This window comes from Sciurus vulgaris (assembly GCF_902686455.1).
Source record: "Sciurus vulgaris genome assembly, chromosome: 12".
Classification (NCBI taxonomy): Eukaryota; Metazoa; Chordata; class Mammalia; order Rodentia; family Sciuridae; genus Sciurus; species Sciurus vulgaris.
This window is the reverse complement of record NC_136473.1, coordinates 65,808,914-66,097,271: the sequence shown is the minus strand read 5'-3', so window position 1 is coordinate 66,097,271 and position 288,358 is coordinate 65,808,914. Positions and strand designations below refer to the sequence as shown.

At 35.2% G+C, this 288,358-nt stretch overlaps 1 protein-coding gene and 1 long non-coding RNA gene across 3 annotated transcripts; one reads left to right on the top strand and one right to left on the bottom strand.

Annotated features, from left to right (window-relative positions):
- Positions 1-106,106: 106,106 nt before the first annotated feature.
- LOC306641813 lies at positions 106,107-247,424 on the bottom strand. The gene is made up of 3 exons (XR_013758289.1): positions 247,285-247,424; positions 234,197-234,275; positions 106,107-106,745 (listed from the first exon to the last, which is right to left on the bottom strand). It is a non-coding gene; the product is annotated as an uncharacterized lncRNA (long non-coding RNA).
- An 86-nt stretch (positions 247,425-247,510) lies between these two features.
- LYPLAL1 (lysophospholipase like 1) lies at positions 247,511-273,675 on the top strand (the record flags this gene model as incomplete). 2 transcript variants are annotated; one of them, XM_079107060.1, is made up of 5 exons in its annotated part: positions 247,632-247,788; positions 251,815-251,914; positions 264,439-264,608; positions 272,366-272,481; positions 273,342-273,675. In XM_079107060.1, 5 exons carry the CDS (start codon positions 247,695-247,697, stop codon positions 273,579-273,581), a joined length of 720 nt encoding a protein of 239 aa, XP_078963186.1. In that variant the 3' UTR covers positions 273,582-273,675. The 2 variants fall into 2 exon arrangements, with proteins under 2 accessions (XP_078963187.1, XP_078963186.1); XM_079107061.1 differs by lacking the exon at positions 251,815-251,914 and having other exon boundaries at positions 247,511-247,788.
- Between the last annotated feature and the right edge of the window lie 14,683 nt (positions 273,676-288,358).

The following is a 288,358-nucleotide window of genomic DNA, read 5'->3' as shown; positions in this document are numbered from 1 at the left end:
AAATTAATAAAATTTTTGCTTAGCTTAATATAATAAATAAAATTAATTTATTTTTGGAGAGTCAGTGAAAGAAAATTGAGATACAAATGATGAAACAGATTTTTTGAGTTTACCACAGCAAGTGTAATTAAATTAAATGCTCTAACTGGGAGGTTTCGAGGTGGGAGAATAGAGAAGGTTGCTTTCCTGACTGCTCCATGGTGTGAGACCAAGAGAGCAGAAAGGCAGCCTCTCACCTCTTAGGGTGAATAACAAAAAAATGGGGAGGCACCTTTACAGAATATAATACTGGACATTCAAAGAAGATCAGGGACTCAGGAGGTTGGATATAAAGAAATAAGGAAGAAATCCCATGTGCCACAGCCACTGCTATGACTGGAGGCACCAACAAAAAGCCATCCCTCCACAGGCAAAGAAGAGGGAGAAGGAAATTAAAGGAATCCAAGTTTTTAGTAGGCTGGAGGTATGTCTGGGTAGGGAGAGTTTAGTGATCAAAGACTAAACTGAAAAGCATGCTGCACAATATCCTTGTGTGGAAAAGAAGCCAGATCTCTCCCAACTCTGTCCTGAGGACAGAGGAAAGGAACCATTTTGCAGCTGCGGCATGGAGACTTGTAGCTGAGGGGGCCGATTCCTGGCAAACCTGAGTATGGCCCAAAATACAAACCTGGAAAACCCACACTGCATGAGACAGAGTGTGCCTATGTGGCTAGGAGGAAATCAAACATGGAGAGAGGGTTACATAGGGGAATATTACTTATGGAAATCCACCCAGCTCTTCCTCCAAACCAGCTCCCTGCAGAACCAGCTGGGAGAGATGCCTGACTGAAAATTCAAAAGCACCAGGTGAGAGAGATTGAATTTGGAGACTGAACCCAAGGCCAGAAAATGTGGGATCCACAGGTGATGTAGTAGAATAAGAATTGGCTCCTCTACCACATGAGTGGAACTCAGGAGAGATCCCCAAAGTGCAGTCTTCCAGCATGGACCTGCAAGTACTGGGGGTCCTGGAGGCACACTGATGTAATATATCCAGACCAACTGGCATTCAGCAATGACCCTGGAGCCTACCTAAGCCTAATCCCACCTCCAGGAGTTCTGCCTACAGGATTACCTCTATCACTTCAGCAATTCACCCATAAGGTGGAGCCTCAAATTCCAGAAGATCCCACCTAACATTGCTGCGAACAGAAGCTAATAATCTTCTGAATTCCAATGGTAAGAATTCTTCAACTTTTCATTGAGCTTTCTTTTTTCTTTTTTCTGTTTAGTTGTGACCTTAATAGTTCATGGTCATTTATACATATTATAGGTATTTTTCTCCTTTCTAGCACTTTTGAAGTCAGTTATTTTTCATAGATCAGTTTTTTGAGAACTAGGATGTTCTCAAACATCTATACTACAAAGCAATAGTAACAAAAACGGCATGGTATTGGCACCAAAATAGAGAGGTAGATTAATGGTACAGAATAGAGGACACAGACACAAACACAAATAAATACAATTTTCTCATACTAGACAAAGGTACCAAAAATATGCAATGGAGAAAAGATAGCCTCTTCAACAAATGGTGCTGGGAAAACTGGAAATCCATATGCAACAGAATGAAACTAAACCCCTATCTCTCACCCTGCACAAAACTCAACTCACAATGGATCAAGGACCTGGAAATCAGACCAGAGACCCTGCATCTTATAGAAGAAAAAGTAGGTCCAAATCTTCACCTTGTTGGCTTAGGATCAGACTTCCTTAACAGGACTCCCATAGCACAAGAAATGAAAGCAAGAATCAATAACTGGGATAGATTCAAACTAAATAGCTTTCTCTCAGCAAAGGAAACTATCAACAATGCGAAGAGAGAGCCTACAGAGTGGGAGAATATCTTTGCCACTCATACTTCAGATAGAGCACTAATTTCCAGAATCTATAAAAAAACTCAAAAAACTCTACACCAAGAATACAAATAATCCAATCAACAAATGGGCTAAGGAAATGAACAGACACTTCATAGAAGAAGATCTACAAGCAATCAACAGATATATGAAAAAATGTTCAACATTTCTAGTAATAAGAGAAATGCAAATCAAAACTACACTAAGATTTCATCTCACCCCAATTAGAATGGTGATTACCAAGAACACAAGCAACAATAGGTGTTGGTGAGGATGTGGGGAAAAAGGTACACTCATACAGTGCTGTTGGGGTTGCAAATTAGTGCAGCCACTCTGGAAAGCAGTATGGAGATTCCTCAGAAAGCTTGGAATGGAACCACCATTTGACCCAGCTATCCCACTCCTCGGCCTATACCCAAAGGACTTAAAATCAGCATACTACAGAGATACAGCCACATCAATGTTCATAGCTGCTCAATTCACAATAGCCAGACTATGGAACCAACCTAGATGCCCTTCAATTGATGAATGGATAAAGAAACTGTGGCATATATATACAATGGAATATTACTCAGCTATAATGAATAATAAAATTATGGCATTTGCAGGCAAATGGATGAAATTGGAGAATATCATGTTAAATGAGATAAGCCAATCTCAAAAATCCAAAAGATGAATGATCTCACTGATAAGCGGATGATGACATGTAATAGGGGGTGAGAGGGGGGCAAGAATGGAGGAAGGAGAGACTATATAGAGGGAAAAGAGAGGTGGGAGGGGTGGGGGGAAGGAAAAAATAATGGAATGAATCAAACATCATTACTTTATGTAAAAGATGATTGATTATTATATTTCAGTTTTGTTTGTATTCTTTTATTTTATCTTCAATTTTAAAATTTTTACTTTATGTACCATTTTTCTCTCACTTGTTTCCCTTGATTCACTTTTTCTCTTTTCATCCACTAATAGTCCATCTCTATTGTTCTTTTCACATTTTCTTTAAGTTTTTATTTCTGTCTTCTCTCCTTCTCCCTCATAATCACCATATCCTATATAACATCTGTTCTCCCCATCCACCATTCAAAATTGTAAACACTTTTGTAAACATTTTGTTTTTATTGAAGGTAATAAATGATTACATCATATCTGTTTATTGTGATAATATTATAGGTGTTTTAGCAGGAATTATTTGGTTTAATGTTGTATACTGTTTGCATTGGTTGTTGTTATTATTTGTGTCCCCCTAAGTGGTGGGGTACTGGAAATCTTCAGGGACACTATAAGTCACAGGGTAGAAACTCTACTGCCTCAGACCAATACTGTTAGATGGGAAGACACACAAACCACATGAGAAGACAAGGGAACAAATCACCCCAAATAAACCAAGATACTCCAATAACAGAATCCATTGACACCACAATGGAAGAAATGTCAGAGAAGGAGTTTAGAATGTACATAGTTAAACTGATCTGCAAGATAAAGGACAATGTAAAGACAAGTGAAAGATCACTTCAATAAAGAGAAAGAAACTATGAAAAAAATCAAGCAGAAATCCTCAATGAAGGAATCAATAAACAAAATAAAAAATTCAATGGAAAACAATCACCAACAGACTAGATCATTTGGAAGACAGAGTTTCAGGCAATGAAGGTAAAATATATAATATTGAAAATAAAGTTGACCCTGGAGAAAAGATATTAAGCAAACATGAACAGAATTTCCAAGAAATATGGGATAACCTGAAAAGACCATCAGGATAGATGAAGGCTCTGAGATACAAAACAAAGGAATGGACGTCTTTTCAATGAAATAATATCAGAACATTTGCCAAACCTAAAGGACAAAAGGGAAAATCAAATACAGGAGTCTTATAGGACTCCAAATATGCAAAATTAAAACAGACCCACACCAAGGTACATTATTATAAAAATGCCCAACATGTAGAATAAGGATAGAATTTTAGAGGCTGCCAGAGGAAAAAAAAAAAAAAAAAAAAAAAACAGGTAACATTGAGGAAAACCAATCCAGTTCTCGGTTGATTTCCCAATCCAGACCCTCAAAGCTAGGAGGTGTTTGAATAATATATAACAAGCTCTGAAAGAAAATGGATGCCAGACAAGGATACAATACCCAGCAAAATAAAACTACAGAATTGATGATGAAATAAAAACCTTCCATGATAAACAAAAGTTAAAAGAATTCATGATTAGAAAGCCTGCTCTGCAAAACATACTCAATATGATATTTCATAAAGAAGAAATAAAAAATAAAAGTAAAAACCAGCAAAGAGAGGAACTAGAAGAATAGTCAATCAAAGGAGAAATTAATTCAAATTAAAAATGAGAAATCAAAATGACTGATAAGAATTATTTCTCAATAACATTGAATATAAATGGCCTAAACTCATCAATCAAAAGACATAGACTGGCAGATTGGATTAAAAACAAGACCCAACTATATGCTGTCTCCAAGAGACTCACCTCATAGGTAAAGACATCCACAGACTAGAGGTAAAAGAATGGGAAAAAAAACATATCATTTACATGGATCTCATAAACAAGCAGGGGTTTCCATCCTCATATCAGGTAAAGTTGACTTCAAGTCAATGCTAATCAGAAGAGAGAAGGAGGACATTTCATTCTGCTTAAGGGAAAGATACATGAGCAAGAAGATACAACAATCCTAAATATTTATTCTCCCCAAAATGGATCATCTATGTACATCAAACAAACCCTTCTCTTTTCAAGAGTCAAATACACCACAACACAATAATACTGGGTTACTTTAACACGTCTCACTCACCACTGGATAGATCCCCCAAAACAAAAACAAATAAAACTATAGAACTAAAAAGTACAATTAATAATTAGACTTAACATATGCATATAGAATATTTCACCCATAATGACTGAATACACTTTCTTCTCAGCAGCACACAGATTCTTTTCAAATATGTATCATATTATAGGCCAACGCAACCATTAGCAAACACAAAAAAATAGAGCTAATTAGTAACTTCTATCAGATCATAAAGGACTGAAATTAGAAATCAATAATAAAATAAAAAATCGAAGCTACTGTAACACATGGAGACTAAATAACACACTATTGAATGACCAATAGATAGCAGGAGATATCAGGATCAAAATACAAAAATACCTAGAGATAAACAAAAATAGCAGTACAACCTATCAAAATCTTTGGGACACTATGAAAGTAGTTCTAAGAGGAAAGAGAATTATTTGAAAGAGTAGGAAGTCACCAAATACATAACCTAACATTACATCGGAAAGCCCTAGAGAAAAGAAAAACTCCATACTACAGAAAACATGGTACAGATTTAATGTAATTCTTATTATGGTTCCAATGACATTCTTCATAGAAATATAAAAAGCAGTCATGATATTCATTTGGAAAAATAAGAGACCCAGAATAGCCAAGCAATCCTCAGAGAGAAGAGTGAAGCAGGAGGCATCACAATACCAGACATTAAATTATACTACAGAGCTATAGTAACAAAAGCAGCATGGTATTGGCACCAAAACAGACATGATGACCAATGTACAGAATATAAGACTCAGAGACAAACCCACATAAATATGACTATCTCATATTAGACAAAGGTGTCATAAACATACATTGAAGAAAAGAGAGCCTCTTCAACAAATGGTGCTAGGAAAACTGAAAATTCACATGTAGCAAAATCAAATTGAATCACTATCTCTCACCCTGTACAAACTCAAAGTGGATTAAGGACCAGGAATTACACCAGAGACCCTGTGCCTAATAGAAGAAAAAGTAGGCCCAACTCTTTATCATGTCACCTTGGGAACTAAATTTCTCAACAAGACTCCTAAAGCATAAATGGAATATTACTCAGCCATAAAGAATAATAAAATTATGGCATTTGCAAGCAACTGGCTTAAATTGGAGAATATCATGCTAAGTGATATAAACCAATCTCAAAAAACCAAAGGAAGAATGATCTCGCTGATAAGCAGATGATGACACATAGTGGGGGATAAGGGGGCAAGAATGGAGGAAGGAGGGACTGTATAGAGGGAAAAGAGGGATGGGAGTGGTGTGGGGGAAGGGAAAAAATAACAATGAATCAAACAACATTACCCTAGGTAAATGTATGATTACACAAATGGTATGCCTTTACTCCATGTACAAACAGAAACAACATGTATGCCATTTGTTTACAATAAAAATAAATTTAAAAAAAGAAGTAAAATCAAGAATCAATAAATGGAATTGTATCAAACTAAAAAGCTTCTTCACCGCAAATGAAGCAATCAAGAATGTGAAGAGAGAGCCTACTGAATGGAAGAAAATCTTTACCACCTGCACCTCAGATAGAGCATTAATCTCCAGGATACATAAAGAACCCAAAACACTTAACACCATAAAACCAAATAAACCAATCAATAAATGGGCAAAGGAACATAACAGACACTTCACAGAAGAAGAAATATGAATGGTCAACAAATATATGAGAAGATGTCAATATCTCTAGGAATTAGAGAAATGCAAAATAAAACTGCAATGAGATTTCATCTCACTCGAGTCAGAATAGCAATTATCAAGAATACGGGTAACAATAAATGTTGGCGCAGATTTGGGGATAAAGATTCACTCATGCATTGCTGGTGGGATTGCAAATTGGTGCAATCACTCGGAAAGTAGTATGGAGATTCCTCCGAAAGTTTGTAATGAAATCACTATTTGATCCAGTTATCACACTTCTCAGTATTTACCCACAGGACTTAAAATCAGCATACTATACTGACAAAGCAACATCAATGTTTATAGCAGTTTAATTCACAAATAGATAAGTTATGGAAGCAACCTCAGTGCTCTTCCACAGATGAATGGATAAAGAAAATGTGGTACATATACACAATGGAATATTACTCAGCCATAAAGAAAAATGAAATTATGGCATTTGCTGCTAACAGGGTGGAACTGGAGACTATAATGCTAAGTGAAATAAGCCAATCCCCCAAAACAAAAGGCCAAATATTCTTTTTTTTTTTTTAAAGGACTTAAAACCAAATATTATTTTTGATATATGGATGTCAACCCACAATAAGCCTGGTGAGGGGGAGTGGGAGGGGAGGGAAGAATAGAAGTTCACCAGGTCAGACAAAGGGGAATGAAAGGATGAGAAGGGGGATGGGATCAGGAAAAACAGTAGAATGAATCAGTCATAACTTCCCTGTGTTCCTACATGAATACACCACCAGTGTAACTCCACATCATGTAAGCCACACAAATGGGAAGTCATACTCCATGTATGTGTGATATGCCAAGATACACTCCACCGTCATGTGTAAATAAAAAGAACAAATAAAAAAGTCTTAAAAAATAAATGCCTTAACTTGGACAAGGGCAGAAGAATGATGAACATCTCACTGATTTAAAACCCAAGTTGGTTACATCACTCCTCTTAGGAGGTGTTTATTCTTAGGTGGGAAAATGGACACACGGATCAGAAAATCATGATCCTCTGAAAAAACAATGTGACTCAGCTCTCAGGGCCTCTATGACCTCAGATGTGTAAGGCTTTCCTATCACTATATGGTTTCCTTCCAGGTTCAAATACTCCAAACCCAAATGAACTATTGTAAACATTTTCAAAAATTATGTCTTTGTAAGGAAATTTTTTATATGAATGTTAGAGTTGACTGGAATAGTTTTTCAAGGAAATAAATAACAAAGTGGTCAGGTCAGTAATGAGACTAAAGTCAGCATGCTGTTAATACAAAGTGTTTGGTTGCCAGCAAAATGCTTCTAAAGTCTGGGTTGCGAGTTTGTGAGTTTTGAGACCATGAACACTTCTTTTGCATTGTATGAAGGACCAAATGACACTGATTTTCCTCTTGGTACTATGGGCAGCAAAGTAGTACAGTATCTTTTATTCTCTTGGTTATGTGATTTTGGGATACATAGTAAAAGGAAAGAGTGAACAGTATCATAGTGCCTTCTCTAGGAATATTATGATCTGTTGTCACTAGTGAGTTAGTCCCATCAGCACTGTCCCTGGCCTTGGTTTCTACTGGAGTCCAGGAGAGGGGCCCTTGCTGTGATGTGTGGAAATGGTCCCATGCCTAATTTATGATAACCTTCTCCCTGCTGATTTTCCCCAGTCCTCTGATTGAAAAATAAATAGATCTCAAGACTAACATGTTTATAGCAGCACAATTCACAATAGCTAAACTATGGAACCAATCTAGGTGCCCTTCAACAGATGAATGGATAAAGAAATTGTGATATATATACACAATGGAATATTACTCAGCCTTAAAGAAGAATGAAATCATGGCATTTGCAGGTAAATGGATGGAGCTGGAGAATATCATGCTAAGTGAAATAAGCCAATCCCAAAGAATCAAAGGCCAAATGTTTTCTCTGATATGCAGATGTTAATTCACAATAAGATGGGGGGCAGTGAGGGAAGAATGGAAGTACTTTGGATAAGACAGAGGGGAGGAGAAAAGGGGTCTTGCACATGTCCCTCGTGGGCAAGGTAAAGGGTTCCCATTGGAGGTATGATTTGGCTGCAAAATAACAGCTAAGAAATTTATATTTCAGAAATAAAGACAAAAAAGCAAGAATATTTGTGAAGAAGGGGCATGACTGATTAAGCCATCCAGAAGAGTCTGGTCTAACCAAGGAAGGAGCCCGTATTTGCCAATACAGCTCAAAGGCAACTGGTAGGAGCCTCTTCAAGAGAAAACAGGACGCAGGGTGGAGGTAAGCAAGCTTTAGTGGGTCACTCCCACAGCTGATGCTTATATTTGAACTTGATCTGTGAGCTAACGTCAGATAACCACGTGATTCGGGCCATCTCCAACAGTTATTATTTAGTTGTGAGTTTCTGAGGCCAGATAATCCTGGTTACTGACTTGAACTACACTGGATTCTCATTCAAGTCATGGATGGCTTCCCAAAAGTGGGTATGGGGATAGGGATAATAGAATGAATCAGACGTTAATACCCTGGGTGTATATATGATCATACAACCTATATAACTCTACATCATGTACAACCAGACAAACGAGAAGTTATACTTCACTTATGTACGATGTGTCAAAACTCATTCTACTGTTATATAGAACTAATTAGAACAAATAAAAATTTTAAAATAAATAAAATTTTAAGAAGACTAGCATAATGAAAAACTAATGGAGGTTGTAGTTTTATGTACACTGACTATTCCTTAGTTCCATACGAGGTAACAAGCCTGGGAAGGTCTTAGAACAATTCAGGAAGGCATATTTTTAGCAAAAATATCTTCTCAAAAAGATTTTTTTTCCCCTCAGAGGTATTTCCTTCTCACTGTTCTCAACCACTTCCCTAATCTATTTCTCCATTGGTAACACCGTTTTTTATGGTATTCTAAATTCTAAAGAAAGCCCCCTGCAACACCTTTCCTATCCTCAGTTCCAAAAGGTAATGTGATGGGCTGACAGATCTGGCTCCATGAGAATGTGCTAGGCCAGAGTCTAAGGGAAATGACTAAGGAGACTCCATGTTATGTAGGAGATAAGCTTCTCCCATGGGAACACCCCACCTCTGTACCCATCATCAGTTTCTTAGTGTGACATGTTTAACAATGCAGAATGACAATTCCTATGTAAGGAAAAATTGCTCTCTTTTGATTCCTATTGCTCCTAAACAATGTACCAGGTGAACGGTGATTGTGTGGATGTTAGTAACTATTCTTTAGTTTGTACCTAGGTAAGGGTCATTTTGACCCACTTCCCCCTCTGTCGATGATCTCATGATGTTAGTTTGTAATTTCGAATCATAGCAACAGACCCTTATGACTGATGTGATTTTTGGTCTAAGAACCCCTACAACCCTGTGGTCGGGGCTGTTCTCCCAATAGCCATTTTTTGGGGCCTTGTGTGAGACAGTCAGCGGCCAGCTTAATAAAGACTCTCAAATTTGGACTTCTCAGTGGTGATCGGTCTGTTCTTAAGTCGCGCCCCTTAACAGTAACATGTTTATCTCCAATGAAGGCAGAGATGCTAGTCCCCGGAGGGTTCTTTGCCCACATTCTTCCGCATCCCTTTGGTGTGATAAGGAGGCAGGAGCCTCCCAGATGATTTAGGGCCACAGTGCCTGGGAGGAGGGAGAGACCAGTGCCACCCCTGCCCTGGTCGCTCTCACAGAAGCTTTTCACCATCTGAGACCTCTGAGGATGGAGGTTTGAGACAGAAAGTTCTCTAGCTTCCTCAGAGTCTGCTTTGAATGAACTTATTTTCCTCACCAACCTGTCTCCTGAGTGTTTCTGGGCACAAGGAGCCAGTGAAACTTGCCCTCCAGTTACGTCCCAAAAGATGCTTTCCAGTTTCCCGATGCCTCTCCATCATCCCCCTTCATATTTACCCAAAGAGGTCCGAGAGAGCTCCATTTTGGATACACCACGTATCCCTCCCAAGTGGGAAACTGCAAAGGATTTTCCTCCATTTATTATTTTTATTTTTTTTATTTTGCCAACCCAATCATAGCGATTTGGCTTTGCTTAGGTGTTAATGAAAGCACTCCTTGGCATGGACACTGCTAATTCCCAGTGGCAAGGGCAAATTCTTGGTCTCATGAGAAGGGGCAATGGTGGACCCTCTGAAGCCAATGTACCTTCTCAGTCATGAAGAGTTATAGTTGATTTCCTCCTATAGGTAGTGTACACACCTTACCCAGGTGAGCATCACTTACTTGTCTGGGTAGTAAGTATCCAAATTCGTTGGGGGAAGAGGACAGCCTAACATAATTTTGACCTTTCATTTTACAAAAGGAAAAAAATTTTTTTTTTTAATTTAGAGACAGGATCTCACTGAGTTGCTTAGTGACTTGCTAAATTGCTGAGGCTAATTTTGAACTCATGATCCTCCTGCCTCAGCCTCCCAAGCCTCTGGGATTATAGGCAGGTGCCACCATGCCTAGCAAAAAAAGAAATCTTGATTCTATTGTCCAGTGAACATTTTTGTCCTTTAAGACCAGGGTTTCTCCATAGCATTATTGATCTTTTGTGCCAAAGAGTTTCTGTTGTGAGATCTGTTTTGTGTACTTTTTGAAGTCTGTTAGTATCCCTGACTCTACCCACTAGATGCCAGTAGCAACTACAAGTTATGAAAACCAAATATATCTCCAGGCATTTCCAGATATCCCTCATGGGACAAACTAACCCCATTTGAGAACCACTGTCCTAGATATATTTTAAATCACAAGAACTTTTACATAGTTATAATGGGCTTTCTCTTATCATCCCAGGTATCTACATAAGATTTTTTAAAAATTGTTCTACTTCCCAAAAAAGTATAGGGTATGTGTATGTAAGAACCTGAATAAAAAGTATATCACACTTACAATGAAATACCAAGAACTGATATTGAATTGGTCAGTAAATACTATAAGCTCTGCTGTTGCAATTTTCCTGAAGGTTTCCAAAATTCTGGTTTATCTTAGCCTAACGGTCATTTCACTGCTCAGCTGTTGAGCATTCTCTTGTTCAGCAGGAGCCCCTCTGGAGACCTGAGTTATTCACAGAGACGACCAATGGCGCATCTGCAGCCTTCTCTTCTTGTTTTTGCCTTAACCCAAATTCTCTGCCTCCATCAAAATCATAGTATAGTAGTTGGAAGGCCAAGGAAGGCTATTTTCTCCTAGTGATATAAAAATATACTAAATTATGTGTGTAGTATTCTATGAATGAATAAACATTCTTTTAAAAACACATATGGTAATTTACATGTAAAAACTGGGAGAAAGGCAAACCAGAATTTTCTTTGCCCTTCCATTCCAACTCTGTATTTCTAATAGTAGTTTAAATGTGATCCACTTTCATATTTTCTTGGAAAGTATGAAGATAATAAACTCAGCTTTTAAATTTTATTTATAGTATATGCCACATAGCTAAATGTCCTTCAGGCATCTAATAGCAGAAAATATTCATTATATTTTGTTTGTGACAATCAGGATGGGGAAAATAATGTTTTGGCTCTTCAGAGGGAAAGAAGGCTTCTGGAAAAATGCTAGCAAGTGTTTAAATAATTATGATCACACACACATAAAATTAAGTATTCTTAGAAATGCATTACAATAGTTTTTTTTTTTTTCCTACCAAATAGGGTAAATAAGGAACAGATTTTTTAAATTTTATTTTATTTTTTAGTTTTACTGGGGACATTTTATAAATCACAAGGCAGTGAAGTTCACCACATGAGTTGAGCTGGACAATTGCCACCACTCAGCTCTGTAAAAGCACCAGCTCTCCTTTGAATTCAGAGAACAGCTTGGCTCATGAGAACATCTGGGGCTCAAGGTTTCGGAAAGAAACAGTTTGGGTCCCTGAAGAAAGGCTCTCCCTGTGTTGGGAACAGGAGTGTGCAGCACTTAAAAAGGATTTTGCAGTACCCTTGGCCAGAGGCATTGGCTTAGAACTCTATTACCGGGGAAGATCAATGTCAACCTCAAAGAAATCCACAAAAGCCTGGATGAAATCATCCTGTGGGACTCAGGGGACCCGAATATGCTTTTTGTCTCTTCTCGGTTTTCTTTCTGTGGGGTTTCTTAGGGAAAAGGTGCATCTTGCAGCCAGTGGATCCTCCTGTTCTCCAAAAGTAGTGATAAAGGAAGTAGAGTCCTCTGGAAAGGGCAAAGGTCAGGACATGTACAGAGGAGCCCAGGCAGATCTGGTTCCTCATAGAAAGTACTTCCTGGTGAGTTTTGACAGGGATTTTCACAGCACAGAGTGTGGAGGTTAACAGGTGAGTAGTCTTGCCTAACAGTCACAAGAAACCCAGACCTGGCTGATCTACCAGACAAGAATGTCCTTAACTAATCCTCTGACCATTAACTCCAGGGGCTCTGACTCATGGGCTCCCAATAAAGGAAAATCTTGTCCTTCAGAGAGGAGAGAAAAAATGAGGAAAAGTGAATGGAGAGGGGGCACGTATACTTGTGTATGTTTACCTTCAGCCAGAATATTCCTTTCTGACTCATTTAGGATGCTGTAAGATGAGGTGCAATATTATTCATTAAACATAATTACCTGAATGATTTTAATTACAAATCATTAAGGAGAAATTGCCTTGCATTTTCTTTAAAAAAAAAAATAAAATGGAGTACTTAAGAAATCATGTTGATCCTTTCTCTGATCTTCTGGCTTTACAGACACATGAGTATAATTTGGATAGTCATGGGGTTTCTGAGAAATATAAAATTAAATTACATTGCCAACCAAATGAGGTATCTTTGACTCATCCTTGTTCTCCATTCTGAGACCAAAAGATGCTTCCAAGTGCCCCAGGCCCATCATTTCTGTGAGTCCCCATGTAACACAGGTCATTAACCTTTCCTCCTAATGTAGATTTTTTGACCTGCAAACTTAAACCTAGGCCTATCCATTGCTGTCCACTATCTTTGGTGTTGCCTCCTTATGATTTGAAAGCCACTATGTTGTGGCAGTGCCTCAATGCAACCATTGCTGCAGCCTGACTCAGTACTGATTACCATTTTTATCTCTGGAACCCAGAAAAAGTCAAAAATGAGCTGCTATTGGCCCCCAAGATGTGGCTAGGCCTTATTTTTATTTATATACTACAAAATACTTTCATTGTATTTTGTATTTATGTTTGTTTTAGTGTATTACAGTCTTACATAACTGTGGGGTTCATTTTGCAGATTCATAAATCTATATAACATAATTTGCTCTATTTCAATCCCCAATACTGCGCACTTTCTTCCTTTGCTTCCTCCCCTGATCCACTTTCTCTTTTGGTCTTCCATTAATTAATTTTTAAAGTTGGTATATTATAGTTATACATCAAAGTGAAATTCGTTGTGCTATATTCATATAAGCATGTAATATAATGTGGTTAATTTCATTCTGTATTTCCTTCTCCTTCCCATCTCTTCTCCCTCACCATTGAGCCACTTCCTCTGCTCCACTGTTCTCCTTTCTATTTTCATGAGATTCCCTTTTTTAAAACTTCTCATTACTGGTTAACTTCCACATATGAGAGAAAACATTCAATCCTTGACTTTCCGAGTCTTATTTTACTTAGCATCAATTTCTTCAGTTCCATTAATTTACTAGCACATTATATAATTTTGTCCTTCTTTATACCTGAGTAAAACTCTGCTGTGCATAAATTCCACATTTTTTTTTGTACACTCAGCTTTTGAGGAACACCTAAGCTGGTTCTATAACTTGGGTTGTGTTAATTTAGTTGCTATAAACATTGATATACAAGGATCACTATGGTATGCTGCTTTTAGTTCTTCTGAATAAATACCAAGGCCTTGTGGGATTGCTGGGTCATATGGTGGTCTTTCAAGGAATCTCCATTCTGCTTTCCAAAATAGTTGTCCTAAGGCTCAGGCTCATTAACAATATATGAGTATGTCATTTTCCCCACATCCTTGTCAGCATTTATTTATTTATTCTATTTGAATCCATTCTATGTTTTGTATTTTTGATTGTTATTATTCTAACTGGAGCAATTAGGGAAATGCAAATTAAAACTATTTTTTTTTTCTTTTTATACTACCAAAATAGGGCTGAATTATATTCCCAGTAACTCATGAGAATTTGAGTAGAGATTTTATCTTATTTTTGCCTAGGTCTCCATGGAGCTTTGTTGGGTGATGAAGAAAAAGACACTGTGCTTGGTGCTTTCTGTGGTCTTGGTTTCTCTTTGTGGTAACATTAAGTGACCTTTCCTCTTCATAAATCTTCCTCAGTAACTTGCAGTTTTCTCATACAAATAGACCCTGGTAGGCATCCTATCTGGCCTGATTATAAAATCAGGTAACTGAGCTTGGGTTCTAACCCTAACCCCAACTCTCTAATAATCAGTTGTAGTTGAAGTTATTTTAATCCATTCTATCTGTAAATCAGAATCAAGCAAAACATTGGATTGTATATGGAACCTACAAATGCAAAGTCTGTCTAATCTACAGTAAGAAAAGATTGCAGTTTCAGAGAAAAGTAGATATCCATGGGTAGAATGAAAGTAGATCCCCATCTCTCACTCTGCCCAAAAATTAACTCAAAGTGGATCAAAGACCAAGAAATTAGATCAGAAATAGTAAAACCACTAAAAGAAAACATAGGAGCAATACTCCAACATATTGGTACAAGCACCCACTTCCTTAATAAGACACTTATAAGACACCTAAAGCTCAAATAATAAAAACAAGATTCAATGAGTGGGATGGTATCAAATTAAAATGCTCCTGCACAGCAAAGGAATAATTCAGAGCACAAATAGAGAGCCTAAAAAATGGGAGGAATCTTACCAGCTACTCTGTCAACAGGGAATTAATATCCAGAATATATAAAGTACTCAAAAAAATTTAACACCAAAATAAATAAATAAATAACCCAATCTGTTAATCAGCAAATAATCTGAATGAACTTTTCTCAAAAGATGAAATATGGCTGGGCACAGTAGTGCACTCCTATAATCCCAGAAGCTTGGGAGACTGAGGCAGGAGGATACCAAATTCAAAGCCAGCCTCAGCAATTCAAAGTTGCCCTAAGCAACTTAGCAAGAACCTATATAAAAATTAAAGAATAAAATAAAAATATCAGAGATATGACTTTGTGGTTGAGCACTCCTGGGTTTACTCCTCGGCAGGGAGTAGGGGAGAAAATATATAAATGGCTAACAAATATAACGAATATATGAAAAAAATGTTTACCATTATTAGAAATTAAGGAAATACAAATCAAAGCTTCACTGACATTTTATCTCACTTCAGTTTGAATGGGAATCATCAAAAATACAAATACACATTAAAAAAAAAAAACCAAATAATTGTGGCAAGAACATGGGGAAAAGGTACATTTATACATGGCTGGTAGGACAGCAAATTAGTACAACCAGTTTGGAAAGCAGTATGGAGATTCCTCAAAAGACTAGGAATGGAGCCACCATATGACTCAGTTATCCCACTAGGCCTTGGTATTTAACCAAAAAATCTAATATCAGCATGCTATAGTGATCCAAGCATATCAATGTTAATAGCGGCACAATTTACAATAGTCAAGTTATGGAACCCCATTAAAGTTCCACCGACAGATGAATGGATAAAGGAAATGTGGTATATGTACACAATGGACTTTTTCTCAGCCATAAAGAATGAAATTATGTCATTTGTGGGTTAATGGATGGAACTGGAGAATATCATGCTAAGTGAAATAAGCCAGACCCAGAAAGTCAAGGGTCAAATATTTTCTCTCATATGCAGAAGCTAGTGGGTGAGGGAAAAATGAATTTTAAAAGGGGTCTCTCACAAAATAGAAAGGAGACCAATAGAGTAGAGTAAGGGGATTGACGGAGAGGGAGGGGAGGGAGGGCTTAGGGAAGTACTGCAGAATGCAATCTGTCAAATTATGTCAGGTCCATGTATGAATATACCACAATGAATCATATACATGTGTGTGTGTTATTATAATGCACTAAATAAAATAATAATAATAATAGAATAGAAGGAATATCAACAGAAGAGAACAAGCAGAGCAGGGAGGGAGCAGGGAAGGGAAAGGCAAGATACTAGGGAATGAAATGGATTAAATTATGTTCATGGATAAATACAGCATAAAAAGTCCCTTGGTCATATTATAATGTACCAATAAAAAAAAGGAAATCCAAAAGGTAAGGTTGGGGAAAGAGACAAGCAAAGAATTACAATTGCCTAATGTTCTTTTCTTTTCTTTTTCTTTCTTTCTTTCTTTTTTTTTTTTTTTTTTTTTTTTTTTTTTGTGGTACTGGGGATCGAACCCAGGGCCTCATGAATGCCTAATGTTCTAATTTTGATTTGTTTTTGTTTTTGTTTCCCCTCCAGTCAATTTTCATTAAGGTTCACAATCTCTGTTAATTCTTACTCACTAACAATACAAAGTTATGTTTCCAGTAAAATTACAGACCAATTAGTAATTGATAGATAAATGAGTTTGAAATCCTGACTAACTTTACCTACAAGGGACTTTTTAAACCTGAATGATTTCTCTAATAAGTGGATGATGATACATAATGGGACAGGGATAAGTCAAGAATGGAAGGAGGATGGATTGTGCAGAAGAAAATGAGGGGTGGAAGAGGAGGAAAGATAATAGAATGAGACAAACATCATTACCCTACGTACGTGTATGCTTACACAAATGGTGTGACCCCACTTCATGTACAACCAGAGAAATGAATGTTGTACCCCAGTTATGTACAATGAATCAAAATAATAATTTTTTAAAAAGACAAATGCTGATAAAATTTTCTGGAACTGAATGCTTTTAAAAAGAAACAGACAAGATAATAAATGTTTACACGTTGGTGGTACCACTGAAAGGGAAATTCATGAACAAAGATCTCTAACGTACAGAAAGGTGATGCAGAGAGTGATTTGAGACCTATGGTGATCCCTGGCAACAAGTGATGCTTGATCTCCAGTTTCTTGCCCTCCAGACTCCTGAGGGCCTTAGACATGTACGTCTTGCTCTCTAATGCTTAATAAAGCAGCCATCTGCAGGATTGTCCTATATGGTCAGATCTAAGTAAGGCTTTTCTGATCTAACTAAAATATAAAGTTCCTAAAGGTAGGGACTTTGATGCATTTCCAACAATATTAGAGTAGCACCACACAGAAATACTTCACAGATTTTTATAGATGAATAATGAATAAATGAATTCTGTGGTATATTCTATTTCTTTAAAGCATTTGACATAATTGAAGAAGAAGACCTGAATCTTTTACTTTAGCATCTGTGTTATGCCCTTTTCTGATTTTTTTTTTCCTATTTCTCAAACTATAAGTGTTTAAATTTAGGATTTTCTTTCCTGGCTTTTAATCTTTCCAGCTCCTTCCTCTATTTACTCTTATTCTTAACAATCATCTCTATTTGCAAAATTTAAAAAAATCAAAATAGAGAAAAATATCCTCCTGGCTCCTAGTTCTCTGTCACAATAATTTTCCTCTCAATCTAAACTATTTTAACCCATAAATAGGGCAGGAATGAGAAGCATTTATTGACTCTTTGAACTGAAAACTACAGAGGTAGAGTTAGTCTCAAGTACAGCTAGATTCAGAAGTCTTTGGAGTTGACTATATCCTCAGACTGCATAGTGTCCAGGAACTTCAGAATGAAATCCTCATTATCCCCATTCCAACAAGTGACAGAAGTAATTTCCCTGTGCTTTCTGACCCACACAGCAGTTTGAAATGAGAATGCTTTAATTGTTTTGATGTATATTTCAGAATCTATCCAAGATCCCTGGGTATGGATTCATTCTTAATTGAAATACAAGGATTGAGAGTTGAAGAGTTGAGAAGGGTCATATCCCTGAAGCTAAATTCTTCAATGCCTCTCTGCTAGCATCTTAAAAGATATTCTGTCATAAGTCGACCACATAATTAAAAAGACATGATGATGATTAACTTTGTTGGGACAGAATATTTTGTAATTTCTGGAAAAAGGTATGAGGGTTTTCTGGAATGCTAGTAGTATTGTATTTCATTAATGAACTGGTTACAAAATGAAAAGTTTTCATGAATGGAGTCATTTCTATATAAATTTTATACTTCAATTTAAAAAGTTTAAACAAAAAAAGCACATTAAAATGCTGTAGGGGTGCTCAGAAAATAATGCCAAAAGTTAACAAATGGGATGGCATCAAATTAAAAAGCTTCTACACAGCAAAGGAAATAAGAGTATGAAGAAAGAACCTATGAAATGTGAGGAAGTATTTGCTAGTTACTCTTCTGACAGAGGATTAACATCTAGAATATATAAAGAACATAAAAAGAAGCATCAAAAAGCATGGATAACTTAATTAATTGATTGGCAAATGAATTAAACAGACCCTTCTCAAAAGAAGAAATACAAATCGACAACAAATATATCATTGGCAGTTGGGGAAATGGAAATCAAAACTATATTGAGATTTCATCTTAAACCAGTCAGAAAGGCAGTTATCAAGAATACAAGCAATAGTAATTGGTGAATAAGATGTGGAAAAAGGGAACACTTTTATACTACCAGTGGGATTTTAAATCAGTATAACTATTAGTATGGAGGTTCCTCAAAAGACTAGACATGGAACTATCATAAGATCCAGTTTTTCCACTCCTCCATATTTATCTTAAAGAATGAAAGAAATCATATTATAGTGATACATAGATATCCATGTTTATAGCGATACAATTCACAGTTGTCAAACTATGGAATCAGCCTAGGTGTCCATCAGTGGATGAATGGACAAAGAAAATTGGGTAGATACACATAATGGAGTGTGCTTTTTTAAATTAATGTCTTGTGAATATACATAGAGGTGAGATTCACTGTGGTATATTCTTATATGTACATAGGAAAGTTAGGTCAGATTTATTCATTGTTCTTCCCTTATCTTGTCCCTCCTCCCTCTTCCTCAATTCCCTTCCTCTACTCCACTGATCTCTCTTGTATTTTGATGGATTCCACCTACCTTATCTCTTCTTTTCTTCCTTCCTTCCTTTCTCTCTCTCTCTCTCTCTCTCTCTCTCTCTCTCTCTCTCTCTCTCTCTCTCATTTATTTCTTTCCCCTTATTTTGGACTAGCTTCTCCATGTGAGAAAGCATTTGACATTGGACTTTCTGGGTCTGGCTTATTTCATTCAGCATAATGATCTCCAGTTCCATTCATTTACTGGCATATGCCATAATTTCTTTCTTCCTTTGGGCTGAGTAATACTCCATACAATGGAGTTTTATTCAACCAATAAGAAAAATGAAATTATGTCATTTGAAGGAAAATGGATGGAATTGGAGAACATTATGTTAAGCAAAATAAACCAAACTCAGAAAGTCAGGGATGGTATGTTTTCTCTCATATGTAGAAGCTAGAAAGGAAAAAGAAAAAGGAGGGTAGAGGGAAGAATCTCATGAATTTCAAAGGAAGGTCAGTAGAAGAAACAAACAAACAAACAAACAAAAAAAGCCAGGGGGTGAGAGAAGAGGAGGGAGCCAGGAAGTGATATTGGCCAAATAATCTTGTTATATCGTGTGCATATACTACTATGTAACAATACAGTCCACCATTGTGCATAACTATAATGCACCAATAAAAAAAAAAAGTAGAAATAAAAAAATGCTTTGAGGGATAAATATTTTCTTATACTTGATATTTATTATCTATGTAGATTTACTAGTTGGCACAGCATTCCTGATCTCTATCTTTTTCTTACCCTGGATCTGGCGTGACAAGTACCTTACTTGACTGGAGAGTTTGGAAGACAGACTATTTATACTGAAAATCTCGTGGGCATAGAAAGCATGTTGTATATGTGTAGATACTATCCAAATTCCTAGGACTTTGGTCAACAAATATTAAAAATTTATATGTGAAACATATCATCTATGAAGTCCAAGGGAAGCAAATTTAAGAATAAGATATTTGACCCCAAAGTCTCAGGATATTGTATTCCAGAAACCAAGTATTAGTGAACTATATGATGCATGTGAACACATGCATTCTATATGAACTATATGATTCTATATGATTCATCTGAACACAGATGAATGTTTTTATAAATAAAGATTTATTTGAACATGGTCATGCTTACTCGTTGTCTATAACTGCTTTTACTACAATCTAAGAGTTGAATAGTTGTCACAGAGACCATATGATCTGCAAAGTTGAAAATATTTATTATCTGAACCATTACAGAGAGCATTTACTGATCCTGCTACAAGCTATCAACTTGGAGCACCCTACTTATTTATTGATTATTGTTAATTGGTTAATTCCCTTGATTTTTGTTGGTCACATAGTTTTGTGCTAAGGACTGTGCTAAGTATTAAGGAATAGGGAATTAAAGACAAAAATGAGTTTTCCAAGACTGAGAAGTTTACAGACCAGTATTTAAAAATGTTTAGGGACATCTTTTTCTTAGCTCTCCATTGTTGTGCTTTCAAATAAATAGGACAACCCCCAAAATGAAGATTTGCCTTTTAACTTTTCAGTCAATTTTACTCTTTAGAAAAATACCTTAGAAGAAGTACCAGTACAATGGACTTTTGGTCTTTGCTTCTCAGCATTAAAAGAGAGACAGGATTATTGGATATTGCTGTTTTATAACCAGAAAATGCTTTGGAAGAAAATTCTGCAAAGTCTTCATTATCACAACATGCTGGAAATTAAGGAGTTAACCATATTTATTCCCTTGATTGTTAGTAGAACAAGTTAGGCCTTCATCAATTTGCTTTTCAAATGTAACTCTTTTTAATGAAATATGGGATTACAAAGTTCTCATTCTTCAAATCAAACCAAGCTGAAAAAAACTTTTCAGGTCAATGAACACATGCTTCCTATCTGCTTTATGACATTCTGTTGGGAGGAGAGGAAGACTTGTTCAAAGAAGGGATTTAGCCATTAATATTACTGCTCCAGTGTCCTAATATTTGCAATATTGCCACCTGAAGGACTAATTTGATTTTGCACTTTTATCCCTAGTATAGGTGTGAAAGAAATTTGGAAACACCTGCACACATTCTTCTGTATTAGAAGCATTAAACATGTGAGGGAGGATTCTGCAGATTTCTTTATTCAGAAGTTGCTTTAATAACTTTCAGCAAATACTGATACTGCCACTCTGACTACTGGATAGTCCTGAAAAACCCAAGACTTTTTGATTTTCAAAGACTCGATTCCTCTACATATATGGAGATGGGATTGTCAACACCTGAAAGAGGAATAATTCCCAATGCAAAGCAAATTCCTTTTTTTTTTTTTCCACAGAAGAAAATACTACTAGATTTCTTTCACTAACACTTGTATCTAAGTCATTTTGAATGAAATTGAATTAACAAATGTTGTGTGCCTTCTAGTCACTGGGCAAGTCATCCATTGTCACGGATGAAGTCTGCCCAGATCATGATGGTGGGAGATCCCACAAACATCACCCTAGGATCTGAAACACTCTTACACTCTAACCAGAAATTTTCTAGAATATCTAGAAATGCACCATGAAGGCTAACAAGTAATTTTACAGTTTTACAAATTGGTCAGAAGAGGGAAAGACTCTGGAAAGTTTCTTAACTTATTTGACTTTCTAAGTTTGTGGAAGATGCTGGATGCGTGTTATGTTTCTATTACTTCATAAACATGAGCTTACCCCACACAAACCAGGACCCAGAGCATCCTGGTGCCCTGAGGACCACTTCATGGAAGCTGGCAGAATTGCTTTTCTCTTTGAAGGTGATACTGCTTAGGGCTGAAGCCACTGTGAAAACAAACCGATGCTTTGAAAAAAGACACCCCGGTTTTGATTCCATTTGTAGCTAGGTTTAGATCATAGTTTGCCTTTTTTACAGAATTGCCTTGTTTAAAGATGTTCGTGACTTCAATCATTAGCGTTTCTATACATAACAGCAACAGTCAAAACTGAGTCAATTTCAAGTGTTTTCTTCTGCAGCAAGGAAAGTTAAAACTATCTGCATTCTGCACAGGCAGCAAAGAAAGACCAGGAAGTTTGAAGGGTTTCAGGAAGGACCACTGATGATGGTCCCTTCTTTGTTTTATTTTCTTTCTTATATAAATGCAGAGGCCATGAGTTCTTGGCCTCAATTTCTGTGCAACCAAATAGCCCCCAATCAGAATACTTCCCTTTATCCTGCTGAAACATTTCTCAGAGGTGCACAATGGAATAATATTTCATAATTCAGAGTACTTCTCAAGCTTTCAAGCACATCTTGGCATCTTGATGGACCGCCTGGGCATCTTGTTTAATAATGATTCTGATTCAGTAAATTGGGGTCAGGGCTGAGGTTCTACATTTTTTTAAGAAAAAAAAAAATAACTGACACATAATAATTGTGCATATTTATGGGGTACAGTGCAATATTTTAATACACGTATGCAATGTAATAAGATCAGGATAACTGACATCTTTGTCACTTCAAACGTATAATTCCTTTGTGTTGGGAGCTTTCAAAATCCTCTCAACTATTTTGAAATATGAAATTAATTGTTGTCAATAATAGTTACCCTACAAAGTTCTACATTTCTGATGAGCTCCTGAATAATGCTGCTGGTCTTCAGACTTTGAGCTTTGAAACATCTAAAGTACAAACTCTGTATAAGCTGCCTGGAGTGCTAGCTTGAAAAAGAACGTTCTGAAGCTAAATCCTGGCTTTGGGGGAAAAGGTGATGTCATCTATGAGCCAGCTTTGCCTTATGATGGTAGCAGCTGCAATAATGTCAGCTTTTCACCACCCTGGTGCAGTGATGACAGAATCTCATCACCCTGTTTCATGGGATAGTGAGTCCTGGAGTTTGGGGCATTCTCTTATTTCCAAAAGGTCTTAGAATTCCTGCATACTGATGAGAAAATAAGGTAGTATAATCATGATGAATCTTTTGCAGATGAAGTTCCAACAAAAAGGTCAAGTATGGTAGATAAGGTCACATAGAAAATCAATACATTTTTAGCTTTCCTGTCTTCAAAAATATTTCTATGATTACATTAGCCTGGAACTCATTTTTTTGTATTGAATGTATTTGAAATCCAAGAAGAAAATAAATATGAACTCTTTCACTCTTTAAAAGTCCTGCTTTTGAAAAACCATTCTTTTTCTAGCTGCAAAAGATAAATTAGGAGGAAATTATTCACATTTAAAAAGAAATTATCCATATTAAATTGAGAAAGTTTATTTTAAAATAACTTTAGGTTTGTAAGATTATCTACATTTTAAAGGAACATTCTTATACCATATATCGTAGGTATTGAGATATAACTACAATAATAATGTTGCTGAATGAATATGTTATTAGAATGGAGAGAGGATTAGAATAGGAAGTAGGAGAATTGAATTTGAATCTCTGCACTGTCATTTAATTGCATGAACTTGAGCCAGATACTTGGTGTGTGTTGTGTGGGTGTGTGTGTGTGTGTGTGTGTGTGTTCAAGCACACACATGCACTTGCTCAAGTGTATGATGAATAATAATATTTGCCCTGTGTGTATTGTTGTATTATAGTGAGGATGAAATAAGATGATGTGAAAAGCTCGGTAAACTGAAAATAGCTGTATGAATATAATGGAGGCAGCCCAAACTATCAAGTTTAAGTACTTTCTTCTATAGCAAAGAGAGTGAGACCTTTCTGTTCCTCTACACAGGCAAAATAAAGAACAGGAAGACTAAAGAGTTTGAAGAAGAACAGCAAATGAGAATTCCTTTTCTTCTCTCCTTTATGTTAACCCACATATGGAAGCCTAGAACATATAATTTGTGTGTATTCTGTAAGTCACCATGGGAGTATAGAACATTATCAACATAATTATACTATCAGGCCTTTTAAGTTAGAAGTTCCACTAATTAGTTTCACTAGTGTTATATCTCCTATGTGTGTGTATGTGTGTAAGAGAAAAAAGAGAGACAGAAAGAAACAGAAACAGACACAGAGACTGTATTGCTAAAGAATGGTGTCCTTTGGACTCAAGTGGAGCTAATGACTTGTCTGATACTTGCAAATAAATAGAAATATATAATGTAACAAGAGAAAATAAACATAATTTAAGCTACCGGGTTCGTATTATCTGAAGAAGCAAGGAAAATAAATGTGCAATTTGCATCAATAAAGGTAGCCAAAAATAGAACATGTCTTTAGAAAGCATAACAATTAAGAAAAAAAAATTTCTAGTGTTTTAATTATTAAACATCTCAAGAAGACAATCAAACCAAAATTCCCAAAGTTTATCCCCAAGAAATTAACTCCCAGATCTAATTCAAATGCAACTGATATTAGCACCATTAAATTGAGAGTCTAGGAATTATTGTTTATTTTTCAACTTTTTTGTTACCGTTGCTATTTAAAAAAATAAAAACAGTGAACTGGGAATGGTGGCAGATTCTTCTAATCTCTATGAAGGAGTCTGAGGTAGGAAGTTCCAGGTAGCCTGAGCAATTCGGTGAGAACCTGTCACAAAAATAAACAATATAAAGGGCTGGGATGTAGCACAGGGAAAAGAGCACCTCTGCTTGATTCCCAGTACCACAAAAATAAAAATAAATAAATATAACTAGTGGTACACACACTTGATGTGAAACCTTCTTTCTTAACAAAATTTTCAATGCACAATGCAGTATTATTAACTATAGGTAAAAATGAAAGGGTAATAAAATTAAATGAAGAGATATCTGAGGGTGCATAAATAATTTTTAAAAGCATGTTAGGAGAGATATTTGATCTATAGATATTTGATCTATGCCAACTATTTCCCATTGATGTAACTGTACAAAGGACAGGAATGTAGTTTTCTCCATGATGTTTTTAGGTCCCTAGAAGTTCTCTTCCCTCCATCTCTGTCTCATGTAAATTCAGAATGACACGTGTCTATCTATTTCCAGGTAATTTTTAAAATTATAACATTTATAAATCTATAAATTGTAACATCATTCATTATCCAGTATTATGTACTACACATCATTATAGATAATTTATTCCTTAAGTTTAAACCAGCCCTCTGCAAAGTTAAAATGTAGGTTAAACCGTCACCTGCTTCAGTTTCTCCATTCTGAGTCCCTTTTCATTTTAACACCTATCCCAAGTATTTAATCTACTTATTTTTCTCTTGACTCTCTAACAAAATTAGGAACTCTATGCAAAAGTGTCAAATAGCTGATTCAAGCTTTTAAAATAAGAATCAAAGATACCTTACCACAGTTTGCAAGGACAGCCTAACCATTCCATTCTAGGAGTTTGGACAGTATAATACTAGAGACCAGGAAAAAGAGAATGGAAACTGAGTCTAGTCCTACTCCCCAACAAATAATCAAGAAGATCCTTTATATGAGCCAACATTCTCTTTAATCAGTAATTTCCTTTTGCTTTTGTATGTTTGTTAAAGCAAGAACTGTGTCCAGAGAATGGCTGACTTAGAGTCTATAGGTAGAATCAGTGAATATAAGGTAGAGAAAATAGACATTGCATCCTCTTGAATCTAGGGTTTTTCATTTACATCTGTTTAGTGTCATATTGGCTCCTGAGTGCTTGGTTGAGCTTTACAGTTGGGAGAACAGGAGGAACACAGAACATACTAAAGAGGCAGGATCTTAAATGGATGGAAAGTACCCAAGCAATAGAAAATTCACTGCCCATTGTAGAATAACTGCTATGTTGGTAGTGTTGACACTGTGTGATACTTGAAGTTGCCTCACTCATGTGGGCACTGAATAAAACCACATGTAAAGTTGCCTGCTTGTGATTGGCACAGGTACTAAGAAGCTGTCCTAGGAGATTAAACAAGAAAACATGATTATTAAAACATCTTGCAAAGATTACAAATGTATTTTTCTTAAACACCCAAAAAGAAGAAATTCTACAATGAAGTTATCTAGACTTGTGATCTATTGAAATAAGAAAACTTAAAACTGTTAAGCGAGTTCAATGATGATTGCATTAGAACAATTAGTTTCAGGAATACGTAATGTTCCTTTTTTTGTCCCCAGAGTTGCAGCTTGCCTTCAGATAATCCATAGGTTCACTAAAATCCATTTACAAAATAGTTCAACAGTTACCAGGTAAGAGTGGACAAATGAACTCAGTTATTTAAGATAAAAAAGACACTAAATGCAGACTTCCTCTCCACAGAGATAATTAACCACTACTTAAAAACAGTTTTAATTTCAAAAGATCATTTAAAATGAAGCCATCCCTTTGATATTATTACACAGTGAAATGCTCCAGAGAAGAAAAAATAGACTTTATTTAATTATAGTAACAAGCATTCTTTTTTCATGAATGAATGTCTCTGTAGAGCAACTTTTACATTTTTATGTGTAGGAAAAAAATTAAAATAAATAAATATGTAAATCCCTACTGTCTCAAATTCTCATCAAATGCAGCATGTAAGGAGTAAGACAAAAATAGTTACTTGTCCTAAACATATAGGTAACTTTTTATTACCTTCAATAAATTAAAGGCCTGGTGGTAAATGTAATTCACCTCCATACAGAGGTCCTCCAGTCACATCTCTGACTGCACTCCAGTGCCCAAGCCAACCTTTTTTACTGAGTCACAAAGCAGGGAGAAAAACATCACAAATTCTGACATTCATAGATCCTTTGAGGAAATATTTAAATTTTTAGCAGAGATAATACTGATGGACAAAACTGAGGAAAATTGCTGCTTACTTCTTAAGTGGTTCTTAGAGAAAAAAGAATGTGGTTTGATTTGACTATGTTTGAGCAATAATCGCCAGAGGTTTCCTTTCCTGACCACCTTTGGTAAAGAGAATGACAAATCTCTTTCTGACAGCTTCTACTACTGCTCGTGATCAATGTCTATGACTTGAAGGATTCCAAAAATTAATGAGTATATATTATATGAGTTTTATTATGGTTTTGAACCTGCCTCTTCCTTCTTATACAAAAGCCAAAGGAAAACAATGTTTGAAACATCCCAGCTCTTCACCGCCATGCTGCATGATCTTTGGTAGATCACTGAAAATTTGTGGGTTTATACCTTCCTCTCTACAGAAATGATCATTTAACTCTTTACTCATGTATATTGTAGTGGTTTGTGGAAAACCATCTCAGTTGTTTTAGTTTTAAAATACAGTACTAATGAGTGAAAGGGCACATATTTAATCTCTGGGTGGGCTATTTAACTTTGTTATGTTACATGACCACACACTTTATCTTAACCAGGAACTTGGATCAAATAAAATATCAATTTGGTTCAAGCTTATTTCAGAAAATATTCTGATGCTCTAGTTTTATTCCGGTTAAGTGGTTTTCAAAAATATAGGTTTGGTTTCTATTCAGAAGTTCTCATGGGGTTTTAAAACAACAACAACAAAAATGTTGGCATTGTTTCTTTTTAAATGATGCTCAGTTCAGCTGAAGGTTCATTTAATCAGAAGTCCATTCCAACTTTGAGCATAAGTTGAGTTTATGACTGGAAATGATTCAGTTCTCATCTTCTAAACTTAAGCCAGATCTCTCAAAAATAGATGTGGTTTGTCACACAAGGAACAAGGTAAAAGAGTAGAAAGACTGGGTACATTACTTTAACCTATGTTATAAAGACAAATCCTAATGGAAGTGGAAAGATCTTATCATATTAAATGAAGGACTTGTGAGGAGTGGGCCATAAAAACAACTGCTTTTTTCCTGTTTTCTATAATACCTTTAACCCTGGAGACCTTTCTTCCCTTCGAATAGGATAAAAATTCAGGCATCCTCTTGATTTCTGTCCATTCTTAGGAAATCAGAAAAAGATAAAAATATAAACTCAGTTCAGTAACTAAGTGTGTCTAGTTATAGACCCTTTTAAGAGTCAAAGCTTCAAAGATTCTTTAGATCTAGACTTTCCCCCCTTCCCCAGCTAGTTCTGCTGTAGGTGAGACCCACTGTGCAGAGGGGGATGCCCCTCCCACTCTCCTCCTGGTCTCCCTGCTTCACTGTGCCATGCGATTGGTATATCCAGCAAAGGAGTAGAGGATATAGGTAAAGTAGGGTAGTTAGTGGTCACTCACTGGTTTTGTACAACACAGTTGCATATTCTTAGCACCTGGCAGAATTTTCAAATGACTTTTTTCTTTCTGGGAAACTTTTTTGAGTTCCAGAGATCAGGACTCTCCTCCTTTGGTATCTCTCTTCCAGTAGCTCATATGCAATATTAAACTGGAAAAGAAAAGGAAGATGAAGAAAATAAGACAGTATAGGCTCTGTTGTATGAGCAATGAGCATTACTGAGGAAATAAGCATTAAACACATAAAAAAAAAAACTCAAAGGATACTACAAGTGATATAGGAATAAACATTGAACCAAATACTTCAAGTTATATAGGAGAGGAGAGGCTGAGTGTATAATGGGAATGATATGGCAAAGGATTTAGAGACACCAAGCCTTGAGCAGAGTTTAGTTGATAGATGATGAGAAAGGGCATGCTAGGCAGAGAGACCAACATGTAATATGTTTTAGAGATGAAAAGAGATATGACCGGTGAGGAAGGACATTTGAGTAAATTTCCCAATGGGGTAAACCAATCTCTAGTAGAAATCGAAACTACTGGGGAGACAACAGGCACCACCAATGATGAATAATCAGAAGAGTTTAACTTGATTCAAGAGAGAATTGGAAACTCTCTTGGGGATTTAAGGAAGAAAATCAGATGATTGAAATTTTGAGAGTGATGACTTTGAGAGAATGTGTGTGGGGGACCAAATAAGAGGGTTTTGCCTGGAAGATATCTGAAGACCAGTTTTGGTAAAAACAGTATGGTCTTGTGAAATTCCGATGGTTTCATATTTTCCAACTCAAAGAGATAAACATTTCCCTGTGTATTTCTTCATCATTTAAAGCATTTCTTCATATTCTGAGGAATAGAATTTTTACTGGTGTTTGGTGAAGAAAAGGGTCATGTGTGCAGTAATGTCATTCTATAGTCAGGTCATTCTTTCAAATAGTGCATGTGGGGCATGCAAACAAAATATGGATTTATGAGAATTTACATTTTATAATATTCATGCTCTAGTGGGAACTGCTCAGCAGTGTTCTATAGAAATTAAGAGAACATTTTTCCTTATCTTGGACCATAGAACCTCTTCCCTTTTGAATGCCAGATGCTATGAGTAGAGAATATAAATATTTTAGGAGGCGTTTAAAAGCACCACACAGATCCTCTGCCCTCCACTCATGGTTTAGATTATTCCATTGGTGTTGTAGGGGTTGATTTCCATTGTGCAATTGAACACACTGAGGCTCAGAGAGAATAAGTGATTTAACCAAGTCACACAGATACAAACTGGAAATGTAGATCATCTGACTGCAAGTTCCAGGCTCTTTTTCTTGACACCAAATGACTGGCAGGAACAGCTGTTCATGTGTTAGTCATTGATCTTATTCTGCTTGCTTCACTTTATGAAATCAGTGCCCCAAGTCCTGAAAACAGCGCGTGACTACACCATTAGCAAATTTGTTAATACAGACATGCCGTGTTAAGTCACGAGGAGACTAACTCAATTATCCATCTTTTGACTGATTTTTGGTGGGGATACAGAGGACTTTTGCTTGTGGTTAGCCTTACAACATGTTGTAAGCATCAGTATGCACTGTATTAACTGTCTAAAAGAAGCTGGACTGTTTCAAATGCTTGTTAAAGAATGGAAATTTTAAGGCCTATTAATATAGTAGTTTAACTCTGAAAGCACAATCATGATCACCAGTAAATACCTTTTTCAGGACCTGGAGGCTTATGAAAGAAAGAGTTAGCCAAATGGGGAAGTGTCAAATAGGCGGGATACAGGACAGGTCACTAAAACTTTTGCTTATAATCTTAGCAATTCTCAGTAAACCTAAGTAAGATGGCCATTCTATTAATAGTTGCTACTTACCTGACTTTCCTCATTGTAGACATCATAATCTTGATAAGAATATTTAATGAGAACCCACTTTATAGATAAAATATTATCTGAGCAATTGTCAACCTTGAGAACTTATAAATATTAGAACCAATGACTTACAATAGTAATATATGCATTTTAAAGTACATACTGGTATACAATTATTGTGAGGTTGAAATTCTCACTTATTTACTTTTTGATGTGCAAAGAAAATTTAATTTCTGTGTTTTCCCCTATCTTATCATCAATAAGGGCACAGAATGTTATACAGCCTCATAAAGAGGCTCTCTCCATCCAATAATTTAATTTCTTGCTTCAGGTATCTTCTTCCATCCACTACTCCTCCAATACAACACCAAGGGTCATTTCAGTGTATACATGGGGGAGCTTAGTGGTACCCTCTCCGTCAGTTAGTTTTAGTCCCGAGTACTTTTAGTGAAGTAGCTCTTTTGGCAGTTGCCAGGACTAGTGGTGGCTAAAGTAAAACTGATCCTGCCTGGCATGTCAGCACCCTCCTTAAATGTGTGTGGTCCCAGTCATCTACCTCAGCTACAATGTCCTCACCAATGGCATCATTTGTTGCCAGCCCCAAGGCTCTCCTGCATCACTGGGACTCTCAACATTCTGCTCCCCTTTACCTGGGGAACGTGAAATGACCTCTAGATATCTTGTGTAATATCTGTGTCATGAAGAGTCGGGTATTGATAACTGAGAAGGTCAAGTGTGAACAACAAGATATCATGGAGTTAGCAACTGCAAGAAGTGACTTCCCCACCACCTCCCTGGTGAAGGAGTTCAGTGGAGCTGACATTCAGACTTCTTAGTATAGAATCGTGCTCAGCAGACACTATTGTCTCTAGAGAGGCCTGATGGAGCTGACTAGGTAAGGGTCGATCGTGGCACAAATGAGAATCAGTGACGGAGATTTGGAACTACTGTCACTTCCAGGGTGAAGAAATGTTACTAGCTGTCACTGACCAGGAACAGGAAGCAAAATCATAACTAGGAAGTAAATGGGAAATAGATCTCCTATTTCTCCCCTAGACTTGGGTTTTCTGTCTAGCACCCTCCACTAGAAGAACCTAATGGAAAGCAGCCAGCCAAGCAGACATGTGGTCTACAAGAGTTCCAGCTCTGGTATCAGAAAGCCAGAATAAGAAGATGGGTTGAATGCAAAAGGCAGTGAATGGCTTAATAATTAGCTCATTTCACTCAGACTATAAATTTCTATAGAGGAAGAAAAATAACTCACAGAAGCTGATTTGTGTATATATATATATATATATATATATATAATAAATAGAATAATATTTATATAGTTATTTCCTAAAAATTTAATAACTTAAATGCTCTTTTTATTTTATACTATTTTATATTGCATTGATTTCACTCTGAGAGGTGTAGAAAATTCTGTTTATTGATTCATTTGTTAATGTTATAATACATTTTTTCATTATCCAATCCTAAAAATTTAGCCATGTTCCATGCTAAACTGTATGAGGAACTGCAAACTAAATGATAATCTGAGCAAAGTAGAACAAATCTACAGGAATCTGTTGTCACCCAAAACCATGTAGTGCACTGACAGTGTAAAGTATAAAGCATTAAGGGATTTTTCTTTTTTTAACAAGTTTTGATTTTACTGGTTTTACCGAAATACCCATTTGTATTCCTTCTATTCAACCTATATATCTCACAAAGAGAGGCATATGGATAGAATTTACTGACTTAGTTAATGAAATATTATGTGAATGGTGAGCCCAAGAAGTGTTCCTACTTTAAGTCCCAAAGTTTTGGTTATAACTTTGAACAGTAAATTAACTTTCACAAGTCTCAAGTAAGGGGGTTGAATGATCTCCTTCCTTCATTTGCTTTCTGAGGCCACATTATTTCAAAAAAAGAAAGAAAAACACACATTCACAATACCAAAGGGTTATTTAGCACACTTTTATTTGCTTCATCACTGTGGGTATGACCAGATATATAAAAATGAGAAACCAGTAACCATCTTTTGATAAATGCTCAATAGCTGTTTTTGACACATGTTCCCTACTTCATCTCTTCCCTTCTTCACTTTAGAATGTGCATACTTTGTTTCCGCAAACAGTAGATGAGCATGCTGATTTCATGCAAGAGAGCATCAACATCTTGCTTAAATTATCAAGTGTCTTCCCATCTCAAGATTTTTGAGTATGCTGTTCCTTCTGCCTGAAATATTCTTCCACCATAGTTCATTTATCCACTACAGTTAAGTCTCTTAATAGTCGTCTCTTCAGAAAAACCTTCTAATTCACCTTCATGCCTGTTACTCCCACACTGTGCCTCCCCATCTTGCTTTATCCTTCTCCAACACTGAGCAGTACCTGAGCTATATTCCCTTGTGACCAAGACTTCATCTATTTTGTGCCCACTACAGCTTCCAGAACAAGACAGAGATATATATGCCATGCTTTTTTATTCTATTTCCATTCCATTTTAACAGAAAAATATATTTTATCATTTTGATTCATGATCCAGACACTGAATCTAATGATTTTTCACTAAAATAACACCAAAGAAAGCCACAAATGAGATTGTAAAGGGTATAGAGATATGTTAGGTAAAACTTCTGTTTAAAAGAGACAGAAGCCAGGATCAAATTCATTCAAGCAAAAAGAGTTTATTGAATTACATAATTGAGAATTCAATCTTCAAACTGTACAGGCATGCCCAGTTGATGTTATTGATGATCCGACTTCCTCCATTTCCTATCTCTGCTTTATATATGTGTTTGTATGCAGATATCCCCACAGCCAGTAAAAGAAGATGCTGCCAGGAGCTATAACATAGCTATAATATAGGTGACTACAAAACAGTGCTCTTCCCCACAGATGCAACTTTTCTTGGAATACTTTTCATTGGCAAGACATATTCATAAGCTCTATTTTGACTGACTGCTCAGGTCCACATCACATACTTCATTTTCAACATCAAGGCAGGTCATAGTCTGAGAAGTGGTAAACATATTCATCAGATGCCATATCTGATAAAAGTCAGAGATCTCCTCTGCCAACTCAATATACATCACAGTCTCTGTCCAATAAATATTCACATTTTCTTCTGCTTATTAGTAACTTTAGAGAAACTACTAAGGAAAGTGTAATGTTACCTAAGTGATATCACAGGAATACAAGGTTATTATATCCCTTAGGATTCATAAAAGAATAGAGTTCTATGCAAGCAGTTTGCCACTAAGAATACATAAGTTATCTAGATAATGCACCATGATTATTAATCAGATAATAAAAGCAATTATGCACAAAATAAAATAATGGATTTAGTAAAGAAAGGTACAATTGATAATATAGATGTAGAATTGATGATATAATGTAACAGAGGTAGTCAATTATGGCTAAGAGACAGAACTTAGAAGATAATGTGTCTTCGGATGACATGGACCAGTTTAACAAGTTAGAATGATGCTCAGTCCTAGGTCATGTTTTTACTGTTCATCTTGGACCTCTGTAAAATGCATGTTTTTACTCATTCAGGGTAATGTTAATAGCTAAAATACTAACAACTAATAATTCTAACAGCTAAAATGCATTGCTATTAAAATGTATTAACATGTACTATTTTAAATATATATGTATATTAAATCCTTTAATCCTCAAAATGTTATAAGTAGGTACTTTTATTACCTCCAGTTTATCCTTGAGGAAACTGATGCCAGAGCATTTAAGCAACTCATTCAAAGTTATGCAGCAAGTGACAAATTCAGAATTTAAACTGCACTACTGTTGCCAAGAAGCAGCTTAAATCCTATGTCATATGAAGATATTTTGAACTTTTCCAGCCCACATTTATTGCTTCTTTAGATATTTCCTTTTATACTTACTACGGTGTGATACAATTAACATTTCAATATGTGTTATCTTTAATCTGTAATTGTTACATCTTTGCTGGTAGTTTAATGCTTGCTCATTTTGTCTATTCAACTCTCCAGGTAAGTAAAGATGAAAAAGCTTGGAACTTAAATTGCCTTCCCTCTTTTTGCAACTATCATATTGCTGGCTAGAAAATAGCTACCCAATATGTATACATTAACTCTGCCTATTGAAAAGTCCTTTGCTTTTTTTTTTTGCAGTGCCGGAGATTGAACCCAGGGCCTTGTGCTCGCAAGGCAGGCACTCTACCAACTGAGCTATATCCCCAGCCCCAAGTCCTTTGTTCTTAATTAAGATACAACTTTAGTATTTTAAAAAATATCATAAATTCCCATATCCCTTGTATTAAAGTATCATTTTAATGGCCACTTCTTTTATGGTTTCTTTAGCTGTGGAAGAATGAGGGACTACTGTTATGTAAAGCAGTGAGCATGGTTAATGTGACACAAGTCTGTACATACGCTTGGCGATATTTTATTTTTAAGGTGTTCAGCAATTTGAAAGTGCATAGACAATCTAGAGATGTAAGCCCAAAAAGGGTTGGGCCCATGTCTTGATTGTCATTGCCCAGTATAGTGCCTCACATAGTAGTCATTTAATACATTTTCTTGTCAAATGAATGAATAAGTAATTAATTTCCTAGATAGTAGTAGCAATAGAGATGGTGGTAGCAAATTTTTTGTTTGTCTTTAAGATGTTTGGGTATCTGTATAGACAAACACACATATATATCAGGGTACTTTGTTGCAGACAACAGGAGACATTCTAACTACTTAAAAATGGGGAAAAAATTATTAAATGATACAAATCAGCTAACAGATGTCTGTAATGGTCAGAGGATCAGAGGTGGAGATTGGACAACCAGAAATGTACGCCAGTGTACCACTGCTGCCATTATTAGGCCCAAGAACTGTAGCTTTCCTAGCAGATGCTAGGCAAGTTATGTTCCTATAGGACTTCTGTTATCACTGTCTGAAATATCAAATCCAGGTAGGACTTCCCTCACATTATCTTCAAAATAAAATATTGTAAGAGTAGAAGATTCTGTACCTCAGCTGCAAGGGTGACTAGAAGCATGTCTGGTTTCTACCTTAGTAAAGAGGGATTCAAATATAGGGAATTTCCAATATGTGAGGGGGACTTTTAGAAATTGCTGGGCTCTATACATTATGACTTTTCATTCTTTATGGAATTTTTAGAAAATAAAGAAAAATTAAAGGAGAATAAAATAATCACATGTATTTTAAAGTGGCAAGGATCCTCAAAACTGATAAGTGTCTTGATGGTATAGCATGAAATACATATAGTTCCATCTGTGAAATTGGTGTCATAGAAGGGATTGAACTACTGTTCTGAGGAGAGATTTGAACTCCTACTGTGAGGGGAGATTTACAAAAAAACATATCAAATCAAATCAAATGTAAAAACAAACCTGACATTTCCTCGAAGCAAATACAATGGTGATGATGTTAATGATGATGATGATAATGATACTTGTTAAATGTTCTCTGGTTAAACAAAGGGTAAAATCATAACTTCTGATTTGAAACATTTTGTGAGCAAAGAAAAGCATCTTAAATTTTTAGCAGGTTTGAAACTGAAGTCAGATTTGGATCACAATTTGATAAGTTTTAGGCGCCATTCAAACTTAACAAAGAAACATGACTGACCTCAAACTAGAGGTGCTTGTCCACACATCAAGGCCTTAGAAGGAATAACTCATGTATAATTGACTTCATGTATAATTGACTCAGGTATGTTTTGCCTTCTAAGTCTAACAAATCTAAAATGTAAATGAGTGGGGGAGCACTTGGTGCAATCTAACCATTCCAATCTAAAGTGGTTCAATTGTTCAACACACATGGAAATTTCTCTTTGCAGGATAACTTGTTAAGGCCCTTCATTGTTTTTCCAGGGACTTTGGAACCAACATCCTGGACATCTGAAAATTAAAGTGAACCAACAGAAAATTGTATTATTAGTCATTTATAAATTAAAATAAAGAATGTTTAACTCATCTGAATCTTAACATATTAAACATGACTTCTACCCTTATCAGAAAAAATAAACTTCAGAGATTTGATATTATCATTAAACAATATTGCTTATAAGTATCCAAAATACCTTTTCTGTACAACATCTAAGTATTTTATAATCTAAGCAGTTATATGGTCTTTGCTCCTAAATTCTTTAGAAGATTGTAAAAAATTTTGGGAAATTTGGATGAGATATCCCATATGAGCCCATATTTTTTAAAAGAATATAGATTTTTTTTGCAACTTAGATGACCAGGAAAATTTTTTTAATTTTTCAAAATGAGGAATCTAAGTATCTTTCCAACCATATCTTCTTTTTTAGAATTGAGTTTTTGGTCTTTTAAATATGATTAGCCAATGCCTCTACATTAAACCTTACATATATTCTATACCCAGCTATCAGAATTATCTTCCTAAAGCCACATCCTCACATACTGACATTAAAAAAGTACTGACTTTTGCTTCTCTCTAGGGTGAAATTTTAGCACCTTAAGAGACTTTTAACATGTTTCAGTTTCAAGTTTACAGCTCCAGTTCTGGATACAATAAGCTGTGCATACAGCATGTCAATACATCCATCAATATTCTGTTCTCTGGAGGTACTATGTTCTTTGGCAGTAATAATCCTTTTCATATGCCATTCCTTTTGGCATGCTGCTGCTTCTGATGGTGATGATGATAATGATGATGACAAACATTAGCCGAGAACTTTCTACGTAATACAAAATATTAAGCATTTCATATGAATTAGATCTTTTGAACTAATAATGTTTCTTATGAATTACCCTGTTTCACTGGGATTTGTGGAGAATAAGTTAAATGAGTGGTTGAAGGATTTTTTTTTTTCCTACACAAAAGAATAAAAAAGACTCTATCACTTTGGAGAGTTTGCTTATGATCATAAGACAAGGAGCATTATTTTAATGTATGAACAATGTGTGTGTTCCTTGGTCTTAAGAAAATGACTTGCCTTCTGGGAGGCTTAGCTCCTGTCATGTTTCTATCTGTGAAAAAAAAAAAAACAAAAAAAAAAAAAAAACTATTCTGTTGTGGATCCTTCTACTCAGATTCCTTGCTACTCATCTACTCGGCAAAACTGACAAACTAATAAGTGATGAGTTTGTAGCAGATTTCCAATATCAAGTGTAGTATAAATGCATTCAAAATAATGCATCTATTTCACTTTACTTGTTCAACCTTTGCACTTCTGAGTGAGTTAGGGTAAGGTCAAAAGGGCTGCATTCCTCGATATTCCACCATGTGGTAGGAGTGGACAAACGTTTTCCTACTCCTCTCTATTCCTATGATGAAGATAGAGTTTCTTTCTTTTTTTTTTTTTTTTCCAAATACTTTTATTTTTAATTTTTTTTTAATTTTTACAGACTGCATTTTGATTCATTGCACACAAATGGGGTACATCATTTTGTTTCTATGGTTGTACATGCTATAGATTCATACAATTCATGTAATCACACACGTATGTAGGGTAATGATGTCTGTCTCATTTTGCATACTCCCCTTCCTCCCTCTTATTTCCCTCTATGTAATCTAAAGTTCCTCCATTCTTCTTTCACCCCACCCCCCTACCCCCATTATATATCATCATCCACTTATCAGAGAAAACATTCAGCCTTTGGTTTTTTGGGATTGGCTTATTTCCAACACTTTTGAATGGTATTTAGTCATCTGTAGCAGATGCTACAGACAGAAGCACAAGTAAGTTTTTATAAATCATATGGAGCTGGGATGAGTCTTCTCCCTAAAGTTTTGAGAAATTCTGTAAGAATCCATTAGAATTTTCTTCATCTTCTTTTTTTCAATGGTAACCCATGTCAATTTGAAGTCCTAGCATGACCATACTCACTGCATGAAGAAAGAAGTTACCTACTTTGGAAGAGGTCCTGTTGTTCATTCCCTGAGTTACAGGGACTGTACTAGAATTACTAAATAATAATAATAATAACATTTTTGTTGAATGAATGCTAAGTTTTTTGATCACTTACTATGTTCCATGCTCTATTCTAAGCACTTTGCATGCTTCGACTTATTTAATCCTCATCATAGCCTTATTGATATAGATACTATTATTAACATCATTCTACCACTGATAAAGACAAGGGCACAGAGAAGTTGGACAACCTACTCAAGATGACTCACTTGTGACTGGCAGAGGTAGAAGAATTATAATGTAGGCAGTTTGTCTTCAAGTCCTTCTTCAGAATTGAAGAAGACTAAGTGATCTAACTTGGGCAAAATGACTTCCTCAGATCCTCTAATTACATAGAAAAACTATCTATCATTTTTTTCCCCTGAAAGACCAGAAATAAAGTAACTATTAGCACAGAACTGCTTTATTGTCTTCCTATAAATCTGTTTAAGCATACAACACTGGTTGTTTTGTTGAAATTTCCTGTTTACTTATTTCTCAGTGAATGGGACCCTCTTAGTAAGTCCTGGTTCTGCAGTGTCCAATTGTGTGAGCTGAGATTCTTCAAAAAGAGCAGAAATCACATCATCATTACCACATACACTACTACCATTTTAAGTCATTTGAAATGAAACATTAAGCCAAACAAATCTGCTCTTTTCCTTCTCAACAGAAAAATTCCTTTATTCCAAATAGAATTTGATGTATGACAGACTATAGTGGACAAGAGAACAAAAACAATGAAAATGATTAAAAAGTTTGTGTCCTGTTCAAAATCTGCTAGTTTCTCTTCTTAAGCTTCATAGAGGATGGTGAAGCTTGCATTTATAATTAAGTGATTGTCAAGGGTTTATGCAGCAAACACATATAATTTTTATGTACACTACAATTTAACTTGTTTAAATGCTTAACCAAAATGACAATGCTATCCAGAAGAGTTAAATATTAATAGAGAATAAATGCACATTCAACATGAAGTGTATAAAAAATGCTATTTATCCATGGGATAACATAAGAGTAGCATCTCTCTATTTTACCTTTCAAAGCTTTCACAGCTTTTCTTTATCATAACTAAAACTAATAGGGTTCAAACTTTGAACACTATTTGCTATAACTAGTGCATAACATTTGGATAATTCCTGTGAAGAAATGTGTTCATGTTTGTTATTTTATTAGAGTCATGCATTTTTCCCTATGTGGCAGAAAAAAATTTATTATTGTGCACATATGTGAGTATGTGTACATACAGTATCTATTTATACACATGTATATAAATGTACATACATAGTGTTTGTTAGCTTTTCATTGCTGTGGCAAAATATCTGAAATACATCAATTTAAACGATGGAAAGTTTAGCTGGGCTTGGTGGTGCTTGCCTGTAACCCCAGCAGCTTGGGACAATGAAGCAGAAGGACCATAGTTTTGAAGTCAGTCTTAGCAACTTATCAAAGTTGTAAGCAATCTAGTGAGACCCTGTTTCTTAATAAAAACTTTAAAAAAAAATGCTGGGGATGCGACTCATGGAATTATTTTTTTAATGTATTTTTTGGTATACAATCACAAGAGATTGCAGGAACTAGAGCAGTCCAATGATAGAATGATAAGAGCCAACTGGGATAGTTGATTGTACACAGGTTTGAGGGATTACTGTATTGAAAGGAGGTAGACATGGATGTCCTATGTTGATTGCAATACTAAGATTCTCATAGGTGTTAGTTAGGTATGAGTTTTGAGTGATCTCCAGGTGGTAGACATAGATCTGCACTGACTTGCTCATGATAGTCCCTTCTCTACAATCCCCCCACCTCACATTATGAGTTAGCGGTCACACAGTATATAGCTATGGGGTGAAGGGGAGTGGTCTGCATAGAAACCCAAACCACGTCCCAGGTTATTCAAGCACACTGCTCGAATGGAACCATTTGTCATTCAACCATACAACTACCACCTTTGGTGGTTTTGTTAACAAATCAGGCATGTTTTGCTCATGCCACCACAACCCTCAGCACACAGTATGCAAATCATTGAAACGAGAAATTTTGCAAAACAGAGTTTATTCACAAGACAACTATGCATGAAGGTAGGACAGCAAGTATCAAATTCTCCTAGGGTTTGGTGTTATGTATGGGATAAAGAAACAGGGTGCTCTGAAGCACGGGGAAGGGTGATTGGAGGTAAGGAAACATGAAGTAACAGGTGGTCTGCATATGTAATTAAGCTCCACAGCTCTTCTAGGATGCATGTTCAGAAAGTGGTGGCATTAGCATGCTTGGAGGATGCAGCACCACTAGTTTGAACTACAGTCAAGTCCCCAAGGAACAACTTATACAATTATTACCATTTTGACCTGTACATGGGAGGTGTTGTCCATAGCAAACTAAAGAGAACATATTGCTTAACTTTATGACCTCTAAAAATGGTGATAAAAGCAAGTGAAGCTAAAGGGTCTATTCTGGGTCTCCTTAGTTTGACTCTCACTTTCCATTCCCTTCTTTGAGTGATCCCTAAAGATGGAGCCTGTGATTTTATTATTTTCCCACCTCAAGGTGCTGGTGATATTGCAATGCAATGATTCTTAAACTTTTTACAGGTCTTTTGAGAAATATGATGAAAACTATAGCCCTCTTCCTAGGAAAAGTCACCTTCATAGATATACACATTTTCCATAAAATTTCAAAATTTTCCCATTAACTTCTTTGTAGGGGTTAATGCACAGTTCTGGAACTATTTGACTTAGGGATTTCACTCGGAAATTGAGCAGACAACATATCTAACCAATCTGCAGACTGTAAAGGAAACCAGGGGCCCACAAAAATACTCAACACTGTCTAACCATGTACTCTCAAATATCCAGGGAAACATTCAAAATCAGGTTACAAGTGGACCACTATTTGTAAAAGAAAAATGGCCCCTGAAACACTAGAAATTCATTTCTATACCTTTAGTCTTTTTTTTTTTTTTCCCCAACAGAGAAACACATAAGTGAGGGTAAGTGTATTCCCAATTTCAGTGTATACCTCCAAAGATTGATACTCTAAGTTTTTTGCTTTCCAGAATTTTGATAAATAGCTGAGTTGCTAGAGACCCAATTCCTTTAAACCAGATTGGTTTTCATTGCTTTAGTTCACTTTTTCTCTGCTTTGATGTCCCACTTTCTATTGCACCAGAATGCTGAATCACAAGTATGCATGGGCGCACAGGAGAGGCTTATGGACAGGAGGGTTTCATGCTCACTCTGGTGCCCAGGTAATTTGGCCCCATGATTGAAATCAGACATTTTCAAAGTTATTTCCAACCTGAGGCCATGTGCTTGCCTTTCACCTCTCCTCATCAATGCAGAGTCACAGTTTGCAAAAGATCCTATTTCTTTGATTTTATTTTGTGGTTTCAAAGGTAGGAAAGAATTCCTACCTAGTTTGAAATTACAGCCAACTGCAGGTAAAGAATGTTACTCTGTGTGCCTGGGCCCACTAGAGCCAAGGATAATATAAGGAACCAGCCTAAGACATTAAAATGTCTGCACCAATTGTGGCCATTGTGTCTGGGCTCAGGTCTCATTAGTGAGCAATCACCATTGATGGATCTTAGTGTGTGGGCTTGTGTCCCTAGTGAGGGCCATCAAGTCAGTGAATGGACCGGCACTGGCTGATGGTTTGGGGGCAGGCTTTACATCTAAGGTCTGATCCTGAAACTAAGTTCTAAACTTAATGGAGCAAATGCCTTCCTTTATTCTCAGTTCATGAAACTCCAGAGGAGAAAAGCTTTGTTGAGGTTGGTGGGTTGAAAATAGAAGTCGATTAAAACAATTCCCTTATGTCTGTGGATTCATGAATCTCAAGATCATAGTGCTGACTTCTTGGATCTTGGACGTCTATGGCTTATAAAGGAGAGTTTTTGACACATTAATTCACTAGAAAATCAATTTAGTGAGTCACACCATACTTTGTAAAAACGAAAACACAAAATAAATAGATTGTAGGGAAAAACAATAGGGCATCCCATGTAGTAAGAGTATGAATGTTCTATCAAATTCATATTCCAATTACGTTTAAGATTTTACGTTTGTAATATAAAAGCTTTTTTTTTTTTTTTCAACTATGGGCTGCTGGTTAAAAATTTTACAGGCTACCCTGTAGCTCCATTAAAAGAGTAATGCCTCTCTTTCTCTGCAGTCATGTTAGTTCTTTTTAAGGAAGTTACCCCTTAATCGAATAAGTGCAAATGAGCACCCATGTCCTCTTTCCTCCATCTTTGTCTGGGAATACTTTGGTTGATTAAATTCTGGTCTTCACACCAGAGACCCCAGTCTGCTGACTCCAGTGATTCCCTCCTTCCCTTTCTCCTTCCTTCCCTTGCTTCCTTTCCTGCTTCCTTCTTTGCTTCCTTTCTCTGTTGGAAAACTGGAATGAATATTTCAGAGTCAGGAAGGTTTAGTAGCCAAGGCAAACTGTGGTTGGAAGCTGAAATTGTAGCAAATAAGCAATTAAGGTGGATACAATGTCCCCACACACCTTCTGCAAATATTGCCACCCTGGAGCCGGTCCCCATCACCTCACACCTTGATTATTGCCATAGCTCCCAGCTCACTCCCTGACTCCAGTCCCTCCTCACAGGACTCCATCCTGCCCACACAAACCAAATTAAGGTTTTGAATATAATGTTGTCATCATGCAATTTTCCTTCTTAAAGTAACTAGGGCTCCCATCATCTACAGGTCCAAGCTGAACTCCACAGCACAGCAGCCTGCACTCTCCACAGTCCTGCTTTCATCCTCTGGTCAAACTTACCTCTGGACTCTTCTCAGCTAGAAGCCAGCTCTTTCACCCTACCACCTCCTGCTTTGCTGCCCCATATATTCTGCCTACTCTTCTTATCTCATCTTATACAGATTCGTCTTCAGTTTGAACATATGTAAAATTATGCTTCATTTCTTGGAAATGATTCCTGTAAAATCTCATCAGGGTTATTTTACCCTTTCTTATTAATGTACCTGATCTCCTTTAGTTGCAGAAAGGTACATTCATCAAGGACAAAATCTTTTGTCGTTAACCATCTTCCTTATTATGGTGCTGTATTTGCCTCCCAAAAGAGTAGCTAATGCTTTTATAAAGCATTACCCTCCCAAAATGTTAAAACTGTGCTACTTAATTTTCAAACATGCATCATTTTAGACCTTTACAGATAAGGAAACAGAAGAAAGAGAAGGGAAGAAGAGCCATGAGAAAAATCAAGGGCTGTCTGTTATTTTGGATAAGCAATGTTCATTTCTTTGAAGAGCCACCCTCTGTGTTAGAACTTACAGCTTATAGAATAGTGTGGTTCTTAATATTTTCAGGGCTTATGGACGCCTTCGAGATAAACGTTATGTAACTTCTTTCTAGGAAAATGCATATGTTGTACCCTAAATACCCATAATAGAAATTCTTGTCAAACATTATGTGATAAGACATGCAAATAAGTTTCTGCAGTATCCTCCAAAATCATCTCTCCTTATACAAACAGGCTTATACAATAATACCCTAGAAAATGGAGAGTTGGTTCAGTGAATGGGCACTTTGGGTGTGTGTAGTGTGCTTGTCTGTGGTCGTACATCTTATCTAAAAGCACATGCTGATGAGTCTTCTGTAATTCCAGTCTTATTCATATGCTGGACATGTCAAGGATTATGAAAAGGATAGACTCAGGGAGATAATTATTGTCTATTTCATCAATGAGAAAGCAAAACTCAGAGAGATCATTTGGTCTACCTAAGATTACACAGTGTATTCAGTTCTCTACACTCACTACACCTTGCTGAAAATCTAGTGTGCTCTGTAGGGGAACCAGAAATACCACAGATAGATTATTGAACTGAGGCAAAGTTGAAAGTAAAGAAATTGGAATTTGATGTTGAAACCCACTAACAATAAGCGGTGACAATGGTGCCTTAACAATGATTCCAGATGCCTGGTCTTGGTACTTTCACCTGCAGGTGATGTCTGTCAACATCTGCCGCTATATGAGATGGCAAACGTGCTTTTTGAGACGGTGTAATGGCTGTTATGATACCTCTATGTGATAAGTAAGTCCATAAATGTCAACGTGCCTCTCAATGGAAACTAGGCTTTCAGATCAGAAATCACCCGGTTAATTCCACGTTTGCATTCTGGTGTAATAAGTGTATTTAACCACCAGGAAAAAAAAAAGTGAATATCAGCAGCAGTTTATTTATAGTTCACTTCTGGCCTTTCAAAGTCTCTGTTTCCAGAACCCCTTACATTTTCTGCCCCATGAATTCTTAATGAGTTCCAGTTGAAAGTGCTACAGTTCCACATTCTGGCTATTAAAGGAAAAGAGAGAGAAAGAAAGAAACCTGAAAAGTATGTTTCCCCCAACTACCAGGACTTCTAGCTGATATTACCTACACTTTTTCCTCCCTCTTGGCAACTGTTGGCAAATATGTTAGCAGTTGGACAGGCCTGCTATGTTTTTAAATCCGTTTAATCCTCTTTATAGTAACAGAAACATTTGAGGCTGATCTTTGAAGACTCTGTAGAGCACAGAACACCTGCAGCTTGGTGCTTTGTGTTAACAAACACCCAGAGTGAGCTTAACACAGTTGGGCAGGCACACAGCCAGCCCCAGAATCCTCCTGCGGTAATGAGGGTCCCTCTTCCCCTCTGACCTCTCCTTCCCCAGCTTAAACCCACTGTGGTAAATGGCACCTTGCCTCCTGACCCTCCCCCAATGGCTCAATGAATCACATAAAGCCTCATAAAAATGATTTGCAGATATGTCAGGAAGTGGAAAAAACAGTGGATTCTAGTTGGGAATCACTTGAATCACTAACAGACTCACCTCCCTTTGATTTAGTTGCTAGAGAAATAGATTATCTGGGACTAAAGCTAGTGTTGAAGACAGTCTCATAATGGAGTAGAAAAATAAGAATGAACATTATTCTCTTTCTTGTTTATTCTTTCCTTAAATAATAAAACAAAGCTAAAATCATTCACATCTCCTGATATCAATTGAAGTCTGTTCATACATTAGTTAGATGGATATTTATTGCTCTTAAGATGATGATAAAATTTGTCCCCAAACATTTAAATCTGGTTTTATTAGCTTCGCTACTAGCAACCTCTGAAAATGAGTTAAAAATATTTACTCTGAATTTCAATTTCATCGATAAAGCAGCAATTAAAAAAAGCAATAAATAGAAGGAAGACCAACAGCATCAAGGAAGGGGAACAGGGAGAGGGAGGAGGAGAGGGAAAGAGATATTCATGGGGAATGAAATGGAGCAAATTATATTCCACACATGTATGATTATGTCAGAATGAACCCTACTGCTATGTGTAACAATAACATACTAATAAAAATAGTTAAAATATTTATTTCACTTGTTATACATTGAAAAATTCTTATTTGTGTAAAACATACACATGTGAATTAATATTGATTAGCAAAATATTTGACTATAGTATTCTTCTATGGGAAAACACTCTATTGGGTTAAATAAGGTTAATGAAGAAATATATGTAATAGTGAATATGTGAGAAACTTCTTAACTTAGGGTATTATCAGGTTATATTACTCATAAATTGAAAGCAAAAAGATATACATATTCCTGAAATCAGTGGAGGAATCTGAGCATAAATATTATCTCAGGTCCCTTGGGGGAGGGGAAGGGAAGCAAACTCATCTTGAATTTTTCTCACCCTGATTATGATGCTTGTATTGCCACTTCTTTGGGGCCCAATCCAAACCTGGGCATGAACACTGAATAATCTGTTTTCCAAATTCATCACAAATGGTGGCTTTCCCTGAAATTTACCCTTCATTGCCCCAAATAAACAAAACAAGCCCTCTTCTCTTCCATTTACTTACACATCTTCCATAGACCTTTATCTGCCACCACCTGGCACACCATCTACAGATCACTGATGCTGGGTACATAGGCCACAGAGTGTTTTTCAAAGCAAATTGTTGAAATTTTTAAAAATACACATTTAAACAAGCTTGAACAAGTGGGTTTCTCCATGCATTCAGACATATTACTTTTCTAATGGCTGATATGTTTGCAAATTCAAGAAAAGAAGCAAAGAGAAATGGAGAACACAATAAATATATTCATGCTCCTACCTACCCTATGGTGCTGCTGGCACATATGAAATGAAAAATGCTCTATTTCTAAGAAATAAAGACATTTTTCAATTTATTCTTTTACCCAACATGGGGCATGTTTTTTATGGATACCACAAAGAATTAGGCAGTTCCCAAATTCAGACAAAATATGTCCTTTTTCTTAAGATAGTTCCATGTGTCTTAATGTTTTAAATCTACAGAACCAGGATGATAAACTGACCAATTTTATTTTCATTTCTTTTTCCTTCTCATTACAATCTACTTACTTCTGTAATGGATGGAATAAACAATATGGTAAATTAAGAGGACTATTTGTTTGATAGGAGATTAGAATTAGGTCACTCAATGTAACTAATTCTATGAATCTGAATAAGATCCATAAATTTTTATCCTCAATTTGAGCACCCACAAAAGTACTATGGGATTGGTTGAGATTTTATCTGAAGTATTTTGAGGTCTAGAATTCTACTATTTGATAAAGTTAAAATGTAATTGAAAAAAGATGTAAATAACTAATTACCACTATGAATCTGGATACAATAGAGATCACAGGTAAAATACTTATCTACTTTTCCATGTATGTATGAGTACATTTATACATTTACCTGTGGTCATGCCTCCATCATGTTGGAAAAAGCAAAGTAACTTACATTGATTTATATGATCCCACAAGTTTAAAGAAGTAAAAATTCAAAAAATTTAAATTAAATAGATGTGTTCTAAAAGTAAGACTAGCAAGGGAGAGGATATTCAGAGTCACTGAATCAAAAAGTCTGAGGATCAAATGAAAGATTTCAGATTTTGTATATTAGCGGCAAGGAAAAAATCATAGATAAGGCACTCAGTGGGAAATTTTACTTAATATAATCCAAACAGTTCTTATGGATGGGGGGAGGGAGTAGTTAGCAGTGTTTCATTGCTTGGGATCTCAAGCATCAAGGAGAAGAAGAGCGTGTGATATGATGAGAGAAAGCAGTTACTAGAGTAATATACAAGTTCAATGTAGTGTCTAAGCTATTGACAGAAGGAAGACAACAAGGTACTTTCCTAATATGGACCTGTGCAAGTTACAAATGAAGAATTCTAATTCCTACCATCTCATCCCAACAAGATCGAGAAATTCCTTTGATTTTTGCTTTGATGAATATTTCACCTATCAGATGACAAAAATAGTCAGGAATGATATATTTCAGAATGACTTCAGTTTTTACCAAATGCTACCAATATTCAAAATGTTCTTTATATTCATATTCAGAGTAAGGGGGCGGGGGAGAAAGAGTCTGAAAACTAGTGCATAAGCTGTAATATTAGTAAATAAACGATGAAATGTAGAATTTATTTCACTTTTGTTCTGTTCTTTATTAGGGAGAATAGCTCCAAAAAAAAAAAAAAAAATGAATATCAATGAGGTAAAAAAAAAAAAATTCAGTGGAGTACACCTGCAATCCCAGCAGCTCTGAAGGCTGAGGCAGAAGGATCATAGGTTCAAGGCCAGACTCAGAAACTTAGCAAGGCTTGAGCAACTTAGCAAGACCCTGTCTCAAAATAAAAATACAAAAAAGGCCGGGAATGTGGCTCAGTGTTTAAGTGCCCCTGGGTTCAATCCCTGGTACAGAAAATAAAAAAAATAAAAATTAACATAAGAAAAAACTTCTCTACCAGATAGTCTTCCATCAGTACAGAGCTGACATAAAAAATTGATCAGCCAATGAAAGAAAGAGACAGATATGTACATGTGTAAGTATATGTGCTGTTGCACACAAGCAGATTGTGTTGGCTATTGATTTTTTAGACACTTCACACACACACATGTACATGTGATGAGGGGGCACACAACAGTGTGTTATCTGGAAAAGCCTCATGGAGGTTCCTATGACTAAATTCTGTAAGGAACTCTGATAACAATAAGAGGCTACACACCAAAGTTGTCCACATTAGGTGAAAGAGAACCGGAATATTTATACTTCAATGTGTCTGAGTCATGGGTTAAGGGCTGCCCCCAGAAATCCATGACCTCCCAGAAAGGCCCTCCATGAGGACATTGGCAGCAGGAGGTAGCCCTCCAGCAAAGGAATGGTTGCTGGCTGGTGGAAGAAAAGCACATAATGTGCTCAGCGTGTGGAAAAATTAAAAAGGACTTGAGGGGATGTGGACCGAGTACTGAGAGCTGCTGTTACACTCTCCCAAAGGAGATTTTCATTGCTTTGTGCCTAGGTCCTTTTTTTTTTTTTTTTTTTTTTTTATTTTCAGTTCAATTTTCTTACTAACCAATTAGATCATTTAGAAAGCAAATGTCAAATCTGTGGATGGCTCTAAGGTAAGAGAAATTGCTAAGGTAGATCAGGACTGGAAAGCAGCTTGAATAATGGTCCTAGATTAACAGAATAAAATTTGAAGCAGATAATTACAAAGCATCTGCCCACTCAGCCTCAAAAAATCATCCAGATAGGTATAACATGAGGGAGTGGTGGATTAGCAGCAATTTATGTGGAAAAGTCAAAGGCCTTGTAGTTGACAAGTTCAGAATGAGTCAAGCATGCCATGACTGGATCACACACTGGACCTCACACAGAGATAGTTGAGGAACTAAGGCTGCTTAACCCAAGTGAGAGAGGAATTAGGAGAAAGAGTGTGGAAGGGGATTATATTTATTTCATATTACTCTGCAGGGAAAAACTAACAACAAAGAGAAGACATTATAGGAAAGCAGGATAGAGAACTTTCTAATCATTAGTGTTGGATAAATATGTCTTATAAGGGCATGAGCCCCCAGTACTTACAGTTGAGGCTGGATAAATTCTTGCAGAGATGTTGTGGAGGGGACTTTTATTTGGGGTTAGGGAGAGAGGGAGTTTGGACTGTGGGCTTTCCCTCCCCTTCCAACTCAATTATTCTGTGATTCTGTGAATGTAGTTGGCAATTTTCAATGAAATAGCTAACAGACAGGGAGCAAACGGATACAGAAAGAAATACCAAGGAGCCTGGATAGTCCATTAATGGATATATAAGTCTCTGAATTATTGAAACTGGCAATACTTATTGAGAACCATTCAAAATTCCTGCTCAGTTGTGAGTGCTTGGAAGGTAATGGGAAAGACTTGCTAACCTTGGACACACCTTTGCTTATGTCCAGAGAAAGAAAGCCAAGAGGGAAAAAGACTTGGAAATGTTCCTCACGGAGAAAAAAGGGAAACTTGGACAAGTAAGAGGAAAGGAAACACAATGATGGGAAAGGAGAGACATCGTGCATCTACTCACCTTTGCTCACCCCTATTTCCTACTCACTGTTGTTTTGGATGCATTCAATTTCTTCTCCTCTGGGTCCAATCGACGGCTGACCACATCTGTTCGATTGGAAGTATACGTCATCTTGGTTTTGGAATATAGGCAAATATGCACTTAGTTTTTCTCCAAGCCAGAAGGTTGCTCAATGTTTAAGGCTTCTGTCGATAGAGAGCCAGGAAAACAGGGAACAATGGTAACAGGACAGGGAGCTGTGCAACAGGAAAGATTAGATTGTTGTCACAGTACATGCCTGTGGCCCATTACTGTGACCTTTCAAAGAGGAGGTCATCCCACCCATAAAGCAGAGCCTCACACAAACTATAATGATATCTTTATACTTTATCTATGAAAATTCCTTTTAGGATCTCAAAGAACTTTCCCTAATTAACACATTAATCTTTATAAATTCCCTAGGGAGATTATAACGATTATTATCTCCATGTCACATATGAAGAAGCCCAGAGGTTAATGGAGGAACATAAAGTAAAAATCGAGGGATCAGGAGGGGAGAATGGAAGTTTCTTGGAACTCAGACAAAGAGCCACACAATCAACCATCCAAATTTTCCTGAACACACTTTTTATTAGAATTGATGATCTATAAACAAATAACTTACCGGCCTTGTGTAATAACTTAGAGTTACCTGGATAAATTTTGGAATGACAGTATGATTACATTACCTCTATCTGATTTGGCAAGAAAATCTTTTAAAACTTTCTACAGTACAAGCTTCAAATACTCTTTAAAAAAGGACACATAGAACCAGACTGATTATTCTTTTTTTTGGAGTCAATTTCCTATCCTAGCATTTTGACTCAGGATATTTATAATCATCACTGTTTAAGGTGCTATGATTGTTTTCATATTGAAACACACACACACACACACACACACACACACACACACACACACACACACAGGAATTAGGTGCAGGAAGTAAAAGTTGATTGATTTACCTTTATGATTTTTTTTTTCCAAAAAATAATGTGGAGAATTTTGAGATTTAATGTTTTAACATTAAGATACAGTCTGTGCATTAGTTTCTTTTTTTCACTTTAGAGTCAATGACGGAGTAGAAAAGCATATGATTTACTTCAAATTCATTTGGAGTGTTGTTGGAGCAGAGGTTGGATATATATCACCAGAGTAGAATCAAAGATTGGAAGAAGGTTACGGGTCTGAATGTTTGTTACCTGGTTATATGACTGTTGGTGGATATGGTGCTTTGGGGGCCAAATGATACTAAATGACAGGCTAATCATTTTTTCTTTTTTCAAGTTAAATGAAGTTAGTTGAGCACAATGAAAAGTAATGGTCCAATGGGTTTACTGACGATCTGCAAGGCTAACAAAATATCAGATCAATGCTTAAGGAACTTAAATGCTATTTTATTCAATAAAGATGAAGTCCTTGGAATCCAATGTTCATTGCTCTTTTCCTCTCCTACATGCTGAACCAGACTAAAGAAAATCTCATGAAAGAAAATGAAAGTCAGAAATTATCTTTCTGCTTATGAACTGAGACAGAGTCTGATTTGAATTATGAAATTAAAACAGAATTCACAATGAAAAATAATGGACAATAGAAACTCCTGAGAGTTTTTCCTAATCATCCCTGTAGAGGTGTTAGATTATAGAGGTTATTTGCACTTAAAAGGCTGGAAGCTTATTGCACAACATGAAAAGCTGTCTTCTCTTTAATCGTTGCAAATAATATGTACCCAGAGACAGTAAGGAATGCAAACCAAAGCAAAGAATTTATGAGTCCAAGACAAATCCTTAATATACAAAATGGGACTGTAAGAAGAGCAATTAATTCTCATCCAAATTTCAGATGGAAAACACATAAGCATATGCAATCAGTCGCTAATTAATGAGCATTTGCTAAGTGTTGACTAAGGCATGGGTATTGTGTGTAACTATGGTTTTTAAACTTTCAAGTTACTTAGCAATGACCTGAGGAATATGTTTAAAAATCCACATTCCCAAAACCTATTCTTACAAATTCTAATTAGTAGATCTGGGGAGGTGCCCCACTGTATCTGCATGTTAAACAAGCACCATAGGTAATACCAGGAATTCTTTACCAAATTCTGACTCATTGGTACATCAAAAGCACAGCCCTTGAGGACTTTTAGTTATGGGATAAGTCCACCTTTCTCCACCTTTGAAGTGAATGACATATGGTTCTTACCTTTTAGAATTATTAAGAGGTCATTCATATAAGTACCAAATACATAGTAAGTACTCAGCACACGGCTGAGTACTTTTTTATTAGTTCTGTTGCTTTTCTGGGAAGTAAACTGAGGTAGCATGTGCATTTCTTTCCATATGATTCTGTAGATATGTGTAAAGGAAAGAATTATTCATCCCAAACATATGGGGATGCTTTGTCATTTATTTCAATAAGTTTGCTTTGAATCTCATCATAAAACAATGTACTTATATTAAGTATAAAATATATACACTAAGTATAAAAAATGTCATTCACATACATCTCTAGAACTTCCATACAGTGAGAATATTAAAAAGTTCTGTGTTCTTGTCATCTAACAAAGTGGGAAATGAGCAGGAGAGAGCTTCATAGATAAATGAACACATACACACACATACATAAATACATATGCATCTTCCCCCACCAAAAAGAAATGGAAATTAAATCAGTCTCCATTGTTAAAGTAACTCAATCTTTCTAAAAGTCAATTTTATTGAAATATTATTTCTACATTATTTGTTACTTGTTTATATTGATACTAATGGATAATGAGTCCTTCAACCTTTTTAAATCTGCTTCATTCTTATAGGGTATTTTTTTCATTTTTACTTTTTTGTAGATTCCTTATAATGCATTGTGTTCATAATAATGTCATTGTTTAAGGACAGTTTTATTTCTTCAACTCCAATTTGCATTCCTCTTGTTTCTTTTCTTGTCTTATTGCATTGACTAGAATTGCCCTTGCAGTGTTGAATAGCAATGGTCAAAGTGAACATCTTTGCCTTGATCATGATCTCAAAAAGAAAGTTTTTATTCATCATGATGTTCGTTGTAGGGTTTTTTTTTTTTCCCCTAGGTGTCATTTATTTCAATGAAGCTATTACCACTGAGGACTAGTTTTCTTAGAGTTTTATCATGAATGGGTATTGAATTCTGTCAAATTATTTTTTATATTTATTGAGAAAATTTTATTTTCTCTTATTTTATGTGGTAAATTACAGTTGAATGTCAAAAATATGTTGGAGTCCTGGAATAAGCCACATTTAGTTATGATACTCTTTAAAATATATGATTAGATTTGATTAATTTTGTGTTTCTAATTTGGGGACATCTACATTCATAAAGCTTCATATTCTCTAATATTACTGTTAGGTGGGAATTTAGGCCACTGTAGCAGGCAGAGCAGAGCAGCTGAGACAAAGGCCAACTCGCCAAATGGTGACAGATCAAGTGGGATAGAAAATTCCCCTGACCCTTAACATCCACCTGTCACTCAGCAGGACCCCCTCCCATTCCGGCCTATAAAAACCCTGGGCAGCCAGGGCCACGTGAGATTTTCTCCTGGTCCCTACTTGAGCTGTACCCGGGGGGTCTGGGAATTTCACCCGAGAGCCAAATTCCAATAAAGCTTGCTTCAGCCACTTTCTGTCCGATTTTATTTGGCTGCTAACCGTGCCCCCCAAGCTTACAATTACCTTCTTTAATTTCTTTATCAGATTTTGGAAACAGATTTATGCTGGTCCTGCAAAGTAGTTAGAAACTATTCACTTATAGTGTATAATTTCAATAAGTGTGGTAAAGGTAGTGTTACTTGTTCTTTAAATTTTTGATGGAAGTCACCAGTAAAACCATATGATGTGTAATTTTCTTGGTTGGAAATTTTCACAATATAATTTACTTAATAAATTTGAAGTAATTCAGCTTTGATACCATTTTCAATCAAGTTTGGTATTTTTAATTTTTCTAAGAATTTATTTGATTTATTGAAGTTGATTAGTTTCCTTGCATTAAACTTTTCATAATATTTCCTTGTTATATAACTTTAATATCTGTAAGAGCTAAAGTAATATGGACTAATTCATTCTTGATATTGGTAATTTATGCTCTTTTTCTTGATCAATTTTCCTAAGGATTTATTAATTTTATTCCCATGCCGACTTCTTTCTGTGTTACCTTTTTGTTTACCATTTCACTGATATTTTAATATTTTATTCTATCATATTTCTCTTTCTACTTACTTTGTGTATAATTTGTTCTTTTTTTCTATATTCTTAAGTTGGAAAATTAATCATTAGTATTAAGTCTCCTTTTTCTTTCTAATATAGCTCTCTTTGCTATGAATTTCTTCTTTGGTCGTATACCTCAGAATTACTTATGTTGTATTTTCATTATCATTCAGTTTGAATTTTTTCTCTGATTTTCCTGTCACTTCTCCTTTAACTCATTATTTTAATGTACTTTTGAATTTCCAGATATCTTGGTGAGTTGTAAATAGTTCATTAATACTTAACTATAATTTAATTCCATCAAGGTCAGAAAATTATCCATTGAGTTTTCAATGCTATTTCAACAATATATTGTGGTGAGTGAATCACATGCACAGGCAAAAGTTGAGTAGTTTGTACTTGCTGGTTGTAACATTCTGCACATGTTTAAGTCAAGTTGAGAGCTTTCATATTTTAAGAAAAAGCATTTTAGTAAATTAGTATTATTTCCTCTTTAAATTTTTATAGAATTCACTGGTTCATGTGGCCCTTGAATTTTCTCAGTGAAAAGTTTTTTGTCTTATTACATTTTACTTAAAAGATTCAAATTTATTTAAATATCTTTGTCTAGTTTTTTTATCAATTACTTGGGAGAAGGGTGTTAAAATCTCCAACATTGACTGTGATGTGATTTGTCTGTTTCTCCTTTTCATTGTGCTAATTTTGCTTCATGTATTTTGTTTACCTATTATTATATACATACACACTTAGGACTGCTTGAATATTCACTATGAATAATTAACCCTTTATCATTCTGAAACATTCTCCTTTGTATGCTCTTACGTTCTTGTCTTGAAATGTACTGTTTTTACCATAGATCCAGTGTACACCAGCTCTCTTAGTCTTATTATTAGCATGTACAATTTTTTTCTATCATTTTCCTTTCAACCCACCTGCCTTTACATTTATATTTTGAGATAATTGAACATACTTACAATTTTCTCTTACTTCTTCTATTTTTTGCAAGTTTTACCTTTTTTTATTAATTTTTAGTGGTTGCTCTAAGAATCAACATATATTATCACAGTCTACCTGCAATAGATATTGCATGATTTCACATTTCACATCTAAAACTAGAAACATTTACAATTAGTGAAATTCCATTTCTCGTCTATTTGTTTTTGCAAATGTCATCTAGCTTAGGTACCCATAAATTAAAAAGCCATGCTGTTATTATTGTTGATGCTGCTGCTGTTATTGTTGTTTCTTTTAACAGTAGGTTCTCTTTAAGAAAAATCAAGAAAAAAGTAAGAGAGAGAGAACATGTCCTTTATTTCTGTACATTCAAGTTTCCAACAAGTGTCATTTCCCTTCAACTTGAAATACTACCTTAAGCATTTCTTTGTAGTTTGATTTTCATGACAATGAATTCTCTCCACTTCTCTTGTTATTTTGATATAGATTTCTTGGCTTCCAGATTTATTTCATTTAATCACTGTAAAGATATTATAGTCTGTTTTATTTTATATTAATTGCATATATTTGTTATATATTAATATATGGTGTCATGTATTACCTTATATTCTCTTGTATTCTATTACCCAGTATTTCTGATGAGAGGTCAGCCATCATGTCTATAGTTGTTCCACTTGCTTTCAAATGTCTTTTGCTTTGAGGTACATAGCTTAGATCTTGGTCAAGGACACTTAATAAACCCCTACATGAGCATTTTTGCTCCCCTTTCTGCCACCCTCACCCCTTGCACAACTCTTGCCATAGTAATCTTTCCTGAGAATGCCAAAACTTAAATCATCAAGAATTTTTAGTTCTGCTTCTTCAACTCAGCATCACAGCAAATCTCTGTTTGGGTTCACTGTATGCTCTCAGGTAGTTAGAAAACATGCAGTAGGGCTTGCCTTATTCATCTACTTTCTCTAAGAATCACAGTCTCACACTGCCTATTTTTCAACCCCTCCACCAATTTCTTATATATTTTGTCCAGTTTCATAGTCATTTGTCAGGGAGGACATATCTGATCTTTCTTAACTCTCCTATATTCAGAAATTTTGCCAAATATTGATCCAATTTCACCTGTCATATCTAGGTGTCAGGGAAATATATATCTAAAATAATTGTATATTTCACTTGCTCTGTGCTGATAGGACTTATAAAAGCATGTGACATATCCTTAGCAATGAGCACACCTAGCACCCAAATTTTGGCTTCTAAATACCAATGGAAACATTTCTAAAAATAATAAGAAATATAGTATGTTAGATAGCTTTTCATCACTATAACAACCATTTATTAAGATAAAAGGCTTATTTAGGCTCACAGTTTTAAAGGTTTTAATCCATGATCCATGGGCTCCATTGCTTTGGGCATGTGGTATTCCACCAGGGTGGGAGCATATGGCAGATCAAAACTGCCCACCTCATGACTGGGAGGCAAAATGGAAAAAAGAATAGCCCAAGGTCCCATAACCCCTTCAAAGTCTTGCCTCCAATGATCTGAAGACCTCACAGTAGGCACCACACATTGAAGTGAATATGAACAGAACCAAGCTGAGGACAAAGCTTTTAACACATGGATCTTTCAGAGACATTCCAGATCCAAACTATAACAGGTAGGATATAAATTTAACTACTGGTATCGGTCTGCCTTCTATAAAAAACAACAATCAGTTACAAGACAAACTTGGGATGTTTTCTCAGTTATAATAATAATGCAAGAAAGAAAATACCTAGAATAAATATAATGAGTAATGTTGAAAATGATACATAAAACCTCATGGAAGCACATGCAAATAAACTTGAATTAATGGAAAACCATATCAAGGTCTTGGATAGGAATATTCAACATCAAAAATATACAACTTTCATTGAGTTGAATTTTTAATGTCACAAAACCTCAATTAAAATATTAACTCTACAGTTAGACAAGAACTTTCTAAAATCAATGGAGAAAATAATCAGAGGGGAAAAAAAATCAAAGCACATGATTATTACATGATTTTCTCCTGAGTACATTATGAATAAAATCCTCACTAATACCATAGTCAACTCCTTCACCACATCCATCTTGAAATCATTAGCATGCGATTAAAGCTCAAAGAAAAAGATACACACACACACACACACACACACACACACACACACACAAGTATATTTCAAAGGGATTAGGGAAAAGAATCAGAAGCAACGAGTGTTCCTGTACCGATGCTTTGAAGTGGAAGAAGAGTAAATCTGATTAACATAGCTGTATAAGTGAGCCAATACTGAAGGCAAAGGGAGAGGAGATTCTAAATTTCATCTGCTCAATTAAGCATTGCCCAGAGCAGGCAGTTTGAAGACTGCATATCTACATGTGGTACTTTGAACCAACAAAGGGAACATGTTGATGGCCCTAAGAACCCTGTGTTGCAAGTAGAGATTTCTAAAATGGAAATTGGAAGGTATCAAAGAAATATCTGTTCTTCAATAACCTGAAGTCAGTCATGTCCCACATTTTATCACTCTACCAGAATCTCCTCATTTGACTATCTGCTTCTTTCTAAAAGGACTGAGTGTGGGGCTAGAGACATAGCTTAGTGATAGAGCACTTGCTTACCATGCAAAAAGTCCTGGGTTTAATCCACAGAACCACAAAAAGTGGGGAGGTAAGTGTGGGGAGGTGAAAATGTAGAAGTTTTCAGTCAGAGAATGATTGAGTAATCTTATGAACAGTTACATTCACTTAATGATGAAGATTATATTACATTGTCCTTATATGCTTGACAAATGACTAAAGGTCTTATTTAAGACCAAAATAACTAAAAGTGTTATTGGAAGTTACTTGTTTTTTTGGAAAAAAATCTTTTTCTGAATCGAAATTATAATTTGCCTTCACTTTTTAAAAAAAATTAGAAGCATAACAATCTTCATCAAAAAGCAAAACTCTAAATATTTATTTAAGCAGAAAACTCCAGAGTGTTTCAGGACTTGGGACAGATTCTACACAAATGACTCCACTTAGATCCATTGTTGGCTTTGTTTGCTAGGAGTGAGCCAAGGAGACCAGAAGCAGCCCATGTTTTGTCCTCCCCACATTTTGTTCATCTCTTTGGTAAAAGGATTCTGGATTATTATTCAGCACTGGGCAGGATGCCAGAGTTCAGGGGTTGCCAGGAAGGATGGGAACCCTCCTTAGATCAGGGGCTCCCAGTAACGGACAAATGCAAACAAAGGAAGATGAGAGAAGGGTGGAGGCTGGGTGTGTGTTGCCAACTTTCTGAGCTTCTATTTTTGATCACTTGCACGGAATCAAGAGGATGGATGCCATTTCTGGACTATTGTGAAAGTCACGAGAAATAGGATTGGGCATCTTAGTTCACTTTCTGTCTCAGAGTTCCCTGCATTGAAACTTCACCAGAAAGAGTGCCTTGTAGCCCTTACTGGGAAAACATTATCTAAAGGTGTAGCCTCACACTGCACTTTGCCAACAAATACAAAAAAAAAAAAAAAAATGAAGATAATAAAACTTTACATAGTTCAAATTCATTCAGCGCTCCAGTGAAGAAAATATTTACCATATTCCAGCTATTGCTATAGAATGTGAAACCTCTTCTCTCCTACCTTACTGAAATTCTTACAGTTGGCGTTCTTCATTCTTACAGTTGGTCTTCTTTTGCATACATTCTGTATCTTTTTGCTGTTTTCAGAACTTAGGCACATATATCCTTCAAAGGTCATTTTTAGCTTTCTTTATCAGCCTTTCCCTAGACATTGCAAGGAAAATCAGCTCCCACTGTTATATAACTAGTACCCAAATTCAAATTCTGACCCTCACCCCTCTTCAGAAATCCAGACACATATTTCCAATTATTCAATATTTTAACTTATATGTCCTGTCAATCTAGATGAACCTTGTTCAAAACACCTTAGTTAAAGCAGTCAGGTAATGTTTCTTTTTATAAAAGGCGTAAGTATGTTACAACAGATGTCCCAAATTGCCTTTTATATTCATAACCCAAATGTCTGCCACCTGAGTGCCTCCAAACATTCAGACATCTGGAATTCTTTAATAATTAAAGCCGAGGGAGGTTGGAAACTTCACCCCACATAATGCCTCTCCAGATATCTCTAAGGGTTCTTGGAGAAAAGGGAACAGGTGGGATGGAGTGGGAGATTGTGTTTCTACTAGTCACCTCTCCTAGTCATCTTGTGCTCCAATTTCCTGCTTTGGTTTAGTTCTGAGTCTTGGGGGCTGCTTTCTTCTTTCTGTTGCACATACTCCAATGACTCCCAGATTTGATTTCTCCCTTGAGCTCTGGAATAAATTTTCTAAATGCCTTTTCAACACTCAATGTGGATATCTAATAAGCATCTCATGCTTTCAGAACACAGAACTGGGCTCTTAGCACATCCCAGCTGTTTCTGTAATTTTCTCTGCCTCAAAAAATGGCACTATCATTCATCTAGGACCTAGAGCTAAAAGCAGGAGAGTCATCTTTGATTTTTCTATCATAGAGTCAGCAATCTGTCTGCTTTATTTTCAAAATGTTTACTGAATAAGATCATTTCTCACTCATTCTGACACTATGGAATGTTTCCACCTGAACAATAGCACTAGCCTCATACTATCTATTGTTATGTCATTCCCAAGTTTGTCAACCTATATTTCAGTAAGATTGCAAAATTCACTGTGATCCACCAAAAGCATAAATCTAATCATGTCACTCCTGGATTTTATGCTGTCTAATGACACCTCTTCATGCTTAGGATAAAATCCAAAGTTATGAGTTGATAAGGTCTTTCTTGACCCTGTCTCCACCTACTTCCTGTCTTCATCTCTGGTAGTGTTCTCCATCATTTCCTAATGCTCCAGCCATGAATGTTTTTTATTCTACCTTTAATACAAGCTCTTTCCACCTCAGCAGCTTTGTATTTGATGTTAGTCTCTAACTAGAATGCTTTTTCATTAAATTTTTATTGTCTATAATTCAGAATTTCTCAACATAAATGCAATTATCTGTGATTTACTTTAAATTTAATTTAAATATGGGGATTGATAGCAACTGAATTGTCCTATGTAGAATATAGTTTCCTCATACATGTGCTATTTCTTTAGGCTTTATTTCTTTAGAGCATTTATAACTTTAACTTACATCATCTATGTGTTTGTTTAGTTTTTAGTTTTCTGGCCATCCCTTGCTATAGAATTTGAGCTCTGTGACAGTAGAAATGTTTGTGCCTGGCACACAGCAGGCACTCAGTCTTTGATTGTAGCTAAAATAACTATATGGGACTTGTCGTTCAACTTTTTTAAACTTCAGTTTTCTCATTTGCGAAGTAAAAAGAATAACAAGATTAAGGTGAATACACCCTTGAATACTTCCTATTCCCTTTTCTATTTGTCTGTAGAACAATTGAGCAGCCTTATCAACTGGCCCATCTTGGCTACACCCTGGGAGAGAATCTCCATTCATATCAAGTAATTCTACCAGAGTGTCTCAATAGATCAAGAACAGCCTTATATTTTTATGAAATTTTGATACCTTTTTAAAAATTTTAGTATCTTTATATTATATTTATAGAAGTATACATTCATATGGGGTTATCTATGTATGTCTGCATAGTAAAGTCAATATTCTATTCTATATGGATATATTCAGGTATTATTCCTGTATACACAGATTATTTGTCCTTGCTAAAGTTAAATGGATATTGTTCACTAGTATGTAATTTATTATGATTTTTTTTTGCAGCATGATTGGGGGGGCAGTGACAGTGTTCATTTACATCTTCTGTTTTATATTATAAATAAAGTAGTTATGGGCTTATACACTGCTCATTGTTTCATGTGATGCCCCAGATTCACATCCAAAATATTGAGCTAAGCCAGTATTAGCAAATCTGTTAGTGCTTCCTTAGCTTACAGATCCTACTTTTTTTCTCCCTTCTAACTCTCTTCATCTAATTTATGTTCCAGATGAAATGGTAAGGAATAGCCTGGAAAATCGGAGTGGGTGTAGCAGGACTTGACTTTGTCTCTGGCTGGAGATGTGTTATTTCCAGCACTACCTTGGGGTCCAATCTTCATATCTCAGATTTTATAAGCTAATGGCCACGGGCTGGAATTACTGAGCTAACTGAAGCAGAGAGGATAAAGAAACTTCTTGGGTTTTTCCTCCACATATCCCCTAAGCTTACACCACTAGTGACTTCCATCTCTGGCTTGGGCACTGGAGGCTGATTCTGTCTTATAAGATTGGGTACCAGGAAAGAAAAACCAAGGCTCCTTCAGAGAAGTAAAATCATCAGAAAAGAAGGGCTTGTACAAGGAAGAGAGTTAGAAATATGCTATGATTCAGTCTGAAACAGTACTGTCAGGATGGAACATATGAATTATGGTCTGCCCATAATTAAATTGCTGAGGGCCATACCCAAATAAAAAGTATCTTGCATTTGTTTTGGCATATTTTCTATAAAGCTTTGAATACTGGTCATATCCAAATACTCCTTCCAATTTACTCTTTACACAAAGGCCACCAAAAAACCGTGCTGCCAATTCATAGTTCACTGGCCACAAAACAAAGTCAGCTCAAGGTTGGCCAGTAGCCCATTGGAAGGGATGAGATGGAGGCTTGATGAACTCATTCATTTTCTTCTGGATTATTAGTGACTAGACCCCTCAGATCTTTGGGGAGTATGAGCTCATGGAGCAAACTTTGGGATATGAACATAAAGATAGAATAAGTTGGGAAGCAAAAGTCAACTGATTTAATCACAATAATGGAAAATTTAAAAAAAATAATGGGGGAATGAACATTAGAGTCTTGTCAGTCATTAAGGTTACTATCAATTCAGACCTCCCACTGACTCACATCTTCTGTGAGAAATGGCCATTTTTCCTTCTTCCCAGATATCCTTATAATGAACTCCCATTTACTAGGGAAAGCAGAAGACAGTGTTCTTCTTTGCACCTTAAATTGGGCCATAAATGATAGTCTACTTAATGACTAAAGCTACAGGATCTGTAATTGTTGTTCTCTACTTTCCAGAGTCTTTGACTGCCTAGGAGCACTGAATAGTCAAGAGCCTTCAAATTTTGTTTTCAAATATATAAACATGTGTGCCCGTTGTGTTAGTCAGGGTTCTCCAGAGAAACTGTATCAATAGAATGAGAATAAGAGGGATGTACTAGATTAGCTCACAGAGTCAAGAGCCTAAGAAGTTCCACCATAGTTGTCTGAAGGCTGGAGAGCCAAGGAAATAGGAAGTTGCTCAGGCCCAGAAGCCAGAAGCCTCAGATTGAGAAATCGGTCAATGATATAGCCCTGATTCCAGGTGAGAGACCCAAAACCTATCTGGAGAGCTGCTATTGTAAGTCCACATTCAAAGGCTAGAGAACCTGTATGAAGTTCACACAGAACAGTAGAAGAAAATGTACCTTCCCAGAAGGTAGAGCATGAGAGAAATCTAATTTCCCCTTCTTCCACTTTTGTTTCTTCCAGTGTATTTCATGTTACTGCCCACATTCAGGACGGGTCTTCTCCACTCAGTTCACTGACCCTCACACCTATTTTGCCCATAGTAGATAAAAGACATACCCAGAAGTAGTCTTTACTAATTTTCCAGGCATCCTCAATCCAGTCAAAGTTACAATCAAAATTAATCATCACACCTATCTACAACCAAATTACCCAAGGATCTCAAAATACCATAAGGACATTCTAGGTCAGACATATTGGAATAACAGCAAAGAAAAAGAAAAATGAAAACCTATCAAACTTTTAAAAAGGGACTATATTATCCTGGATGGCAGGTATGGCAATCTTGGTTTTTCTTATAGGTCATAACCTTCCTTCAAGTTAAAAAAACGATATGTATAAAGAGAGAAAGAGAGGCAATGCTTTTGACAGAACTCTTCATCCAGGAAGTATACAAATCAGAAATCAAACTTCTCACAGCTTTTCAGAAATAAAAGTTTATTTATGTTTGACAAGTGGGTCAGAACATTGGTAGCACAGGTGTCTTCAGCCAGTCCTCTGAATCCTGGTGAGCATCAGATGGTGACAAAATGGCAGTTGTTTCATTTTTCATTGTTTTGGGGTTCCTAAAAAAACACAAAACCAATAGGATATGCACACATAAACATACACAAGTAGTTGTGTTTGCGAGTATATATATATGTGTGTGTGTGTTGTGTACATGGCTTGAGTACTACTTACAAGAAGTGATTTAGATTTCATATTATTTTTGGATTTTGGAAAATATGTTTATACATAATGAACTATCTTGGGCATACAACCTAAAGTCTAAAAGTGAAATTTATTTATGTTTCTATATACCATATTCATGTAGCCTAAAGGTAGTTTTATACAATTTTTTTAGTGTATCCAAGACTTAAATATAGCCTGTCCTATGAGATCAGGTGTGAAATTTTCCACTTGAGAAATATGTAAGTGCTCAAAAAATCTTGGATTTTGGAGCATTTTGGATATTAGATTTTTAAATTAGGAATGTTCAACTTATGTGTGTGTACATGTGCATATGTGTAGAAAAAGAAAGAGACCTCAAGGAATTATCTGTTGCAAATATGAGGGATCACAAGTTTGAAATTTGTAGGTCTGGGCAGTGGGCTGGAAATTCAAACAGCATTTCTGTTGTAGGATCCAAGAGAATTCCTTCTTTGGGAAAGAATCAGTCTTAGTTCTTAAAGTGTGCAACTGATTGGATGAAGCCCATCCAGATAAGAGAGGGTAAATTGCTTTGTTCAAAGTCTATTGACTTAAATGTTTATCAAATCTAAAAAATATCTTCACAACAACATCTAGACTATTATTTTGGGGGTGGGTATTTGATCAAAAACTGGACATTATAGCCTAAGCAAATGAGAAATAAAATTAACCATTAAGCACACCACAAATTTAGATTTACCAATTGTAATTATTAGACTTAAACTGAAACATTTTCACTCTTTATGGGGGAAACAAGAGAGCTAGACTAATTGCTGAGTTAAAAGAATAGGCAAAATATAATTGTTGATCCAGTTTGTATCACAAATTTGTTAAACAGATGGTGCTCCTAAGAAGGTGGTTTACCTCAGGAAAGCAAGTGCTTCATTTTCTGTGTTACTTGATCTGACTGTCCTGCACTCTGCTTTCCAAGCCATGTGTAATGGTGTGGGCTTGGCTCTCTTGAAGCAAAGGTACATTTCTTCCTTCTTTGCACAGGGCTCCAGGGATTAGCACCTGGATTAGTGGCTGGGGACAGTAAGAGGCTGTACCTCATTTGAATTTGCACAAAGATGTGCTAGGGTTGTCTATAGCCACATACACCTCTGTACCTTTAAATGCCTTTTTTTTTTTTTTTTTTTTTTACAACATACAACCCAGCAATGTAAAAAGGTCTTTCCTCCCTCTAATTGAAAGATGAAAACAGAGATTATTGTAGGTTAAATGCATAATTAGCTTTCCATTCTTCCAGTTGCCAGACCCACCTCCTTTTCCTGCTGATACAAGCCCCATGGCCCTCTGGAAAATGTTTCCTCCCAAGTTTATTTTTCTCTAAAAACAGAGTTGAGTATAGAGTCTGTGTTCCTTTTATGCCTCTCTGCACTGACAGATGATAAAAATGACTCTCCTTTCCCTCCTCCATCCCCTCTGTTTCCTTCCCTCTTCTCCTCTGAACTATTAAACAATTCTCCTATATTGGTTACCCCTCCCAACCTTCCTAGCAAAAATAAAATAAAATAAAAACGAAAGAAGAAGAAAAAGAAAAGGAAAACCTTCCTGCTAATTGTCATCTTTCAAAAAAAAAATTCTTTGGCATTTTTTTCTTAAACAACCTTTTAATTTTTTTTTTTTTTTTTTTTTGCATATTCATCAACCATGTACTATCTGTTCTTTTTTATCTTACTTCTCCAGCATCATTTTTACGTTTTTTTCCAACCTGGACCCAAGATCGGATAACTGCCCATGGCAATCCCCTTATAATTAATTTTACTTGCAAAAAAAAAAAGAAAAAATAGAGGTCTCCACCTTGAAGATATCCTTGGAATGCTTTCCTCTGCCTCTTGGAGAGAGGTACCACACCTCTGGGAACTCCATGTTAATCATTTTATCAATTAGGCCAGGAACACTCCTGTTCTTTGAGGAGATCACATTTGTTGGGCAGTGTTTCTCCTTTGCAATTAGCGTTTCAGGAAATCATCTCTCATGACTATGGTTAGCTATTATTTCCTATGAGCAAATCAGATATCCCGTGATAAGTTGCAAAATTAGGAATTAGGGAATAACTTTCACCAAAATAGAAGTGACAACATTCAGTTTCAGATTGGTCATAAAAGTCATCTGAGAGATTGTGGAAATCTACCCTGCCTCTACATTGGAAGAACTGTTAAAACTGCTCATCTACACACAAGAGCAATACAGGCCATGATGATAACAGCTTGATGGCTATATAAACGTGCCCATACTTACATCTGTTATTACAACCATACTCCCCTCTTGAAACTGGATGGCAAAGCAGGCAAGAGAACATTTGTTGAGGCAAAAATTAAAGCAAATACCTGGCAACAGATGCCACAGAAGGAAGACCAAGAGGTTTCCTATATGCCTGCATATCTCACTTCATTGTGAGACAATGTCATTATTTTGTATATACTCAATGTCCCTAAAAAAGTTTTTTTGTGTTATTTTTCAGATAGTAATGCCATCTTTAAATCCTCAAGCTTTGTGCATACTAGATCATTAATCATGACCTATATCCTAGGGTAGTTAGAAGAAACCTCATTTTGCAGCTGAGAAAACAGAGACTAGAATAAATTAAACAACTTGCTCAGAGTCACCCAGGTAGTTAAGAGACTGAGTTATTTTGCAAACCTAGGTGTGTCTGATTCCAAAGTGCAACCTCTGCAATGCCAGGTTTCAGAGTTTATGCTGTCGCACTACAATGTGCCTCCACACCAGGAGTTTTTGGTGGATAGTACTGAAAATCCTGGGGTCGCAAGACCTGAGTCCAAACCTGTCCTGTCATTTGCCAGCTATGGCAAGTTGCCTACCTTCCTTGTATGTTGAGTTTTGATAATATTGACTTTACCTTCAGTATCAACTTCAATAGCACTTGGAAAATGCTTACAAAACTGCAGAATACTGTATCAATATACACCGTACATTACTTTGTAAGGATTCTTAAGTCATTTTTTTAAAGAAAATACTCTGATTCTGAAGATGGACAGTAAGTTCCTTAGGGTGGAAATAAATTGGGTCTATCATTATGAGGGTGGCAACATGATTCCAGAATCCATCTACTGCCTGATATAAAAGACCCTCCTAAACTTATTCCTTTGATGTTTCATATTTATTTTTCCCTAATTCTTGGAGAGAGAAGGCAGTGGGGGATTACAGAGAGTACATGACTCCTGGGTATTACTGTAGGAGTTCCAGGATGAAAACCAAGGTATATATGTATCGGAAAGGGCATGGACTGAAGGAGGCAGATAAGTCAACTGATGTAGCTCTGGCTTATATCTCTTAAAATTATGTATCTCTAGAATTCCCTTTATTTCCTTCCATTGGTTTTAATTGGTCATTTTCCTATGGAATCATTAGCCCTGGGGAGAGATTGCTTTCTTCTCTTATTTATCCATTTCCTTCTTACACATTCTGCATTGGCAATCATTTGTCCCTGTGCCTTGTTCACAATGATCAGGAAAATACCTATCCATGAAGTGAATTAGTTTCTTGGATTATGTGAACCACATTTTAGTCTTCTCTTCAAACTAAGGGAAGTACTAATTTTAAAAATGCCTTAGAGTGATAAATACCAGAAGTGTTCTAGCATATCATAAGAGCCCTATATCCCCTTTGGAGGGAAATATACTTCCTCTCTCAATCTTTCTCTTTCTCTCTCTCGTCCCCCACTAAAATGATCCTAACACTTGTATTATGATCAGTAAGACCACCTTCAGTATGTAGCTCATCAAAGAATGATAGGGATGAAGAATGTTTTCAAATAAAGCTCAGGATGTATTTCTTTCTCTTGGGAGGACTGCCATCAGACTTCTGTATAAGTTTCCTAGAGCTGGCATAGCAAATCACCACAAACATGGGTCTTACAATGACAGAAAGTTATTCTCTCACAGTTCTGAAGGATCAAAGTCTGAGATCTGAGAGGAAAGAACCATGCTGTTTCTGAAGGCTATGGGAAGAACATCTTGCATGCTTTTCTCTTAACTTCTGGTGTTGCCAATAGGATCTGGCTTTTCTTGGCTTGCAGGTGTATAATCCCAACCTGCCCCTCTGTCATCGTTTGGATACTTCTTTGTGTCTTCCCATCATCTTCACATCCTGTGTATCTGCCTCTGTATCTTTTCTCCTCATGGAAACATTAAAGTAGGTTAAGAGTCAACACACTGTAGTTTGACCCTAACTTAAACTGCACCTGCAACAATTCTGTTTTCAAATAAGTGCACATGCTGATCTTTGGGGAAGGGCATGCATTTTGAAGGACACTCTTCAATCCATTACATATTCCAAATGAGGCAGAAACTAGAAATCAACACTTGAATGTCTGTCGCTTTGATGGCAAGTTTGTAAATAACTAAGATAGCTATTCAGCCAGGCATGGTGGCACATGTCTGTAATCCCAGTGGTTTGGGAGGCTGAGGCAGGAGGATCTCAAGTACAAAGCCAGCCTCAGCAACTTAGGGAGGCCCTAAGCAACTCAACAAGACCCTGTCTCTAAATAAAATATAAAAGAAAAGGGACTGGGGATGCAGCACAATGGTTAACCCCACTCTGGATTCAATCCCCAGAACCAAATAAAAATTTTTTAAAAAAGATAACTGTGCAGAAGTACAAATGGTTTTGGGAGTACAGTCTAGTAAAAAGAACTGGGTAATCAGGTTCTATATGGCCTTCCTGGCCATATAGAACTCTTTCTTCATATCTTACTTGTACCTAAGTTTGTATAATTCAGTTTGGAATACATTTTTGACGTATAATACCCTTGCTGTATAACCTGAGTATATAATTACATTCACAATCTCTTTCTCCATTTTAAGAATTTGTAAAGAACTGAAAACTGAATTTTTTCTTGAAGTATAATAACGGTTCTCCTTTGGCGTCAAAACCTATACTGAAATGACATAGGACTCTTTAAAATGTATGTGTTTATACGTTTTGCTGAAAAAAATATTAATTTTAATTAAGGGATGCTGTCCAGGCCCCATTTGTTATATATTATAGATGTTCCATATTACTTTTTGAAATTCTAAAAACAAATCTGAAATATGAACTCCCAAATACATCTGACTCCAAGGGTTTTGGATAGGCAAATAGACCTTATTCTTTCAATTAGGGTTACTTGAATCAAATAGAAAATCTGCCAGCACTAGCTTTGAGTTCTTCTAGTCCAGTGATTCTCAGACTTGCCTGAACATTGCAATCACCTAGGAAGACTTAAAAAGCCTAACTTCCTAGGCTCCACCCCAAACTGATTTAATCTGAGTCACTAATGGTGGGACCCAGACATTGTTTCTGAAATTCAACAGCCAATTACAATATCTACCAAAGTTTCAAAATGATTCTGCTGGTCCTAGCCAAATTACTCTCGCAGTACTTTCTAATGGAGTCAATCAAAAGTCCACACTGGCCGCTTCCCATTAACAGATCCTAATAGCAAGTCACCAGTCATGAAGGAAGAATGATGCAAATACTGATTGGCTCTGATTAAAAAAAGGGGGGGTTCACTTATTATGGGTTGAATTGTGTCTCTAAAAAAGAAATGTTAAATGCCTAACTCCTGGAACCTCAGAGTGTGACCTCGATGGAAAGAGTATCATTACAGAAGAGGTCATCTCATCTGTGAGTGTAGGACTGTCCCTTGATTCAGAATTGCTAGTATCTATACAACAAAGAGTGATACAGGGAGAGGAACATGCAATGGGAAGACAGAGAGAGAAACAGGGAGAACACAGGGCCATGTTACAACAGATACAGATGTTGGAGTTACAAGTTAGAGTCCCAGCACACAACAGAGGGTAGGAAGAGATGAGGAAGGAATGTTACCTACAGATTTCAGATAGCATGCCTTCACTGACACCTTAAGGTTTGGACTTCTCCAGAATAACAGTTGATATCTGTTGTTTGAAGCCACCCAGTTTATGGCCCTTTTTTATGGCAACCCTGAGACATGGTTCTAGTATGGGCATGAACCTCAGCAATGGTGAACATGGTTCAGAATGTCTCCAGAGCCTTGTGGATCCACCATGGCAGCTATTCATGGATGCACAAGCACTGCAATTAGGGGTTAATTGAAGAGAGCAGCTGACTCTCCATTGGAAAGAGAAAGAGTAGTAAATAACATTTATTGAGGGCTTAATACAATCCAGACACGCATTATCTACACTAATCAGTTTAATCCCAAACAACCCTTTGACGTAAATACTATTTCTATCTTAACTTTAGAAAGGAGGAAGCTGAGGGTCCCATAGATCAAGTGTCTTGCCCAATGATTCTCCAGGAACAGAAAGGTGAGCAATTATTTGAATTCAGTTATTTTCAAATCTTTAGCCCCTGCTCTCAAAATCTACCTCAGAGTAAGCCTTTGGTCAGACCAGAGATCTCCCCAAGGCAACTTTCTTTAATAGTGAGGCACAGTTCAGCCGGCCGTGCTGCAGGAGTGGGGGTCATGGCTCTGATGTGACAAGCACAGAAGTTTGGCATCAGCTCCTGCAGCTGCCAAGAAGCATTAAACAAAGTCAATGAAAGCAAATGAAAGGAACCAGCAAAAATGCCAGCAGCAGAGGCCGGAGGAGGGAGGGCCCAATTACTACTGGTTGAAGTGTGAGGGAAATTAGAGTTGGTGATGGTTCAAGGTTATGTTGAAATTCCAAAGCAGCGGGCTTGCATAACCATGAAACATGGAAATTAAAGCATTACTGATGTTCGCACTGTTTATTTCAGGACCTCACTCTGTCTCACTTTGTCTCAACAAGTCTCATTTCAGTCACGCATTCACCAGCTCAAAGAAAAGAAAAAGATGGAGATTGTTTGTGTGTGTGTGTGTGTGTGTGTGTGTGTGTGTGTATGCACATGTGCATATGTTAAAAATGTCAAGAAGTATAATATAACCTACCTGTTTGCTGCTGGTAATTCTCATTCATAGGAAGTGAAATGAAAAAAAAAAAAAAAAAAAAGAATGGGATCGTTATTAGGTTCCAATATTAGGTGAAATTTTAGGATTTTCCCTACCAAAGTTTTGTTATCTCCTGAGTCCTCGGCAATAACAATTGGTGGTATCATTGCACATTTTTTATGTACCAGATAGTCACAATTAATCCTCATAATAACTTTATGAAATAAGTATGATTATTGCCATTTTGGAGAGTAGGAAACTGAGCTTATGAAAGTAGAATAACTGGCCCCAGTTAACACAGCTACTAAAGGAAAGAAAGAAAATTGGAACCCCGGGCCGTATGACTAACTGCCCCCTGTTGTTTTTCCCCAAAGTCCACTCTTATAGCTGGTCTTGTCCACCCCATGCTATCCAGTATCTTCCCTCCTCTCTGCACTTTTTAAAACTCTTCAAGTGCTTTATACGTGTTATGGAATAACTGCATAGCTTTATTTTGCTCAGATTAAAGATTTTTAAGTTATCCAATCACAAGAGGCAACACAGCCTTGTCCCTGGAATACATTTGATTACAATGCCTTTTCACTGATTGTACTTGAAGCAAACACTGGGTTTTCCCCACAATCTTTTCAGAGAATGGCTGCATGAACACTCAACTAAAGCTCTTGTTTGATTTTTATAACACAGTGCTCATTCACTAGCTACAGATTTATCAGTGATAATTTGAAGACAAGACTTTTTATATCTGTGTGCCAAAATCGGATTTCATTCTTCAACAAAATAATGGGAAAGAAATGATTGTTATTTAATCTTCTCCATCACAGAATACATTGGTAGGTCCCTGCATACTATAAAAATAGATAACTTTTTTATGTCTCATTCTCTCAGGGTATAAATAAACAACTAGAAAACCAAACCCAGCAAAATGATTTTAGAGTAATAGGGTCATGGTTTAAAAGAAAAATCATAAATTTTGTAAAGACAAAAAATGAAAATAGAAATAAAGCTTTTAGAAAAGGTTTAATTTCAGAGTTCAGATCAAATACACTATATTTGCAGAAAAATTTGCTAAAATGATACCCTCTGAACTATTGACAAAGGTGATAGAAAAGATCCGTATCACAGTTTCAAATTCTGTCCACAGTCTTCACTCCTGGAAATATTAAAAACTATATTTTCTAACCCCTGAAGGTAAGTGAAGGTGTATGATGAGTTTCAGCAAATACACTGAGAACAGAAGTGATGAGAGTGACTTCCACGATGGGACCGTGGAAAGGAAATTCGATTTGTCTTTGCTTACCTCAGTGATAGAGGAGGTCTCTTTAGGAGAAGGTGCACAATAGGCTGTATAATTCAGTCTGGAATATAATGCATTGTTGAGCCATGGAAAAGGTCAGCCTTGAGAATCACCTGACCCCACAGCAGATTTCATGTGAACGTGTAGTATAATTCAGTAGAAACCATTTGTCCTGCTGTTGTCTTTGTGAAAAATTCTAATAATGAAGTCCATTCTTTTAATAGATACAGCAGTATCTTGAAATTAAGTATTATGAATGTTCACAATTTATATTTAATCTTTCAATGAGTAAGCTATGTACTAACCACTTGTTTATAGGAGCTTTAAAAAATATGGTCCTTTTGTATTTGGTTTAAGTACATTTATTATTTCCTTTTATCAACCTATTTTAGATTTGTAGTTGTTATTTTTTGTACTTTTGTAAAGTCGGAAAAGATCTTAAGGATTTCCTAGATTGTTGATTTTAAATTCTTTTGAATATAAACATTTGACATTCCATGTGCACTTGAAAAAAAAGTTTTTTATGAATTCTAATAGGGTCAAGATGGATAATGGTACTGTCCATTAAAATCTTATATATCTTTAATATTTTATTTCTCAAGTTGTTCTATTAATTGCTTTGAGAGGGGTCTTAAAATCTGCTACAATTTTGGATTTTTGTATTTCCTCCTTTAATATTGCCAATTTTATGTACTTTGAAGTTCTATTATTGGGTGTATATATACTCATTTTTTGATGAATTCAGCTTTTATCATTTTAATATATTCCTCTCTGTGGTTATCTCTTTGCTTGAAATATTTTTTATCTGATATTATTATAGCCATTTGAGCCTTCCACTTTTTTTCAACTTATCTGTGTATTTAATATATTTTAAGTCATGTATTGATAGAATGTACCTGGGTCTTTTTTTTCAAGTTCAATCTGAAAATCTCTACCCTTTAATTGGAGTGTTTAGAGCATTTATATTTAATATTTTATGCAGTTTAATTTAAGCCCACCATTCTACTATTTGCTTTTTGAATGTCCTCTCAACTTTTTCCCCTCAATTTCTACTCTACTGACATCTTTTAGATTAACTGAATATTTATATGATTCTATTTAATGTATCTACTAGCATTTCCACAAAATTCTTTGCATTAATTTAAAAGGTTGAGATATTATAATATACATCTTTAAATACTTTGAGTCTATTGAGTTTTATTATTTCATCACTTCCCATATACTGCAAGAAGTTTGCAACCATATATGAGCATCTACCCCTGTTACTGTTAAATTTACTAAATTTGTCAATTGTACTTCATCTATATAAATTATAAAATATAAAGTTCTATACTATAGCATTGTACATTTTTCTTTAAAAAGTGTATACATTTTTTAATTGAAAGGAAAACATAGGCTTTTATATTTATGATTTCCAGAACTCTTCATTCTTTCCTAAATAACTGAGTTTCCATTTGGCATCACTTTTTTTTTTTTTTCTTAAGTCTAAAGAACTACTTTAATACTTTTTGTACTATGGATTTGCTGATGATAAATCCTCTAACTTTATTTTTTACTGAAAATGTTCTTCATTTTGATTTCATACTTGAGGAATATTTTTACTCAATATGAAGTTCCACATTAAGAGTTTTTCTTTTACATATGTATTCATACATATGTATGTATACATATGTACATATATAATATATATCATGTATGTTAAATATATATATCATATATGTTAGACCTTACAAAATTGTCACAAAAATCTCTAAGACCAGTTATTATTTTTAAACATGCTGATATCTGTGTTCTTTAGATCAAATAATTTTTATTCAACTGTTTTCATGTTTTTTTCTAACATTTCCAATCTGAAATTAAGCCCATGACATGATTTTTTACAAATTCTAGACATTGTATTTTTCAGATTTAAAAGTCCCATTTGATCTTTCCAGGAGCTACTATTTCTCTTTTAAGACTTTATGCATTTTCATTGGTTGTAAGCATATCCTGTATGTCATTGAGCATAGTGGTAATAGCTGCTGTAAAATCCTTCCCTCCTAATTTTAAATTTGAGTTGGATTTTGTTTTTCTTATGTGTCAAAAAAATTTGAGTCTGTGTTAGATATTGTGAATATTTTGTTGTGGAGACTCTGGATTCTGTTATTTCCTTAAAAGAGTATTAATCTATTTAAGGCAGACAGTTAAATTGGCTGAACTCAAACTATAGACTCAGTCTCCTTTGTCCTTGAGCACTGCAGAATCTCATTTCTGCTCTTTTAGCTTTTCCTGTGTTGCTTGGAGTTTCATTCTTGAAGCTAAGAAGGGTGATCACTTTCTCCTGTTTTCTCAGGCCCTAGGGGATCAGCTTGTAGCCTATAATCAAGCTAAAGTTCTGGAAAAATTTGAAAACTTATCCCATGCTAGTCCATTCTTCTTAATGTTGACTTCTCTCTAGTATTTTTGTGGCCTGGTCAATTTCAAGTGCCTCTAGGTATTTGTTCTTTATATTCTGTGTAGTGATTACAAATATTACCTGCATGAGGATTAGTCCAATAGAACTTAGGTAGCTATGAGCAGAAGTGAAGCCCAGTATGACTTAGGAAGAAGCTTTGTGTAGTTAGCCCTGCTACTGGGAAGTGATTCGTTTTCACAGCATGCTTTAGATGATCTTAATTAGTACAAGGTAATGGTTGCAGGGTTTATTTTTTAACTTTTAAAATATTCAGTGTTTTGGAAAAAATGCCTTCTCGAGCTTTTTATATTTAAGGTGTTTAAAAATATAATGTCAACTTGTTGGCTTTCATAAATTTGTTGTGAGGGATTGATATTGCAAAAGAAAATTTTGTCAGTTGTGGTATTTTCAGAAAAATAGTACCTACAAAGTGTGAAAATTACTTAACATGATTTTCCTATTGTCTACTAGGATCCCTTTGAAGTATCCTAAAAGAAAATTCTTCCTTACAATTTATTCTATTTTGTTTCTAGAAATAGCGCATTTAAGTCTTGAAAATTATATGCAAACCAGTGAATCCTCTGAACAGGAATTTACTCATCACAAGATGCAGTCTGACTGTTTTCTGTCTGTTCCTATCGCTGTACTCCCTCTAGTTGCAGGAGTCTGGATTAAGAGAGAGAATTTTATTCCCCCCACTGCAATAGATTAGAATACTAATGAAGTAGACTTTGCTTTGATCTATTATTTATTTAACATTCACTTAAAAATTATTGAGCCCCTCCTATTTACAAATTCATCATGTTACTTTTATCTTTAGTAGGTAAAGATAAGACTATCCGTGGCTCAAATATTCAAAATATTAGATAAAACAGAGTCTAGAAAATTATATTAAATTGTCCAGCTTCACACTTGGAACCATGAACTTTAACTTACAATAAAATTCTCAAGACAATTTGGGGATTTGGGTCAATGACCAGACTTTTTTTCTTTTTTTTTTTAATTCAGAGCCTCAGTTCTCTATTTTTAAATGCCTTCCTGCTCCTTAAGGTGTAGAGAAGCTTTGTCCCCAAGTGTCTCACAAATGCTCTTTGATTCTTTCATCTACAGCAGGTTTTTTCTTTTGCCCTTACCTCTAGGGTTCTATATCTCTGGCTTGTTGTCACATCTGCTCCCCATGGCTCCTATGGCTATGGCACTGTTTTTTGAAAGTTCTTTACTCAGTGGAGAAGAACAGAAGGGAAAAGAAACCTACTCTGCCTTTAGGGTATGGAATCTTGAGATAAAAATTTCACTCTTTCCCAGATTAATTATTCTAAGGGCGTTATGCAAGAGAGTCTGCACCCACCTCATAGTCTCACTGCTATGTGTTTAAACTTGATGGAAGAAAGCCGAAGAAAGAAAACCCCCAAACAGTTTGGCACATATACTGTAAGTACTACCACAGACATGGTGGGCCAATGGTGAATGAAAACTCAGCCTACTGGGAAGCCATGCATATGTATGTAAAAAAATTTCAACCTTAGGTAGACTGGACAGAGCAGCCTGACTTACAACTTAATCAAGTACCCGTAAAGGAGCATTCACTCTGCTACAGTGCCTGGAGGGTTTGGGGAAAGTTTTTCACACAAAGGTATGCCATTTGAATTGAATCATACCTCTAGCTCTTAGCACTAGCAGGTTGTTCCGCCTGTGGCATCATTTCCCTAACTCTCTCTTTGCATGACTGACATCTCTTTTACAAGCATTAGCTTGAGTGAAACCTAATGAAAGAAATCTTCATGATCACTCCTTCTGTGATGGTCAATTAACATTTTTTTAAATCACAGCTCAGCTAATCATCTTATTTATTATTGTATGCATTTTATTACTTTATGTATGCATTCATTTACTGTGTATTTTCCATGAGGGCAGGAACCTGAGACTTGTTCACTATAACATTCCTAGTGTCTAACCTTGAATCTAACACATAGTGTGTGCTGAATGAATATTTATTGACTAAATGAAATGCAATGTAATTACTTGTCTGTCACCTCCAAATAGATTGTGAGCCTCTGAAAAAGAAGAATCCTGTTTTATTCATTTTAAAGGTTTTGTTTGTTTGTTTTAATATGACAATCCCTCCTGCTTTCTCATACTTCGTAGATGCTCAAAAAGTTCTTTTTACACAAAGAAAACACACAAACTGTTACTTATTCTTCATTTATCTATTACTTTTATTGGAAAGAAAATAAAGAAATTGTAAGTTACATATTTTTAACTTATCAAAAAATTTAAAGAAAAAAGTAAATTTGCTACTCCAAGTTGAACAAAAGCAATTCTGTCATTTCTTAGGGAGAAAAACAACCTTTGAGATCACTTTCTGAATTGATTGGGGATAAAAATATGACAAGATGAATGTGACCACTAAATAGAACCCTTTTGAAGAATGTTTTGGTTTTATTCCATTTAAATATTTTGGGCAGTCAGTAGTCTACAAGGTGACCAGAGATGGCATTTCCTCCCTGCAATGGCTGATACATTAATTTCATCCCAAATGTGGCAAACAGCTCAAATTTATTCTTTGATGTCTTGATTTTAGTGTGAGTTTTTGAGGCCCTTCTAGTGACAAGTCCACTAGGAGAAAAAGAAGTTGGCACCAAGAAAAGTTTAAACTTTTATCATCAAGTACTGTCTGGCTAAAGGAACAAACTAATAACATATACTTATTTATATTGAAACTCCTTTTAGTGTTATGCCCTAATGGTTTTTTAAAATTTATTCTCTTTCTCACCATGATTAAGGAGACTGCCATATAGTCAATTGAATAATAATTAAACATTTGACTAGAGTTTTATTGTGATTACCACATGGTGTTGGTCTAGGTTATACATGTGGTGCTCAATAGCTCTTAAAAGGGCATCTCGTCCAGATGTGATCAGGAAGAGCTTTTTACAGCAGCATGTCAAAAGCATAAAAGCAATTCTAATTCTGGTTTATTTTTCCAGAATATATATCTTCAGAATAGCTTTTCTTTAAACAGTGTCATTGTACTCTAATGATTTGTTTTTTGCTTTTTTCTCATACTCATTCTTGACTACCTCAAACTATCTTATTTCTAAATGATAGCAGTGCTCCCAAAACAAAGCTATCTCTGAACTCTAGATCAGGAATATTCCTTGCTGCTAAAAGTATACCTGTTAAGGCTAGTTTTGTTTTTCAATAACAAATCATTTGTGTGTGAGAACAAAGATTGATCTGCTTTATAGCTCTAAAGTAATCATTACAGCAAGTATCTGGTACATCACAGTTTTTGAATTAGCAGAGTCTAAATTATGAGACTGAATTAACTTTCACTCAGAAAATAATTAATGCTCATAATGCAAATTTTATAAAATATAAAAAGTACAAAACCACAAAAGCTTTTATGTGGCAGGCCTGGAGAAAATATTGGCCATTAGAGATTAAAAAAAAATTCTGACTCTCAAAGTTTATGGCCCATTAGTATTGATCACACACATGATTCTAGTTATAATTCAATTATAATAACTTACTCTAAGTGTTGGCTTAAATGACTCTTCACTCCTAGACTGAGAGACCCTGGAGAGTTAGAATCAAGTCTTTGATTCCTAACACCTAGTCTAGTAACCTAATGGTGATATATAATTCAAGTTTAATCAATACCATTCAATAATTAATTTGTTGATTCAACAATTAATTGAAACTACCGAAAATTATGCAAATGTGAATAGTTCAACGAAGGCAATTACCTTTGTATATTTTGTACAGTGATTTTATCCAGAGCAGCTACAGTCCTAATAAGCTTTTATTGAATGGACAAGTGTGATCACTCATGTGTGGTATAGACATGGTGTCTACAGACACAATTCTGCGAACACCGTGAGCCTCCTGTAACTCTAGTAAAGATGCTTAGGGCTGCAGGCAGCACCTGCAGAGGTTGCTTGATTCATATTCTCATACCTCAATTAAAGAAAAATGGAAGTTGCATTTCTCTGGATATTCCATTGCCTGTCCACCTCTTGCTGAAGAGCAAACTTCAGTAACAAGCAGTGGAAAATGGAAAATACATCTTGCGTGAGCAGAAGAGTAAGAAATAGAGTTTTTTCAGACTCCAACCCAGAAACACAGTTTACTTATTTATGATGGAATTTTATTTGCATGTCAAGATGTATCCTGCCAGGAATAGAGCTATGTAAGAAAGAAGGGGGAAAAAAGAAGAAAATAACCACCACAACACTGGCAAAAAAATACATTTTCACAGGTTAACAATAAAGAAAAAAATATTTTTCATTCTTGCCTCACAGTTCTGGCACAGCCAGGGAACAATTTTCTCAAGTTAAAATGAGAAGCAAAGAAGAGAATGTCAATATGTGAGTGGAGAGGTCATGGCCATTGGGAAAGGGAGGCTATGGATAGATACTGCACACAGGCCTGATTTTTAAAGAAGTCCTTCAGCAGAGTTTCTTTTCTTGCTTGCTGCCCATATCTTGCTTCTTTCTTTCTTTTTTATTGAAAGGCATATTTTCCTACCCATCAAGATTTATAGTTTTCTGCCAACTACTTCACTGGAACAAGCTTTCCCTTTAATTTAACAATGCACACATTAGACTGCAGTGAACCCATAAAAACTTATTCTCAGATAGTGCCTATAAAATGCATTTTTTTTTCAGGACTCAAGATGAATAAAAATAATTGTATACACAATCTGGAACCAAGTAGCTCTCACTTATTTATTAGCAAATGTATTGGTGCCTCAGCTGTCTTAACCAGAAGGTCAAATTCAATGAATTAAACATCTCCAGTTCTGACAACCACATAATCTAAGGGTTTCTGAGAAAAATAGGATTGTCATTGATTTTTCTGGCTCATTGGATCTTCTGTATGGCTTTACCCGTTAGAGGAACTCCAAGAAGTATTCATCTTCATTTTCCCATCATTGCCAGACCCGTGGACTTTGTGGCATTTGCCATAGCACACTAAAAAATGAAGGTTTAAAAAGGGATTTAAGAAGAGAGAAAAATTCTTAATCACGCTTTCATAACTTTTGGTGAACAGTTGGTTTAAATTTCCAAATAACCCCTTTCAAAAGGATAGTATCAAAACACATGCAAAAAATAAAAGTCTAAATAAAGCACAATAAATTATTTCACTGCTAAGGTATTAGATTTCAAAGAGAGAAGAGAGTACACATAAGGATATTAGAGTGGACTATATTGGATCTTTGGGAATTGCTGTCAGATATTGATGAAAACAGAGAGACTGTAGGAGATCAGATAAAAGAAAGAAATGATTACATTTGGAAGAACAATGTGAAATACGTGGCCAACAGAGATTTCAAATGTAAGCTAATAGCAATCCACGAAAGAACAGAGTTGGAGTAGGTCCCACATCTTTAACCACATTTACAATCATTCAGCATCTGTAAAAATTTTTACGTAGCATTTTTCCTCATTTCAAAATTTGCAAAATACATATTTAATAGGTTTAGCATGTCAGTCAGTAATTTTGTCCACAGGCAGTGCAAAGAATTTGTGCTTTTAAAAATCAAGTTGGGTTTTGGCGATGCTGATTTTTCAGTGTGCCCTGGCCAGCTGCAATCACGGTTGCCAATCATGGCCCTGAGATGCTGTACACAATGATGTTCCATACACGTGGGTACCCCACACCAGAGAGGAAACACAGCACCTTACACTTTCATCTTCCTCCTCCCATGTGTCACAGCCCTCAACCTCAACAGGAAGAATCCATTTCCAAATTATTGGTCGCCCTCCTTCCCTTACCAGTCACCAGAGGTGATGTGAGTCTTTTCCTGAAATGTTTTCCTGTCTGATAGAAACATTTCAAGCATTACATTCGAAGTTTTCAAAAATTACTCAAACTGAAAAAGTACTTGAGGAAAAAAAAAAAAAAACATGATTTAAAAGCCAGCTGGGACAATAATGGAGAAGTTGAACTGGGTCGGCCAGTTCTCCACAGTCAAGTTTGCTGAGTACACCTGGTACTGAAAGGCCCCTTTGTGATCTCGTTTTATTAAGATAACCTGAAGTGGTCACAGCAGGAGTAGCAGAATTCTGGTTCATTCCACCCAGACAGATGTTACTCGGTGACATGACACAAGCTTTTCCAATTTCCCATTTGCATTCTGTCCTCTGTCCTATCCCTGGTTGTCAATGCTTGCCCTAGGGGATCAATTAAAAAACAAACATAAAAAGAAGACAGTAGACGTTCAAGTCATGCTGGAGGGGTACCCTCAACCAATTAATTAATAGCATAGATTCTATCCCTCCTTTTACATCTTACATATTACAACAGAGATTTGCTTTTGGTTGGGGCATGAACACCTCAATTATCAGTTGATTGGTTTTAGATTAGAAACCTTTCCTAGCTTTGTGGACAATAAGAACCTGAAAAGAAATTTGTAGGCGAAAGTGTCTCAGAGCTACACAACCTCCACTACCATTTACAAACTCTAACATGGTTTGATACCAAAACTTTATTTCATATTGTGTAAGCAGGGGTTCAGAAAGCTTTTCCACAGAGCTTCTTCCACCTGACATCTGTAACAGCCTCTTCTTTACTCCATGTTTATGTGCTTCTGTCTTCCAGAGGCACTGAACCCTGGGCCTTCCAGTTGAACTACAAAAATAATTCTGATATATGATATAACATGGAGAATTTTCTTAGTGGTGTTACTTGAGGAAGGAGGTTTACTTTCTTAATTTACTTTGCCAGAAAAAAAAAAAAGTATTCCCAGTTTCACTGGAAGTAGAAAATAGTAGGCTTGCATTATTAGAGAATTCACATGTGTTGATACTTTTCAGCAATATCCTTGGGACAGATTTTTGAATTTGTTTCAATCTTGATTACAGTCTACACAATGCACAAATGTATTTCTACACACAATGGTAAATCTTAATTGAAAGTAATATTGTTTGAGTTTGGGAAAAAAAAGGTTTTTCAAGTAAAACCATCTAGTTGGTATTGTGAAAGGAAAAAACAGTACTAGAAAGAAATAGCTTATACAGCATCACAAGTTACATGTTCATCTGACAAAATTCAGGCAGCACGATGGCAAAGATAGGAAAAGCATGACCTTGTGGTTCCAATGCTTGCTATTCTATGATGGTTTGATGTCATAGCTCATTGGGTATTTTTCTTCCCCATGTCTTTCATTCCATTTTCTTTTCTAAGGAATAAAACAATCTAGTATTGTGGTTCAGTTAAACTGCTCTGGGTTTAACTGCTCTAGGTCATCTTGGGTTGTCTTCAACCAGTCCCTTAGCTGTGTGACCCTAACAAGTCACTCAACCTTCCTGAGCCTCAGTTTACTTTTCTATAAAACCATAGCAATCTCTGCTATTATAAGATTGTTGTGAAATTGGGATAATGTGTATAAAGTGCTTCACTCTTTGCCACTGATATAGTACTTGCATTTTATTTAATATTATGTTGGCAACATTTCTTTAAATAAGAAAGTGATTTTCTATTGCTTTTTGTAGTCTGGCTAAGAAACCTCTAAAGGGAAAATGTGGAAGCCCCTTTTTCGTCTCCAAAGACAAGACACACAGCCTTCCAAGCACTTGGTTACTGCTCATGACCTCTTCCATTCCTAGTCAATATTTTTACAATCTGAGAATGAGTGAGACCTTCTCTGCTCTTATACCCGCACACTCCACGATCTGAGCCTCCTGTGTCTTAACAGGCAGAAAGATTTTCTTCTAATGTTTTATTTTTACTTTACCCTAATGGCCACTCCTCAAATTTAAGTTTATTATCACGGAACTGTTATTGTTGTAAATCAAATTCCAAAGAAAAACATTGTCAGTAGATTTCTTTTCACTGGATGTATTATCAAACAATATTAAACATAGGTCTAACCAAACACGTGTCCTCAATCTGTGAAGAAATGCCCGTAGGTTGACCTGCAAATTTGGTTTCATATCACTGACTCTAAGAAAAACAAACAAAATAAGAACAGTGTCCCTGCTGATTACATTTGAAGAACCTGATGTGATGGAGATGTGTTCAGCTCTAAGAGGTTTTTTAAGTAGGCATTTCTAGTTAGTTTCTTAGGATTAAGTTTGCTGGTTTTATTCAAGGATGTGATAGATGAAACTATTCCACCTTCAAAATCTCATAGGTATCATCTATCTGGTATATACATATACATATACTACTTATATACACACATATGTATATAAGTAGTGTGTATGTCTTTGTGAGTGTGTGTGTGTTCTTGTGTGTGTACCCCCAAACTCAATGACAATCTTCTGGGCTGGGTTCCACTAAGAAATTCTGCTCATGTCACACAGGGCCACTTATGAAGCCTCAGCTATCTAGGAACTGGCTGACCTGGGGCTTTAAGGGTTAAGATGGCTTCAACAACACCTCTGAGATTTAATGGCTATTCTCAGTCATGCCACATGTCTCCAACAGGATGGTCTTCACAGGCACAGAACCCCAAGGGTGCAAGGACAGATGTTGCAATGCATCTGGAGACATGGAGTTACCCACCATCTCTTTTGCTGTGCCCCATTAGTCAATACAAGTCTCCTGCTCAAGCCCAGAAGCATGTACCCACAGAGAGAAACTACAGTAACCAGATTGCAAATAATCTACCATACCACAGAAATTCTTTCCTGTTTAATTTCTGTGTTTGCCTTTTTGATTCAGCTGACTCTTTATTAAACTACATGCTGTATTAGGTAATGGAAATAAAAAAAGGGAATCTATAGGGCTTTTGTTCTAAGGGGTTTTATCTCTGGTGGCAAAGAAAAACCAAGTAATAGACTTTCCGAATGGTTAGTAGCTCAATGACCATATGATGATGTGGCTAGTGTGTCCCGCTGAACAACTGAATCTGCCAGGCCCTCCAGGGATGTTTGTCATTCATCTCAAAATGGACTAAGCAAAGTTTAAATGTGTTGTTTATAAACCCAACCCCATTACAGCAAAACAACAGAATCAACCAAGGCCATTTCCTGCTGAGGCTGTCAGTAACATTGTTATCACTCTTGAATGACAGCACAGTTTCTTGATCTCCTTTGTTTTTTTTTGCAGTGCTGGGGATTGAACACAGGGCCTTGTGCTTGCAAGGCAAGCACTCTACCACCTGAGCTATATCCCCAGCCCTTGATCTCCTTTTTTAAAAATATTTTTTAGTTGTTGATGGACCTTTATTTTATTCATTTCTTTATATGTGGTGCTGAGAATCGAACCCAGTGCCTCACACACGGGAAGCAAGTACTCTACCACAACCTCAGACCTTTTGATCTCTTTTTGAGAAAAATTAGGGTAGCAGTTCAGAGGTTGGAAAAAATAGTATAATGTTTTCAATATCCCCTCTCTAAGACAGATGATACTATAATTAAATTCATATATTTACAGTGTAGGATCAAAAAGAAAATACAAAATAAGTGAAAAGAATCTTCATCTTCATATGTAACTATTAGTTTATAACTAATGAAGGAAAGGATTCTCTTTCAGAAACATCTGAGTGAAGATTCAGAATTTAAACTTCCTCAAGTACTCACCGCTCTCTTTTACCCTCTGTTGTTCAAGGATCTTGGAAAAGCAAACAAATTAATACAAGAAAAGTGTAGATGCATGCTAATTATAATTAGGAATCCAACTTTCTCTTTCTGAAAAAAAATTTAACTGAACACAACATGAAAAAATGTGAATGTGTACTTACCACTGATTGTAGTAAATGACTCTTGATATTCTTTCTCCCTGATATAAACTTGTTTTCTTTAAATGGGTTTTCAAATTTCCTTATTCTGAAATAAGTATTGAGCACAGAAAAAAAAAGAATACTCCTAAAACCTGCCCCATGGTTGTCTCAGGGTAAAAGTCTGCCAATCCAGAGAGAGGTACAAAAATTTACAGTGCCAGAATGCATGTCATAATGCAGTGTTTTCAGTAAAGATATGTAGTGACTATGTATTTAAAAGTTGTGATGCAGCACCAATTAAATATAACATCTCTCCTCATTTAACAACAGTATAAACCAATGCCAGAAAATTCTTGTAGCTGATGATGCCTGACTCTAGGTTGTGATTTTGGGACTTTGGTTGGTTATGTCATCACTTGAGCATTATTTAAATATGTTTCTCCTTTTAATTCAATTTCCTGTTTTGTTTTCTCAAAACCATAAATTTTCTCTTAAGAAATTTTACAAAATGCATAGTGTTCTCCCATGAGATCTGTGCTGCTGCTCCTCAGCTGGGCATTGCCTGCCAAATGACATTTAAAAATTTTTTTTCTTTTTATTGGTTTTGCATAATGGTTGCAACAATTCTCAAGTAATGAAAAAAGAATGAAGAATGCATGTCCTTTCCAGCACATAGCCATGATGTTAATGTTAAGACAAAGCAAAACAAAACAAAACAAAAACCCACCCTAGAAGTGGTCTTGGACACCCAGGCCTCCTCTTAGCTTCCTTATTTGGATTCAAGATGTTTCCTATCTTTTCTCCTCTTTTCAAAATAAACTATTTATGCTGAAAGAAAATATGTCATGTATGACGTCTGTGATAATGTTCCTGTGGTCTGGGTGGGACCCAAGCTCCATACCAACTAATATAGAATTAATGAACAATGTGACATAACCTTTCTGGGCCTATATCATCACATCTGTAAACTAGGAGTAATGGAGCTTAGTTCACTGGATTGTTTTGAAGATTAAATAAAACAAGGCATGTGAGAATATTTCATACAATCTAAGCTGAAGCTAAATATAAATCAATTGTGGGTTCCAAGGATAAAACTACCATTTTCCAGCCCCAGTGTACAGCTGGTAGAGAGAGTGTGGGAGTGGGGCGTGGAAATGGGCAACGTTGAAAGGCAAGCCGCTGGGCAAACACACTGACGTAGTGACTATTTTCCAAAGAGAGAATTCCGTTTATCAGATTCCACCCTGCTGGGAGCCAGAAAAGAACAATGTATGTGCATAAAACTGAATCTTAACTCATTCCTGTGTCTACAGCAGCACATAACAGACAATAATTATTGTCTGCTGAATTTCTTTATTGTCCACACATAAAATATTGTGCATAGTAGCCAATAGTGGGAGTCAGTAAACTACAGCTTGTAGGCCAATCCTGGCCCATTGCCTATTTTTCTAAATAAAGTTTTATTAGGACAGAGCTACAATCATTGATTTAACTATTATTTGAGTATGCTGCTTTTGTGCTACAATGGAGAGTTAAATATTCTAAACAGAAAACTCATATGGCTCATAAAGTCAAATAGTTTCCACTTGGCCCTGGCCCTTTCCAAAAAAAAAAAAGTCATCTTTTGGCCTCGAAAACCGAGTCACCTATTCACTTCTGCCTTGATACATTGTTTCCTGAAGAACTCTAATTCAGGTGCCACATACTTCTCTTAGGATTATATTTTAAGCAATTACTTCATTTTCCCATGGAAATTATTGGCTTACTGCTTCCTTTTAAAAGGAGAAACTGATTTTATTTTAAAAAGAAAAATAAAGTAATGAGAGCTTATCATGTATAGAGACACTTTGCTAGTCACAGTGGGCATCCTGAAAAAGATCAATAAGGGGCGCCATAATGGAGAAGATGAACAAAGGACTCTGGTATTGGCTCCACTAGGCTTGACATGGATGATGATGGATATCACTGATTTTTTTTTTTTTTTTTTTTAATGCCCAGTCTTTCCCTTGGTCTGTGTGTCTGCTCCAGAAACATGAATAAATACCTAATGACACTAGACAACAATTGACAAAAGAAATAGGTTCATGGTGTGTTAGACAGCTTCCATTACTGTAACAAAATTCTGAGGTAATCAACTTAAAAGGAAGAAAGGTTTATTTTGGCTTATAGTTTCTGAGGTTTCAGCCCATTGCTTTTGGTCCCAGGATGAATGAAGCAGCATATCACAGCAGGGAAAGCACATCTGTTTATCTCATGGCTGGGAAGCAAATGAAAGAGAAACAACTGCTTTCACACAATCTCCTTTGAGGGCACAACCCTAATGACATAAAACCTCCCACTAGACCCCATCCCTTAAAGTCCCACCACCTCCCACTAGCTACAGGGACAGGACCATACATGGGCCTTTGGTGGATATTTAAGATTCAAACTAATTTGGACTTGACCTGTAGATTAGAGCCCTAGTTCCTCTATTTATTCTACAACATGGTTAACATCCTTGATTTTGCAAAATATTGTATACATGTGCCCCAAATTCTCCACGGTCACATTCTGGGTGCTGAAGTTCATTGTGCAGCTGTGGTTTGCTGACTTTAGAGGGGAACTAAAGCAATCAACAATTGACTTGGGGTCCTCTCTTCTCTATCTGGCAGCTACGCACACTGTACTTACTGTGCAAAGGAGGCCAAGTTGGCATGATTTTTTGCCTATCTCTGCAAAATCCATTTGGATCCATCTCTATGACTGTGATCTACTATCAACCTGGGGGGCAAAGAGAAATCAGTTTCAGGAATGTGGAAACCACTGTACTTAAAACTATATCCTTTGCTTATTTATTTCAAGTTAAAGGCCACACAGACACAGAAAATTAGCAGACTCATGAAATGAGATTTAAGTTCCCTTCTGGTTAGAGAGTCCTCCCTGATGTTCAATGCTAGAGGCCATGCCTCCCAATCCTGAAGAATTTCCAAACCTTCCATGCCCAGGAGAGTATCCTATGTTGAAAGACTGCAGGATGGGACCCCATAACACTCCCCAAAAAGTTCAGGCTGAAATTACATTCAGGCCAAGTCTCTATGGTGCACTCCTCTGTAATTGTTGGGTCTCGTCCAGAAGGCTCTCAACACATGGGACTCCGATGAAGTTCAGCATGTGGAAAGGGTTGCAGCCTGCAGCCTGTGTATTTGTAATGGAAACACAGCAGTGACCCCATGATCCAGGTCTGTATCTGTGCTGCCATAAAATGTGTTTCTCTAAACAGAGCAGCAGGAGTGCCAGTGTGGGGTGGGGGCAGGCAGTTCCGTGAAAGGCTCCCTCAGGTAGGAAGGTAGCAGGGCCTCCTAATAAGAAAACCATGCATCTAGGGAGGGCTTTGTAGTTTGCAAAAATACTTTTGCATGTAAGATTCTCAGGACAAACCCCTAAAGTAGGTAAGACAAACATTCTTTTCTTTCTTTATATGTGCAACAACTGAAAAGGAGAAATTGACTTTCTCAAGATTCAGTCAACTCAATCAGAATCAGAGTTAATGCCCTTTCACACCTAGCTCAATATTCTTTCTCATGAATTTATTACCTGATTGGGATTCCTGTGTAATTTTTTAAATGGAGATAGATATTCAAACACAGTACCTGATCTGATGAAACCTCAAGAGTTGAGCAACCTGAGAGTAACATTTAGGGAAGCACAGACAATAATTGGCAATCTCAAGGATAATATTAGTAAATACCTTGAGGAGATAAAGCTTCTTTTAGAAAGTATAAGACAGTATTTCAAAGGTCATGTCAAACCTTCAATGGGGATGGAGGGAAGCTAGTCAGACACTGCAACCAGAAGTTCTACCACACCCAGCAGTGATTCAAATGACTGAGTTGTCTAAATGACCCTCAGACAGCCCTGACGATATCAGTGAGTAGTAGAAAGTTAAGATCAAAAGGGAGGCCCAAGAGAAAGGCTATTTGATTAGAGGCAGAGATGTGGCTCTTGGTTGGCATGTGCCTGTGTTCTCACACACACACACACACACACACACACACACACACAAACACACACACACACGCACACACACACACAAATACAGAGCCCTAGCACCAATCAAGAAAGTTCTTCTGAGAGAAGAATGGAGGAAGTTTAGATTATATAGAAGAAAATGAGAGGGAGGGGAGTATAAAGAATGGTGGAAGGAGACAGACATCATTACCCTATGTTCATGTATGATTACACAAATGGTATGAATCTACATCATGTACAACCATAGAAACAAATGATATACCCCATTTGTGTACAATGAATCAAAATGCAGTCTGTAAAAGAAAAAAGAAAAAGGAAAAAGAAAGTCCTTAGGACTGAGTTCATCACATGCAGCATGTTCCACTGCCAGCATTTCCCACGAGTCCCAGTCACCAGGGCCCCATAGCTCTCCTTATGCCTAGTCCACCTGCATCCAGGTTCTCTCTGCCTCATCCATCCATACAAAGACATTAAATGGAAGTTAGAGTGATACAGAATATCTCGTTGCCATGAAGACCAATTTTTGTTTTTTTTTAATTATATGGTCCAAAAAAATAAAGTCTAGTCCATATCTCAAGTAAAAGGAATGTGGTAGGAATCAGGAATCAGGCATCAAGGAAACTCATCCCAAATCAACAGAACCCAGCAGCCAGACCCTGGCTTGAGTTAGCCAGAAGTTTTCTGCCAGCCTTGGGAGCACCGTTTCTGCAGATATCTGGGTTAATCACCAGGATCCAGACATCTCCATTAGAGAGCAAGAATACGAACTTTTTAATATGATTGGAGCTCCAATTCATATAGTACTCATTTAAAAAAATAAACATTGATTTTTTTCAATCTCCCAATATAAAAGTGCATCAACATGTTTTGAGACAAGAAAGATAAAACTGAAAGGACTACTACACTAACCACAAATTTCTGCTTTTTCTGAAATCTCTGTGTTGAGGGAAGAAAAGACTTAAAAGGTATATATATTTTTTTAAATAATGTTTTAATTCTTTCAAAGTATCAGCCTACTAAGTAAGAGTACCCAGGATGACTAATCATAGCCACGGATCACCCAGTTCAAGACACTGGCATGGAAATTTCATGGAAGATCATGGTGGTTACCTTTCATGTGGCTATTTTCAACATCAGTGGGAAGCATCAAGAGTCCTGACTCTCTGTACAGTTGTGCAGTTTGCACCCTGCATTAGATGGCCTGGCTAAGGACCACAAGGAGGCTGAAATCTGCCCTACACTCACAAGATCCTAGCACACACCTGAATGAACTTATTTATTCATTGTTGTTATTGTTATTTTTTTTTCCCATGAGACCAAAGATGAGGATACAAACCTGACCTCAGTAAACTCACTTTTGAACATAATGAAGGGAAACTTATAAAAAACAAGACAAGAAACTTACTGCCAAAAATTTCTGTTGGAAAAGGATAATAAGTGGCACTGTAAAAGAATCAAAATTAAGGAGACTTTACCTAAAGCCTTAACAAGCAGACCTTATGGAATTTATCATTTTTTTTCATCATAGATGGCATTAAATTGCTATCACTTGTTATGTAAGAATAATAAGTAGCTTTTTCTTCTTGATGGAATGGAAAATGGATATTGGATCAGTATCTTCAAGTTCTCTTCCCCTACTCCAGCTTTCCCAAAGGGAAGGCTTCTGATGGTATGCAATCATCCTCTTCTTCTTCACACTGAGTTCTGGATAGCTGAAAAATCTCCAGACAGTAAATGAAAGACACACTGGAAACTCCAGTCTCTGGCTCCTAGACTTAGAGCAGCAGGATTAGTACAAACATAGGGAAACTTGAACCAGGACAACTGTGGGAGATCCTTTTAATTCTACTTATGAATATAGAATTTCAAAGAGGTAGGTAGTTGTTGGGACTAATGACACGTTAACTAACTCAGGCTGATTCCTTTCTTCCTGGCGAGTGAGCAAGATCGAGGCCTCAAAGGCGGTTTCAATAGTTAATGACGATGAACCGGGCCACCGTCAGGGATTGGTTAACAATAGTTCCGCGAACGTGATCAGCTCCCGCTTGCCATATAGTCTTATGGGACTTTTGCCTGCGTGAACACCCCATGCCTTCCTGACCTTTAAGCTGATTGGTTCCCGCCTAGCCCCCACCCTACATAAAAGCTGTGTGATTTCCTCAATAAACGAGCTCCTGCTGTGACGGGTCTCCCTGACGTGTCTGATTGTCCTCTGCCTGGAGGGCTGGGAGCGGGTGGTCAGTCGGCCTTACCTATCCCGGTCTGACCTTGTTGGGGAGTGTCCCCTTCCCTTGCCGCTGGTCGAGAAGAGCAAGGGGGCTTAAGACCCCAACAGGTAGTATCTAGAAAGTGTTCCTGGGAAGTTTTCCCCATATTTCTTTGAGTAAAACCCCTGTCTTACACCTTATAGAAAAACATCAACATTGTTTGAGGGTTTTTTGAAGTGACCCCATGAAAGAAGGAAGTCACTGGGGTCCTAGCAATAATCAGCAGTTTTTTCTCTTTAGAACTGGGACCAAAAAGAAGACATTCCAGTACTGAGTGGTTGCCATCACAACATCTGCAGATTAGCAAGCTCACAAGCCTAAAAATTCAGCTTCACAAGTTAAATAACTTGAGAAAAAAACATTACTGTTTCTGAAACTATCTGTTATCAAATGCAGAGACTTGGATTAATTTTTAAAAATTAAGACAAGACACACACACACACACACACACACACACACGCACTATCATGCAGTAGATAATGTCTAAGTAAAAAGCAAAAACCATAAAGGAAAATGGTCATATAATTGAGGGGAAAAAAGTTAAAATTGTCTCTATACTAACAACTCTATACATAATACACTAAGGATGTGTTATTTGCAACATATAGGGCAAAGGGTTATTATCCTGAATGCATAAGAATATTCTTTAACTTCAACAGGAAAAAGAGGAGTACTTTAAGTGGAAAAATAAATGAAGGCCGCAAAGAGGCAAATTCAATGAAAAATAGAGAAGTTCATGTTCAACTTCACCAGCATCACACAATGAGTTCCATTTTTGCCTACCACTCTGAACCCTGTGACATGACATGGGCTAGCTAGGCAAGAATCCAATCTTTTGGGATACAAGATATGTAAATATAGTGAGACTTCTCTTTAAAAAAAATTTCTCCAATGCTGCGGTCAGAGTCAGCATCAGGGAATAAAGGCACATTTTTGTCTTTATCTTAACAGTAAAACTAATCAAAGAAACAAGTATTAAATGATTCCCACTTTTTATGAGGAAAGTTTAAGTATTTATAATTTAATATCAAAGTTGACCTGAATATACTGTTTTAATTCCAGGATTAGAAACAATTCTCTTTAAAAAAGAAAGAAAAGGAAAGAAAGAAAGAAAGAAAGAAAGAAAGAAAGAAAGAAAGAAAGAAAGAAGGAAGGAAGGAAGGAAGGAAGGAAGGAAGGAAGGAAGGAAGGAAGGAAGGAAGGAAGGAAGGAAAGAAAGAAAGAAAGAAAGAAAGAAAGAAAGAAAGAAAGAAAGAAAGAAAGAAAGAAAGAAAGAAAGAAAGAAAGAAAGAAAAATGGCTTTCCCATTGCTCTCTGTTATTAGCAATTCCTTCATCTTGTGTGTAAGGGGATTTTCCTCCCTGTGAGAGTTTTCAAGCACTTCCAGAAATGCTTGAATAGCAATTAAATGGTTTCCAGAACTTGGTCTTTATTTCTAGCTCAGTTCAACAGCATACCCTGGGATATTTACTGTGCTCCAGGAAATGACTGTAGAATGCACAGGGGTAGAAGCTCCCTGCCGCACGTTCCATTTTCTTTGGAAATTGCCTCATGAAGGAGTTGTCAGCTCTGGTAACTGTCAGACTTGATTTCTGCCATCTGTCAAATTGAGGTGGGAAGAATTTTCCTTTGTGGTGTTTCATTCTTCTCATCAGTAATGAAACTTACAAGTATTACAGTTCTTCCAGTTCCTCTTCAGGTCTAACTGTACAGAGGTGTGTTCTAAAAGAACAGAGGTGTGTTCTAATTTAATGGAAATCCAACATTTCTTCTTCAAGTTACCCAGGCTAAATAAAAGATTTGATGTATTTAACAAGGGTAGGTGTGTCAGCAGGCAAGGTCTTATGGAATCATAACAAAAGTGATACCTGTGTGAGTAGATTTTGCTAACTACATCTTGACCCAGCAACTCTTACTCTGGAATTTAGCCTAAGAAAAATAATTAAAGAAAAGCTCAAAGTTTATATTCCCCTCAGTATTATTTGTCATACTGTAATAAAAATTCCAACTACTATGCTATACAACAACCTAAATTTTATTTATAAAAGATTACTAAACAATCATCATCATTTTTGGTTTCTAAGACTATTCAAATGCAGGAAAAGAAACTGCTCTGAATGTATTTTAAATGATAATTAGGTTACAAAACAGATGTTGACTATATCCCAGTCAGTTTTAAGACTTATGTAATGATGACAAAGACCAACACTATTTTCATTAAAATGTTAAGTCCCATTTCCCCTGGATGGTGGAAATATGAATGTTTGGGCTTATATTTTGAAATTTTCTGCATTTTCTAGATTTCCTATAAGAACAATTGGGGAAAGGGAAATTGTTTCAAGTATCTCTTTTTTGGATTTATATATTCCATTTTATTTCTGAAAATAATGAAGTATATAAATGATTATTTTTTCTCCTCATGACTATGAGTTACCAGGAAATAATTGTTAAAATTTTACTCTTCCCTCCCCATCAGCAAACGCCTTTACTTCCTTAGTAGAAAATTACAACCTGATTCTAACAGTTCCTGTTATTTTCATTTAGGAAAGATAAAAGAGCAGAATTACATCTCAGTACTCTAAGAAACTATCCATATTTTAGTGTTTAGGAAAGTTATTCCCAGGTGTAGTTTTGCAATGCCCCATTCTGTTATTTCCAATGAATATTTCTGGTGTTATTTCACATTTCTCAAAGGATTATCAAAATCTGTGAACCATCTTGTGCTTCACTCTCTCTTTAATCTTTCATATGTAATGTGTTGAATTTCTATCTGTTGCCTCTTTCCAAAGTGATATGGTTATTTTGTATAGTTTTTAAAGAAATTTTTAACATTTAAACTACATTTTTTTAATTTAAGATTTTTAAATTGCAAAAGCCATTCCTAATCAATGGGGGAAAGTTAGAAAACACAGGTTAACCAAAGGAAAAAAATATATGTCTCATGATCCCAGAGTCCCAGGAGGATCACTCTAAATTCTATGATATACCTTTCTCAGACCTGTTCTTCCATTTGTAGATTTTGCCCATAAACATCAGACACACTCAAGCACATATTTTTTTAAATGGAATTAGATTACGTATAGATTTCTGTTGGTTAGGCTTTCCACTGAACAACACATGATCAACATTTTTCCAAGTGGATAAAAATGTATCTATAATGTCAGTTTGAAGTAGAAAATGTCCAATTGTATGGTGTTTATTATTCAATTATCACTATAATGGTAAAATGGTATAAATATATATATTAAACTTTATACACACATACATACACACATATATATATGAGCTATAGTCCTGATGCTAACAAAGTTACTAAAGTATATTAACAGATCTTTCCTGTATGTCATTTACATTTTAAATCAATATTTCATAGTTTTGAGACATGTATGAATCTCCTTTAAAGAAAGCATTTCTGCAGAGCTCAATTTGAATTTAAATTATCATGTTTTCTTAATACATAGTGACATAAAGTAGATATAAATTACTAGTATATTGCTCTCTATGACTGTAAAGTCAAAGTAAATTTACAAAATAAGTAAAATTTCAGAACCAATACAGTTCAAATGAATAGTCATACGTTAAGTCAAATGGCAATGCTTTGCTAAACCTCAATTGCTGCTTGCCGAGAGATTACCTGGGCACAGTTCACTGTCTACTAGGCAGACCTGGAAGACTGGGTTTCATGGGATAGCTATGTTCTCTCTGAAGTCCTGAACCCCTAAATATCGCTTAACCTTACTTTACTAATAATCATCATTTGAGGACTGTCACTCATTCCCTTCCTCCATTAGCCCAACAAGAAAATAGCACAACTTGCTTTGACACTGAATTCACCAGGTAGCACTTAATTTTAGTGAGACCAGATAATCCAGGATATAGTTAATATTTTTTTATCAACAAACAAAATGTTAAAGTTTTCATAAAGAATGTACTGAATTGTAAACATGCCCCAGAGAAAAGCAAAGAAATTTGATATCATTGTTTCATGGCAGATTTCTTCAAACTTCTTGCATGGAGGAGAAATGTTTTATTTTCCTCAAGGAGGAGAAAACACTCTGGACTACTGGGAAAGTGCTTAAGGAAGAAAGGATAATATTTAATCCTGAATATGTGTGGTACAACATTCATTTAAGAACATTAGTAAGCTTGACAAAATTCTGGAGGCAGACTTTCCCAGTGGAAAGTCTATGCTTTCCCGAAGACTATGCTTAGGATACAGTTTAGGAAAAGTTTTAGAAAATAGTCTAGATTCTATCTCTTATCTTATACTTTGGAATGTATTACCTAAATACTCCTAGCCTTATTCTCTTCATTTAAAACTGTAAATACTAATATCTTTCAGACTTTCTGGTAACAAAAAATGAGGCTTTATATGTAAGAAAACTCTCATATAGTCTGATATATGAGACTCTTGGATATGGCCCATTATCATCTCTCTATATCACCTTTTCTCATTCTTACTATAGCTTATATTTGAAGTCATCCTACAAATTTTTGAACAATCTGAGCTCCTTCTTGACTTTAGAAGGTTAAAGGGACTGCCCTCTGTACAGGACATTCTTCTACTAGAATTCATGAAGTACATTCCTTAATCTCCCTCTAGTCCCTGCTTAGACATCACTTCTGCCTAAAATAGTCTGCTTCTCTCTCCAAGAATCCTTCCCCTGCTTAACCTCTTTACTTTTCCCAGTAGAAGTTATTGCTTACTCTTTCTTCACTTCTTCCTTTTCTATCTCCCACTGTAGATAAGCTTCCTGATAGTGAGAACTATCTTATATCTCCAGTGCCACAGCTGTGTTGTCCCAAAGTGAGCATTCAATATTTGTTAGATGAATCATTACCATCTATGAAGTAAGGCTTTGGCATCTGTTGGAAGATTGGGATCTACTGTTTTGATACCTAGATCCAGAAAATATAAATTTTCCATATGCACAATTATAAGCTAACATCAGTTACTAAACACCTACTACATGCTTATTACTGTGAGAGAAGCTGTGAAGAATGGAGAAAGGGTAACCAGAAGCTCAAGCATGGAACAATGGAGATGATATAAATCAATATAGTTTATCACCGTATGTGGGGCATGCAATTAATTCATTTAAATTATACTAGGAGAAGGAACTACAGAAAACTGAAATGAAAACAAACTGTAAAAAATATAACCATGACCATAATGGCAGCTTGATAGCTTGATATCTTCTGTTTGTTTTTATAGGTATTTGTAAGAATAAGATAATAACTTGAACAAATGATCTCATAAATTCAGCAGCTTAACACAATAATTCACAGTCTAATGAAAAGCTGTTCTGCATAGTAATTCAGGGGCAAAGTTTCCTTACATCTTGAGGCTCTGTTCTCTTCTACGTTTGGCTCTCTCCATTCAGCCAGTACATGAGCAAGAAAATTAAGGACAGCCAGACTTGGAATTATACACTGAGCCCATATTCTATTGCTGAGAACTGGAGACTGCAGTCTAGCTGTGTAATCAAGAAGAGAGTGCCATGGATGTGGGAAATGAGCCAGAGAGAGAGTTTTCTGTCACACCCGGAGAAATTACATAGTCATCAGTTTCTATCCATAATGACTTGAGGAACATACAACTAAATTGCTTTAGTTTACTCTTTATTCGGATACAACTATGAAAGGGATCCCATCTTGTATATTTTCTTACAAGTCAGTTTTTGTGGTCAGTTCAATCATTTGTGATGCTGAGTTACAAGTTCTTATTATAATTCTTGTGATGATGATGATGCACCGTGGTTGGTGTTAGCCCTATCAAGTAACCCACCAGTCCCCTTATTATAATACTCCCCCTGTTCTGAGCACTCATTTTACTCAACATAGTTAACATGGACTTTATCTTTATGAAAAATTTCAAATTGTTTGGGAACAATACATTTCTGAACCATTGTACATCTGATGTATATTCTATTGCTTTCACACATAAAAGACTAATCGTGTATGAATAAAATGCTTATATCACAAAATTTTCCCCTTAAAAATTGTAAATATAACAGAAAAGCTAAAAGCCAGATTGATTTTTTGTTTCTTCACGCTGCCTTATATTTTTACCCAAATAGCGTGCAAATTCTTTTTTATTAATTTTGCCAAGAATGCATTGAGGCTTTCCAATTTCATAAGTAAACATTTTCTAGCTCCATAAATTTTTTAAAAATTATGTTATTTCATCTATTCCAATTGTTTTGCTTTCTTGTCCAGGCAAATCCAGAATCTTTCTATCAGATGCCTTTTCTCTGTCCTCCATGTCTTTTGTACTCTTTCATCCATTCCTTTTTTGTTTTTCCTTTATATTCCTGAAAAGCTTCTCAGATTGAGTTGATCCTTGCTTTGACAGATCTACAGAATATGAAGTTGTGAAAAGAGCAATGAAAATCCAATGGGATGGGAATTATAATAAAATGATACATAGTATTTTGTGGAACTGGAACTACTGGAGCTCCTAAAGCATAGATCTGGGAAAACTTTAAGAAGGAGGTGCATGTGACGTAGATCTGGAAGGAAAGTACATTTCTGTCATTTGAACAAGGCATCAAATGTCATTCAGGTAGAAGAAAGAACATATTGAAGATATGTTCATATATCTTTATATATGATATATCTTTACAAAATGTGCCCTTTTCTTGGTCTAGGTTGAGGTCCAGTGGGGTTGAAGCATAAACTCTGGAGAGGATCAGTGGCAGGAAACCAGAAGTTGCTGGAGGTCATCCATGATCTCTGTAACAAACAGGTGGTGTTGGAGCAAGGCAGTAGGTAAAAGGAATAGAGGAAAGAAGAGTCCTACATTCTGCTTAGCAGACTGTCTAGGTGTTTTCTATATTAATTAAGAAACATAAAGACAGAAAAGTACGTTTGCTGGAAGATAACTGGCTCAATTTTGAAATATCAGCTAGGAAAATCTAAAAGATATCTGGGTCACAATGTCAGTATGCATTTAGAACATGAGTCTTGAACTAAGAGGAGACGTGAGTGTGAGGACTATAGATATGGAGGATTTCATGTAGTTACACTTCAGTGTTTGAGATTTCTTGGAAACACTGAGTGGGAAAAGAACTAGTGTCAAACTACTTGGGAACACCTCTATTTCATTTATGAAGTCCAAAAACAAATTTCATGGAAGGAAGAGTGGCCCATGGTTCCAAGTTCCTCAGAATAATCAAGTAAAATGTCATATTCTCAGTTTGACAATGAGGTGATTGAGAGCAGGATGATATCAGAGGCAGCTGAGTGATACCAGCAGAAATCACAGTGCATTGGACACACAAGTGGAGGAGAGATGAGGAAGAGTAAGTCATGAAGCTGTTGCTCAGCAATAACAAAGGCCCAGTGCAGCTTGCTGAAGATCAGGTACATTTCCAAACATGTAGTATTTTTACCTCTAGCAGAGTGTTAAGTCAAAGGTCCATTCTGCTGCCCAGAGGGAAGGAAACTGCCAGGTTCCCCACCTTACTGAATGTGTTCAAACTCTTGCCTGGATACTATGAGAGGAATAACGCTATAATTAGAGTAGAGACAGAAGAGGCTGTGTGCTTCTCTGGAGTGCCTAAAGCTTTGGAAAACCAATAGTGACTTTTGCAAAGCATGTCCGGTAAGAATGGACTCATGCTGTAGAAGGTCTCAGAGTTTCCTTAGGGTCATGGCCCCATAGAGTATTCTGCTACCCTTATTCTGTCTCCATATTTCCACTTTAAAACCCCATCTCTGTGATGTATTTTAGTCCTCTGCCCAGACTCTACTAGGTTTGTTCCAGCACCCAAAAAAGAGGTAAGAGTTCCTTAAATGCTATTGATCTAGAAGGAATACAGTCACAAAACATTTTCTCAAATCTCTTCTCCCTGTCAAATTCCCCATCCTCCAACAGAGCCTATGGATATTGTGAACATTTATTTTCAGAAACTTTCCCTATTTACCTTTACTTTTAATTACCAAGATATCTGAGCCTCAAGTATAGAAATACTCATCTTGTGCTGCCCCTACACCTCCTGGGAAGTATAATCCACAGTTCAGGAAAACACGCCTACAGCAAAGTGATTTCCTTTGATTGATCATGTCTTTTTAACTTTTAATGATTCTTACTACTGAGTAGTACATGTTCAATGAGGAAATTTAAAAAATCATAATGAAAATTTTCTACAGTAATTTTACAGAGCAGAAAATGATAAATAATTTTATTTTGGTGTGGAGATTTCAAATTGGTTTTTAATCTCCCAATACCACACATAGAGAAAAATACACATAAATTTTAGTTAGCCTTAAAATTAGAAGTAATCTTGTTTTTGTCAGCTATTTCACTGCTGTGACTAAAAGGATCTGACCAGAACAATTGTAGAGGAGGAAAGGTTTATATGAGGGCTCATGGTTTCAGAGGTCTTAGCTCATAGAAGGCCAGATCCCTTCTCTGGGGCTTGAGGTGAGGCTGAACATCATGGCAGTGTGTGTGCAGAGGGAAGCAGCTCACATGAGATCAGGAAGCAGAGAGAAGGCTGGGGATATAGCTCGGTTGGTACAGTGCTTACTTTGCAAGCACAAGACCCTGGGTTCAATCCCTAGCACTGCCTCCCCATCCCCCAAAAAAAGAAGAACCAGAAAGAGACTCATCAGATACAAATATATACCCAAAGCTATGCCCCAATTCCCATCTCCTCCAGCCACACCCTACCACTGCAATTAATCCCACTAGGGATTAATTAACTGATTGGGTTAAGACTCTTAAAACCAAATCATTTCTTCTCTGAACCTTCCTGCATTGTCTCATGTGAGCTTTTGGGGGTCACTTCACATTCAAACCATAACAATCTGAATGGATCAAGAACCAACTACTACAAAAATAATATAAAGTGAAAGTAAATCTATCCCTCCATATTCCTGTTTCCTAAGGGCAACTACTGTATGTTTGCTCTGTACCCTTCCAATGTTCACTTACATACAGAATTATGCAGTTGTATAAATATGTTCACTTTTAAATAAGTTTAATATACTGCATATACAAATTTATCCTTTTCACTGAATTTAAAAATTTATCTTAATTATTTTCAGAGAAAATGCCTTTTATTGATCACATATTATTAGTTCATACAACAAATATTTATTGGCATCTACTATGTAACAAGCTTTATTCTTGGCACTAGGGATCCTGTAATAACAAGATTGTCTCATTGTACATTTTAGGAGGTTTCCAACTTTTTGCATTATAACTATGAATTTTTTGTCTGTACTTATTTCTTAGGATATATTTCTAGAAATGTTTTTATTTTCTCAAACAGCATAAACATTTTAAAGACTTTTTGATTAAATGCCAAATTACCTTCCAGAAGATTTTATAGAGTTTATATCACATACCACAAATAAACAAGTCTAACTATTCCAACAGTTCTTGACAAACAGCATCTTCCTTGCCCCTGTAATTAAGACATAAGATCAGCACTTGACTAAGTTAGGCAAAAAAAAAAAAAAAAAAAACAACAACAACAAAAAACATAGGTTTAATTCTGATAAGCAACCAAAAATAGGCTTCTAGTTTTTAGCCTGAGTATGTTTGTTTTTAACTGAGAAATTTAATTCTACTCTTAATCATCATTTCTAAAGAGTATCCCTAAAAACTTCTGGTGAATGTAAAGGTTTTATTTAAATACAAGGCAAAAGAAAAGGAGAAAGAGAAAGAAGAAATAAAATACCTCAGGTAAAAGTAAGTTACTCTCATATTTTGGGAAATCTAAAAACGTGGCTGTCTCATACAGGCAGTGATTCATTAATACTAATTGGTGTTTTCCATGCAAGAGAGAAAACTGTCTTAGATCCTAATCATTCCTCATTACAGTAACAGCAGGCCGTATTTAATCTGCTACTCAACTTTTCAGTTAGAGTCAGCTGACCTATAATTAAAAGACAGTGAGGCCTTAGGGGAAAAGAAAAACAAATCCTAATGACAAACAGCAGATTCAAAAGCCTGCCTCCCTCACCTCTGTCCCCCCACTTCTGCAATCTGTTGACAACATCACTCAATTCCGTTTACGGAAATGGAAAAAACGGTTCCTTCTCCACTCTGAGGTTAAAGTATAAGAATGAGCATATGGCCTTTAGAACTACACAAATACCCAAACTGGAATTCTATTTTTCTCTTTGTATATAACCTCACTAAGTCTTAGTTTTCTTATCTGTAAAATGGTGATTAAGAATAGCCCATAGCCCATGAGGTTATTTTGGAAGGTAAATGAGATAAGTGTCTGTCGTATTAAATCAATAAATGTCAGCTATATTTAAGCTTATTTTAACCTGATATTTTTCTGATTAAACTATCATTGTCATTTTCTCTGTAATTAAAACCTGTTAAGGGCTGGGGTTGTGGCTCAGTGGTGGAATGCTCGCCTGGCACGTGTGAGGCACTGGGTTCCATCCTCAGCACCACATAAAAATAAATAAATAAAATAAAGGTATTGTGCTCATCTACAGCTAGAAAAAAATTTAAGAATTTAAGAAAAAAACTGTTAAAAACATTAAATAGTTCCAGAATGTTCAATTTCTTGGGTGTTAAATATTGAAAAAGTACTGGACATTATTGATATTTTCCAATTTTTTACTCCTTTAAATAGTATTATTGTAAACCTGTTTACAGGTTTTACAATAATAAAAAAAAATACCCTGTTTTTTTCTCTCAGATAATTTCTAAGGAGACATATCAATATTTTGAAGTGTTGAGACAAGTGGATTAAAGTTTTAGAGTTCTTTCACACCTATTCTAAATATGTCTTAAGTTTTTCCTCCCTCCAATGTGGGGTAATCTCTGGTTTACCATGCTTGTACCCATACTGCAGATTATCATACTTCAACATTTTTTATTGACCCCGTCTGTGAAGAATGTATCATGTTGTTCATCCAATTGGAAATTACTTTATTATTAAAGAAACTGGACATTTTAAATCCTTTTAAAGTCCATTTCTGTCACTTACTTTGTGAATCATCTATTTGCATTCTTTGCTAATTTTCCTATTGTGTTTCTTTTTATTGGTTAAAAAAAACATTTACCAACATTTATTCAGCAAGCATGTCTCAATTTTTTAATTAAATGTTGTAAATATTTTTTCAGTGCTTTTTGTCTTTAGATTTTTAGTTTAGTCTTTTGTTCGTTTGGTTTGGTTTTTGCCCATGCAAGGGATGAAACCCAGAGCTGTGTGCTTGCTAGTTAAGTGCTGTACCACTGAGCTACCCATTTGGCCTTGAGTTTAGTCTGAAGTAATGAGTCCTAAATTTTCATGTTGTTAAAACTCTCCTTATTTCTTTTCTTGTGGTGTCTTCATATTTTTCATGTTTAGGTGGGCTGTTCTACTAAGCTTTTTACCCACTTCTGAAAAACAACACATTCAGTGCCATGTTGATTTGTGTTGCATGCAAAAAGTATACAAAGAAATTCTCACTTTAATACAAATTTAAAAGTACATAATCTTGATTAATCCAGGATTTCTTTGATTGTATTTTCATCATACATACTAGCCAGTTAAACTATATCAGTTACCAAAGATTGCTATATTTGTAGAATTTCTCTTTAGAGAATTTTTATAATAATTAAGAGGGCAAGTGACCCAAATTTGTTTTTCTCTTAATTCTGGTAATGAAGTTGAAAATTGTGTGACAGAATAGATTGTGAATGAAAAAGAGAGGCCAAATTAAAAACAAAAGTGCATTTGTCACTTGCCGGAGATTTGTAGTAACTTCACCGAAGGAAACATTATAAAGAATATTCAGGTCTCACAAGAGCTCACTGGTAAAAATGGCTGTGCCTCACTAATTTACCAAAGCTGTCTTTGGAGTATGAAGTAATAAGGGAGTAGAGTGTGTGCCTAGAAGACATCTCTTACTGGTTCCTCTTAGGGACCATTCTATTTGTATGGCTTTCTAAAGAAAAGTTGTTTTTGTTTTGTTTTATTTTATAATGAACTCATGCTTAAAAAAAAAAAAAAAAAAAAAAAAAAAAAAAAAAAAAAACTCAGCCAAAAACAAAGTTTTTCATGAGCTACGTGCCTCTCCCACTAGCACTGGAATACTCAAAATTAGAGAAGAGTACACTCCACTAAGCCTCCTTCTGGATTATTTTCCAGTCTTCTTGAAATAGGGAACACATGCTTTTTCTTCAGTTGAGTTTAGTGGCTGTTTAGGGAATTGTTAGATTATAGATCATATGTCAAGATGATGCTATGAGAGTACAGACCACATTTACTTAAAAAATTTAGATGTATTCTTGGGACAAAGAAAGCAATAGATTGGTGTTGAAAGAGCCTTGAAGTCATCCCTTGATGCTCAAGTTACACTGAGACCATTCTTACCTCCTCCAGGTAGTGGTCGCACCCAACCTTGAGCACCGCCTGTTATTCGAGCCCTCATGGAGTCAGTAAGGGAACTGACTCCATTTCCTGACCATTTATGCAACAAGCCTAAAATGATGATGTTACCCACCATTTACAAGTTGGAAAATCAGCTCAGAGTGTTAAATGTCTGAGCCAAGGTGTGAAATAAGATATACATGATTTTTTCTCTTTGTCATATCTCCCAGTCTTACCCCCAACCCAAACCCCCATCCATGAAATAATAGACCTCACTATTTGCTTAAGAATCTTATTTAATAAATCAAAATTTATTTCACTGATTTGGAGAAACTAAAATGAAATCAATAGTGTATTATAAAAGACATCAACTCTTTTTTATTTTTGAGAAGTTCAGGATGCATCTCTCCTTGACTCCCTAATATGCTCATTTAAGGTGTTAATATTACTGTCTAATCTAAGTTTTAGCTGGTTTTAATGATCACTCTGGAGAGCAGTCTGATTGCTGCACTGATTGCCTATATAAAAGCTGCAAAAGTTTTAAAAACCATTCGAGTTAAATAACTGAAGCATCTCTAACTTGCAGCATTTTTATTTATTTAATGAATTAGCATGGAAAACTCCAAAGAAACAGAATAATTCAGTTTCTTAATATTTAGTCACAAACTAGCAATTAAAATTATTCTTTCCAGATTAGTTAATAAATGAATTCTATACCACATCCACATACTATCTGTATTTTATATATTCGGAAAAACTGTTTTTTGTCCTACATCTAGATACAAGGAAATTAAAATGGAATAGTAAGGCCCATAATGAAGTTCACTCATGAAACTGCTTATTTGTAGTAAGCAAATGAAGATTTCCTACAAGTGATTTAGGACAGGATTTTCAAGTTTAGAACCTACTCAAGCCATGTTGGTTTCAAGTTCTGAACCAAGAGTTAGTTGTTGATTTTATATGCCACCTCCCAACTCTATTATTGGCAAAATAGGACTTTTTGTTTCTTAGAAAATTAGTAATAAAAATCTCCTTGGACATCTAAATTGCTTTACAAAACATTTTGATGAGTTAAGTATAAATGAAAAAGAAACATAAGGCTTACATTTCCCTTAAATACACAAGGGATTGTAAATATAGAGAAAATGTTCATAAAAACATGTTTGGGAATATGCTAAAACTTTGAAAAATAGTTAGAGACATTTGATGAGCCCAAGTGCAGCTGGATCTTGCTCATCCATGACTCTTTTTTAAAGGTATTGGATTATAAATAAAAACATATATTAATAATTCACATAAGGGATGATAGCAATGGAAGAGAAAAAAAAAAATCCCTCTGCATTACTCATCCAGATGGAAAAATTCTAAAACAAACTTGAAAAAATAAAACATGAGAAAACTGCAAAGTTTCATCTCTCACATAACACAATTTCTTTTCCTACAAAACACAATAGAATTGCAAAATCCAGATGATTAAAATATGGAGGATTAAGGTATTAGGTATGGCTGTCAAATTGAATTGGTTTTTATTCTCAAGAGATCATATTTGAAAACTAGGACATTTCCCACTGGATTTTTAGGAGATTCTTTCACTGATTTGGAGAAACTGAAATAAAATCAATAGTGTATTATAAAAGATATCAACTCATTTGTTTTCAAGAAGTGCAGGATGTGTCTACACACACACACACACACACACACTTGAATCTAGACTTCAAACCTTTAAAGTACAATTAAAAACTCTTAAATTGTAAATATTAAATAAGAAAGGAAAAAGGAAAAACCAATGATTACATCTACCCCAAATGTTTTCCCACTTGAATCAATGTAAGATGTAACTGTAGACCCAGCAATATTGGAATTGAATTACTTTGTGTGTGGGGGGAGGGCAGGTGCTGGGGATTGAACCCAGGGCCTTGTGACAGGGATTTTCTTCCTCAGTTTCTAGACGTTCTGGAAGCCCTGTATTCCAATTCTCAGCCAATAATACAACTTTCTTCTTTAGTTCTATTCTTCATATAAAACACAGACTTAAAGTGTCCTTAATGGAAAATTAAGATAAGTGTGGATTTCACCCAGCATGACCCCCCTCCTTCAAGTTTCTACCTTCTTACTCTCTCTCTCTCCCTCAAAGAATTGATTTTGTTTTGTTTCATTTTGTTTTTTCCAGATTCTATAATTTCTATCAGCAATATTAATTTGCTAAGCTCCTCCTCCATTATCAGAAACTGGAGATTTTTTTTTTAATCTTTATATTTAACATTGTCTACTATGGCTCTTGGTGTATATTAGGTGTTAGTAAATTAAGACATGAATGAAGAATGGAATACTTGCCTACCTTCAGAGGAATGCCTACATGAAATATGACAGTTTTCTATGCTGTTTTTAAAGTAATTATAAGAAATTCATTCCATTATTTAAAATATAGAGTTATATTAACCTCCTAGGTAAAGAAGTGACACAAACTAAATTTGGGGGGTTTTTTGTTTGTTTGTTTTTTTAAGTGGGTTTTGCTTGGGTTTTAGATATGTAACTAGTGATTCATTATTATTTTTATTTGGAAGGAAAAGAAAATAGACATTTATTTAACATATATTTGAAGAGTATGACATTTTAAGTGGAATTAATTTGGCTTTTAAGGTTTTGTGTTTTATAATATACAATTTTACGTGAAGTAAGTAAAATCAGTCATCATTAGAATGTGAGACTCACATATGGTAAGTATTCACATAATTTGCATAATAATTTTTGGCCAAATTTCATATCACGAAAAGTTAATGTCTTACTATGTTTAAATAATCCCTGTGTGATTTAGCTTTTTCAACAAACTGGAAACTATACAGTCATATCTAAGAACAAAAATAAAAACTTTTCCTGTGATTGAAATTGTGACCCATATAATATAAATCAGACTTTGTTTTCCTTTGATAATTGGAATATGAATTTCTAATATATTTGTTAGAATTTACTGTTGCTTCTTTTATGTAGTAAGTATGACCAATTTGCTACTATAAGAATGTTGTGAATAATTACATTCATATTAAATGTTCATTGTTTCATTTGAAACACAATGTATTTAAGTCTTGAGAGTATATATTTTCTTACTCTTACATTAAATAAATGAAATGAAGTATTCATACAATTTATAAGTTACAATATCCATTTGATAGCTGCTTTGGGATTAAACTAGAGTTTCAGGATTAAGAAAATAAGTTTGAAGACGTATAAATGCCCAAAGAACCATACTGTATTGAGAAGTTAATCCTATTTAGAAAATTCTGCTACTTTGCATATAAAATGTTTCTCAAAAGAAAATGTGAGGGCTGGGGATATAGCTCAGTTGGTAGAGTGCTTGCCTTGTAAGCACAAGACCCTGGGTTCAAATCCCCAGCACCGCAAAAAAATAAATAAATAAATAAAGGAAATGTGATGCAAAACAAAAGGGTCAAAACATGTGAGGCAAAACATGATAGAACTGCACGAAGAAATGGATGAATGAACTCTCAAAGTTGAATACTTCTACTGCCCTCTATAAGAGGTTCCCACCTAGCAGGCATCACTCAGGAAACAAATTGTACTCAGCATCATCATTCAACTGGGTTTAGTGAACATCTGTGGCCCACTTCATTTAATGGCAACAGATTACAAAGTTTTCTCAAGCTCACAAGAAACTTTCACCAAGATAGACCACATTCTGGACCATCCAACACATGGTAATTGATTTTGAAGAACAGAAATCATACAATATCTACTCTCATGACACAAGGAAATTAAACTAGAAACCAATAACAGAAACATAAAGGAACTTTATACTATAGTTGGAGATTAAACAACACACTTCCAAATAACACATGCATTAAAGAAGAACTCTCATTAGAAACCTAAATATTTTAAACTAAATGCAAGTGAGGTTACAACTCATCAAAGTTTGTGGGTTTCATCTAAAGCAGCACTTAAGAGAGAAATTGATAGAATTTAAGGTAAAAGAAGAATTATTGGTATAAAATCAATAATCTAAGATCTCACATTAGGAAACTAAAAACAAAGAGCAAGTTCAGTCCAAAAGAAGAGAAGAAAAGAAATGATAGAAATTAGAATAGATATCAATAAAATTGAAAATCAACAAAACTAAAATTTGGTTCTTTTAATTTGATAGAAATTAGAATAGATATCAATAAAATTGAAAATCAACAAAACTAAAATTTGGTTCTTTTAATAAGATCTTTAGCCAGATTAGAGGGACTAATAAGCATGCAAATCACTAATATCAAGATGGAAAAGAGACATCATGACAGATTCTGTGGACATATGGACATTGTGGTCATCAATTTGGGATAGGGACTTGAGTGGATTGAAGGGTGCCTAAGAATTGGTAAAGCATAATCCAGGGTGTGTCTTTCAGGAGGTTCCAAGAGAATCCTGACAGGTGGGTCTGCTGACTGAATGTGCTTGAGCACCATCCAGTGATGGCCCAGGCAGAGCAGCGGGTGGAGGAAGAGTTCCTATGGCTCTCTCTGCTCTCTTCTGCAGTGGGCAGTTTTCTGTTGCAGCTGTTCTTGAACATCTGACTCCACATTCATCAGCCTTTAAACTCTGGAACATGAACCTGAAGCCCTCCAGAGGTTCTCAGGCCTCCAACTGCATCCTCAGTCTCTCATTCTGAGGCTTCTGACTTCTTGAACTGAATGGATACGATCTTCCCTGGTTCTCCATCTTCTGAACTAAGATGTCCAAACATTACGACCACTGTGACCATGTGAACCAGTCTAAGGAATCTTCTCTTATATAAATACATATTCTGCTGGATTTGTTTTTCTGGAAAACCCTAATACAGAGGTTAAAAGAATAATAAAGACCAATTAATTGCTAGAACAATTAAGAATAACAAAAAAGAGTTTTTAAAATTTTTTCTTCACTTATTTTTCACTAATGTGCTTTCTTTTTTTTTTTTTTTTTTAATAAAGATCAACCTAAAGTCATTTTCTTCTCTCTGAAGAACTATTAGCTTTTGTTACAATGCAGGTCTATTACGAAATATTCCTTCAAATTTTTTTTTTTTTTTTTTTTTTTTGTCTAAGAAAGTCTCTTGTGCACTTTAAAGGTTAATCACAGAATAAGAGAACACTAAGTTGGGGTTTTCTTTTGTTTCTTTTTTTCTCAGCACTATAAACATTTCATTTATTCTCATTGCTTTTAATACTTTCAAAGGGCGTGATACAAATCTTACCATTGCTCCTAAAGTTAGTTGGGTGTTTTTCACTACCATCTTTTTAGATTTTTCTCTTTGGTTTTCTTGTAGTTTGAAAATGATATGCTTAAGTGGATTTCTTCTTCTTCTTCTTCTTTTTTTTTTTTTTTTTTTTTTTTTTTTTTTTTTTTGCCTGTTCTTCTGCTTAGTGTCCTCTGAGCTACCTAGATATACAGTTTGATGTCTGTTGGGGGAATCTCAATGTTATTCTTCTAAATTTTTTTTTCTCACTTTTCTGGTATTCTCATTATGCCTAACTTACACTTTTTCTATTCTCTTACAGTTCTTGGATATTCTATTACTAATTTTTTTCTCTCTGATTTTCAGTTTGTAAGTTTCTGTTAACATATCTTCAGTCTTTTCTGGCCGAGCCTAGTCACCTAGTGAGCTTATCAATTACTTTTTTCTGTTCCACTATTTTTGGTCTCTGGTTTTTCTTCTTGGTTCGTTAGAATTTCCATCACTCTCCTTACTTTGCCTGACTGTTTTGCATGCTATCTATTTTACCCTTTAGATATCTTCTTATAATAAAGGTAATCTGATCATTCAAATATTCCTGCCATATTTGAGTCTCAGTCTAATGCTTTTTGTGTCGCTTCTCTGTTTACTTTTTTCCTATGGCTTAATATCTTATTAAGAGCTGTTCATAATGTAGAGGGTGACATGAGCTGTAGTAAATAGTCCTTTAATAATGTATTAGTAAGTTTGGGGGGGACAAATGAAGCACTGTATACTCCCATGATTAGGTCTCAGTCTTTTGATAAGTCTGTGACCTGGACTTTGAACTTCACCAGTCCTTCAATTTATTTTGTGAATCACTTTTTTTGTGGAAGAGAATGGCTAGATTGGTTGGAATGTATTACTTTTCCTTTCCCCATATGGAATACTAGAGTGGGCTGGAGTTGGGTATTTCTCTTCCCCTAGTTGGATTAGGCTTTGAGAAATAAACAGTGGGTTAGGTTCTGGTGAAATAATTTGTTTTGAAGGCAGTCCCTGTTAAGAAGAGCAGAATTATTTGAAATATTTGAAATGATTATATTCCCCCTTTAGTTCTTTTCAGGAATGACGTTTCTTTTTTCCCACTTAGGGTTAACTTGTTCTATTTCACCTTATCAAAAATAGAGACCCTTCTAAATTCAGTGCTTATCAACACCCAGTATGGGGTGACTTTGGCTGTGTGCTCTGCCTCATCTGACAATAGCAGAACTTCTCCTGAGTGAAGATGACAGATGTGAACAACATAGAATATATTTGTCAGATTGAGCAAATGCATCTTGTGCAATTTTCCTAGAAGAAGCCTCTTTCTATACCCACTGCCTACTTCTCATAAAGAATGAAGTTACTCTCCACATCATATACAACCACAAAAATGGAAAGTTATACTCCACATATGTATAATAGGCCAAAACACACTATACTGTCATGTATATCTAAGAAGAAGAAATAAAAAAATGGAGTTACTAACATTTATTTGTACCCAAATTTCTAATTTCTTACTATATTATTTATAAACGTTCACCCCTGTTCCCATCTTAACCTCCAAGATGTGATATACTCAAATGAGTGTCCTCTCAATTGTTCTCTGACTGATAAATGCTGAAACAGAAATGGTGAGCACAGAGTACTTTGGTTGGCTGAAAAAGTAAGGCCCCTAAAAAGAAATTTCTGCCCTCCCTCTTTTTTTTTTTTTTTTTTCATTTAGTACAGACTGTGGAAAATTACACCAAATGAAAAACACAATAGTATTATCTGGTAGACTCAGAGAAAAATGCATGAACATTTGTTTTCATAAAACAACAAAAAACCCTTTTATCTTTTTTTAAAGTTTACCATTATTAATGAGATTTAAGGAGACATGGTTTCTTGAAAGAGGAAAAGGAATCTCAACAGGAGAAAATGATATGGCTCAGGGAAATGTTTACGAAGGAAAATGATCCCCTCCTAAAGATTCTTTTATGTCTGGCAATTAAAACTCTACCTCATAGAGTAACATGGAATCACTCTCCTGGCAAGCAGAAATTTTTCTCATATTCTACAAATAGATTGATGGTTAGTCCAAGTGTTTGAAGTTTTCAGTTTTCTCTGTCTGCATAAGAATATTAGTGGGAATTTGGGAGAAGTTATTAGGGAGAGCTATCCAGTTGACTTTGAAACATAAATTTCTCTTGTAGTTCTGAACATTATTTTAAGGAAAAAAAAATGTTTTTGTTCAGTGAGGAACATGGATAATAGTCCAAAAGTTGAAGTGTCAGTGATATGTGGCATCTAGCCTCTGTCTTAACACTGTTATTGTCTACTAAAGCCAGATCAGGGCCCTGACTCTGCAGAGTCTAACCACTGGAATAATTAAGAATTAATTTATTTTTCCCTTTTGGGTTAGTAGACAAAGCCATGATGAGGAAGTACTTTGGGCCAGCCACTTTTGGTCTTGTTTATTGCATTTATGAAATAAGAATATGACCCTTGCCATACCTATTGTCAAGAGTGTTTTGAGCACAAACTGAGATACTAATAAGGCTGGGGAGGGGGAGTTAAAAGTGCAGTCTCTTTCTCTGGAACCAAGAGTAATTTGGTGTTAAAATCAATTCTAAGAAGATGATTGGGCTATGATCTCACAGTCCCAGATTAAGAAACTTAATAAATAACCACACATCAAAAATAAATGAGATGTCAGAGAACATTTTCTTTCTCATAAATCTAAGTAATTCAAATATTAAAATGCTGATCACCCAATGAACAAATTACATGCTGAATCAACTGTGTATTCTCATCAATGAAGAAAAATTAAACCCAGATAATACCGTCTCCTTAAAAATTATTCCTCTAGTATTGATTGTATTTTCCAACTGCTTACATAATAAGGGTTAATTTCTAAGCTCAGCTTGATTTTGTTAATTTAGTAATTATAGGACCCATTGTGAGAAGGGAATGAAGCACAAGATTATCAGACCACAGTACACAGCTTGAAAAATCTACCTATTATATAATTTTCTTGGACTGAGAACAACTGCCTGTATCAGTAAAAATGATATCTGAGGTCTCTGGATAAGGTTTGTTTTTCTCACACCTGTGATTTCATAGCTTATTTGGCCAAGTTGGATGAAACTGGCTGTTTTTAATTTCTTATAATTATGTCCATACTTCGATTACAAATTTTAATCTTTAAAGAGGAACTTCAACTATTCTCATTGCCCTCAAATAAAAGTACTAATAATCCACAAATATTCTAAAAAGTATCCTTTTTAAAGTTTTTTTCCCCCCTGAACTTTACAGTATTATTTATGTATTCATTATTTATTGAATAATCAAGATAAAAGGTTAGGCAAGGATATAACAAATATTTCCAATTTAAAAGTAAAAATAAGACATGTTTTTATTTTGTGTGTGTATGCATGTGTGTGTGGATTTTTTGGTCAAAGAGATATAATTTACTGACAAAATTATGACTGAGATTTTGAGTGCAAATCATTTTTTAGTCCTTTGTACATATGTAATATCATGTTGAAATTTAACACGAATGTAATATTTAACTAAATAACTACATTGCTCTTTATTTTTTCCCCCTCCTAATTTTCTCCTTTAGAATCTGGTCATATCATACATCTTATAGTGTTCACTCAAATGGGATTCTTCAATATTTCTGGTTTATTTTGATTCACTTTTTAAATTGAGACTTTATATTTTTTCTATAGAAAATTATGTTTTAGGTCTTGGACTTTTTTCCCCTATAAATCAGATTTTTTAAAGCATTTTTCTTTTCCTTTTCTTTTTTTGGGGGTGGGGGGAAAGTGTTCCTTCTTAGCCCTGGTACAAAACCAGAAAAGGGGTATAATGTTAAAGTGTAAGATTATGAAGCCTCGGTTTAGAGTATATAGAAAGGATAATTATTAATCAGGAGGAAGGATAATATTCCCCCTTTTATTTTCATAGAGAAGTCTATTGACTTGTATTTTTAAGACTACAGAATAAGCACTACGTTTCCAAAATGGGAAGTGATGAGATCAGGATTAAAATCTCATTTATCAAAATAGCCCAGAAGCTGGGCTTTCAATTACATTGGTATGCTACCTCTCATTTGGGAGAGCAAGGTGGAATGAATACTACTGATTTTTTTTTTTTAATGAAGTATGATGCATTTGCTTCTTTCTCTGGTCCCATATGTGTTAGGTTTTCAGAGTAGCCAATTCCTTCTTGGTTATAAAATAAATTTTCTTTCTTTCTTTCTTTCTTTCTTTCTTTCTTTCTTTCTTTCTTTCTTTCCCCTCCCTTCCTCCCTCCCTTCTCCATCCCTCTTTCCCTCTCTTCTTCCTTCCTTCCTTCCTTCCTTCCTTCCTTCCTTCCTTCCTTCCTTCCTTCCTTCCTTCTCTCTCTCTCTCTCTCTCTCTCTCTCTCTCTCTCTCTCTCTCTCTCTCTCTCTCTCTCTCTCTCTCTCTCTCTCCCCCTCCCTTCCTTCCTTCCTTCCTTCTTTCCACCTGGGGATTGAACCCAGGGGTGCTTAACTACTAAGTTACATTCCCAGTCCTTTTTATTTTTTATTTTGATTCAAGTTCTCACTAAGTTGCTTACAGTCTCCCTAAATTGCTGAGGCCTGCTTTGAACTTTGGATCCTCCTGATTCACCTCCTGAGCCACTGGGATTACAGGTAAGTGCCACCATGCTCAGCAAGATAAATATTTTCTAGATTCTCTCTCAGTCTTTCTTACTAGAAACAATCATCCATAGACAGGAAACAAGCATGAAGATAAAAGCAACAGGGATAACCATGCAACAAAATCCCAACACTATAATTCAGAACTTCGGAGACCACTATCAGGACAAAAGCCATTTGCCAACAAAGAAGATGATTGGAGTCTACCTTTTTGCCAGAATCCATACAATTATTATAATGACAACTACCTCAATGAGAAGGAAGATAAGTATCAAGTACTGAGTGTGAAAGTAGAAGACATAAACTCAGCAAGTTTTCTGATCTGTGTTTTGTATTACATGGAAGCCACTAGGGAAATTACAGCTGTAATCCTATCAAAATCTGAGTTTGCAATATGGGGACATTATAACAATGACAATGTATATTCTCCACAGGACTAACCGTATTCAACTTGAGGAGGAAATAGAAACATTTTGAAAATTTGAAACAATACAAATATATAGAGAATCCAATCTTGTCCTTTTAATATTTGGAAAAGTATTATTTATTTGATAATACCATTACACACTTTGCAAAGGAAATTAAATGAAGCTTCTAATCTCTACGCCCCCAACACAGCGGTGACAGATACAATATGAAAGGGCATGAAGGCATAAATTTTTCTTGGAAAAAATATCAACAAAATTAACATGGAATATCAGAAAAAAAAAAAATCCTGGTTCTTCTGTTGCAACATATCCTTGTCAAAATCTATGCACTGGCTCCTCTTCCTAGGAGAAAAGAGCTGACACCACCTTGCTTTCAGCAGAATGAATGCCTCTCTTGGTTTGCAACTACTCCTCTTGCCAATCTGCAAATAGTTCCTCTAATGTTTGTGTCCAAATTAGAATGGCCTTTATTCTTTTTTACTGTGATCTTATCGTGCTAAGGGATATGCAGCATATGTCCTTCATGAAAAAATACTTCACCTAAACAAAACCAGAATTTATTAACAGCCCAGCAATTTAATTTCACTTCCTTTTCTTATACCAAAAGAGAGAGTTATAAAATTTAAAAGTTCTTTTACTGAATAAGTTTTCCTTCTAGTCACTGTTTATTTTGCACATAACCCGGAAAAGATTGTTGGCTGCAATTCTTGCGGTGTTACTAAAATATTTCTTTAACGTCCCCAGTTAATACAGTGTATATGAATAATGACTAAGACAGAAGCTTAACTTTCATATTGTGCTTCATCACGTGGTATGCAGGGATTCGAAATCTGGCAGGTTTTAGTAAACATTGCATCTACTTCAAAAGTGTAGGAGTTTGGGTTCTCCTATCATCATAGACAGAATTTATCCACTACTCCACATTTAATTAAATTTCCTAATTCAAATTCATGTTTGTTCCAAACCATAGAATTCCAGTTATAACTCACATATTTTGGTAAGAAAATAGAACACGTGCACTGCAAGAATATTTTCCATCAATTGTTTTTGTCAACAGGAAAACATGCAATGAAATAGTACTTAAGTACTCACTTATCTGAATTTGAAAATCAAATTCATTCCCATGAATCCCTTAGAAACTAAAGTTCTAAGTAATTTTTCATGTTCTGTCTCAGTCCACACCTAGAAAAAGTTCCAAAAATCTGAAGTGAAAGAATAATTTATAAAATCATGTTAGAGACTTCTTATCACATGAAAAAGTCTTAATTCAGCTGAGTGTAAATTTTACAATAATTTTCTATCGCAAGCTCTTAAATTTTATATCTTTAAGTTGATAAAAATTAAGATGTTTCTGAGAACCTAAAGCAAAAATAGCTATATCCTAAATAACTCAAAGAATTATCTTTGGATACAAAGACTTGTTTCTTAGGATAATTCTAAGTAAATATTCAATATTTGTGCCTTACTTTTAATCCACAAATGTATATCTTTTTTACCTGATGCTGCTTACATGCTTTACTGACTTAGAGTTTAATATGTCCATTTTGTTCATGGGGCAGAGGGGACGGGTGAACAAAAAGAATATTTTAGCTACTTCAGGTCTCATAAATTTTGTGTAGGTAAAATAGATTTCTGCTCAGCAGTGCTATACCTCATTCATTTAAAAAATCTGTTAATTCTACAGATGCTAGAAAATGGCTAAATTATGGAACTTTGGAGGAAATGCCCTGTATGGAGCATTTCTTTTGATAAGGTGATACAACCAGGCAATAAACTAGCATATAAATTAATTACATATCTTTAGGAATTCTCTGAGGCAATCTAGAGATTTCTAAGGAAAATAATAAAGGGAAACAGTGGAGGATCAACTTTAGTGATCAGAAATTGCCACTCTGTGTGAGGCAACTGAAGCTATGCACTAGAAGATATAATGTTATCCATAGAAAGCGGTGGGATGAGAATGTTTTAAATTAAGAAAGCTGTATACTCAGATTTGAGATGAAAAAGAATTCAAAGAATTAAGGGGAAAAAATGGAGAAGCACCATGAGCTAAAGATTAAGGGATAAATTAATTTGTTATTAGTTAAACATATATATCCAAAGGAGTTAAAATCAGCATACTACTGTGACACACCAATGTTTATCATAGTACAATTCACAATAGCTAAACTATGGAACCAACCTAGATGCCCATCAACAGATGAATGGATAAAGAAATTGTGGAAAATACATACACAATTAAATATTACTCAGTTGTAAAGAAGAATGACTTTATGACATTTGCCAGTAAATAGATGAGTCTGAAGAGTATCATGCCAAGTGAAATAAACCAAGCCACAAAAACCAAAGATTGAATGTTTTTGCTAATATGCAGAAGCTAAACCCCAATAAAGGGGGAGGGGAAGTTTAGTAGATTAGACAAAGGGGAATGAAAGGAAGGGAGGAGGGATAGGAATAAGAAAGAATAAATCTAACATAATCTTCCAACGTACATATATGAAAATACCTAAGTGAATCCCACCATCGTGTCTACCCACAAAAATGGGACCCTAATTGGAATAAGATAATCCCATGTTTGTATAATTTTATCAAAATGAATTTTACTATCATGTATAACTAAGAAGAACCAATTTTAAAAAAAGGGGGGAAAAAGCAAAACAGAGGACACGAATTACTAATGTCAGCAATAAAAGAAGAGACATCACTAAGGAGCTCATTGACATTAAAATATAATGAAGGAAGACTATGAAGAAGTCTATGCTCATACATGTACTAAAGATGGAATCAACAATTTAAAATCTTCCCAAGTAAAATTATCAGGCCCAGATGGATTCACTGGTGAATTTTATCCAACATTAACATTGTAGCAATTCAGATAATAAAAGCAACAAAATATTAGCAAGCTTAATTGAACAATGTGTAAAAATAATTAGGTACCACCATCAATTCTGACTTGTCCCAGCTATGACGCTAGTTGAACATTTCAGGAATAATTAAGATAATCCATCACAGAAATAACTAAAAAAATCATGTGATCATATCTATAGATGCACAAAAAGCATTTGACACATTTCAACAAACATTCATGATTAAAACTCTGGACAACCTAGGAACATGGGGAATTTCTCAACTTGATGAAGAATAAAAAAAACTCCACAGCAAACACCATGTTTAACATCAAAATCAAATTCTTTCCCCTTAAGGTCAGCAAGAAGACAAGGATATTCCCTCTTACCACTCCCTTGTAACACTGTACTAATGCACTAACAGCAATTATTGCTGTTAATAAAGAAGATTAATAGATTAGATCAATAGATGAAGAGATAGTACTGTTTTATTCACAAATAGCATGATTATTTATGTAGAAAATATGAAAGCACTAACAACAAAGAAAATGTCTTGGAATGAATAAGCAATTATAGCAAGATTGTAAGATATATGGTTAATATACAAAAATCAAATGCTTCCTTATATACCCACAATGAACAATTAAATTTAAAATTATAAATATATATCATCTACATTAGCACTCCAAAATGAAACGCTTAGGCATAAATATAGCAAAACATATATAAAATGTACATGAGGAAAACTACAAGAAGGATAAATGAAACCAAAGAACTAAGTAAAGGGAGACATTTCTCATGTTCATGGATAGGAAGACTCAGTGTTGTCCTTAGTTCAAATCCTCCCAACACAACCTAGCAGTTCTGTGCAATCTAAATCAAAATCCCAGGAAGTTATTTTGTGAATATGGACAAAGTTAGTCTCAAGTTTATGTAGAGAGGTGAAAAACCCAGAAGAGCTAGCACAGTGTTAAAGAAGAACAAAGTTGTCGAACCCAACTTCGACACTTGCTATAAAGCTACAGTAATCACTACAGTGAAAACAAACAGACCAAAAACTGACTAACATAAATAGAGCCAACTGATCTTTGAAAAAAGAGTTAAGGAAACATAATGGAGCAAATAGAGTCTTTTCCACAAATGGTGCTAGAAAAATAGACATACATCTGCAAAAAATAATCAAGGCACAGACTATAAAACCTTCACAGAAACTGAGTCAAAATGAATCGTAAACACAAATGTAAAATAAAAAATTAAAAAAAACCTCTTTTTAAGATAATATAGGAGAAAACTGGGTCACTTTAAATACAATCCCAAAAGTGCAATCCATGGGAAATACAGTTAAACTTATTTAAAGTTTCAAATTTCTGTTCTGTGAATGAAAATGTCAAGAATTGAGAAAAGAAGCTACACACTGAGAGAAGATATTTTAAAATACATATCTTATAAATTATTGTTGACACTCAAAATGTGAAAACAACCTGATTAAAAAATTGGGCCAAGCATACATAACTTGAAAGAAGATATATAGATGGGAAAAAAGTTGAGTGAAATAAAAAATGCTTCACAACCTATGTCATCAAAGAAATGAAAATTAAAGCAACAATGAGACACCTAGACGTACCTATTACAGTAGCCACAATCAAGAAAAAAAATCCAGCATCAAATGTTGGTGAGAATGTGAAGCAAGAACTCTCATTTATGATTGGTGGAAATCCAAAATGATATAGTCACATTGGAAAAGAGTTGATTGATTTCTTACAAAACATAGTCTGATCATATGATCCAGAAATTATATGCTTCAGTATTTACCCAAAGAAGTCGAAAACTTAGGTGCACATAATAATCTGTGTACATATGTTTATAATAGTTTTATTCATAATTATGAAATCTTGGAACAACTAAGGTGCTCTTCAGTAAGTGAATGGACAAATAAACTGCAGTATACCAGACAATGGGATATTACTCAACACCAAATATAAACTAAATATGATATCATGTCATGAAAAGACATGGGGAAACATTAAACACATATTACTAAGTAAAAGAAGTCAATCTGAAAAGGACACAATGTACAATTCCAACTAGATGACATTCTAGAAAATGTGGAACCATGGAGACAGTGAAAAAATCAGTGGTTGCCAGGAGTAAAGGAGAAAGGAGAGATGAATAGGTGAATCACTGAGAATTTTTAAGGCAGTAAAATTATTCTGCATATTAATGATAACAGTGGGTGGTCCAATTGGGATCCAGGTGCTTGGCTTCCTGATCAAAGAATTGAGCAAGACCCACAGAAGTAACAGGCAGAGCATAGACTTATTGCAAATGAAAGTATACTCTGCAAAATAGAGCTGAGAGCAACTCAAGGCCTTGATGTCCTGGCCAGTCCTGTCTTGTATGCTGAGCTGTGCCATGTTCCCCTCCACATGGACCTGATTGAAGATCTTGTCCTTTCTGTCCCCATTGGTTACTTTATTTTCACCTAATTAGAACACAGAACTGGTGGTAGAAATTGCTATGGTGATAAGCCCTTCCTGGCTTGAATTGTCATGGTAGTGGGACTTATTGTAAACAGGGACCTGGTGATTTATCTTCCCCATTTTGTACTCAGCCAGAACTTTCCTTGTACCCTGCCTCTGCCATCTTGAAGTCCCTAAACTCCTATCCCATGACAATAACAATGGGTACATGTAATTTGTCAAAATTAATAGAATGCACAACACCAAGAATGAACTTGAATAAAACAATGGGCAGTGAGGACAGTGTTGGGGCCCATGACTGCACCTGGGCAACCAGGTTCTGCAGTCCCTGGCCCAGAGGTCTTTCAATGTCTATCAAAACCATGGCTGCCAGGAGACCCTGGCTTCGATCCCAGTACTGCAAAGCAAAGCAAGATGTGGCAGCCCGACAGGTGCTGTGCCTGAGGTACAGGTGAGACCTCCAGCCTTGCTCTGACGAACGTGTTGTCACCATGGCAGGAGGGACGGGGGGAACCCGAGTGAGCCCTCTTCTTGAGGAGCCCGCCCCCCGGGATGGTTGTGGCGGGGCAAACAGCTCTCCTCGCCGCCCACCCGGCTTTCATTTCCCAACCCTGTTCCAGAAATTTATAAAGCTCAAGATATAGGATACCATAGAGGACACAATGGAAGAAGTAATTGGTAAATTGGGAATGATAAATTCACCAGGAAACAAGCACAGAAAAAGAAAGAGAATGCAAGCATATGTACATACATATTAAAGAGATGTTTATCAATGTACTAGAACACTCTGAAATATATATAAATAGAAATTACAAAAAAAGAAAGTGATAATAATGAGGAGAAGCAATATTTAAAAAGGTAATATCCCAATCCCAGGGACTCAGGTTTTCAAATCAACATGTAGCACCTGAATCTAAGCATTATTAGACATCAAATAATAGCTAAGAGGTGAAAATTCTAAAAAATATAGACTAAAACCATAGGGATTAGAAAAAATAACAACTTAAAGAAATAAAGCCTATGGAGGAATAAAAAGATTTCAAAGCTATGCATTATTAAAAATGGTGGAGTAAGAATCTCCAAAAAAAGTTGCTACTCTATAAAAGCATTGAAAAACCTGGAGGAAATCATCAAAAACAACTTTTTCGTAAGTCTATAAATTAACCAAATGCTGCTAGCATCCTAGAGAGCATTTACTCAAGAAATATAGGTGAATCTCAACAAGAACAGCAAGGTTTGCAATGTTTTAACTAACCCTAGTCCTGTTCCTTCTCCACAGTTCAGCTGTAACCTTGAAAATGATATTCCACATTCCTAGTAATTGAGGGAGTAGAACAGAGCTAGAGCCGTTTCAAAGCTCTTCTCCTAAAAGATTGATTATATGACCTTTCTGGTGTTTTCTTACATGACCCCAATCAAAACTCTTGTCTTTGGCCTCATTTAAATGTATGCAATGCTAAAGCCTCTCCCTAGAAGGAATTTGTTAAATATTTTGACAACGAGGCTGCTTGAGGGAATAGATAATGGTTGGCAAAAGCTGTAAGACAATCGAAAAGCCTTAAAGGAAAAGCTTAGGTATGAAATGTCCTTAAAATCTTGAACAGTCTCTGACGTAATCCTGGGAAACTAAAAGGTCCTGTGTATGTGTAAACATATATAATGATCAGTGGGAACGTGAGCTGAGAGGGCCTAAGCTCTCACCTCTAACTGACTTTGAGTCTCTGAGCAAAGGAAGTGATAGCTAAAGTAGAGATGTAAACTGCCTGCCCCAGTGTCCATATGTTCCCGCATGCACACAGGGCTCCTTTACAAAGACTGTGAACTTTATTGCCACAGGCTACTAAGGAAATCTCTGTTTAATCATTAGCTGGTCACTAAGCTAACTGAATAAAGATTATAGTGGCCACATGCGAAAGACAAAGACTTTATAGAATGAATTCAGAAAAGTCACTAAACAAACCAATACAACCAACGGTTAAACAAGTAGCCACAATCAATCCTGGAGAAGGAGATGAATCTGATTTCCAGTATTGCAACACTATAAAATTAAATGATAAAATTATTTTTATCAAGAAAATATAAGAAATGCAAAAGTACAAGGAAATATGACAACTCAATGGGGGAAAAAAAGAAATAGAAATCGTACCTGATGAGGTCCAGATTTTTATGCACTAGACAAAGACTTTAAGAAAGGAAGTCTAATTATAATTTAGAATATATTCTAAAGACCAGAGAGAACTATTTCTAAAATTCTAAAAAACAGTATGAGAATGGCATGTCACTAAATAGAGGATCAATAGAGGCATGAAAATTATTTAAAGTAATACAACAGACCTGAAACAAGGGACCTGAAAATATTCCAATATCCTGAAGCACAGCTAATGTAGACATATAATTGAGAAATGAGCATTTGTTTTTGTAATGATTGGTATTTGGGAGTTCTTTGTTATGCAGCATTATTGTAACAAAGTGAATAAAAAAATACTGTCATTCAAACCCAGCCCCCTGATTTTTAAATTTTTTCCATCATGGGAATACAGTAGTTGATTAAATAATTTGAAATCAAGGGTGTATATATTTAACAAAGATATGGGGCTACATGACAAAAGAATAATCTGAAAGATGGTGAAGTGTTTACTTCTGGAAAAAGAAAAAAATGGTGCAAGAGGATCGAGTTTGGGTAAATGCTTTTAGAAACAATATTAGTAAAACTAGCTAGACCCGTGGCACATGCCTGTAATCCCACTGACTTGGGAGGCTGAGGCAGGAGGATCTCGAGTTCAAAGCCAGCCTCAGCAAGAGTGAGGCACAAAGCAACTCTAAATAAACTAACTAAAATACAAAATAGGGCTGGAGATGTGACTCAGTGGTCTAGTGCTCCCCTCCAAAAAAGACTCCCAAACTGTTGAAACAATAGTAGTAAAACTACAAGAACATTTACTAGTAGGATACTAGTAATAAAAAGTACTTGTAAAAATATTTATCATACTATTGTAAATGTATAGCTGACAAAATAATACCTTAAAAAATAAAATAGTAAAACACACACACATAATAGTAGTAATTACTACAACTAAAAGATAGAGCAAGTTATTATCTGAGAATATGCCAGAATTCAGTTTACAAGTGTTCTGAGTGAGTCCTAATATTGATCCTTCAGGTATTTCGTCTATTTTCTAAATTACTATCTCCTTCAAATGCTCCTTTTGGTCTCTTTAAATTCTGTTGGACCACCTAATTTTCACTTCTCATCTTTTAACACCTTTCAGCTCAAACCAGATTATAGAAAGAAAAGCAGAGCAGATTTATTTTAAGAAAGAGTTGAGAAGATATGATAGTAAATAGTTCTCCTAAATATCAATTACACCTAACCTTGGCTGTTATTACAGTGCTATCTAGTTAGGAAACAGAGCTATCAGAGTATTTTTAATAACTTAGGAGAAATAGGAAGCTCAAGCCTTTGGCTAACCTTTAAGTCCTATTGTCCATTTATATTACTGACATTTTCGTAATCCTTAATCCTCAGAGATGGATGCTCAGTACAATTGAAGAACCATGTCATGATTAAATACAGCTGTATCACTACCCAGAGTGCAGGTTTAACAGCAATCTTCTTGTCAGCACTCAAAGATATTTTAAAACCTCAACACAAAAGCTTACAAATTAATTATTTGTAATGTCCTAAATCCTTTTATTGAATCCCTAATGCTCCCACACTTATTTAACCCTCACTTCCTAATAAGCATTTAAAACAAGATTCCTAGAAAAATGTCATTACATAGATGAATTCAAAGCTTTCTTTTCTTAGCTGAATTCCACAGCCTCTTCTTTACAATCCTTTTCTATTCCATGACTTCTCTTAACCTTTCCTATTAGGCCCCTTTCCCCTAAGATCCTTTGAAATGGAAAGTTCCCGAGAACACAGAGGAAGTGAGGCACTGGCCCTTCCCTGACCTCTTATGGGGAAGCTAAAATGTACCCAGGGCTCTTCTCTTCCCTTGGAACGGAATTCTGCCTGTAATCTTAATTGCAGAATTTTTCTGAGATGTCAGGCTTTGGAGAATGAAGAAAAAAAGTTTCTGAGATTAAGTAGTGGGCAGGGAAGGACAGGGAGAATTGATGGATAGATGCTAAGCTAAAGATAGGGGCAAGAAGTTCTGGTGTGCTATTGCATGGTTGGATGACTACAGATAATGATAATGTAGGTATATTTCAAAAAGCTACAACAAATCATTTTGAATGTTTCCCCAAAGAGAAAGAGAGATTTGGGCATATATGTTTGCCCTGATTTAAACATGATGTGGTGTATACACACATTGAAACAACACATGGTACCCCATAATTGTATATAATTTTTTATATTTTTATGTAAGTTTTATAAAATAAATTAAATTTAAAATTTAAAAAATAAAAGCAAGTATTTTATAAAAATTGTTTAAACTAAAAAATAAAAAGGGTCACAAGGGAAAAACAGCTTTCTAAAAGCTGAAGAAAATAGTATGACCCTGTTTTAAAGGAAATCTTTTAGTTTTGGGCTTCTGCCAGATTTCTTCCTTCAGTAACATATTTCAATTCAGGATAGAAGACAGTGTTTTGTAGAACCCAGTGACCTAGTAATCAATGTTGACTTGAACATTTCATAAATTTAGAGTAAATCAATGTTCCCGTTTTAGGTGTTCCTCATGAAAGCTGCTTTTGAAAACAATTGGAACTGTTGAGTTTCTGGAGACTGTATAGATTTTCTGAGGCATGATGATGAATTAGCTATAAAAACATAAGGATTTACAGATTCTATTTCCTATTAAATGCACAACAGTTTAAAGGGAAAAGAGAATTGGGCTGTACAATATGTATTTCAAATTTTGCTGAATCTAAATATTTGAAAACTGGTTTAAGGTGTTAGCCAAACCAAAACTGCAGTTAAATTCACCCAATTCTGATTTATACCATGTATTTAAGCCCTCTTCTTATTGGGTTGCTTCCCAGAGTATGTATTATCTGCTGATTGCTTTAAAATGTAGACCAAGTTCAGCAAACAGTATCCACAAAAAGGAATCATTTTGTTCTCCTGCATCTAATGGTAATGTAACCCATTTGCAACTTGTAATTTATATTCTATATCATTAGGCTTGTTTTTGGTGGAGGTCAAAAACAAATGCCTTTTAAGTACATCAAATTAATTATGAACTATTGTTTTGTATTACAATCAAAACACTATTTGTTGCATCTGGAAGAGATTTAACGTTATTCTCACTGTCATCTGTCTTAAAGTCTTTCTAATTTCACTGATATTATAACTAATGGAATAATACTTTAAGAAATACACAGATATTTTGGGTTATTATATGCCAGACAAATGCAGATTCTTATGATTTATTTAATTTCATATTTAATAAATATAATGACAGCAGAAAGCCTACATATTCTCTTCATTCTGACTTCATTATGTATAGCAGATATGAAAGATTTATAACTAAATATTTGATGTATCATTATGGTCTGTGTTCTCAAATAGGTTTTTTATCTTTAGAAGATGAACTATAGTATATTGTACTTGGTTTGGTTTAAATAACCACCTCCAAAGTTCAGATAAGTATCTGAACTTTATCCGAACCATCCAAACTTCCTTTAGTATGTGATTCAAGTCTGAAAAATCTCATGAAAACAGATGCTCTTGTAGCTTTTTCTTACTTCCTGCTTCCATTGTGGGAACCAGGTTTCCACCAAAAAACAAAACAAAACAAAACAAAACAAAACAAAACAAAAAACTTACATGCATAAGAATCTGCATGCATGATGCCTGGCATTTTTTTTTTTTTTTTTTTTTAGCCATTCAAATTAAAATGTGGTCATGTTTGATAGTTAAAATTTTAGTTCTTATCTGAAAAAATTTATCCTCCTATTTGAAGAAAGCTACATATCTCCATGATGTCCTGATAATATTGACCATTATTTTCTTCTTGAAACTCTTTTTCTCCTTGATCATTGTATGGCATCAGTTTCTCTTGATGCTCCATCTAGAGATGTACCATCTCTTGTTGCTCCATTTCTGGTCCCACCTTCCCAGTTTCTGCTTTGACCTTTGATTACTTTGAATAGCCCTTTTCTATTTGGCATTTCTAGGCTTTTCATTCACACAGTAAATATACACTGAGCACTGCTATGTGCACAAAATTTAAAGCAATAAGTAAAGCAGGACAAAACAAAATCCTCCTCTCGTGGAGCACAACTTCTACAGGCAGTAAATAGATAAATAAAACAAGTAATACAGATATATAATGTGTCACATGGCTCAAGTACTATGGGAAAAGTTAAAGCAAAAGGATAAGGGAAAGCTCAGGGAGTGGGCGTAAATCAGGTCACCTGTGAAATTCGTGCTGTGAAGATAACACTTCCACCAAGACCTGACAGAGGTGAGGATATGATCCTGAGCTGGAAGAAGTGTACTCCAAGCAACAGAACATCTGGAAAGGCTTGGGCACTGATGTATGCCCTGTGCCCTGTGCCCCTTGACTTACTTTTCTATCCCAATGGACTAAGTTATCAACAAACACACTTATTGCTCTTAAATCCATACCTCTACTTTGAGAGATACATAACTTCTTGCCTAACATTTTTATCTGAATATCTTATGTGTTTCAAACTCAGTATTTCAAACTCAGTATAACCCCAAACTAAAGTGTTTCTTTCTTTCTTTGCTTTTTGTTTTTAAACATGTATTTCTTTCTGTGATTCTCTTTTTAGTTATGACACAAAAACCACCATACACTTCCAAGCCAGAAACCTCGGAATTCTCCTTTTGCCTTTCTCTATACATCTAATCTGCTTTTCCATTTAGCACTAATTATTGAGAAACTAGTTTGTTCCAGTCTTAGTGCTGCATGCCATGGTTGAAAGACTGATCTATCCCACTGATGAGGCACTGAATGTTTTGTTGCTTTATATTCATTTATGTTGCCACCGCTACAGCCTAAGAAACTTGTTAAAGTTGTAATAACGCTCTCCCAACTAGTATCCTATCTTCATGTATTCCCCCTACCATCCCTGGGGTCTTTGCGTTCAGAGTTTGCTTTCTAAAACATTACAATTATATATAATCAAAAATAATAGAGCCAAAAAAGTTCTTGGCTTTTTACATTTGGAAAAAAATTCCATTTTAACTTTTAAATGAAATGCAAATCTTTTCCAAGGAAAGCAGTAAAATACAATAGATGCTTCTATAGATGAGACAAAAAGGAACCTAATTAGGTGTGTGATCATGGACAAATAACCTCACTTGTCCTGTGTATATATTCTCCTCTTCAAAGTAAATGGATTTTACTAAGTTATATCTGCATATCTTCTACCCCTTATTTTCAATAGAGGATAATAAAGGAGAATCTTATCAAAGGAAGAGATAAGCATTCTGTGTTACTAGATAAAAATGGATATCCTAAATCCAGAGATAATAATGAATTCTGTCAATTTTAACCTTTAAATAAAGGGGTTTATGATCTGAAGTTCAGAAGAGTCTCATTTGTAGAAATAAAAACTACTAGCTGTTTTTAATATAAGATTATATTTTGATAGTTATAGTACTGTAATTTTACTATTTTAGAAAATGTTCTAGAACATCCTAAAATATAAAATCACAATAAAGTTAAAGAAATAACAGGTAAAAATCATACAAACCTCAAAATTGAAAATGAATATCTTTGAGTGATTAAATGCCTCTATCAACTAAGAAGTCATAACAGATCATTCTACTTCAGGACCTAAAGATCAAAGCAATACGTAAATGGATTACATGCCTAAAAAGAAAACACTTCCACCCCAATATCCTGGTGCAATTACCAAAAATCTGCGAAAAAGTAAAAGAATTTCTAAAAAGTTAGGAAAGCTCTGAGAAATTTAAACCCCATTTCTCCTTCAAGTATTATTAAGAAATTTACTGAAGGTCTATGGTGGTCATGAAAATATTCAGAAATCTTTTTTGTCAGTTTTTTTATGAAAATAAATAAAAGAATTATAAATTGACCGATTTGTATATCTCATAATTGCTCTCCTAAATTCCATTCCCTCTCTGATATCTACTGAACATTCCAAAGTTAATTCACCAAACATAAGTCTACATTACCCTTGCCCTTCTGTGTTAGCCAGCTTTCTGTAACTGTAACAAAATATGTAAGGGTTGGGTTTGTGACAGAGGTAGAGTGCTTGCCTGGCATGGGTGAGGTACTGGGTTCAATTCTTAACACCACATATAAATAAATAAATAAATAAATAAATAAATAAACTAAAAGTCCATTAACAACTAAAAAGGTATTTTAAAAATATGTAAGATAAGCAACTTATAAAGTGAAAGTTTTTTATTTTCACCTACACTCTTAAAGGTTCCAGTTCATGACTGGATGGTCCTCTAGCAAGACAGCACATCATGGTGGAATCATGGTGGAGCAAAGCTGCTCATCTCATGGTCAGGAAGCAAAAGAGAAAGGGGAAGAGACAGGAATCCCACAATCTCCTTCAAGTGCACACACCTAATGACCTAGCTTCCTTCACCACTTAAAGTTTCCACCAGTTCACAGCATCATCACCTGGGGATAAAGCCTTTAACCCATAAACTTTTGGGGGACATATAAGATCCAAATTATAGCACTCTTCCGACACACACTCCTCTGCTCATTCACTCCATTTCAGTGAATTCCACCTCCGTGTACCAAATTTTTCGGAAGAAGAAAAAAAGTTGTCCTTGATCATTCTCCTTTGTTTATTTCCTACATTCCATGCCAGAGAAAGCCCACTAGCTTCACCTGCACAATATATACTGGAGGCATGTTTTTCTCAATCTCCATCAATATCACCACAGGCTAATTCAATTTTCCTTGGATTAACTCATGTCAGGCTAAGACAGCATTTTGTTTCTAATTTGCTGGTGAAGAGGGCAGTTTGAACCAAGCCTCATTCTTATACTTTAAGGGCTGAAAGTCGCACATTTGAAAGGCATTGAACTGAAAAAGAAGTGGTGTCAGCAGCTATGGGAGAAAGGTTCTCACAGTGAACAGCAAATGGCCAGGATGAGATTGAACTTTGGCTGCATTTGCAAATATCCTACTTTAAGTAGCTGAACAACAATCCAGAAGGCCAAGCCCCTATAGGCCAAGGTAGGAAATCTGCAGTTCAGGTGGAATTCTGAAGATATTTTTCTGTCATTTGAGCTATGAGAGAAGTGAACTGGATGATCAGCATTGGAAAAAGAAGAATGAGGAGAATGGCAGAATGGAAAAGCAACTTTATCTGCAACTTCCAAAGGTGGAGAAGTACAGAAAAGACTAGCTGAAAAAGAAAAAGAACAAAACGAAAAATAAAATGCCTGGCATGATTTTCTATTAAGTTTCCACACTGCTTATGTTCATAGCCTTGCCACCTCCCCTCCATATTGTCCTAATCCCCTTCCAGAGCTAGAAGTAACTGATCATTCTGGGGGTGTTAAACAGACAGCACAGAGATTGGCTGGAAGTTGGTGCTGTTTGCTGATCCATTGCCTGGGAGTAATTGTTTCAAAAGGACAGCTTACTTCTGGCACTATATGCTAAAATTGAGATGCTTGACTTTTCAGTCTCCAAAGCCTAAATGTTTGGCATGAATAGCAGTAATCTGGCATTTTCAATGCTCATATGTCCAAAAGCTGGAGAGCTGGAAAACACTAGGAGTCCCAAATTGGTGTCCACTTTGGAATATTTGGCCCAGGAAAATGTATATTCTCATGCCGCAGGAAGTTGGTTTGCAAAACGAAGGCTGAACTGGGGCCAAAAAGCAAGCACCATTTGCCAGAGTGTGGATGAAATGTGATAGTTTGCTACACAAAGTTTCTTTTTTAAAGTTATTTGCAGCTGCCATGACACATCTTTAAAGTTATAATATGCAGAGCTGTTATTTGGACATTCCAACAGAGGGAAACAAATCTCAATTGTTTACATTTAAACATGATGTAGTAAGATACTAAAGAATAAATGTAAACAGTATAGATTGGACAAAGCAATGCATGTGAAACATGGCTCAAATCACAAAATACATTTAAATGATCCAGAGTAAAAGAAAAAAATTTCATTTTCATAGAAAAGCTATATTTACTATTATCCTATTTAACCTCATGGCATGTTGCAAGAAAATATATTATCTTAGCAAGTGTGCAAGTCAAAGTAATACATTGATGGGACTCTAGTGCTTTTGAAAGCATATTTTAATTTTTGAGAGATAATAGTAACCATAAATACACTTTATGTTCCCTCAGAAGAAAGAAACACAATTATATAAGCTTATAACATGAAATTTATTGGTTATATAAAGCATTAAAGATTTGATTTTAAAAGTCAGAAACTATGTGCAACTGATACTAGACTATTAAAACAGATTAAAATTTGGCAAGCACATAGGAAACAGTGTTAGCAGAAATGAAGTGTTAAAATAAGATTGAATGAAAGAATGAAGATATCAGTTAATAAGGAATGAAATGCAGAAGGCCAATGAGAAAGGTTTTGAAATTTATTTTGAATTTGTTTTATGGAAAAATAAATTGAAATGTGTCAAGATATAATTTTCAAGGCTAAATTTTTATTCTCAAGATATAATTTTCAAGGCTAATTTTTTATTCTGAGGAAATGGTTTATTCTAATCAGGAAGTCCTTTCTGAGTTCCTGTTTGAATCCATGTTCTCAGAGTTAACAGTTGATGGTAGAATCATCTATAATATTGTTCACGTCAGACCTATTTACCACTCAGACAGATTCATCCACTGATTTGCTGCTATTTCCTGAGATGCTATTAATTACAGAATTGCAAGTTTTTAATGAGAATAAACCACTGAACTTGGACTGATTTGATCTTTGGTGGCTCTTTAACCTTAAAACACAACAAGCAGCACCCCCATCTCTGGAGTCAGATTTCCTGACTTCAAATTTGACTCTCCCACTTATCAACCATATAACCTTGGACAATTCATTTAAGATCTCTTGGCACAGTTTCCCCACCAAAAAAATAGAAGTAGTAATATTAACACTTAACCATACGGATAACAAATGAGTATCAAATGAGATAACACAGGAAAAATACTTAGAATTGTGTTTTTGTATGTCTTCAATAAGTCATAGTTGTCATCATTCTCTTATACCATGGAACTGGTTGGAGAGCAAATATTAATAAATAAATGTTGTCAGAAACCACTCTTTCTAACAGATATTAATAAAGCACAACATTGTTCTGCTTTCTCATTCCAGTCTGGGATTAAGCCAGACACATTTAGTCTTTACCAAATAGTCCAGGCAACAAACCAAACATATTCCCTATATTTCCCAGTCTTTCATACAGTTAAGTTGGTACCATGTAGTTCTGATCTGCTTAATGCAAGCAAGAAAGTGATGGAGGATAGATAATTTAGATCCATTCAGAAAAAGTTCCTGCTATCTATTTTGCAGGATAAAACCTTGGAAGCTGCAAGCTCTATCTATATGGTGAAGTTACTTGATATAGGAGCACATCCATGCCTGCTTCAGAATTTTCATCAATGAGGAATAAATCTTTCTGTGTTAAGCCACTGAGAATTTCTAGTTTGTTATTGTAACATTTTCTAGGGCAGTCCTCATTGCTACAGTGATCAAAATGACTAGTAACAGTGTTTTGTTTAAAAGGATCCAACAAAGCAATCCTAATCCGATCCCCTAATAATGGGCAGTGAAGTTTGCTATCTCAAAGCAGATTCCATGCCTCTTGTCTTCTTAGTGCTCCAGCTTGGAATAGTGCCCAGGCTGATGCATAATGCTTTTGTTTATGTCCAGCTTGGTTGGCATTCTTGATTTTAACATGAGCAGCATATTTGTTACAGGCTTTATATTCTGGCCTGTTTTCTGAAGGTAAATAGTTAAATATAAATAAAATTTGTAAATTCCTGCTGATTCTTTTCTTGAAGAATGTAGAACACAAAGTAACCATCCGAGGTCCTAGCTGTGGTTCATGGGTAAATGGCAATGCCAGCGTGGTATGTGCTTGCCCCTCCTTCCCCTCGTGTTGCCTCTGGTTAATACATATCTTGGTGTTTTTTCCTTTCATTATCACTGACAAGATATTATCTTGTTATTTCACATGTTTAAGTCACTAGCAGATTTATATTATAGGAAAATATGAATGCACTGTGATAAAGCCTCATTGTTGACTTCATCTGAAAAGTTCTTTAAGGATGTTTTTCACTTCAGAGTTCTAAAGGTAGTGCTAAATCCAAATAAAAATATCAAAAAGACCGAAGATCTTTTTTGCCCTGCCTGAAATCCTAAGTTCATATTTTAGTCATTTTTATTTTTATTTATCTATCTATTTATTTATTTTGTGGTAAGGGACTAGAACTCAGGGCCTTGCATATGCTAGGCAAGTGCACTGTCACTGAGCTATATCCCTGGTCCTCTGAAAACATATTTTTAAACAAAACAGAACAGTGAACTAGAAAACAAAAATCCAGATCTAAAGCTGCAATGGTGACATTCCAGTTGATTTGCATGTCTCAAGGTTTGGAAGGGCAGACATTGACAGATCAAATTTACGTTAGGGACCACAATGGTACTATAATCGAAAGCTCAGGAACTCCTTTAGAGAAGGAGAAATACAAAGGGAATTATTTAGAAAGCCTCACTGGAAAAGGTGTTTGTAGTGTTCAAGATCAGTAGTTCCGAAAATCAGTATCTGTTACTAGGCATATTTTATGAAATTGTTCAATTAAAAGTCTGAAGAATTATATTTATAAACTTATTTATATACTATAATATGACTCCAAGTAGCTTGGGCCCTAGCCCTGGTATTTGCCTGAGAAGTCCAAGGCACAATCACCATTATTCATACAAAATTGTGGATTTCATAGATAAGAGCACAAAACATATTTTAATTGAGTAAAATCTGAATGATAAGAACATTGTTCTATATGGTTCTGTAAGTATACTATTTAATACCAGTAGGAATACATGCCACTAGGGAATTTTGAATAAATATGAATAATAATGATTTACTTAAAAATGTGTGTATGAGAAACATTGCTTGTTTGTTCAAAATTAAATTCACTTTGATGAAATACCAATAAGAAATGTATTAGCAAATAACAGTGGGTAATTGAAAGAAGACAATCTTTTTCTTTTATAGAAAATGTTTTTACCTAAAATGAAATAATTTAGTCTGACACAACTAAAAATACATTTGAAAAATAAATTGTAGAACTAAGTTCAACTGTTACCTGGACAGAAAAGAACTATGGGCTGAGCTACCAAAAAACTTAGTATAAAAGATTTTTGGTTGCTGGTATAAATCATCCAGTTTGCCTGCTGACATAGCTTCTTTTCATTTTAGCTCAAAGGATGCAATTTACAGGAAATTATAGCTCTCTGGGGAATTTTCTAACCACCATGACTTACATATGAGGAATACTTCACTCATAAGCGCTCTCTATTTAGGAATTTCTTATCTTCATAATACCCCAGAAGAATCATCTGTACTAGAACATCCTTTGAAAAATCAGTAGTTCATGTTGCATTTGATTTGTCTTCTATATGTGAATCTGGTGAGGAAAATTTTCCTTGACTTTTCTTGGGCATTGTAATAGCAAATTTTATGTTTTAACTTAGTTGGTGCCCAGATATTTGATTGAATATTATTCTGGATGTTTCTGTGAGGATGTTTTTGGATACTCTACATTCAAATGAATTATTTTTTTATTAAATCAAATTGCTCTCCATAATGTAGGCGACTCTCATCCAATCATTTGAAAGCCTGAATAGAGAACAAGGACTGGCCTCTCTGAAGAAAGAAAGAATTCTCCAGCAGGCTGCCTCAGATTCCAACTGTACCACTGGTTCTCCAGGGTCTTGGACTGCTGGCTTAACCCTAAAGATTTTGAACCTTCAATCCTTCATAATTATATGATTCAACTCCTCATAGTAAAGTCTTCCTACTATATTAGCCATATGTCACTTATTGACAGGGATATGTCCTGAGAAATGTGTCCATTAAGTGATTTCATCCTGTGTGAACATCACAGAGTGTATTTATCCAAACCTAAATGGTATAGCCTAGTTCAACTAGGCTACCTGGCCTAGCTTTTTGCTCCTAGGCTACTGAAGGATGCAGCAACACGTTGTATTCAATGTTGCAGACAATTGAAACAAAATATCTACATGTTATATATCTAAACATACCTAAATATAGAAAAGGTACTGTAAAATATGGAATAAAACATAAAACCTAATACACCTGTTAGAACACATAGCTAAGAATGGAGCTTGCAGGACTGGAAGTTGCTTTGGGTGAGTAAGTGAGCGAGTGGCAAGTGAATGTGAGTCCAATGACATTGTCGTCCACTATTGTAGACTTTATAAACATGATACACATAGGCTATCATAACTTCATAAACGTGTATCTTTGTTCAATAATAAATTAACCTTAACACTCTTCAGAAGAGTGGTAATTGGTTTGTTTTGTTTCTTGTTTTCATCAGGGGTCAGCCTATAAGCAGATAATGCACCATGAACATTCCACTGTATTAGCAAAAGCCTTTTGGTGTTGGGATCCATGTTTTCTTTGTTTTTATTTATTTATTTATTTATTTATTTTATTGTAAACAAATGGGATACATGTTGTTTCTCTGTTTGTACATGGCGTAAAGGCATACCATTTGTGTAATCATAAATTTACATAGAGTAATGTTGTTTGATTCAAAGAACAGAGGGCTGGGGACTCGAACTTGGGTCTCCAGCATCAGAGTCAGGCTCTCTACTAGATGACCTATATGGCGGGCACTTGGATCCATGTTTTCAATATTCCTAAGGCACTTGAGATATGAAAAACCTCTGGTATACATTTTGCTGTGAAGTCTCTCTCTTTTTTTTTTTTTTTTTTTTTTTTTCACATTTTCTTCTGCAGTTTCCATTACTTTTGCCTCTTCTTCAGTTATGGGTTCACCAGGTGATGGGAATATTGCAGATCATTATTATCTTATAGTACCACGGTGGTATATGCAGTCCATTGTCCTATGTTGATAAAAATATCTTATATCACATCTGATCAGTTCTCTCTTTCTCTGGAGAACTTACAGGTAGTAAGTACAAACCTACAAGTGTGTTATTTGATCTCTCCTTTGAAAGGAGCATATTAACAGGACAATTAAGGTAAATGTGAAACCCACCCAGCAAACTCCACATGGCATTCTTATATTTTTATTAAAAAATATCAAACAATCTAAACCACTTTTTTTTTTTTTTTTTTTTTTTTAACATCATCGGGTCTTCTCACAAAGGTGCCTGAAATTATGTTCTCTTCTAATTCTTCTAATCATAGTCAGTATTTCCTTGTATTGCTTCTATTTCAATCTCTGAAGAAAATGGTAGAGAAGGAAATTTCTATTCTACATTTATGATGAACCATATTTAAGTTTCTAGGGGTTGAACCTAATTTTGTTTAGCTGTGTTGGAAATGAGCCTCATTCACAATCATGTCAGAACAGCTCCTTAATGGATAGATGCTCCTGAGTAGGTGGAATTGAGAACAAAAAAGGAATCAATGATCATCTAAACAGCATGCATGTTTTATTCTATACAGACCTGCTTTTCTTTTAAAGGAAGAGGTAAGAGACAGTAAGAGTAAGAAGGTTAGTCTCTGTACTTTTAACAGAAGGAACATTGTAAAACTATTTAGAATATCATGGAATCATGTCAGGACTTTGTTACCTTGAAAGGCTTTAAAATGTCAACTCAGAATATTTCATAGGTGGGACTCAAATCTATAAAAATATTTAGATGGAATGTACTGGGTTGCTAAATATGCTAGAAATAGATGAAAATTCCTGCAATTAAAAGATAAATTATTCTTTCAACAGACATATAAACATGGACTGTTTGATCTTACAGTACACTGGTATTAAACTTGGGTTGACAGGTCTGATGCTAGGTGGAGATTCTTTCCACTTGACTTCTGGTATATTCTCCAGTCACTACCCGTGCTTCATTTACACATTTATGAGCACATACTTGTTTCAAACTTGTGAATAAGAATGAGTGATGTGTTTTTAAGAGCATTCCTCCCATCAAAGTTTTGTTTTTATAAGAACAATAAATTAGGCCATAGAGAAGAATGGAAAGAGAATCATAATACTAGAGGAAGGAAAAAGAATGCAGAGAAGAAGAAAGAGGAAGGGCAAAAGTGGGAAAAGGAAGATAATGGGACAACATACAGATCTTTTCATTTTCCTTAAGTATCAACTGTGCATATTCAACAATTCGACCCCCAAAGACCAAATGTCACAAGGATCAGCACCCCAATTTTATTATGAAAGTTTTACCTAAGTCATTGTTTCTTGATTTTTCCTCCCTTTGGTGTGTGTAACAATTAAATTCTTATTTTATTTGTAAGTGCTAAGATTTATCTTTGTTTGAAGAGATCTAATAATACCAAAGTAAATTTTAGTAAGACTTCTTTTGTTAAAAATGACCAGTTACTCTAATTATTTTAACTGATTATAGGTAAATGAAGATTTGGCAATTACCTGGGTGACAAGTTATCATCCAATTTGTTGAGGATTCAAATATAACAAAAAAGTGGAGGAAAGGGAGTCTGCTGCCTCTCTCTGAACTGAGACACACATCTTTAGCCATTGGTATTCCAAAACTTACATCAATGAATCTACTTCTCACTCTGGTTCTCAGGTCATTGGATTTAGACTAACTTACACCATCAACTTTCTTCTTGCTCTAGCTTTCAGACACTGTTTCTGTTTCTCTAGAAACCTTGAACGATACAGATTTAGATACCAAGAGTGGTTCTTAAGAAAAGAATTTTAAGGATAGCTTTTCTCAATTCATTCTGTGATTTATAAAATTGGTTTTCTAATTTGATTCAATTTATGCATGTTAATAAACCTAGGAAATAGAGGTAAGTATAACATGACAAAGAATTCAAAAAACAGTCATGAAGACGTTCTAGAACCTGAGGAAAATAATAAGAGGAAAAATTGGAATATTAACAATGAATTTTTTTAAAATTGTATTTAAAGACTATCACAACTGAATGGAAAAAAATCACCACAGAGAGTACAAGAAAATAAGCAAAGAAAAAAAATTAATGAACTTAACAATCTGTTTGAGATTGTACAATGGAGAAGCAAAAAGAAAAACAAGATGAAGAAAGCCCAAGGGATTTAAGGGATAGTAGTAAGTGAATCACTGAAGAATTCTACTGGCTATTTAAAGAAGAATTAACACCAATCCTTCCTAAACTCTTCCAACATATTGACAAGGAGGCATTACCTCCAAACCCCTTTGTGAGACCAACATTATTCTGATATCAAAGTGAGATGAAGACCACAAAAGAAGATAATTGTTGGCCTACTTCAGTGATGAATATAGATGCAAAAGTCTTCAACAAAACGCAAGAAAACTGAATACAATAGGCCATTAAGAGAATTCTACACCATGATCTAGTAGAATTTATCAGTGGAATGCAAGGATGTTTCAACATATGAAAACCAATAATGTGAAATACCACATTAATTGAACAAATGATAAAAAAAACCAGTGAAAATCTCAATACATGTATGAGTATTACTAAATAAAATTCAGTATCCTTTCAAACAACAAAATACAACTGGAGGGAAATGTACTCAATGTAATAAAGGCTCACAGCTAATATCATACTCAGTGGTATGCATCATACTCAGTGAAACTCTTCCACTAAGATCAGGATAAAGGCAAGAATATTCACTCATGCCACTTCTATTCAACAGTACTGAAAGCCTTAGACAAGACTTTGGCAAGGAAAACAAAAGGCATTTACAATGAAAGGAAGAAGTAAAATTATTTTAAAGAACAGACAATGTGATACTATACACAGAAACTAAAGAGTTCACAACCATGCACAACAACAACAAAACCTGTGAGAACTAATGAACAAATTCAGCAAAGTAGCAGGATATGAACGCGTCACATCAAAACAAGTTGCATGTCTTTACACTAATAACGAACTATTTTTAAAACACATGAAAAAAATCTCATTTATAATACCATCAAAAAGAATAAATGCCTAAATCTAACCAAGGAAGTAAAAGACTTGTACATTGAAAACTACAATTCACTGATGAAATAAAAATGATACAAATAAATAGAAAAATATCTCCTTGTTCTTGTAACAGAAGACATAATGTTAAATTGTCCATACACCCAAGGCATATACAAATGCAAAGAAACTCTCATCAAGATCCCAATGGTATTTTTTAAAGAAATAGAAAAAAAAATTCTGAAATTCATATAAAACCATAAAGTACTCCAAAATAGTAAAAATAACCTTGAAAAAGAAAAGCAAAGATGGAGTCCTCACAGTGCTGGCATAAAACAGGTATAAAGACCAGTGAAGGGCTGGGGTTGTGGTTCAGTGATAGAGTACTTGTCTAACATGTGTGAGGCACTGGGTTCAGTCCTCAGCACCACATATAAAATAAAGGTCCATTGACAACTAATAAATATATTTTACATCTAAAAGACCAATGGAACAGAATATATATCCCAGAAATAAACTCATACATACAGATTCAAATGATCTTTGATAATAGCACCAGAACTACAAATGAGGAAATGATAGTCCCTTCAACGAACAGTACTGGGAAATAGAATATTCACATTCAACCTTATCCAAAGATGAATGAAACATAGATAAGAGGCTTAAATGTAATAGCTGAAACTGTAAAATTCAGGTAGGAAACCTTCTTAATTTTGAGAATGCTTTCCTGAATATAATACCAAAAGGCAGAGGTAACCAAAATACACATATTGGACTAAATAAAACCAAAATTTTCTGTGCAATAAAGGAAACAGTGAACAGAATGAAAAGGAATATACAGAATGGGAGAAAACATTTATAAACCATATATCTGCAAACATATTTTACTCCTATAATTCAATAAAAATTATAATAACAAACCCAAATAATTCAATTTTTAAAAACTGGGTAACTTGAATAGACCTTTCTCCAAAGAATGCATACAATAGTAAATTGTATAAAAAAGATACTTGACATCACTAATATTCAGGCAGACGCCTATAACAACCAATGAGCTATCACTTCACAGCTCTTATGATGGCCACTATAAAAATAAAGACAAATATTAGTGAGAATGCAAAGAAAATCAAACCCTTGTTTCTATTATTGAAACTACTAGTGGGAATAAAAATTTGTGCACCCATTATGGAAAAGTATATGGAGAATTACTCAAAATGAAAAATAAAACTATCATATAATTCAGCAATTCCCTTTCTGAGTATTGATCCAAATGAACTGAAAGTAGTCTCTTGAGGAGATCTTCACACTCTCATATCTATTGAGACTTCATTCATGGTTGCCTAGAAGTGAAAACAACTTAAATGTCCAGTGATGGATGAATATAAAAATAAAGTGTTACATACATAAAATTGGATGTTTTCAGTCTTTAAAAAGAAGAAATCCTGTCATATGAACAGACTTTAAACCATAATGGCTAAGTGAAATAAGCTAGTCATGGAAGGATAACTACTGCATTATTCTACTTAATTGAGTTACTTGACATTGTCAAAATCATAGAAAGTACGATGGCAGTTGCCAGTGATTGGGAGGAAAAGTAAATGAGGAGCTGCCATGCCCTAGGTATGGAGTTTGTAATATAAAAATGTTCTAGAGATCCGTCCAACAATAATGTCTATATAGTTAACAATAGGCCACATAACTAACCGCAGAAGTGCAATTTAATGACATGATGTCATCCTAAAACTCCCAAAATACATGAAAATAAAATTACATACTTCTTGATATCCTCTGAGTCAAAGAAGAAATCAAAAGGGAAATTGGAAAATATTTTAAACTAAAAATAAATAAAAACACAAGTGTGTTAGTCAGGTTCCAATCCCTAAGTAGCAATCACAGCAACCTATTGAACATGAAAATTTTAATGTAGGGAATTAATCATTAAGTAATAAAGGTGATTAACCATGGAATATAAGAATAGAAAATGCAGAAACTGTTATTTCTGTGGGGACTGTGATTACAAGAAAGAAACTTAGATTTGGGAAAATTCTCTCCTATCCCAAAAGTCTAAGCCCTTATTGGGGAGAGTAAGATCACCACAAGAAATCACATCCTGCCTACCGAAACAAACTTGCCAGAAGATGCAGCCAGAGCTCATCAGTAAGAGGAATCCCACTGGGTATCCGAGAAGCTCTATGAGTACCGGCAGGCTGAAGCTACTCTGCAGATACTGCCTATAGGGTGTCCATAATGTCACCTGAAGTGTGCTGGCCAGCCAGAATGGGTTCAAAGAAACAACACAAATACTAATCCAGAGAATCATCCCATTGCTGAACTAAGGGAGGGTCAGAGTTCCTCCGTGGAAAGCAGCCCCCACAGAGAGCTACTATCTGGCACTGACTATCTGGAGTACTGAATTTCTGGAGCTTTTCCATCAGAAGCAGTTCACTGAAGTTCTGAGAAAAGTCACAGATGATTGAATATTGTCTACCCTTCCTCACATCACTAGTTTCCAGGAACAAAAAAGAAGAAGAAAGAAAAAAAGAAAATCAGAAAGGTAGTTCTTCTTTTGTTGCAACTTTGAGTGCCCTCCAGCATTGATTCTTGACTATGGCTAGCGTTGTGCTCGCTATTGGAAGGAATTCTTTATAGGATTCATCTGCAGCTTCACCACAAACACAGGACAGCAAAGGATGGGTGTGAGAAAAGAAGCAATAAAATTAGCAGTATATTATCATACCAAAATGTGTACACTGTGGCAAAAAAAATAGGGTTTAAAGTGAAATTTATAGCATACAATGCTTACATTAAGAAAGAGACCAGGCTCAAATCTGTGGTAGTCTCCTGCCTTAGAAAACAGGACAAATTAAATCAAAGTAGGCATAAAAAATGAAAAAAAAAAAAAAAATGGAAATCGATGAGACAGAAAATAGAAAATCCACAGGAAAAATATATGGAACCACAAAATGTTTCTTATAAGGATCAATAAAATCAATAAACAACTACACATACTGAATACTAAAAGAAAAAAAATATCAGGAACAAAGCTAAAACCATCACTGCATATCCTACGAAAATTAAGAGGATAATAGGGTTATATTACTAATACAGACCTGTATGAATAATGAAATTAAATTCTTGGATTATAAACTGCATGGAAATCTGTAGATCCAGATGGTTTCATTATGCAATGTTTTAAAAAGCAGGAAATTGATACCAAGAATTCTGCTCAAAATCCCAGAATAGAATAGGAGGAAAAAATGCCCTACTCATTTTTATGTGGTGTACAGTACCACACATCAATAAATGGCAAAAAAAAAATACAAAAAAGAAAACAATAAACCTATGACCCTCATTAACATGAACGCAATTGATAATTTAATAGTTAAGTTAGGAACTATACAAAAAAAGGATAACACATCACAATTAACTGGCTTTATCCCAGGAATGAAGGGATGGTTTTTACAAATGAAAATCAATTCATGTAACTCTCTGTTTATCAGAATAAAGGAGAAAACGTCATTTGATCATGTCAATGAATGTAGGGAAATCATTTGACAAATTTCATTACCCAATCATACAAAAACTTTCAGCAAAGTAATATTAGAAGTAAATTTTCTTAAGTTAAAATTAACAAATATGCTTTTTCTTTTTCTTTTCTTTTTTTTTTTTTTTTAACTATAGGTATCACCATGATGTTAAAAACTGAGAGTTTTTCCTCAAAGATCAGTAAGCATTCAGAATAGAAATTCTTGACAAAAAAAAAAAAAAAAAAAAAAAAGAGGGTCATTTTCATATTGTAGAAAGATTTTCCACAAAAACTGCTGGCATCATCTTAGGGGTGAAATATTGAATTATCATAAACCAGGCCAGAATGACTGCTCACATTATCACTTTTCAACATTTTACTTATTCTCATCAGAGAAAAGGATAAGAAAAGGGAAGAAAAGAAATATAGATTGGGAAGAGAAGAATGTAGATCTCTTTACTAACAGATGCCATACTTTTTATGGTGAGATTCCTATCATCTACCAAAATTATAATGGAACTAATAAGTAAATCAAGAAGACCAGAGGATTCAAGAGCAATGGCATTAAAAAAAAAAAAAATGTATCTTGAAAATTAAAATAAAACTATTAAAAGTAGTATAAAATACCAAATACAAATTTACCAAGTATATGTGGTTTTTCTATACTTTTAAAATTACAAGTAAATGCTGAGACAAATTAAAGACTTAATAAATGTTGATATATACCATTTTTATTGATTAGGAGACAAATTGCTAGGATCTCTCCCCAAATTGATTCTCCTTAAACTCATCTTTCCAAATTTCTAAATAGACTTCTTCTCAAAATTGGCAATCACAATCAAGATTCCAACAGACATTTGTTCAAATTGACAACTGGATTCTAAACTTACATAGAAATGCAAATGATCTAAACTAGTTAAAAATAATTTCAAAAATGAAAACCAAATATGGAAGACATATACAACCTTATTTTGGACTTACCATATAGTTATAAAACGTTGGATAGTGGTATAAAGAAAGAGGGATCCATGAACCACAACAGAGAGAACAGATATAAACACACACACACACACACACACATACACACACACACATATAGTCAATCGCTTTTTAATTGTCATGGTAGTTCAAAGGGAAAAAGATAGTCTTTTCAATAGATGTTGCAGAAAAATTTGATATTCATGTGCAAAAATAAACACAAACTTTCCTTACCTCACACCAAGTATAAATATTAATCCCAAATGCATGGTAAATCTAAATATGAGATAAAATTTTTTAATTTCTATATAGAACAGTAAATTCTCATGACTTTGAGTTATAAAAGATTTCTCAGACAGGAATGAAAACATAAATCATAAACAAAGATAAATTGGACTTCATTGAAATATTTTAAAATTGCCTATAGAAGACACTATTAAGGAAAGATCAAGTTACATACTGAGAAGTAGTATTTGTAGAACATGTATCTGATAAAGGACTTGAATACAGAATATTTAAAGAACTTGTACAATTCAACAATAATGAATTACATTTAAAATGAAAAAATGACAAATTTACCAAAGAACATGTGCAAATGGCAAATAAACAGACAAAAAAATATTTAATATCGATGACATTTAGAACAATGAAAAGTGAAACCACAATGACATACATCCACCAAAATGGTTAAAATGTTAAGATTGACCATTCCAAGGGCTAAAGAGGATATGGAGCAACTGGAAATTGCACACATTGCTGCTGGAAAACCAAAACATCACATAAATTTTAGAAAACAATATGACAGTTTCTGAGAAAACTTCATGCTCTAGCAATCCTACCCCTAGGTATTAGAAGAAATGAAAATATACACCCACAAAAACATATGCTTGAAAGTTCTCAAAACTTTATCCTGGAAACAACAAAAATGGGTAAATGGATAAACTCATTTTGTCATATTCATATCAGGAATAATCCATTACTCAGAATTAAAAAAGATTGAACTATTATTGTATAAATCTTAAAAGCACTGTGCTAAGTAAAAGAATTCCAACACTAAAGTATTCATAAAGAAAATACAAACTACATAATTCATATGCTTCCATTTATAAGAAATTCTAAAAGTGACAAAAGTGGAGAAATGGAGAGCAATGTCTCTTGAGGATGGGGGCGTTTAAAGATGGATGCAAAAAGGCATAAAGAAAACTTGGGAGATGATGGAAATAATTTATTTTATGATGGTGGTGGTGGCTGGACAACAGAATTTGTCAAATTCATCAAATTATAATCTTAAAGTTGGTACATTTTTGTATGACTATTATATTTCAATAAAAATCAATTACAAGAAAAAAAATCAGAATAAGATCAGAGCTCTATCACTTTCTATTTATTTGAAATCCCCCAAAGGTGGCCAAATAAGAGGAGTCCTCTTGAGTCTTCTTGAGTAATTGAAGTGTTATGTATGTGTTCTAAAGTTGATCTTAAGTCTTGAGTTGTCTCTCTTTTGACTGCACATTCTACCTTCCAACCCCTGTGGACAAGAGGACAAGTTGACAAGAGGAGCAGTCAGAGGACAAATGGACATAATACTTAAATGATTATTATATCGAGGGTGATGTTTTAAGATGAGGTCCAATATTGCAATTCTGTAGACAGAAAATGTATCCTCATAATATAAGGGTTGAAAATATAATGTCAATTGTTCTTTGTTGGTATAATTGTTGGTCTATGATTTCTCTGAAAATGCATTTGGTGTTCAAGTTCTTTTCACTTGGAAAATGAAAAGTTGTTCCAACTATCAGCTCTGAGAAGTCTAATTGTGTTAGTCAGCCTTTTGTCACTGTGATCAAAAGACCCGACAAGAACAACTAGGAGAAGGAAAAATGCATTTGGCTCAGAGTTTTAGAGGTTCAGTCCATGGTCCACTGACTTCAGACCTCTGGACCTGAGGCAAGGCTGAACATCATGGTGAAAGGGCATGGTGGAGGAAAGCTGCTCGTTCGTGACAGCCAAGAAGCAGAGAGGACTCCCCTTTTAAGGGATGAAATATAAACCCCAAAGGCATGACCCCCCTCCCAACCTACTTCTTTAGCCACACATTCCCTGCCTATAGTCACCACCCTATACAGTGGTACCTTCAAATTATTAAGCCATCAAGTGGATTAATCCACAGATTAGGTTACAGTTTACGTAAACTAATCATATCACCTTCTGAACATTCCTGTACTGTCTCATACATGAGCTTCCAAGGATAGTGCCTATCCAAAACATAATACTAATCTCCATGTCTATCTACTGAAGTTTGGACATCTCCATGCTAAAATTTTTACACATTACAGATATTTTCTGGTCATGTTTATTAAGCATTTTATCTTACTCTGTTTTCTACTTCCTATAAAATTTTGAATCTTATATAATTCTAGTTTTAGATTTCTGTGATTTTAAAAGTTTGTAATTAAATTGCATTTTGAGTTAAAAGACTAGCAAGACATTTAAAATAAGTTGTATAGGATTTGATTTCTTAAGCATTGTGATAACATTCCAACATGAAATTCATCAAAAAAATGTAGAGTGAATTATATATGAATTTTTAAAATTTTACTTTTCTAATAAAATGAGAGTAATCAGATTCTAAATAAAGATACATATGAATGAAAACATTTATTTATGAAGTTAGGCATGTATTTCCAATCCAAACTGGCTTCTTGAATATGTTTTCCATTTTCCCATCCATTACATTATTATAAATATTCTTTATGCCCAAAATTTTCAACTGTGTAAAAAAAATAGTGGGTTGTGAGAGGGAATAAAACAGATGTTATTACTTGTCATTTTGGTGTTTTAACTATCTCTTTCCTTTAAATGCCTGCATTTTGGTATAGAAGACATGGTATCAAGGGAATTAGAGACTAAATCTATATACAGATGTTCAAATTTTGACATTAAAACATGGGAACAATTTTGTTCCCATAGTTAGAGCTTTGCCCTTGCTTTTCTACTTGAAAACTGATTTACTTGTGTCCTATGCTCAGGCTGAACTGTCCGTATGTATCACGTTAATAGACCCCCTAATTGAGAAATACTTTATCCTTATACCTAATCCTGTTGCAAAATGTCAGCCTAGTCTCATACCTTGGGTTGGTTCAATGTGGGGGTTGCCTGAGGTCTAATCAGGGACAAATACTCCTTGTTTTACTGTACCACATACTACTAGGAAAAGGGAGCCCAGTCACCAATCATTGCTGGCTGATCAAGGAGGAGCAAAAATGAGAAGCTGCCAAGAGAGAGAGGTGGAGAACCATGTGAGGTCAAAACAAAGCGAAAAGGACTGATGGGGTTCAGGACACAGCAGGAAGGTGTAACCAAAGAACAAGCAAGTGATGTCTGAGGTTGAAGGTGCAGAATGGAGCTGAAGTTGCCTAAAACCACAGTGATGTTTTCTTTCCTTCTCTTGGGGAGGGAACAGTCAAGATTTCAGCATTATATAAAAACCATTTTGCCATTTGAAATACATCAACATTCACAAACCTTGCCCCTCCCTGCTGCATGGTTCATCTGCCCCATGAAAGTTTTTGGTTACAAAAAGCACTTCAGTACAAAAAATGCAGGCCTGTGTAAAGGCCTCATTCACCAAGGCCCAGCCTCAGGGCTAAATGGGAGAGTTCTGCCAGCCATCAAACTTAACAGCCTTTAAACACATGCAACATTTCTCTAAGCAAATTGGTTCCTTAATATGGTAAAATGTGCGGCACCCAAGGGGAAATGCTGGTGATCTCATAGCCCAAAACTGATGGAGCACAGCACTGTATTCCTGAAAAGCACTCATACTTTCCATTTTGATAAAACCAGAAGCAAATACGAGAGTCAGTAGGTTTTGACATCCATTGTTCATTCTCACTGAACTTTTCCTCCTATATAGCAGAGCACAGTGGTTTAATTCATAGCTTATGGGATTTTAAAAATATAAACCATTCAAATTTTTTTCTATATTAATCAGTGGTTTCTAAAGATCCACAGGGATAAATAAACTCTGCAAGCTGGCAGAGATTTTTCATGGCACAACTGCTGGTAGTTATAAACAGTAAACAAAACATAGTAACCATTTTAAGCACAAGAGATTGTTGTATCACACAGGGCATAAATCATTAGCTTAATAATTTCAGCAGCAGTGTCTCTAAAGCAAAATTAAGCCAAGAGTTCCCCCTGTGGCAATAATGAAGTACTGTAATGCTAAAAGAAAAAAGAAAAAAAAAAGGACCAAACTAACTGAGAAGTCATCATTGTACCTTAGAAATGACTGAAGGTTTAAGTTCAACAAATAAATGCAGAACTCTCATCTCTGGGTGGCCCTTTTTACACCGGGGGAAAAAAGATTGCCTTCAGCCCCCGCGTCCATCTTTGCAGACAAGCTCAAGTGCGTTTTCCCTGCAGCCCCCACTCGGCGCCTACTGTCCTAGGGCATGAAAGTGATGACACATTACAAAGGAGAACATGACAGATTTCTCTCAGCTCTAGGGGTAGACATTATTCAAAGATTCAGCAAGAGCCAAAAGAGCAATAGGTCCAGTGTAAGACAGAGAACAAAGCTCCCATCCCACGGGCGCTCAGGCTAAATGGCCAACAACCTGAAAAGAAACATTTTCCAGTTCTGAAAGGGTCATAGGACCCATCCATATGTGTCCCCTATGAATTATACCCAGAAAGAAACTGACTAAGAATTTGTTCTTCTTGGGTAAATATGCTTGGCTATGGGACATCATCAGACAAATGGACTTTAGAGAGACCATCTTGGTCCCAAGACTATCTTGAGTCAATATTATAAAGTCTTCATTTTCATTGTGTTTCATCAAGCTTTATGAAATCACTTGAGTATTTTCATCACCCCTAGAAAAGTTCTGAGTGGACACAGTATCTTTTTAAAAAGTTTTCTCAATAATGCCATTTATTAAAAGTAGCATTTGAACAACAATTCTCGTGCTTTTTTAGTATCTATCATGGACACATTAATCTCCTAATAATGTATTTGGTCTGAAAATTATGTGACTTAGACAAGCAAGAGATATATTATTTGCATGATCCTAGCTACCAGATTGACTATCTTATTCCATGATTGAGGTAATGGTTTATTGATAAGATAGGATTAGAGATTAAACTAGAGTATATAGGTCAAGAGCCACTTTGACAGGACAAGCAATCTAATCACTTAAATAACTGATCAAGAAGTGTCATTTTCCCCATTTTTATCATGCTTTGTTTTTGACTATAAAAGTTCAGATAAAATTGTCTTTAAATGTTTTTGTTAGGCTTGATTGCAACTATAATAGCTTTATTTCTTTGTATATATACATTCTCCTTTTGTTAATCTGATATGAGAAAATAGGATAATATGGTGGCCTAGTTGTACCTGTAGGAAAATCTCTGTGAGTTATGTAAGTTTTAGTATCTTTCATCTATCTGTAAAAAGAGGACTCATCTAATATAATCACTATAGCATGTATTATAAGTGTGCCATAGAAGTAGTCTTGGGGAAAAAGGTGAAGAGTGCTTCCTAGTTATGGTCAAAGAAAGGTCAAAGTCAAATCCTAAGTAAAATTGTGAGAGAAATGTGGTTTGTCTCTATTGTGGCTTCTTTCTCTCTTCTTTTTCCTTTGCCCTCTTCTTATTCACCTTAGCTCCTCTGTGCTCACCCATACCTTTTGATTAATGGATGCTGCTATTTATATTTAAATTTGATTATTTCCAAATTTTTCCCAAACTGCTACAAGACCTGTCAGGCTAAGAATGCACCAACCAAATCTTGATGAATTGTTAGCATTGTACTCTAACAGACCACAGAATCCCCCAATCAAACACTCATCAAAATGTGCTAGCTATAGAGAGGAAACAGGTAAAGAAAGGTGTGGGTGGGGATCTGAGGGAAATCTACTGAGAGATCAGTAGAGGAAAGGGAGCAGGGAGTGGAAGGTTGAGAGAGAGAGTGGGGAAGTGCTGGGGAGTGATATTGACCCAATTATATTGTTATATTGTGTGCATGTATGAATATGTAACACCAAATCCTATTATTATGTACAACTGTAATGCACCAATTTAAAAAAGTGGAAAGAAATAAGGGAAAAAATTTGCTAGCTGCACCCATATGATGCCAGAACATATTTCAGATCATAAATCTTATGGGATTCTAACATCCAAATATATAGACTTTACAATTCATTAATAAAAAGAAAAATAACCCAATTCAAAATAGGCAACGTATTTGAATAGTCATTTCTCCAAAGAAGATATTTGAATCACCAAGAGCTCATGAAAAAATGCTCAACATCATTCATCCTTAAGAAAATTCAGGTCAGAAGCCACAATGAGATGTCACTTCACAACTCCTAGGAAGGCTACCATCAAAAGACAAACAACATCAGTAGGAAAAGCTGAGGAGGATGTGAAGAATTTCAAATTCCATATATGTTGCTATGGAATGTAAACATCACAGTTTCTTTGTAGAACCATTGGATAGTTCTTCAAAAAGGTAAACATAGAGTTTCCATCTCATAGATACACAGCCATAAGGCACAATATCCAATTAAAAACTTAGACACAAACTCCTTAGCAACATTCTTTGTAATAACCAAGAACAGAAGATAAATCAAATGCCCATCAACTGATGGACTGCTAAACAGAATATGGCACATCCATACAATGAAATAAAATCTTTAAAAAGAAATGAAGCACTGATATATGCTGTAGCATGGATAAACTTTGAAAACACTATGCTAAGTGAAAGAATTCATACACAGAAGACCAAATAATGTCAGATTTCATTTATACAAAATGTCAGGAACAGGTAAAATAGGTTAGTGATTGCCAGGAGCTGAAGAGAGGATAATGTGTTCTGGCTACTAGTTGTGGGCAGGGGGCTTTTTGCAGGGTTAAAGAAATGTTCTGGAATGAAGTAGGGGTAATGGTTGCATAATCTTATAGATATGGTAAGAATCACTGAAATATACACTTTTAAAGGGTCAGTTTCGTGGCAAGTAAATTACACCTCATTTTTTAAAAGTATTTTAAAAAGTTCTAGTTGCCATTCCCACATCTCAACCTGTCTATACCAAAACTAGCAATTTCACTTTCTTCCAGCTCTAATTCAAGGTAAAAAAAAATTCCGTTTTTTAAGAGTGATTATAATCAGTATTTTTAAAGCTCATAAATATAATTTATATTATTATTTTAATTATAAAAATTTATAGAGTACCATATGATAATATCATACATGTATACTGTGTGTAATGATCAAGTCAGGGTAGTTACCATTTCTATCTCCTTAAACATTTTAAAAATGTTTTATTAATACATAATAGTGGCATATATTTATGCAGTTCAATATATGTGATAGTTCGATATAGGTATACAATGTGTGCTAAATCAGGGTAATTAATATTTCCATCTCCTTATCATTGGTTTATGTTTGGAGATTTGGAGCTCCTCTTTTGTAGTTATTCATAAAATATATAATAGGTTATTATACACTAATGTTCCCCCACTGTTCTGTAGAACACAAAAACTTATTACTTCTGTCTGTGTTTGGATGCCCATTATCCACCAATAACTTTTTCTCTCACTATTCTAGAAAGATCTCATATGGGAAGTCAAGTTGGCTATAGGTTCCTGCAAAGTTTCCAGAAAAAATTTCCAGAGAACTATCTAAGTGCTACATACCAATGTACTTAACCACCTTTTTCTAATTCGGATGTCAATTTTCTGAGAACAAGCCCCATCACTCTGTCTTCACCTATTCCCCTTGATTTTTTTTTTTTTTTTTGAGAATTTATAAAATGAAATGTATCATGTGTCTATCCAGTTTTTGATTGTAGACTGCCTGGATCTTTCTCTAGCATATAAGCCCCATCGGGGCAAGAAGTTGTTTTTGCTCGCTGTTGTGTTCCTTCTATCTGGATCATGCCTTATATACAGTAATGAACATGGTGAAAAATACATGCCAAGTGAGAAAAACTGAAACAAGTTCTTTTCCACCTTAGTAGAAGGGGGAGAATACAACTAGTGAGTTATGCGATAATTGAAGTCAAGAGGGGCAAGTCCTCCCCTAATCCCTCTTTTTCCTGATGGTGAGCTGCATACATTTTGAGCTCTTATGCATCCCTGGGCCTCTGAGCTCTAAATATCAGTGCTCCTACCCTCATCTTCTCCATTCTGTATCTGCTTCGCTGAAAGATCCCTTCAAGTACCTCTGTGTCCAGCCTTGAAAACTAACCTTTTATCCCAAACTGTTCACTAGATAGTTTGGCTTGGTAGTCAAAGCTCTGACCTGGAAACAAATTGGTTTGTTCTAATGGACAAACCAAAAGCCAGAGGTCTTCCTCCTATTACTTTTCATTCAAAATGCATGCTTTCACTAAACAAAATAGTCCTTTGCACACTGTGAGTGATATGTAAGTCAGCCCAGTCCGTGGCTACTGGAAAATGTTAGACTAGTCACATAGATCCTCTCTTAATAAAGACTCTGAGTCCTCATTTCTGCTGGTACACTCATTTTGCCCTAAGTTTGATCTTAAGGTTTATTTTTAAATATCACATTGCATAGACCTATATTGAATTATTCCAGCTCATTCAATTCATTTATATCTGCCTTCCTATATTTCTGCTGCTCTTCTTTGTTAGGCAGAACCTACATCATGGTATTTCAAAATAAGGATTAAAAGAATAATATATTTTTAAAAAATTGAAGGATCATGTCTACTATACACTACCCAGTGCTATCACCAGCATCTAACAGGCTGAGGCTTCTGCTGCTGCTGTCAGGGCCACTAAGGTAAAGAGGAATGACTTCCCCCCACCTTCCACAGGCTGAGTGTGCAGAGCCTTATTTTTATTTAAACTTCTATTTCAGAATGACTTCGACTGAATAAAACATTTGGGAGGAGTGTGGGAAGACTGATATCTGTCTCACCCCCGCTTTCCCTCTAGTGATGGTGCTGATGATAATACACATCTGGATGTTTTGAATCATCCTAATGATGGATTTAATTTTTCCACTCTTCACCTAGACTCTTGGCATTGCCTGGACAGAGCTATAGCACTTTGGGCTTTAGCTCCCAGCCACGTGCTCTGCACTACACTCTGCTTCACCTTTCTTCTTGGCTACACTCATCCCTGACTCCATATGTTTTTCCCCATATGTCATCCTGACCTAACTGAGCACCAAGCTTCGCTCTGCTCCCTGTCCAAGACACACTTCCTCCTGAATCTTGTTCAGTCACAAGTCACTATATGTATAAACCTTTATAACTTACAGGATATAGCAGTGAGTAAGACTGGCGTGGTTAGAAAAACCAGCCCCTTCATCCAGAAATCAATAAGCATTTACTGAATGCTTTCTTTATGTTTAGCATGCAACAGCTCCTGAGCACCTAACTCATGAAATTCCACTCTCTAATCTTACCTCCTTCCAGCATGAACTATCCAAGGAACAATTCAATTCCACTTAGCAAACACTGTATTTTTCAAAATGCACAGAGCTAAGATGCCTCAGGGATTTAAAAGATAAATTGCATACATGTCCTGCACTCAGACCAGTTTCATAATGCATAGAAGTGGGATTGCAAATTATGAACAACCTGAAACTGAGATTAAAGAAATACTGGTGCCTAACTTGAATTGATAAGAAACCCAATTTATATTATATTATATATTATATTCTTGCAAAATAGCATAATTTGAAAACTGAAGGGATTGCAAACTGTGTTTATACTATTGCCATCACCTACCACACTAACAAAATGAAACCCAAACACTCCTTTATCAGAGAACCCCTCTTGATTACTTTTTTGCATCAAAATTTCTAAAAGTGACTTTTGGTTTTATAATCTAAGCAAGCACTGTTATTATCATTTCAAATCTTGTTTTTCATATTCTTCCACAATGTTATGCAAGTTCATTAAGTGGTACTGCTAAAGCCAGTGCAAGGAAACAAACACCAAATCAATAACTTTGGAATAGACATAAGATGTGATAAAGCACTGTGGAGGAGACCTACCAACCACTAAGGTTCAAATCAGAAAGAGCCCTTAGCAAAATAATAAAGAAAATGCAAAAAGTAACTTCAAAGAAAATATACACTAAAATTGTAAATCTGAAAGTTCCATAAGTGCGTTCCCCCTCTGGGAAAATTTGTTTTGAATTATTTGAGTTTTAACTTATGCAAAGTCTCCAGGAATAACACTTGTCTCATATGAAAAACAAGTGCCCTGTACTTAAATTTTATTTCCCACAGCTCTACCTTACAATCCCTACAGTTTAGTTAGAAAAGTCTCTTTATTATTCCACACATCCTCTGCCAAGGAAACCAGTATTATTCCTTTCACTATTTCTTTTATTATTCTCCTCTTCCTGTTTTAAATATCTTCACTCTTCCTACCCACTAATCCAAATATACAGCCTAGTTTCAAAGGCCCACTCAAGCTCCACTTCATTTGCAAAGTCGTACCTGCTGTAGCAGAGTCACAGGACTTTATATTTGGAATGGATCTTAGCAATTATCTAGTTCAAATATTTTCCAACTCTGCAACACAGAGACACTTAGGAGCCTTTTGAAAGAGGATTGGAAATGGGAAGGGAGGGGAAAAATGATCAGCTACTTCCTGGGACTCTCTCGCCTTCTTCGATCCAGCACTGCTTTCATCATTTAATTATTTACCTTTCCCAGAGAGACACTGTTTGCACAATGGTTTCCAGAGCTTTAGGGAGTAAACACCCACAGTTTAATATGATAAATGAAGAGACAAAAACTGGTGAAGTCGAATATCATATCCTGCTTTACAAACAATCTAAGGACTCCCAGCCCAGCTACACTCAACTATTTTGTTTATCACTAAAACAATTTCCTACTGATGATACTAGAGTGCCTTCTGTTATTTATTTATACGTGTCTTGTCTGTCAAATACATGGAGTGTGGCCGTAGCTGCCCCAGGCCTAGAGGTAATTTATGCTCTTCTCTTAGCAAGGCATTGGGTTTACAGAACGCAATTACTGCTGTTCTGTCCCTGTAGGATAGACATTTCTGATTAATATATAAAGTTAGGTAAAATAGCATTTAGAAAATCCACTCTAGGTTTTGACTGAAATCCCAGAAGCTGTATCCTTTGTAGAAACTATTAATTAAACTTGACACTAATTATAGTACAGAAATGTGTTCATAGGAAATAAATGAATCTTTCTGGCCTCATGTGTGTTTTTTACTCTTGTTATGTTTACAAATTTAGGTTTAATTAGTTAAACACCATGTTTGCAACCCTTGAATCCCATTTTGGGGGAGCTTTTACAGTTGCAACAAGCCGTTTCCAGCACTCACTACCTTTGTTTTCTGCCCTCCCAGATCCATCTTTTGGGTTCTATCTGATCTTAAATGCCGGCTTCAGTGCTTTCTCTCTCTCTCTCTCTCTTTCTCCCTCATCCTCCTCAATATGCTCTTTATTTAATTCGTTCGATGAATGTCTGCCCCTTCCTCCTCTCCCCCGCTGTAGGGCAAACTCTCTGCAGACCCAATGGGACATGCTCACCTACAGTTTATGCTCTCCTTTCCAGACCGGAAGGTCCAGACCTTCCAGACCTGGGTTCACAGGCTCTCAGAATTCCTTACTCAAATCTTACAGAGTTGGTTTCAAGGACCTAAATGACTTCTTGAATTTGAGACCAAAACTCTGACCTATGCAGCACATCTCAAGGTTCTAGAGGTGATCAAGGAGTGGGTGTATTATGGACATGGTTTAAGCCTGAAGTCTGGGGCTTCCCATGAGTGCTCCTGAAGCCTGTATATTCAGAGGATTGAGTGTATATAAAGGGGCAATGGATGCTTTGCCTAAGCTACTGCCACCATATTTTAGCACAGAATTCTAATTCACTACTATATTCAAGGTTGATATGATGGTACATTCATCATGACAGTAGATCAGACCATGTCTAATTTAACAGCTTGTGACTTGATTTATAACTTCTAAATATTTAACATATGGTGTGTGATCTTCCATTTATATTCTTGTCTTAACTACCTACACATCTTAGGGAAAGACCTGGATCCTGACTTTCTAAAGACAGATTAGTTTCCAACTTTATACTGTTCTACTTTTTTAAGGATGCTTTTGTATACATACAACTTGAAATATCAAAAGTCAAGTTAACATCTTCCTTCTCATTTTAAACTTACTTGTCCCAGATTTGTGTCTTCTTTAGTTAATAGTATCATTATCCACTCAATCACCAGCTAAAGGTCTTGGAGTCATCTTCAGATTCTCCCTTCCATAATCCTTAAGATTCAACCAGACACAAAATACATCCTATTTCAAAAATGCCTTGACTGCATCTTCTTTCAAGCTTCATCTTTCAGCAGATTCATTTTAACAAGCATTCAACTACCTTCTCTTTTTCCCTCCTTAATCTACTGAGTATGTTTCCACTAAAATTATCATGTTCACATTTCTCCCATATCCCCCACTTCTGCCCTGTTTCTGAAAACAAATTCCTTTCCACAGTTTCAGGTCTTCATGAGATAACACCAGCCTACCCTGGTAATTTTACTTCCTTTTCCCAATTGTTCTTATCTTATTCTTTGTACTCATCAACACAGTCATAACATATGCTCTACCATCTAGCCAATTCAGACTACTTGCCAATCCCAAACTGTTTGAGAATTTATAAATTTTCATAAACTTTCATATGCATGTTCATTTACTTAAGCTACTTTTTCTGTCTGAACTGTACTTTCCTCACTTGCACTTCTATAAGAATCTGCTTAACTATTCTATTGCAACTTACTCTGTGAAACCTTCCACAAATACTTCACCAAAATCAATTTTTTCTTCTATGCTCATCTAATGTTTGTTTATGCCAAGGTTATGACACAATTTTTGGCCTCTGTGCACCTATTTATGAATACTTCTCTGTCACTAACATATATTCCTCCTCTGCATGGGCTAGACTGTACTCTTTTGTGTATATTTCTTATTATTTGCATATTGTCTCACATCTAGTAGGTGCTTTGTAAAAATTTAATTTCTCAGCCAAATTTAAAGAGATTGGCTTTAGTTAAAAAAAGAAAGAAAAATGATAGAACCTATTCACTGAACAAGTCTATCAGGATTCCTTTGTTCTATTCTATCTCACTCTGCTATCCTTAAACATTTACTTTATCACAAAAGTCTAAGATTTCCCTCTTCAAAATGGATTTAACATCCCTCTAAAAGCTGCAGTGGTGTGTCTGCAAAATCTGTCTAGAAACCCTGATGAAAGGCAGTGCAGACTGCAAGCATTATTGCAAAGACAGGTGTGGTGCTCAGTCCGGACCCAGCCACCTGTGCGTCCTCCGTTTCCAGAGATGACTCGCACGTGTCTGCCCCAGGTTCTCCACGTCACTTATCACACTGCTCCTTAGATGGAGACCATCTGGGATTTCTGACTTTTCCATTCTCTGCTTCTCTGATTTTTTGATCACCTGCTCTGACATAAGCCTGGTGTCATTTCATGTTTATAGTATGTCTCCTGGGCAGTTTATGGATCTGTTTCTGGCATTTTCCCCAAATCATTTTGGGTATCACAGCGTGAAGTTTGGGTGGGGGAATCCAAGTTAGGTGGTTTAATTTTCTGTGGTGGGATTTCCATATCCTTTTGGTTTTGAGAACTGATGACACTAAAATGCAGTATCTTTACACAACACATCTGCAGAGGCAAGTCAATTAAATGCACCAACCATCTGGATAATAATAGTATGAGAAACAACTCAATAGTTCATAAGTGCTTTTTAGATAAAGTATCTGATTTAATTCTTATTATATTATAAATTTCCTTTTTACAAATAATAAACAATGACAGATTCTTTTTCTTTCCCAAGATGACAGAGCTAATAATAACTAGGATCCAAGATTTCTCAACCCAATTCCATACCTTTAGTGTAGGATAGCATAGAGGAAATAGCCAAATAATTGAAAAAAAATATAGCTTTCAGAAAAATTGTATGCTTTTATTATTTAAAATATTGAGTTATTTATAACTAAAGTTTTATTTATAAATAATAAATTGTGCTTGTGAAAAAAAATAGCTCAACTGGAAAGGAGTCCAAATTGCAGTATTTTAAGAATTCGATTACTAATTTGCACAGTGCTTATGAAGAACCAAAAGAAAATGGATAACAAGTAAACAAAAAATAAAATAATTCAATTATTTCAAATATTTTACATATTCTTTCTCAAAATTGTCACCTTTTGTGATACTAAATAAAACTTGTAATAGTCTGTATTGTGCTCTGTCTCCCACAATGTGATGCTTAATTTTCTCACTGTAGTTATTATTTATAGTGCTTTAAATATTTTGTGACACTATTGCAGTTTGATTCATAGATGTTAATTTATCAATATTAAATCACATGTTTAAAGACTGAAATAATTCCAATGGTTTTGGTAGCAGTGACTTGAATTTCTAGTATTAGCTTCTGAACTCAAATAATTAGTTTTGTGTGTCTCTTTTATCTTTTCATCTGTAATATAATGATAAATTATAACAATTTCTCCATAGGTGGTAAAGAAAATCGATTTGAGTGGGGTAAACACAAGATTTGTTTACATAACCTGTGTTATGACAATTTCCTAAATTATCTAAGGAGCTATTGATATCAATAATTTAATCAAATGAAGTTATTTCGCTATCTTTCTTCTTTATAAGAATCTATTTTAATTTTGTTATTTAAACTTAACATTCAATGTATAGCTTGTTTTCAATGTATATTCTTTTCCAATATAAGTACTTAAAGTTACAAATGGCCATCTGTCTATCATTTTAGCTATCTCACAAGTTTGGGTATGTAGTGTTTTCACTGACATTCATTATTAAGTATTGTGCAATTACCACTATGATTTATTCCTTCACAAATTATTTAGACTTATCTTCCAGAGTCTAAACATGGAAGAAACAGTAGACTTATTTTTGCTGATTTGTATTTGCATTTCATTGTGATTAAAGAACATAGTCTACTGACATCCAATGAATGGAGATTTCCTTCATCACATTTAGATTTTTGCATTTTAATGTCCTGGCTTGCCTTTTTTTAAAAAACAAAAACTGTTCTTTTTGGATAGACCGAGCAATAGAGTGTATTTTGGCATATTGTACATACATGGAGGATACCTTATTCTAATTAGGAACCCGTCCCATTCTTGTGGTTGTACACGATGTGAAGAAGTGGTAGAGCAGTTGCCTGACAAGTGCAAAGCCCTGAGGTTCAATCTCCATTATCTTGGGGGGAAAAAAAGAAGAAAACAAACTGTCTTGCCTTTAAGACTATCTTGTCAAATTATACACATTTCTATGTGTGGTTATTAGATCATACTTGGTATCTGTGTCCAAACTCCTCTAATTTTTAGTTGCAGATCTATCTATCCATTTCTGAGACAGCTGACTTAAAAATCTTCCACTATCATTGTTCTTAGTGATCCAATTTGTATTTATATTTTAAAGTCATTGTTCTTATCACTAAGTAATGAAAGTCTTTATTTGTGAGAATGCTTTAAGGCTTGAAATCAATCTGTTTATTAATATTTCTTTCCAGCTTTATTTTCTAAGCATTTTTTATTTTTCTAACCTGATAGATTGTTTTGCACTTGTTTACCCCAGTCTTCTGCATCTTTACAAGTTAAAAAGATCTCTACTGGAAATTATTTTTTTTATTCAGTATGATAATTTCTGTCTTTTACAAGGTGAGTTTCTTTGCTTCTTTTCTGATTACTTATCTATTTGAATTGATTTTTTTGTTATTTTTGTCTCTGATATTGAGTTTTATTTATTGCCTTTTCTTCCTGATACTGGTTTGTAAGCTAAATATTCTGTTTCTGTTCTTTAGTTGTTGCTCTCAAATTTTTAACATGCATGCTTGGCAGTCCAAAAGAAGGTAATATTAGTCCACTTGAACAATGTCAGTAATGTAAAATTCTTTTATATAACTTTTACCCTCAAATCTTCCATGATTCTCTCCAATATTTAATTACTAACTTTTTCACAGATTTATTGAGAGATAATTCATAGTTCATACAATTCAATTACTTATATTCTACTGTATTCACACAGAGCGTGGCAATCATCACCACAGTTTTAGAACATTCTCTTCCCCCACGAAAAGATACTCTGCACCTAAGATAATATGCACCATCTACCACCCCTCTACCCTAGATGACCACTAATCTAAGCACTGTTTTTATAGATGAGTTTATTCACTACATAAATTAATGAAGTCATACAAAGCGTGTTTCTTTGTATTACATTTTGACTTCATATAATGTTTTCAAATATTTTTCCATGATGTAGCAGGTGTCAGAATTCCATTTCCTTTCTTGTGGAATAATATTCCATTGTCAGAATATACCATATATTAGTTAACATTCACAAGTTGTTGGACTTTGAGGTTGTTTCTACATTTTGGGGTATTAAAATGAATGCTACCCTGAACATTCATACAAGTTTTTGTATGTGCATGTTTTCATTTCTCCTTGGTAAGAACCTGGGGGTAGAATTGCTGGTCATGTGGAAAATCTATGTTTAGCCTTCTGAAGAACTGACATTTTCTTGAAAGTATCACTTTATGTTTTCACTAGCAGTGTATAAGTATTCCAATTTCTCCACATCCTCTTCAACACTTGATATTTTCTGTCTTTCTTATTATAGCCATACTTGGGGGTGTGAGGTGATATTTCACTTTGGTCTTCATTAGCCTTTCCCTGGTAACTAGTGACTTTGTGCATTTTTTCACATTTATTGGTAATTCACATACCTCACTTGGAGTACTCAGATGTCTACTCAGATCCTTTGCCAAATTTGAGTTACTTTTCTTCCTATTATTGAGTTATGGGTTCTTTTTATATTCTAGATGTAAGTCCTTTATCAGATAATTAATTTGAAAAAAATTTTTTTTTCATTTTGTGAACTTCTTTATTTTTTGGTTTTGTTCTTTGAAGCACAAAAGTTTTTAATTTTGATGAAATTCAATTTATTCATTATTCCTTTTTTTGCTTGTACTTTGGGTATCAGATGAAAGAATCCATTGATAATCTGAGGCCCAGAAGATTTACCTTCATATGTTCTTCTACAAGTTTTATAACTTTAGCTTTTACATTTAGATTTTTGATCCATGTCAGCTAATTTTATACATAGTATGAGGTAAGGATACTTATTAACCTTCTGTACATTAACAATGTATTTAGAATTAAAATTGATAAGTATGAGTCCCTTTAATTAGTTCTTTTTCAACATTGGTTTTACAATTCTGAATCCCTTGCATTTTCATATGAATTTTAGGATTGACTAGTCAATTTTTGCAAAGAAGCTAGCTGTGTCTTTAATGAGAATTAAAATGAATCTGGATATTGATATTTTTTAAAGTATTGTCATCCTAAGAATATTAAATCTCCTACTCCATGAACATGGGATGTCTTTCCATTACTTAGGTGTTCCTTAACTTCTCTTAATACTTTACAGTTTTCCTCATATTTTCTTTTTTTTTGTAAGTGTGATTTTCTTCTTTTTTATTGTTTCTTTTTATTGTATGTGACAATAGGATTCATTTTGACATAATTACAAAAGAATGGTATATATTTGCTTTAATTCAGTCCCCAGTACATCCGCTTTCCCTCCCAAGCTTTTCCCTTCTTTCTCTTCAACTAATCTTTATGCTCCTTACTTACAGTTTATTTTTTAATTACTGTCTTGTAGATGTACATGATGGTGAGACTCATTGTGGCATGTTTATATATGGACATAGAAAATTAGTTCAGACTCATTCCACTCTCTATTTCCTATGCCATCCCTCTTCCCTTCTCTTCATTTCCCTTTGTCTAATTCACTGATCTTTTTTCTATTTTTTACCCTTCCTCCCTTATTTTGGATTATCTTCTATATAGCAGAGAAAACATTTGACCTTTGATTTTTCAGGACTGGTTTATTATTTCACTTAGAATGATAGTCCTGGTCCATCCACTTACCAGCAAATGCCATAAAGTCATTCTTCTTTATGGCTGAGTAATACTTCATTGTTTATATATAGCACTTATTTCTTTGTATTTTTAAGTGGAAGAACAACTAGTTTGGCTCTATAGCTTGACTACTATGTGTTGCACTGCTATAAATATTGATGTGGTTGTATCACTGTAGTATGCTGATTTTAAGTGTTTTGGATATATACTGAGGAGTGGTATGGCTGGGTCATATACTGGCTCTAGTTCTAGTTTTTTTGAGAAATCTCCATACTGTTTTCCAGAGAGGTTACACTAATTGGCAGTCCTACCAACAATATATGTGTGTACTTCTTTTCCCTACATACTTGCCAATATTTATAGTTACTTTTATTCTTTTTTCTTTATAGTTACTTGTATTCTTGATAATTGCTATTCTGACTGAAGTGAGATAAAACCTTAATGTAGTTTTAATTTGCATTTCTTTAATTGCTAGAAATGTGTAAATTTTTTTGATATAATTGTTGTGCACTTATATTCCTTCTTTTGAGAAGTGTCTGTTTAGTTCCTTTGCCCATATATCAGCTGGGTCTTTTTTATTTTTTATTTTTTTGGTGTAAAGTTTCTTGATTATTTTTATGTCCTGGATACTAATGTCCCGAGGAGCAGGTGGCAAAATTTTTCTCTTATTCTTTGTCTCTCTTCACACTCTTGTTTACTTTGCTGTAAAAAATCTTTTTAATTTGATGCCATCCCACTTATTGATTTTTTATTGTGCTTCTTGCACTGTAGTAAGAAAATTAGTTTCTGTGATGTTATGTTGGAGTGTTGGGCCTATATTTTCTTACAGCAGTTGCAGAGTTTCTGGACCAATTCCTGGGTCTTTTATCCACTTTGAATTGAATTTTATCCACTTTTGCACAGCGTGAGAGATGGGTGTTAAATTTCTTTCTACTACATATGAATTCCAGTTTTCCCAGAACTATTTGTTCAAAAGACTATCTCCTCTCCAATATGTATTTTCATACCTTTTTCTAGTATCAGATAACTTTACTTATATGAGTTTGTCTCTGTGTCCTCTATTATATTGGTCCTCATGTCTGTTTTGGTGCCAGTACCTTGATATTTTTATTACTCTAATTCTGTAGTATAATTTCAGGACTGGTACTGTGATGCCTCCTTTGCTTTTCTCACAAGGATTGCTTCAGCTATTCTGGGTTTCTCATTTCTCTAAATAAATTTCATAACAGCTTTTTCTAGTTCTATGAAGAATGTCATTAGAATTTTGATGGGAATTGCATTGAATATGCAATTTTGGTACTATGGCCATTTTGACAATATTAATTTTGCCTGTCCCAAAACATGGGAGATCTTTTCATCTTCTCAGGTCTTACTCAATTTCTTTCTTTAGCATTTCGTAGTTTTCATTATAGAGGTCCTTTGACTCTTTTGTTAGATTAATTATGAAGTGTTTTTTGAGGCTATTGTGAATGGAATAGTTTTTCTAATTTCTTTTTCAGCAGATTTATCATTTGAATATAGGATCACAATTGACTGAGTGTTGATTTTGTATCCTGCTACTTTGCTGAATTCACTTATGATCTCTAAATGTATTCTGGTGGAGCTTTTTAGTTCTTCTAATTATAGAATTCTGTTGTCAACAAACATAGAGAAATTGAGCCCTTCTTTCCTATTCATATTTCTTTAATTTTCTTCTCTTGTCTGATTGCTTTGGCTAAAGTTTCAAAGACAGTATTCAATAGGAGTGGTGAAAGTGGGCATCCTTGTCTTATTCCTGTTTGTAGAGGAAATACTTTCAGTTTTTCTCCATTCACAAAAACGTTGACCTTAGGTTGATCATATATACCATTTACAATTTGAGGTAGGTCCTTTATATCCCTAGTTTTTCTAGTGTTTTACACATGCATGGGTTCAGTACTTTGTCAAATGCTTTTACTTTATTGAGATAACCATGTGATTCTTATTCTGAAGTCTACTTAGGTGGTGAATTACATTCATTGATTTCCATATGTTGAAACCTGGCAAAATCTGGGATGAAACCCACTTGATCATGCTGCACATTTTAAAATATGCTTTTGTATGTGGTTTTGCCAATATTTTATTAAGGATTTTTAATCTAAGTTCATCAAAGATATTGGTCCGAAGTTTTCTTTACTTGATGTGTCTTTGCCTGGTTTTGGTGTCAGGGTGATACTGGATTTGCAGAATAAGTTTTGCAGAGTTCCGCTCTTTTAATTTAATGAACTAAGTTGAAGAGATTGATATTAGTTTTTCCATAAAGGTCTGGTAGAATGCAGCTGAGAATTTACCCAGTCCTGGTCTTTTCTTTCTTGGAAGTCTTTTGATAGCTGATTCAATTTCATTGCTTGAAATTAATCTGTTTAAGTTTTCCATGTCCTCTTGGTTCAATCTGGATAGGTCATATGTCCTTAGGAATTTGTCAAAATCAAGATTTTCTAGCTTATTGGAGTAAAAATTTTCAAAATAGTTGATGGTGATCCTGTGGATTTCAGTAGTGTCTGTGGTGTTAATTCCTTTTTTATCTCAGATTTTTGATAATTTGATTTTTCCCCTTTTTCTTTTGGTTAGTTTGGATAAACATTTATCAATTTTGTTTATCCTTTCAGAAAACCAACTGTTTGTTTTGTCGATCTTTTCTATTGTTTTTCTAATCTCAATTTCATTGATTTTGGCTCTGATTTTAATTATTTCCTATCTTCTACAGATTTTGGAGTTGGTTTGTTCTTCTTTTTCTAGAACCTCGAGATATGTTAGATTATGCTTTTGGTATCTTTCTATTCTTTTAACGTATGAGCTCGATTCTATGAACTTCCCTCTTAAAACTGCTTTCATAATTTCCCAGAGATATTGATATGCTGCATCACTATTCTCATTTACTTCTATGATTTTTAAAAATTTCTCAACTGATTTCTTCTGCTATCCATTCATCATTGAAAATGTATTATTTAAACTCCAGGTATTAGAGTAGTTTCTGCTTTTGATCTTATCATTGATTTATAATTTCATTCCATTGTGATATAATAGAACGTAAGGTATTATCCTTTTTTAAATTTTTGTGTTTGTTAAGATTTACTTTGTGACCTAAAACATGTTCTGTTTTAGAAAATGTTCCATGTGCTGCTGAGAAGAAAGTTAATTAAGTTGTTGATAGATGAAATATTCTATAGATGTCTGTTAGGTCCATTTTATTAACTGTAATTTTTAGTTCTGTAGAATATTTACGTAGTTTATGTTTGGATGACCTATCCAGTGGTTACAGAAATATATTAGTTACACAATATCATTATAATGTGGCCTATTTGATTCTTAATATTGAAAAGATTTTATCTGATGTACATAGATGGTCCATTACTTGGGACATGATCCTTATACCTTGAGATGTCTAATGATCATTATGAAGTGATCTTGTTTGTTTCTTCTAATTAATCTTGGCTTGAAGTTCATTTTGATATGAGGAAACCCATCCCTGTTTTTTTACAAGTCCTGTGTGAATGGTATGTGTTTTCCATCCTTTATCAGTCTGTGGATGAAGAGGTGAGTGTGCTGTGAGGTGAGTCTCTTATTGGGTTTTGTTTCTTAATACAATCTGCCAATGTATGTCTTTTGATTTAAGAGTTTAGACTGTTTATAGTCAATGTTATTATTGAGAGATAATTTTTATTTCCTTCCATTTTGATATACTTCTAATGTTTAAATTGGACTTCATTCCCCTTTAACTGACTGTTCTTCTAGTGTAATTCCTTCTTATGCTGGTTTTTATTTTTATTTTTCATTCCTTCTTCAAGAAATATTTTATTGAATATGCTTTTGTAGTGTTGGCTTTTAGTTATGAATTATTTTAGTTTTCGTTTATCATGAAAGGTTTTTATTTCATGTTTAATTCTGAAGCTTAATTTTGCTGGGTATAGTACTTTTGGTTGCCATCCATTTTCTTCAAGAGCTTGGTATATATTATTCCAAGTCTTCATGACTTTCAGTGTCTGGGTTGAGAAATCAGTTGAAATCCAGATTAGTTCACCTCTAAATGTGATCAGTCATCTTTCCCTTGCAGCTTTAAAAAATTCTATCCTTATTCTGTACATTAGCATTTTCATTATAATGTGTTTTGAAGTGGATCTATTATGATTTTGAATATTTGGAGTCCTACATGCCTCTTTTGTTTGAATTTTCATTCCATTCCTAAGGGTTTGGAAATTTTTCTGATATTATTTCATTGAAATTTTTGTACATTCCTTTAGCTTGTATTTCAGAGCCTTCATCTATCCCAATGAATCTTAAATTTAACCATTTAATGTTATCTCAAATTTCTTGAATATTATGTTCTTGATCTCTCAACATTTTTTTCTCTATGGTCAACTTTATTTTCAAGATGATATACTTTGTCTTTGAGGTCTGAAACTCTATCTTCAAAGTGTTCTAATCTATTGATGATGCTTTCCATTTAATTTTTAATTTGATTAATTGGTTCTTTCACTTTCAGGATTTTTGCTAAGTTTTCTTTCAGAGTCTCTCTTCATTGAAGCGATCTTTCTCTTCTTATATTTTCTCTCTGAGTTCACTCCTTATATCTTCTTTTAGCTCATAAAACAGTTTAACTATAAAATTTCTAAATTCCTTCTCTGACATTTCTTCCACTGTGGTGTCAACAAAGTCAGTTGTTGAAGCATTATGGGCTGTTTGGGATGGTTTATTCCCTTGCTTTTTTTCATATTGTTTATATGTCTATCTATTAGTATAGGTCTCACTTCTTCATTTAAGTGAAGTACTACTTCGTAAGCTTTTTTCTCTTAAGAACCCTGGGTTGGGTGAGTATCTAGATAATGATATTTTAAGTGAACGTGTGAGCTTTGCTGATCCCAATATCAGCATCACTTTAAAAGTTGCCACTGAGCCCTCTTTACTACAATTACCTTAGAACCAAGCCTCATTTTATTCAACCAATAAGAAACCAAAACTTGTTGCAATTGTTCTGCACAATTCCTCAAATACAGGTATAAAATTGTAATAAAGTTCTGGAAAAGGTTAAAAATTAGTTGTTAAATTTAGTAAGCTTAGTATAACCTTAAGTTAGTGCTAAAAGGGGGAAGGAATAAAGATTGGGCAAAAAGGAGATGGAAAAAGAAAGAAAGAAAGAAAGAAATGAAGGAAGGAAGAAATAGAAAAGATGTAAAAGAATAATTTACACCAAGGTAGAAAGGACAAATAGATGAATGGTGGGCATTTGAGGTAGTAGTAGATAATAAAAGAGGATGAGTAGGAGATAAGGGGAGCACATATAAACTAGCACTAGGAAAACAAAGTTAGGAAGATTAATTCCAATTAATGCTTGAAACCATTAGGTGAAATACATTCAAACAGGTTGAAGGTATATTGTTGGCTATAGAGTTAACAATTATCATTCAAATTAAAGAGTTATTTATATGATCAAATTGACAAATTTGATTATTATAGCAAATTATGTCAAGGTGAAGAAAATTCTTTTTGAATCTTGGTTTGATTTCATTGGGGTTTGGAAATTTAGCAGATGTTCATCAGTCTTTGGCTGTGGATCTCTCCTGAGTTGCAGGAGCTGGAAACCAATTTCCCCGTTGCTATGAACCTCCTACCAGCAGCTTCTGGGTGTTAGCTCAGGGGCCCACAGTTTACTATTTGGAGGGTGCAATGTTGTGGTCTGACTATTTCCATTGTGAACAAAAGTTCAGAAAGCAGGCTCTGGAGTGTCACTGTGATTGCTGTGGGTCACAGTGTGTTTGTTCCCTTCTGTAGGGTCCTTTTTAGCAGTAGTGAAGATCCTGGTAACTATCTGTGATTGGATTTTCTGCAGGTGTTCCTTGGTGCAGAAATATTTCCCCAGCTGACAACACTTTCTAAGGTATTGTAGTGAAAGAACTCAGGTGATTCACCTTTAATCAAGTTTCCATGGCCCCATGTTGTGAATGAGGGTGTTGATTCCCTCTGTTTACTAAGTCGGATGAAAGGTCCCACAAGTATCCAAACAATGCCCTTTCATTCACCAGTTGTGATCATAGCTCAGCCTGCATGCCAACACCTTCCTATTGAGTAGGTTCTGGTGATTTTCCACCTTAACTGATCTCTCTCTGGCTATCTTTGTTAGTGCCTTCAGCTTAAGTTTCCTGGGATATTCAGGGAATGTACCCTAGCAGCATTCTGTCTGTGGCTGCCACCAGAACTGGGTCTCTATGTCACTGAATATTTAGGCAGCTTTGCTCTAGTATGGCTCTGTGATCCTGGGGACCATCCCTAGGCCTCCCACAATGCCTCTCCCCAATGTCATTGGTCAGGGTCTGGTGAATCCACTTTCCTCTCTGTTCAGGGCCAAAGTTACTTCACTGCTCTCTTTGTCTAAGTAGAACAAGGGAATACTGCACAGAACGTTCTGCCCTTGTCTGGGTTGCACTGAGAAGGTTGCACTGGGTTGCCATTCTGATCACAGGTACCCACCAGCCTGTTCCTCTAGCTCCTTCCCTTTGTTCCTGGTGAGGGAAAGGGAGAGGGGTTTCAGGGATTTTTGACTGGTAGTGGTTCCTCTAGAAGTTCTTTCTGTCCAGATTCTTAAGGATCCCCACTTCAGGGGACTTCCCTCTGGTTTAATTTGCATCTGTCTGGGTGGGAAAATGCCATGTTGATATAAGGGGGTAATTGGTTGGCTGAGGCCTCCACAAGATGACTGTAGACGCTTGGCTCAGTTTTCTTTTCACAATTTGGTTTTAACTGTTTGCTCTGTTTTAAGGACCCTGCTTTTACCATCACACTTTACATTTTATCTTTCTTTCCAAATGTTTTTTATGTGGTGAGTTTCACGGATTTTCTTCTTACTCTCTCTTTCTGTTGCCTCTTATACCTCTCCCCACCCTGGTTCATGGTCAGAGTTAGGGGATTCTGAGTTTATTTTCTACTCTGGCATCCAGAGATATCCTTCAGTCTATCCAGGTCTCAGACTGTGTAATATTGAGTTTTAGAGCATTTATTTTGTCACCTACCTCTCAATTCTGCTTTTCCTTCACTCCCTCCTTTCTGTGTTGTAAGGAGATTGGGATTTCCTGCCTAGCTCATTTCTGCCATCTTCCTCCTCATGTCTTCTATTTCTTTTGTTAAATTTATTCAAAAATACTTTATTCTTTTTCATTCTATTGCAAATGAAAAATTTCTTAATTTTTAAAATATTTAAAATTTCTTAACTTTTAAAATATTTAGTGTGACTATCTAGAAATACAATTATTTTTTTATATTGACCTAGTGCCCTGAAATAATGGCTGAATCTCTTTATTAGCTCTAATAGGTTTTATGTAAAAATTTTCAGGGCTTTCTATATATTAGATCATGTCATCTACACAGATAATGATACTATTTTTCCCATTTGGATATTTTTTTTTCTTTCAAATTGCCATGGCTAAAACCACCAACAAAATGTTAAATAGAAGTGGTAAGAATATCTTTAGGAGAAAGTCTTCAGACTTTTGACACTGTAACTAGCAATTGAATTTTCATTGAGACTTTTATGAGGTTGAGGAAGTTCCCTTCTGCTCCCAATTTATTCAATATTTTTATTCCAAGGAACTGTTGAGTTTTGTTAGCTAGGATTAAATTTATTAAAAAAAAAAAACCCTTCAAAACAATTACTATAATGTTTAATTATTTTAAAGCAATATATTTTTATATTTATTCACTTGTTGACAAATTTATCATGCTCCTTGCATTTCATTTCATTTCTTGGGGTTTAACCATATTGATGTGCCTAAGGAGAAGATATTTCAACAAAGATCTAAGAATAGAAGCTTTCTCATCCCTAGACAATATTTGTAAGTATTTGTCCCTTTCACTTTTAAAAAATTGCTTAATTGAACACAGAACTCTAGGTTATGATTTTTTTTTCTTTTTTTCCCCTCAGGATATTAAAGATATCATTCCATTGTTTCTGGCTCACTCATTGACTTATGAGCAGTGAGCTGTTATCATGGTACTTGGAAACTTTATTTACCTTTCTATTGCTTTAAAAATTTTTCTCTTTGAAGTTGGTATTCTTCAACAAATTCAATCATGCTGCGTAAGTCTACAGATTTAATTTTATTTGTTTAACCAGGGAAATAGTATGCTTCTGACATTTGAGAATCCAAGCCTTTCTCCAATTCTTAATAATTATCTGTCTTTAATTTCTTGAGTATTATTATTCATCAAATTCTCTTTATCTCTGTTCTCTGGAAGTCTTTTCCTACTAATATCTTGAACTTTATCCTGGTATTTGTGGTGACTCTTGACTTTTTTTAAAAATATATTTTGTATTCAAATGATTTCTTCCAAAGTATGATTATTAATTCTTTTAGTTATATTCAATGTTATCAACGTTTTTGTTTTGGCAGTGACTACATTATTTTAATTTCAAGTAGTTTTATTATTTTATTTTATATATTTTTGTTTTCTGCTACTGTACTCCCAGTGCCTAGAAAATCTCATGGTACATAGAAAGGACTAATCTGAGAGACTAAAGGAGCCCTATAGTAAAATTTGTGCTTTTGAGAAAAAAGTAAAGGAGAAGGAACACAAAAATGTCCATTAAAATTATTTAAAGGGTATAGAAACACACACATATGAGTCTAAAAATAATTTGTCCAAACTTTTGGGAAGGAAGCTTTTAAAATCTATTGGTCATTCTCTGAGCAAAAAACAAGGACACAAGTTCAATTGATAAAAATCCCTGCTAAACTAAATAGTAATAGAGAAAAAGTGCTCATTTTTCCCCATAGTTTCTCCAGTGAACATTCCATAATTTCTCCAAACAACATCCTTATCCAATCTGCAGAGGAAATACAAATAACCCCAGTAGGGTTTCTTTTTTGATCCATGGTTGGTGCCCTACTAGAAGACAAAGAGCTCAATGTGATCCCAGGACAGAGGCTAATTCCTTGATAAATTAGTCCACGCTGTCCATGACTCAGAATAAGAATGAAAATGATCCATTGTTCAGTATTCTGAAAATTTAGTGTAAAGTATTTGTGGCTAAGAAAAACATTTTCTCTTCATATGCACATTCTCATACTTTAATATTTATTTCACAAATGAATTATGACTATTAGAAAAAATGCCATTTACTCTCAAAGCATTGAAATGTAAATAATAATAAATAACAGAAGATTAGGGAACAGAAATGAAGAGATGAAATTATTTTAAAATTTCTTGTTACCTAAGAACACATTCCTTTTTTAGCATTAATTAGGCAGCAATAATTTAAATGTATGTAATATTTAAGTAAGAAAGAAAAACTGAGAGAAGAAGCAAATTTTGCTAATTAATTCCCCCTACTTGGTCAGATGGGTTACCAGTAGCATATGATAGAAAGGACAAGGAACTTGAAGATATAGACCCACTCTTTGCTAAAGAGTGTTTATTAAGGGTTTTAGCTACTAATGTTATCATATAACATATTGGGTCACTGAAACAAATCAGGTGGACAATTTGGCCATTCTTTTTCATTTCTGCTCTTTTCATTCAAGTTTATCTTTGCTATTCCTCTTTCAGTTTGATTAATTTGGCTTCTGACATTAGCCAAAAAAAGGAGAAAAAAAAGCCAATCAATCATTTTATTTGTCTGCTGTGAACAGAGTCTAAGCCGGAGTGAAATAATGCATATGCACATAGGTTCCATTTTTAAGAAAAGAAAAATTAAAGGAAGATTCTTTCATCTTCCTCCTCTGCATATCTAATCTCCATCCTTCTCCACTTGCTTTCTACATTTCAGGGAAAGTAAGTGACACCACAAACACATCTGACAATCTCTTCTAGTCTCTGAGTAAATACAGAAGTATTCAGAATGAGAGGGAATTCTTCTTTTCATCCCCAAATAGATCCCTTGGTCACTCCTGTGACATGCACCCCTGTATTTCTACAGATATATATTTTGTCTGCCTTATAGACATGACTTCTTAAGTCACTTGGAAAACATCAGTCTCCGCACCAGACCAATTCAACTAGTATGTGATGGCTGAAATTAACACCTCTCCTTTAAACTCTATGTTCTCATTCTACTCCCCTCAAGAAACAAATCCCTGTTGACAGAGAAGAGTTTAATTTGATTTATGCAGCTGGCCACCATTTACAAAACCAGGGTTATTTCTCTCTTCTGACAGTGTTTGAACTCTGGTGACACAGTCAATATCATAATCAGCAAGAAGGGAGAGGAAGACCAACAGCTATTACTTATCCAAATTACTTATCACAATGTCCTCCGCACAGATCTATTTCATGTAAGTTTGATGTAAGTTTGATGTATCACTTAAGGTACTAAAGTATTCCATTAGTGGGAGAAGCCAAGAAATACCTAAAAATGTTGCTTATGTGTGATTTGAAACCAAAGATATTTAAGATGAAGTTAAGAGTTATAAACATATATGTGCATTATTGCTAGAATAAACTTTCTGTGTCAACAAGAGTACAGTTTTTCCACTGCAAATTAATAGATTCTAAAATCAGTAGGCTTTTCATGAAAGTAATTAAGAAAAATGAGGGCAGACACAAATTCAATCTTTTAAGAACATTTTGCCTTTAAAACAACTTTCTGCAAAATCACCTAAAATGAAATATAAGTTAACTGATTCTGTGAGTTCAGTAGAGTCAAATTTAACTTGAAAACATCTTTCATTTCTATAGCTACTTTATTATATTTATACAAGACTACAAAAAATTAATTGGGTGATTTAGGTGAGTCAACTGTCACATATATTATGAGTCCTGCATGTGTGTACTATGAAGCAATGCTGACTATAAGTTCAGCCTTTTACCAATTTATTTAGTCAAGGTTTCTAGAAGTTACCTAATGAGCATGAACACACAAACTTTCAATAAACCTACAGGAGGAAAAGTGGCCAATGACCTAAAAGAACCCTTCTGTTAGTAAAGGAGATGGTGAAGTATGTTAAGTCACCAGCCCCTCTGTGTGACGGTGGGTCATGCTGCCAAGGCACGCAGTGAAAATTTAGAGTTGAGTGGGGGTGCGGTGAGGGTGGAGAGGAAAAACAGGAGAACGTCAGTTTCCAAAAATTCATCTCACAATATATATCAGTGACAAGCCAGGTAGAAGTATTTTTTCCAATTAAAATTTAAGAAGGTACAAATATTTGTAGTAGCTAAATCTTGATTCCTCAGTAACTTAGCTATTCCTTAGTTACACTTGGCAATCAGTATTTACTCTCTCAGTTCACAGAATATTGAATTCAGGGAAAGAGCTTTAAAATTACCTATTGAATATATGGATGAATGAAAGAGTAGCAGTTCAAGAAACATGCAGAACTGCCTTGAATTCTGGTCCCATCATTTACAAGCTGTGTTGCATTGGGAAAACTACTTAAGTGCTTAAATCCCTAATTTTCTGCACTGTTAAATAAGGATAATAAAATAATGCCTACTGAGGAAAGGGTTGTAAGATTAGGTGAAATAAAACAAAAAGTAATGTACTATAATTCCCTCAGAAGTATTGTCTTTTACATTTGTCAAGATTCTCCATTTTCAGTAATCAAACGCAATTTGGGTAAAATTACAGAGAGGAAAGCACTGGCAAAATATCAACAATTTTAGAGAAATGACTCAGAGTAGAGAATGAGACTAAAAACCAAGGGAAGTAAGTGATCAGCATCTTGGATTCTTGCTGCTACACTACTGGCCTCTCAATACCAGACACAGGCAGGGAAAAATCTCTAACTGACCTCACTCCCTCATGATTCAAAGACATAGGCAAGAGAATCTTATCAGCAGAACACAAGCCATAAACCAAGGGTGAAGACAGACTCCTATACTTCTACAGGGAGAAGGAGGACCTTTCTCTCCGTCCAATAATTCCTCCAAATCGGAATAGAATTAAGATGGGGGACATCACGAGGCTATAAAGCAAGACTCAATAAGCTTCAGAGAATTGTTATCAAACATAATACATTCTATGACCACAATTTCAATCCCATTTCATTAGAACTCAATAAATAAAGGATAAATTTTAACCCCCTATACCTAGGACAACAGATAGAAAAGATATAATATCAATAATATGAAACCAACAAATTTAAAAATACAAATAAAAGAAATCTGTTCCTTAAAATTAATATCTTACCAAACTGACTCAAGACACAACTTGAAGGTCAATAAAGTCCTATGCATATTAAAATACTTGGGTCAGGAGTCCAAAAATCTTCCTACAAAGTAAATACCACACTAAGATCACTTGACTGACTCTCAAAAAAGACTCCTCCAAACTAAAAGAAAAGGGGCTGTTTCCAAACTCATTCAATAAGGCCAGCATCTCTTTGGTACCCAAGTCATACAAACATGATAGGGAAAATAACTGTGGATCATTCTTCATAAAAGATTTAAATTTCTCTGATATACATATAAATCCCTACCAAACTGAATCCAGTATTGTTACAAAACAGCCTCCCATAAACAAGATGACCTTTTTCATAAACTCTCCAGGCAATGCATATCATAAAATCTATAAATCCTATTCCACACATACACAGAATAAGTTATAATGTTTTAACGTAAGTGAAGAAAATTTGTACAGTGTAACATTCATGAGAGTAGAAAATGACTTCCTCAGTCTAATAATGTGTGTCTGCCAAAAATAAGACATTTTTCAGTATGCAGAAGCATTGGAAAAATATTTAGGATCAGGACAAATATGTCCTCTATTACTTATAGTTTATTTAATTTCATATTGGTGGCCCTAGCCAGCATAATTCGAGGAAATAAAAATAAATGAATAAGGATTATTTTTGGAAAAAAAAATCCAAAAAATCTCAAATTATCATGATTTTCAAATGGTATTTGTTATGTTTAGATATTAGGTATCCCCCAAAGCTCATGTGTGAACAATGCGAGAACATTGAGAGGTGAAATGATTGGGTTGTGAGAGCCTTAACCCAATCAGTGGATTCATCTCCTAACAGCATTGAGCAGTAACTGAAGGCCTGAAAAGTAGGGCTGCAGAAGGGGGGCCCTTGGGGGTGTACCTTTGGGTATATATTTTGTATCTGGTGAGTGGAGTTTCTCTGTTTTCATGGGAGACACTTCCCTCCACCATACTCTTCCACCTTGATGTTCAGCCTCACTTTGATTCCCAAGGAATGGAGCCAGTTGTCTGTGGACTGAGACCTCTAAAACTGAGCCCCCAGATAAACTTTTCTTCTCTAAAATTGTTCTTGTGAGGTCTTTTAGTCACAGCAGTGAAAAAGTTACTCAAACAATAGTATTGTATGCTTTTGAAATCTCAAAGAATTAAAAAACAAATGATTAGAAATCATGGCATTCAAGAAAAGAGTTAGTTGTAAGATCAACCGAACAAAAATCAATGATAAGTCTACATATTATCAACAGGAAGTATAATTTTAAAGGTGACATTTTTAAAGACAGCAGTGAAAACCATTTTATACCTGAGAATAAATCTAATGATAGATATTGTGCAGAAAATTATAAAATCTACTAAAGAACATCTTACAATATAATTGGAGAGAGACACCAACTTTAAGATAGGAAGATTTAAAACCATAAAACATTATTTAAAACCATAAAACATTAATTCTAGCCAAATCTAGAGTGGAGTCAAGTGTAACTTGACAAGTTAATTATAAAGTTTATGTGGAAGAGCAGAAGGTCAAGAATAGCCAAGACATTATGAAACAAAGAGGAAAATAAGCCAATTATTCTACTAGATTTTTGACATTTTATGAAACTATAAAGTAAAATACTGATGGGCAGATAAAGAGGAATTAATCAATTAAATAAAATATAAATGCAATTCAGAACCAATGTGAAACCCTGGCATATGACAGATATGTGTTGTAGGTCAGAATTAAAAGTAACTTGCCAGTGAATGCTAGTATGACTATTATTATCCATAAAGAAAACAATGTAGTATAATTCTAGGCAGGTTTTAGAAATTCAAAACCAGAGCATTAATTTGAAAATACAATCTTTCTGACTTTGGTTAAAGAAAGCTTTTAATATAAAACACAAAGTCACTACTCTTTAAAATACATGACAAACCTAACTATATTAAAGAATATATGATTATCAAGAGACATCACAAAATAATAAAAGAAAAAAATACTAGCCATAAACTAAGAAAGTATTAGCAACATGTATTCTTTTCTTAAGAATAAATAAGACTCCAGAATCCATAAAAATCTCCAAAAAGTTAATAATGTAAAGAAACGACTAACTTGTAAATAGAAAAAAATGAGAAGACCATATATTTTACAGATATAGAATGTTTAGATATACAAAAAATTTTTCACATCATTAACAATCAGAGAAATCAACACTAAGATCATAACCAGAAATTTTATATTCAATATATTGGTAAAAATTAACAAGTCAAACCATGTCAAATTTTGGAATCAATATTCGTATGTATATATTTTGGGGAGTGTAAATTTGTACAGTTTTGTAAATTGTGTAGCATTATCTTCTAAAGTTGAGCAATGCTTACCCAATGACCCAGAAATTCTACTCCATGCTATGTATTCTAGAAAAACTATTGTTAACAAACACCAACTGATTGCTCACGATGTGTAAAAATGTTTATAGCAGGACTCTCCAAAAGTACAAGCTACAAAAGAAAAATAAACAAATGAGATTAAATCAAACTAAAAAGCCTGCTCAGCAAAGAAAACAATCAAATGAATTAAGAGTAACCTATATAACATATTTGCAAACCATATTCATGATAGGGTTTAATGTTAGAAATATATATGGAACACCAAAAAGCAAATAGGAAAAATATTTTAAAAAAATAACCCAAATAAAATATAGACTTAAACAGACAATTTTCAAAAAGAAGACATACAGTTGGCTAATAGGTATATGAAAAATCATTCAACATCTCTAATTATCAGGAAACTTCAAATCAAAGCCACAATGAGCTGTTACCTAATTCCAGTTAAAAATGGTTATTATCTTCTATTTGGTGAAGGTTCTCGGGTCTAATGCCTAGATCCTTGATCCATTTTGAGTTAAATTTTGTACAGGGTGAGAGATAGGGGTTTAATTTCCTTTTACTGCATACGGATTTCCAGTTGTGCCAGCACCATTTGTTGAGTAGACTATCTCTTCTCCATTATATGTTTTTGGCATATTTGTCTAGTATGAGATAACTGTATACGTGGGTTTGTCTCCGTGTCTTCTGTCCTGTACCATTGGTCTACCTGTCTATTTTGGTGCCAATACCATGCCATTTTTGTTACTATTGCTCTATAGTAGAGTTCAAGCTCTGGCATAGTGATAACTCCTGCATCACTCTTCCTGCCCAGGATTGCTTTGGCTATTCTGGGTCTTTTGTTCTTCCAGATAAATTTCATGATTGCTTTCTCTGTTTCTATGAGAAATGTCATTGGTATTTTAATTGGAATTGCTTTAAATCTGTATACTACCTTTGAAGTATGGCCATTTTGATAAAAGGATGAAGCTGGAAAATATCATCCTAAGTGAAATAGACCAAGCCCAAAAAACCAAAGGCCGAATGTTTTCTCTGATAAGTGCATGATGATATATAACAAGAGGGGGTGGCAGGGGGAAGAGAAGAATGAAGGAACTTCGGACGGTGTAGAGGAAAATGGGGTGGGAGGGAGTAGAGGACAGAAAGATAGTAAAATGAAAGAACGAAACAGACAGTATTACCCTATATATATTTATGATTACATGAATGGTGTGAATCTACATTGTGTTCAACCATAGAAATGAAAAGTTGTACCCCATTTGTGTACAATGAATCAAAATGCAGTCTGTAAAAATAAAAAATATTTTAATACAAAAAAAATTAAAAACAAATAAATAAATTAATTAAAAACAGAAAAAAAAGAATGTCTATTATCAAAACGATAAAAGATAACAAGAGTTGATGAGGATGTGGGAAAAATAAAAAGCAAACTCTCGCACACTATTGGTGGGAATTTAAATTAGCAGAGCCATTACAGAAACAGGATGGAGACTTCTTAAAATGTTAAAACTAGAATTATGATAAGACAAAAGCAATTCCTCCACCAGGTATTCATCCAAAGAAAATGAAATCGGTATATTGAAGAGACTTCTGCACTCTCAATTGTATGACAATAAATAAAAAATGGAAGCAACTAAAATGTCCATGAACTGGTGAACAGATAAAAAGAAAAATGTAGTATATACACACTATGGAACCCTATTCATCCATAAAAAAAATGAATGAAATCCTGCCATTTGTAACAACATGAATGCCACTGAAGGTCTTTATGGCAGTGAAATAAGCCTGGAACAGAATGAAAAGAATATCATAATCTCACTTATTTGTGGAATCTAAAAAAGAAAAAAAAATGATCTCATAGAAGTTGAGAGTAGAATGGAGGTTACCAGAGACTGGGAAGAGTAGGTAGGAGAGCGAGATGGGGAGCGGCTGATCAACGGCTATTAAGTTACAGTTAGATAGGAGTAAGACCTTCCGGTGTGCTATTGCACAATAACATGACAATGTACTTAAAAAAAACTACAGTGACACAGCCACATCATTGGTTATAGCAGCTCAATTCACAGTAGTGAAACTATGGAACCAGCCTAGATGCCCTTCGACATATGAATGGATAAATAAATGTGATATATATATATAGATATATATATATGATGGAATGATATATAAATATATATATGATGGAATATTACTCAGCTTTAAGAATGAAATTCTAGCATTTGCTAGAAAATGGATGGATTTAGAGAATATCATGCTAAGTGAAATAAGCCAAACCCCCAAAACCAAAAGCTGAATGTTTTCTCTGATATGTGAATCTAATTCACAATAGGGAAGAATAGAATTACTTTATATTAGCTAGAGGGGAGTGAAGAGAGGGAAAGTTGTATGGGAGAAGGAATGATAGAGTGAAATAGATGTTATTAACTCATGTACATATATGACTGCATGACAAATGTGATCCTGTAATATGTATAATTAGAAAAAAAATGAGAGATTACACTCCATTTATGTATGATCTATCAAAATGTATAAATGCATTCTACTGCCAAGTACAACTAATTAGATCAAATAAAATTAAAAATTAAAAAAAAACAAACTAGAAGAAAGAAGTTTGAAAGTTATCACCATAAAAAACTGATAAATGTTCAAGGAGATACAAGTGTTTCACCTGATTTAAATATTACACAATATATGCATGGATCAAAACATCACATGGTACTCCATAAATATATTCTCTTTTTATGCTATTAAATATCAGTTTAAAATCTTAATTTAAAATTTAAAATACCAGTACTCTTCACGGTACTGAAAATCATCTAGCATCAAAAAGGAAAGTAGGTTAAAAATTGTTGCAAAGTCCTATATTTAAACATTATGTGACAGTAGAAATGCAAGAACTGCAACTATATGCAATAACAAAGAAAAATCATAGAAGCATGATGCTGAATAAAAAGCAAAACTGACAAGACTACATGCATATGTAATATTGTTCAGATCTTTGGTTTCACTTCTTTGGTTAAGTTTATTCCTTTGTATCTTAAATAACTTATTCTTTGTGATGTGATTAAATGGGGTCATTTTATTAATTTCCTTTTCAGATAGATTATTGTTACCCTATGTTGCATGTTACCAAATGCAACTGATTTTTGTGTTCCATTTTCTGCAGCTCTTCTGAAACTGTTAATTAGCTCTAATAATATTTAAATGGTTGGCATATAATTATTGATTGTAGTTTCTTGTAATCCTCTTTATTTTTATGCCATTAGTTGAGCTATCCCCTTTCATTTCTGATTTTATTGATTTGAGTCTTCTTTCTGTTTTCTTAATCTAAGTAAAAAGTTTAACAATTTCATTTGTTTTTTTATAAAGAACACTGACTCAATTTTGTTGATTTTTTTCTCTTATTTTCTTTTTATTCTCTTTCATTTCATTTATTCTCTAACTAGAATTTCTTTCTTCTTTATGATAGCAGGCTTAGTTTGTTTCTTTTCTTCTAATTCCTTCAGGTATGAAATTAGATTCTCGAGATCTTCTTTATTAATATAGACATTTCTTGCTATAAACTTCCCTCTTTATGCTGCTTTGGCTGTGTCTCACAGTTTGGATATGGTGTATTTTCATTTTTATTTGCCTCAATATATTTTATTATTTCCCTCTGGATTCCTTCTTTGACCCATTGATTATTCACAGAGTGAGGTTTATTTTCCACATATTTGTGGATTTTCCAGTATTCCTTCTGTTGTTGACTTCTAGTTTTGTTCTATTGTAACTGGAAGAGTTACATGATTTCAGTCTTTGTAAATTTGTTAAAATTTGTTTTGTAATCAACAAATGTAATCTGTCCCAGAGAATGTCCCATGTGCACTTGAGAAATATCTGTCCAGTCATTCTCACTTATCCAAGGGCAATATGTTCCAAGACTTGCATGAAACTGCATTTGGTACCAAACCCTATATAAACAGTGGTCTCCCTTTATCTGCCATTTTGCTTTACATGTTTTCAGTTGCCGGTGACCAGCCACAGTCCAAAGTATTACATGAAAAATTCTAGAAATAAGCAATTCCTAAGTTTTAAACTGTGTACTGTTGCAAGCAGAGTGATGAAATCTCATTCCATTCTGCTCCATCCCAATGGCAGCCCGAACCCTATCTTTGTCCAGCATATCCATGCTGTACGTACTGCCTGCTTGTTAGTTATCAGAACAGCTGCTATGGTGTGGCAGGGCTTGTGTTCAAGTAATCCTTATGTAGAAGTCTAGGCTACACAGTGCCTTTATCACTTCACTTCATTTCAACACACGGGCACTGTAGCATTTCACAACATCACAAGAAAGAACAGTGCACTAAGATATTTTTAGAGAAAGAGACCACATTCACATAAACTTTTTACTATAGTATATTCTTACTGTTCTACTCTATTATTGGTTATTGGCAATCTCTTAATTTACAAATTAAAATTTATTAAAATTGTTGGAAACAACATAGTCTATAGTGTTTGGTACTATCCAAGGTTTCAGGCATCCCCTAGAGATATTTGAACATATTCTCCATGAATAATGGGTGACTACTCTTCTATGTTCTTAGAGAACCGCTGGGTCTTTTCTTAAATTCATTAAACTACTATGTCTTTTGATTGGGAAGTTCAATTCATTTATGTTTAAAATAATAATGCCTAGAGAAGGACACATTATAGCCATTTTATTAATTGTTTTGCAATTGTTTTTGAAGTTCCTTTGTTCCTCTTTTATGCTGTCTTCCTCCGTGTTTCTTTTGTTTTTATTGTAAACAAATGGGTTAAATGTTGTTTCTCTGTTTGTTCATGGCGTAAAGGCATACCATTTGTGCAATCATAAATTTACATACGGTATTGTTGTTTGATTCATTCTGTTATTTTTTCCCTTCCCCCCACCCCTCCCACCCCTCTTTTCCCTCTATACAGACCTTCCTTCCTCCATTCGTGCCCCTCGCCCTAACCCTAACTCTAACCCTAACACTAACTCCTCCCACCCCCGATTATGTGTCATCATCCACTTATTAGCGATATCATTCGTCCTTTGGTTTTTTGAGATTGGCTTATCTCACTTAGCATGATATTCTCCAATTTCATCCATTTGCCTGCAAATGCCATAATTTTATCATTCTTTATGGCTGAGTAATATTCCATTGTGTATATATATATATATACACACACCACAGTTTCTTTATCCATTCATCAATTGAAGGACATCTAGGTTGGTTCCACAATCTGGCTATTGTGAATTGAGCAGCTATGAACATTGATGTGGCTGTATCTCTGTAGTATGCTGATTTTAAGTCCTTTGGGTATAGGCCAAGGAGTGGGATAGCTGGGGGTCAAATGGTGGTTCCATTCCAAGCTTTCTAAGGAATCTCCACACTACTTTCCAGAGTGGCTGCACTAATTTGCAGCCCCACCAGCAATGTATGAGTGTACCTTTCTTCCCACATCCTTGCCAACACCTGTTGTTGCTCGTATTCTTGATAATTGCCATTCTAATTGGGGTGAGATGGAATCTTAGGGTGGTTTTGATTTGCATTTCTCTTATTACTAGAGATGTTAAACATTTTTTCATATGTTTGTTGATTGCTTGTAGATCTTCTTCTCTGAAGTGTCTATTCATTTCCTTAGCCCATTTGTCGATTGAATTATTTGTATTCTTGGTGTAGAGTTTTTTGAGTTCTTTATAGATTCTGGAGATTAGTGCTCTATCTGAAGTATGATTGGCAAAGATTTTCTCCCACTCTGTAGGCTCTTTCTTCGCATTGCTGATAGTTTCCTTTGCTGAGAGAAAACTTTTTAGTTTGAATCTATCCCAGTTATTGATTCTTGCTTTTATTTCTTGTGCTACGGGAGTCCTTTTGAGGAAGCCTGGTCCTAAGCCGACATGTTGAAGATCTGGACCTACTTTTTCTTCTATAATTTGCAGGGTCTCTGGTCTGATTCCGAGGTCCTTAATCCATTTTGAGTTTAGTTTCGTGCATGGTGAGAGATATGGGTTTAGTTTCATTCTGTGGCATATGGATTTCCAATTCTCCCAGCACCATTTGTTGAAGAGGCTATCTTTTCTCCATTGCATATTTTTGGCCCCTTTGTCTAGTATAAGAAAATCGTATTTATTTGGGTTTGTGTCCATGTCCTCTATTCTGTACCATTGATCCACCTTTCTATTTTGGTACCAATACCATGCTGTTTTTGTTACTATTGCTTTGTAGTAGAGTTGAAGATCTGGTATTGCGATACCCCCTGCTTCACTCTTCCTGCTAAGAATTGCTTTAGCTATTCTGGGTTTCTTATTCTTCCAGATGAATTTCATAATTGCTTGCTCTATTTCTGTAAGGTACACCATTGGGATTTTAATTGGAATTGCATTGAATCTGTATAGCACTTTTGGTAGTATGGCCATTTTGACAATATTAATTCTTCCTATCCAAGAACATGGGAGATCTTTCCATCTTCTAAGGTTTTCTTTAATTTCTTTCTTTAGTGTACTGTAGTTCTCATTGTAGAGGTCTTTCACCTCTTTTGTGAGATTGATTCCCAAGTATTTTATTTTTTTCGATGCTATTGTGAATGGGGTAGTTTTTGATTTTCCTTTTTTTTTTTTTTTTTGGTAGTTCTATGTTTCTTTTATCTTTGCTCTTTTGTTTTTCTTCTTTTTTTTATTGTAAAAAATGGGATACATGTTGTTTCTCTGTTTGTACATGGCGTAAAGGCATACCATTTGTGTAATCATATTTTACATAGAGCAATGTTGTTTGATTCATTCTGTTATTTTTTCCCTTCCCCCCACCCCTCCCACCCCTCTTTACCCTCTATACAGTAGTTCCTTCCTCCATACTTGCCCCCCTCCCTAACCCTAACTCTAACACTTCCCTCCCCCCCATTATGTGTCATCCTCCACTTATCAGCGATATCATTCGTCCTTTGGCTTTTTGAGATCGGCCTATCTCACTTAGCATGATATTCTCCAATTTCATCCATTTGCCTGCAAATGTCATAATTTTATCATTCTTTATGGCTGAGTAATATTCCATTGTATATATATACCACAGTTTCTTTATCCACTCATCAATTGAAGGGCATCTAGGTTGGTTCCACAGTCTGGCTATTGTGAATTGAGCAGCTATGAACATTGATGTGGCTGTATTTCTGTAGTATGCAGATTTTAAGTCCTTTGGGTATAGGCCAAGGAGTGGGATAGCTGGGTCAAATGGTGGTTCCATTCCAAGTTTTCTAAGGAATCTCCATACTGCTTTCCAGAGTGGCTGCACTAATTTGCAGCCCCCACCAGCAGTGTATGAGTGTACCTTTCTCCCCACATCCTCGCCAACACCTGTTGTTGCTCGTATTCTTGATAATCGCCATTCTAATTGGGGTGAGATGGAATCTTAGGGTGGTTTTGATTTGCATTTCTCTTATTACTAGAGATGTTGAACATTTTTCCATATGTTTGTTGATTGCTTGTAGATCTTCTTCTGTGAAGTGTCTATTCATTTCCTTAGCCCATTTGTTGACTGGACTATTTGAATTCTTGGAGTAGAGTTTTTTGAGTTCTTTATAGATTCTGGAGATTAGTGCTCTATCTGAAGTATGATTGGCAAAGATATTCTCCCACTCTGTAGGCTCTTTCTTCGCATTGCTGATAGTTTCCTTTGCTGAGAGAAAGCTTTTTAGTTTGAATCTATCCCAGTGGTTGATTCTAGCTTTTATTTCTTGTGCTATAGGAGTCCTGTTAAGGAAGTCTGGTCCTAGACCAACAAGGTGAAGATTTGGACCTACTTTTTCTTCTATAATCTGCAGGGTCTCTGGTCTGATTCCGAGGTCCTTAATCCATTTTGAGTTTAGTTTCGTGCATGGTGAGAGATATGGGTTTAGTTTCATTCTGTTGCATATGGATTTCCAATTCTCCCAGCACCATTTGTTGAAGAGGCTATCTTTTCTCCATTGCATATTTTTGGCCCCTTTGTCTAGTATGAGAAAAATTGTATTTATTTGGGTTTGTGTCCGTGTCCTCTATTCTGTACCATTGATCTACCTTTCTATTTTGGTACCAATACCATGCCGTTTTTGTTACTATTGCTTTGTAGTAGAGTTGAAGATCTGGTATTGCAATACCCCCTGTTTCACTCTTCCTGCTAAGGATTGCTTTAGCTATTCTGGGTTTCTTATTCTTCCAGATAATTTCATAATTGCTTGCTCTATTTCTGTAAGGTACACAATTGGGATTTTAATTGGAATTGCATTGAATTTGTATAGGACTTTAGGTAGTATGGCCATTTTGACAATATTAATTTTTCCTATCCAAGAACATGGAAGATCTTTCCATCTTCTAAGGTGTTCTTTAATTTCTTGCTTTAGTGTTGTATAGTTCTCATTGTAGAGGTCTTTCACCTCTTTTGTGAGATTGATTCCCAAGTATTTTATTTTTTTCGAGGCTATTGTGAATGGGGTAGTTTTCCTAATTTCTCTTTCTGAAGATTCATCACATATGTATAAAAATGCGTTGGATTTATGGGCATTGATCTTGTAACCTGCTACTTTACTGAAATCACTTATGAGTTCTAAGAGTTTTCTGATGGAATTTCCTGGTTCCTCTAAATATATAATCATGTCATCAGCGAACAGGGATAGTTTGAGTTCTTCTTTTCCAATTCATATCCCTTTAATTTCTTTGGTTTGTCTAATTGCTCTGGCCAGAGTCTCAAGAACGATGTTGAATAGAAGTGGTGAAAGAGGGCATCCCTGCCTGTTCCAGTTTTTAGGGGGAATGCTTTCAGTTTTTCACCATTTAGAATGATATTAGCCATGGGCTTAGCATAAATGGCCTTTACAATGTTAAGGAATGTTCCCACTATCCCTATTTTTTCTAGTGTTTTGAGCATGAAGGGGTGCTGTATTTTATCAAATGCTTTTTCTGCATCTATTGAAATAATCATGTGATTCTTGACTTTAAGTCTATTAATATGGTGAATTACGTTTATTGATTTCCTGATGTTGAACCAACCTTGCATCCCTGGGATGAAACCCACTTGATCATGGTGCACTATCTTTTTAATATGTTTTTGTATGCGATTTGCTAAAATTTTGTTGAGAATTTTTGCGTCGATGTTCATTAAGGATATTGGTCTGAAATTTTCTTTCCTTGATGAGTCTCTGTCTGGTTTAGGTATCAGTGTGATATTGGTTTCATAGAATGAGTTTGGGAGGGTTCCTTCCTCTTCTATTTTATGGAATACTTTGAGAAGTATTGGAATGAGCTCTTCTTTAAAGGTGTTGTAGAACTCGGCTGAGAACCCATCTGGTCCCGGACTTTTCTTTGTTGGTAGGCTTTTGATGACTTCTTCTATTTCAGTACTTGAAATTGGTCTATTTAAATTGTTTATGTCCTCCTCGTTCAGTTTAGGCAATTCATATGTCTCTAGAAACCTGTTGATCTCTTCGAAATTTTCTATTTTGTTGGAGTATAGATTTTCAAAATAGCTTCTAATTATGTTTTGTATTTCCATCCTGTCTGTTGTGATATTTCCTTGTTCATTCCGAATTTTAGTGATTTGGGTTTTCTCTCGTCTTCTCTTTGTTAGTGTGGCTAAAGGTTTATCAATTTTGTTTATTTTTTCGAAGAACCAACTATTTATTTTGTCAATTTTTTGTATTGTTTCTTTTGTTTCAATTTCATTGATTTCAGCTCTGAGTTTAACTATTTCCTGTCTTCTACTACTTTTGGTGCTGTTCTGTTCTTCTTTTTCTAGGGCTTTGAGCTGTAGTGTTAGGTTGTTTATTTGTTGAGTTTTACTTCTTTTATTAAATGCGCTCCATGAAATAAATTTCCCTCTAAGTACTGCTTTCATAGTGTCCCAAAGATTTTGATATGATGTTTCTTTGTTCTCATTTACCTCTAAGAATTTTTTAATTTCCTTCCTAATATCTTCTGTTATCCATTCATCATATAATAGCATATTGTTTAATCTCCAGATGTTGGAATAGTTTCTGTGTTTTACTCTTTCATTTATTTCTAACTTCAATCCATTATGATCTGATAGAATACATGCTAGTGTCTCTATCTTCTTGTATTTGCTAACATTAGCTTTGTGGCATAATATATGGTCTATTTTAGAGAAGGATCCATGTGCTGCTGAGAAGAAAGTGTATTCACTCTTGGTTCGATGGTATATTCTATAAATGTCCGTTAAGTCTAAATTATTGATTGTGTTGTTGAGATCTATGGTTTCTTTGTTCAATTTTTGTCTGGAAGATCTGTCCAGTGGTGAGAGCGGCGTGTTAAAATCACCTAGTATTATTGTGATATGGTCTATTTGGTTTCTGAAATTGAGAAGGATTTGTTTGACATACATAGATGAGCCACTGTTTGGGGCATAGATGTTTATGATTGTTATATCTTGCTGATTTATGCTTCCCTTAAGCAGTATGAAATGACCTTCTTTATCCCTTCTGACTAACTTTGGCTTGAAGTCCACATTATCGGAAATGAGGATGGATACTCCAGCTTTTTTGCTGAGTCCATGTGCATGGTATGTTTTTCCCCATCCTTTCACCTTTAATCTATGGGTATCTTTTTCTATGAGGTGAGTCTCTTGCAGACAACATATTGTTGGATCTTTCTTTTTAATCCAGTCTGCCAGTCTATGTCTTTTGATTGATGAATTCAGGCCATTAACATTCAGGGTTATTATAGAGAAATGATTTGGTTTCCCGGTCATTTGGTTCATTTTTAAAATTTTGTTTATTTATTTGTTTGACACAACTTGTTTCCTCCTTTATTTGACAATTCCTTTAGGATAATTCCTCCCTTTGCTGATTTGCTTCTTTGTTTTTCATCTCTTCCTCATGGAATATTTTGTTGAGAATGTTCTGTAATGCTGGCTTTCTCTTTGTAAATTCTTTTAACTTTTGTTTATCATGGAAGGATTTTATTTCATCATCAAATTTGAAGGTAAGTTTTGCTGAGTATAAGATTCTTGGTTGGCATCCATTTTCTTTCAGGGCTTGAAAAATGTTGTTCCAGGACCTTCTAGCTTTTAGGGTCTGGATTGGAAAATCTGCTGATATGCGTATTGGTTTCCCCCTGAATGTAATTTGGTTCTTTTCTCTCACAGCCTTTAAAATTCTGTCTTTATTTTGTATGTTAGGTATTTTCATTATAATGTGCCTTGGTGTGGGTCTGTTGTAATTTTGTGTATTTGGAGTCCTGTAAGCCTCTTGAACTTGATTTTCCATTTCATTCTTCAGATTTGGGAAATTTTCTGATATTATTTCATTGAATAGGTTGTTCATTCCTTTGGCTTGTTTCTCTAGGCCTTCCTCAATCCCAATAATTCTTAAATTTGGCCTTTTCATGATATCCCATAGTTCTTGTAGATTCTGTTCATGATTTCTTACCATCTTCTCTGTTTGTTCAACTTTGTTTTCAAGGTTAAATATTTTGTCTTCAATGTCTGAGGTTCTGTCTTCCAGGTGTTCTATCCTATTGGATATGCTTTCTATGGAGTTCTTAATTTGGTTTATTGTTTCCTTCATGTCAAGGATTTCTGTTTGGTTTTTTTTTTCAATATCTCTAACTCTTTATTGAAATGATCTTTTGCTTCCTGTATTTGCTCTTTAACTGTCGATTGGTGTGATCATTCAATGCTTGCATTTGCTCTTTCATCTCATCGTTTGCTTCTCTGATCATTTTAATTATGTACATTCTGAACTCCTTTTCTGTCATTTCTTCTGCCATGCTGTCATTGGGTTTTATTGATGTAACATCTAGATTTGTTTGCAGCATTTTCTTTCCTTGTTTTCTCATATTGTTCAGATATCAGTGGACCGCTGAGATATTGCAGATTTCCTTTATTGACTTACAGTGTCCCTGAAGATTTCTATATATATCCCCTCTTAGCCTTCAGTAGGCTGAAGTCTTGGAGGAAGTTGATAATGCGGTGCTCCACAAGGAAGCTGCCTCTCTAGGGGTGGTGGCCTTCAGGTGGGGTATATTCCCTGCTAGTGGGCAGAGGTGCCTCCACTTGTTGACCAATGGTCATCCAAAGGGGACCTAGGCTGTGGGTTGAGGCAAGGCCTGTTTGGGCCTGTGTCTCTGGTTTTACCGTCCTTGTGGGGAAACCTCACCAGGCAGGGAAGACTCACCCAGTGCGGAGGTCTCGCTGGTCAGTTTCCTCCTAGAGGTTCCCCTCAATTTACAGCTACTGCCTGGGCTGGGCTGCCTTCCTCTGCAAAGTTTCCAGGGGCCCGGCCCTACCTCCTGGGCCTGGGAGCCTCACCCTTCGCAGATGAATCTCCTTAGGCTGCCCCTCCTCAGAGAATTTGCCCACAGGCCTGGAACCTTCGCTCCGCCCTAAGCCTGTCTCTGTGCGGCTCTTCCACCCAGAAGCCTCCTAGATCCTGGGACCCTGTTCTGCACCTAATCGCCTGGCTGCGTGGCCCCTCCTCTGAGCAGCCACCTGTGGCCCCGAACAATCGCTCTGAGTCCCAGAGACCCGCCACAGGCCTCTTCCTCCAGACAGCCGCCCAGTATTCTGGTGCGGTCACTAGGAGTCCAAGAAACTCACTTCGTGCCTCCTCCTCTCACCAACCACCCGTAGCCCGGGGCAATCAATCACTCCGAGTCGAAGTGACCCTCCCCGTTCCTCCTCCTTCTCCAGATAACCCCCCGGGTGTTCAGGAGCAGTCCCTCTGAGTGGCTCTGAATCCACGTGAACCCGCTGCACGGGTCCTCTGGGCACCGCCCGGAGCTCAGGTGCGGCCACTCAAGACCACGCGTCCACCACGCTTCTCCTCCAGGCAGCCCCACTGTGTTCAGGAGCTGTCACTTTAAGACCAAACAAACTCACCACTCGCCTTCTCCTCTGAGCAGCCGCCTGGAGCGCTAATGCAGTCACTGCGAGTCCAAAGGACCCGCCGCGCTCCTTCTCCTCCTTCTCCTACTCCTCCGGGCAGGCCCCGGGGTTCAGAAGTGGTCAGAGTCCAAACAGCTCGCCACGCAGCCCCTTCTCTGGCAACCGCCTGTAGCTCTGGTGTAGTCACCCGAATCCAAGCGGCCGCTCCTCTTCCTCCTCGTCCTCAGGGCAGGCCCCGGTGTTCAGAAGCGTCGTTCTGATTCCAAACAGCTCGCCGCGCAGCTTCTCCTCTGGCAACCGCCTGTAGCTCTGGTGCAGTCTCTCCGAATCCAAGTGGCCACGCTCCTCTCCTCCTCCTCAGGGCAGGCCCCGGTGTCCTGAGTCCACACAGTTCTCCTCGCCACTCTTCCCCTGGGCAGCTGCCGGAGCCCCAGTGGCTGCTCCGAGTCCCAGCGCTGTGCCGAGCGGCCTACTCTACGGCGCTCCCAGCTATCCGAGTTCACTGCTCCAGCGGGGGGAGGGGCGTCTCGCCGGCAGTTCTACTTCACAAAGTTTCCTGTGTTCCGGGACCACCGTCCCATCCGGGATGCCCCCCCAGGGGGTGAGAGTCACCCGGCTGCTTTGAGTTGGTCCCAAGCGTCTCAATATCTCCTCTTTGAATCCTGAGTCCAGGAGCAACATGAAATGCAGCCACCCTCTAGGCCGCCATCTTGGAAAACCTCTTTTGTTTTTCTTCTATTGGTCTTTCCTTTGGGGTTTTACCATAAAGCTTACATACACAAAAATTCTATAGCTAGAACTGTCTATTTTTAGCTGATAACAATTTAACTTCAACACATACAAAAGATTTCTGTTTTTACTACCCTTCACACTTACTTTGTTTGTTTGTTTACTGGGTGCTCTACCACTGAGCTACGACCCAAGCCTTTTTATTTTTTATTTTGGACAAAGTCTTTCAAAGTTAGAGAGAGGCTTGCTACATTGCAGAGGTTGGCCTTGAACTTGTGATCCTCCTTCCTCAGTCTCCTGAGTTGCTGGGATTTCAGCATTCATTACCATGCCTGGCCTCTTCACACTTTATTATTGATGACAGAATTTACATCTGTTTTATGTGTATCCATTAACAAAATTAGTATTTATAGTTATTATTAATACTTTCACCATTTTGCTTTTACACTAAAATGAGAAATGATTTACATATCACTATTACGGTATTGCAGTATTTTGTATTTGTCTATATACCTACTTTTGCTGGTAGTTTTTTATGTTTTCATTCTCTCTTTGTGTGTGTGCATGTGTGTGTGTGTGTGTGTGTGTGTTGCTATTTAGTATCTTTTCATTTCAACTTGAAGAAACCCTTTTTCCCTTTTCCATTTCTTATAAGGCAGGTCTAGTGGTGACAAATTTTGTTTTGCTTGTCTTGGAAAGCCTATTGTTCCTTCACTTTTGAAGGACAGTTTGCTGTGCATAGTTTTCTTGGCTAAGAGTATTTTGTTTTGTTTTATTTTGTTTTGTTTTGTTTTGTTTTGTTTCTTTCAGATCTTTGAATATCATCCCATTCCTCTATGGCCTGCAAAGTTTCTGTTGGGAAATCTGCTGATAGTCTTAAGGGAAGTTAAATTGTACATGACAAATTACTTTTGCTTCTTTCAAAATTATCTTTGCCTTTTCCTTTTGACAATTTGATTATTGTGTATGTATCAGTACATAATTCTTAGGTTTTGTTTTACTTGGCATTTTGAGGTTTCGTGAATGTTCATTTTCCATCCACATTTGGGATATTTTAGTCATCGTTTTTAAAATAAACTTCAAGCCATTTCCTTCTCCATCTGAAACTCCCATAATACATACTGATTCACTTTATGGGTTCCTGTGAATCCTTTAATCTTTTTTTCATTCTTTTTCATTTCACAATCTTTTCTTCTCCTCTGTCTGAATAATTTCAAATGACTTTAAGTTCGCTGATTATTTTCTGCTTGATTTAGTGTTCTTTTGGAGCTATTTCATTATTTAATTCATTTGTAGTATTTATTAGCTCCCAAATTTCTGTTTGCTTTTTCTTTAATGATATCTATCTTTGTTGATATTCTTATTTTGTTCATGTGTTGGTTTCATGATATTGTTTAGCTCCGTGTCTGTTCTTTTGTAATTCATTGAGATGCTTTAAGATGATTTTTTTGTTCTTTGAGGCCTGTTCATAAATCTCCATTTCTATTGGTCAGTTTATTGAGATAATTTTTGCTTTTTAGTTGTGTCATATTTCCCCAATTCTTGTGATCCTCGTATCTTTGCCTAGTTGTCACTACATCAGAGTCATCAGATATCTTCCCCAGTTTTTGGTACTAGCTTTGAAAGTAAGAATCTTCAGCAGTCAGCCTTGCTTGCTACAGATTCAGAGCCTCTAACTTTTTTTCTATGGAGGTATATCTTCTATGCCTCTATTTTCATCCTTGGTGAATCCCTGTGCTGCATTGTCTGTCAATTGGACAGAGACATACCTGCAGCAAGCAGCCTGTCCCTTTTCCTTTGTTTCTATTCTTATCTGTTGCAATGCAGCTTGTCCCAGTTTTGTGCTCATTTGGAGTACCATAACCTCCTAAGTGGATTCTTAACCTCTCATAAAGGTATTTTTGTCAGCATGTTACTGACAAATTTGCATTTCTGTGGGACAACAAGGGATGACATTTCCTATTCCACAATCTTGCTAATGTCTCCAGAATGTTTCCTTTATCTCCCTGCCTCAACTCAATGATTTGCAATCCTGGTTACGCGTATGACTTGTTTAGAAAAATGTAAAGTGCTACTGTCTTTGTTCCATCCATATGTATTATGATTTAATTTATCTGGGGTGGGTTCCAGGCCTTGAATTTTGACTAAAGGATTTTAGAAATTTCTAATGAGCAACTATAAGTGAAAGATAACTATTGTCATATCTGAAACCTCAGTACCCTTGAAAACCTCTAGATTCTGGACTGTTATTTTCTTCATGCCTTTGTATATAAGATTGCACTCTGGACTTCCTTAACTCCTATCACCTCTTTAAAACAATGTTCACTGATCCTAAAATCCTGCTCCTATGTGGCTCCTGCACAGAATATTTTGTAGATGTAACATCAAAAGCATAACTTACAAGATAAAGATACAATCATTTGAACTTTACCAAATTAAAATTTCTACTTCATAAAAGACACTAAGTTCAAGAAAAGACAACCACAAACCGGAAGGAAGTATTTTTAAGTCAAGTATCTAAAAATGGACTGGTATTCAAAATATTATAAATCTCTGTTAATATTAAATGATAAGAAGGCAAACAACCCAATTTTTAAAATGGGAAAAGATTTTAACAAATAAGACACTAACACCACACATTTATCAAGAAAAAAAATAAAATATTCTCCACCTAGTCATTAAGAAAGGCAAGTAAAGACTCCAAGAGATACAACTACACACTATTAAAATGTCTGAAATAAAGGAAGGCTGTACCTGGTGAGGATGTGAAAAAACTTGTAGGAGTAGAGAATAGTATAATCACTTTGAATAACAGTCAGCAATTTTTAAAGAAATTTTAAAGCTATACTACATGCAACCCGCCCATTTTACCCTAGTTACTCATGGAAAAGAAGTCATATATCCATGCAAAGACTAATTTTAAAAAATGTTTATTGTAGTTTTATTTATAGAATTCAATCTTTGTAAGTTTGGGGATAGGGGAAGGTCAGGTGAAGTTGGGGAAGCAATTTTAGAGAAGTAATCCATCTTAAGAAGTTATTGAGGTAAGAAGGTAGGAGGAGTTCATAGTTCCAATAGCATCTGCCCATAAAGGTTACACAGAGAATTATAGAAAATAATTAGTTTCTACCCGACATTATTTTGTTTTCCTGACATATAGGTTTGTCCCAATTTTAATATCGCATTCATCTTCATATGAATCTGGAAGGGTGTGCAGTTAAAAGTGCACTAATGGAAACACCCTTGCACCATCTGCTTCTAATTAGGTAGTTCAGGCTCTGCCTGGATGAATGACTTAGCATGACTCTGCAGCCTATTTGTTTTTAAAGGAGACTTATTATTTTATGACACAAACAAGTTACACAAACCAAGACTTATCTAAATCCTACTGAGCAAAAAATATATTTCTTTACCCATGAACAGAATGTGAAAATAACTTGTGTAAAGCATATAGCTGACAACTGGATTTTAGATGTTTTATTCATTTTTAAACTAGGAGCTCGTTCTTTGATAAGTAAGGTCTGAGTGTGCGTTTTCCGAGGGCTCTTCTTGTAGAACATTTTCTTTCAGCAGCCTCCTTTGTTCATTTTTGGGAATTCAGTCCAAGTTGCAAATAAATGGATCTGTCATCATTTCTCAGAATGTGTTGTTTTCAACATGACCTGCTGATTTTCCCAAGTGCTCACTGTTATGCGGAGTCATGGTAGCATGGCCCATCAAACCCCTTTCGCTTGCTTTTTGGCCACTGCATCCCTTGCCTTTCCTTTGACCTCCACCCAAGTATATAGCCTTGCATCATTCTATTTTCCAGATGTCTCTACTTTTCTTTTTGATTCAAGTCCAAGATATTTTAACTTGAATTTCTTGACTTCTCCCAAGAATAAGAACAGCTGTTGGAAAAAAGCCCAATCTTGTGTAGTGAAATCTAGGTAGCAGAACTCCCTCACGTGCAAAGCAACTCCCACTGTCATTTCCCTGAAAATAGTCCCTCTAATTTCATTTGCTCCCCACAGTACTATTGAGAAAGTCAAATGGGACCAAATGCATGTAATGGTTTGTATTCTGTGAAAGTATTAAGGGGGTTATCTCTTATTAGAGCTTTATAATTTGCATTAGCTTGGTTAATTTGGTAAACCATAAATTGAACCAATAGTTTCTTGAATCATGACATAGACCAATGGATTCACTGATGGGATACATGCTTTATCTATTTCAGCAGTTGTCTTAGAGATCATCCCTTCTAGGAACCAACTGTGAACCTTGATTCTTGACTTGGCTGCAGGTTAGAATCAGCAGGGAGTTTTTAAAGATCTTGATGCCCAGGCCACACATCTCAGAGCAATACATTTGGAATTCTGGAAGTGATAGCCAAGCATCAGTATTTTTAAAGCATCCCAAGCAATTCCAGTGTTTGGCCAAGAATGAAACTCATGACTATGTTCCTAAGCAGCATGTGCAGACCCGTTACAGCTCTCAGCAGTTTATATCAAAACTGTCTGCCCTCGTACCAATCTCCCCTCTACGACTGTGGACTCCTCTGAGACAAGAATCACGACTTTTTGATTATCTTATTTTATTTTATTTCATATGAACTCTAGCACTATAAGCATTATAATAAGCATTCAATAGAATTTCAGATTCAGAAGGTATGGGGCAGAATAAAGGCACTTGTAGTCTTTTTCCCCCTGTCCCCGAAGTAGTTTATTCTCTGTGTAATTTACCCTATTTCAGGCTCTAAATAATAAGTTAGAAAACAAAATACATAAATTACTGTTTTAAAAAATAAAACACTACCATCAAAATATTAGCCAATATCAGAATATGTCTATGGTAAACATTTTCAAGATGCATATTCTAAATCACATTAAGGGCTTTATTTTATATGAAATATGTAAGATACAAGGTCATTCAAAATTTCAAAAATTTTTGAATGTACAAGATCAAACAGTCAAAACTAGTTAGGTGTCTCTCTCTCCCTCTCAAAATTATTTTCTTTAGTGCCAAGGCTCTTGCTGTTAAATAATTTGATTTATTTCCAGTTCAAACTGGTTGCCAGTGTCATCAATCCTGCAAGATATGCTAGCATTCTTGGTAGTGATAACAGCCTCTAGTCTACCTACCCTAAGAAGAAAGAGTTTTGTTAGAAGATTTGGGTGGCTCACAGAATCATGGTGAGGCTCAGAAACAGACTTTAGGCTAAGTTCCAGGAATGACTCCCATAATCACACTCCCAACTGGCCCACCAAGGAAGTGAATTTTGGTGCCAAAATCAGGAAGCAAGAGATTGAGAAAGCTGCAATCACAGCTCTGCCTCTGTTTGCTCTGAGAAAGGGAGACATTCTTCAGTTTTTTTCCTGCATGATTCACTTCCAAACAACCCAAGTCTTCCCCAGGTGCCACTGATTTATAGAAATTAAGTTAAATGTTTGTTCTCAGTACAAAGAGATTCTACCTCAGTAAGTAGAATGCACACTGTAAGGAAGTGTCCACTATAGAGCTGGTGGTATAGAGATTCTGGGCAGTTGATGCCCACTTTACTAGGTAAGTCACTACAATAGTTAATTTTTATCCTTTTTGCTTTTTATCCTTTGTCTATGGATAAAGGATTTTGGTAGAAATGCTTAAGTCAGAGTTTCCATATAGAAATAGTTTATATTGGTATTTCATTTCTGAAAACAAATACAATGACACCCACTATTACATATAATGACAAGACACCAAACGTTTTTTAAAAATTAATTAAATTTAAAAAGAAATCATAAAAATATATTTTTCTCATTTTGTGAATTGAGAGCACATTAAAATATTTAATTATCAAAAGGGAGTAGGGGACAAAAATGTTGTCTGCAGGGAAGGCTGCAATAGCATAACCAATAAAGACTTTATCCTTTAATAATATTCTACAGCAAAAAGGGCAAACAGATATCAAATATGACATACTTGCCACCATCACCCTCTACTTATCAGCATATAATTAGGACCCATAGTAAGAAACAAAGAAAAGACCATTTGTTTTAGTTTAGACAAAGTCACCTGGTATTTGAGATGGATCCCAACTAAAGAAATAGACTAAATTCAGCCAAATATGACAATTTCGTAAGGCAGCATGGGTGTCCTTTAAACAAGTAGGGAGGTGGCTTGAAATGAAAACTGGGCTTAGCTCATTGCCTCTCTTGTGTGAATTATCTAGCACAAATACAATGCATCTGAAGAGCTTCTCAGTCCATTATCACTTGCTATTGGAATCCCTGCATGTGCACTGGATGAAACCTTTCCAAATCATTCATGAAATCAAATACACTCAAACTTCTGTTTGGTGAAAGGTTTCTCTTCCTTTATTGCATCACCTGGTCAAGACTATGAAGTAGCCAGAAATTCGTATTCTCAGTGAACTCAGTCTCCCCATCTCAGAGCATAAATAAGATAACTCGCCCTTATCTAGGAGACAAGGACCCTTATATATCTAGCTTCTCCCCGATTCCAAATTTATTCCCTGATGTCATTCATACACAGAAAAAACTGACTGATAGCTTAAGGATCACTATCCTTCAGGAGCTAACAGAGTCACATCTTGCACTTGAAAACAGCCAAGGAGCATAGTCTAGGGTTTCACCAATAAACACCAGGATTTTAACATGGGTATAAAAGAAAGGTGTGTACACATATAAGGGATATCTCTCTCGATTTCCATATGAGGCTGGATGTGTTTATAAAAGAAAACCAGTAATGTAACTGCTTTTTAAAGAGTCTTAAGTCACATCTTTTTAGGAACAAATAGCTCATAAAGGAATAAATTGGTATTCCCCTCCTACCACCCCTACCCTCATATCATTAAATCAGTTCAAACCATTACTGCATAACCTATCATAAGGTAAAAATTCTCTTGAGATTTTAAATTTCCAGGTTCACAGTATCACCACCAGGGTCATATTCTAGTACTAAATATTATATTTGGTTACTTCTCAAATTTATTCAAGGATTCCCAGTCACCTGAAGGGTAAAACTCAAATTTCTTAGCATGACACAGAAAACTCTTTGATTAATATACTGTCACCTATCCATCCCTATTCTGCTATGAAATCTAAAGATTTTTATTCAGATGTCAACCTTACCAAAGTTTGAAATTGATCTGTCTGAGCCAGTTGTGCTTTTTAGGAGAATCAGAATCTGGAAATAGTCTTGCTGCCTTAAGATTGGTAACTTGTCTGCCTTGGATTAATCCTCAGCATGCACAAGTCTAGTAAGATTCAACCTTCTTACTGACCTCTCAATATTTGTCTAACCCCTATTGTTATGTCTAGTCTTCAATTTCCTTGTTTATCTCTCACTTTAACCACCAGGAATCTAACCTTGTCCCAAAGTTCTGTCTACTTAGATAGATCTGTATTACCCAATAAATCCATGGAGAGAGCCATATGATTGGCCCTTACTGCTGACTGGAGGTGCAACACAACCAAGAATGTCACCTGTAGGAGACTGTTATCACCACCATCTTAAGAATCCTGTTGCTGTGTTCTGGGCAAGTCAGATTGCTTTTTGTCAGTATGAACCCAGATAGCACCAAATGAGCCCTCTGAAACCAGAGTATGGCTAATTTCCCTGATCCTAGCTCTACAGGTTCTAGGATTACCATGTCTCTACCAGTTTGTGTATAACATGTCCTAACATGATTTTGACATAATCCACATAGTTACTGGTATACAGTTTAATCACCGATTATTGAGAACAACATAAAAATCTTTTTAAATTTGCCATGATCCATGCCATTTGCTTTCCTTAGGCTTGCCTTACCTATATCCAATCATCCAATTCCTATCAATCTTTCATATGCCACTTCTGAGAAGTCTTCATTTAAACCTTGACGCTTCCTCCCACTTCACATATGCTTTGAGTATGGAACTTCTCAGATTGTGTTGTAATCTTTTTGTTCTCACATATGTTTACTCCGCAAAGACTGAAACCTTATCAAGAACTAGTTTAACCCTTAACAGTTCGTTCCTCTCTCACAGTTGAGATCATATGTATCCTATAAAAATGTCCCTGGGGCGTCTCAAACATTTCATGGAGTATATCCAGAATTCATTCCCACTCTTTTGCCCTAATCCCTTGTTCTTCCCTAATACTCACTTGTCTCATATCCAAATGCATTATTCCTGGATAAACTGGTGGTTTATGCCTCTCTGTCTTGCCACTTAAGGCTTAGTTCTTAAACTTTGTGGTGTTTGATTTCGATTCCATCCTTGGATCTATTTGAGCTTCTTGCTCTTCTTACACTGTCTGGGCAGAAGCACCCAGCCCAGTCTCCAGGGACTCTAGCTGAGGTCCTGTTTATTAAGGCAGAGAGTTTTGAAAAAACAAATAAATGTACTTGAAATTTTTGAAGCTTTTTCTAATAAAAGAGAACAATGGCTTCCTCCTCATAAGAAGCAGTTAATGATTTACGCTTTGAAATTTAGGGTAATAAGATATTTGCTCTTCAATCCATGATTTTCAGCCAGCGTAAGGGTTCCACTGATGAAATCTACAGTGACAAAGTGTAGAAGTGAAGACCACTTCAGATACTAATTTATTCAGTAAGAAAGATGATCACAATAGGAACAGTCATGGAAATTTTTTAATCATCACCTCACTCATACTTCTCATCCCTTCACACTGACCTAAGTCCAACAAGCATGTCATCATTTTCTCAGTATGTTGAGCCTACTCTAAGCTCTACTCGAACAGTCTACCCTTTACTTTATTTTGCTGATCATTCTGTTTTCATCTTTCAGGTTTCTGGTAAATATCATCTACTCTTGGAATTATTTTTTGACTTTCTAATTGCATACACAATAGTCCTCCTCTTAAAGAAATTTCTTGTTAATTTGTTTGAAACTCTCACTAGACTCCAAGTTTAATTCAGAAAGGGATGAAGAGTCTAGACATAGGAGTACAATATGAGGCATTTAGTTCAGGTTAATAAATATTTATTGAGTGAGCGAAAGAATAACAATAATTTCCATCGCTGATAAATGATGTGGCTATTCACAGGAGTAATAACAGCATATATATAGATGGAACTCAGAAAGACTAAATGTGGGAAAACATTATCTGGTATGCGAGATAGAAAATGGCCATTGAGACAGTGGAGACACCGAGGAGGAGACAGACAAATGCAGAAGGTGTCCTGACCAGAAAAATGTTTACTATCAGAAACTATGGCTGAGATAACAGAAGAGATCTCTGTTGGCAGGTGGGGAACATTAGAATAACAAATCTTGGGCAGGTAATACTTATTAGTAGAGGCATGTAGTTAAGTTCAGGATCGTATTTGAGGAAGTTGCAAGAAAAGAGTGGCACAGTGGGATGTAGGACATTTCAGTTATACTGGAGGAAATTCACAGGAGCAAAGCAGAGATTGTACATTATCAGAATCTGTATACATTCATGGGTAGGGGAAAGGCAAATATCCAGTTGTAAGAATCATGTAACAAGGTCATGACAATGTCAAGAATAATTTAGATGTCCTATTATTAGTGTCACATGCCGACAGTAGAACAGAAACTCATCCTTGTGCTTGACCTTCTTCCTTGTTAAGTCTACAGTAAGCACAGAAGCCTGAGTTATTCCTTAAAATGTTTTAATTCCATTACCTTTCTGCCTAAAGAAAACATCTGTAAATTCAAAGTAAAATATCACTGGTAACATTCTATTCACAATGAAATAAACATAAGTTAGGAACAAATTCAAAAACCAAAAAACTTTCACCTAGAAATTTTAAAACCTACTATGAAAGACTATTTTTAGGATGGAAATACAAACAAAAATTACAGAGTTTCTGAAAAAATATTAAAGATAAAAATACAAAATGTCAGAATCTATGGGATACATTTAAAAAGTGACAAAAGTAAAACATTTAAAGCAACAAAAGGATAAAAATAAATGAAATAAACAACTGAAAAAATAAAGTAACAAAAAGGAAGCCCAAGAAAGGAAATAGTAGTAAAATAAACAAAGAAAAAAGAAGTTAAATTAAGAAATGAAAATCCTGTTTCTTTGGAAGAGAATATCAACAAAATAAACAAATAGCTAGCTATGGAATCAAGGGGAAAAGGAGAGCACACAAACGTCATGCCTCAAGGATGCAATACATTCCGAGAAATACATCATTAGGTGGCTCTGTCATGCAAAGGTTATGGAGTATACTCACAGAGGCCTAGATGGTATGAGTCAACAACTTAACGTGGACTCCCGATGCAATCAAGAGACATAGTGAACCCAAGATGTATAAGGTGACTGACTCTTTTTTTTTTCTTCCTGATAAGTAGAAGGACTACACTTCAAAATAATGATAGAAAATCTAGTGCAATAAACACATAAACCAGCAACAGAGTCATTAATTATCATTATCAAGTATCAGGTACTGTTAATAAGTATATGTGCTATACTTTTATTGACTGGAAATGCAATAGACTTTTTTATACCAACATTTCTACAAACCCATGACTACCGTGTTGTACTGTGTCATTATGCCAGCTAGGATGATGCTAGGTGACACAAACATTTCAACTCCATTATAATCACCATAATAAATGCAATCATCATTGACTATAACTTAACTATTTTGCTTACATACAATTTTGCTATATACTCAAAGTAAGAGATAACATTAGGAAAAACCTATTCCTAGAATAAAAGTTAAAAAGTCATGGGAGATGATGTTTCACAACTCTATGCAAACAAACTTGAAAATCTAGGTGAAATGGATAATTTTCTAGGACGACACAGTTTATGAAATTATTTTCAGGAGAGAAGGAAAACTTAATAAGGTCAGTCTGCATAGAAGAAACAGAGAAAGTTATGAAAGAAAGATTCCAAAAAGTTTTAACAGGGCAAGATGGATTCCTGGGAAAATTCTACCAAATATTTAGAGACCAGTACTGAGTGAAGCCATCTGCCATGAGCCGTGACTTTCCCTGGACATTCTTTTTTGATATGCTAAGGATGTAAGAACAACCACTCTTCACTTAGGCCATTTCTTGGAACTGTGTTTTCAGTGAGCAGTCTTGGTAGATTAAGTAACTTCTTTTCTCAAAGGGCAATTTGTTTCCATTTACCATAAAAGCAGTGGATCTTGCAAATTCAGTGCTTCTTTGCCATTAACAATTCACTGTGATGGCAGGTGTTCATCTAGGACTACTCTCGTACCCCTTTTGGGACATGAAGGAGACTGATAGGAAAACAAATCCTACCTACTGCTTTTCCTAATTAAGTCCTTTGTCTCTGACCCTAGAATCTCATGTCTTCTCCTAGCATCCATGAAATAGTAACAGGCTAACTTGATGGCTTATAAATAAAGTCAAGTCTCAGGCCCTGCACAGTTATTGATAACAATCAGATATTCGAATCCTACAGAATTCATTTCAGAATATGGAATACAAAAGAAAACTTCTAAATTATTTTTATGAAGCAAATGTAACATCAGTAGTTAAACTTAATAACAAAGCAAAAATGAGAATTAAAGACCAAAGTACTTATGACTATTGATGAAAATAGCAAACACAATATTTACCAAGAACTCCGGGAGATGAAGAAAGTAATCAACTACCAATACATAGTAGGATTTACATTAGGAGTATAAACAGTTTAAAATTAGTAAATCTAATAATGCAATTGACCATATTAATAGACTGCTATGGGTTGAGTGAGTCACCCAAAAAAACATGCCAAGTTAATCTTCAATTCAACGGTATTGGAAGGCAGAGTCTTCTGGGAGGTGCATATGTCATGAGGGATCCACCCCCATGAATGGATTAATGCTGATTATGGAAGGGTAGAGAATGTGAATTCAACTCTGTCTCTTTCACCTGCATGATGCCTTCCACCATCTTATGACACAGCAAGAAGGTGTTCACCAGATGAAACTAGTATTCCAGATGTCACAACATCTTGGACTTCTGAGCCCCCCAGACAGAGGCAAATACATTCTGTTTATTATAAATTATCCTATTAGCCTGTGTCATTCTGTTATAGCAGCACCAAATGGACTAAGACAGGAGAAAAGTCACATAACTATCTTTACAGATGTAGAAAAAGCCTTAAGATCCAATATTCATTTTTAATAAAACAATATTGGGTGATGATTTCCTTAGCATGAAAGAGTATGTCTGACTCCTTCCTAAACCCAGTATATTGCTTAATAGAAGGGGAAAAAGTAGAGGCATCACTATGTAGAAGAGAATTAAGGCAATGATGCTCAGTATATCCACTACCATTTGCAATGGAACTTGGAACTATTAGTCAGTACAAATAGATAACAAATTTTAAATAAAACAAAATAAAAACTACTGATACAAAAAAATTGAGGGAAAGCCATCTGCAGATAATTTGGGATATGCAGCCAGAAAACATACAAAATGGACAATAAAACTAAAACAATAAAAGAATGCATTCACATTGCCAAATATAAGACTAACACACAAATGTTAAAACCTGTTTACATGAATAATAACCAGATAAAAGATGTTGGAAGAGAAAATTTCAGTAACAACATTTTCATAAAATAAAGTACTCAGAATGAATTTACAAAAAAAAAAAAAAAAAAGTGCTAAGCTGATAGGAAGAAACTATGTAACATTTCTCAAGACCAGAAGTAGACATGGACAAATGTAAGGCTCTTTCTGGTTCTTTAATAATATATCACAACATCATCAGTTGTATCAGCTATTCCAAAGTTAATTTAATTTATAAATTAAATGTAATCTAATAAAGTACCAATGAACTTTTTTTCTTGAATGAGGTAAGGTGATGCTAAAATTCATATAAAAAACACAAAAGAAAAGCAAATAGACATTGAAAAAAGAAGAGCTATAAGAAGGGACTAGTCATTTCAGATATTAGAACATATTACAAAACCTCTTTAACAGAACTGTCCAGTAGAATTTATTGTGGCTTAATAGCCATAAGCCACTCACAGTAAAATAAACACATAAAATGTGCCTAGCACAACTAAAGAACCAGATTTCAAATTTAATTTAGTGATATTAAATTTAAATTTAAAGTTTTATGTAACTAATGACTACCGTATTAAATGTTAAATCTTAATAATTAGTAAGTATGATAATAATGCATGAAACAACAGACCAATTAAATAGATGCCATGTCTAGAACTAGATTGCTTGTCATTCACATAAATATATTCACTATATCAATATATGAATTTTTTATGTGAAATGCATTATAAATGGGACAAAAAACTTTATAATAAATGGCACTGAAACAACTGGATGGTTGTTCAGTAAAACATAGGTTTATTCCTCCCACCACAATCAAGAATAAATGCCAAAAGTGTCAGCAACATAAGCATAAAAAATGAGACAGGACACACAATAAATTCCTCTTTTATAACATAAGTGTAAGTATTATTCAATAAGGTGATAAAAGAATGATAAATTTGACAATATAAAACTTTAAAAATGAATACATTTTAAATGACAAAACAAACAAACCAAAAAAGAAAAACCAACATTAATAAACTCAAAGATAAATGACAAATAGGAAAAATTAATAGAACAATCATGAAATAAAAATGCTAATATCTCTAATGTGTGAAAAGTTCTGAAAACTAAGGAAAAATGTTTAAATCCTATGTAAAGTGGAAAAAAATGCTAACATATTTTTTACCAAAAAGTGGCCCCTAAATGCATGAAAAAGATGTTCCACTTTACTCATTGTAGGAGAAATGCACATTAAAACTCACTTTGGTAATTTTCTCATCATATTGGCAAAACCTGAAAAGCTGAACTACAATGTTGGCAACATCTCACATGAGTTGCTGATCAGAAGGTAAAATGACACAGCTCTCAGAGGGGAGGGAGAATTTGGCAATATTTTACAAAACTATAAATGTCTTTAACTTTTGATGCACCAGCCCCACTTTCTGGAATTTACCCTGAAGAATATGAAAATATATGCAAGAGGTTAATCATTGCCTCATTATTTATAATTGCAAAATATTGGAAACTCCCTAATTGTCCAAGCTTAGCAGATTGTTTGAATATATTAAGTTACATACATGCAGTATAGTAATGTAATATTCTGTAGCTATGAAAACAGAATAAGAAAGAATTCAGTGAAGCAATAGGAAGTTACTTCCAGAATATATTAAGTGAAAAGAGGAAAATATTAAGAGTATTTATTGTATCGATTATATATTTCCTGAATTTGATTATTTTAGAATGGTTGTGTAAGAAATACCTTTGTTTTTAGGAAATACACAGAGTGTAAAAGAAGAAAGAGCCATGATGTATGTAACCTACACACAGTGGTTCAGAAAAAGAGAAAGAAAGTAAATGTAGCAACACGTGAAATTGATGAATCTAGATATATAAAGAGCTGCAAGCAGGACTCAGTGACTTCTCTTGGGCTCTTGTAAAATACCCTCTGTTAGTTCCTCATGGATTGTGAACTTCTTAATTCTAATTCATTACTTCCAGCAGGATCTGGCACATGGGAAGACCTCAGTTACAGTGTGAATGAATTAATAAATGCATTAAAAAGGAATAAGAAAATAGGATTTAAATGTATTGTCTTCTCCATAGAAGTCTTATCAGAGGAGGTAAAAAGTAAAATGTGTCTTTAAAATTGCTAAAACTGGGCACATGTAGAATGGATGAATGGGCAAGAACAACCTCACAGGGTGTGATTGTGACAGTGCTGGAGACAATCCAGAAGAGAGGCCTTGAGAAGGAATTGGTGGGCAATAAGTTTGGACAATTGATGGGGAGAATCAAACTGGAGGGACGCTTCAAATGGAAACAGGAGATTTGGAAAGGACTAGAAACCCCCACTTGCTCCAGGGTAGCAAAAAACAAAACAACAAAAAAACAAAACATGGTATATGCAGTATATAGCTCCTCCTGGGCTTACTTGCAAAGGGGAAAATAATAGGCCAATAATGAGGATTCTTGCTGTTTCTGTCTCCTGTTTAACCCTGGTCTTTACCTTCATGCAGACTTTTCAATGCTCAACTCTTCCTTCTGATTTTAAGGCCGGAATCTAGGCAGATGGCAGCTTAATGTGACTTTGCCATCATCTAGCCAGAGGATAATGTTGTAGTGCTTTTGTTTTTGATCTGCCACCCCAACCACATTGTTTTATGTTCTGAGAGTTTTGCTTTGATGAACTAATATGAGAAAACAGAAGATAACCTTAAACAGGTTTTAGCTTTAAAGCACTGAAATAACAATTTCTACTCCTATGATTAACTGTCCTTAGGCATGGCTTATACTCCATGAGATGTCACAGCTTACCTCAAAAGATGTTAAATATCTGTACTAGGATGTTTGCAAAGGGATAGAAGTGATGATTATGAACACAGGAAAAGACTGAGTTGAGGGATATGTACAGTTGCCTCAGTTACGTAAGGGTAAACAGGTTCACAAATTATTCATTCATTTTATTTTTTCCTAAGAAGTTCAATATTACCCATAGTGTGTCTCCATAAAAAGATTCAAAATATAAAAATATTACGTATGAAATGCAGACAATGATCAGATTGAGCATAGCACTACATGACTTAAAGCGCAATGGAGAATCATTTAGAACTAATGGCAACCTGCTATGCTTTCTTCTGGCAAGGGAATAAGAAGATAATTGAAATAGAAAAAAAAAAAAACTACCATTCAATCTTTTATTTGATGCATACATATTAGCATATTCTTTTTTTCAGGTTTGCCACCATTTTTACTCAAAGTTCACTGTGGTGGTAGAAACTGATTATACCTAATGTTATTTACCTTCCAGTTACAAAAAGCTTATTAGTTTATTTTTTTAAAGCACAACTCAAAAAATTTATCCTCTAAATCTTAATAAGCATTCTTAAAATTCTTATATATTGCATGATTTTATGACAATTTGTAAATTAAATAATCTCTCATTTGACAAATATTTACTGAACTTTCAAGATATGGAAAATACTGAGCATTAGGGATATAAAGTAGAAAAAAAAGGCAAAGACAAAAACACTGCCCTCAGGAATTTACATTCTAGGAGGGAGAGATAGATGCTGAAAAACATAAATACATATAATTTGTTTACATTCTAGGATAGAGAGATAGATGCAAAAAAACAGACATAAAATATGCTGATGATGATAAAGAGTGTGGAGAAAAATGAGGGTGGGAAGAACAGGAGATACAGAGGAGTTTAAAATTTTAATTGATTTTTGGAAAATCTCACTGAGAAGATATTTATCGAAGGAACTGAAAAATGTGAAGGAGGACAGATGGGAAAGAGCATCTGGACAGAGATCAAGACCCCACGTGGTACATCCAAGGTGCAGAGTGAGCAAACAAGGAAGGAGGAGAAGAATCAAGAGATGGAAGCCAAACCCAAGCTCTGACACTTCAGTAAGAATTGGTAGTTTATTATTAATAAATTAAGGCATTGTGAAGAATTCTGAACAGAAGAATGATAACCTGAATTATGTTTTAGAAAATTATTCTAGTGGTTGCATAGAGACTACCATAGGGAGATAACATCAGAGGCAATGAGACCAGTTAGTTGCTGAAATAATACATGAAGGGACAATATTATTTAATACAAATTCATACAATGAATTGAATATATTTTGAAAACAGACATAGATATTTCAAATTAGCCTGCTTTTCTCATAGACAGAAAACATATCTTGAGGAAACAGGTTTTTGATTTTGTTCTTATGAAGTAGCCAAAAGGGAGGGATGTTCTGAGGTGGTATACTCAGGAAAAAGATGGGTTTTGATGGAGTAAAAGCTAGGAAGAAATGTGGTATAGGGCAAAATGAAGTCCCAGGATGCCTAAGACACAAAATGGGATAATCTAGAAGGAAATTAAGGATTCAGAGAGATAGGAACACATCAAAGATAAAATTGGTCAGTTTGTGAGTAGATTCTTGGAATATGGAAGAGCTGTAAACATTAAGAATCTGACTCCCCACCTATTGGCAGAACCCAATACCCTTTGTTCATATTTCTATTTTCTCCCTTCTGGGATCTAGATATTGGAGACTAAGATATTGTAGAACAACTGTATATAAGGGAGAAATTACAAAGTAATCACACATGCCCAGGGAAAGGTTCAAAAAAGACCTGAGAAGATCTTAATTTGTATCCCAGACACAAAAATTGCCTTCAACAATCAAAACCAAAAATAATAAAGCAAATAAGCAAGCAAAAAAAAAAAAAAAAAAAAAAAAAAACAAGAAAGAGAAAAGAAAGATAGAAAGGCAGAAGGCAGACAAAGCCCTGGGAAACTGAATCTAATATTTAGTTACTCTTTATTAGGTTCAAATATCCAGTTTTCAACAACAAAAAACATGAAGCCTTCAAATAAACAGGAAAGTACCACTTATTCAAAGAAAAATAAGTAAATAAACACACTATAACCCAATGGACTTTAACTTCTTAAGGATGCCTGAAAAACTAAATATGTGGAGAAAGTAAAGAAAAAAACTGACAGATAAAATAAAAGTAGCAATAAATCGACAGAAAATATAAAAGAAAACAAAAAATAAATTCTGGGGCTGAAAAACAAAATAACTAAAATAGTATAAGGGAATAAAATAATTAAAATAGTATAAGGGCAGACATAAGAAGACAAAACAAACATTCAGTGAAATTGAAGGTAGTACAATGAGAATTATGAAGTCTGAAGGATGGAAAGAAAATAGACCAAGGAAAACTGATCAGAGCTTAAAGGACCCACAGGACACTATTATGTAGATCAACATATGCATTATAGAAGTCTCAGAAGAGAAAAAATGGGGGCAAAAAAGGATAAGAGAGAACATTTGAAATAATAAAGACTGAAAACATCCTAAATTTGGTCAAAGACATAAACATTGGAAAAAAATCCAAGTAAGATGAACTCAAAGTATCACACTACACTGTAATCCTGCTTTAGAAAGACAAAGAGAATATTGAAAGTAGTAGAAAAGTAGAGACTCATCGTATACAAAGAATCCTCAGTAAGACCATTAATAGATTCTTAGCAGAAACTTTGGAAGTCAGAAGTCAGTGGATCAATGTATCTCAAGTACTAAAATAAAAATAAATTAAACAAAAATTCTTTATCTGGCAGCACTGTTCTTCAAAAAGGAGAGAAAAAATAAGAAATTTCAGACAATCAAAGCTGAGGGAGTTTGTTACCAGTAGAGATACTCTGCAAAAAATACTAAAGGGAATCCTACAGGATGAAATAAAAGGACAGTAGACAAAACCCTAAAAAAGGTCAATTCATGGGCAATTTTAAAAGTTGGTATTATTGTAATAATCATTTGTAATTCAATCTATATATAAAATTGAAGAGAAAAATACATTAAAAATGATTACTAGTCTAAAAACCCAGTATTATTATAACTTTGATTTATAATCCACATTGTTTTCTATAGAATTTAAGAGAATATTGCATTTAGAATTGTTTTATATTTTAGAGCACACAGTTCATAAACATGTCATTTTGTAATAAGTAAAAAGAGTAAGAACAGAACTGTTGTAGAAAAAGTTTTTGTTCATATCAAAATTAATGAATTCAAATCAGAATTGTATAAACATACTAAATGCAATCTCTGATTATCACAAAAAAATGCTATGTTATACAAGAGAAAGTAATGAAAAGGAATTTAAGCATTTCACTATGAGAAATCAACTAAACACAAACGAATGTAGAAATGCAAGAAATGAATTTTAAAAAAGCCATAAAGCAAATAGAAAATAAATACTGAAATTAAAGAAGTAAATCTTTTCCTCTGAGTAATTACTTTAAATGTAAATGGATTAAATTCTAAAATCAAAGAGATTGGTAGAATGCATGCATATGTTTGCATATGTTCTGTGTGTTACATATGAGACACAAATAAATTGAAAGTAAAAAGATGGTAAAAGATATATTAAGAAAATAGTAACCAAAAGAGATCAGGTTCAGCTATACTAATTTCAAACAAGATAGACTTTAAATCCAAAAAGTTTACAAAAGACAAAGAAGATCATTATATAATGATATAGAAGTCATTTCATCTGGAAGATAGTATTTCTAGACATTTATGCACCTAATAAAAGATCATCAAAATATATGAAGCAAAAGCTGAAAGAATTGAAAGAAGTTAATTATTCAACAATAATAATTAGAGACTTTAATATATCATTCTCAATAATGAATAGAACAACTAGACAGAAGATAAGTAAGAATTATAGGATTTATTCCAATAAGCTAACCCTATCTAACAGATAAAGAACCCTCTACTTAACCTCAAAAGCATATATATTCTTCTCAAGTACATGGTACATTTTCCAGGATAGACCATATATTAGGCCACAAATGAAGACTCAGTAACTTTAGCTGGACAAGATGGCACATGACTGTGAACCTAGAGGCTAGGAAGGGTGAGGCAGGAGGATTTCAAGTTCAAAGCTAGCCTCACCAGCTTAGTGCGGACCTAAGCAACTTAATGAGATTCTGCTTCTGAATAAAATATAAAAAGGGCTGGGGATGTGGCTCAATGGTTAAGCATCCGAAAGGTAAATCTGTGTTACAAAAAAAAAAGAGTCTCAGTAGGTTCAGTAGCTTTAATGAGAGAGAGAGCAATCCCAATCCCATGGAAAGTATTTTTCTGACCACAATGGGATAAACTTAAATCAGTAACAGAAGCAAAAACAATGCTAAGGGAGAAACTTTATAGATGTTAACATTTACGAAAGCAAGATTCGAAACCAACAACCTGGATGACCTAAGGGGAAAAAAGAAGTAAGTAAAATCAGAAATGCAAACGGGGGCTGGGGCTGTAGTACAGTGGTAGAGACCTTACCTAGCACATGTGAAGACCTGAATTCAAGTCTCAGTATGGGGGACAGGGGGGGGGTAATGAAAATGGGGACACTGCTATCAATTCTACAGAAATACAAAGATGACAAAAGAATACTATGATGAACAATTTAATTCCCACAAGTTGGAGAATCTGAATGAAATGGATAAGTTCCTAGAAACGTAAAACTTACAAACTAAATCAGGAAGTAAGAGAAATCAGATTCAACTTGTAACTAGCAGAAAAATTGGGTTAGTAATCAAAGAATTTCTCAACAACAACAAAACTTGGACCTGATGGCTTAAAAGGGAGATTCTTTAAACATTTTAAGATGAATTAACACCAATTCTCCTCAAAATTTTTCAAAAAGTGGAAGAAGATGGAATACTTCCTAACTCATTCTATGAGGCCAAAATAATACTAACACCAAAACCAGTCACTACAAGAAAAGAAAATTATGAGCTAATAGTCTGTATTTTTTATTTATTTAAAAAAAGGTTTTTAATTGTAGATGGACACATGCCTTTATTTTATTTATTTACTTTTATGTGGTTCTGTGGATTGAATCCAGTGCCACACATGTCCTTTGCAGGTGCTCAACCACTGAACTACAACCCTAGCTGCCCAATATTCCTTATTAACATTGATGTAAAAATCCTCAACAAAACACTAGAAAAATGAATTCAGCAGCACATTATAAAGGTTAGGCACCATGACCAAGTGAGATTTATTTGTGGAATGTAAGAATAGTTCAAGTATGAAAATCAATACAATTCATCAAATTAACAGAATGAATATCTAAGTTGCTGCAAAAAAATCATTTGAGAAAATTCAATATCCTTATGATAAAACATTCAATAAACTATCTCAAGATAGTAAAATTTTATATGAAAAACTCCATGACACACATAACAGTCAATGTTGAAAGAATGAAACTTTTTTTCTCTAAGATTAGGAAAAGACGAGGGTGCTGACTCTTGCCACTTTTAATCAATATAGTACTAGTCATTCTGGCCAGAGTCAAGAAGAGAAAATAAAAGGCATCTAGTTGGGAAAGGTAGAAAAATAAATTTCTGTTTGCAGATGATATGATTGTATATGTAGAAAAATCTTAAAAGATTCTGAAAAAAAAAACTATTAGAAATGATAATTGACTTCAGCAAAATAACAGAATGCAAAGTCAATGCACAAAAATTGTGTTATATTTTTATGTAGTAATAATGAATAATCTGAAAAGGAAATTCAGAAATCAGTTTTATGAAAAAGAGCATCAAAAAGATAAAATACTTAAAAATTAACCAAGGAGATGAAAGATTTATAATAAAAAGTACAAAATATTTCTGATAGAAATTAAATAAATGGAAACACATCTCAGCTTCATGGATCAAAAGCCTTACTATTGTTAAGAGATCATCATTACCCAAATTTATTAATTTATAGATTCCATATAATCTCAATGATGTTTTACACAGAAATAGGAGAATTCATTCTAAAATTCACATGGAATTTCAAATAGGCAAAAATATCTTGAAAAAGAAGAAAAAAACTGAAAGACTCATACTTCCTGATTTTAAAACTTACCAGAAAGCTACAGTATTAACATAGTGTAATATTGGCATAAAGGTAGATATAAATACAAAAGGAATAGAATAAAAAAACCAGAAATAAACCTTCACATATATAGTTAAATTATTTTTTAGGACCATGTATCCCCAAGCAAACAATGAAGTTGGACTGTTACCAAATACCATAAGCAAAAATTAACTTAAAGTAGATAGATAATAATAATAATAAAAAAAACTCAATGTAGGACCTGAAACTATAAAACTCTTCAAAAACATATTGGATGAAATATTTACCATGACAGATGAGTTAGCAGTGATTTCTTAGATATGACACAGACAACCAAAATAATTGGATTTAAAGAAAATAAAATTTGTATGTCAATAAACAACCCAAACCAAGATTGGTGGTACATGCCTATAATCCCAGTGACTCCAGAGGCTAAGCTAGGAGAACTGCGAACTCGTGATCAGCTTCAGCAACTGAGCAAGGTCCTCCCCAACTTGGCGAGACCCTGTCTCAAGGAAAAACAAAAAGTGCTGGAAGTGTAGCTCAGTGGTAAAGTACCCCTGAGATCAATTCAATCTCCAAAAACAAAAAGAAAGGCAAACCACATGATGGAACAAAATATTTTCAAACTGTATATCTTATAAGGAATTAAATAGAGAACTCTGGAAACTCCAAGAACAACAATAGTAACCTGATTAAAAAATGATCAAAGAACTTGAATTGACATTTTTCCATAGAAAACACAGATGGCACAGAAAAAGATGCTCAACATGGCTATTAGGGAAAAATGCAAATCACAATGATAGCAAAAAGCTACCTCACACCCATTAGAAGGGTGTGATTGTTAACTGTATGGCTCAAAAAGAAACAAAGAAACAGAAAGAAAGAGAAAAGAAGGAAGGAAACGATTCAATGAGAAAACAAGTGTGGAAAATATTTCAGTAGTATCACAAGAAATGCCCCAGCAGCTGTTCTGTAATACTCATAAAAACCAACAAATAGCTGCTCAAGAGCATGCAAGAGTATGGTTGATCAAGGAGAAAAGATTTCTGATTACACTGACCTGGATAATCTTGAAGATCATCTGGGTATATTTCAGACATGATCATCTGAAATTTTTATTTTTGGTAATAGCTAAAAAATTAAATCATCTCAGATTGTTTTCACTCCCTTTGGTTATATTGTTATTTCAGCTGAAGAAGTAGAAAGTGATTGAACATTAAAAAAAAAAAAAAAATCAGAACCGCATGCAATTCAACGCCAGATCATTGAAGTTTTATTAATCTGATCAGTTTAGATATTTAAACTAAATGATTTAAAAACCAAGTGGATTTTTTGGATCAGATAATCATACAAAAATGAATAATCCAGTTTGACTGTCTGAATCATCAAATACTAAATAATTCAAAATTTCCCTTTGTTTTCAGTGAGTAGAGATAGATCAATTGTTTAAAGGCAGTTTTAAAAAATTCTAACAAGATTAAATTGGTCATGGAGTGCTCCATGTTCTAATTCTCAGCATCTTCTTTGAACAACTTGTTTAACAAAAAATGTTTGGGGTCCAGGGTTAAGGACAAACGGTGCAGGACTGTTTATTATTATTTTGTGGGCTCATTCAGCAGTTTTTTAAAATGAAAGTTCATGTCCCCATCATGATCCTAACGTCAGGTTGTTAGGTCATTAATTTTCTTCCTCCTCTTCCTGACACACATCTGGAAACTTACCAGCTACTTTCCTATCCAACCTCTGACTGGGCCTATTGAGAAAGTCAGAGCCAAGTAACAATTCTGACTAACCACCCTTCTCCCTCCTGTTGACATTTCTACCCTTTCCTTCCCCTGGTTTAAGCTGGGCACTCCCATACCCAGTACTATTTGTATTCAACACAAATGCAAACCAGCAAGTCAATAAAGACAGCATCTAGAATAATGGTTCCTCTTACTCATCCCACTCTACTCTCCCTGTCCACTGCCTCTTTGCTGTATGTGAACCTGTACTTCTCAATCTCATGTAGCTCTTATACATCGTATCCTGTTTATTTCCCTCTTCTGATTATTCAAAGAGTTTCCTAAGAGTAGCTAACCTTAGAGCTTAATACGTGCCAGCCACTATTTTACCCACTTTAGTTATATATAAAGTATTTATATGTGTGTGTGTATATATAAAGTGTATATATATATACACATATATGTGTGTGTGTATATACTCCTTGACTTACAATGAAGTTACATCCCAATAAACCCATTGGAAGTTTAAAATGCATTTAATACACTTAACCTATTGAACATCATAGCCTAACCTAGCCTGCCTTAAACATTCTCAGAACTCTTATGTTTGTCTATAGCTGAACAAAGTCATCCAACACAAAGTCTATTTTGTAATTAAGTATTGAGTTCTCATGTAATTTATTGAATAACTATATCCAAAAACCACTGGCAACATAGTCCACTGTAGAGTATCAGATGTTTTTGTTTGGTTGGTTTGTTTTGTTTGTCTCTTTCCACATTTTTATTGGTACATTATAGCTGTACATGATGGAATTCATTGTTATATATTCGTACATGCACACAATATAACATAATTTGGCCATTATCACTCCTCAGCATTTCCCCTTCTGTCTTCCATACCTTGGTGCCTTTCCTCTACTGATCTCCCTTTTAGTATTAGGAGGTCCACGCCCACCTTTATTCCCTTTTTTCCTCTCTAGCATCAGCATATGAGAGTAACATGACTAATTAAATGGGAGTTGCAAGTTGCTGCCATTGTCCAGCATCTGAAGAAACTATAGTATTGCTAATTGTTATCCCGGAAAAAGACCAAAATTCAAAATTCAAAATATGGCTTTTACTGAATGAATATTATTTTCTCACCATCATAAAGTCAAAAATCTTATCAATCAGTAACTATGCATATGTAAAAGGCAGGCAAACCTAGAAAACAGACTATTCAGTTCTTTTAAAAATTAAGGATCTCATTTTTATGTTGTATCTGGGGTCTCTTCCAAGACAGAAGCCTAGGAAGGAAATGCTGGGAGTTTGGTCATATAGTGCTTACAGTGTGCCTCACGGATCAGATATTTTCTAGAGTGGTGAGCACTGCCCACCCAGTTGAGTGTCTGTCTTGTCCTCTCACAGTTATTTCAGTGTTTGGTGGTAGGTTTCTCTACCAATTTGTAAGTGACTGAGCTATCCCCACCAACTGAGGTGTGACTTTGGCTCTGAGGTGTTCTTGACCAATTGAGTCAATGATTTTTCAGGTTCTGTCTGATCCAGACACCTACATTCTCCTTGCAGTTCTGTTTCTGCTGTGATTCATCAGCCACTGCAAATCCCAGAAGATTATGTACTCATACAGAACAAAATAATCCTGGATTCAGAAGCTTAGTGCAAAAAGAGCAGAGTCCCACCCAAGAGGGTCTTATCTACTGTCCTGGGAGAGAAGGTCTTTGGGGAAGACAGGGAAGGGTGCCTTTCCTACACTCTTCGAGCAGCCTTGGAGGTCACCAGAAGTGTCCTTAGGGCCTGACACTGGGTGCCAAACTGACAAAAGACAAAATTACAAGAAATTTAAAGATCTTAGCTATGCTTTACTCATGATTATAGATTTGGGCATCCCTGAGAATCAGAGAAGATTGAAAGAATCAGCAAGATGTTTAGATGACATTTACGAACAGAAACTAAAGTGACATATAAAGACAGCTAAATTGGTTATATCTTTGGGTTTTGCCTTATTTGAATGAGCTAACTGCCCATGAGTTACTGAGGCTGTTTAATTAACTAAGAGGTAGCCACTTGTTATAAAGGCTTATTCCTAAATAAGGCTTTCAGTTAGTCCATGTAACAAGTCAGGCTGCAATTTGCCATGTGTTAAATTGTGTGGATCTGGATAGTCCCTCCCTGGCCCCCACCAAATTCATATGTTAACAGTGTGGTCTCTGATGCATCAGGGTTCAGAGGTGGGGTTCTTAGAAAATGATTGTAACATGAGGGCTCTGACCTAATTAGCAGTTTAATCCATTTGATGGATTAATAATTTGAATGGACTACTAGGTGATAAATTTGGGCAGGTGGGTATTGTTTCATGTGCACATAGGGAATATGTCTTGTCCCTGGCTCCTTTCTTTCTCTTTCCATTTCCCAGGTGCCATGAGTTGACCAGCTTTCCACCATGTTGTTTCTACCTTAGAGGCAGTTGACCATGAACTGAACCTGTGAAACCCTGAGTCAAAATCAGGTATTTTGGTTATAGTCATGGAAAACTGACTAATTTATCATTTGAGGACTCAAACACAGAGGTGGCTTCAAGCTCAAACTTAATTTAATATATCTATTGGGTAGCATCAGCTAATGTGCCTCATAATAGTTGAAACACAGTCCCTGGGTCACCATTCCTGTTATTTACTGAGGAATCATTGCCTGGTGACTCTCACAATACTTGATTTCATTCATTAATGTTAATTCATGTATTATTATTTATAGGATTACAAAAAGCAACCTTTTGTAGCCCCAAACCTTTAAATATTAGTAAAGCCTTTTGATACTAAATGACAGCTAATACTTGTATGATGTATCAATTTGGAGTTTCCATCTCTCTTTTTGGAGAATTTTCTACTTAAAAAATGTTATTGAGGCAGGGAAAAAAGAAGGTATATGTGATATGTAGATCTTAATATTTCTCCCAAGCCAGATTCTAGCTAAATAACCTTGGGAAATTAAACTTTTATTTCCTAATCTGACAAATGGAAGATAATCTCTAATTTGGAGATTTCAAGATTAATTGAAATAATATGTATAAGATGATATATAATGGATGCTAAAATGGCAGAGGAAGAGGGTAGAAGAATTGATGCCTGCGATTTTTATAGAAGTAAAAATATTATAATAGTAAGTAGCCTCTATAAATAATGCAGAAAGAGGATGTTGGCTTTCTTAGAGAAAGAAACTAGTTGTTGTGTTTGTTGTTTTGTTTGCCTGTTGAAATAAAGACCTTTATAACGAGGTGCAAGGATCTTTTCTGTATTTTTAAGCTCTTTAATTAGTATATTCCTACTTGGTTTTCTGATTACAGTGACCCTATCTGATCTATCTGATCTTCCATTATTATTTTATGTGCTCATTGTACTACCAACTTCCTCACAAAAAGATGAAATTTCCTTTTAGCATGTTATTGCATCTTTTTCTTCATTGAAAAATAGCTTTGGAGTAAAAGATAAGCCTACTCTTTGTGTTCCTTGAGAAGGCATTTCAGAAACCTATGGGCAACAGTCATATTGAGTAAATGCAAGATTCTTAATTTTAGAAGCTCAATTTTATATTACGTAAAAGAAAATTGAGACCAAGAAACTATAAAGAAAAGAAAAAAGGAAGATAAAATTATCTCATCCATTTTAAAAATAAATATATACATAAAGTAACTACATACAAGTTTAATAGCCAACTCAGAATATGATAAGAAAAATTAGTGGACTGATTTTGAAAGAAAAAGTCACCCTGATTTAGTTTTCTGAAGTCTTATGGGAAAATAAAATACATTTAAGAAGCTGCTCAAGATCCAGTAATTGAAAAATCTTTCAAGTTAAAACCAACCAGAGAAAGAATTATACAGGTTACTACCTAAAGTGGGAAAAGGGATATAAAATTTTTATATGAAGAAAGTCTTCAAAAAAACATAAAGAAACCACATACAGAGGACTTCGAGGTGCCATATGTAAAAATAAGTAGAAGCAAGGTAAGGGATTTTAGCTTTCACAATGAATGAAAGGATTAAATGCCAAACCACAGGAAAGTATTTCAACTAGAAATAATGGGCTTTTGAAGTCCAGTCTCAGAATACAGGAGCAAAGGTAAAAGCTGTTCTGCTGACAAAATACTAATTAGGAGTGTAGTATTTTATATTAGTATTAGGGGAGAAGAACTGACACAAGTAATAACAGCAATGATTGCTACTTCCTGAGAAAGTGCACCAAGAGGAGAGCCTGGCACTCTGGAAACCCACTTCCTGGAGTGACTGAGAAAAGGTCTGAAAGTGGGATGGTAGAAATTAAAGCCCCACTGGAATGGCCGGACTGATAAGGGAAAACGTACACCAGGTCTTAATAATATATCATTATTGTTACGAGATTTATAGCAGACCGTTCCACTGTATCAAAACCTTTTGCAGTAAAGGGCTCATATAAAAGGATCAATAAAACAAACCTTTAAAACAATAAAGCAAACATATTCCACATGTTTTAGAGGAAATAAAGACAAAATTAGTTAATATTTTAGCTTGCTTAGGTCTTTTATGCCAGGTTTGATTAGTAAAAATTCAAAACAGAAATAAACATTATTTTTCTAATGTAAGACTGGGAATTTAAAAATCAAAACAGGAGTAGAGGCAGGATATAGTAAAGATCTGGCAGTGTTCTGGTTAATTTGTTTAATGTGCCTAGTATCAAAGTATTTATTCTTAAAGTTGTACGGTTTGAATTAACTTTCTAGAATATTAATTATTTATTGGCAAGTTTCCTCCTTTTTAACAATACCTATATCAACAACTTATGCTATAAATATGTACTATACAAATATTATCTATTAAAATCAGTACATACAATTGATAGGAGAAAATACTTTTAAATCTAAGTTCTTTGCATATATTAACTTTTTATTCCTTATTAAAAAGCATACAAGGTAAATCATCACCTTCTTATAAGTGAGAATACAAAGGCCTCAAGATTTGAGTGACTTGCCCCAGATCAAGAGCCTGCTGCTCTCATTTGAGTCTAGGCCTTCTGGTGTCACAGTCTCAACCACTGTTGTACAGCCACATGATAGGAAGGTAAACCACATAAATAGGAAGATAAATAAATATATATAAATAAACATATATATGTAAATATATATAATATATATATATTTGCTAATTTTCTGTTAAAGCTGTGAATTAAAAAAAACAAAAACAAAAACAAAAACAAAAAAACACTATCAGAGCAGAGGAGGACATACCTAATTGAGTGCTGGGAGAGAGGATTAGGAAAGGCCTAACTGAAAAATGAGGAGAGATTCACTTAGGCAGTAAGTTGGAGGAGGACATTGCCCGCAGAGATGTAAATACATAGTGGTGTGAGAAAGCATGTGTCCAGGGGAGGGACAGGTGACAAACAGATGCCTCTGGTGCACAAAGCAGAGCATGTGCAGTCACTAACACTCATTAATTTATTTTCACAGCTTTCCTGCAGATGAAGGGAATATTCATTCACTAAATTTATCTACCTTAATCCGAAGCCAAAAATTATTTCCATCAAGTGAAGTCGACTTCCAAAGTTAATAGTAAATAAGAAATTGATTGTTGTATTGGAGGTAAATTTTATCACAATGGCTAAAGTGACTGATTATTTCAAATCCTAACTATTATTCTACCAAAATGAAAAAGAGATAAAATATTTTATTCAGCTGGTTGGTCAGTTTGTACTGTATGGAGACAGTACAAAAAAGCGTTCACTGTTTTATGTCTTGTATGTGGAATCTAGCCTTAGAATATTATATCTTCCTACAGAACATAGGTCTCTTTGTTACCATTAACTTGTCTATGTTTACAACTGCTATTTTAAAATTATTAAAGCATTTTTGAAAATATCACACGGCCTATTTTCTCACAAAATCTTTATTTAATAAGAATTGAAACAATAATACAATAAAGTGATTTCATAATGATAGATTAGACCACTAACAGTTTGTAAATCTTTTCTTCTTATCATATAATTAAAGATATCAGAATCTTTTTGCTTTATTTTTAGATGTTAGCCTATCCTCTCAATAAAATAGATTTCTTGAAGTCTTTTGAAGTCTCTTCTAAGAGTTAATGTTTAATGTTCTGTTGCATAATTTGTACCCTAAATTAATTGAACTAGACAACTGATTTTGGGATTCATGAAATTTTGTTCCCTCTTCTCACAACTGCTACAATATTCTACTCCTACTTCGCTCCTGTTTTAATTCAATGCCATTTTCCTAGAGTGAAACTAGATTTTAATTATGAAGCCATGATTGGGGATCTGATATCATTATATAGTTCCTGCCATTATTTCCATTAGAATTTACCTCTTATTCCCATCCCAACTCTCCTGTCAAACCCCTTTTAAGAGGCCAAGTTCCTTGAAGTTCAGCTCTTGAACTTGCTCATACTCACTAGCAAGATCTTAGCTACTGACGCAAGGCAAGCTACAATCCAAGTTGTTTATGCCCTCCAGAGAGCTCCTAGTTCTCAATATATACTTAATAGCTCCCAATCACCTCTAAACATTATCTCCAGAAGGCCCCCCAAATGATTCACGTTATATTTATGTACACAATAGTAATGAGAAAACCAACAAATAAGTAAACAAACAAACAAACAAAAAAATATATATAGTCCTATTCTCTCCACAGACTGGGAGCTCTATAGACCCACTCTTCAGAGCTGCCACAATACCAGAGTTGTCCCCCTACCTTTCTAGTATGCACATTCTTCAAGCTGCTGAAGTCAGCATTAAGGACAGGCAGTTAGTGCAGAAAAGGGAATTGGGCCCAATCAAGAAAATGGAGGTCATTCTGAGTCCGGGAAGTTGGAAACTACCCTTGGAAGATTGGAATGTTCGTGTCTCCAGAGACCTTTGATCCCACCCCTCCCAAAAAAGGTTGCTAATGAAGCAACTCCTGAGCAGACAGAGAGCTACTAATTAATGCCCTCTGGGCTGCTGCTCTCTTCCTGCCTTGCAGGCCACCTGCTCACCCCCTGTCCATCCCACGGGATCTCCTGGGCCTAGTCACAGAGGCAGGAAGAAGAAAGTTAAGGGGGGGAGAGAGCAGGCGAACAAAGGGAGTTTATTAAGCAAACAGAGTGTCTCCCTGCAGGGTAAGAGAGAAAATGAGACAAAAAGAAAGGGAACAAGAAAGGGCACGTGCAAGAAAGTGGGAAAGCGAGGAGGATAGAGAAAGTGAGTAGGAGGAAAGATGGCGGGGTAGCTACAGTAAAGCAATTGAATCCCACTGGGCTAACAGGGGACCAATATCAGAGAAGGATACTTGCAAGCTGACTGAGGAACCAATAGCTAGCTAGGATGTTCACAGATTGACAAGTGGTTGGGAGGCGGGGAAAATGGCTGCACCAGAAAGGTCAGGGGGAGCAGCTTTGTACATTACACCCACAACTATGAGATTTCCATGACATGCTCATCTTTCCAAAGGAATTGGACTCAATTATAATAATATGAATTTCAAGGACAGTTGGTTGGTCCAGATGCCAGCTAATGATACCCATCATTTTAGTCAAATGAAATTGCTATATCAAAATGCAATGAACCAGGTGGCTTATAAAAAAGCAGAAATTTATTTCTCTTCTCCTAAAGGCTGAAAAGTCCAAGATCAAGATGCTGAAGATTTGGTGTCTGGTGAGGGCCTCCTTCCTGGTTCAGAGGATCTTCCTTTTGTGCAGGAAGAGAGAAAATGAGCTCTCTGGGGTCCTTTTGATAAGGGCTCTAACCCATTACCTCTCAGAGCCCCACCTTTTAATACCAGCACTTTTAGAGTCAGGATTTCAACATATGAATTTGGGGAGGACACAAATATTAAGTCATTTTAGGAAGTCACTTGGCCTCTTAAATTTCATGTCCTTTTTATATGCAAAATACATTCATTCCATGTCCCAGTGCATTTCAACTCTCAAATCTGAAGTCCAAAATCTCCTCTCTATATTATCTATATTAGATTTGAGTGAGATTAGAGGAATGTCACTAGAAGACTGACATCTTCTAGTGACAGAGAGGGGACCTCAACTCAGCATAAGTGGGGCTTTTGATATACATGATGGAAAAGAATTTTAGCACACACCAGAGACACAGATTTATTTAGGAAAGCAGATACACACTTAAAGGAGAATGCAAGATATCCCAAGGGAGCGACATCTTTTGGGGTAAAGTAAGAAATACACATTCAAGGGAGAATGAGGCCATTTCCAGAAAGGAAGACAGCCACCTATTGATTTGGGGTATAGTTTTTACAGAAGAACAGTACATAGGGGCTGGACTAGAGGAGGAGGCAGGGAAGAGTTATACAGTTTTGTTGTCAGCTTTCCTAGCCCTTGTGCATTGCCCTCACATTACTTTTTGCATGCAAAGGCATGGGTCAAAGGCACAGGCCAAGGGCACAGGCAAAGGACCTGGGCTGGGTTGCTCAGGAATGCTTGTTTTGCATTTCAAAAGTTCAGGGGCATTTCCTGCATTCCAACAGTTCGTGGGCACTTCTTTTCTGAGACTCAGTCTTTCTTTTTTCTGTATTTCCAAATTCCTGTTCCTATCTCAGTGTGATTCATCTTGAAGTAAAATTCCTCTTCAGCTGTGAAACTGTGAAACCAAACAAGTTATCTGCTTCCAAAATGCAAAGGTGGGACAGGCATAGGATCAACATTCCTATTCCAAAAGGGAGAAATAGGAAAGAAAGAAGAGTCTCAAACAAGTCCAAAAACTAGCATGACAAGCTCCTTGAGATGTTCAGGTGGGAGAATAATCCTCTTTGACTCAATGTTCTGCCTTCTGGACCTGTTGGGGAAGCACCCTGTACATTGTCCTGCTCACACCCAGGCTGTGTGTAGTGGTACCCTAAGCCTGGGTTCTCTCAGAGAAGGGGTTAAACTCCAGGGCCCATTGTAGGAAAAGACCATAATTACCACAGCCCCCAAAGGAGTTCAAGCCCAGGGACTGCTCCTAGCAAGGGCCATTGCTTTGTGGATATTGTCAGTTCGGGATATTGCCTTTTCCAAAAAAGATAAGGTGAGAAGAAAATGGTCCCTCCAGAACAACTGTATTTTGTGTATCAAAGTCAGTGCTTCAGTGTATGCACCATTCATATAAACCTTTATAAATTTAAATCAGAAATACAACTTGTTGGGATCTTCTGAGTTATCATGCATTATTTTGATACCTAAAGGGCAGGTTTCCTCCTGTCTTTTCTTCATATGCATGAAATATGATTCTGAAAGATTTTATATTGTTTTTAAAAAACAAATTAGGAGCTAAATTCCCTTCTCTGCATTGTGCTTTTCTTTTGCGTAACATTCTTTGGTGAAATTAGAAGTAGTCACTGGAGAACTCTAAAATACCAATAATAAAAACAATTTAATTAACCCCATCTTTTCTTTCACTTGGAGAACTAATAGTAAAACAAAGTCGGTTTATCTTGAAGAATTTCATACAGAAGATTGTTTCCATAATTTCCATCTATTTTTAGAGTGAGAAAAAGTTATTTTCTGAAATATACTGTTATGTAATATTAACCATATAAATTTATTTCAATTTCTGTACATGCTTCTTGGGAGAATAGACTCTTCCCCACTTTAGGAAACCTACTTTAAAAGAAATCCTATAATATTGCTTATAATTAAACTGTCTAGTAAAAATTAACATATCTTTGAGTTTGTGACAATGTAGCACAGGCTAAGTTAGAGTTTGGTGTATTCCTTGAAGGCATAATTCACATCTTATTTACTTATTTTTTAAAATACCTCTGGTCCCCAAACACTTAGAGACAGTGCCTTAAACAAGCTTAAATTTTGATGAATGAATTAAAAGAATCCATGCTTTCAAAATGATTTAAATTCAATATCTTGTACAACTTCAACTTCACTACTTTAAAATTCTACTTCTTTGAAATTGGTCCAAATTCCCTAGGGTTTTTAATATGTTTAAATTATGTCTAGCTGTAGTATCATTAGCTGTGATAAATTTGATTACTTTGGATTAAAGAACTAGATTGGTAACTTCATTGTAATACATTACAATTATTTATGGATCTATCACACCATTTAAGAATGTAAGCTTAAGGCAATTGTGAAAACACACTATTAAAGAAGAATACACTGGAACAGACTCACCAGAAAATGTTAAACTATTTTGGTGGATTTGGGTTTGGTAAAATTCTTAAATATGTTTGGCCTAACACATTTCCTTTTAATTCCCTTAATATACCCTGTGGATTTTCACAGAAATCTGAACCGTATGTTTCTGATTCATTTATCCTTAACTCATCAACATGTTTGGTAAGAATGATTTGAAGCACAAAGCCTCATGAACAGTTTTCTTTGTGGGCTCTTTTATTTGAGTTGGTAAACAACTGGAACCTGAACCCAGAAATCTCAGGGATTCATTTAATACTCAAATTCCATAAAGAATGAGAGGGTTATTAACTGGATCAGGCACACTTTGCCTTTGATGGCTCCTTGCTCCAAATCTTGCAGCTGGGAGGAATTATTCTGATACCTCAATCTATTTCTTGTCACTTTTATTTTAGCAGATATAAGCCTTTGATGGTGCAGAACTTGTTGAAGTAAGGGCTAGATGACACCCGTCAGTTCTATTTGTTTTTGCAAGTCGAGGTAAGTGCTGTGCCTGCCATCAGCCTGCTCATCCAGGGATTCTGAAAGAAAGGCTTTTCTCTCCTTGTGGTAAATGAAGAGAACTAAGCAGTGTTATCCAGTGATGTCTCTCAGGACCAACTACAATTTGTTTGTTTCTGTAGATACAAAAAGTACTACCTGACTCTCTTTCTCTCAGGTCTGAACAAACGAGTAGAAAATTATTTAATGACTATTTTCACAAGACAATTGTTCCTTAAGTTTCTAATCGAAACCTAGCATCTTTGAAAAAGTGTGGGGACCCATCTATGTCCTTTTTCTGTCAACTTGGAAAAACAGCCACTAAAGATCTGATGTTAATCCCAACATTATGAACACCAGCTAGTGGCTCTCTGCTATCATCCTGTGGGGCTTTATTTTTCTCATTGAAGTTGCTGACATCTTTTTTTGGACATTAACAGTCACACCTTTCCTGTATCTTCCTCTCAGGCATTCCTCCAACAGCTGTCAGATCCCTGTTTCCCTGTGGTTTTATTTATAAAGACCTTTAACACCCTGTAAAACATTAGAGATAATCTGCTCAAACTGATTTCTGCTCTTGTCTCCACCCACCTCCACCACCTCCTTCATTATCAAACTACAAACCTTCCCTGTTACTTCTGAGGACTCCTTGGGAAACAAGATCTTAGGTCTAAAAGCATTCCTTTCTTTCTGCTACCCACTGCAAATTAGAAATAAAAATCCTCTGGCTTTGAGATATATGTAATTTCTGTAGAAGAAACTTAAAAACAGAGGATTAGTATACTGAAATAAGAATAATCCAAAGGAAATTCCTAAGGAGAAAAACAGCTCTCTTTCATCAACTCTCTCAGGAATTAAAGAGAGATGAAACAGATATGTGTGGTATGTAGAGGGGGAAAAATGTACTTTTAGATCCAGAGCATAAAATCTACCTTCTGAGTTTCACAAATGAAGGTCCTAGTCTTTTCTTTTATCAAACTAGAATGGAATAACATTGGGGAAAAATTACATTGAAATAAAACTGTACAGAAATGGGTTTCAAGCCCTCATTTCATAAACATTCCTGGACTAAGGTGTTGTAGAAAATAAGACACTAGGGATGGAAGGATTTTTACCCTTTGCTTTAATCATTAAAACTTTTAATTTCCCTGTTTACATAAATCATTCTGACCTAATAAAATAAACCTCTCAGTAGCCTTACTCCAAAGGGGGGAGAAGAAGAAATTTCTAAGACAACTTCTATACATTTATTTTTAATCTCCTCTAAAAATTTATTTAAAAATATATCGTATAATACAATTAATACACTAATTCAATCATACATGCAAACATTTTACATGTAAATGCTTCAAACACCTTTTGTTTTGTTTTATAAATAAGGATGAATGGCGAAAATCTTTCAAAAAGAATCCTAGATTGATAAGCCTGGATTTGAGACACTGAGGCCTGTTACCACGGTGGTGCTTGCCTTTGCATAAGTCATGTCTCTTAATTTCCACTTCAAGTTTCACGGTTAAACTAGATACTGCCTCAGGTCCCTGTCAGAAAAAAATGCCAGTTTTGACGTTTTACACATGCCTATTAAAAACAGTGAGTTTACTTTCACAATGACTTGCAACTAAACAAGCTGTAAGCCAAGAGACAGAAGTCTAATAGCAGAAGAAAAAAATTAATTTTATTCTATTTTAACTCTTATAATGATGAGGAACAGCTCTGTTCTACCATACATAACTAGAGTGCATGTTTGACACAATGTTCTCTCAAGTGATGGGTTTGGGGAAAGAATATCTTATGCCACAGAGGAGAAAATTTCTTTTTTTTTTTTTTTTCTATTTTTCTATTTATTTATTTATTTGGTACTGGAGATTGACCCCGTGGTGCTTTACCACTGACCTTCATCCAGCCCTTTTATTTCATTATTTTCTATTTTCCGACAGGGTCTCACTATGTCTCCAAGGCTGGTTATGAACTTGGAACCCTTCTGCTTCAGCTTCTTGAGTTGCTGGGATTACAGGTGTGTGCCACTGCACCTGGTTGGAAAAATTCTTAAAGGTTATAAATTGGGAGTAAACAAAGGCTCAACTGTCAAAGTAAAAAAAACAGTTAACCTAATTGAGAGCCAACTTTGATGAGTATTCTTCTAAACTTTCTTAGTTATGTCCTCACATTTCTTCTAAAGAAAATCTTTTAGATGTTATGGTTCAAGACCCATTTTTTTTTAAAATATCATGATTAATTTTCTTAAGATTCATGGATTCTCAACTCCCTTATGAGTTCAGGGAGTCAGTTCTTATGTTTACCCAACATAATGATCAAGTTTTTCCCTTTAATCCCACTGCTAAGCTAAAAGAATATGGAATATCTTTAATTTTTTTTCCTTAAAAAATTAAAGCAGGTAAATGACTTATTTCCTTACTATATCTTGGGTTTTTTTTTTTTAATTTTTAATTTTAATTAAAAATCATAAATTTACATAGGGCAATGTTGTTTGATTCATTTTGTTATTTTTTCCCCTTCCCCCCTCCCCTCCCACCCCTCTTTTCCCTCTATACATTCTTTTCTTCCTCATTCTTACCACCCTCCTTATCCCTAACCATAAACCTAACCCCAACCCTAACACTAACCCCTCCTACCCCCCACCCCCGTATGTCCTCATCCGCTTATCAGCGAGATCATTCGTCCTTTAGTTTTTTGAGATTGGCTTATCTCACTTAGCATGATACCCTCCAATTTCATCCATTTGCCTGCGAATGCCATAATTTTGTCATTCCTCATGGCGGAGTAATATTCCATTGTATATATATGCCACAGTTTCTTTATCCATTCATCAACTGAAGGGCATCTGGGTTGGTTCCACAATCTGGCTATAGTGAATTGAGCAGCTATGAACATTGATGTGGCTGTATCTCTGTAGTGTGCTGATTTTAAGTCCTTTGGGTATAGGCTAAGGAGTGGGATAGCTGGGTCAAATGGTGGGTCCATTCCAAGCTTTCTGAGGAATCTCCATACTGCTTTCCAGAGTGGCTGCACTAGTTTGCAACCCCACCAGCAATGTATGAGTGTACCTTTTTCCCCACATCCTCGCCAACACCTATTGTTGCATAAGTTCTTGATAATCGCCATTCTAATTGGGGTGAGATGAAATCTTAGGGTAGTTTTGATTTGCATTTCTCTTATTACTAGAGATGTTGAACATTTTTTCATATATCTGTTGATTGCTTGTACATCTTCTTCTGTGAAGTGTCTGTTCATTTCCTTAGCCCATTTGTTGATTGAATTATTTGTATTCTTGGTGTAGAGTTTTTTGAGTTCTTTATAGATTCTGGAGATTAGTGCTCTATCTGAAGTATGATTGGCAAAGATATTCTCCCACTCTATAGGCTCTCTCTTCACATTACTGATTGTTTCCTTTGATGAGAGAAAGCTTTTTAGTTTGAATCTATCCCAGTTGTTGATTCTTGCTTTCATTTCTTGGGCTATGGGAGTCCTGTTAAGGAAGTCTGCTCCTAAGCCAACAAGTTGAAGGTTTGGGCCTACTTTTTCTCCTATAAGATGCAGGGTCTCTGGTCTGATTCCGAGTTCCTTGATCCATGGTGAGTTGAGTTTTGTGCAGGGTGAGAGATAAGGGTTTAATTTCATTCTATTGCATATGGTTTTCCAGTTTTCCCAGCACCATTTGTTGAAGAGGCTATCTTTTCTCCATTGCATATTTTTAGCCCCTTTGTCTAGTATGAGAAAATTGTATTTATTTGGGTTTATGTCCATGTCCTCTATTCTGTACCTTTGATCTACCTGTCTATTTTGGTACCAATACCATGCCGTTTTTGTTACTACTGCTTTGTAGTAGAGTTGAAGATGTGGTATTGCAATACCACCTGCTTCGCTCTTTCTACTGAGGATTGCTTTAGCTATTCTGGGTTTCTTATTCTTCCAGATGAATTTCATAATTGCTTGCTCTATTTCTGTAAGGTACATCATTGGGATTTTAATTGGAATTGCATTGAATCTATATAGCACTTTTGGTAGTATGGCCATTTTGACAATATTAATTCTTCCTATCCATGAACATGGAAGATCTTTCCATCTTCTAAGGTTTTCTTTAATTTCTTGCTTTAGTGTTCTGTAGTGCTCATTGTAGAGGTCTTTCACCTCTTTTGTGAGATTGATTCCCAAGTATTTTATTTTTTTTGATGCTATTGTGAATGGGGTAGTTTTCCTAATTTCTCTTTCTGAAGATTCATCACTTATGTATAAAAATGCATTGGACTTATGAACATTGATCTTGTAACCTGGTACTTTACTGAATTCACTTATGAGTTCTAAGAGTTTTCTGTTGGAATTTCCAGGTTCCTCTAAATACATAATCATGTCATCAGCGAACAGGGATAGTTTGAGTTCCTCTTTTCCAATTCGTATCCCTTTAATTTCTTTGGTTTGTCTAATTGCTCTGGCTAGAGTCTCAAGAACAATGTTGAATAGAAGTGGTGAAAGAGGGCATCCCTGCCTTGTTCCAGTTTTTAGGGGGAATGCTTTCCGTTTTTCACCATTTAGAATGATATTGGCCATGGGCTAAGCATAGATGGCCTTCACAATGTTAAGGAATGATCCCACTACCCCAATTTTTTCTAGTGTTTTGAGCATGAAGGGATGCTGTATTTTATCGAATGCTTTTTCTGCATCTATTGAAATAATCATGTGATTCTTAACTTTTAGTCTGTTGATATGGTGAATGACATTTATTGATTTCTGGATGTTGAACCAACCTTGCATCCCTGGGATAAAACCCACTTGGTCGTGATGCACTATCTTTTTAATATATTTTTTTATGCGATTTGCTAAAATTTTGTTGAGAATTTTTGCGTCAATGTTCATTAAGGATATTGGTCTGAAATTTTCTTTCTTCGATGTATCTCTGTCTGGTTTAGGTATCAGGGTGATATTGGCTTCATAGAATGAGTTTGGGAGGGTTCCCTCCTCTTCTACTTTATGGAATACTTTGAGAAGTATTGGAATGAGCTCTTCTTTAAAGGTTTTGTAGAACTCGGCTGAGAACCCATCTGGTCCCGGACTTTTCTTTGTTGGTAGGCTTTTGCTGACCTCTTCTATTTCATTGCTTGAAATTGATTTATTTAAGTTGTGTATATCTTCCTCGTTCAGTTTAGGCAATTCATATGTCTCTAGAAACTTGTTGATGTCTTCGAGGTTTTCTGTTTTGTTGGAGTATAGATTTTCAAAATAGCTTCTAATTATGTTTTGTATTTCAATCCTGTCTGTTGTGATATTTCCTTGTTCATTCCGAATTTTAGTAATTTGAGTTTTCTCCCTCTTTCTCTTTGTTAATGTGGCTAAGGGTCTATCAATTTTGTTTATTTTTTCAAAGAACCAACTATTTATTTTGTTAATTTTTCCGATTGTTTCTTTTGTTTCAATTTCGTTGATTTTGGCTCTGATTTTAACTATTTTCTGTCTTCTACTACTTTTGGTGTTGGTCTGCTCTTCTTTTTCTAGGGCTTTGAGCTGTAGTGTGAAGTCGTTTATTTGTTGATTTCTACTTCTTTTGTTGAATGCGCCCCATGAAATAAATCTTCCTCTCAGTACTGCTTTCATAGTGTCCCAGAGATTTTGATATGATGTGTCTTTGTTCTCGTTTACTTCTAAGAATTGTTTAATTTCCCTCCTGATGTCTTCTGTTATCCATTCATCGTATAATAGTGTATTATTTAATCTCCAAATATTGGAGAAGTTTCTGTTTTTTATTCTGTCATTTATTTCTAATTTCAGTCCATTATGATCTGATAGAGTACAAGGTAGTATCTCTATCTTCTTGTATTTGCTAACAGTAGCTTTGTGGCATAAAACATGGTCTATTTTAGAGAAGGATCCATGTGCTGCTGAGAAGAAAGTGTATTCGTTCTTTGTTGGATGGTATATTCTATATAAGTCGGTTAAGTCTAAATTGTTGATTGTGTTATTGAGATCTATGGTTTCTTTATTCAATTTTTGCTTGGACGATCTATCCAGCGGTGAGAGAGGTGTGTTAAAATCGCCTAGTATTATTGTGTTGTGATCTATTTGATTTCTGGATTTGAGAAGGATTTGTTTGACGTACATGGATGAGCCAATGTTCGGGGCATATATATTTATGATTGTTATGTCTTGCTGATTTATGCTTCCCTTAAGCGGTATGTAATGTCCTTCTTTATCCCTTCTGACTAGTTTTGGCTTAAAGTCCACATTATCTGAAATGAGGATGGATACTCCAGCTTTTTTGCTGTGTCCGTGTGCATGGTATGTTTTTCCCATGCTTTCACCTTCAGTCTATGGGTATCTCTTTCAATGAGATGGGTCTCTTGCAGGCAGCATATTGTTGGATTTTTCTTTTTAATCCAATCTGCCAGTCTGTGTCTTTTGATTGATGAGTTCAGGCCATTAACATTCAGGGTTATTATTGTGATATGATTTGTATTCCCAGTCATTTGACTCATTTTTGTTTTTTGATATGATTTGGTTTCTCCTTTATTTGGCTATTCCTTTAGGCTAGTTCCTCCCGTTGCTGATTTGCATCGTTGTTTATCATCTCTTCCTCATGGAATATTTTGCTGAGAATGTTCTGTAATGCCGGCTTTCTTTTAGTAAATTCCTTTAGCTTTTGTTTATCGTGGAAGGATCTTATTTCATTGTCAAATCTGAAAGTAAGTTTTGCTGGGTATAAAATTCTTGGTTGGCATCCATTTTCTTTCAGGGCTTGGTAAATGTTGTTCCAGGCCCTTCTAGCTTTTAGGATCTGGACTGAAAAATCTGCTGATATTCTTATTGGTTTCCCCCTGAATGTAATCTGATTCTTTTCTCTCGCGGCCTTTAAAATTCTGTCTTTATTTTGAATGTTAGGTATTTTCATAATAATGTGCCTTGGTGTAGGTCTGTTGTAATTTTGCATATTTGGAGTCCTATAAGCCTCTTGTACTGGGTTTTCCATTTCATTCTTGAGATTTGGGAAATTTTCTGATATTATTTCATTGAATAGATTGTTCATTCCTTTGGTTTGTTTCTCTAAGCCTTCCTCAATACCAATTATTCTTAAATTTGGCCTCTTCATGATATCCCATAATTCTTGTAATTCTGTTCATGATTTCTTACCATCTTCTCTGTTTGGTCAAGCTTGTTTTCAAGATTAAATATTTTGTCTTCAATATCTGAAGTTCTGTCTTCCAGGTGATCTATCCTATTGTTTATGCTTTCTATGGCGTTTTTAACTTGGTTTATTGTTTCCTTCATTTCAAGGATTTCCGTTTGGTTTTTTTTCATATCTCTAACTCTTTATTGAAATGCTCTTTTGCTTCTGTTATTTGCTCTTTTAACTGTTGATTAGTGCGTTCATTTAATGCCTGCATTTTTTCTTTCATCTCCTCGTTTGCTTCTCTGATTGTTTTAATTATGTACATTCTGAAGTCCCTTTCGGACATTTCTTCTGCTGTGCTGTCAGTGGGTTTTATTGATATAGTATCTAGGTTTGTTTCGGACATTTTCTTCCCTTGTTTTCTCATATTGGTCAGATGTCAATGGGACTCTGTGATATTGTAGATTTCCTCTATTGGCTTATAGTGACCCTGTAGATTTCCAGTGTATCACCTACCAGCCTTCAGTAGCCAGAAGTCTTGGATTAATTTGATAATGCAGTGCTTCCGAAGAATGCTGCCCCTAGCCCGCTACCGGTTCCAGGGAGAGAGACCTGGAGAGGTCTCTTGTTGCACAGCCCTGGTTCCAGAGGCTGGTTGTAGGTTGGAGGTCTCCACTGGCTTGGGGACTTGTGGCTGGCTCTGTGTAGACAGGCTCTCACTGGGTGATTTGCCCCGAGAAGCTAGCCTAGAGAGGCGCTTCCAGCTGGAGGGGGGCTGGGCTGTTTGGGGAAGTCCCTGGCGCCCTGTGCTGGTCACTGAAGCAACCTGTAGGCGGGCTGTAGCTGGCAGTGGGGCGGGCTGGAGCTGGCTGGGGCGGGCCGGAGCTGGCCGCGCTTCTTCTGTGCAGAAGGGCTCTCACTGGGGGGCCTGTTCCGAGAGGCTGGAGGATCTGTCCCTGTGGGCGGAGCCCACCGCCAGACTGCACCGAGCTGCCTGGGGGAGTCGCTATCTGCCCTGTCCCACTCTACTAAGCCACTCGAATCCGGGCCTGCCACCCAGCTGAGCTTCGCTGGGTGGGGGAGACTCACCCCGTGGTTCTATCTTAGTCCGAGTCTCTCAATGTCTCCCCTTCTTGAATCCTGAGTTCTGGGGCAACTGGAGATGCAGTCACCCTCTAGTCCGCCATCTTGGATCGCCGCTTGGAAAAAGCCTGCAGCTGGAGGGGGACAATGCTGCCTGGAGTGGTCTCTGGCTGCCCAGCCCTGGTCCCAGAAGCCGCTTGCGTGTCGAATATCTCCACTGGCTTGGGGACTTGTGGCTGGCTCTGCGTCGAGAGGCTGTCACTGGGCGGTCTGCCCCGGGAAGCTAGCCTAGATAGGCGCTTCCCGCCGGAGGGGGCTGGGCTGCTTCTTGGGTTTTTTGATAAACAAGGGCAGTATTTAATTTGTTATGGGTCCTCCAAAGTTTCAAGCATGATTTCTTGCATGTAGCAAATGCTCAAAACACATATTGATTGATCAAATAAATGAATGAATAAATGAGTGAGAACAGTACCTTACCAAAATGCTAAAGATCCTTCTCAAAACGTGATCTGTGGACTATTTGCATCATTAGCTCATTTGGGATCTTGTTTATAATGCAATTTATTGGGCCCTGCTTCAAACCTATCAAATCTTTCATATATTAATCAGTTCACCAAGAGATTCTTGTGACTTAAACTTTCCCTTTGCTTCTGAGTTTATTTAGAATTCCATCTGTATACTTAGTTAATGCTGCATATTTGTGGGATTTTTACAGTAGAAATCTTACTGTAATAGTGAAGGATTAAGGACTATTTGGAAATAGTGAATAATAATGGCCATGTGTCTTGAGTACTTAGGACATGCCACATTTTGTTTTATAGATTTATAGATACATAGTTGGCTTATTTAATCCTCATATTAATCCCTATTTATTAAGTACTATTAGAAGGTATATTATAGAGTTAAAACAGAGGCACAAGAAGAGTAACTCACTACTAGTAAGAGGTAGACCTTGTATTGAAATTTAGGCAATGTGGTTCTAAAGTCCAGATGCTCAACCACTAGGCTAACCCATCCCATAAGAAAAGATGGTAAAGAACAAATCTCTAGGAAGTTCAAGGAAGAAAGAGATCATTGTACTGCCCTAAAAATACTTCCAACTGAGAAATTAATGGCATACCTCTGTAACTGTGAGTTACCAAAAGCAACTGTGAGGAAATGATCTGAGAGCCTTTTCCTGAACCACCAACTGCTCCGTTTCTCCCACCTTCTCCACACCCCACGCACAGCAGTACTTCCTGGAGCTAGTGGCCCTGGTAAATCTTAGTATGAGCTGTCACTTAGGAAGCTGGGGTTCTCAGTATAGGGGAATAGAAGTCTGAGGGTCATGGGAAGGCTTAGGCAAAGGAATAGATTTATAAGAGGAGTGGAGGATTCCATGCGGAACATAAATAAAAATGTGATGTTAAGGAAGCACAAATTGATACATTCTCCCCTGTGGATCAACTGGAATTTCTTACATGTCTTGATGCTGGCCCATGTTATATGAGATTTATGAAAATGAAAGGAATATGGAGATACAGACTTCAGACCAAGATATTTTTACCAGTCTAGGGATAATAGTGGTAAAAAACCAAAAAAACAAAAAAACAAACAAACAAAAAAAACTGCAGTTTCTTGGGTACTGGGGAAGGGTAGGGACAAACAGACAGTTTTTACTTTAGTCATCTCTGAATAGAGAAGGCTGAGTCCATTCACCTTTTTTTTTTTTTTTTTTTTTTTTTACTCAGAGGACAGGATAGCAGCTACAGTTTTGATCTTAAATGTCCCCCAAATGTGTTGAAGATTTGGTTCCCTGGGAGATGCTATAGGGAGGCAATAGAACCTTTAAGAGATGGGACAAACAGAAAAGTCTTTAGGTGATTGGGCATGTGACTTTGAAGGGGATGCTGGGACCCTCATCACTTCCAATTCCTCTTCTTTTGCTTCCAGTCAATGAGGTCAGCATTTTTACTCTGGTATGCACTCTTGCCATCTAATACTGCCTCATCACAGACCCAAAAGCAATGGGGTCCACCAATCATAGACAGAAATTTCCAAAACCCTAAGCCTTTTCTCTTTTAAGTTAATTTGCTCAGGCATATGTTACAGTGATAGAAAGCTGATTAGCACGCACACCATATGGATACCTTCACTCTCATGCTTAATGAGGTGCAATTCACAATGGCCAAGTTATGGAGTCAGCCTAGGTGCCCATAAACAGATAAATGGATAAAGAAAATATGGTACCTATGTGCAATGGAGTATTAATCAGCCATAAAGAAGAATCAAATCATGTCATTAATAGGAAAATGAATGGAAATGAAGATCATGTTAAGTGAAATAAGCCAGAAGCAGAAAGAAAAGTACCACATGTTTTCTCTCATTTAGGAAAAAATAAAACACAACATGAAAGTAGAATGGAGACTAGTAGAAAAAAGAAAGGGAGTCACAGAGAAGGGGAAGGGAGGGTAAGAAAGAGAATGGGGGTGGAAATGATCAAAACATTACATATTGGTGTGAATATGCCACAATGAAACAAATTGTGTGTGTGTGTGTGTGTGTGTGTGTGTGTGTGTGTGTGTGTGTATGGCATTGGAGGACTGAACCCAGGGGTACTCTACCACTGAGTTATACCCCTAGCCTTCTTTATTTTATTTTATTTTATTTTATTTTATTTTATTTTATTTTATTTTATTTTATTTTTTGAAAAAGGCCTTACTACGTTTTCCCATCTGGCCTCAAACTTGCAATCCTACTGTCTCAGCCTGAGTCACTTGGATTACAGGTATGTGCCACTGCATCCAGTGAAACTCACTCTTCTTTATAATAAATATACCCAAATAAAAAGTTAGTTCTACAAATGTTTATTGAAATAAAAATCTGCCTGACATAATAGCTCTGAATGGCACCATAATATTAAGCAACAAGAGGGAAATAATACCAAATATGTTCTTCTAAGGCAGCTTTCCATTGCTCTGCTTGATCTCAATAAGACCTGAGCTCACAGAACAGGGACTCTGATCTCAGTAGTTAGGGAAACAGATGAGTTAAGAAAGGAGCTTAACACAGATTTACCTGTGTTACTTACATACTTCATCAAGCACTGCTGGGGTGCCTCCTTTATGAAATGCACAGGGCTGGTATCCAGGGAGGGAATATCCTGTAAGGCACATGGAAGAGCATCTAGTATGGCAAGAAGTAGGGAAATTAGCATTCCACTGACTAGATCTGGTGAACAAACACATGAAAACATATAAAATAGATCTTTCTTTTGAGGGATGGTTTTTGAACATTGATTAAAGTCCTATGATAAGCTTAAAAATAATAGCCTCTTTACCTCAACAAGGCGCACTATTTTTTTTTATGTAAATCCCAAAATAAAATTAATGGAGGAGAAATGTCTTTGAAAAAATATGTACCAGGTTAGGTACAGTGGCACACATCTGTAATTCCATCTACTGGAGAGAGGCTGAGGCAAGAGAATCGAGAATTAGAGGTTGCTCAGCAACATAGCAAGACCCTCCTAAAATTTTTTTAAAGCACCCAAAGTAGTTTCTAAGAGAACTATTTCAGTATAACTTAGCATGCATTTAAAATGAAATGTGAATTATTCACTATCAAGAAAGTTCAAAGCCCTTCAAGTGAAATTGTTTGACCTGTTTGGCAGCAAAATAAATAGGATGGGTGGTCTGTTTCAGGCACCTGTCCAAGTCCAATCACATTACATTTTCATAGTATCAACATTTAAAAGCCCCATCCCTATTGCATCAACAACAGCATATGGGAACATCTCCCAAACACATGGCAACCGGCACATTGTACAAACACACTTGCTCCACGAGCCAGATTCTGCAAATTTCCAGAAAATACAAACTCAGCAAGCGAAGGAAAGATTTGCATGTTACAACCCAGAGCTCTACCACTTGAAACATATCACATAGACTTGAGGAGTGAGGATTCATCTTATTAAGAGTCAGTTGACTTTGCAAAAGAACAAACATCGTTTTAAAAAAGCTAATATGCAAGTTTCCTGACTTCAAAATCAGAATATTTTCCTTTGCACAGGGTGTTTCTCAGTTCAATTCTACATATCTTTGTAGTCTGGACTACAGTTTCTGTAAATCCACCAATTTTTTTCCCTCTTCTCTAAGACCTAGGCTTAGTCTATAGGACAGAGATCCTATATTTGAGTCCACGATGCTGCTACTTTGTGTACCTAAACAATTCACTTACCCTCTCTCAACTCCAGTTTTCCAGCCTAAAACTGTATTGAGTAAATTGAAAGGATTTTTACAGGATTGTATGAAGATGACTGTAAATTATAAACATTATACAAATATGTTAGTATGAAAAATAATAATCCTCTCTCAGAGGTTAAGAATCATATATACTCTTGTTCAATTAAAATACCTTGGGTATAGTAGCAATAATAATTGAACATTATTGAACACTTGCTATGTTCCAGGAACTATTCTAAGTGCCTTACTTATATAAAATGATTTAATCTTTCCCACAAGTATATGAAGGAGTTACTATTATTATTCCCAACCTGTATATGAAATATCTGAGGCTCATAGAGGTAAATGGAAAACCTGAGATTCCAATCCCAGAGCCCCACTTCATGGCTATATTGCATATGGTGTAGGTATGAGATAATCAACAGTCACTGTATCAATGGTCAGCAAAACCTTGACTCTATTTCTGGATTAGGGTCCTCCCAGCCAGAGCCCAGAACCAAACATGTTCATAAAATACTTACTGAACTCACTGATTAGCCACGTTTTTTCCCCAAGTGTCTGAATCTCAGTTCACCTGTCTACTTTTACTGGTATGTGTGAGCCTTGATGAAAAAACATATTATATGAGTGTAAATTGCTACTCATAATATTTGTTAATAAATAAGTGATGGCATTTGAATGGAAAGTTAAACCGATTTGCTTCCAAGCTCCACTCTAATTCTTCCCTTCTTTGGTCCTAATGTGGTGAATTAGGTCTAGCTATTGGGGTAGATTTGCTTATTATGTTCTAATTTTTAAAAAATCAGGGGACCTTGGAGACATATACAAGGCCAAGGATCTTACTTCAAGTCCACCCAGTAAATCCTCCATGGAACATGCAGAGCCTGAGGGACAGCTCCACTGCCAGACCACTTCCTGTGTTATATCCTAAAGCCTCTATGTTTTTGGCCACTTGTTCCCAGCAGGCCCTCCCCTCTGCAGCTGGTCTGACTAGCAGTTTTCAAAATGTAAAACAATACAGGCTGAGACATTATCATTACTACTTGTATTAGGTTGACTATTATCCCCCCAGAATTTATGTCTACCCAGGACTTTAGAATGTCACTTTCTTTGGAAAGGGTGTCTTTGCAGATGTTACCAGTTCAGAATTTTAAGTTAAAATTATCCTGGATTTAGGGTAGGCACTAAATCCAGTGACTGGTGTCCTTATGAGAGAAGGGACAGGGAAATTAAGGCAGGGAGACACAGAGAAAATACAGAACACCACGTGAAGACAAAGGCAGAGACCAAAGAGATAACAAGTATAAACCAAGAACCCCAATGGATTGTCATGCACCTCCGAAAAGTGGAAAAAGTGAGAATGAATTCTTCCCTAGAAACTTGTGAGGTAAGAGGGCCCTGCCAAAGCTTTGTTTTTAGATTTTCAACCTCTAGAACTGTGAAAAATTAAATTTTTGTCTTTTTAAGTCACTAGGTTTTGGTAATTTGTTATGAGAACCCTAGGAAACTAATATACCACTGCTACTGCTTATTCCATAAAGTGAGAAAAAGTATTTCAGTGACTTGAGAGTCTACTGAAGAACCAGAGATACTAAATATAGAACCAAAGTAAAAATTTGGTAAATCATACTCTACATGGGGGGAAAAAAATTCTGTGAATCACACTCTACATGTGGAAACACATGCCATAACTGGCAATATTTATTCTCATTTTTGATGGTCCAATAATAAGAGCAAAATCTACTTACTGCAAGATGCTTTTCCCCCTGTGTAGCATACTTCCATATAATTATAAAACAGCATGTTGTTAAAAGACACGTTCTAGTTCTATAAAAATAAAGTTAAGGAAATATTTTAGAAAAAAAACTAATTCCAAAAATATAATTAAAGACTGTCAAGTTTCTGCCATGAAACAACCATTTCAAGAATTTATTTTCATTACTCTTAGTAACTACTGATCTATCTCGCCCAGTTTTAAATCTATTACACAGTAAATTTCATTTAAAGTATTCATTAATCTACATTTTTCCACAACCTTAGTAACTACTAGGAACCATCAAAAATGATTTTTAAAAAAATATTTTAACTGGGTCCATTTATGCACTTTTGGATATTTTCTGCTGGATTATTACCCAAATGCAACATAGAAAAGACCTTAAATTTTAACTTGTTAGGGAAAAAAAGAGCCTGTAAAAATTTTATGCTTTGCAATCAAAGGTAGTGTTCCCAGCATGGTGCCTGCTACCCATGTGCAGCTGTGACTGAAAAAAAATCAAGGTGTGATTAAATGGTCTTTTTCATATTATCCTCTCTTAAAGGCTTTTTAATTGGAACACAGCCATCATTAACAGAGCCTGTTCACCAGAAGTCTTTCCTCCAAATGACCAAAGGAGCCACCTAACTTCTTTCTGACTTCTTCATGCCAGGTTGATGTCTACTACTGACAATCTTTCAGCAGTAGACAGCTGTGTTACACATTAGTTTTAATCAAAGAAAGCATGATAATAGCTATTTATGTGCTTTTAACATCCTGTAGCTTCATAAGAAATTTGTTTTTCCAAATCACAAACTCACCTTCCTCTCCTCAGTGCCACCCTTTGCCTTTTACTCAATTCCCATTCCTCAGTAGAAGGATTATTTTCTGTTGTTTCATTAGAACCACTTTTAACTCTTTCCTAGGTCTCTTCCCTGTTGCTAAGTTGTCATTAAATCCTGTCATCCCATAACTAACACTACCTCCATTTATGTCACTGCTTCAAAATTCAGTTGTCCTATCTGCCTAGCTCTTTGATGCACCCATGGGCATAGATTCCTCCTCTCTGTGTTCCCTTCCAGTCTCAGTCGAGGTAAATGTATCAAAAATATCACCTACTGGGCTGGGGAGATAGCTCAGCTGGTAGAGTGCTTGCCTTGCAAGCACAAGGCCCTGAGTTCGATCCCCAGTTACTGAAAAAAAAAAAAAAAAAATGTTTTTTAGGTATCCTAGTTATCCACTAGATAAAAATTCTCATCCTTTAATAGCATTTTGAACCCTTCTGCAATTAGCTCAATCTGTCTGTCCATCTATTTTACACTGCTGCACAGAACTGAGGTTCCAGGTATGTCAGTATTCACAGGCTTCCTTTTTAGGTATACCTTCTCCTACTCTATTCTTTCAGCTGTACTTGTTCTTTGACTTTGGACACAGAATATCTTCCCTCTTCCCCACCATTTAAAACCTTTCCTGTTCTTAATGGTCCAGCAGCATGATCCCTCTTGCTCAGGGAAACTTTTCACACTATTGCAAAATAATACCTCACTTCTGAAATAACTGACTCTCAATGTCCTTTTTTATATTGTCACTTCCTGCCTTTCCATCCCTCTCATTCCCTCATTTCTGCTAAATTGGCTCAGAAACTCCATTGGAGACCTACAGGCTTTATCCCCTCATTATTTTTCCTTTCTTGGAAAATAATTTATTATATTTGCCTTTTCTTGGCTTACACATTTCCCTAAGTAGCCTATACAGTACTATAATCTCACCATTCTGATTAATGGCACCACCCCATGTTGACTGTCAGTCTTGTCAGGTCCAAAACAAAACCAATAAATATTTTGTTTATTTCTTCTGTTTCTTTTTTCCCCCCAGTGAACATTTAATGACAATGTAGTTTAGCACCTTTAAATTTTCTGTTTGCATTCATGACTTTTTAATTCTAGCTTTTTGACTTGAGTCACTGTAGTCTGACTCAAAGCAACCACCTCACTGCTCTAGGGAAGCTGCTTAGGAAATCTTTGCCAGTCACCTCTGTCCTGACCACCAAAACCATTGGCCCTATTTCATACTGTCCTCATACCTAACAGTTTTTTACCCACATCTCAGAACAGTGGGTCTCCTCTGCTCTTCCTGATGTTTCCCCTCATTTCTGCCTACTCCCATGATTGCTCTTGAGAGGTGTTCACTGATTTCTCTTTTTTGACCCAGTCTTTAAATGTAAGTCTTTAAAAAAATCATTTCTAGGTTCTTTATTCTTCCCCTATGACGTTTTCTCCCAAAATATTTCTAATGATTCTTCTTCTTGCTCCTTTTAATCTGCCTATATATTGTCCTTAAAGTTATTTCTATATTTCCAGAGCTATGTTGTTATACACATGAACATGTCCTTCCTATGTAAAAAAAAAAAAAAAAAAAATTAATTAAAAAAAATCTCATCTAATAGAAGATTCTAAATGCTAACTTGTCTTTTGTGTCTTTCCACATCTGAGTAGTTGTAAACTTAAAGGCAGGATAAGGAGAGCATCATACAACTTTGGCCCATGTGATTTTCATTTGAAAGATCATCCGAATTTTCTTTTATTATATATAAAGCATCAGGTGTTATCTGTGAAATCATTTCTTGATCTTTCCAGATGCAATCCTTGTGCTCAAAAATAGGTCTGTCCCTATCAGTGTTACATACCAGCCCCATCTTCCTGATGCTTCTCTTTCTTTGTTCTTCACAGCCATGGCTAAAAGACAGAATTTAGGCTTCAGCGGGCTCTATAAAGCTGTTCTAATCATTTCACTTGGCATTAAAAATTAATATTGGTACTTTCAAAAATGCCTACTGAAATGCCCAGTGCCTTGGCTTTCTGTCTGGACTAGGATTATGATTATATGGATTAAAAAACACATATAAATGAAGATGCCCCTGGACTGTCAAGATGATTTTAGAAGATTTACCATTGTTACTTTGCATTTTACATGTACAAACAAAGCCACTGAGTCAATTAAGTTTGCTTCCAGTTTACTCTGACAGTTTTTGAAGGTACTTATTCACTGTCAGTGCCAGCCTGCACATTCTGCAAGTCTTGACGGATGGATCTCCCCTCCCTCTGTGGCTGGGAGAATTTGGGCCTATTTAACAAGCCATATTTAGGATTTATAAAGTCTCTTCCACTCTACCTTCCCACATAAAGCATGGGACTAAAAATCCTAATTTGGTATTGCCAAAGCCTTTCTTACAATATAAATACAAGGAGCTTCCTTGTAGTACTATCTCACTCAAGACAAATATTAAAAATGCTATAAGAATCTCCCCCATTTTGGTCACATTAGGGCGTGTGTCAAAGGAGAAAGGCAGTGCCAAGGATTAAATTTGTTTATCTTCAAATTTTTAGCTTGCAGTCAATCATTTTACTTCAATGTGCTATGTCATGCTACAGTAATTGTTTAATGGAGTTTTTTTCTAGGCATAACAAACCTTCTGTGAAATCAATTTAATTTAGCCTTATTTAAATTGCTCTTCATAAAATGTAACAAATAGAGTTTGAAGCAATTACACAAATGATTACATCAAAATCTGTCTAGGTGGAGACTGAACTTGTATTTTCTCTATTGGCTTACACCTTTGAATGTATTTTTCATGCAAGGTCCTCAGTTATACATGTGGCAGTATATAAAAGCACTTAGATTACCTAGGTCAATCAACCCACTAACTAATTAATTAATTAATGTCTTGCTTCAGTTTTCATCTAATTACATAACTGTTAATATTTCTTTAGAGGGGACAAACAATATTCAATGATAATCATTCCCCATAAGCTTTTAGTTTCTGTTATAAAGGTTTTGTAACACTAAATCACAAAATTACAATGCCCTTTAAAAATCCCTTCCCCCACCCAAAAGAAAACCTATAAATTTAAGCCAATATAAACTTGTCAAGAGTTCTCCCTCTCAATTTCACACCAGGGCGTGGTGCTACACAGCTGGGGAGCTGAGCTAATAAGTGTTGAAAAATGAAAAATGTTGCTTTATGGCATCACATAAACTGGCAGAAAGAATACTTCTAACTCCACCCCATTTTTGACAAACAAATGCCAAAATATTGATGCCGTAAGAATGAGACTTTATGGCATCAGACCCATGGGGTAAACAGAATTGTCTCATGGGATTTTCTTTTTATTGAATACTACATGTAATAAGAAGTGGCATAACATTTGTAAAATCTAATCACTTTTGGTTCCTTTTTGAACCTCAAAGGGGTCATTTCTAGAAAAGCTGTTGGAAACACTACATAATGATCTATTTATCCAGTAGTGAAACAGGATTATCCCTTTTACAAGGAGACTGAGCTTTCCCTCACAATATAAATACTGTAGCATGAGTGTACAACTTGAGTCTTTTGAGGAACATCATGTCCAACAAATATTTATTGAATAACTATAATTGGGTTCAAAGAATGATGCTGAGCTCTTGTGTAATTTACATGATATAATATAATCAAGACCCAGCTGCTTCTCTTGAGCTGGTTTGTTTCCTAGCTGATGGTCACTCACTCACTCACTCACTCACTCACTCACTCACTTTCTCACTCACTCACTGTTGCTCATTCAATATTAAATCAGCAAACAAAAATAGCATGTTTACCCTATCCAAGTTACATACACTTAATAAATCCCAGATAACTGTACCATTATAGAAAGAGATCCAGCATTTATCAGAGAAGAAATGTCTTTATTCAGGAACTTGAAATAAATGAGATGGAACCAGAACAGGGTAAGCCCTAAAAGAGAGGCAGGGGAGTGTGCTCTCACTTGCTCCTTCATAAGGATCACTAAACTTCAGAAAAGAGAGGTCCTATGATAATGCTTGTAGCTGCTGCTAGCTCACGTGTCTGAGGTTTTCTATGACAATATTTAAAGAATTGTATCTATTCTACATTTGCCTTGCCTGATTTTCTGTAATTAGGACTATGTTTTCATCCATTCGAACTTGTAAAAAATTTACCCAGAACTTCTTTTTCCGTGGATTCAAGCGATATTCAAACAAATACTCTAGCATTAGAAAAATGCTTATTATAGTGATAAATAATGAAAAAAAGACATAAGAACTAAATGAGAAAACCAAAAAGCTTGACTAATATTTGAGAGAAATACCATTTGGATAGTTTAAAACATGTACAGATTAGTAAATAATGGGATAAATAATGGGATTCTAGTTACAGCTTTTAAAATGCCAAATTACATGAAGAAGCCACAGAAAAGTGACTTTTTAAATTCCCAAAGGCATCTGAATATGTTTTACAGGACATAAATGAGGACTATATTTATATGAGTTGCATAATATTATCACTTTTCTGTTCCATAATGTAATCAAGTGTATCACTGGACTAGCTCCCTCACAAATGCAAGTTACACATATATCAGACAACTCCCAGGAACAAATTTATCCAACTGTCACTATTATCACCTTTAGTGTTAACAAGGTTAAGTATCATGGAAATGTTAAAAACAAGAATAATTTTGGTTAGTTATAATAGGTTCCAAACACCAAGCATGTAACTTTAAAATGTATCTTTCTCATCACCCTGCTACTCTACTTGTAAGTAAAGAAAAAAGAGGTCAAGTTTTTTAGGAGTAAAACCTACCTGTCATCAGTTTTATCTTTTGTTATATGTTATAGTGCTAAGGACATAACAGGCAATCTACCAGCACTGTTTACACTTTAACATGAGGCTCAAGTCTGAAAAAATGTTTCTAGTCCTGGTCCTCAGGTAGCTACCAATTCTTTGGTAGCAATCATCAAGTTTCTGATATGCCCTTGAACTTTGGGGGGTAACTAACAAACAAAATGAAGGTCAGTTTACCTTATTGCCACAGCAAATCAAGAAGCTAACATTGATTCCTGAGTTTACTCTGGAAGGGAGAACCAGTTAATTTTTAAGACTTGGACACTTCACATTTGGCAAGGGGTCCATACAAGACAATTCTGCATTAACACAGGATATCTGAGTGCATGGGTCACCACAGATTTTATAGCACTTAAAATGAGATTTTGCTACACTTGAAATCAAATTATGTTTATCACAATATAACTTCACTGAATGAGGTGCAAAACTTCACTGAATGAGGCACAAAATAAAAAAGGTTTTCATTTAAGCAAATGAGTCAAGTGCAAACAGCAGATGTGACACAAACACTTATGGATGCAATAAGCACTTCCTCAAATAATGTGGCAGGAAGGAAAGGAACATCAGCAGAATAGCTAGGAATGCAGTAATGTGGAATGTGGTGCCATCTTTTGAGGAAAGGTTAAAAAAGACAATAATTAAAACCAATGACAGCCTCTGAGAATAATGGCCAGAGCCCACGTGAAAGTTCTGTCTTCAAAGGATTGCATGTTAAAACTACCTATCCCCAAATAATTGCCATGGTTAGTATAATCTTTAACTATAAAAAGCAATAATTTATTTTCTGATATAGACCACTTATTAAGAAAAATTGGTTCTTTAGAGTATTTGTGTCCTTTTTAATCTTTTTATTCTTATTCCTATGAATATTTAAAATGCAATAGACTCTACAGAAATAATCATAGGGACAAAATGAAAACATGTGGGCTGGGGTTGTGGCTCAGTGGTAGAGCGCTTGCCTGGCACGTGTGAGGTACTGGGTTCAATCCTTAGCACCACATAAAAATAAATAATTAAGGGTATTGTGTCCTTTACAACTAAAGAAAATAAATTTTTTTAAATGAAAACATGTTATTATTATCAAGCTCTATTTTAAAGAAACCACTGGAGAAGAGTCTTGGATTGATCCTTTTGTACATGCCTTAGAGATCAGTTTAGAAATGGTAGCTGTTGAGTACAGAGTACGGCTGAACTTTTATATCACACTCTATTTTTTTTTTATCTGTACTTAGAAATGAATGGGTCTGTTTAATGATGTTATGAGAGAAACTTTGTGCTTTACACAAAGCACAAATTGTAGGAAAAAATAGTACATGCATCTTGTGTTTATAGCCAGGCCATGGGTCAAAATGAAAATCATGTCCTGTGTGAACTGAAATAATCAAGAGACTTCATTTGCCATGTATTTTTATGTTTTGGGGAAGTTTATTTTAAGACAAAGAACATACTCATTGACAGTTCAATCCTTTTACTGGCTTAATGAATGACTTAAAGTCCGTGGCAAGATTTAAGTCTGTGAGCATCAAAGGAGATACGGAATTTGCCTTCTCTCCTTCCATTGTATTCTGTCTTCTCTGAAAAAGCAATGAATTGGTGGAGGTTATTATCTCGAGTGACTTCCAGATGTTAATCATGCAATCAGCAGAAGTATTCCCTAACTAAAGGGTCAAGAGAGGAGCCTTTTTTAGTATACGTGATGACTTTAATAGCCATGAAAAATACTTTTTTTTGGTCTCTCAACTACACTTGCATTATGTAAAAATCGGACCTAGATAGGATGCTTTCCTGTGGGTAAGAGCAAGATTTAACCACAGATAGCACATGTGAATGAAACCCTTTTTAAGAAAGTAGAAATAGCTAAGTTAATGAAAGCTGATCATACTATATCCTTTAATGCTCTATTCTTTTAAAGATATTAAAGTATATGTCTATGTTCTATAGAGAGGAGACATTCTTATGGCCTCTTGGACAAGCACTTTCGATGTTTTTACATAAAAATTTGCTATTAAATTGCTTTCCACCAGAACTGAACATTGATGCACTTCACTTTTTCTATTAAGAAAAATAAATAATTCACACTCTTGTGAGTGAAGGTATATAGTTTTCCTGGGTTTCTTAAAATTATGTTATTATTAGCAACAAGTGCCAGCATACTTCATGGGTGGCATTTCTCACCGAGAAGCAAAGCAAATGAATCAGTATTTTTATTAGAGTCAACCCACTTGTCTTCATAAACAAAATATTACTAATGTTTTTTCACTTAGACTTCAATACTAGTAAGGAGAATATAAAAATTGTTAGACAGAAATAAAATAGCTGCATAAACAATTTTCAAAGACTGTCACTGGTGTAAATTGAAGCAAGTCGTTTAAGTTGTCAGCTAAAATTCCAAAAGTAATGTTTAGTGTGTTTTTTAAACAATTTAAATTATTGAGTAAATTGCTTGTCTCTTTTTACTTTTGCTATCGAAACAGCTGTAGTTAATGATACTTTTTAATGTCCATTGTGTCTTTTATATTTTATAATGACCATGTATAGTCATGAATAACATTTTGGTCTACCACCTACCGCAATTCCATAAGATTAGATCATCTAGTAAGGAAGGTTGTAGCCCTCTTAGTTTGGGCTAATATGCTGAGTGTTTTTCACAAAAAGACAAAATTGCCTACCAGCTGTTTTCTCAGAACATTCCTTTTGTTAGAGGACACATAACTGTAACAATAAACTAATGGAGAATGTAGGACAAAAATTAAGCAAAAATTATTTTTACACACACCTGCCACCTACCTTCAAGTGAGAAGATGGCTGTGAAGGACTTAACATAGTGCCAAAACTACATCAAAACTGTTTTTATTTTTGTTGATGATCGTCAGGTACAATGAAAGTGTGATAAAATATCAGTCAATATGCAAATAGTATGTAAATGATAGCTGCACTTGTTTTGAAAGCAGGCAGAAGAGAACTAATCAAAGGAAGAGAAGATAGACCTGAACTCTGAAAAATAAGTAGGCAGGAAAAGGTGGAAACAGAGAGAGGTACACCTGGCTGCGGTTAAAATGGGCATAGGAGAAGAGAGGAAGCAGCACAGCACCTTTGGAGAATTCTTGGTGTTCAACATGGACAGAAGGTTAGAAGACAAGACTGGATATCTCCAGAAATAAAACAGGGAATGTAAATAGAGATGTGTTCCTGAAGAATTTTCAGAAAACTTGTGTCCATCCGTATATTAGAGTCAATGTGAAGTCAGACGCTTTAAAAAGCAACTCAGCAAAGTTGTTTTTTTAATAATCTAGGAATTAGTAATATGAAGATGAAAAAAATCCAGTTTGCCTGCAAAAAGGTCACAGAAATAGAAACTCATCAAAATATAAATTATACTATATCTAATTTATATTGTAAATTTAGCCTTTGGGATATATATTATACATTCTTAAAATCAGGCATCCCTATAAAAATGACCTCATACACTTGTTGTTTCTATGCTTAGACTTGCAAGATCATCTTGGAAACTGCCATTCTACTCCTTTCCATGACTTTTACTACTTTAGATCTACAGAAGTAGAATCATACAGTATTTGACTTTTCTGGGACTAGATTATTTCACTTAGCAAATGTCTTCAAGATTCATTCACATCATAGCATGTGATGAATTTTTCTTCCTTTTTAAAAATATTTTTTGATTTGTTCTAATTAGTTGTACATGACAGAATGAATTTATACATTTTGATAAATCATACATAAATGGAGTGTAATTTCTCATTTTTGTATTATAGGATCGTATCAGTCATGCAGTCATATATGTCCATGAGGTAATAATGTCTCTTTCACTCTATTTCCTTTTTTGTACATTTTTTTTTTTTAGTGTAGATGGGCACAGTGCCTTTATTTTATTTATTTATTTTACATGGTGTTGAGTGGCAAATTCAGCACCTCACACATGCAAGGCAAGTGCTCCACCACTGAGCCATAACCCCAGACCCAATTTTCTTCCTTTTTAAGGCTAAATAATGTTCCATTATTATTTTTGTTTAGTCATTCATTTGTTGATGGACATTCGTTGATGAAAGTTGTTTCTGCTGCTTTGTTATTGTGAATAGTACTGCCATAAGTATCAATGAACAAACATCTCTTTGAGACTGCTATTAATTCTTTTGAATATATACATTAACATTTATTCTTCATTACACAAAGAATATTTGTTCGCAAATATTGACATTTTGCCATCAAGTTATAAGAAAGTATATTCTTTAAAAATAATCAACACCTAAACAAAAACAAAGTATATTCTTTAAAGGTATACAGTTATGATAATAGGAAATCCATTGTCATATCTTTATATAAAATATTGCTCATGAGTCAATGGCACACATACACATACACACACACACACACACACACACACTCACACACACAGAGAGAAATGCATACACATACATACTGAAAATAGTCCATTTCAGAATAAATTGCATAGTCTTCTTTTTGATTGCAAAGATTGACTTCACATTTTCTGGTTAGCTTTTAAGAAGGTCCTTTTAACTTTCTGTTTGTTTGTTTGTTTGTTTCCAGTTAGAAGTCACCATGGAAAGAGTAGAAAGAGTTGCATATTTAAAATTTTTTGTGATCCCAGACTCATAGAACTTGAGAGGTTTGCAAGCTGTACTCCCCTATTTCACACCTGGAAAAACTTATCCAATGGCACAAAATGGCCTAATGGCGCATAGCTTGTCATCTCTGAAGTGGAACTAAAACTCTTACTAGCATTACAATATTACAAACACACATTCACAAGCTTCTTTTCAATGAATATGGAGAATGTAGATGGCATTCATAGAGAATATAAATATGGCAGACCGTATTGATAGGGAAAGTGTTCTGTTTTTCTTTCCTTTCTTTGTATTGGGTATGTAGAATGCAATGACTTTCTCCCATTTCAAAGGACAATTTAAATAATGAGACTTCTCTGTCCTCAAGGAAATAGGACCTGTTTAAGAGTTACGATTCATCCTTTATCTGGATTTTGTTCCTATTACTGAAGAACAAAATAGTAAGTTCTAGAATACTCAGGCAAATAAGATCTATGGAGGGATTCTAGAGACTGATAAAAAGACTACAAAGAAGTTGAATAAGAAGTATTTCCAGAAGGAGGTTGGGAATTTGAGACCTGGCAATACAGAAGGTGCTCAAATAGGAGAAGACCTCTTTCCTAGGGAATAGCAGAGACATGTAGAAATGTAAGGAGCACTGTTCAGTCACTCATGTAGAAACATTGGCCACCCAGTCTGCACTGAAGAAAGGAACTTCCATCGTCCTTCCCCAGGGCTGGCACACTTCTTTGGTGTGGTTCATTTTGACCATTAACAGTCCAGCAAAGTCATAACTATCAGTACTCCAGGACTGTGCTGGGTCTATGCTTGAGTAACTCTGTTCCCTAGCCCCATTGCCAATGCTGCCTCAGCTATGTAACAATGCACCAGTGGCCCATCTGCTCTAAAAAGGGAATGGGACCACATCTAGAGGGAGTAGTAGGTGGAGCAGAGGAACTTCCCACATCTGTATTTAGGAAGACTGACTGAAAAAAGTATAATGTCCTTGTCGCTAAGGCAATGGTTACATTAAAGTTTATAATCTCATTTCTAAAATGTTTAGTTTTACTATTTTATAAGAATTCAGAACTTTTAAATGTTTTTTGTTGTTGTTTGTGTGGTTTTTCTTTAATAAATGGAAAAGGGGAATGTATAAAGGAATTTGCTTTATTATTTTATAAAATTTTTAAAATTACTTAAGCAAGACATTTTATACAATATGCATGTATTTATTGTGTGTGTTTCTCTGTCCCTTTGAATAACACCATAGATAAAAACTAACCACTGGAAAGGATATAATTTGATGCTCAAGAACAAGGTAAAGGGCAATGCAAACTGCAATGTCTGTATGATTAATGCAATTTCATTTGAGTGTTATCATTTGAAATGATCAAATATTCTACCTTAAAAGGTTAATCTTTCAAGTGTTTCTTTGTTAAGCCAACAAGTGTGCCCTACAGAATTTCTAAGCACATAGCAGAGCAATATACTAAAGTCTGACCTCCTCATTTGTATCTTTAGATACTGATAGATATTGGAAAAGCTTTGTTTTGTTTTGTTTATTTGCTTTTTACAGTTTAGAAGTGAAGTTACCTAAAGGGGATGCATCACTAGTAGGTATACAGAGTAGCTGAATGCAAGTGAGTAGCACTTAAAAAAAATTAGAAGATAACACAGAGTAAAAGAACATGAGACTAAAAATTATTGATAATTTTCCCAAAAGTTCAATAGGGCATGAAACAAGCAGTCACTCTGAAACTTAATTACATTTCAAAGTAGCATAACATTATGAAAGGAACAAAACATTTGTGTTCAATAGTTTGCCTACCAGAAGGCATCTATAAATATAAGAATCTGACAACTTCTATTTGTTCTAGAAAGAAAGAAGAAAGAAAGAAAGAAAGAAAGAAAGAAAGAAAGAAAGAAAGAAAGAAAGAAAGAAAGAAAGAAAGAAAGAAAGAATAACAATACCCAAGTATTTAAATCACTGGAATAAAATAATACTTTGATTAGGTTTGGAAGAACCTGGTTCATTCTAATAACGATCCCAAATCTGAGAAAAGCCAAGTTCTAGGAGAAACTCCAGATTTCATACTTGAGGTATCTACCCTTGCTTATCTACCTGGTTAGACAGGTGCTCATTCAGTTGGAGGATCAAACTAGGAACTAACACCAAAGACTTGGGACAAGCTGAAGAAACACAGAAATCCTAACAGATAGAGACCCTAAAAGACTATGATTCAAATTCCAGAAGAGACTTAAAAAAGAAAAAAGAATTGGGATATTCCCTTGCCTTATATTTGTGGGTCAGTGTGTATGAAGGAAATCAGAAAACAGTTGTCCTTTTGTGTCTGATTAATTTCACTTAGCATGTTTTCAAGGTTGATCTTTGTTGTAGCATCATTCAGAATTTCCTTTCATTTTACGACCGAATAATATTCCATTGTACATGCATATCAGATATTATGTTTATCCATTTACCTGGAGATGGACATTTGGGTTGTTTCCGTCTCTTGCGCATTGTAAATAAAGCTGCTATGGACACTGGTGTATAACTATGAGTTCTTGTTTTCATTTCTTTGGGGATATACTGAGGGGTAGAATTGCTGGATCATATGGTAATTCCATGTTTAACTTTCTGAGGAATCACCAAACTGTTTCTACAGCTGCCACAATGCACAAGGTTCCAGTTTCTACATTTCTTTACCAATATTTATTTTCCACTTTTTGGGTAATAGCCATCCTAATGGGTGTAAAGTTCTGTCTCATTAGATTAGATCTGCTTTTAAAAAACACAAAGAAATTATTATATAGCTGACTTACCTTATATGTAAAAAGCTGCAAACATTTGGCGCACGTCCCAAAGTGGTTTTATTTGTTAAATTTTAAACACACACTAATATCTTGCCAAAGTAGAAAGTAAGACTGAGTTTTAGAACTGCAGTTAAAAATCCTAAAGCAAATGCTGAGGGTATCAGGATATCCACTAATTACTACAATAGCCCACTGCAGACTGTCACCTGTGAAATACCATTCTTAGCAAAACCAAATGCTCAGTACAACTAGGAAACTCACACTTGAGCCCAAATACAAAGGGATTCAGGGGCAGGACAGCTCCCATGGCGCATGCTCGCTGCCAGGCGCGCTCCCGCGCGGCGTCTGCGTGCGTGCGTGCGCGCGCGGCCCCGCGGTGGCGCAAGGGTGGGGGTGCACGACCTCTCCAGGCTTCCGCGATGGCTGCTGCGTCGGGTTCAGCTTCCCTGCGGCGTTGTGTGGTATCGCCGGCTGGGAGGCACAGCGCCTCACTGATCTTCCTGCATGGCTCAGGTGGATTTCAGTTTTACGTCCTGTTTATCTGCCACGTAGAAACATCCTCCGTTTCGTCCCCCAGTGTTTCCCAGTGGAAGAGGCGCCGGCTCCAAAAGGAGCCCTGTGGGTTCGGAGAGGGTGGTTCTGCCCTTGCTAGCCCGTGATTATGGACGCAAGGTTACTGTCACTTGCCTCACCGTCCCCTCTTGGTTTTCCTGTTTCTATCTTGCGCACTGGTCCACGATCTTCTCTTCTGTCCCTGTGCCATGTGCCCTGCAGCCCTCTGTTCAGTCCTCCATTCACAACATTCTCCCCAGTGCAAGGCTTAACCACCTCCCATTCCTCTCCGCACATTTAAACAGCAAGTTAGTAAAGGGAATCTTCTGCTAGAAGCACGCAGATTATTTACTTTTCAGGGTCAGCTAGTATGATTTGCATTGTTCCACCGGGATGGGTTATTTGCCTTTGCTTTAGACAAGTGAGTTTCACAGTTAACTCAGATAATATTTACTGAGTATCTCCTTTTTATGTGGCACTGTGCAGGCTGGAATGCTTTCCCCCTTTCCTTTTTCCTCCCCATTCCTGCTTTCCTCTTTCTCCCTCTGTCATTAAACCTTCAAGGTATAGTAAAAAGCTAATTCTGAGGCCCAAGGGCAGGTATTTTCTCCTTCCTCTGCCTGCCGTTCATTCTATATAGCATTTCTTACTCTCAGCTGTAATCTTTTATGTCTGTCTTCTCTAATGGATTGTGAGCGCCTCCAGAATAAGGACCCTTGTTTTAATTCTCGCATACAAAATGCTTAGCTTTTTTTGTTTTCGTTTTTTGTTTTTTAAGAAATGAGATGCAGTCAGCATCCTCAGGGGGCCTACCTAAATTTAAAAACAAAAACAGTTCATTAGTTTGAGTCAGCATGCATGGGAGATCACAAGATGGTGCATGATTTACTGCCAAGAGACCGAAAGGAAAAAACAAAAATTGTGGTTAAGCACTATTAAGCCATTTGGAAGATGAAGAGCTTGTCAGATTTTTTAAAGAAAGTAGTCTTTGAGTTGAGATGTGTAGGCTTAAGGGGGATGATGCCTGGAAAGATACAGGATGGAGAACTAGATATGAGCAATAATGGGAGATACTCTTCTCTTCATTTTGAAAATGAGGCCAGGTAACTTCCACAGTTCTAAGTCACTTGACTATTACTGTGAATGGTGATGAAATTGGAATTAGAACCCAAATCTCTTCCTCCAAACTTAATATTCTGGTGGGCTAAGGGTGTGTGTGTGTATTCCCTTTGTACTTTGGACATGGAATTCAAGTAATTCTGTTAATTATGTAAATATATTAATAATGTGATTCTTACATATTTAAATCTACATTGAACTATATAAACCTTATTGGAAATAGGCTTTTATCATGCTTAGAGGCTAATGATATATTAGACTTTATTATATGTGATTGTGTTGTAGGAGTTGTTTGACTTATAGCTAATCCAAATATGGACAAACCCAATATAACAGTTATACAATATTTTTGGCTGGGGATTTAACTCAGTTGGTAGAGTGTTTGCCTTGTAAGGACATGGCCCCAGATTCAATCCCTAGCACCACCAGAAAAAAAAAAAAAAAAAAAAAAAAAAAAAAACTACAATATTTTTGGAATAAGGTACTGACATTTTAAAAAGTGGGTTTTGTGGATGGATGGATGTATATTAATTTTTCCAAGGCTAAAAAAGTGTGTTTAGAGACAGTTTTTAAAAAATCTTATAGAATATAGCAGCTATTGAAGAACATGTGGGAATGTAAGTTATATATTGCCAATTTAATTTGAGCCCTTCCCACTTCTAAAATACTAAAGAAATATCTTCTTTTAGGATAAAAAATACATGATAAATTTGTTAGCTTTGTTCAGTCTCCCAGATGAAGTTAGTTCACTCTTATTTGCTCTCTTAAGACACACTATGGTTGTCCTTTCAATGGTATTTGTCATACTTGTAATTACCTAATTTAATTATGGAGGTCTACATTAAACTGTATGGTTCACAAAGGCCCAAACAATGTGTGTCTTGTTTATGGTTTTCTCTTCATCTAACAAGGTCTATAAGTTGACTATGTAGGGTCTTTCCAAAGTCAGTAGTAACCTCTCCATCTCTAAATGTAGTGGACATTTTTAGATCTTATTTGAACTGTTTTGCTATCCCTTGTTTGTTCTTTCTGGTTTCTTTGTTTTTTTAATTGTTTATTCTATTTAGTTATACGTGACAGTAGAATGCATTTTGTTTCATTGTACAAAAATGTGAGTATGACTTTTCATTTCTCTGGTTGTACATGATATGGACTCACACCATTTGTGTAATCATACATGTGCATAAACTTCTGGTTTCTTTTGTAGACTCATCCTCCTGTACTTGGCCATGAATGCTAGGGCTCCTCAAAATCTGGTTTTGGGTCTCTTCTCACTCAACATTTTTCTCCTATATACAGGTGATAACATACGTATGTCTTCATTTTAGACCTACTTTGAGTTCTAAGACATGTTTATCTAAGTGTCTAATATTCATTCATTCAGTCCCTTCTTTCAAGAAATATATCACGTAGTCACACTATGTTCTAGACTCTGAATATATAGCAATGAACAAACCAACAAAAACCCCTGCTCTCATAGAGCTTACATTCCAGCGTAGGAAATAACACAGTGGAAGGTACTGAGTTCTATGTGGTGGGGAGCAGTATGAGGGTGGTGGATAGAAGATATGAGGGTGATTGCAATTTTAAAAAAGGTGTTCAGGGTGTGCTTTGCTATGAAGATGGTGCCTCAGTGACCAGACTTAGGTGAGTGAATCATGGGAATGTTGGGTTCCACTGTTCCAGGCAATGGAAAAGACAAGACAAAGACTTTGAAGTAGGTTCCCTAACACATTCATGGGACAGCAGTGAGGCTAATGCGCCTGGAGTGAGAAGAGTAGAAGATATCCTGCATTTCGCTGCTCACCATCCTGCAGATTTTAATTTAAACCATTCAAAAACTCTATGTTCTGTTTGTGTCAGTGCTGTTGTAGGAATTAGGTTAACAAACAACTCAGTGGACAAAACAAAATAAGCCTTGCCCTGTGGAGCTTGTTTTCATGAAGTTGCCGTGGAACTCATTAACTCGATCAATGCTGAGTGCAGTAAACCTTACAGCACCCCCTTCCTTATCTTCGTAGTGGTTACATATGCCTTACACATTTATTTTACTTGACTAATGCCTATTTATCATAATAAAATAATGTCCCCACCAGTGTCACACTAGCAGTAAATACTGTGCCTGGCACATCAGTAGTTATTCAATAGACAGTATTTAAATTATGTTTTCATGAATTAATTGATTAAAAAATTAAAGTTCTGACCTTCAAATTTTCCTTTATAGGACTACATATAATGGACCTATATTTACTACATTTTTTTTCTGTATACAAATACACATATATTAATTCATGAGTTTGGGTGGTTGTTCAGCTTTAGAGTATATAGTCAATGATTTTAGATCATGTAAACACGTTATCAAAATTAAATTCTGATTTCTTTCAAGTTAAAATAAAAGTGCACTGAATACCCCTCTTAAAGGCTTGCTATTGTCTTAACCAAGAAAATTGCATTAGGTTGTTCCAATCTAAATATAATTAGGTTTAACACTCACTTTAGGAATTTATTATTTCTAAGAATAAGTTAAGAAATGATGGTATTAAAATTCAGATATATGGAATTTTCTTCTAGGAAAACTAATTTATTTAATTTATTTCTGTTATGCCCATTAAACAAGTGAGGAAAACAGAATTTAAGCTTAAGGGTATTCAAAGAAATCAGTGATAAAGCCTCAAGTAATAATCAAAATTATTACTACTTATGATACCTTCTAAGTCACATTGCCAAATCATTTTCTAGATAGTTATTTTTGTATATGGAGATTTTAAAAATCCTTATTCCAGCCTTGTATGACTTGAAAGTTATAGACTGTTTTTATATGCACTGTATTAAAATGTTCATCTTACTCTAGATTTTGTAATTCATCAGGTGATTCTGGAAAAGGACTCAGAATGTGGATCAAGCAGGTTTTAAATCAAGACTTAACATTCGAACATGTAAAGATTATTTATCCAACGGCTCCTTCCAGGTATGCAGTAATTTGTCCTATTTCTCAGTATAACTCTGTGCCATAAAATGTAGAGATATATGCCAGCTAGCTGTTTTATAAACTTGATTCTGTATTTAAGGTATTTTAAATTAGGATTCCTTTTTCCAGAAGGTATTCTTTATTTTGTATTTAGATTCTTGGTCCAGGTTTTGCCAGGTAGTTTCTCTCTCTGTAAAACATTCCCTATAGCTCTGAATTAAACTGTGTACTAAGCATGACCAACAAGACTCTGCTTCCTCTGGCCTTGCAGATTGCTCATCTTTCACACTTTATTCCTCCCTTCTTTTGCTCCTAGAGGCAATTAATAACTTCAACAAGTATACTGTGTTCTTTCTAATAATTTAGTTAAGCCAGAGTTCATGACATTCTTTCCACATTTCAAAAGATTTTTTAGAAATGTTACTCTTTTTGAACCAGTAAACCATAATAGAAATATGGTATTGACTTAATAAATATTTAGATTAAAAAACCTGTAGGTGTGTTTAATACACAGTAATAAGACTAGTATAGTTTTGAAATCAAACTACTTTTCTAAAATATTAACTTAGCATCTGTACTGTTTTATTCTGAACATATGCTTTAAACTGAGGTTGGCAAGTATTTTTTGTGTAAGCAAAATAATGTGCTGAGCTATGCATCCCAATCTGATTCCTCATTATCTGTTCTTGATTTATTTTTATTAAACATACTATGTACTTATGCAAATTATTTGCTTTGTTTTTCCATTAACTTAGTAGTAACAAGAATAAGAACCAGGACTTCAAGGATCTCTTTATGTTCACCAGTAAGAATTTGCTTATCTAGTTGATAGCATTGAAGGAGGTAGAACGAAAATGACAATGTAAGATCGAAGATTCAAAAAAATTACTGTTTTTAATATAATTGAGAGTTTAGAAGTGCACTAGTGTAAATAAGAAACCTGCTGACCAGTGGGCTGGTTTTTGTCCTGTAAGTTGAATGTCTTTGAATATGTCATAAATGCTTGTTATTTGTTATTGGGTTTTAGGTTATGTTAAAGTTGAGAGGGAAAAGATACTGGTATTTCTGTAAGAGTGGGAAAGATAAGTGCATTTCATTCTGTGGATAAATGTAATTGATAATCACAAAGAAGAACACTGGAAAGGTGATTCTAGGAATTAATAATTTTTATCTTTTGAATTTCATGTTTCGTCACCATTTGTGATATGAATTCTAGATCAGTGTTTCTCAAACTTTAGTCTGGAAACATTTCAGAGTCCAAATATCTCTATATGCACTAAGTATTGTTTGTGGATACTATTTTGATTTAGTAAAAATTAAATCATTGAAATGATTCACTGAATTCCTAGTAACTTTTTGTTGTTTTCATAATCAATAACATTTACATAGATCATCAAACATTTTAGACCATACTGATCAATGTAACATAAATTATTTATATAAATGTAAATTTCCTTGGCATCACATTAAGTAAAGGAAGAAGAAACAGGTAAAATTCACGTCACTAATGTATTGTATTTAACTCAGTATATTCAAAATATTATTTTAACATGTAATCAAAATAAGCATTATTAAAGTGATATTTTACATTCTTTTGTTTATATTAAAACTTCGAGATCTAGTGTATGTTTTACACATACAGCACATCTCATTTTGTATGTGAATTGACTGAATTTAAATTAATATTAGAAATTTAGTCCTCAGTTGCACTAGCTGCATTTTTAGTGCTCTCCCTTTCTTATATGGCCAGGGTGCTGTCATTTTGAACATGTAGTTTTAAATCTTAGAAAGGGTTCCCATTGAGACTATGTTGATAGCCCCTGTTCTAGATCAAGTCATAATTTTACTTAAATGCAATGTTATAGTGACTTACTCAAGTTTTCACTTTTAGTTAGCAAAACTGCAAAAAGATTCCAGTGTTATTTTAAGTAATAATAAATTATTTAATTGCAATAGAAAACTAAAACTGGTTCAAACAAATCTGGGGATAAACTTCATTAAATTTGGTAAGCATAAAAAGCAAAATACCCAATTTGTAGAAGCAAAAATGTATGCTAGAAGGACAGGAGCATTTAGCCTACCATGAGCATCAGGCAAGAGAATAGACAGCTTTGTTTAATCCTTTGAAGCAATTAAGTAAAGGTTAGTTAAGAGAGAGAATACTTAAGATATTGTCTTGTAATTAACTGTATTTTTTCCTACCTTGTGCTGGACAAATTTCTAGAACAATTTTAATCAAAATTCTTTATTGTATCCTTCTAGACACTTCACTATCCATAAGCACTGAGCACAGAACCTGACAGATAGAAGACCCTTAGTGAATATTGATAATATCTTGCAGAATTTGTTGCAATTTACATTTATATAGTAGGTCTGAGTAACTGTAGATAATTGTATACAATGTTCATATTTTATGTATAATGATTTATGCCAATGTGAATAGTTTTTAAGAAGTATAAATTGTCGTGTATAAATTGTCGTGGATTATTAACATAAGAATTGTAGTTCCCAAGGATTTGTAGTTTTTCTTTCTAGGACTTGAGTAGTAAGCAGATAAATCCAGTATGAGCACAGACTTTTTAAGTTGAAGTATGTAAAGTATGCTGGACCATTTTAACTGAGGCGCCTCCAATTCAGGAGGTGTGTTGTGTCATTAAGCCCACCTTTTAACTTGGTTTCCAAACTGTACAATACCATTTGATAGTATTTTATTAGAACAACCTGGCATTCACAGTAAACTCTATTGTTTCAAGACCTCTGACTGATGTTGTAAACAACTGTTTACTCTGTTTAGGTAAGGAGTTTGGGCTTAGATTTTATTAACCTGACCTTTGTAGCATAATATGGCTTCATTTGGAAGAATAAAGACAGCTGCTCTTTCCATCTTTTGTGACAGTGTTTCTTTTGATGCTGATAGGATTCCGTGGGCTACCGTTTCACTGTCTTTCAGGTGACATCCAAAGGAGGCATTTGGTAGATACATGTTTTCTTTAACTCGTTGTTTTTAGTTTAATTAATACTTGAAAAAAAGTGAACTTTAACAGCCTTTTAAAAAGCCCATCAAGTTTTCATCCATTGACATTCTGGTTCACACTTTCTGACATTGTCCAGATTTATAGTACCTCATATCTCTCCCTTTTTGCTTTTATCACTTATGAACCCTTGTGGGTTTCTGTACTATAGGTGCTTCATTGACTATGCTATATCTACCAGGACATAGTGAAAATATCATCCCTTATTAAAATCTTTCCATTGATTCTACTTAATTGTTTTGTAGGATTAAATGTCCTGTATTAGCTAGCCAGTTTTGTTCTAGAATATATCTAGTCTCACATCTTTGAAAAGATACTTACTATTATGTAGCTTTCCCCAAACCAGATATTTATGGAAATGAATGCTAATGAAAAATAAAAGCAGGTTGTTTTTTATTTGCTTAGGTATATACGGTCAGACATTTTTCTAGACAGGTTATAATAATTTGCACTCTCACCAGCATTGTTTGAGTTTTGCATTTATTTCACATCCTCTGGAATACTTTTCACTGTCAGTGTTTTTAATTTATAGTCAACCCTGTGGATATGTAGTAGTATCACACTTTGCTTTAAATTTGCATTTCTCTAATACTAATGATATTAGCATTCTTTCACATATTTATTTGGCATTTGGATATTCTCACAAGAAATGCCTCTCAAATTGTTCACCAGTGCTTTTCTCTGTGTGTGTGTGTGTGTATGTGTGTGTGTTTTTAATTGCTTCACCAGAGCTTTGTATTTTTTCACATACAGTTTGTGGTGGTTGTTGGTTAGATGAATCCTAATATCTTCTGTCTTGTGGTTTGCATCTTCACTTTCCTGATGATATCTTATGGGCATAAGTCTTAGTGTGTTTCTTTAAAAGTAACATTTACAGTGAAATATAAAACTGTTAGGTGTACAGTTCAGTGAATTTTGTAAATATATCCACCTGCCTATCAAACTTAAGAGAAAGAATGTTCCTCCCACCCCAGAGAGTGTTCTTGTACGTCTTTTCCTTTCAGTTCCAATCTCCCATAAACAACTATGGTTCTGATTTCTATTACTATAGCACAGTTTTGCCTGTTCTTGAAATGTGTTTAAATGGAATCATTTAATCTTTGTGTCTGACTTCTTTCTCAGACATAGCATTTTTAAGGTTCATGCATATGTGTGTATCAATAGTTGTAAAATTCTGAGTAAATATATTATATGACCGCCAATTTCTCTTCCTTCTGTTGTTGATGGACATTTGGATTATTTCTATTTTTTGGATCAAATGAATAATGATGCTATAAGTACTTTTGTAAAAGTCATTTTGTGAACACATTTTAATAGATTCTCACATAGACTATATTCTATTCCATTAGTTCATTTGTCTAATATTTACCACTACAAAACTTTTGATTACTATAGCTTTATAGGAAATTGTGAAATCAAGTGGTAGAAGTTTTAATCATTCCAGATTCTTTGCATTTGCATGAAAATTTTTAAAATCTACTTATCAATTTTACAAATGCCTGTTTGGATGATGTTTAGAATTATATATATGGAATCTGCAGTTTAATTTGGAGAAATTGGTGTCTTCCATGAATGCACATGGTATGTCTTGCCATTGTTTAGGTATTTACTGATTTTGTTCAGCCATGATTTGGATTTTTTAGTGTAGAGGACTTTTACTAAGTTTGTTCACAAATTTTTTCATGCTAGTTTAAATAGAATTTTAAAATATTTAATTTTCCAATTATTTGTTGCTAGTATATAGAAATAAATTATTTTTGTAACTTGTTTTTGCATCCTGTTATCTTCATATTTTCACATGTTGTTTCTAGTTGTCTAATATATTCCTTAGGATTTTTGTGTAAACAGTCATATTGTCTGTGAGTAAAGGTGGCAGTACTATTTCCTTTCCAACCTTTATGCCATTTTTTGCATTGTCTTGTCTTTTTGCACTTGTTTGAAATGCTGAATAGAAGCAAGAGCTCCTTCCTATGCACTCTTGAAAGAGAAGCATTTAGTATTTTACTGTTAAGTATGGTGTTTTTCATGATACTTCTTTTTAGTGCTTTTATGGTTTATGTTGATATGTTTTGTTTCAATTCTGATAGTAATACTTTCTATCAACACTCTTTTTTCTTTGTTTTGCCAAGGAATTATCAGTTTATTAACTTTTTTATAGACTAAATTGGTCTTTGTTATTTTTTCTTTGTTATATCTGCTCTTACATTTCTTCCTGCTATTTTGTTAGAGCTGTAAATTTCTCTCTAAATACTATTTTAGCTACATCTCATTAATTTTTCTCTTCTGCTTTCATTATATATATTAAAATATTTTCTGTCTCTATGTTCTCAGTATTACTGTTGTGTAACAAACCATCAAAACAACAATTTTATCAACAACACAAATGTTATAGGGTTATGAATTCAGAAAGGGTAAAGTAATGATGACTTGATCTGTACTATTGTATGTGGGATTTCTGCTGGGAAAATTGGAAGACTGGATATGATTCATAAATTTACTCCTGGGGAATGCAGCCATCAGAAGCCTCACTATCTGGCATTAATGCTGAGACCTTACTTCAGACTTATTACTGTAACATCTATGTGAGGCTTCCATATGGAGTCTTGGGCTTCCAGGTAGCATGGAGATTGAGTTCTAAGAGCAGATGTCCTCAGAAAACCATAAGGAAGCTGTATTGCCTTCATAGACCTAGGCTTAGCAGTTACATAGCTTTATTATTTTGTTAGTTAGAAGACCAGTTAAATTCAAGAGAAGACAAGATGTGAACCCTACCTCTTAAGGAAATACCAGAGTCACATTGTAAGAAGGGCTTGGGAATTATTGTTCTGGCCAGACATGGAATATTTCTTGTAATATCCTAAGGTGTAACATTTAATAATCATATAGTATACATTGGCTTTCTTAGGCATACTTTGTATCTTTTCCATCCTTTCTTTTGGTTAGTGTTAGATGATTGGTCTTTTTTCATCCTTTTACTTTTAACCTACCTGTATCAATTATATTTAAAATGTATTTTATACATACAAACTATAGTTGGATTTTTTTCTTTAATAATTTCTGGTTTTTAAGCAATTTGTTTAATCCATTTACATTTAATGTAACATTGAATAAATACATCTGAATTTAGGTCTACTCCCTTCTTTGTTCTTCTACATTCCATTTTCCCCTTTTTCAGAATTATTTGAACTTTAATACTTCATGTTAATTTATCTATTCTTTTTTCTTGGTTTTTCTAGGATAGAATATACATAGCAAACGTTTCCTCTCTTTTGAGTTATAGAACCTTGACTTACAAAGTTCCCTTTATCCTCCCCAATTTATAATTATTATATGTATTACATCTACATATGTTGAAAACTCCATCATTTTTGTCATAATAATATTTGTCATACATAAAGAGCAGAAGAGGAAAACAATACTCTGTTGTGTTTACTGAGTTGTGGTTTGTTACAGAATATTGCTATGTTTCAATTAAATTGAGAATTACTGTTTTGGTTATAAGTATTCCTTTTCCTCAACCATATTTAATAGATGTTTTTAATCAGTGAAATAAGGACTTATTAAGTAAAAGTCAGCAGTTTGCCGTGTTAATTAAAACGGAAAATAGAGCTATATTTTTTATTATGTTAATGGGGGCTCTTTAATTGAAGTACTAAATAAAGACTTTTATTTCTGACACATTTAAGCTGTATTTACAACTAGAGGTTTTTCTTAGTTTGAGTTTACAATTAGAATTTCCATTTTTAGAAAAATAATGTTTTAAAAAGCCATTTATAATTTTTATGATGATATCGTTTCTCAGTGTTTTGAAAAATTCTGAAATAAGATTTGTGCCTCTACTTTTTGATTCACTATTTTTCCACATAAACTGAATGTTTAGACTTTTCCTTAAATATGTATTATAAAATAGATGTTGGCACATGTTAGTTAGGCAGAGTAAACAGTGGGTTTGTCTTTACTTCATTGCTTAGGATTCTGATCTGAAGCATCTGAGGAGATCCTCTCCTGATACCAGCAGTTCTGTAAAACAGGCATTCTAGTCAGGAACTCTACTAAAAGCAGCTATTTTGAAGAAATAGTTCATTTTTTTTGGTAAGTTTTTTAAATAGTTAATTTAAAACTTGATATATAAAAACTTGGTTACTTAGAAATAATGGAGGGTTTTTTTTTTTAAAGTTAAAGAAAAATTTGACCATTTTGCTAGAAATTGCAATGTGAATTTCATAAGAATTAAAGTTAAATGATGTCCAGAGTACCAATAAAAAAAAAAAAGTTTTAGATATCCTGTTGTTTCTAGCTGACACAAATCATTCCCAAGTAATACAAATGATTATTGACATTTGTTATTCTGTAAATACTTATGTAGCATCTACTATATATCAGGCTTTGATTTTGGTTGTGGAAAAGATAAAGCCCTTCTCTTAGGGAGCTCACATGGAGATAGAAAATAAATGGGAATCTAAATATTATAATTTCAAATAATGATGAATGGTATTAATGCAATTAAGTAAGGTAATAGGATAGAAAGTGTGTGTGTTTGGCAGGATACAGGGGAGGTATACTTAAAGTGTCCCCTGAGAAGGTGACATTCGAGTTGCGTCCTTAATGACCAGTGAGAATCCACCATAGAGAAGGGTGGCAAACAGCATTCCCAGTAGAGGGCTGTCAGATACAAAGCTCCTGGATCAATAACAAGCTGGGCCTCTTAGCTGAAAAGAAGGAAGTCAGTGAACCTAGTGAATGCTGAGCGAAGTGCTTTTCAATGAGAGCAGAGAGGAAGACAGGAGCCAGCTTGCTATCATAAAGATCATGAATGACCTTTTGATTTTATGACTTTAGGGGAACTCACATCAAAACAAAACTTGGTTGTAAGCTGAGTGTCTTTTTATTTTTCAGTAACCTTGAACATTTTATTCTAGCTTAATACTTTACCAATGTGTAATGGGCTGATTGATTGATTGATTTAGGAGCCGCACAGATGTTCTTTGCCAAGCATATTTATTTATTGTGGTAATGTCTGAGCTGTTTTATACCAGCTAATAAAATGATTTATTTGAGAAGGAAGGTGAATGAGTATAACATATGTGCCACTATTTTTTTTTAGCTATTTAAAAACAATCTTTCATACTTTATTTAAAGATTCTTACATCTTAGGAGACATGTATTCTTGATTACATTTTTTAACCAAAATTTCTAAATTAATCTCAATCTTATTACATTTTCCTAATTATTCCCTTTGAACAGAAAACTTTAATTTTCTTTGTGACATGAGAGAAGGAAAAGCTACCAGATTAATAAAACACTTGGTTGGGATTCTACCACCATGGAGCGTCTATTAATTAATTAAGGCATTGTCAAAGGGAAGAAAGTTAAGTAAATGTCATTTTTTTCCATTAATGGCTGGGTTCCCAGAATGATTCACATTTTAGCCTATGATATCATCCTGATTTAAGTGCTTAGACAGACAAATAAACACTTAGTGAAATAGCAGAGTAAAATGGAAATGGAAGCAGAAATGATTCAAAGGGTACAGTCTAATTTGAACTTTAGAATGAGTGTTATATATTGCATTTTAATTTAGAACTTCACTGTGGTTTTAGTGACAATTTGAATACAATTCGAGATTTCATTTTGTCTAATAATGACTCTGTAGGAAGCACCTGCTTTCATTTTCAGAGTTAATCCTAAGGTTTTGGGGAGAAGGAAGACTTGAATGCTTTCTGCCTTTGCTTTCCTAAATCCAGTTGACTACCTCTCTTAAGCCAAACTTCTGGGGTCAGAAGGCATATAGGATTGAGGGAGAATTTAGGCTGTGTAGGAGTCCTAATAAAGAGCTGGTGCAGACTTTTATCATCTTATATCAAGTGAAAGCCTGAATGGAGAGCAGTGCAGGAGAAAGAAACCCTGGGAGTTGTGTCTGCAAAACTCTGCCCTCCCCTCAATTTTTTGTCAAAAATGTCAATTCTCAGGCAGGAATGCAGCATTAATTAGAATTCCAAAAGGATTTTTTAAGGGAATTATTGGAAAAATTTTAGAGTTTACTAAACATTTTAATGAATTTCTTGGATAAACAAAGGACAACGAGTGCCTGACAATAGACAGGACAAGTGAACAGGCCAGTGTGATGACAGGAGGAAAGGGTTTCCTCTCATGACCACTGTAGTACAGTGGGTATGGTACAAACTGATAAATAAATTAGTGCAACAGAACAAAGCCTTTCTCAGTCAGAGTTCTTCATGAGTTACAGAACATACAAAAATTATTTGAGTAACTATTTTCTTGATTTTTCCAAGGACAGTATAGAATTAGTACTATCATACATACATTGGAAAGAAGTCATTATATATCGTACATGCCTTAGGCATTAGGGCTTAATTCTGTCTTAGAACCTATGTTCAAAGAGACTAGATAACCCAGAATCAAATTAAATATATGGCAAAGGTGGTATTTCACCTTTGTCTGAGAAGGGTGACTGTCTAACTGGCTCCCTTCCCTCCCCTCCCCACCCCTCCTCACAGTTGTTGCCTGTTCATCTAGGATAAAATGACTATGAATTATTAGGTCACTCCATGTATAAAATGAATTTCTCAAAATTTAAGACTTAAAATTTTTTTTTAATGCAAACAAAAATCTTAGAAGAATATCTGAAATGTCAAAATCGGTGGACTGAAAGAAACTTATCGGGAAAGCCATATATTTAGTTTTCAAACAAGACATTATATTAAATGCAAAAATCTTTTATCAAATGAAAAAGATACCTTAAATACCTGTAAATATTCCAAAAAAGATTTGGATTGAAGGGAGAACACTAAAGGAAAGGGATCAGGGGGAGGGGAGAGGGGGAGAGGGAAAACCTGGGAAATGATATTGACGAAATTATATTTTTTATTGTGTGCATGTGTAAATGTGTAAGAACAAGTCCCACCATGATGTACAATTATAATGCACCAAAAACAAAGTATGGAAAAAATAGATTTGAAAATTTATACTTAAAAAACAGATGACAGATGTTTATCAATATTAGACAAAATGCTCTTCTAAATTAACAAGGGAAAATATTAAAAGCCCAATAGAAGAGATAGCAAATAATATGAGTCAGCATTTACACCTTTGTGGAGTTTTGGAATAGGCAGAACTAATCAACATTGATGGAAACACTCATGAGTGGCCTGGGGAGTATCTGGGAATTGCCTGATGGGATTTTCTGAGAAATGAGAATGTTATGTGTCATTGAAGAGATGACAGTTGCAGTGTCAAAAGTGTTTGGACTGTATTCTTAAAATGTGTGTTTATATATATGTAAATTTTACCTAAATAAAGTTGATTTTAAAATTCTAGTTGATTATCTTTCAATGATGATATTTTAAAGTTTGTTAGTATCTTATTGCTGTTTGTGCTGTGAACAAAAGGATATTCTCCTGCCTTTGCTATAGAAAGGCGAATTCTTGCAGTTTTTATGATCAACTATGAAACTTATATTAAGATAAAAATTACATTTTTCAATCCAGCAGTCCTCTTTCCTGGACCCTGTTCCATAGGTATAAAAATTCTAGTACATAAAAGCAAGTATGCACACGTGTTTTAATACAGTATTGTTCTTAGTGGGTGGAACCTGGGCACTGAATGAATGCCTGTTAGTAGGAGACTGGCTAATTAAATTGAAAAACATTTTTATTTTAGAGTACAATATAATTATTTGAAAAGATGCGTGAGAACTGTATCAGAGGGAAGGATTTCTATGAGGTATTGTTAAGAGAAGAGCATGTTGGACATAAGAAAGTCACATAGGTGTATTTCACTTTTGAAAAGCAACAATATTCAAGAAATCCTGTAAGTATATGTTTTAATGTAGGTGTTAAAACAAAACTGAAGGAGTCAGCTCAGTGGCACACACCTGTAACCGGTTACTTGAGACATTAAGGCAGAAGGATCACAAATTTGAAGCCAACCTGGACAATTTAGCAAGACCCTGTCTCAAAATAAATAAAAAGGGTTGGAGGTGTAACTCAGTGATAGAGTACCCCTGGGTTCTGGGTCCTTATAGTACCACCAGTACTACAAAAATACATATATATATATATGCATACGTGCATTGCTTGATTGAAGGATATATATTTTCAGATCATTAACATGGTTTACCTGGTCTAGAGGATAAGGTATATGAGGGAGAGGAGGGAAAGGATGGAAAGCTCAGCAAAAAAATAATAAAATTGATATGAAAAACATTAAAATAATGACAAAATTTTTAAACATTGCATATTTCTATAATTTTTTTAGAACTACATAGGTTAAGGAAAATGTTGGTATTTTCTATACTGATTTATAGGAATATTCATCAGAAGCATTCAAATGTAGAAAGGTAAAAAGTTTTCTAAAACATGACATGATTCTGTTTGAATAAATCAACAATATTCCATGTGTTTGAAGTTTTCGTAAATTTGAATCAGAGCACCTTTCTTGATTCCAGGTTTCTTTCATTTTTTCTGAGAAATCTTTCCAAATCCCGATCTCTTGACTCAGGCCCCTCGCGTGTCTGTCCTTTTACTCTGAAGTGGCCTGATCAGTAGGAAAGAATGGCAGGGTAGTTCTGCCACTCAGCACCACCCTTTTGTCCTACCGATTGTGGCAATGAGATTAGGCTGTTCTTAGCCCCATGGGTGGGTTTGCTGCTCTTTCACGTGAGCTTTTCCCCAGAGAAGACAGAAGAAAGCACGTTTGGGTCTTCTAGCCCTCTGCTTTGTTTTCTAGCTTCACATTTCATGCTTTTACTTCACTGCCTTTGCAGAGCAAGAGAATCCAGCAGAATCTGAGATGGCAGAGTAGAAGAGGTATGGTCATAGGAGGAATCCTGCATCTCTAGTTATTAAAGGGAAAAGTTACTTGTCATTAGTTTAGATTCTTTTCATTTGTGATGGGTCTTTTGTCACTGACTGTGTTTTCTATGGCAGTCTTATATAAAATTACCCCGTGATTCTCCATGAAGTAAGTAGAAAATTAGGGCTGGCCCAGTGATAAGCAGTATCTTTTGTCGTATTCTCCTGTCCTTTATCTTTGACAAACCTTTGTTCTCCATGTTCATCAAATATATCCCACTGTATCTCTCTGTGTTTGCCTACAAGGATCTCTGGGATTGTTTTGATCCCCTTTTATTTACCTTTACCAGTACAGGATTTGAACCCAGAACCCCTTAACTCCATTACAGTGTATTAAAACAGAATATTTGAAATGCTTGATTATGTTTAAAGTAACAGTGCATTCCAAAGCATTAATGTGCAATTAATGGGTTAATTATGCCACTTCTTAAATATGGACAGTTAAGTAAAGATAATGAACTAGATCTAGGGAATGGTAACAGAATCAATATTAAGTAAAGGACAGTTAACGCAATATGCATAGGGATAATTTCATATGAATTCTTTAGTATAAGTTATTCAGAGCACTAATCTTTTGAAACTAAATCAACTGTGTTATTTCTTTGTTTGTTTTAAACAGGCCCTATACTCCTTTGAAGGGAGGATTCTCCAATGTGTGGTTTGACAGATTTAAAATATCTAATGACTGCCCAGAACACCTTGAATCAATTGATGCAATGTGTCAGGTCCTTACTGGCTTGATTGATGATGAAGTAAAAAGTGGCATCAGGAAGAACAGGATATTAGTAGGTAAGAACTTTAAATGTTGGTTATTTATATTTTTTCACTTTTGTCTAATTTCATATATTGAATTTTACTTGGAACATTGTTTGGAAGCATTTGTTTAATCATTTGTTCCATTCATCGTTTTAGATAAACCATACATTGAGGCTTTTGAAAATATTAGAATCATGAATAATATCTCATGAAACATGAATTGATTTTCTTTTTTGAAGAATAGCATATTTTGCTCTGTTTTAGAAATTATTCTCTTTTTTTGTATTGCCTATATGGTCTACCATCTTTTTTAGGTATTTTGGCCTTATTTAGTCAACTCTAAGATGATACTTCTCATACTAAATTTTATCCCCAAATTGTTGATAAAAATTAGACCTGGAGCACAAAAAAAAAATTCTCAGAACTACAGTCTAGTGAAATAAATAATGAAAAGTGTTCAAATGCAATGCATGTATTATTATAAAGTATGTAAAAGGTACAGTGTGAGCAGCAGTGAGAAGAGAATAAATAAGTCTTTCTGGTAATTAGGAGCTGTTTTTTAGAAGAGGTTTCAGCTGAATCTTTAAGAGGGAATAAGAATTTTCCTGGTAAATAAAGAGAAACACATTCATGAAGAAAGCAAGGGCAGTTCAGTTTCTCCCAGTTGGTAATAGTTTGGTATGTACCCCAACCAAACAAAGATGTGATGGAACCTGCTTTTCAAAAGGATTATGCCAGCAACATTGTGGGGGGCTGACTAGTCTATAGGTCAGGAAAATAGCAAGAAGGCAAACACAATAGATACAGTAGAATGAGGAAAGACTGAACTGACACATACTATTTTAAGATTTTGAGAATACAGGGAGGAGTAAGTAAGATTATACTAAGCAAATTATAGTTGACTAACGGGCTTGACTATAAAAATGTCTTCTAGGGTTTATGCAAAGGAATATATAGAAAAAAATGAATAAACTTTGGTTAAGATAGAAAGAACTGGGCAGAAACTTTACTTCCCATCTCAGATCGGATACATAGGAGATGTTCAGTGAAAGAGTGTTCCTTAGAGGTGTACATGAATCCTATTTTCACATCAAGAATATAAGAAAAATGTTCATTCATTAATGTTTTTATACTTACATCTCATGTTTCCTTAGTGGTTAGGATAAAATTTAGGAGAAACATACACATAAAATAGTAACTTAAATTGCCATCTGAAAGTTGGCAAAGTAGTCAACAGCAGCACTAGAATTCAAATCTTATATTATGAGAAAATTATCAATAGTATTAGATTATCCAGTATTCTTCTAACTTTATTAACACTGAAAGTGTTCAGTGTGCAGAATGTAAGCATATTTCATAGTCAGTATGTTCTGCCTGTTAAAGTCTGCCTTGAAACTTTATTTCCTTCTAGTCCCTTTCTGTGTAATGTCAGAAATGAAAATGGAGAAAGGCAAATGACTCTTTCCTTGGGTACCATTGTGTTTAAAAAAGTATATATGTTGGTAATTCTCTTAAATTAGTTGACATTTATAATATACTTAATAGTTTTTAAGTTGCCATTATATATCATAGTGTTTTGTATTGAGATAGTGTTTAAATAATATAGTCATTTTCATATTGAGCCTTGCAACAGGTGAAATAGGATGTAATTATTCTCATTCCAGAGATGAACAAATTAAAAATCAAAAAGATTACTGACTAATAGTAGAGTTAGGACTAGAACCCAGATCCCTCGATTTAGTCAAGAACTTTATGCCATGATCAGATGTGACCACTAGGTGGTGATAATTTGTTGTTAAGAGAAAATATTAATATAATTTAGGTTTAATTTTGATTAGGATGTATAGAATCTGACAAATGACATGAACAGATTACTTGAATTTTGATAATATTGGAAATATTATCAGAATTTTGAGGCGGGGAGAAGCAAGTACTTCTAGGACCATATGGGGCAGTTACATGGATGATCCAAATACTCAGCTTGAGGGGAATAGCTAAAGGCATTATGGTCCATTCAGTTAATTAAATATAATGTAGCTCTTAAATACTATGTATACTCACATAAAAGACACTCAATGAGTATGTTCAACTAAAAAAATAATTGCAGGTTTTAAGTTTTTGAAACTGGAAATTCTTTCAAGTCAGTATTACACAAAAGAAAAAGCAAAATATAAAATTGTACATGAACAGTGAATTTAGATGCTAAAATGAATTTTTACTCAGCCATAAAGAATGATAAAATTAAGGCATTTGCAGGCAAATGGATGAAATTGGAGAATATCATGCTAAGTGAGATAAGCCAATCTCAAAAAGCCAAAGGACGAATGATATCGCTAATAAGTGGATGATGACACATAATGGGGGGAGGGAAGGGTTAGTGTTAGGGTTAGAGTTAGGGTTAGGGAGGGGGGCAAGTATGGAGGAAGGAAGCACTGTATAGAGGGAAAAGAGGGGTGGGGGGTGGGGGGAAGGGAAAAAATAACAGAATGAATCAAACAACATTACTCTATGTAAATTTATGATTACACAAATGGTATGCCTTTACGCCATGTACAAACAGAGAAACAACATGTATCCCATTTGTTTACAATAAAAAAATAAAAAAAAAAATCACAATGAACTACTACAACATACCAATTAGTGTTGATGAGGATACAGAGTAACTAGAACTCTCACATATTGCTGGTACAATGCAAAATCACTTCAGAAAATAATTTAATAGATTCTTATAAAATTAAACACATCTGCCTCCAGATTCAATAATTCTAATTCTAGACATTCACTCATGAGAAATAATAACATGTATAGCATGCCCACAAAAACTTGTACAAGAATACTTATAGTTTTATTTTCAATAATAAAATAATAAAAAACTGGGAAAGAAAAAAAAGTATCAAAATTACATATGGATATTAAGATTTCAGATGACCCATTTCTTCTTTGTTTGTCTCTATATGGTAGAAGCACTTTACAGTGTGGTGAACGTTTATATATTATAATAAGATTTAAAATAAATATAAAAATGAAGGAATAGTGGAATTCCCATGATAAAAGCCTAACACCAAAATTTTCAGACTGCTTTTTCCTGAACTTAAAGCTCAAGAAGTTTCTTCTGAAGCCCTGCTGGGAGCAGAAACTTGGAATGATAGCATTCTCCTTTCTTTAAATATATATGCACTTCAATTTATTAAACAACCTTTATTTCTTCAATAATAATTAACAGGACATTAAAGGCTTAAAACTGTCTAAAAGTTTTATATACAGGAAAATATTTTGTTTATCTTGCAAACTTTCCATGAGAGGAAATATATAAATAAATATAACCATAATTTGTATATGCCAATCTTTTAAGACTTCATCACAATATGAAGAAATTACTATAATATGTAAATGGAAGAACTGCTGAAATTTGCGATGATGGTAGATTTTATTAGGATTTTTAGAATCCTATTCAGGTGATAGCAAACTGTTTTTTTCCTTAGACTTTTGCTTTTGGATAGAGGATCTTAATTTTCCCAGTATAGTTGTTTTATAGATTGTTTCTGTTTTATTTTATAAAAAAGAGTTCATAAAGCCAAGTTTATTATTTTTAACATGTTATATTCAGCTTGTTAATCTTAAGTATATGTTGAAATATTAACTCTTAACATTTTAAATACTTCACCAGCAGCTATAAATATCCATTATAACCATTACTTACAATGAATTTACTATTTGCTCTTTACTTATTGAACAGTACATTTTATTTTAGACCTTAGATTCTTAGGTAGAAAATTGAATTCAAGTGACTAGCCCTTTGTGTAAAATTGTCTTATAGGAAAAATACACAAAGTTTCTTTTCATGATAGTGTCCCAAGCCAAAGGTGATTATTTGTCAAAGGCCGTGAGGAATTGCAGATTACCTCACAAGATTATGAATGGGTAAGTGAATTAGATTGAACCTTTAAATAAAAAGATTTTAGGAAGTACATTTTTCTTCATTGTAATTTATGAAAATTGAACATGAGATTAACACATAAAGTGATTTGCTTCCCTGATCAATAAAAATAAAGTGTTCAGAGGTACTTAATATTTGCAATTGTTTTTATTATAGGTATGCTTTTAAAATCATGTTAATATATTTTTGCTTACTACTCTATTTTTATGTTGCATCTTTTAATGATCTTTATCTTAGCATAATAATTATCATTTTATGAAATACTAATTTTATTTTTGCTCCATTTATGAATTTTGATGTTCTTTTAAATCACTGGTACATGTTAAATGCTCTAGAATTTCACTGACCAATATGGTAGCTACTAGTTAGTTACACATGGTTCTTTCAATTGAAATTTAAACTTGTTAAAAATTAAATAAAATTTGAAATGTTGTGTCTCATACTACATTGCAAATAGTTGTGAGCTACATTTGACAAAAATACAATTGAAACTCTTGAATCTCTCAGAAAAATAACTTTGCTCCTGTAGCCTTGGTATCTATAGCATATGGAGTTCTTTTAAATCATGACCATATTTTCACTTTTTGCTCTTACCCATTATACTTAGTTTTGAATTGTTTGCTACATATCTGTGATTCTCAAACATCTGATTTATGGCATAAATCTTTTAAAAATTAGACAAGTGTGAGATTTTGTTAGTCTGGAATTGAGTCTAAAATCTTTATTTTTAAGAAGTCAGTGTAGGAATGATTGGCACACTAATCTTTCATTTCTAGATTTTCTAAGCTTCACCTTTTATATCAAATCATCAAAAATGGCATTTCCCAATGACAGGTTTGTCTCCTTACAGAAATATCTTTATTAAACTTTAATTTATTTAATTTTATTTATTCAATGAAATTAAAAAAAGATTGTAGTTGTAAATGGACAGCATGCCTTTATTTTATTTGCTTGTAGTTGCATGTGGTGCTAAGGCTCAAACTCAGTGCCTCACACATGCTAGGCAAGTGCTCTGCCACTGAGCCCCAGCCCCAGCCCTTAATGAATATTTATTTAATAAGCTCTCTGTGTCAGACACTGTTCAGAGGTATAGAGGGATCATTATTTTCTAGTGGCTGTTAAGTGTTCATCCAAGACTTTTATTAAAAAGAGTCAGTTGGAGAAGAGGCTGTATGTAGAATGTGTGACTTTCAGTTTTATAATTAATAAAAATTTACTTAATAAATTACATCAAAGAATTCAGTGCTAGGACAAGTTTCTAGTATGGTGTGTTATGATTCCTTCTTTTAAATAATATCACTTTGCTATAGAAAAACTCTCTTCCACTCTGGATCTCACACTTTCCCCTTAAATCCCATCTCTCCCTTGTATCTTCCCATTTTTCCCCTATTTTTAAAGATGTGGTTTTATTGCCAGCAATTTTTTTTTTTTTTATTGTAAGCAACCTAGAATTCACTTTTCAAGTAAATGGACTATAAGGAACAGAAAGGAAATTGGAAGAGATGAAGTAAGCATTTCCTAAGATCAGTTCTGGGAACTTTTAGGGAAGCTAGAACTGTATTCTGAGAGAGAAGATTCTAACTCCTAAACTGAAAATGGATTTCTGTATTTATAAAAATTCTGTAAATTTTGAAAGCCTTTGCAGTTTCAATTATTAGAACAGATTATTAAGCATTTATATTTAAAAGCTTGATGGAAATCATAGAGATTATTTATTCTAGCAATCTGTACTAGAAGTAAAATACTATGTTATGCAAAAACAGCTAAGGAGTGTCACTGACAGAACTAGAAGTTAGATTCCCTTATTTTCAGCCTAATCCTGTTCTTTCTTCTGAATTTTAGGTTAGAAAATGTTTCCTGTGTTTTTATAATGTTTCAGAGATATTTATACATTTTTATTATTTTCATTCTATGATATTTCATTTCTAAAAATTCAATTTATTGGGTTCTCACTATGTACCAAGTACCACCAAATATAAAGCCTTGCTCATGAGACATGTGCCAAGAGGCAGAAACACTTTGTTCAGTCAATCATAGTACTTGATCAAAATTTGTGATTGAAGAAAGAATGTTTCTTAACTTTAAGGGATTTCATAATGTGTTCACTTTATAACCCACATAATGTTAGTACATAGAAAATTTTCAGATGCAGAGAAGTCTATAACTAGTGGCAAAAAACAATAAAGCTCAGGATTCTTTCTGCATACTTATGATGAATGTTTACCATAAATGCTGATCTTGACTATGGATTGCACATCATCTCCCAATGGGACATATCAAAGATTTACCACTCTATAATTCATGAATAGGATTGCCCCATGGTTTCTAAACTTTTGGGAAATCTAATGCACAAATGCACATGACACATACAGTTTTAAGATTTCATTTATCCCTCTTTCCCCATCAGATTTATTCATGAACCTTTATTAGATGTACTGGAGCTGGGGATGTTGGGGATGGTATTTCAAAAGAGACTTCCAGGTGGTCTTCATCTGTATTGAACTACTGCTACCTATTATTTCTTTCTGGAGTGTTGAAAACTACAGACATATTACTTACCATGCATGGTAATTATGTACATATACCTTTTTAAAAAATCTCAAGTTGGCAAACCAATAGTCCTCTTTCAGTTTCCTGGGTCTAAAATAGTAATATCTGCCTGCCCCAAATAAATTGATCCTATTTTAATAAATATCAGCAGATACTAGAAAGTTCATTCAACTCTGTTACAAGAGATCTGGATTCTGAAAGTCCTACTTCTACACCTAAACTTAGGTGTAATACTTTAAGCAGATCACCTAATCTCCATGGGCTTCAGTTACCTTTATGTATAAAAGAAGAATATTATAAATTCAAATTTATGATCCCTCAGGGCTCAGCTTTACACTTTGGTAAGTGAAATAAAATAGTAGGCTGGAAATTAGGATATCCACCAAATACACTAAGGTGTATTTTGGCATTTCTCTAAGTATGTAACTACATGATTTACTTTCCATATTTATTTTCTCATGGAATATAAATAAGATGTCTTTTAGCTCAGACTCAAGTTTGGGAATATCATACCAATTGTCTGGCCTATAGGCAGGCTTGGATCCAACAGCCTTTCTGCTCCTATCACACCATGCTCCCATCCATACTCTATGATACATGTGTTTCTTGAAGTTCTATATATTTTAAGCTGCATATTTCCAGTAACTGACTTAGAATTTGGCACATAAAAGGCAATAAAAATTTGTCACCTAAATAAATGATTTTCCATATAGATAAATGTGTTATTTGTATTATGCCTTCCTAAGTCAATTTCTAAAGTAATACTATAATCCAAAAATGTTTTATCTCACTCATCAAATTTTTTACTGTCCTTCCTAATTCAAAGATCACTAAACACCTATTGTATGATATCCACTGAAAACTTAACTTTTCATGGAGCTCACAGTTTGGCAAGCAATACAAAAAGGTGCATGGTATTAATTATAGTTGCAATGTAAGGATTCCTTCCTGTAAGTATAAACAAAATATAAGGAGACATTAGAAATTTAAATAAATAATGATTATACTATGGGTCATATTTTGAATTATGATAAATATTTTTACTTGGTGAACATGAGTTCTGCGTTCATTTTTAACTTCTTTTATTCCATGAATCTCTTTACTGGTGATGACTTAGGTGGAACATTGTTATTTCTTAAAGCAGGTCTTGTATGAGACCAAAAGTAGACTAAATTTATTTTTAGTTCTATAGGCTTATGAATATTTTAGAAATATTTTAGAAATACTAGCATAACCATATTTTGTTCTGGATTGCTATGTATATTCTGCTTTGTCTGTTAAGTGTATTTTTTGATCCTTTCAGGAGGATTTTCTATGGGAGGATGCATGGCGATGCATTTAGCATATAGAAATCATCAAGATGTGGCAGGAGTATTTGCTCTGTCTAGTTTTTTGAATAAAGCATCTGCTGTTTACCAGGTAAATTACAGATTTAAAAAACAAAGCCAGACTGAAAAAAAAAATCACCATGAAACATAAACATGTGAGAACTAAAGTTGATAAGCAATAAAAATGGATGCACAATTAATGTAAATTGAACATTCCTAGGAATTCATGCCCAAATGATTCATATTGATTAGTTCCAGTTGATCATTAATGTTTAGGAATTGCCCTGTACAAAGGGTATTGTTAAGCAAAGTGTTAAGGAAGAGAGAATTAATGTTTGTGTGTGTGTGTGTGCATGTGTGTGTGTGTTTGTATAATATAGTACATTTGTATCCTTTATACATATAGAAAATAGATAATTATAGCAAGTTTTGTTTATTATGTCATGAGTATACTCAAGATGAAAGACCTATTATAAAACTGATATGTATTACAGCAATATCCTTATTTATGAATAATATTCATTAGTTGTTTCATCTTCACTACCAAAAGTAGATATGATAAAGCAGATATCAAAGTGAAATAGAATATAATTTTGCCCTTGATTTTACTCTAGCTCTGTGACTCTTTCTCTTGCTATGTGAAGAGGTCTGTCTTCCCAACTCATTCAGCTGCTTCAGGAAACACATTGGTCATTTTTTAGGGAGTCCTGTATAGAGTTAATGCAGGGCACATACAACCACAGCTCTGGTGGTGCCAGCAACTGGCTAAGCTCCCAGGCATGCCCCCAATGTATACCTTAGATAGCACCCCTCCACCTCTGCTTCCTTTTTCCCTTTAGTTACAGGAACTTTGGTAAAACTGTGGTTTTTCTCTTCCATCTCTGATTTCTAAGAATGATCTTCTTAAATGGAATTTCTTACACTTTTCCATTTTTACATGTTTTTTCCTAGACTCTTCAGAAAAATGATGGTGTACTTCCTGAATTATTTCAGTGTCATGGTACTGCAGATGAATTAGTTCTTCATTCGTGGGGTGAAGAGACAAATTCAATGTTAAAATTTCTAGGAGTGAACACAAATTTTTATAGTTTTCCAAATCTTTACCATGAGCTAAGCAAATCTGAGTTAGAAAAACTGAAGTCATGGATTCTTACCAAGCTACCTGGAGAAATGGAGGGCCAAAATGAATAAATCAAGGTTTATTTGTTAATACAAATATAATGTTTTTGAGAAAAGTGATCTTTATTGCTAAATTATAAGGATAAATAAAGTATTAAATAATTGACTTGTGTAGTTATTATTTTTATGTAGCTTTTGATAGAATAGCATTAATATTTTGAGTTTATAAAGTCCCACATTACTCACTTGACCTGCTCAAAAGCTGTGTACATAGGCTAAATCATTATTATTGGTATTTAGTAATAGAAATATAAGTGTGTATTATCTTTGCATAATTATAATGAAATACCTGACACAGGCTACTTTTATTTTGGCTCATGGTTCTGGAGGTTTGAGTTCTAGATTGGCAGTGCTACTGGTCTGCGCCTGTGATGAGGGTGACACATCCTGGCAAGAGTGCATAGCAGAGCATATGCTTATGTCATTAGCACAAAACAGAGAAAAAGAGACAGAGCCCCATAATTCCTTTCAAGGACGTGCTCCCAGTGACCTAAGCACTTCCCAATAGGCCCTACCTCTTAAGGTTTATAGCAGCTCCCAATATCACCATCCTAGGGACCAAACCATAACAAAATGTTAAAGACTTCCATAGCCTAAAAAGCAAGACTAGAATCTATGACTTCCAATTCTCAGTGGAATAATCTTTCCATCAGACCATTTTGCTATTCTGTTCTAGGTCTCATCTGTAAAATTAGAGTAATAGTACCTATACCATGGGGTTTTGTTGAAGTTTAAATAAAATAGCAAAAAAAAAAAAAAAAAACAGCATGTAATAAGTACTCAATACATATAAGCTATAAGGTTGGTCATGATGTGGTTCCAAGAATACTTTGTCAAATATTGACTGAAAATGAAATTATATTATTTCATTGAAGATGCTCTCAATAGCAACTTACATCAATAATCTCTCATGCATATATTATCTAATATTTTCTTTTTTGATTCTTCAAACAACATTTTAAGTTCGGCAAAATGATACATCAACCCCTTTTTATAAATGGAAACATATGGGATCTTCCAGCTTTCATTCAACAAAATTATTTTGAGAGTCATCCATGTTATATATATCAATAGTTTGCTTATTTTATTGCTACATATCTCCATTGTATGAATATACCACAATTTGTTTATTCATTCACCATTGATAATATTTAAGTTGTTTACAATAGGGGCTGTCATAAACAAGGCTGCTGTAAATATCATGTAAAAGTCTTTGCATATAATTACATCATTTTTCTTTGGTAAATTAGTGGACGTGGAATGGTTGGGTTATGTTGTAGATATATGTATACCTTTACCAGAAACTGCCCAGCTGTTTCCCAAAGGAGTTTTGCCATTTCACATACCAGTCAGCGGTTCATGACAGCTACAGTCACTTCCATTCTTTATCCAACACTATTATGGTTTTGATATGAGGAATATTGGGAGGTGAAATGATTGAATTGTGAGAGCTATAACCTAATCAGTCATCCTAGTTTGAATGGACTAACTGGTGGAACTATGGGCAGTTGGTGTGTAGTTGAAGGAGGTCGTTCACTGGTGGTGCCTTGGAAGTATGCACCTTCCTTGTGGCCCCTTCCCCCACTCCCCTGCTTTATTGCTGCCAAGTGGTACAGTTTCCCTTCACCACAACCTTTCCCCATGATGTACTTCCTCACCTTGGGCCCAAAACAATGGAGTTGACCTGGGACCTGAAACCATGAGCCACAAATAAACCTTTCCTTCTCTAAGTTGTTGTTGGGTCTTTGGGTCACAGTGAAGAGAAGCTGACTAAAACAAAAATTGGTACCAAGAGTGGGATCATTGCTGTGACTAACCTGACCATGTGGTTCAGAAGACTTTGGAGCTAGTTTGCAGGAGAAATTTGGAAAGCTTGGAGATACAATCTGGGAAAGCTTTAAAATTTTTAAATGGAGCTTATTGGGCAATTGTGTTAGGAGCTCAGAATGCATACAGTTAAAGACCATGTTCATGAGGTTTCAGAAAGAAATGACTCAGTTGGAAATTGGACTATTGGCTATTCATGTTACAGTTTGGCATATATCGATATAGATATAGATATATAGATATAGATATAGATATAGATATATATAGATATATAGATATATAGTTTACATTTTGTCCATGTCTTGAGACTATGAGGCTGAATTCAGAAGTGATAAGACTAATCTTGCAAAGGAAATTTCAACATAGCACAGCATTCATTCAGTAGTGTGCATATTACCAACAGCTTTTAGCTAGGTTCACCATGAGAATCAGGAGTAGAAAACAGAACTAAAGGATTTTACAAACTTGTAATTTGATCAAAAAAGTGCATTTATAACTGGGGCCGAGGAAGGCTTACTTATTGAGGAGATTACAGTCCCTAAAGAGGTGGTAAGTATTTTTCAACAGAGACAGTAGAAAAGGTGACTCTAGGGCATCTCAGGAATTTGCAGTACTATACCTACTCCAGGCTCCAGGATGTAGAAGGAAAAAAATCCTTTGAGAAAAAGCTCATGAGGGTTCCCTGCTTGCCCTGTGGTGCCTAGGAAGTTGTTTCACAATACTCAGGCATTCAGAGGAAACTGCAGCTATGATCCCAGGGAGCTTAGCTACTGCATGAGCAGGCAGCAGACCCAGGTATCATCCATATGGTCCCAGTTCAACATGAATGCAGGATTCTCTAGTTATGGGGTCATGGAGGCTTCCACCAAGATTCAAAGGAAGTCCTAGGTGACCCTATGGGCTCCCTCTGAGAGAGCAATGCATGAAATGCTGAAGCTGAAGCTGAAGCTGGGGGAAAATGAAGGAATTAAAAGATGCCAATAACATGAACTGTCTGTTGAGCAAAGCTGCTGGTCGCAGAGGAAGCCAGACTAAGAGTGGCCATATATGTTACAACCGACAATGCCAAAAGGGCAGGGTTGCCTAAGTTCTTCGGAGAACATATCTCACAGCTATGTGTCATAGACGCTGTACAAGTAGTTATGGGACCTGTTTGACCAGCTGGGTTTTGTTCTTGATTTGGCCTCATTCCTTCTTCCTATGCCCCTATTCCTCCCTTTTGGAATTGGAATGTTTATGTCACTGTACATTGGATATATATAACTTGCTCTTGATATTTTACTGGGATTCAGTCAAGAATTTGATTTGAGTCTTGGTAGAGACTTTGGACTTTAACTTTGGGGCAAGGCTTAAACTGTTAAAGATATGGGATTCTTGGAAATTAAATACATTTTTCATTGTGAGTTGGACATGAGCTTTTGGGGATCAGGGGCAGAATGTTATGGTTTTGATATGAGGAACCCCCAAAGCTTCTGTGTTTCTGCAGGAATATTCAGAGGTGAAATGATTGAACTATGAGAACTGCAACATAATCAGCTGTGACCCTCATCCTAGTCTGATGCTCTGACTGGGTGGTGACTGTAAGAAGGTGGTATGTGGCTAGAGGAGGTGGGTCACTGGGGGTGTGGCCTGGAAGGATTCATTTTCCCTGGGGCCCTTTCCCCCTTGCCTTCCCTCTCTGTTTCCTAGCCACCATGAAAAGCGTCCTCCTTCTGCCCCACTCTGCCTTCATGATGTTCTGCCTCACTTTGGACTCAGAGCAATGAAGTGAGCTGTCTATGGACTGAGCTGCAGACACATGGAAGCTTTGGGGGTACCTCATATCAAAACTGTAACATTCTGTCCCTGACCCCCAAAAGCTCATGCCCAAATAAACATTCTTCCTCTAGGTTGTTCTTCTTGGGTATTTGGTTAAAAGCTAAAACAAACACTCAATATGATTAATCTTTATTTTATCCATTTTAGTAGGTATATAGTGGTATTAAATTATGATTTAATTTTCATTCTCTTAATCCACACATGATATTAATTGATTTTTTTATTTAGCTTTTAATTTTCTAGAGACTGCATTTTGATTCATTGTACACAAATGGGGTATATAATTTCGTTTCTTTGGTTGTACACAATGTAGATTCATACCATTCGTGTAATCATACATGTACATAGGGTAATGATGTCTGTCTCATTCTACCATTTTTCATACCCCCTTCCTCTCATTTTCTTCTACATATTCTAAAGTTCCCCCATTATTCTCTCATTCCCCACCCCTACCCCCATTATATATCATCCTCCACTTATCAGGGAAAATTTTTGGCCTTTGGTTTTTTGGGCTTGGCTTATTTCACTTAGCATGATATTCTCTAATTCCATCCATTTATTTGCAAATGCCATAATATTATTCTTCTTTATGGCTGAATAGTATTATATGCTCTTATTACTGCCCCAGCACTATTTGGTAAGAAACTCCTTCCTACACAAGATTATTTTTTGTACTTTTATCAAAAATAAGCTAACTCTTACATGTGTGGGTCCCTTCCTGGGTTCTCTATTCTGCTTCATTCATCAGCGTGTCAGTCCTTTAACCAATACCACAGAGACTTAATTACCATAGTTATATAAGTCTTAAAGCTAGGTAGGGTCCTCCAATGTATTCTTTTTCAAAATTGTTTTGTCTATTTTTGTTTAGCATCCATATATCTCACCCCACAAAAAGAAAAAGGAAAAAAAAGTTTGCTGGGACTTTGATAGGAATTGTGTTAAATTTGTGTATCAATTTGGGGGAAATTGACATTTTTACTATTTTGAGGTTTCCAACTCACTATCAATTAACCAATGTTACTTCAGTTATTTAGATCTTTTTTGATTTTTCTAATCAATGTTTTGTAGCTTTCTGCATACAAAATCTGTATGTTTGGTTAGATTTATAATTTTGTTTTATGAGTTGGTATAAATGATATTATTATATTCAGCTTTCATGTGTTCATTGCTAGTATAGTGAAACATAATATTGTATATTGGTCTTGATCTCATTGAGTTCATTTATTAATTTTAGGAGAGTTTTGGTAGTTTCCTTACGATTTTCTAGAAAGCCTGGCATGCCCCTGCCAATTGGAACACCTTTATTTTTCTTTTCGAGTTGTATGCCTTGGCTTTGTTTTGCTCCTTCCACTGGCTAGAACTTATAGTCCTGAGCCACATACAAATGGCAACAGCAAACATCCTAGCCCTGTTCCCAGTAACAGGGGGAAGCATTCAATCTTTCACCATTAAATGTAATTTAGCAGCAATTTTTCTACAGATGTCCTTTATCAAGTTAATGAAGTTTTTTCTGTTTCCAGTTTCTGAGAGTTTTTAACATGAATGCTGGTTGAATTTCATCAAACGACTTTTCTATAACAATTGATATAATCATGAGATTTTTCTTCTTTAGCCAGTTACTGTGTGGATCAGTTTTGGAATATTGAACTGGTTTTTCATTCCTGGGATGAACTTTCTTGGTCATACTGCATAATTCTTTTTATATAGTACTGAATACTATTTACTAACATTTTGTTAAGCATATTTTTATCTATATTCATACAGGGTATTTTCCTTATTTTTTGTATAGTCTGTATAGTTTTTGTATTAGGATAATGACTTCATAAAATGTATTGGTTTTTCTTTAAATATTTGGCAGGATTTTCCCTGAAAAAGAAATTTCTTTATAGTATACCTTTTAGTCAGCTTTCCCTGACTGTATAACAAATACCTGGCATAAATAACTGTTAAAAACAAAGGGTTTATTTTGCTCACAGTTTTGAGGTTCCAGTCTATGACTGTTTGGCCCCATTGCTCTTAGGATTGGCAAGACAACACATCATGGAGGGAGTACCCCACTTTATGTTTAGAAAGTGTAAAAATAAAGGGAACTGGGGCCCCACAATCACCCTCTAGTTCATGCCCTTCAATGACCTAATGATATGCCAGTCCACCCCATTTCCTAAAGGTTCCATCACCTCCCAATACCGCCAAGCTGAGGACCAAGCCTTTAGCACATAGGTCTTTGGGAAATATTCCATATCCTAATTATAGCAGGGTCCTTCTAGTATTGGGAGTGATTCTTCTCCCTAGCCTCAGAGGATTTACTCACATGTAGTTTTCAGCACTGTGCTGAATTCTCAGGGTATACTATCCCAAGATCTTCAGAGATCTCTCCTTATGCAGCACACTCTTATACTCTACCCTACAAACTCTAGCCAACTTGACTTACTCAAATCACACTCTTGGCCTTGCTTCTTAACTCAAGGAGTCCACCAGACATTGCATGATTTCCCCTCCCTGTGCCATGGACTGGGGAATCCCAAGGCAAAAAGCTGGGCAGTGGGGGTCATTAGGCTCACCTTATTTTTTTCCTGTCTCTCAGAAATCACTGTCCTTCATTGCTTAGTGTCTAGTGCTTCTAAAAAACAAAGCACTGTTTCTAGTATTGAGCTCTTCATGATTCTTTTTTTATTTTTTGTTCTATTTAGTTATACATGACAGCAGAATGCATTTTGATTCGTGGTATACAAATGGAGTACAACTTTTCATTTCTCTATGTCTCTGGCTGTACATGATGTAGAGTCACACCATTTGTGTAATAATACATATACATAGGGTAATGATGTTTGTCTCATTCCACCATCTTTCCTTCCCCTCACTCCCTTCCCTCCCCTCATTTTCCTGTACACAATCCAACCTTCCTCCATTCTTCCCTTACTGCTCCCCATCACCCCCAATGTTGTATATCAGCATCCACTTACCAGAGAAAACATTTGGCCTTTGGTTTTTTGGGATTGACTTTTATTTCACTTAGCATGATATTCTCCAACTCCATCCATTTACCTGCAAATGCCAAAATTTTATTCTTCTTTATGGTTGTGTAATATTCTATTGTGTATACAAACCACAGTTTCTTTATACATTCATATATTGAAGGGCATCTAGGTTGGTTCCACAATCAAGCTATTGTGAATTGAGCTGCTATGAACATTGATGTGGCTGCATCACTGTAGTATGCTGAATTTAAGACCTTAGGGTATAAACCAAGGAGTTGGGATAGCTGGGTCAAATGGTGGATCCATTCCAAGTTTTCTGAGGAATCTCCACACTGCTTTCCATAATGGTTGCACCAATTTTCATTGATCTTTTCTTTGGTAGTGTTTATTATTAATCCCATCTATTTTTCATATTTGATAGCGTTTATCTCTAGTTGTTCTTTTTATTTTTTGTACTTTTTATTTACTAGCTTAATCTTTACCTTCTTGAATATATGAAATGTGGTTATAATAGCAACTTTTTTAAATACCTCTATTTTCTTAATCTATCATCTCTTATTATTTTTGACATTTGTATATTGATTAGTTTTTCTTCTCTTTCAGGGTAATTTTTTTCTTTCTTCCTTTTCATGCCTAGTGACTTCTGAACACTGTGTGTTCTATTTTGTTAGGTAAACTGGATGTATTTGCATTTCTATACATAGTCACAAGCTTTGTCATGGAATGTAATTAAATTAATTGAAAATACTTGAAAATCAGTCATCTTTGGAAGTTTTCTTAGATGGTTCTAGAGCAGTGTTTACTATAGGACTAATTTTGTACCACTATTCAAGAAATACATTTTTTGAATCCTGTATCTCATCTGATACCCTCAGGTTATAAGAATTACTGTAGCTAGTGGGAACACAAATCTTTCACCATCCCCATGTGATCACCTATCATTGCTCCCCTGTTCCTCCCAGGTGAGTAGTTCCTTACCCACATCTGATATTAGTACTCTACTGAAGAGTTGAAGGGAAGTCTGTGCAGATCTCTAGGACACTTTGTGTAGCATAACCTACTATGAACTATATGCTCTCAACTTCTGTGAATTACCAGCTCAGTCTCCTCACTGGACTCCAGTTGAGTCTCTATCCCCATATTCAGATTGAAAATTCTTCTGACAATAAGCTGGGACTTTCCTTGGTGCTCACCTTATTTCTTCCCCTTCTTAAGGGATGATCATTCCATGCTGCCAGTGTCCAATATATGAAAATATATAGTTGTCCCTGCTCTTAGTTCTTTTGGGTTAAAGAATGACTCTAGTCCTTGTTACTGTCTTGCTCATCTTGATCAAAAGAATAAGTCCCATCATTCCTCTTTTACTGACAGAAACTCTAAATTTGAGAAGAGAGAAAAAATTAAATCCCAAATCAGAGAAGACATAGTTCATGCACTCTTTTAATTATCTTGACTTTTAATGACCTTCAGATTCTTGAAATTAAATGTTTTGGCTGGAATATACAACATATCCTTCATGTTTAAAATTCTTATGCTTCATTTTACCATAAGAGTAACATATATAGGTGTCATAGATAAGGGGATTAGGCCTGTGAAGTGTTCAATGAATTTATACCAAATACAGTATAATTTAAGGGAAATCTAAGTGATTTTTTTTTTTTCATGAATGCTTGTCTGTTAATTAAAAATCATGTATTTGGACATAAACCTTAACATCTGGCATGGTATACTCTTGTGAAATTGCTTTGTAAGGATCTAGTTATATAGTTTACCTATATAGTATGTAAAAGCCTTTAAGAAAATGTAAAGTTAAACAAATTCAATGTATTATTAGTACTGCTTGCCAGAAGTAGAGATGTGTTTGTAGTATAATGGTTATAAATCTTTGTTCACTGACTAAGTAATGCATAGAAGATATACCAAAATATTTTATGTAGCTATCCTTATTCCAGTCACCTTTTCATTTGGGTAATAGGATATCCAATCTCAGTAATGGGACCTCTTTTACCTCATTCAAAACTCTGCAAGGTCTGGGCCCTTCGCACAGAGAAATATATTCGGTAGAGATCTTCCAGTATCTAGTCCTCATCCATTCATCTTGAATGCCTGTGGTCCATATGTGTGTTTCCTTTCAAACCAGGAACATAAGCTTGAAAAACCTCTGCCAAGGCTGCAAACACTCAGCCATTTTCCTCATGTCCCACTCTCATCCTTTCTTTCACTTTGCCGTAAAAACATTTGCTAAGGCAAGAAATGAGGAGATCTTGCAGTAAGAAGAAAACATAAGTCAATATTGCCATAAATCATGTATGTGTACATTTTGTGGGAAGCGGAATTTTGCAAAGAGTAGAGACAAGGTTCAGATATGAGTGGCAGGAAACTTTCACTTTTTGCTCTACACTTATTATGTTTGAATTTTTATAACCAGCTTTATTACTTTTGTAATCCTTAAAGAGAATATGTTCATATGCTTTTTTCTTTTGTTCTTTTCTTTTTTTAATTCTAAACAAATGGGGTACAACTTGTTTCTCTGGTTGTACATGAAGTAGAGGCATATCATTTATGTAATCAGACATTTCCATAGGGTAATGATGTTTGATTCATTCTGTTATTTTTTTCTCCCCCCCACCCCTCCAATCCCTCTTTTCCCTCTATACAGTCCCTCCTTCTTCCATTCTTGCCTACCTCCCTCCCCTCATTATATATCATCATCTGCTTATCAGCGAGATCATTCGTCCTTTGGTTTCTTGGGATTGGCTTATCTCACTTAGCATGATATTCTCCAACTTCATCCATTTGCATACACTTTTTCTTAATTAATGACTGAATAGGAGATGATGCTTATCAGTGATAAAAAAAATTAAATGTCTTCTCTGTAGGAAATTGAGTATTTCAGTTGAAGTATACAAAATAAACTGAGAACAAACTGTGAAGCAGGCTTGTTATAATTGAGAACATTTAGTACTTTGATATGTAAAAGAAAATATCCAGATATTATATCTAAACATTAAGTCTTCATTCCATAAAAAATATATGATATATAAACACAAATATTTGATTTTCAAGCATATAAATATTTTAAGAAAATTCAGATTATTTGATCAGTAAGACCACAAGTTCAATAGACTTGGAGTAATTTTAACACAAAAAAATATGCCTTTATCTATGTTTTGATCCTACTTTCTAATATACCCTTGTAAACTCTTCTGGAGTAGATGTGTAGCCTTAGTGTATTCCTACAATAAAGGAATACACACTATCACATGCCCATGCATGTGATAGTTCTCTTATTTTTAAAATTCTGCCATGTAGCTAAAACCAAATCAATTTGTTTCATGCAGCATTAAATTAAGATTGCTACACACAGGTCTTCAAATACCAGAATGAAGCCAGCGTACAGCACTGACTTCAACTTTGTCCCCCAAAATATTGATCCCACCCAACTGACCATCAAGGATGTACCTTAGGGGCTGGGGAGATAGCTCAGTCGGTAGAGTGCTTGCCTTGTAAGCACAAGGCCCTGGGTTCGATCCCCAGCACCCAAAAAAAAAAAAAAAAAAAAAAAGAAAGGATGTATCTTAGAAGCTGTCCTTCTCCAAAAGTTTCTGTATTGACCTTCTCTCCTGATCCCAAACATTAATCTAGGCATCCTATGATATTAAACAATCATGGACTCCACCTTGAACCACAAGAAGTAAGTCTAGGACAATGTTTCATCCACAAGAAATAGGATGAGTAAATTAAAGTGGAATTGAATGCTTCTGGAGCCAAGATGTTATCACTGATCATTTTAACTAAAGACAAGCACAGACTTCAAACCAACTTTTTAATTGAATTACTTTCATTATAGAGATCTTGGGATTTCCAGATGTATTTCTCCAGAAAGTCTTCCTGAATAACCAAAGGAAGACTTATTTTTGAGAGATCCCCTGCAGTTGCCTGAAGTCTACATGAGCTATTTGTGGTATTTCCCTAAACAGCAGTCTTATATAAAAGTCTCATATACATTACGATTGCTAGGCCCCCTCCAATGGCCCTACATTGGTCAAAGGAACAGGTGACAATATACTAAATGTGGTCTCTTGACCAGCTACTAAGCCTCAGATTAAGTCAGAAGATGAAGTCTAGACCTTTGATTTTGCAGGAAAAGCCCAGGGAAGTCAGTCTAGGAACACCATCACTTGGATTGCATTTGTCTGTACCAAGAATGAATAAGTGTGAATAAGTGATGTCTGTGGAAATAGATGTGGGAAAGATTATCTGGGAGCATCAATTGTGCATGCATGTGTGGGTATGTGTATGTGTGTGCTCACATGTGTGTATGTCCTTGGGGGAGGGCACAGGAGATAGAGATAGAGACTCATCAGACAGGTTAAAGAGAATGTTGATCAAATATTTAATCATCTGTTGAGGTTTGGCAGCCCCATCTGTCAAATTTAAGGTGTTTTGGCTTAAATTTAAGGTATTTATTTGCATCCCAATCTAGACCTTTCATCCAGAAGGGTTGGGTACAAACAGGACAAAGGAATTTTTATAAAATTTAGAGACCCATTATGCCACCCCCACTTTGGCCTACATGGACCACTGTAGGGAGATGTGGCAAGAAATGTGTTCAGTCTGTTGGCCGTTATCTTCTTGATAATGACCATGTCAGCAGCAGAAGTAAATTCATATGGGTAAACCAGTATTAGGTTTGAACATTCTGCCTCCTGTTGTCTTAGTAGCCTCCCAGAAGCTTGTTAACCAGGCCAGCCTGGGGTTGTCATTGGGGAAAGAAAAGGCATCATGTCTAGCAATAATCAGGTGGAATCCTGAATTTTCAAAATAGCTGTATACAATCTCTCAATACTTTCATTCCGATCTAATAGTAAATGAACAATTGCTTTTCTAAAGAAGTGTAACTGAGACAGCCTCAAAGCAGCAGAATCCAATCTTGAGGGGCACATCCTAGTGGAGACCATCTTCCTTTGCTAAAGTCTTCAATGGGTAATCTTATCAGTCACAGATTTGTAACTCAAAGGGATCATCAAAGAAGTAGGACCCCAGGTATATTAGTACCTCTTTATATCTGGCTCTTCCCAATCAGTGAAATACCTTTTGATATTTATGAGCATTCACAATATAGGCATTTAAAACACCAATACCATTTCTGCTTTCAGCAGTGGAAGTAAAAACATCAAAACACTGAATCAACACAGAGGGCACAACCCTCATTCCCTTACCCCTGAGAACTCTGCCCAAACCCCATCAGTTAAATTTTGGCATACCATCACCCCCTTGGAACCCATTTGTTTGGTAATTCAGGTGCCAGTAACCAGCAGAGCCACAAAAGTTGGAATTCCTTTCCTTCCTGACATTCTCAAAATATTTGAGAGATGTATGGCTTTTATCACCCATGGGAGGAGGAAGATGTTACCCTATCCCTAGTCCTGTTTTTTCTTAACCCAGTTAATATCAGTGAAAGGAAGAGGGATGGATCAGGATCATGGAGTTTGGGGAGGGGGTACCTCCATGCACTGAACCATGTTTTCATCATGAGTTTCATGGCAGCTTCTTACAAGAATTAGTTCAGATTTTGGAGGATCAGTTTCTCACTCTTTAGAAGATCAATCCCATCAGCATTGTAAACTCAATCTAGGACAATCTAGGGTAACATAAGCCTGAATCAAAGTCATGTTCCATCTGTAGTTTCCCATGCAACACTGGGAGTCCCCTAAGAGGAGGAAGGCTCCCTGAAAGCAGGAAGGACACACTGTAAAGAAAACAGCACAAAGGAAAATAAAGCTTTGAGACCTTTTACAACTGTCTCCCAGTGGCTTTTAGGTTAACGTGATAGACTATAGGAGGGTCCAGTTTCTGCTTTTCTTCCCTAAGTGGTATCATGCACACTTCCCCTCTGATCATCCCAGTGAACCAGCCAAACTTCTAATGATTTGCCTGTTCTCTGATAACAGGAATTATGAATTTCCCCTCCTTTACACTCAGTAAAGATGCATGTGAAGCTGTCTTAGTCCATTTCTGCTGCTGTAATAAATACCATATACTAGCTAGATTATAAAAAATAGAAATTCACTTCTCATACCTCTGGAGACCAGGAAGTCCAAGATCAAGGTGCCAGCAGATTCAGTATCTGCTGAAGCTTTGCTCTCTGCTTCAAGGTCATGCCTTATTGTTCCATCTCACATGTTAGAAGAGGGAGGGCAAAAGATACCAGGGGACTTCATTCATTCATTTTTGTTCATCAGAGCCCTCATGACAATCATTTTCCATAAGGTCCCACTTCTTAATACCATCACCTCAGGATTTAAGTTCCAACATAGGAATTTTGGAGGGACACATGCACTCAAACCATAGTAGGAATGAGTACATGCTGCCCATCCAGAGTGTTAATACTAGTGATGAAAGGGTGGGCCCATGGCTGAGGCAGACCAACTCCCTCGCTTGTATCAGAGAATTAGCAACAAACTGGACACCAGTTAGATACTTGTTTGACCTCTTCCCCCAACCTACAATCTCCTTCCTAATTCCTCCCCATTAAGAGAAAATAAGGTGAAAATCCATTTATGGTCCCATGACCATACAATTTGATCGACAGGCTCACTACCATTTTCCTTCAAATCCTATTAATTTCCCTGCAAAGCCTTTATCCTTTCCTTTCTACTTTCTCAGCGCTTTAGAATATAGCTGAGAAACTTCATTTGAAACATATAGTAGACTTTTTAAAAGATACAAAGTATTAGATTAAAATATTTTTTTCTTTGTGCTATCCTCTTTGTGCTATTGTCTTGTAATATTATTTAGACCTTTTGTTTTGGATTGGTTGTGAAACCATATGTGATTTCTATATTGGGAATAGAATTAATAGTTCTATGAAGCATAGTGGACATCCTGTTTTGAAGAAGTCATATTTTGGGCAAAATGCCCATAAGAAACTTATGTTTTTGCCAATGATTTTAGTTCAGAGCCTCTGGGACTTTTTTATTCTTTTAAGCAGTTGTGAGAAAATTTGATGCTTTTGCATTTTATTTTAAATTTGTTTTAAGGATCATTTCAAAATAGTTTGCTACTTCACCTTTTTTTTATTGACTAATTTGTAATTGGTGTTTTGTTGGTTGTTTCTGTATACTCTTAAGAGCATAATGTTATTTTAATTTAAAATTCACCATTTGCATTTTCTGTTTCCCCCTATATTCCCTACCCCAATTTTTTTCTACATAGTTGTTGGCTTGTCCAATAGAAACTAAAGATACACTTGACAGATTAGTTACATGTTAATTTTGGCAACTTCTGGTTTGCTTTCTTTTGCCAATGAAATTATTGAAATTGAAAAATTGAGTGAAGGTGTCCGTGAAAGGTAGGAGTCTTTCCCTTGGGCATTAGGTATTAAGTCAGTTTCTCTATCACAGAAGAAGAAAGAGAGAAGTTTTCAAAATGAAAGTTTCCAGTATAAAACTAACTGGCAGAAGCAAAATAAATGGTTCTCTTCAAAACTTTCACTTCAAGCGCAATAAATCTGTAGGTAAGTCCAAGAGTTTTAAATTGTAAAATAAAACTATATTAATTTTAAGTAGTAGCTAAAAGACTTTTTTTTTTTTTTTTTTTTCAGTTTTCCTAATTATTCTGTGAGCTGTCTGTTCTTTAGGGCAGCTGATTAACATTGTCTTACTTCTGTAATGGAATCAAAACTTTTTATTGCTGGAAGGGAATTCAGAAGTCATCATCTTACACATGTAGAAAGTGAGAACCAAAGAAATGCAGAGATAGATTCATCCACCTGAATGCTCAAGACTGAAATGTAGTTCTCCTTACAGACGCCTGAGCCACCCCGCCATAATGGTAGTGTTCAGAGAGTATAGCAGAACCTTCACTCAAATGTAAATGTTCCAGATTCAGAGCTGTTGCTGTTCCTTTGAAGACATTTTATAGTCATGATGTTTGGGGCTCCATTTAGACTATTTTGTTAAAGGAATGTGTTGGATTGGTCTCTCCTTCTGCCTCAACAATTTTATAAGTCATGATATTGAAGTGTATATTTAAGGGTTTTTGAAAATTATTCATCTGTTCTCTCAGAGTTCTAATTTCCAAATTCCATAATCTACTTCTAATTTCCAAATTCCATAACCTGCTTCTAATTTCTAAATTCCATAATTCTGTTTTATTCCATAT